General features: G+C 39.8%; 1 protein-coding gene, 3 long non-coding RNA genes and 1 other non-coding gene across 36 annotated transcripts; 3 read left to right on the forward strand and 2 right to left on the reverse strand.

Moving 5' to 3' along the window:
• The first annotated feature begins 11,444 nt into the window (after positions 1-11,444).
• Positions 11,445-214,992, forward strand: MBNL1 (muscleblind like splicing regulator 1). 26 transcript variants are annotated; one of them, XM_038571239.1, is made up of 11 exons: positions 11,445-11,569; positions 70,170-71,182; positions 173,496-173,666; positions 183,357-183,557; positions 194,301-194,558; positions 195,778-195,831; positions 196,778-196,931; positions 204,740-204,775; positions 205,463-205,557; positions 208,545-208,619; positions 211,534-214,992. In XM_038571239.1, the coding sequence occupies exons 2-10, from the start codon at positions 71,009-71,011 to the stop codon at positions 208,599-208,601; spliced, it is 1,200 nt and encodes a 399-aa protein (XP_038427167.1). In that variant the 5' UTR covers positions 11,445-11,569; positions 70,170-71,008; the 3' UTR covers positions 208,602-208,619; positions 211,534-214,992. The 26 variants fall into 26 exon arrangements, 24 of the variants coding, with proteins under 24 accessions (XP_038427167.1, XP_038427186.1, XP_038427182.1 ...); XM_038571254.1 differs by lacking the exon at positions 70,170-71,182 and adding an exon at positions 103,913-104,032 and having other exon boundaries at positions 11,551-11,569; XM_038571238.1 differs by lacking the exon at positions 11,445-11,569 and adding an exon at positions 37,763-37,988.
• On the reverse strand, positions 50,405-85,414 carry LOC111091994. 7 transcript variants are annotated; one of them, XR_005377218.1, is made up of 9 exons: positions 85,362-85,414; positions 79,922-80,007; positions 69,175-69,287; positions 68,830-69,006; positions 67,013-68,413; positions 54,315-54,447; positions 53,765-53,839; positions 51,233-51,307; positions 50,405-51,151 (listed from the first exon to the last, which is right to left on the reverse strand). It is a non-coding gene; the product is annotated as an uncharacterized LOC111091994 (long non-coding RNA). The 7 variants fall into 7 exon arrangements; XR_005377220.1 differs by having other exon boundaries at positions 69,175-69,290; XR_005377221.1 differs by having other exon boundaries at positions 85,358-85,405.
• A 2,181-nt stretch (positions 214,993-217,173) lies between the features above and the next one.
• LOC119877425 lies at positions 217,174-222,422 on the forward strand. The gene is made up of 3 exons (XR_005376742.1): positions 217,174-217,250; positions 219,280-219,458; positions 220,861-222,422. It is a non-coding gene; the product is annotated as an uncharacterized LOC119877425 (long non-coding RNA).
• Positions 222,423-227,689: 5,267 nt separating this feature from the next.
• Positions 227,690-234,382, forward strand: LOC111091996. Its single transcript, XR_005376743.1, has 3 exons — positions 227,690-227,874; positions 230,206-230,628; positions 233,932-234,382. It is a non-coding gene; the product is annotated as an uncharacterized LOC111091996 (long non-coding RNA).
• An 11,012-nt stretch (positions 234,383-245,394) lies between these two features.
• Positions 245,395-245,501, reverse strand: LOC119865484. Its single transcript, XR_005377311.1, has one exon. It is a non-coding gene; the product is annotated as a U6 spliceosomal RNA (small nuclear RNA).
• Positions 245,502-254,814: the final 9,313 nt, after the last annotated feature.

The following is a 254,814-nucleotide window of genomic DNA, read 5'->3' on the forward strand; positions in this document are numbered from 1 at the left end:
ATGTTTTCCCTATTTTATTGCATCTATTCATTACTCTTTTTTGTTGTTGTTGTTGGATTATTTGAATACATATCCCACACAGCATGTTATTCCATTTCATGTATGTCAGTATGTATCTCTAATTGATAGGGTTTATGGTAGGTAGAATTCTAAAGTGGTCCCTCTGGATTCTTGGGCCCTTATGTATACACATCTTCTCTCAGTTATTCAATCAAATACTAACATAGGCTCTCCTGTAAAGAATTGTGCAAAAGTAACTAAGATCCTAAATCAACTGGCCTTAAAATAGGAAGATTTTTTTCAGGTGGGTCTAGCCTAATCACAAGAATCTAGATCTAGAGATCAGAGACAGAGGAAGTCAGAAATTCATCCCATGAGAGTAATTGGTCATGCTAGATAGTCTCCATTACTAGCTTAATGATAGGGGAGGCCAGGCAGCAAAGAATGTGGTCTTTAAGGGCAGAGAGCAGCTTCTGATCAACAGCAAGGAAGAAAATGGGGACTTCAGTCCTAATACCCCAGGTAATTGAATTCTGTCCACAACTATGCCTCTGATGAGAAGAACAACACAGAATGTCCCTTAATTTCAGTATTTGAGACTCTGATCAGAGAATCCAGCCATGATGTGTAAGACTCCTCAAAAACTGTGAGATAGTAAATTTGTGTTATTTTAAGCTCCTAGGTTTGTAGTAATTTGTTACATAGCCATAGAAAACTAATCATTTTTTTCTAAATATAATCACCATACTATGATCACATCTAACAATCACTGCATACTATGCATGATGAATGAAGAATCTTAAAAGAGCAGGTAATCTTGGCTGCCATGTTATGTAAGCAGGCTTTTATAAACTCTTTGGGAACGTTAACAACAAAGTATAATCTTAAAACTATGTGGGAATCCAGACAACTAAGAAACAAGTAAACTTTTGGACCATATTCCATTAGGACTCAAAGTCTGTATGTATTTCTGAAATTAGTTAATGACTTGTAATGAAATGACTGTGGAGACCAAATTATTTACAACATGTTAAGTCATGTCATACTTAACCTCCCGTCTTTGAGGAGTCTGCAATTTTAAATAATTCCAATGAGTCATTTTTCTAAAAATTTTTTGAGTGTGTGTCATTTACATTACATAGGAGTTACTTGTCCCGAGGTGCTTTCCCCCCTTTCCAGTCTCTTTTACAACATCCCCAACACTTTGCTCAACTATTCCTTGTGCTTCAAGGCTTGGTTTTTAAAGATATAGGAGCTATATAAAGAGGAAAATACCTGACAAAGAGATACCCATAGATTAGTAGTTTTTATTCTGATAGTGGGTACATAGGTGTTCAACACATTGTTTTCTGAACTAACCTTTGTCTAAAATTTTGTTTCTAAGTTAAAAACAAATCTTTCATTTTCTGAATGGCACTACTGCTGCTTCTGATATAAATTCCTTCATGAATTGAATGTTAACTTCTTGCTTAGCCTCAATACAATACTCACTGGCTATTTCTTTGAGATTCTCACTACACATTTCCATGAAAACTTCATTTGCCCAACTAACTATCATAGCTCCTTCCTTAAAGACTTCCTCCAGATCTTATTTCTTTTTAGAAGTCTTCCCAAGTTTGGGAGAGAAAAATTATTGATGTATCTCACTCACCCTTAGCATAAGAACCACCAATACTTAATTCCTGAAGTCATATAATTACATAATCAGACAAGCTGATTCCCAAGCTCTTCTCTTGCAAGTTGAGGCCTATCCTGGTTTATAACAAATATTTCATGTGTGTTTGTTGATAACAGCAGAAGCTCTGACAGATGAAGTTGCTTTGAATATAGAGTAATCAAAAACAGCCACACAAGTGTGGCTTGTTGTTAAAAGACTTCAGTCACAGGTTCTAAACGTGTGAGATATACTTTTTACAAAAGGTCTCCAAATCATATAACCACAGGTATTTTTAGCAGCCTGGATATATATGTTCTGTAAGAACACATGGTATTAAAAAAAAAAGAACACATGATATTATTGTTCAAATGTACGTAGGTGATGATGTGAATAAGAAGTATTGTTGAATTGATAATACTTTGCCATTATGTATTTTCACAGTCTGTGAATATTAAAAATAGAATTCAGTTATGTAGAATTCTGCTATATTTTTATGTTATCATCCATTTTTGAAAAAAACACATAAGTATATATGAATCTGAAAGGGTGTGTGCAAAAATTAAATAGTAATAATCCCCAGTTGATTGAAACAAAGAGCGATCTGTATTGTCTTCCTTGTAGATTTATGATGATCACATGTTTCTATAACTCCCCATCCACCAAAAATCCATTTATGTATGTAGTATGTAAATACACACATATATTATCTACATGTGTATCCATAGATGTGTGTGTGCATCTAAAAAAAAAATCCAGGAAACAAAACACTCAGAAAATCTTGCAAACCACCGATGTAGTTGAGAACACAGAATAAGAGATTTGAGCTTTGATATTTTTGTGAATTTTCAGTCACTGTGAAACATAAGTGACTCCATTTGAAGCCTTCTAAAAGCTGTGTAACTGCTGGTAAAATTGGCTTTTAGGAAGAACAGAATGCATTAAGGCTCATGCAAATGTTTTACAACAAAATAGCACATTGTAAAGTTTTCCAATAAGGATTACCAAGTACTCAGTCAGTAGTGGCCAAATGGATATCCATACTTGCCATCAACTGTCAGAACTGGTCTTCAAAAGTCAAAAAGCGTTAGGTCTATTACAAAGACATCTACCTTCAAAAAGCAGAAATTAAATCCCCCCCCCCCCCCAGGAAATACATTTTCTCTTCTTCTTGATGCTTACTGTCCCCAAAACCGTGAATCCCCACAACATTCTTGAATATGCATCTCATCATTGCTCCAAATAAAAAGCACATAGATGAAGTGAATTTATAATTTTATGAGAGCTTCCATCATTACATGACACCATTGTCCCCTTGAAATCTTGTTCTGAAAGCAGTCACATCTAACTCACAGGGGCTACGGTTTGCGGTGGCCCTCACCTATGGCTGTTGTATTATATTCTCTAGGTTTAGGTGTGGCCAGTCTGTAACAAGTTTCCCCCAGGGACTTTTTTCCTGACCTAACCCCCATTTGGAAACGTGCTCCTCTGTTGTAGCGGTTGTGTACCGTGGAAAGAGAACATATCCTTTCTTTGTTTCACCACAGAAATAATAAACATAGCCCTCACCCAGTTAGCTGAAACAAAATGTTTCACTAACCATATAAAATGCCTGTGTTCAGGAACTTAAAATAGTCTTACAAGAAAAAAGGGTGTTATAAAAAAATTTTTCTGTTAACGTGATTTATTTGCTAGGACATGAAGACTCTTAGAATTGATACAATCATTTGATTAAAATTGCAATGAATGTTTCAGGAATGACAAGTGTTATCTTTAAATCATTTTACGTTTGTAAAAAATAGACAATGGGACGTTGATCAGAAAAATGTAATCAAGAATTTATTCAAATATGTCGATTAAAAATTAAACTTTTTAAAGTGTTTTACTTTATATTTGTTATCCAAAAAAGAATCGAAAGACTATGACTTGTAGTTTATAATTCATTAGTTCCATTAAACAAATACCGTTTTGAAAAACCTACCAGGGGCAAGAAACAGGGAGGAAACGAGAACAAAGTGAAGCATATTTCCCCCCTTTGGAGCTGACAGTATGTTGTCGTGTATTTTCTGGACTCTAAGATTCTCATTGTTTCTTTGTTTGAATAGGTCTCGAATTGAGATTGGTCTTTGAGTTAATGCAAACATTAGAAAGAAAAAGTTTTTAATCGTTTCTGCATCTGACCTTTGATTTCATCATTCCACTGTACCTGACCATCTAGAAGCAAGAGTCAAAAACTGGCACACTACTTAATGCCATGGGAATGTTCCAAATCGCATTAGGGACAGAAGAATGCATAGGCAAGGTCTTGAGAGAATCCTGCTCAACAGCAGATTATTTTTCTGGCTGCTGTCTCAAAATGGATAAGTGTTTCTGTCCCTAGAGAGTCTGACATGTGTCCTTACGACTCTGAGCAAGAGGATTATAGAGAAAGGCATCATTAATTTGACTGGGAAATCAGGAAAGCTTTAAGGATGCTATAACTGCCAGATTATTTTTATTGAAGCGTTGTTTAGCTTACATCATTTCCCTGTTCAAAAATATTAAGTAGTTCCCCATTCCAAGGGCCTAAAATTTGAGCACAGGCTCACTTTCGACTGGACTCCTATCAACTCCTGTACTTTAGGATCTAGTCTAGGGCTGTGCTGTTTGATGCTACTGAATGCTTGAAATGTGGCTAGTGTGGCTGAGGACTGATTTTTTTTTTAATTGTATTTAGTTTTAATTAGTTTAAGTTTAAATTTAAAAATTAAACTGGATACAATTTTCTATATTGATTACACATTGAAATAATAATATTTATATATATTGAGTTAAATAACCTACTTTATTAAAATTCATTTCACCTGTTTCTTTTTAATGTAGTAACTAAAAATTTTGTAATGATATATGTAGCTTGCATTATATTTCTATGGGACAGTGCTGTTCCAGGGACAATGAAAACCTTGCTTTTCTTGATATTGATACTTCTACTTCAAATAAAACATGTCTTGTCCTGCATAATTTTCTTCCTGATGTAAAAGACTTTTGTAGTTGTGAGTGACAGGATTTTTTGGCTCAGCAAATGAAAAGAAGAGAGATAAGAGTTTAGGCGTAGCTGGAGTCAGGGACTAGGATGATGTCATCAGAACTTGGTCTTACAGTTAGCCAATCCCAGCAAAACCAGAATTTAAAATTTCCAGAAATGAGTCTCACTGGATGGCTTGAATCACCTAACCATCTTTGAACCATCACTGTGGCAAAGAAAAAAAATTAAAACTTTTTGCCAGACATTGGTCAGTTGGTCATACCAATTTAGAATGTGAGGAAAATCAGTGCCTCCCGTCACATGGGCTGATATTGAGGATGGGTTTGTGTCTCAGAGAAAAATCACAAAACCTATTACCAAAAGAAAGAGAATCAATAAAGAATAAGAAAAGATACATATACCCCAAAGCCCTGATTGCTTATGCTACAAGGGTTGTTTTGTTTTGTTTTGTTTTGTTTTGTTTGTTTGTTTGGTGTTTGTTTTTGTTTTTTTTTTTTTCATTGTTTTGGTTTTCTGTTTTTGTTTTTTGCTTCTTCAAGAGTCCTATTTCCTGGCTCATTCCTCACCACACCCTTCACCATCTTCTGATGCTCTTTCTGGCTTTTTCTAAGTGTGCCTTCACCACCCCCCTTTTTAGCACCACCCCCACCCACCCAGCTTATGCCTTCCAATGAGCATAGTACAGGCAATTCCATGAATAGGATGCTCTCACTCTCTCTGAATTCTATTCCTTTTCCAGTTCCCTCTTTCTTCCTACCCTTGCCCAGCAGACCCAGCCCTGCTAAATACCCATGAAGTCCTCCTTATTCTTATCCTTCAAGTCTCAGTTCAACTGTCACTTTCCCTGAACTGCAATCCTGGATTCCCGAAGCCTAGTACATCTTCTATAAGTTTCCACCTTTGTGTTTCCTCTGAAACCATATACCTCCCAGTATATCACTTTCAAGGTGGCATGTGTAATTTGATTGCATGACAAGACCAATGTAAAATAAGTTCTGCCTGAAAAAGTGCATCTAATGAGAGGATTATTAAGAGGTATCGAAATGATTCAGAGTCAGCCAGGTAGGGTAAAGCACCTGTAGGTTAGCAGTGGTAGGAAGCGGATGTCACTCCTAAGCATGAAAGGCAAGGAAGAACCATGTTGCTAGAACTTGACCAGAGGTATAGCTGAGGAAGAGAAGGAACCAGAAAGGGGCCATAGATGTGGGGAGAGTGATATAGCCGCTTCCCAAACTGTGGCCTGACAGGATGAAGGAGATACAAAAACATACTTCAAATTCTTTTCTTTCTATCTCATGCTTATGCATCCATTGGCTAAAGGTAACCAGAAGGAAGAGGGCAAAGGAGCCTCGTAAATGGTGTGTAGAGACCAGCCTCTAGGGCAGCAAAGGGCAAGACCAACAGAATAATCTGCACAGTCCAATGGTTCTTTGTGTAGGCCCAGTCCCTAGTATATCTTCTTACTTATAACAGATAATAATTATTGAGTGGATGAATGAGTGAATGACTCTCCGCAAATCTCCTATAGTCCTGGTTCCTTTCGTTTATTTCTCTTAACGCACAATAAATATAAATGTAAAACGAGATGTGCTTTAATTTGTAAACCTTTTGTAGTGTTTTCAAATAAATTCACAAACTAGAAGAAACTTTTTGTCCAGTTGTGTTTTTCAAATTAGATTTGGAATTATCAGCATCATACTTATCAGGAAACTTAATGTGCTTGGCCGTTTACCTATAATAGCCAATTAATCCTCACAACACCCCAGTGAAGTAGATATTCTTATTCTCTTTTACAGATAAGGAACCTGAGGGTCAAAGGTACTTAAGAATGATCAGAGAGTGCTTCCCTCTTCAATTATCTAGCTGTACAAAACAAAACAATTATATGCGCACTTACATATTAAAGTCATTTCTTTAATAAATTAAAAATAAAATCAGTGAATCAGAAGTACTTCTCCCACCATTGAGCTCTGCAGATAGCAATAGAAACGTGCTACTTCAGTAGTTTTAAAGTGGCCGTGAAATAAGTCTTAGGAAAAAAAATGGTGGCTAAAACCATGAATATATATTTTTTTATTGAAATATTTTTTCAAGGACAAATGCGAAGATTTTTGCTTACTTTTAAGTGGTAAGTGCATAAGAGCAAAAAAAGGAAAGAGAAAACAGATTGAGAATCATAATGATAAAAGCAAATGAGGGGCAGGCTGGGTGGCTCAGCAGTTTAGTGCTGCCTTCAGTCCAGGGTGTGAGCCTGGAGACCCAGGATTGAGTCCCACGTCGGGCTCCGGGCATGGAGCCTGCTTCTCCCTCTGCCTGTGTCTCTGCCTCTCTTTCTCTCTCTCTCTCTCTGTCTGTCTCTCATGAATAAATAAAATCTTTTTAAAAAAAGCAAATGAGAAAAATGAAAAATATGGAAGCTGTGTAATATTTTTCCATTCTACATGACTTTTGAAATTTCTTTGGAAGGGTATTTGGAAAGGTCCAAATGCAAGATATGACAATTACTATGTTATTGCCTTTCTTTATCAAAATATCCTTGCAGAGGAAAACAGTGCCCAATTTTTACTCAAGAGAAAATATTTTCTCATATGAGGTATGTTATTCTTAAATTACTTTAATGCAAAATATGATGTAATGTTAATGCATGCTACAAACTCCTAGCACATGTTTAAATATATATTCCAAATACATATTGCTTTGCATATAGAAATAACTAACATTATATTGACTAACTGCTAATGCTTACAAAACCCAGTTTATTCCTAATGCTAATGATAACCCTGTAGCACCACTAATGTCTAAATTCAGTCTCAGAAAACCCTGTCTTACTGAAAGGAAACAAAGCCCTTTAGAGAAAGAGCTAAGTTTAGGTCTGGAATAGGAAATTTACAAAATGAGCCTGAGACATCTTGTGCCAAAACGCAAGGATATTATCAAACAATATTGAGATCATCTCAAAAAGCTACACTATTCAATGACTGTAGCATTAAAAAAAGAACAGTGATTACAATACATTAAAACCTAAGGTATATTGAACCCTACAAATCGATAAAAAGTTGACCATTGTCCAATGAACAAATGTCTGGAATGAATGAACAGGCAATTTACAAAACAGGAAATACAAAAGGTACAAACATTAAAATATGTTCAATTTCCATAGTAATCAGGGAAATACAAATTAAAAATATGAAGACACCATTCTTTTGCCCATCAGATTGGCAAATCTTTAAAAGTTTGATTATGTCAAGTAGTGACAATAGAGTGGAAAAACAGGAAATGTTGGAAGTTCAAACTGGTAAAGGTTTTTTGACTCGGCAATTTGGTAGTAACAATTAACATTTTAAATGTGTAAAAAAGAAAAAAAAACATTTTAAATGTGTATACCTAAAAAATAAAAATAAAAAATAAATGTGTATACCTTCTGGCCCAGCAATTCTATATCCCTATACTTAAAAACTTCCCCATACTTTTAGGGAGGCATCTATAACACTGTTGATTGACTACACTGCTTTTAATTGTGAAGAAATTACATAAATTTTATCGATGGGGGTATTAGATGTGTATGAGTCAGTTCCAAAGAATACCTTGGGGATAGCTTCAACTAAAAAAAGATCGCAGTGAAAAAAAAGATAAAGTTAAAAAAAGATCACAGTGAAAAATACACTGTGATGTTATATATATTTAAACGCCCACAAAATTACTTAATTCCATATATCATATGGATATATGAATCTATCTATCTATCTATCTATCTATCTATCTACATATATTCTCCATATATATATATATATATATATATATATATATGGAGAATCATGCTATAGGGAAATAGTATAAATTTTTACTTTACCTGTATTTTTTATACTATAAACACAACAAAGTATTCTTTATTCTATAATTTTTAAATGTCAAGAAAATGAACTTTCAATAATCCTCCGAAGTGGTTGTTTGTGGCTCCAGATAAGGAAACGGGGCTCAGAAATAATAGCTGACTTGTCCAAGGTTAAACAATGAAAGTTAAAAATTTGGTTGCTCTTACGCCCTCTATGCAGATGCTTTTCTCTAGAGCACAGGTCAAAACCATCTTGTATTTTGTACTGACCAAAATTTTTCAAGGGAGATATCCAGGTTGGAAACAGAGATGAAAGTGCAATTAAGTCTCTGTCCATTGATACCATGGAAGTATGCTGAGGACATTGTGCATAAGAAGAGGAGCAGGCCCAGAACAGAATCCTGAGAAGCAGCAACATTTAATGGATGAACATGGTTAAGGAACCCCGTAAGAAAGTCAAAGAAGAGACTGCTACCCAATCAGAAAGAGAGAGTGAAGAACTCAAGCACAGAGACCATTTCTACAAGAAGGAAATGGTCAACAGTGGCATATACTGCAAAGGAGTCAAGCAAGAGGGCTTTGAAGTATCATTTGGATTTGGTAACATAGTCATCGGGTGACTTTGGCAAGAGAATCTTAGTGACTAGAAGCCGCAGAAACCAGAATGCAGAGAGATGAAACATGAAGAAGATAGGGGAATTTAATGGTATGGGAGGTCCTCAAAAATTGAAACATAGAATCATGATATGCTCCAGCAATAGAGAATATTTCAATCTAGCAATTTCTATTTATTGGGTATATACCCAAAAGAATATAGAAGAAAGCAGAGACTCAAACAGGTATTTGTAAACCCATGATCTTAGCAGGATTATTCACAATAGCCGATAGGAGGAAGCAAACATAAATGTCCATCGAAGAATACAATAGATAAATAAGATGTGGCACATGCACGTAATGGAATATTATTCAGCCTTAAAAAGGGAAGAGGATTCTCACAAATGCTGCAACCTGGAAGCACCTGAGTGAAATAAGCCAGCCACAAGGACAAATTCTCTATGATTCTACTTGTAGGAGGTACCTGGAGAAGTCAACTCATGAAGATAGACAGTAGGATGGTGGCTGCCAAGGACTGCGTAGGGAATGGAAGAGGAATGGGAAGCTATTGTTTAATGAGTATAGAGTTTCAGTTTGGGAGGATGAAAATATCTAGAGGTGGGGGTTGGTGAAGGTTGTACCATAACTTTCATATACCTAACATCTCTAGACTATATGTATAAAATGATAAGCTCATTGATTTTATGTATGTGCTATCACACACACACACACACATGCTCACGTGCACATGCACGTATGCACATACACATACCAGCTAGGAGGACTTGCAGGACGTCGGTGATGACAACTTTTTCAAATTGGAAAGTGATAGGACAGGTCAGTCAGAGAACTGTCTAAGAGGGAAGACTCTTGAGCATATTCTCCAGTCTGGAAAGGATCATTACAGAAACAGAGACACACATCCACCCACCAGGTGAAAGGGACACAAATACTGAGCGGGCGCATTAAACCATCCACCGATACCCAGCACTCTGCCTCTGCTGCTGAGCCTGGGTCTTTGGCAGTCAGGTGGACTTAGTGTTTTTATAATAAAAGTCAAATATGCTCATACTTAAAATTTCTCAAAACACACAGAATCTAAGCACTGTTGACCACATTCAATAACTCCCTTCAGGGATTTTCGTAGAAGTATCTCGGGCAAGAAATCCACTCTAGTTTTACATTGATGACACTCTGGTGTTTGGCCGTTGTCGTGGTAGCTTTCTTAGTATTGTTTGTGCCTTTGTTTTTACTTCCTGCAGATTCCCATCGAGTTGGAGTGTAGATGAAATGGAAAAACGTTTCCATTTTTCATTACCCCCTAATTGCTCTTTATTGCCCTTTTGAAAATATGGTTAAGTAAAAAAGCAGAGTGTGATACCCTGGGAACATGATAGTTTCAAAGTCCAGAAAGTGGTTCTTGCAGCGCGTGGAGGTTTGCATAATTACTGTTATTCTTGCAAACCACCCTCCCCCTTCCCTTCCCCAACAGCAAGGCCGGGTGGGAGGGCCTGCCACATGCAAATTGCAGCTGTTCATTTGCTTCTACTATTCAGTAACCTGGGAGAAGTATATATATATATGAGTGTTTCCTTCTATTTGGGGTTGGAGGTAGTGTTGGCTTTGATCAACTGCTTTTCTGTCCCTTTTCTACCATCGTCCCTACTGTCCCATAACTATTTTCCATCAGGGCTCCAACCTGTTAGAAACTTAACCATTTGTGTTCAGCAGTGCAGGACCTGCACCTGTTTTGCATTCTTGTGGCTGAAGTTGAGAGAGCAGAGCTTATGGATAAGCAAGAGTTTCAGTTTTGCAATGCTTTATCTATATGTAACAGGCAGCTATTCATGAGAAAGGAAGTTTAAGGCTTGTAGGTAAAAAACCACTACTCAGATTCCAGGAAAATGCCCGTTTACTGAAGTTTTTTTTTTTTTTTTCTTTTTACAATATGTCTGTAGTCAGATTAGCATTTAGGTCATACTTCAAAGAGTTTAAATTAATTAACCTTATAAAAGCAAGTTTAGTCCTCACGTATGAGCTTGACGGGTTTTGTCTGCAAAGAGCGGTATTTTGTTTTCCTATGATTATCTTTTGGCCACAGAGGAGATGTTTCCTTATGTAAATGAGCATTACATAATAATGTATAGATTTCAAGAACTTTCTGAAAACTCGCTTACACATATAAATTTGCGTATATGTTAATTAATTGCACATGTATACGCACACAAATTATAGCCTGTCACCATGGTTCCAAAGGTAAGGTTTGTGAAGAATTTTTCATCCTGCATAGAATTTATAAAGCAAAATGACTGGTGTTTCACAACTTCCTCTTTTGGTAGACCGTCCTTTTGCAGAGAAAAAAAAAACTGACTAAAAAAAGCTGAGGGGAGTCAGAGCCCTTTGAGATGCTGGTTAACTCAACTATTTAAGCAGCTTAACAAGCAACTGAAAAAAAGACACTGAGGTAAGAAGAAAGTTTTGCTATTTTTCATTTAATTATTTGGATCACTGTTCATGAAACAACGATTTCAGTGTGGGCTGAATTACAAAATAGATTAAAGAAATTTCATAATTTTAAAGCGAGTACTCAATATTTTAAATGACAACGTTTAGTACGTTTACAGTTTCAACTTCACGTACAACCTTTTAAAAAGCTGGAAAATTTTAAAGTTCTTATTGATCTCCAAATTATTTTAACTGAAAAGGAAAAATATTTCACTTTTTTTTTCAAATTTTGTACACAATTTAATGCTGACAGAACTTTTGTGTTAATTTAAATTTTGAGAGTTTTTTCTTCCCCTAGCTCCAGTAAATTCCTAACATCTGTAAGTTATCCTACCTATATTTGTTTGTTTGTTTTGCATATTACTAGTTGGACATTTTCCAGGAAAAAGATATTCTTGAATTTGTTTCTACCCACTGTGAAAATATATAGTATTAAACTGTGACATTTCAGTATTATTTTTCATATCATATGATGATGAAATTTAAATACTTTAGAAAAAGCTATTTGTAGTGTAGATAGTCTTTTAAAATGTAAATAAGGTAAGTAACTCAAGTTTTAGAAATTTATGTTTAAGATTAATTTGCAGTTATGATGCCCCAAAATGGGACGAGAACTAAAAGACCATTTGGATTCATAATTGGGAATCAAATCAAGCTGAAACTAATTTCATTAGGCAATTCTAAAGTAATCTAAATCCAGCAGATTTTTTTTAATTTTTGCCAAGCTAGAATAATGTATATAAATATTAACTATTTAATATAATTGTAATTCTCATACAGTATTTTTGAATCTTTTTTTAAGAAAATAATATATTTGAATGATTACTTAATTTGGTTTGCTTTAATTAGAATAATCACATGGCTTCCGAAAAAGAAAGTCTGCACTGTTCCATAAATTAATGGATTTAATTTTAATCAATTTGGGTAAACAACGCTATCACATTGGTTCTATTACATTACCTAGAGAATAGGATGTTTTTAAAAAATTATTTTCATGCAATGCACTGTGATAGAAGTTGCTGTCTTTTGATTACAGAGAGAATGAAAACAGATTGTCAGTGTTACAAATTTAGGAAATGAACTGTTGACTCAAGTTTAATATTCTTAACTAGATCAAAATTTTAAAATTAAGTAAAATTAAGTTGACAGTTGTGAGAAATCCATTAAAATTGTATGTTCATCTTTATGTATCACACTGATTAAACACAGCTACTTCACCAGAACTTGATTATGGTTCTTTTCAACACCGCTTATAATGCTTCGCTCTAAAAAAAAAAAAAAAAAAAAGAGGGACTTTTAAATGTCCAGAATTTTAAGTATGAGATATTTCGATAATATTTTGATATCATAAGCTATCAGGTGTTGTGTGTTTGTCATACAGTGTGGTGTTACATTGAATAACTGGTAACAACTGAGAAAAAAACATAGCCCAAGGAACTTACAATCTAAATTTGATCAACACTGTAATTCCGAGTGGCAAATGAAGGCCGTAGAAGTAGAGAAAACCCTATCTTGCTGGTAAGGTGGTTGTGTTGCTGTTGTTGTGGTCGTCGTTCTTGTGAACCATTAAAATCTGAACAAACAGCCTAGTTCTAGATTGTGGAAAATAAGTTTAGAATTCGTTCTATGACAAAATCATATTTGCAGAAAAAGAATTAGAGCTACCCGGCTGACCTTCCATGAGACATATGGGATGTTAATGGGGACTATCTTACCATTATTGGGACAATAGCAAGATGCATTGCTTGTGGTTTTATGTCGCATAGTGTAATAAGAACAAGCGTTTCAGAATCTGCCCCAAATCCCAATTTTTGAAGTGAAATTAGACACAATATTGTAAATAATTTATTGCTGGCATACATAAATTGTTACTTCTCAACTAGAGACGTATATATATATATTTTTTACTGTTTCATTAAGACTACATTCATGGGACACACGAAGACATAAATTTTCACTGAATCTAATAGAAGTTGAAACGGATGACTGCTGTATAGCATCGTAAAATTTTATATCTGTCTTAATAAGACACGGTGGCCTGTGTGATGTGTGCGTGGTCTTGCTGGGTAGCCATCGGATTGTTGAATTCCAGGGTTGATCCAACAAATCTCACAGTTTAGTGGGTGTCTTCCCCCTCCTGCAGTGTGAACTCTCTACAGCTGCCCACCTGTGCAGGAGAAAGGCCTGCTGCTTGAGGGCTCTAGTCCACCTTGGCAAATGCATTACTTCTCAAGTAATAAATTCGCCACGAAACCATGATGCTGTTTGCTCTTAACATCAATAACTGGACTTCCCAAAGAACTTTTGGAACATTGGAACACTTGTTTGTTTGGTTTTTCCCTTCTTTCGGCCATTGTCTCATTGGCAAGAGTAGATCAGAGTTCGTGGCTCAAAAGAAAGATTATGATTTGGTGTAGACTAAGAGGAATGGTGTGTTTTGAATTCAGAAACAAAAATCCTCTCAATCTGGATAATGTGCCTCTTCCAACTTTGTAAACGCAAATTTGTGTCCACTTACAAACACTGATTTTCCGTTCATTTTCAGTGGACGTGACTTTCAAATAAGTGCCATATGTAACATATTCATATTTATTCTATTAATCAAAATATGTGTTACATGGGAAAATTATTGTGTACACAAAAATATGTGCTTTGGAAGCCTAGGTGCTCCGTAAGAGAGAATATGTGTCTCATTCACATACAAGGAATAATTTCTGCAAATATAAAGAATAAAGGCAAGTTCGTTTACATTTATGAATATTTCCATTTAAAAAGATACATTTTGGGGATCCCTGGGTGGCTCAGCGGTTGGCCTAGGGCATGATAATGGAGTCCCGGGATCAAGTCCCACATCAGGCTCCTGCAATGGAGCCTGCTTCTTCCCCTGTGTCTCTGCCCACCCCCCCCCCCCGTGTCTCTCATGAATAAATAAAAATATTTTTTTTAAAAAGATACATTTTATGCAGTGCGATGTACACAAGGACTCTAGAAAATAAAAACTTTAATTTTTACATCTTTAAAATGTAAATTATTTGGTGTTTGAAAATTAATTTTCAAAAACTTTAAAATGTAAATTATTTGGTGTTTGATCGTTTCCAATATTGCTTCCCTAACATCCCCGATTTGTTTCATTTTATACAAACTAAAACTAGGCACTTAGATTTGATGTTTTCTAAATACTTTCCAGCTTGGCCTGTTCACCATTTTATACGTGTACAAAAATGGGTCTTAACTTTTCAGTATTACTAAGGAAAATAGCAAATTTGTAGTTTTATGTCCAAATTGAAAGAAAAATGTCCTCAAAGCCATTAATTTGTATTGGAACTATGGAAAACAAATCAGAAATGAAGTGAGCCTACTGGTTTTACTCCATGAACTAATTAAAAATGTCACAGCTCATTATTATTCTACTTTACAGATATTTCATTGTCACTTCCCAGTTTTTTCAATAGTTAGTGGTTATCACGGTCTCAAAAATCTTTTCACTTTGGAAACAAACACAAATATGATCGTGAAAAAAATCACCACAGTTCTGATTCTGAAAAAAGTAAAAGTAAAATTAGCCGCATTTTTTTTCCAAAGCATGCCTCAGTTTGATTTATTTTCACTTTGCATAAGAAAAAAATCGAGGCCGAATGCTTTTATGCTTTTCCTGTGTTGGTGAACAGATCTGAATTAGAGGAGAGGCAGGGACATTCTCTAGGCAATTAGGCTGCCTTTTGAGTAAAAATCATATCTAATGCCATTGGAGTTTCTTAGATGCTCGCTGGAAATGCTTATTATACTTCAGTTACTTAAAATTTTTTATTAAGAAATAATTCAAAGCTCAAAAGAGTTGTAAAAATAAAAATAGCACAGTGAATATCTATATACCCTTACCCAGATTTGCCTAATCTTAATATTTTACTCCATTTGCTTTATAATTTGCTCTTATTCTTTCTCTCTCTCTCTTTCTGTCTCCATTTTCTCTTCTGAACTCTTGAGGGTAAGTTATAAAAAACCCTTGACTTCAGCTGGTAGTTGCTAAAAATAGAGGTAGTCTCTTATGTAATGATTACAATGATCTACTTCACAAATTTGCATCGATGCAATAGGTTTATCTAATGTTTACCCATATTCCAATTTTGCTATTTATCTAATAATACCTTTTATAATACTTTCCCCTCCAGGAAAGGATCCAGTTCAGAGTCGTGTGTGTTACATTTAGTTGCCATGTCTCTTTAGCCTCCCTTAATCTGGAACATTTTCACATCATTTCTTTGTTATAAAATGGAAAACCTTAAAGTCTATCCACCAACTCTTCTTCTTCTCTTTTTTTTTCCACTGAGTGTTCCTCATTTTTATATTTGTCTGACATTTCCTCATGATTAGATTGTGGTTATGCATGTTTTGCTAGAATACTGCATAGGCTAGGTCTCCTCCCATGCTGTCATACCGAGAGCCACAGGACGCTCATCTATGCCCCATGAGCAATGTTACTTTTGGTCGCCACGCCAAAGTGTCGCCTCATTTCTCCATTTTATAATGACAATTCCTCAGGAAAATTTCCCTTTGGGTTTCATACAAATCGATGTTCTCATCTGATGTAGTCTTCGTTGTAAGGCATTAGAGTTACACACTCGTGGTTCTCCACTGCCAGTACTCCCTGCACAGTTCAGAGAGTCTCTCGTATTCTCGTAAGCAAGAGAACTCCCTTCTCTCCTGCTTCAATTACTAATATGTATCTCTGTTACTGATATTAAGTTGTGAATTTCTGTCTTTCCACTGGTTTAGAATTCCTTACTGCCTTAATTATTATGGTGCTCAGATTGTCCACATTTAACGAAGGAAGCCCCTTTATTCTGGCTTCTATGTCCATATGGCATGCCTCCCTCGTGTTTGGGAACACTCTATGGCATAGAAGATGCTCAAGGCTAAGCTGGTACCTATCCCATCCCAACCCCAGAATCAGTCCATTCTTCTTTCTTTTTTTCTTTTCTTCTTTCTTTTTTCTTTCTTTCTTTCTTTCTTTCTTTCTTTCTTTCTTTCTTTCTTTCTTTCTTTCTTTCTTTTCTTCTTTCTTTTTTCTTCCTCTCTCTTTTTCTTTGTTTTTGTTTCTTTTTAATTTTTTTTAGATTTATTTAGATATAAATAAATAAATAAATAAATAAATAAATAAATAAAGGGGAGGGGCAGAGGGAGACGTAGAGAATCTCAAGCAGATTCCCTGCTAAGCGCAGAGCCAGATACAGGGATTGATCCCACCACCCCTAAGATCATGACCTGAGCTACAATCAAGAGTCCGCACTTAGCCAACTTAGCCACCCAGGTGCCCCACTTCTCATTTCTTGTAATGGGGAATGGCAGGAGAGGCCAAGATCCGGATGAGGTATACTCACAGCTCCTGGAGTGTTTGGGTTTGTTGACCCTTTTGGCAAGAATATAGTAATGCAAAATACACCTATGCAGACACAAACATATAAGTATGCATATCCCAAATGCATACGCATGCGTTCATAGAAACGCTGATATCCATACAGGTATATTTTGGACATTATGAGTTCATCTGATATCTCCAGTTCTAACCCATTCCCCAGAAGGGTCTTCCTTGCCTTCACCTGTGCAATGTTTGTGTCCTCCTTCTTCCACGGTGGCAGCCTTGGATCTTAACATTAACATGTTTACTCATTTCTATAAAACATCTAAAATGATTTCTGAATTACTTTACCTAAACACTGCAATAAACAAACCTATTGACAAAGAATTCGGGTCTGCATGCACTTCTTCCCCCACACAGCCATAGCCCACCAAATACTGCGTTTGTGGGTTACTAGGATGATTCCTCTCTTCCTTCCCTCCCCCTTCCCTCCATCCCTCCTTCTTCTTTCTTTCCATGTGGGGTTATCATAGTATTCATTTGAAATACAATTAGGTTCATTTGTTTCTATTTGTTTCCAGGTTGGGAATTGTTTTCCCCCTTTGCATTCTTATCGGTTTAATTTAATGTTTTTAATTGACCGGCTTTTCATTGTTTTCCAAGCCATGGAGACTAAGTGGTTTTTAAAAGTTAAATGTGGACGTTATCACCACATTTATAGAAAAATAGGTAAGGAAAGAAGCAATCATGAATTTGTATAGTCCGTAAGCACTGGGCAAATTCTCACCCTTTTCTATAAGTGATTCTAGAAGGTTCCTGCCCCCAGCACTCCTCCATATTCTACTCCAGTACTCATAATGATGAATGCATCCTGGTATTTGTGGTAGGAAGAGAAAGTGGGTCAGCGTCAAGATTCATTTTCAGTTTCCATTCTGTCACTTACTGACTGTGAATCTTGGATGGTTGCTCCTCTTCCCTCTCCAGATATCTAGCCCTATAACTGTAAGTTAAAAAAAAAAATTGTACCTCCTTAACTCTTTGCCAACTTTTGGACTCCTATCTCAAAGTGATTACTCAATCTCAGATGTTAACCGGCCTCTTGAAGTTAACATGTCCAGAAGAAAGGCCCTCACTGCCTACCCTTCTCTCTGCTGCATGCCCGGTCTTCTTTGATACTTTTATTCTTAAATCACCTTACACCCAGTGATCTAGGTCAAAAGCATCACTAATTTCTTTCTTTCTCTCACCTATACCCTACGTATCAGCAAGTCTGTCCATTCTGTTTCCAAAATATATCCCAATATTGCCCAAGTTCACCCCTCACGCCATCTTGAGCTCAGTATAAGACTCTATCATCTCTGTTCTGGACATCTCTGTTCCCGTTGCAGCCCTATTAAGAAATCTCTCCTTCTCTACTCTTGCATCCCTGCAAGCAGGACCTTTTAAAATAGAAATCAAATCATGTGACTCCCTGCCCACAATTCTTCAATGGCTTCCTATGTTAATTATGAAAAAATCATGGGGGATCCCTGGGTGGCTCAGTGGTTTAGCACCTGCCTTCAGCCCAGGGCATGGTCCTGGAGTCCTAGATCAAGTCCCACATCAGGCTCCTTGCATGGAGCCTGCTTCTCACTCTGTTTGTGTCTCTCTCTCTCTCTCTCTCTCTCTATGTGTGTGTGTGTCTCATGTATAAATAAATAAAATCTTTTTAAAAATTTATGAAAAAATCCAAATTCCCCTTCTACTGCTTATATATCTTCTCCTCTACCTAGGTTTCTGCCCTCACATATCCTTCCTCTCATCCCTTCATTCACTATGCTCTGGCTCCGCTCCTTATTTTGCCCTGGGGCATCCTAACTCATTCCTGACTCCAGGACTTTGCAAATGCTCTTCCCTCTCTTTTCCTGGCATGTTCTTCCCACACATTACTGTGGCACAACCCTCCTTTCTTTAGACGTTTGAACGTTCCTCCCAAAGGATGTCTTCCATGACCAACTACACATTATTATTAGTTTCCCCAACCCAGTCACTCTCTATCCTTTTATCTCATTTTCATTTTCTTGATAACCACTTAAAGCTACATAAAATGTTTATCTTTCTTTAATTATTTATTGTTTGTTCCTCCCACTAACATGTAAGCTCCGTGAAGGCAGGATCTGGTCTGTTTTGTTCGTGTTACATCCTCAGTGTCTAGAAAAATGCAAAGAACATACTAGGTACTCAAATGATGAGTAAGCACAAGGCCTCAACAGTTCTGAGCCTCCTGTACAAATAACACAAATATGACAAAAATAACAGCTATCTCCCAAGGTCTTGTGGAGGAGGCCATGGTTATGGTAATGGCCTAAGCTGCCACACAATTGTCAGGTGGGATACTTCTGTTAACATGAGTGAAAGGAACTGAAACAAAAGAAATGGTCCCTGGAGACAACAAATAGACCGAGAAGTTCTCTTTTTTGTGTGTATTGGCTCTCTTCCACCACTGAGCTAAAAAGGGATGGGTTCACAGTGGGTGCCCCTAATCTCTTAGAATCCTGGGGGCAATTGCTCTGCATTGCTGCCCCACTGCCTTTGCACTTGTCCTGCCTTTGCCCTCACCACCAAGAAAAAACATGTGCCCACCCTTCCTTGCCAGTTAGGGTTCATTGCTTCCCTCAAGCCAGATGGAAGAGCAATCTCCTTCCAGAATTCTTTCCTGATTAACCATCTGCCTGTGCTGGCCTCATGGCTATGCATATAGTTCACATATTGTTTTGTAATTATTTCCTGGTTCTATTTTTCATCTTGAAATAGATTTTAAAGCTATTCCAGGAAAACTGTTTGGAGTTGTTTCATGTTGTATCCAACATACCAAGTTAAAACTATAAATATAGGACTTGGTTCTTGAGATTATTAGGTCTTAAAGGATGGTAATGATGATGGTGATGATGATGATGATCGTGATAATGTTAATAATAATAGATTTACTGTTACATTTTTTAATTATTATTTATTTATTTGGGAGAGACAGTGAGCGAGCGAGCAAGTGAGCAAGAGAACACGAGTGAGGGGGGAGGCAGAGGGAGAAGCTGACTTTTCCTCTGAGCAGGGAGCTCAACCTGGGGCTTGATCCTAGGACTCCAAGACTATGACTTGAGCCAAAGGCAGATACACAACTGAGCCACCCGGGCACCCCTACTATCACATTTTTTAGTACTGGTTTTTAGTACCATTGCATATCATTTTTACTACCAGGTTTTAGTGCCAGTTTTAAAATACCATTGTATATATTAGGTGCTTCACATAATTAATGAATTAAACACCTTCACTAACTTTGTGAAATAAGTACCATTATTACTATTTTACAGATTTAAGAAAGAAAAAAAAAAGAAAGGTTCAGAGAGAGTTAGTTTGATAATGGTCAAAAAACCAATCCTGGTGTGTCTGGATCTTTATCATTAATATACTTGCCTCTAGTACTTACAATGAGAAGCAAGGTAGGCAAAACTTTGGTGTAGATACTGTTAGACACTTATAGATTATATGGCATGACCCCTTGGAAATCTCACACTCTAGAAGGGAAAATCTCAAAAGACGTGGATTTTCAGCCACTATGAAAAATGTAAGGTATCACCTGAGACATTGAAATACTTGAGAGTTATTTTTCTTTTTTAGAAAATTTTATTTAAATTTGATTTGTAAGTGGATTTTATATTAGCTGATATTGGAGAATTGTCACATTTGTTAAGTGTGATAATATTATCTTAAACATGTAAAAATATTCTCTTTAAAGTAGTGACTATAAATCACTTTTATAAATAGTCCACCTCTTTAAAGAAACTATTTTTTGTTTGTTTGTTTTGGAGTTTTGGGAGGTAGAATTTAATATTTGCAGTAAGTATCTTTTAAAGACTTTCACATCAGAGTAGTAATCAAAGCAAGTTAGGAAAGAAAAGAGGTTTAATAACATAAGTGTCGATCATTAAAATATAGATAACCATAACATAATTCAGTTTTGTAACAATATATGGATCTATAAGCCTGAATTTGTTAAATATTTTATTTAATTTCAATCTGCCAACATATAGTATAACATCTCATCATGTGCCCTCCTTAATGCTGGTCACCCAGTCACCCCATCCCCCCACCCACCTCCCCTTCTGCAACCCTTTGTTATTTTCCAGAGTTAGGAGTCTCTCATGGTTTGTCTTTCTCTCTAATTTTTCCCCATTCAGTTTCCCCCACTCATATGTAGAATATAAGAAATAGTGAAAGGGACCATAAGAGAAGGAGAATTATGCTTCTTGATGCAGTGATGGCACAAGGCTCCCTGGGGGAGGCGGCATTAAGGTTGAATTATCAAAGTTTTCATCAAGTGGAAACACATTGGGATAAAACATTTTCAAAAGATTTCAGAACATTTTCAAAGACCTGGAAAAGCCTTTTAATATTACATGAATTTAACATTGAGTCACTTTTTTTCCCCCTTATCCTACGGATCCTATGGTCCTGCCAGTATTTGGTGACTCTGCCTTTGTGACTCTTCGCAGAAAGTGGGTTATGTGAAGAGAGAGGATTTTAATTCTTGTGAGAAACTTCTTTGCAGGTTGAAGTGCATCTACTCGTGTATTCATATATCAAGCAGTATGCATTAAGCATTCATCTAGGTGCTAGGAAAAGAGTGACCAAGACCAAGTTTCTACCCTGAAGGAGCTTCACTTTAGTCTAGTGGGAAAAAGCAATGAGCAAGCCAATAAACAAGTCAATTTTTAAAAAGAGAATTTCAGATGATGCCAGCAGCAGGAAGACAATTCAGCAAAGAAGAAGGATAGAGAAACAGAGAAGGGCTGCTTCTTTACCTACCTGGCCTCCCGAGGTGGCCTCTCTGAAAGGGAAAGTGTGTGTGTATGTGAGTATGTGTGTGTCTTTAAGTATTTCTTTATTTATTTAGGATTTTATTTTATTTATTCATGAGAGATACAGAGAAAGAGAGAGAGGAGCAGAGACAGGCAGAGGGAGAAGCAGGCTCCATGCAGGGAGCCCAATGCGGGACTCGATCCCAGGACCCCGGGATCACGACCTGAGCCAAAGGCAGATGGCCAACCACTGAGCCACCCAGGTGTCCCTGAATGGGAAAAAAACATTTGAAGCTGAGACATGAACGATGATGACAAGTTTGAGTGTGCCATGCAGAGGGCCCTGGGAAGAGTGGCGCTGGGGGAGTGATTTGCAAGTGCAGCAGAGGCAGGAATGAATTTGGCATATCTGAGAAGCAGAAAGGAAAAGTGCAGGTCTCAGAGGGTAGTGGGAGCCGAAGCTAAGGGGCTGAGGTTGACAAAGGGCCAAGACAAGGAGTTGTACACTGTGAACAAATATTTGCAAGGACAGGCACATGTATGTACTGTGGGAGTGGGTGCAATGAATGACCCGTGCATTCTGTGTTTAACACAGCCTGGAGAAAAAACTGTTGTTTGAAGAGAAGCAGAAATTACTACATAAGTCAAAAGTTTGCTTAGGTGAAAAATTATTATAGTTTGATGAATTTCAAGTAAACCGAGTTTATCTTCAGAGGTTAACCTTATTTTCTTATCTTTTCATTTTTATTGAAGCTGCAGGCTTGATAAAAATGAAAAGGGCTTAAATATTATTTGATTTAGTCAACTGAAGATTTTTCAGCAAAATTGCTGTGGAATAACTGACTTTATCACAACCATTGAAAATCAGTACCCTGACGTCTGGTAATGGGGTCATCAAGCACATTAGTTTCTGTATGAATATGAAGCAGATAAGACTAGAGAAAAGGCTGTTTCCCAGTCTCTGGAGACAACAGATGCTCTCTTGTTTATTCTTCTCAAGTCCTAGCTCTGGTGATATTAGGGACCCTTACAGCATCAACCTCTTCCTATTATAAGTAACTGTTACTTACACTCCATTTTCAGAATAATTATAAATTTCCTCTGATTTATTTGGATTATCCCAAGAGATCTAAACTATCCAATTATTACCTTTTAAATCCCAGAATTAAATAGATACAACTTTGTTTGGGGTGAGGGGAGTTGGGAGATTGAGTGTGATTTGGGAAGGGAATATAGAGTATCTTATTTAGTTCTAGTAGGTCGTAGGTGCTTGGAGGTGAGGCGGCTGCGAGGAGGAGGAGGAGCGAGCGGAGGAGAAGTGAGAAGAAGAGAAGGAGGCGGAGGGAGTGGGAGCGGCCGGGACGGAGGAGGCTGCGGAGAGGAGGAGGGGGAGGAGGGAGGAGCGCCTTAGAAGACTCGGCCTCCTCCTCCTCCTTCTTCTTCTTATTATTATTATTACTACTACTACTATTATTATCATTACTATTTAAACAAACCTAATAGCTATTAAGGACAAGAACAAATGGCATCCCATATATTTGAGAAGTTAATGACAACTAGTATGGCTATTTCTATTTCTGATTTGAGTTGAGGGCTGACCATGGAAAATAAATAAATAAACTCTACCAGTTGCTTTGGACTGGGCGTAGCTAGAAGGATGACCATGGGTGGGTGGGGAGGAACACAATCGTAATTTCCCCAAGGCTAGCAGACACAGTACTGTTGTAGGAGCCACAAGATGACTTTTGAGTGTTCCTTACAGCGCCCAAATAGACCATCATTATGTTACTGGTATTTGGGAAGTGTGGAAGGGTAGAGATGACTTATGTGCTATTTAAGTGATAGAGTCCATTGTATCACACAGACATGTGGGTATGATGACTCACTGTATCACTGGATTAGTGCAAAATGTAAGCTGGTGTGTGGTTTCCAAGCGCACGCGTGTGTAAACGCATGGGTATCTTCGATGTGTGAATGTTTAGAGAATGCTCGTGAAACAGGAAGCCACTTCCTGACCTGCTGCTTACTACAGGTGGACAGACTAGCCAAGAAGCAAATATATTAAAGTAGGAGAGCAGCAGGTTTTCTACAGTAAGAATGGCACACATCTGCTGAAGGAACTAGAATCAGGAGGGGAGCATAGAAAGACCACGTAGGCCTGGGGCATGACTCCAGAATCGGACGTTAATGATGCCTCGTCCAGGGCCCGGCGTCCTCTGCTCCTGCCTTATTTGGCTTTGTTCCCCTGGTTGGTGACCCATCACGTTGGAAAAGAATCTCTTTCAAAAGTGTAAATGTTCCTCTTTCTGCGGGTGATGTCACCATTCCTGTGGCCCAAGCCTTTGTTACTAAATAGTACTTAGCAACACATAATCATTATTTTCTCCACTTAGAGCTCTGAGGGTGTTTGTTCTGATGAAATTGAGAGATACATTTTTCAGGGAGGTAGGAGTAAGAGCTGAAAAAAAGGGAAGCTGTGCCTGGAACAATTTCTTGACTTGTGTTACTTAAAAGAAGCAAGTAGACAACTAAATTTTTATCCTGTGGCAACAGCTCTGACTGCAATAAAAAAAAAAAAATCACATATGGCTCCAAAGGATGTGGTTTCTATGCAACTGTGCATTATACATTCATTTTTAAAGTGATAGATGCCTTTTACTGGGCTTGGTTTGTCCTTCCCATGTTTTTTCTTACAAAATGTCGTTGGGGGGCGGGTGGCGGGGAATTGGACGAAAGAAAGCCATGCTCTGGTCAATTAAGACTCATGTTTCTAAAGTGCCTGTTGATCATTCCAGGGAATATCTTGGATTCCCTTTGGATTACATCCTACCTGTCCATTCAAAAAACTAAAAAAAGAAAAGAAAAAAAAAAAGAAAAAAAAAACTGTAGAAAGATCTTTTATCTCATAAAAAGTTGTAACTTTCTTAAAGTTGCAATTTGATTTTAATTCTCATATTTTGAAGAGACCTGGAGTTTAACGTGAGCTTGTTTTTTTTTTAAATATTCTAATTTTTAAACTCACAATTACCATCTACTTAAAATCATTATAATAGCTGTAATTTGTCAAAGGTCTGACCTAGGTCAGGTTAATTCCTGTGGAATCATTCATGAGCACAATTCTATGAGGCAGATATTTTGCGTTAGCAGGAAACGGAGAGTTGGAGAGATTGTCTAGAAATTTGTGCCTGATTAGGTAACAGACTGCAGACTGTCTTTGTTTGATAGGAGCTGAGGCAGAGGCAGAGCAGCAGCCCCCTTATTTGAAGTAACACCCCCTTATTTTGCAACCTGATTCTTCTAAAAGGTCTGGTGCAGACACAAGCCATCGCACCACTTTGGAGGGGGGCAGGTGGCCATGCTGTCTCCAAGAGGCGCCAACGTCATAGGCAGAAGGACAAGGTTGTAGCAGCTCTGACTCTTGCCAGTGGAAGCTGGCCCATGTGTCGCATTTGGCACGTGCATACCTATTGCCAGTGACCCCCAAAGAGATGGTGTTTTTCCCTTGAGTCACCTGGGAATTTGGTCACAAATAAAATAGGTGTGCTTTCAGCAGGCTTCCTCCATCCCAGGAAGGAGAGTACCCAGAGCTGTACCAGGTATCATCCACACACTCCTTTTTCTTCGTAGTTAGTTCTGGTTGTCCCACATACATTAGCTATTTGGTGCCAAATATGCCTGTTTCCCCAAGTTCAAGTCTAGCCTAAGAAAGGTAACACCCCCCCCCCCCCAAGGCCCCACATAGAGTTCTGGGTATTTAGGGACCCTGACAAACTATTTACAGTTTCTTCCAAGGCAGACGTTACCAGAAATGTCGTAAGAATAGACAGGCCTCAAAGCCCTCACGAGAGGAAAAACTGTTCTGGCTAAGTCTATAATTTAGTCGATCTTCAGAGAAGAATGACTTCATGAAAAGACAGACCCAGAGTGGCCAGCCTCTTTTAAACAGTTAACTTTTTCTTTATTTAATCGTGAAGACTAAATGACAGGTAGGGAAGTGCTTTTGTGGGAACGTGGGAGTCTCGAAGCTATAGAAGGAAGTTACCCTGCGCAGGGGAGTGAGCATGTGGGTAGGAGTTACAGACGACTGCTCTATTGCTCGTCTAGAATAACCGTGCATAAACATCTTTTCAATGGCACCTGAACAGAATTAATGGACTCCTATTATTAAAGGCACTTGATAGATTATTTTTTAAAAGTACATATATCACTTATTATATTCAGGGACAGAAAAAAATAAGATTTTTACATCCAGGAACAAGAAAAGAGCCTCTAACTTTGACAAAACAAAAGATGATCGGATTGGAGTTCCACATGTTGATGTAAAAGACAGTGTTACCCTCTCTGAAAGTACGAGAGAGAAGCTGGCTTCGTCCGGTAGGTGTCATAACCTTAAAACACTAAACCCAGGAAATGAATGAAAGCAAACACCAGCAAGGGGAGTGCGTAGTAGTGATCAGATACAGATTTCCCCAAACCTTGCCTTCGGGGCTGTGTGGTGGACAATCTGCATCTTGACAGAAATAAAGTCGCTGTTTCATGCAACCAGTAACAGAACTCTTGTCTTAAAACTTAAAAGGAATTCCAGCACCGAAGATGTGGAAGCCCTGTGCTGGCTCTCACATGGCTGCAAGTCGGGACATTTGAACAAAAAAAAAAAAAAAAAAAAAAAAAAAGAGGTCACAAAGACAGTGATAACTGTCTATCTTTGGAGTTTGGGTCCCCTGTTCACACTCTTGTTCTCTGTCACTACACATTGCACATTCATACCGTTGACTTCATTGATCGTGATTATTTACTATTTCATGTCTATAGCCGGCCGGACTGTATGTGTCAAGATCCTCGAGGTCTAGTTTTGCTCATTCTATAGTCTCAGGTTCTAGGAAAGGCTGGACTTATGCCCGGGGCTCAGTGACTATTTGTGGGACTGGGTGGGAAAGTCGACGGCAAAAAGACAGTGAGAATGCGGCAGTTACTGGTGAGCTGGTGACCTGCAGCCGGGAAAGTTTGAGAAGGGAAAAGAATGTTCAACATTGTCTAAAAATACATTCCGTACTGGGAAGGCTCAATGGGATCAGGTCCTGTCGGCAGTTACTCATTGCTAAGCCTGTGGCAGAAATATGGGGGCTCAGAGCCACCCAGGTGCAGCCACTGGGACCGATGGTGCACTCACGAGGACTGTAAATCAGGACTTCTAACATTACCTGCAAATGAGATTCGAGTCAGAAATGTCCTGTTAATTTATTTGTATTTATGATTTAACCATGCCTCTTTGTTGGATGAATTCATAAAGTGCATAAGAATTTGCAAAAAAAAATAATTTGCAAGACTTCGTTTCTAAGAAAGTTATGGATACGTACACGCGTGCATACACATGTGTGTATACTGGCGCACTTTGATGCAACACGCACACACATCTATTCCATAGTTTGATACGAATAAATCCAAAAGGAAGTGGCCTAGAACACTTTTGATCTCTCAGAGACCCTAATGCCCTCAGGGGGCACTCAGAGTCTCGATTTCTTAGAAAGAGGCAGGAGGATATGGAATTAGAAGCACACCACAGCCTGAGAACCTTACAGAATATGTAGGATTAACCTCTGTGTGCACTTGACTGTGTCTAGTTTGTTTTCAAGCCCACAGACCACTGACGCTTACCTGGTATAAAGCAGAACATATTTAGGTTGCCTACGAAGCGCCGTGTCCCACCAGGTGCATGACAAAGGTGCCCTACCACCTTAGCTCCAGACTGGTCCTGATGCCCACATTTCTGTGGGCACCTTAGCTCCAGACTGGTCCAGATGCCCACAACTGGTATGTGACCAGTTTACCCAAACCGAACTCTATTTGAGACAGCATTTGCAGCATAGAATGATGCTTCTTTTGAGGTGAACAGACCTTGCTTGCCAATGGGAGGACGTGGACCAGGTCAGTGGATTGCCGCTGATTCTGGGGAATTTGATTTCCTCAACTCTAGCTCAGTAGGACAACTTGGTTGCACGTTGGAGCCATCTGAGCAACTTTTTTTTTTAATTTATTTTATTTTATTATTATTATTATTTTTTTTTGAGGAACTTTAAAAAAAAAGAAACACCAATGCTTGTGTTGCCATTCCCAGAAATCCTGATTTGATCGGTCTGGATGGCACCCAAAGGGAAGCCAAAGTCAGGAACAACTGCCCTACTCGGGGTCTCCCCATTCCTAGGCTGGGCTCATAAATACCACCTCACCTGCCCCTTGAAAGAGTGCAAAGAGACAGTCCAGGGTTCACCAGGTTCCCTTCTTCCTTTATCTCTTGGGGAGGAAATAGAAAGGGAAAGACATGCTGGTGGGCTGGGCGGAGAAGGAGGAGGGGCCCTTCCCGGGGCCCTCCATGCTCTGCCAGTTAGCGGTTCATTAGGGTTAACCAGCTATCTTTTGTCAAAGTAATCACTTTGGAAGGATTAAGCCTCAGTCTCACCTTAGTGTGAATGACTTTAAGCAGATAATCTCCTATCACCTAGTGGAGGATTTGGTTGAAGGCCTGGGGGACTCAAGGGAGGGTTGCAAGGCCAGCCAGGGCTTCACTTGAGGGCTTGGCTGGGGGCGAGGTGAGGAAGCCTGCCGTCTGGGAGCTAGGGCACTTGGTAGGCTAATAGCAGCATAAAATACAAGAAAAGCAAACTTTCTCCTCGCATCGCTAGGCCCAGTGATTTGTTAGAAGTGTTCATGTGATCAAGTTGCTTGTCTGTCCCATGGCCCTTTATGACGTTTCTGTCTTTCTTTGTGCCATGAAGCCCTTAACATGTGCCAGGTGATTTTGCCATTTGCCAGCTGCCTGGGAGTCTGTGAGGAGCAAAGCCTGGCGCAGCCCTAGCCTCCCAGCCATCTGCCTGGCACATGGTGAGCGCTCAGGGTTTGTTGAATTGAATTGTTTCATTTGCTACACTTTTTTTCCCCCAAAAAATGTGAGGTTTTGTTCCACATCTGCCCCCCCAAGCCCCCACCCCACCAGCTAAACTAGACTCTGAGTACCTTGAAGAAATCTTTAAAAATGTCTGTATCCCCAGTGCCAAGCAGAACTCTAATCAGTGCCCAAGAAATATTTGTTAAATGAATTAAGAAGCAATAGGCAGCATACTGATGCCCACGATATCAGGGTTAATTCATGACTGTGTTCTCAGTTTCCACGCTCCCGGACAAGGCAAAGAGGGGAGAGGGGGACAAGACGTGTGTATGACTCCCCCACCATTTATTAATGTGACAAAAGTTGTTCTTTCTCAAAAGTCCCATAGGACACCTGTTGAAGGTAATTCCAGGAAACAAAGGGGGGTGCCAGGGAATAAGAGGGGCCGGCAAGGTCCAGAGAGAATCGAGCAGGGGGACGAGAGAAGAGAGGGACATCGATCGTCACGGCAGCCCAAAGAAAGAACCCCAAAGCTGAAATGCTTGGATAGATGAAATAGACATTCAGGAAAGGAAACATCAACCTTGCTATTGGCAGTTTTCAGAAATCCGTTTGCATTGAGGAACAGGGAAGGCAATGGCCATATTTCCAGATGCTTGGACGGATGGAGTTAATAGGTAGCAATGTTTGCATTATGGCACATAAGATAGTTATGCTATAACATTTATGCCATCGACCTATTAGATACTATTTTTAAAAGATTACAGGGGATTCTGGGCTAAGCCACAACACGCAATTTTACGAGATGGTAGAAAGCATTTCACAATATTACATGTAATTATGTACTTTAACCGTAATATGTCCACTTTGGCTTCCTGGCTGTCTGTATTTATTTTTGTAACTGTTTTTATTTATTAAAAGGCCATCCTTGTATATTTTCTTTTCCTTAGTGACAGTTCTTAGGGAAAAAAAAGCACACACGCCAGGTCGAATTAGTTTAGAAATATGTTGCAAATGAGACGCATTAATTCAGGATCTGGGATACAGGTTGTGAAACACTACACTGTGGGGCAGGAGTCTTGACCCCTCATTAGCTGTGAGGTTTTGGTCAAAGGGTCAATTCTCCGGGTCCCATCACCCCGCGTGGTACATGACAGTGAAGATGAATGACATGAGAGATGTCACTGGGTTTATAAAAAATTTGCACGTGTAGTACGGTATCAGCTAAGTCAAAGATGTGTTGAGAAAGGCCTGGAAGGACACAAACTGTAGGATCACCAGCGACTATCTCTGGGAACTGCAAATCACTGCCGAATTGTATAAAAATAGTCCATTTTCGGGAATTTTGAATTCCCTATTCTGTGTTGACTTTAAGAAAGAAGGGAAGCACACACACTCACACACCATACATCTCACTTCCCGCAAGGCTTGGAGGTGGCACCGTATGGATCCTCCTTCAGCTGTCAGATGTAAGATTCTAAGGTTTGCTGTCTCTCACTGCTCAGGGTTTTTCGCGGGCCTACAGCCATTTGCTGCCCCCTGACCTCCAGAGGGGGGGCACCTACTGCATTCTCTTCTGGGGTTACACCACTGGCCTCCCCACTAGCAGTCAAGAGAGTGCTCTCCTGATATCTGTGAAAACCGACTCTGGATCACACACCATCCTCCCCTCCCCGACCCCAGCCCTAATACAACCAAACCCTTGCATGGTGTCCCACTGACCACAAGTCTCATGACCGCAGGTCTACATTTAGAGTGTGATTCATGTGATTAGGATTCATTGTTCTCCTACTTGACTGTGAGCTCCTTGAAGTTAGGTTATCTGGTTCTTTTTTGTTCACCATTGGACTTCTAGCCTTCTAGCCTAGGGAAATTGGGAGGCGAGACCATAGACCTACAGTTCCCACTGCTTGGGATGGTCTTTCCACAAGTGTTTTGCCCATCCTTGAGGACTCTGCTGCTCCGGGACCACCTCAGTCCCTGACAGTGCTGCTAAATACACACCCTCCCCCCCGCCCTCGTCCCATTAACCTGCTTTCTCTTATGCCACAGCGCTTCCCTCCATCTGAAATCACGTCCTAGGTTCACCTGTTTCTTTATATTTATTCTTTCCTTGTGTAGTGCCTGGATCCCCCTAGCAGCCTGTAAATTCCTTGAGGGAAGTGACTGGGCTGTGCTCATTTCTCAAACCAGAGCACCCAGAGCAACACTTGGCCCAGTGGGTGCTCAACAAACATTCGTGAGATACAGGATAGAGGGATTACGTGAAAAGGATTTTCTGATAGAAGGAAGGAAGAATGGAAAAAATGGTAGAAAGAAAAGAAGAAGAAAAAAAACCAGAAAGTACAAATAGAGGAATAAAGAACAATACTGAAAATCTAGTGTGGCCTTCTTTACATTAAACTTGGGGAACTTTTATTGTCTATATTAGAGCTTCTTGTTACCCCCAGGGTTTTTCAGAAAAACAATGGACTTAAACGGCCTGAGAGAGTCAGAAGACACTGATGCCAGTTCTCCTCTGTCACGATGCCAGTTTACTTATACGATGTTCTCTGGTCTAACAAAGGAACAGGGCCAGATGGTCTCTAACGCTCCATTCCCAGCTAAAATTCTGTGGTTCTAAACTTTTAATTCTGAAATGTATGTTTTATATTGCCCTATTGTCAGGTGCCAAAAAAAATTATATTGAAGATTTAGATTCCACTGTTAGGTAAAATAGCTTAATTGAGATATGTTCAAATCAAATTAATATTTGTAACTCAGTTTTAGTCTCTATAAATATTTTAAGACAAATTTGTTGATTTTTATATAATATTATCACACTTATGTGATTTGTGCATTAAATGGCATACATGTACATGATAAATACATGTTGTATCACAGAGCATACTATATATTTACATAATATATAATAGAATATAAATTATTTATATTTAAGTACCGACTATGGTTTAAAAAAGTTACAGGGTGTGTGAAATATGTAAGGTCCTTGAAGGTAAACTAAAATCATGTGACTCTATCAGGATATTTATTCAGATACCTATAACAAGTTTGAATCCAGGCTCCCTCCTCCCCTCTGAAATGTAATAGGGACCCATTTAATGTATCTGCTTAAAGTGGATTTTCCATACAAAAACATTTCCCACTCTTCCCTGCCTTCCAGAAGCTTCTTCTCGCAACCATATGTATTTAAATGTGGACTAGAAAGCGAAAGAACTGCATCTGGGTCTCAGTTTTGGCAGTATCTTGCAATGGATTATTTTTGTGCCAGTATAATAAAAACAGCATTGCTGTTTTCAAAGTCATATTTCGACTTTCAAAAAGCATACCTTCTTGGGATATTTGCATTGAAGTTTTTTTTTTTTTAAAGATTTTATTTATTTATTCATGACAGTCACACAGAGAGAGAGAGAGAGGAAGAGACACAGGCAGAGGGAGAAGCAGGCTCCATGCAGGGAGCCCGACGTGGGATTCGATCCCGGGTCTCCAGGATCGCTCCCTGGGCCAAAGGCAGGCGCCAAACCGCTGCGCCACCCAGGGATCCCTACATTGAAGTTTTTGTTTGTTTGTTTGTTTGTCTTGCCAGGAAAGCCAATTTGCATTTGGGAAGCAGTGACAACGTACTGAGCTATGAATGTGGTTTGTAGGCCAAGGAAGCTACAATTGATACACACACATACACACACACACACACACACACAGGTGCCTTAAAGACTCCCAGCTGAGTGAAAAAGATGAATGCTACCATTTGCTTTATCTGTATTATTGGTAAACCAGGCAATTGATATTATCTCTAAAAACCATCTTCCTTAACTGCACTTCTAGTGGGATTCATTGGTATAATTAAGGCTTGAGTGGTCTGAAATATTTCAGGAACCTTCAGTGAACATTCTTTCATTTATCTGAAAATGTAGTTTTATTTCATCCGAAATTGTTTTCTATAATTTCCCTCTCCACCCACAAATGACCTTCTTTTTATACTTATGGATCTACTCACTCACGAGCCAGTGAACTATACGTACACTTCACAGAAGCAAAAGAAACCGTATTGCTCATGCTGTCCCCGGCACTGAGGGGATATCGGTGGTGTTCTAAATGGGAAACTATTTACTTTTTATTACTAACGATTTTTAAGTAATTTCCACCATTTAAAGTGGGGCTAGAATGCCACTGGTAGCTGAAAGCTGGCAACATGATTTAATATTTTTAACACATGATCTGGTATTTGTTACGGTGCTTCAATTTCTCACTGTCATTACTCATGTTACAGTATTATCAATAATGGCAAGTTAAGCTAAATCAGTGGCAAGCTAGTTTTATACCACGATTTCTTTTATTTTTGACCCCTAGATTGACCATTATTTTATAGGAGTCTTCTCAACCATCCCCTTTTCTTCTAGCTAATGTAAAATAACATTTTTTTTCCTCTTCTTTGTCATTTACGAGGATGTTTATTTTACTGTTTCTAACATTCAAGGGTCTTTCTTGTATTTCTTTGTATTCTGTTCGGTAGAGCAGAAAATCTGTCTCAGTTTCAATTTCTCTTTTGTTCCCAGAACTTCCCCCCTCCTCCAATGCTGAAGTGGAAAAATAATTTCCCCTCTTGCACCATACACAGGTTCAAAATCCTGCTTTACACCATGATGCTTCAAACGGCAATTTTTCTAACCCACAAGAAAAAAAAAAAAAAACAAAAACAAAACAAAAAAACACCACCCAAGTTCCAACTTGGAAGTCTACAAGGGTCTGAGAACAATTGGAAATAAATTCCTACAACGGGGATTAGCTCGTAGCGCTTCATTGGACATTCTGAGAGGTGCCTGGAAGCCAGCTAGGGCACCAACCTGCCAGCAGACACATAGGTGGCCCAGCTCAGAAGTCAGGGTCCGTTGTCATGGAGAATGAAAGGCAAATTGAAGACATTAAAAGGCAAGTAGCAAACAATCCAGTAGGCTAAGCCAGGGATTTGGGAGCCTCCCAGGGTTCCTCCCTTCCTCATTCCCTGCATGAGTCATTTTTCCAGTCTGTCCACACCCATTCACCCTTCTTCTAGGGGCCGCCACCCCACACTCCCATTCACCCTCAAGCTGCTGCCTCAGGATCTTTCTGAAATACAAGTCCAAACTCTCCCCATTCCCTTGCTGTGTAAACTCTTGCAGTGGAGCATGGTTTTCAGAGCAAAGCTGAGGCTCCTCTGATGAAAGCAAACCTCCTTCGAGCTCGTCTCCTGCCACTCCCCTACACTAGCTTTCCCTCACTTCTAACAGGAAAGCTGGGGGGGTGGGGGGGTGGGACGTGGTATTTGCCATGTTCTTTTCTTCACTTGACCGGACTCGGCTCCCTTTCCATCTCATTATTTGCTCTACCCCTTTTCAGGCACCTGCGGGGTAGCTGGGTGATGGGCACTGAGGAGGGCACTTGATGGGATGAGCACTGGTTGTTAGACTATATGTTGGCAAATGGCACCTCAATTAAAAAACAAAAAACAAAAAACCTCCTCCAAGGAAGCCTTCCCTAACCCTCCTCAGGCCGCCCTCTGGCTGGCCTACAACCATTTTAGCATTTATCCCTCAGGCAGAATTAATTGGTTTGTCTCTTCCCTAGTAGCAGTAGTAGTTGTCCTTGAGGGTAGGGATCATGTTTATCCATCCTTGTATTTCTGACGTGGCAGGCATTTGATGTAGTTGTTGAAATGAATGCTGAAGGCAAAAAAAGGAATTCCTCATAGCTGCTGATTGGCAGATAGAGAGTGCCCATTCCTGTCCTCTGAGAAGGTGTCTGTGTCCTTTTAATTTGCTTCAACCGGGTGGCCACTTGGGTACCTTTTAATGATTAACACTGAGAAGTAGGACCATTTAATTAACGCATTTGTTGTGGAAGGGAGCAACGCACAATAGGAACTGTTTTGCGGATCTAGCCAAGGGTGAGAGCTCAAGTGTGTTGTTAAAGCCTCTGGACGTATTTCTGAACTTTAGCACCTTCCGTGATGTTTTCCCTTTTCCTCCTAAAGCCGGCCCCACCCTCCTTAACACAACTCAACAGTCGTAGGGCGCGAACGCGGCACCCTATCTACCACTGCATTCCGAGGTGTGCCCAAATCATGGAGCCAGTGTTTTCAATTAGAACCGTCCTTGCACAAGTCATCAGAAGTCTCTTAGGTTCAAAGGAAATTCTGCCCCCAAATCTCCAAAACATGATCACATCACGTTAGTCCAGAATTCTTTCCATTCAAAGTGAAGCCAAGTTGCATGTTCTAACACCCAGTGAATTACGATTTGGGGCCGTGGTTCCTTCTGCTCCAACAATAATAGGACTTATTTGCCTTGGACTATTCCTGTATTTCCAAAAAAAAAAAAAAAGGCATTTCTTTTTTCTTTTTTCTCTTTTCTTTTCCGGGAGGGCGTTGTGGGGAGCGGGGCGTAGGGTGTGGGGGGTTTGGGGGGTAGGGGTTGGAGGAAGGCATAGGAGAGGAAGGAAGGACGTGACGAAGAAGTCAGGACTATTTAGGTTTTCTGCTTTGTGGGGATTTCGTTTTTCTTGTCTTATTTCTTCTTCTCTCTGTCTTTTGTTTCTTGCTTTCCTTTCTTTCTTTTCTTTCTTTCTTTTTCTCTCCTTACTTTCCTTAGACCGTGACATGCGGAGTTGGGGAAGCAGGGGGATTTTTACAATATTACTGGCAAGCCAGACTGGAAGGCGGGATGGGAGTCTTCATGCCTGTGTGGCAATCCGTCTTGCTAAGGAACCGCAGGACTTGCGGGCACCCTGTGAACTTGACCCGAGAGGACCCCGGGGGGCGGGGGTCCTGCGGGCCAGCCGGGCTCAAAAGCCCTGCGGCGCATCTCCAGGCGGCAGCCCCATCAGAGGCTCGGCGTCTTATTTGCAGATCTGACTTTCACCTTCAACCTAACCTTGCTGGCTTCCCGACAAAAGCCCCATGCACCGGCCTCGTTAAAAAAAAAAAAAAAAAAAAAAAAAAAAAAAAAAAAAAAAAGACCCCCACCCCTCAAAAAAGGACCAAAAAGGACCTAGCTAGCTAGGTGTGCGCCCGGCTGTTGGGAAGGTGCCCAAGGCGGCAGGGGTGCGCGCCGTCTGCGCTAGGGCCCCGCCGTCCGCCCTTGGGCCCCACCGTCCACGCTAGAGCCCCCTGGTCCGCACTAGGGCCCCGCCGTCCGCGCTAGAGCCCCTCGGTCTACGCTAGAGCCCCCCCGTTACGCCCTAGAGCCCCCTGGTCCGCCCTAGAGCCCCTTGGTCCACCCTAAGGTCTCTCGGTCTGCACTAGAGCCCCCCGGTACGCGCTAGGGCCCCGCCGTCCGTGCTAGAGCCCCTCAGTCTGCGCTAGGGCCCTGCTGTCCGCCCTAGAGCCCCTCGGTCCGTGCTAGAGCCCCCCCCCCATCTGTGCTAGGGCCTCTCGGTCTGCGCTAGAGCCCCCCCCCCGGTCCGCCCTAGAGCCCCTCGGTCTACGCTAGAGCCCCCCCGTTCCGCCCTAGAGCCCCCTGGTTCGCCCTAGCCCTATAGCCCCTCGGTCCACCCTAGGGTCTCTCGGTCTGCGCTATGGCCCCCCGGGTCCGCGCCAGAACCCCGACGTCCGCCCTAGCCCCTCGGTCCGCGCTAGAGCCCCCCACCCCGGTCCGTTCTAGAGCCCCCCGGTCCGCCCTAGGGCCCCTCGGTCTACGCTAGAGCCCCCTCGTTCCTCCCTAGAGCCCCCTGGTCCGCCCTAGAGCCCCTTGGTCCACCCTAAGGTCTCTCGGTCTGTACTAGAGCCCCCCGGTACGCGCTAGGGCCCCGCCGTCCGTGCTAGAGCCCCTCGGTCCGCCCTAGAGCCCCTCGGTCCGCCCTAGAGCCTCCCGACCCGCGCTAGAGCGCCCCCCATCCGTGCTAGAGCCCCGCGTTCCACCCTAGAGCCCCCTCCCCGGCCCGCCCTAGAGCCCCGCCGTCCGCCCTAGAGCCCCTCGGTCCGCCCTGGGGCCCCTCGGTCTACGCTAGAGCCCCCTGTTCCGCCCTAGAGCCCCCTCCCCGGTCCGTTCTAGATCCCCCCGGTCCGCCCTAGGGCCCCTCGGTCTACGCTAGAGCCCCCCCGTTCCGCCCTAGAGCCCCCTGGTCCGCCCTAGAGCCCCTTGGTCCACCCTAAGGTCTCTCGGTCTGTACTAGAGCCCCCCGGTACGCGCTAGGGCCCCGCCGTCCGTGCTAGAGCCCCTCGGTCCGCCCTAGAGCCCCTCGGTCCGCCCTAGAGCCTCCCGGCCCGCGCTAGAGCGCCCCCCATCCGTGCTAGAGCCCCGCGTTCCACCCTAGAGCCCCCTCCCCGGCCCGCCCTAGAGCCCCCTCCCCGGTCCGTCCTAGAGCCCCTCGGTCCGCCCTGGGGCCCCTCGGTCTACGCTAGAGCCCCCTGTTCCGCCCTAGAGCCCCCTCCCCGGTCCGTTCTAGATCCCCCCGGTCCGCCCTAGGGCCCCTCGGTCTACGCTAGAGCCCCCTCCCCGGTCCGTCCTAGAGCCCCCTGGTTCGCCCTAGAGCCCCCTGGTTCGCCCTAGCCCTATAGCCCCTCGGTCCACCCTAGGGTCTCTCGGTCTGCGCTAGGGCCCCCGGGTCCGCGCCAGGGTCCCGACGTCCGCCCTAGCCCCTCGGTCCGCGCTAGAGCCCCGCCCCCGGTCCGTTCTAGAGCCCCCCGGTCCGCCCTAGGGCCCCTCGGTCCGCGCTAGAGCCCCCCCCCGGCCCGCCCTGGAGCCCCCGGTCCGCGCCAGGCCCCCCCGTCCCCGTGCAGAACGTGCAGACGGACGATACCACCGGGGGGCCGCGGGGATGCGCCTGTGCATCGGCATCGCCCGCTCGGCGCAGCGACCACCCCCGCGGCCGGTGCTCGGGGGAGGGGGAGGGGGAGGGGGAGGGGGCGGCGGAGCGGCCGGGGGCCGGGAGGGCGGCGGCTGCTGGAGGAGCGGCGGGCTTTTTTTTCTTTTCTCTTCTTTTTTTTTTTTTTTTTCCGCCGCCGCCGCCGCCGCCGCCGCCGCCGCGTGCGTCCGGGAGCCTGCGGTCCGCCCCGGGCTTCCTGGTGGGGCTGGGCCGGCGGGGCGGGGGAGGGGCCGCGCAGCAGCGGCGGCGGAAGCCGGGCCCGGCGATAAGAGGCTGCGGGCGACATGCAACAGCCTTTCCACTGCAGCTGAATGAGTCGGGGCGCTCACCATGCTCCCGTGACCTGGGGGCCGACAAGTTCAATTTTAAGCCGCGGGCCTCTCGGAATCAGGACTCCCACAATGCCTTGGGCACCCGCTCGGCAGTCGGGCTGCCTCTGAAAAAAAAAAAAAAAATGTGAGAGGTAAGTTTGCCGTTTTGCACAGTTTCCTCGGCGCTGCCGCGCGGCTCGGCATTGTTTGGAGTCTTTCGGGGGCCGGAGGAGGAGGTGGGGGGAGGGGGGGCTCGGAGTCCCCCTCCCCCTCCCCCTCCCCGGGCGGGGGGGCAGCTGGCGGCGGCGGCGGCGGCGGCGGCGGGTCCCTAACTCTGGGTCCCTAACTCGGGGCGGGCGGGGGCAGCTGCAGCCGGGCCGGGGCCGCCCTTCCCCGGGCTCCGCGGCCGCTGTCAGCGCGCAGGCAGCTTCCAGTTTGGCAGCAGAGGCAGAAAGAAAAGAAAGAAAGAGAGATGGGCGGCGGGGGTGGGGGGGTGGGGGGTGGGGACGGGGGCGGGGGGGGCGTGTGGGGGGGATGGAAGAAACAGGTGCGTGGAAGTGTACTCACAACTTAATGACCTTCGCCAGGGGAGGATGCGAGTCCCTGAGTCGCGAGCCCCGGTGTGCCCCGGCAGACCCCGCATCCCGGTCCCCGGGGGCTGCCATCGGGCCCGGTTCTCATCTGGGCCAAATATGTGCACGCAAAGGTTAATTCTCTGCCTGCTACCCATAAATTACGCATGACATGTTTAGCTGGGCTGCCTTATATGGAGAGGGCTGTATTTCAGTCCAGTTTGCCTTTTGCCAAGTTTACAGGGCGGAAGACGCCCTGCAGGAGAGGGGTCCTCTCTCTCTCTCTCTCTTTTTTTTTCTTTTCTTTCTTTTTCTTTTTCTTTTTTTTTTTTCCCATCGTTTGGTAGTGCGTCACTCAAAAACTGTAAGAAAAGTAAGTATAGACGCTCTCGGGGTGGAGCCGCAGCCGCTGGATCGAATCGCTTTCACCGGATGGTTCAAAAGAACCACAAGTAGTTAGGGCTCGGGTTCTGCTCTTTTAGACAAAAGCGGGACAAATATGTAGCCCCCCACCCCCCACCCCCGCACTTTTTTTTTTTTTTTTAAACGGAGCCGGAATCTGTTATTGGTAGTAATGTGTCATGTGAGAATACTTTGATGCCGGAGCCTGTAACACGAGCAGGTAGACGGCGGAGCTCACGCTTGCCCCTCGCGCAGCGCTTCCCAGCCCCAGGGGTGTTGCAAGCGCAGTAGAAGTGTTCTTAGGTGCCCCCCTCCCCGCCTCCACCCTGCGCACCCACCCCCGCGCAGGGGGGCACCTACGGCTGCGGGGATTTGGCGGTGTGTTTCCGTGGAGTGTGCTTCCCTAGGATTAAGCCGGAGTTAAGAAGCTGCCAGAAAGGTTACTGCACCCCCCCTCCACCCTCCACCCTCCACCCTGCACCCCGCACCCCGCACCCCCACCCCTGGCTTTCCTCGGTGTGCCCGCGGGCACAGGCCCTCCTAAGCAAAGGGATGGTAAAGTGGGCCGCACTCGGAGGAATTTCTTAAACAAATTAATGCACCGAGACAGAGAAGTCCTGCTAATTAATGCCTTTGGATTTGCAGGCCCTGTGCAAGGCGCTTTGAAATCCAACACCAGCGCGCACACGGTGTTCCTCCCTCCTGGGTCTGAACGCGGTGTCTGTCCCTACACCGAGGGGATTCAGGGCGTAACGCGTCTCTAACCGCGCGAGGGACCCACTCCCTGGGACCTGTGTGGGTCCCCCGAGAGCGGTTAGGTGTTTCCCCCCTTGCCTTGCTGTTGAGATGAGCTAGTATCACCCAGGCAGGTGAAAATGAAAGTTCAGCGACTGCGTGAGATTTCATCTTAGGAACGTTTAACTTCCAACCTAGAGAAGTAGACCTAGAGCCAGGGGGCTCTGAATCAAGTTATTTTTGCAGCCCGAGGAAGCCACGTTGTTGTCGCTTGTATCTTTGCTTTCTTTAAAGTTGGTGACAACCACAGCTAGCTCCAAACTGTTTTGTTTTTGGGAAAACCCTGCAGGGTTCTGATTTTCCTTTGCATGGGGGTGGGAGGGTGAATTCTTTTTTTTTTTTTTTTTTTTTTTTGGATTACTGTGTTGGTAGGCCATCTTTCAAAATGTATACATGGTTCTTAGTTTTATTTGTTTAATGGGGTGGGGGGAGTCTCCTCAGTGAGGACTACAAAAGTTGCCTTTTGTGTTTTAGGGAACAGGTTGGGTCAGCAGCAGAAAACCTGTTCATCCATCCGTCTATAATTACAGTGTCACTTAAGACATAATAATCAGGCTTTATTATTACTGGGAGACTCAGGGAAGCTCACATGTGCCTGGTTTAATTTTTCTTCCCATGTAACTAAGAACGAATTTGTGTGTCGATGCACATCGAGTGTGGTACTCTGTGCAGCCCTGCCGGTGGAGGATCAATCCCGAGTGTTTTATGGTTTAAAATATTATTGCTTGTGTTTACATTTCCACATTTGAGGCAAACTTAGACTCCAAGTTGAACTCATTAAATTTTGTTTCCAACATTCTGTTCCTTCCTCTGGGCACAGAATTCCTATGAAATGAAACATGGAGTCCTGTTCCAGATCAAGAAACAAATATCCCAAAGTTTCTCCTGGGGGAGGGGGGGGAGAGTAAAATCATATTTCTCATTGAATAAGGGTATGTTACTTTATTGTATACAATATCCTATGTTCATCATAGGGAACAACAACAAAAAAAACTGCCCTTGCATTTATCACCGTCGGGGGTCTTTAGGCCTGTGTTTGATAGATCTATTTATGGAGGCTGGGAGAGAATTTTTGTGCTGTACCTTCTGCTTTTCTGCTTGATGATAAAGGATGCTCAGGTTAGAGAACATCCCAGATCTTGCTTAGGAGAAGCTGAAGGGACTATCTGGTCGATGAGATTTCCTATACCCTTTAAGGAAAAGTCATTAGGGTGAGCAGTAGGTAGGAGGGTCAGAGGGGTGGAGGATAGGAAGTGAAATGTATTCACTTAAATGTTTGGCTTGATAGGAGATCCTAGCAGCAGCCCTGGTTATAGAGGATGTTACATAGGAAGATTTTGAAGTGGTGGCCTTCTAGGCTAAGAAGCTTCCTTGGAAATCTAGAATGTGCCATCCAGGGCTGTGGCTACTAGCCACACGGGGCTGCTGAGCATTTGAAAGGTGGCTAGTTGGGATTGAGATGGGCTCTAAGTGTAAAAGACATTCTGGATTTGGAAAACTTGGTATGAAGGGAAGCATGTAAAAAATACCAGATTAATAGCTTTTCTGTGGATTATATGTTGCAGTGATAATATTCTGGATATATTGGTTTCAGTAGAATATACTGTTGGATTAATTTCCCCACGCTTATTTTTACCCTGTACAAATATGACTCCTAGAACACCTAAAATAACAAACGTGGCTTGTGTTACATTTCCATTGGATAGTGCTGTTCTAGAATAAAGCAGGGAAGCAGCATTCTGAGAGAAAGCCAGAAAGAGTTTGCTGGCTAAAATATAATAAAATCGACTTTTATTTTTACAAGCTAAAGAAGTTTATTGTACGTAGGCATACCTTGTCTTTCTTATCCATTGTAACCAAAATTTGAGAAAACACACTACCTAACATCTATTTTTATTTCCTCAAAACTACTATTTAGTTTAGAGATTTAATGGTGAGGTAGTTGAAGGCTTATAATTAGGGGATGAGTCTTAACACCTCTCAAAGGCCAGAATAGAGTATGATTGCTACTTAGGAACATTTTAGAGACACTATAGTTATCATTGTCCTGAAGTTACCAAACATAAACGAGTCACTAAAACTTATTTTAAAATGGAGTTCTCAGTAAATAGCAATTATCCTCAAATGCTTAATATGTATTTTCCTTTCCTATGACTTTCCTTCCTTAGAAAACAAAAAACAAGTAAATCCAAACAAGCTCCCGACCCCACGTTAATCGAAGATTAATAAATTTACACGGACCAGATTTGCACTCGCAGGGTATAAGGCCTTGTTTTGAATGTCACAGAAGGTAAAAATAGGATTCTGTGGTAATAGGGGCTTTGAAAGATTTCTATACACGGAGATATTGTCTTTATAATTTGAACACATTCTTGAGAAAGCATCTGACTAGCAAACAAAGCACAATGGCATAGGTCCTGGAAACATTCCCCTCAGATATTTTCATAACTGAAGTACATTTTGCCTTACACAGTGAGTGTGAAGCTGGAAAAAAAAAAAAAAGGCAGTTCTTTTCTACCCTTATAAAGCATGCTTACTTTTATTTCCTTGGAGGTTGCCAGAGATATAGGACAGGGTGGGTATAGTGAGTTCTTTTTTTGGGGGGGGGGGGGGCAGATTGTATAGAGAACCTCGCAAGAGTTGCCTCCTGCCGTCTGAGCCTGTCTCCCACTCTATGAGGCATAACTGCCATTAGTGTCAACGCATGTGTGGAGTGTGAGGGGAGCACTGATCCCCATTAACTTTGTGTATCATTTCTGATGAGTCATGGAGCATATTCACTAATGGTTGGAGGATTATTGATTGCAAAGCAGAGAATTCAAGAACTATTGACATATGGCATTAAGTGTCTCTAGACATAGTTTATATTTTTAGATGAGATAGGGGTATTGATTTTTATTTAGTGTTTTTCATATTATGAAAATATGTATTTATGTAAACACTACAGCTATATCCTTGAGAAAACACTTAGCAAATACATGGTTGAAGGTTTTTCTTTTTTTTTTTTACATATTATTATTAGTTTTTAATGACTCTGTAAGTGCATCTCTTACAGATAATTATTCACATTTTTCGAGAGGCATCTTAACACACGTGTCTGACATCCATAAAAATGAGGAATCTTTAAAGCATTTATGTTACAGTATTAGACGTATGTCTTTGGCACTTTCCCCCTTGTTTTTGAGATCTTACTCAGGTTTCTGTGATTACCCAGTGTTAAAACAGTTCAGGATGTATTAATCTCGGGATGAAATGTAGCCATACTGGATAGGGTGAAGAATTCCCTTTGCACTGAGATCAACTCTTGTAAAAAGGTGAAGATGTTTCTGAAATAACTGTTATGCTTCCAGTAGTGGATATGCTCCAGAGGAAAAACTGTCATCTCTTTGGACATTGTTTTCAGAAATCGAGAGTTATATTTTTTTATATACCCAAAGAGGTGAATTAAGACTTGATAAGATAATACTCTCATGAAATGGGGACACAATTTTTATGTGAGTGTTTGTTGTGAAGGCTGGATGCTCCCAAGACAATGCTAATTTATTCAAATAATCTGGATGTTGAATAACATCAAATTGTTGAAAATAATTGTGCTAAGTGTCATGTAATCTAGAGGCTAATGTCTGTGCAAATATCAACTCCATTCCAGTCCCTCTTAAGCTGATACTTCTACCTGCAAAGGATTTTTAAAAGAGACTTATGTTTAACACTGGGTTTTCTTTACATTTTTCATTTTTAAAACCGTTTGGGAGCTATTAACTTAAGAATGAACTCGTTTAAAAAAAAAAAAAAAAAGAATGAACTTGTTTTAAAGAGCTAACAAGATCCGGGGATCATGGGAACAAGTTTAATCGTATGAAATAAACATCACATTGCTGATCTGAGATATTTTATTTTGTAATGTTGATTTATAAGTGAATACATATTGGAGCAAAAGTAGCAAGCGAGGCTCAGTGAGATCTACCAAAAGTAATCAATAGATACCTTATCCTCAAAGAAAAGCAGTCTGATAGAGGAAGTAAGAGCTTTAAAATAACCATAAAGTAGAAAGTGATGTCTCATAAACAGTGGCTTGGTAACATGGTTTGAAAGTTCAGATGAGGAAAGATAAGTCTTTTTTTTTTTTTTTTTTTTTTTGAGGAAAGATAAGTCTTAATGTAGCTCCAGCCAGTACTGTAATAAAGGAAACAGTCTTAATGCACAAATAATGGGAAACAAGCTATTCTTCATTTTTCAACCATGCAAAAAAGTATTTTGTTAAGCCAGCATTAATTCGATCTCTTCAGTGATATTTCCTTATTTTTCATACATTTATATTTAACATCCAGACACAGGATTTTTGTATGTGTTCTATTTCAATATATAAATTTCCAAATGTGCTGTACTAGACTATCCATAGCTTTTGCATTAATTTTCCTGTTGAATACCATAAAATACCACCTTTTGAAGTCACCAGGTAGTTACAGATGTGTTAGAAGACGGGAGTGGGTAATGAGGTTGAACGGCAGATGTGGAGAATTTGCCAAAGGCTGGATTGAAAGTAAGCTGACAATTACAATGAGGTCGTTCGCTAAAAATCTAGATATTGAAGTTAAGAAGTGGACATAATGCTAAAATACATTTAAAAAGCAGTGATTTCACTTTGGGAAAAGAAATGTATCCTACATAATGAACAGCGATGAGAGAAATAGGTATTAGCCAGGAGATTTTTAATGAGAAACAGCCAGAGTAGCCCAGTTAACATGACAATGAATACAAGGAAAGTGGAGAAATAAAGACAGAAGGTATAGACACCGGTGGAAGTGTCCCAGTTGAGAATACAGTTTTGTGGGTTTTCAAAAATAATAAATTCTTTAAGTACCTCGTTGGTGGAAGACGTAACGTCGTCTATACCTTCTGTGTTTAAGTGTCTAGCCTACTGACATCTGTCTATAGTGACTGTGACTGAGTAAATGCTTCCAGAAAATGCCAAAAAAGTATGGTAACAATAATATATGCAGTGGGAGTGTGAGGAAATATAAACAGTGAGACTTTACAGTTTAATAGTCAAAACACATCATAAGCATGTTAAATAGCAGGGATGCCAAAATAAGGCATTGCACAGTTCGTATTCATATTTAGAACATCATTAAAGACGTTCTCGGAACCTGATTTAGTATTAGAATTTACAGACCATTCAGGGCTCATTGTATCCACAATTTGTAATCATATAGGGAACAGTCTTAATGTATAAATAATGGGAAACAAGCCATTGTTGCTACAAATCTAGCAGTGGGTTTACCAGCACTGTTGGGGATCATAGTGATGACACATTCACATTTTATTTGTTTCTATCTTCTCTGATTGCAAGAAAAGAGTTACCTTCAAGATGACCTTATACCACTCCATGTGGATGGATAGCTCTTATCCTAGCAGAAAGATAGTCCGGGTCAGGGTGGTGGTAGTCAAGTTGGGTGACAGATAGAAAGAAAGGAAGGCAGAGGGCCAGCTGTGGGAGTGTGTGTGTGTTTGGGGCGGGGGGGGGGGGGGGAGGGAGTTGGTGGGAAAAGCTCTGAGTCATTGGCTGGACTTGCAATTCAGTATTCCCAAGCCAAAGGCCCTATCATTGATGTTTCTATTTACTAAGTTTTGATTTCAAAGAAACCTTATTATGAAAAGATGCATCCCTTCCTCTAAACAGCCCCTAGGTTTGTTTGGAAAGCCCAAGGTTTGTTGCAGTGCAAGTAGAACAACAAAAACAGACCTCATGGGGTGGGGGTGGGGGTGGGTAGTTTTTGAAAAGTGGAAGGCTTTGCAAATGGGAGAGGTGATAACAATTTTATTATTGCCATGTTAAACTTACTGTGTGTGTAGTATATTTATTGCACTTTTGTCTGTGTCTTGAAAGGAAAGACTTTGTTGGGAGGTTAGCACAGACAAGCCTCACAGGGTGTAGACTTGCTTTCATCTTACCAGATCCGACTGGGTATGTGGCCTGGGGACAGCCATTTACTCTTTCCAATCCCTGAGTTCTCTGTGAAATGGTAAACATATACATACATACTTAGTAGTAATGGAAGTTCAAGGGGGCGCCTGGGTGGCACAGTTGGTTAAGCATCTGACTCGTGGTTTCCGGCTCAGGTCATGATCTCAGGATCTTGGGATCGAGCCCCGTGTGGGGCTCTGCCCTCCACGTGGAGTCTGCTTGAGATTCTCTCCTCCTCTTCCCTCTGCTCCTCTTGCTCTTATTCTAACTCAAATAAATAAATCTTAAAAAAATAATAAAAGTTCTACTTGCTATATATTCCTTTATAAAATATCTCACCTAATCTTTTTTTTCTTTTACAACTGTAAAATAGGCCTCATGACCTTTATCCTCAAGATTAAGTAGCATGACTAAAAAACTCTCCTTGTCATTTGCAGAATTATGAGGCTCGTTGTGGGCCTTTATTCAAATGTCCATGTTTTTCACCTTTTTTTTCTTTTGTATGACTTCAGTGATATATAAGGAACAGTAAGGAGGATAAGAACTATGATGATTACTAACATCATAAAACTAATAATAAAAACTAATCTTTTTTAAGATTTTATTTATTTATTCATGAGCGACAGAGAGAGACAGAGACAGAGACAGAGACACAGGCAGAGGGAGAAGCAGGTTCCCTGCAGGGAGCCTGACGTGGGACTCAATCCCAGGACTCCAGGGTCAGGCCCTGGGCTGAAGGCGGCGCTAAACTACTGAGCCACCCGGGCTGCCTAATTACTAACACTTTAGACTGCTTTCTGTAGGCCAGGGTAAGGTTTAGGACTTAATTCATGGGTTTCTCAGAAGAACCCTGTGTGGTGCATATGGTTAATTGCTCAGCTTCACAGATGGGGAAATTGAGGCACCGACCAGTCAACTGTCCAAAATTACGTAAGTAATAAGTGGCACAACAAGGAGTTGAACCAGGGTAGTCCAGTTCTAGAGCCCATGCTTATACGCAAAAGAATAAAAGATTAAAAAGAAAATACTTGCATCAGGTGCATATGGGAGATGGAGACCATAAATATGTGTCATTTTCTAGCAGAGTCACGCTTTGACAGCATTTAGAAAGTAAGAGGATAGAGGGGAAAGGCATGGGGGAGGTGGGCAGTAGGTAAGGTAGGAGGAAGGGAGGAGCCAGGTGGGAGAGGAGATGGGGGGCACTTTGGGGGGCATCGAGGAGCAGATGGTATATGCTAGCATATCCTAGGATACGCAGTGGGCAACAGGAGGTGTTTGGTTAGGCTCCCAACCCTACAGGCACGGGTTTTGGTGACAATTTACAGAGGGAGGAAAGGGCACGTAAAGAGCTATTGTAGGAGAGAGATGAGGGATTAAATGAGGGAAATGCCAGGGAATGCAAAGGAGGACGTACATGGGGGGAAAAGTGCCAGTGCAGGGTCCATAGGACGTAGCAGGTGACTAGATGTGGACGGACGGGAAAGGCAATGGGAGCTCTTAAAAACGATTCTTAGCATGTAGGAAGAATTTTTTTTTTTAACTTTTCATCAAAAAGTTCTTCTGTAAGCATTTTCATCTTTCTTGTTAATTCTGTTCCCTACATTGCTACTCGTGTGCTCTCTCAGGATAAAGAACTATATTTTAAACTATCAGTCAGAGAAAATACACACTGTGTCTCATCAGGAACTACTAGAGCTCAACCAAGTGGGAGGCGCATGCTGAATTCTTGAAACATTTCCTTTCTGTGTGCAGCTCTTTTAAGTCAAGCACAGGGTCCGATGAACCGCAGCAGGTCGCCAAATTCTTCATCTCAAATTGGCAGTTGTAAAGTAAGCCTAATTTCTTCTCTAGGGGTCTTTCATTACCGGCTAGGGGATGTTTCAGCGTGGGCCAGGCCGTTCTCGTCCCCTATTAAAGGAACACCGGTGTCACCTATCTTGTGCGATAAACCAGGTGACACCCAGATACACGATAAAACGAGTTTGCAGTGTGTTCTTTGTGACTGACATTTAGGCTTCTCAGACCTTGCTATTTTAGGGAAGGTATCAGTATAACTGTGATACCCTTTTTTCCTGGAAATAAGACTCCTTAACAATCAGACACTCTCGTAAACAGAATGATGTATGCACGGGGCTAGATACGCAGTTCTACTGAGTTACCAGTTTCCTGGGGTTGTGAGGATAGTTCTCCTTCGAAGAGAATAGGAAGCTTGGCAGGGATACCCCTGGGCCTTTTTGCTGAAGGTCCTCACGTGCTTTTTTACAAGTAAACGGCTTAACACGGTTTAAGCAGAAAATGTCACAGCAGTGGCAGATTGTGTTGTGTTTAACATGCATTAAAAAAAAAAAATTCCCAGGAAATCAAGACAGTTTTGGAGACAATGACTCTATTTATAAATATTTACCACTTATTGTGTATTTCAATGGTCTGTGTCCATGAAAAATAATAAAAATTGTCCCGTCTCTGTCTTTACAGCATGTTTATGTAGAGCTCGAGAAAATAATGTTAACAGGGCTTTATTTCACCTTTCATTTACATTAGTATTATGTCAGAGCCACACTTAGTGCACATCTTTTTTCCATTTTTAGGGTTTTCTAAAAATCATATTAGATTTTTGCCCTGTGCTATAAAGATATGGTGAAAATCTCTTCTGTTGTGTCGTGAAGGTGATGTTCAGAAGATGTTCATTTCTTAAGTAACTAAGATTAAACAGTGTTAAAATTAGAAATCCTTCTTTGCTTTCTCTATTCATTGGGCTTAATTTTAACCACACAAATTTACTCCAAATTGTTTAGAGCCGTATTATTTGAATTTGCTCAGACATTTCAGGGAAAGCTGCATTGTCAACTTAGTGGCATTCGGGTAAGGTATTTGGTTTTAAGTACCACATCCAGAAGACTCTTAAGAGATTTGGGGAGCATAGCAAAAGTGAATGACAGCGAACACAAAGCAAATCTTTGACTCAGGTGCAGAGTCTCTCTGAGGTATTGCATGACCTTTCCAAAAAAGTAATTCGAAATGTCCAGAGCAATTGATATTATTGAAAAAGTATATCCTTCCAACAGAATTCTGCATAATGCTCTCCGGGGGACCACATTTACTGAGAATTGCATCTAGGAGGTAACTCAGAGAAATATATTTTTGGGGACTGGCTTTTAAAAGCGAGCGTCGTTGTGGGAGCAATTAATATAGGAAGAAATGACTGTGTCTGTTTCTCAGCAGCGGATTACAGTTTGCTAAATGCTGAGGTTCTTCTCACTTAAAAAGGTATTTTACTATGTTAACAATGAGGCAACATAGGGAAAGCAAATCATCCTTTGTGTTCTGCTGAATGGCCAATCCACAAACGCGTTTGGAGCACCTAGTAGAGTTCAGGGGTCATAGTCGGTCAGGAGGGGAGGATCCAAAGGAGAATCAGGTAGTTTCTCTTGGTTGGCATGTAACTGAGCTGGGGGGAAAGGCATGTGTAACAGTACAATTGAGGGTTGTTGTTTTTTTTTCTTTTTGAGAGAGTGAGCGAGAGAGCACATGCATGTGCACAGGCTCGGGAGGTGGTGGGAGGGCCCAGCAGGAGGGAGACAGAGAATCTTAAGCAGGCGGCCCTCCCAACGGGGGCTCTGGGCCCCATCTCACGACTCTGAGATCATGACCTGAGCTGAGCTGGAGAGTTGGAGGCTTCATGGACTGAGCCACCCCGGGGTCCTGCAACTGAACACCAAAAGAGGAAATTCGAAGAAAGAAGGGAACCCAAAGAAGGCAAGTGTTTGCGGAACCCAAGAGTCCAGGCCTGCTGGCTGCAGAGAGGGGGAATTGGCCATTCTGTTCAGAACGTGGAGGGAAACTGCATGGACAAGGGACAAGGAGGCACCAGCTACCATGTTGGAGTGTCTCCTCCATGAGACATTGCCGGCTTGCATTGTTTTATTAAAGAACCACCTTGCAGTGGTGTTTGTTAAACAGGAGCCACCCTTCTCCGGGTGGCTGTGAGCACTCAGAGACTCAGAGAAGTTCATGTGCTTGCCTCAAGTCACACAGCTGGTGGGCGGGCAACCTGAACGGAAGCCCAGGCTTTTCTTGAAAACGGCCTTCTTTGCTACCCCAGAATCATAAAGATTCTGCTGGGAATGGGTGTGGCCTAGTTAGGGTGCAGCGATTTTAAAACTTCCCCCGTACCACGCTTGACCCAAGTCAGGAAGGTGTGACTTTAACTTGAGAAAAGGCTGGCAAATGTAAAATTTGCTTCTTTTGCTCTCACGTTGGCACATAGTTTGATAAATGCTTATAATCTTTATTTCTTCAGTTTAGAAACCGAACAAAACACACTAGGCCTCCTGTGTCCGGCGGACGGGGTAAGGGCTTGCAGTAGTGTGGCCTGTTACAACATTGCGTTTGGGAGGCCCTCAGAGGAAGCTTTGCAAAAGTTCCAGAAGATAATGTGCTTTCACACCAATCATGTGATGCCATAAAATTTTCACCAAGAAATGATGGGGGTAACCCCAGGGGGCATGCTGCATTCCTTTTTCTTCCTCCTGCGGTTATTTCATGCTCTCATGTTCTAGCCTATTCACGCACCGGTCTGTGTCCTCAGCCACTACGTGGCATAGCTGATGATTTTAAGAGATAGACTTTTCACCGAAGATGTGTTCTGTCGGGAGCATGTCACTTTGCTAACACATTCCTCTCTCCGCCGAGCTATTTAGAACACCTACCAAATAAAATTATATAATGTCTAGAGAAGGAGAATGGAAGAAACATATGCCATTGCTGTTGGCCCCCAAGGAAAACCCTCTTATTTAGCAAATACTGACCGGCTGCAGCGTCCATGTGCCACCTCTCCTGCTTTATCCCATCAGAGGATTAAGAGGTGAGTAAGATATACGCCCTGCTCTCCAAGTGGTTTCCAGCGTAGTGATAGAACTATTCACAAGTAATGTTCGGGCAAAATAAAGTAGGCTCGGGAGCCAAGAATAGGCTGCTTGTGGGCAGAGTGTGGAATTTGCCTAAAACCATCCAGTAGCCGCATTAACTCTTTGCGTGCTCTGCATATTGGAGAGAAGACAAAAATCAGCCCATAATTGAATCTGATGATACGGCTTAATATTTAAACCATTTATTTTTCGGTTTCAGTACCTGATAAAGCAAGCATGACCCAAATGTAGTGTCATCCTAGAACTAGACAGAAAAGATCACTTTTTTTTTTTTTCTCCTGATGTTGGCACTTTGGGAGAAAAGTGAGGGCTTATATAATTCACCCAGAGCTGCTTCATGCTGACCCCTTGATGAGGAGATTAAATCACTCCGTGTTGACAGCTGAGTTTCGAGGCCTGCAACTTTTAAAATGTTAACAGAAAAGGAAGACCTGTAAGAGAGAGGTGTGTTGGGTTGGACTTTAACAACAAAGGGTTTTCGATATGCGCACGATGCTCTTTGTTTTCCTCCAGCTTTTTCTGGGTGTGCAGGAAATAAAGCTGTATTTTGTGGGCCCGCTTCCAAACTTTCGGATGGTAGATGCACAACCGTGCGTATTCGGTAAGACCCCGTTCAGCTGTGAAGTGTTCGCCCCTCGTTTCCAGGACTTAAGCTGCGGGATCAATGAGAGGACTCAGAATTATTATTATTTTTGATCGCTTACCACTATTCACTTTTAATCGTGAACACTTACTTCATGCCCACTGCGTAAAAACGTCCCGATAAGGTTGTGGCGTGAAATTTTCAAGCGAAATTAAGGATGTAGCTTCTGAAAAAAAAAAAAAAATGTAGCTTCTATCTTTCTGAAGCCGGTAGCCTAAAGAAGAAGGTCCATTTTTAGTGAAATAGTGAAGACAACCAAAGAACCAGATGGTTAGCAATCGTAATAATGGTAAAACTAGTGACTTTTTTGGTAGGCACGTATCCTCTTTACATAGGTGACCGTGTGTAGTTCTTGGACAGGGCTTCGAGATTTATGTGTCGCCGGCCCTCTCCAGTTCACAGGTGAGGAGAGGAGGCGTGGCTAGGTGAAGGTCAGGTAATTTGCCCCCGGGGTCCTGTAGCACCCTACCGGGAGTGCTGGGATCCTAACCTGCCCCCTCTTGCTGTTTGTCTGCTTGTTCTTTTCCATCAGTGGGGTACGGGTTAAGGACACCAGTACTGACAGCAGCTTAGGTTCAAGACCTAATCCAAGTTCAATGAATCCAAATGAAGAAGGGACGATGTGAAGGATGGGTTTTGAAGCATTGTGGTCCCAAACCAGGAGAGACGATGAAGTGAGCTTTGAAGTTTCACTGGCTTGGAAGGAAGAGCTTTCAAATGGTCAAATATGCCTGTGTGGTCTGCATAGTAGTGGTTCTACTCACACCTGATACCCGCTGCCCCAGCACTCACCGAGATCAGCAAAATCTACTTTTAGACTCAAAATCATTACCACCTGTGAAGTTTCTGATGTCACTTCTGAATGACCTAGCACTCTGCCAATTGCTCAGTTGGATGGCTTCACAGTGGCACATTTTCAGAAGCGTCTGGAGCCCACAAAGAGTATTGCAAATGTTCTTCTAATTTATTCAGCTGCATTATTGGAGGCATTAGAGAATTCAATTCATTTCTCTCATAACCAAAATATAGAAATCTGCTGCCAACATTAAAATAATAAAAAAATGTCATTGAGAATTTACATCCATGTGGAGATTTCTGATTAAACTTTCTCACTTTCCCTCAAATCCCTAGCAGGGTAGTTAGAGCATGTGCAGGTGTGTGTCCTGTGTGCCTATATGTGGATTGATCCATCCGTCCCGGTGTAGTCCATAAAGGATTATGAAGTAGTACGTAGGTTATAGTTTAAAATAGAATAGGATGACCGTGACGCTAAGCGGTTCATTCGCCAACTAATGTTAGTTTAGGAATTTGCTCTGAAATACTTAATATTATTTTGCGGTTCTCTGTACTGATGACAAGTAGAACTTGTGAAAATATAGACCCTGTGTGGAAATAAAACGACAGATCCTCTGGTAGACGTATGTCAGTTTGAATACACTATCACTCCAGTAGTTCTTAAGGCTTGGGATCCAACAGTTGATAGAGACTGTTATTAAGAATCTTCTGTATCTTAAAAAAAAAAAAAAGAATCTTCTGTATCTTAATGAATTGCTCTCCATAGCTCTTTTCTTCCCCTGGAGTTCAACTCTAACCAATTCATACCAGCAATACTTTTCTGTTTATAAATGACCTGATGGTCATGGATTCAGAAAATATTTTCCCTCTGTGGTCCAAGAATTCTTGGGCATATTTTTTAAGAGGAATGTTCCATGCTAATATACTAATTTTTTTGGCAAGAAAATTAAGCGCCTACATTTCAGTCCAAGAGTTCTATGATAAATGAAATATAATTAAATATGCAGATTCTGCAACATTCACTTAAATATTAATTCGGGTTCTTTTATATTCTGGGCACTGTGCTAGGCATTGAATACATAACGGTCGACATAAGCAGATGTAATTATAAAGGTGCAATTATAAAATTTAGACATCTCTCCAATTTCACGTTGGCCCTTGCAGAAGTAGTGACATATTATTATAGCTCTTACTGCCACAAAATTTAAATACTCCTTTCAGTCGTTAAAAAATATTATTCACGGATGTCAATAAATATTTATTTTAAATCAACGGTAGGTTTACTGTGTATAAAAGGGAAGCAGTTTATTCTCATGTAAAGGAAAGAACCACTGAATGCTCAGAGTACCCCTTCACGATTATGCAAGAGAAAGGGCATCGCAAAGTAACGCAGAGAGAGAAAACTCAATTTTGAGTGGCAGCACAATATTGTGAGTTTAAAAGGTCAGGCTGGTACAGGAGGCTCCGGTTTTGCCACTCAATATCATGCAGAATGCTGTGACAGCCAGGGCTGATACAGCTGAAAATATCTGTAGCCTTGGAAGCCTGGTAAGTTTTAGAAGGTCATTTTGGCATCTGGTAGGAACACTGATTCACATGGAAGGTCAAACTGGACAGCCAGGCCAAAAAAAAAAAAAAAAAAAAAAAAAAGTAGGCCGCTGAACCCAGCAGTTGTAGATTTTAGGGCAATTGTCAGCTGCGGGGACCAGGTATCCTAATCCAGTGTGACCACCTTTCCTATGTTGAGAGGACTGCGCTTTCCTTGAAGGTGAATTCTAACCTCTCTTTCCTCTTCTGAAACTTTTAAGTGGTGCATCTCCCACCTTACCTGGTGCTGGGACCAGACGTTACTTTGCTCCTGGGTAGGTCTGACGTATGCTCCGTCAAAACCGATGGGAGTCGGCTTACACCAGTGAAGTGCACGTGAAATAGGACAGTGGAAAAAGAGACATAACAGATCAATTAGGGGGAAAAGAGTTGAAACAAGGCCTTGAGATGAGATCGAGCCCTCAATTTCTCTCTGAGCTTTCTGGCAACCAAAGCAGAAGCTTTCCGAAGTAGAAAAAAAATTCCTGACTTTATTGACAAGGGTCTCTTCCTCTCCCAGGTACAGGCTTATTCTTAGCCCTTAGGGTATTTAGTTAAATATTCTGGCTCTGTCCTTGGGGAAAAAAGCCTTGGGATGGGTGAATTCCAATTAATTAAGAAGTGAGGGCCAAATTCTGCAGCCTGGCCTTCAAGGCGCTTACTGATTTGTTCCAGTCTCCCAGGGCAGCCTTCTTTCCTGCCAGTCCCCCAGGGCTCACATTCTGTGCCCCCCAATATCCCCATCTTATCTATCAGGAAACCACCCCTGACCTATCTCCCCTTTAACTCACCAGGCTTTATTGTTATCTCTACTGTGTACTTCTCACTTCCTTTTTCAATGTTCGGTTATTTTGTGTGTTTGCTTTATGTTCCCCGTTAAAGCAGTAAGATTCCCACAGCGGGATCCACGTATTCCTTCTCTGTCTAGGTTAGGTATAAAGGGTCATCAATGAACGGTTTTACACAATCAAGGCATAGATAATAATTTTATCTGTGTACTGTTTATTTTTCACGACTGTATTTACCCATTTAATCAGGTTATTGTATGTGTTGGGTGTCTTTGGATTTCTTTTAGGAAAACATTTCTTTTTCCAGGATAGCAGAGAAGGAGAAAAAGAGAACTAAATAAATAAATGAATAAAAGTATAAATAAGCAATGTTTTAATTGTTTTGACTTTGGGCCTTCAGGTTAGAAAGCAACTTAATATTTACCATTTCTCGGTGCCATAAAGAAACTAATATAGTACAGAACTACAGAACAGGTCTGTTACATGTAAAAGGGAAAAAAAAAGCCATTTATGCCACTTCACACCCTCAGTGCTTTCTCTCTAGTATACTTTTCTATGGTTTTAGCGGCTGTCAAAAGAGCTGTCTGACTCTACATGGCTTAGAAGTGTTTTAGAGTTATTCTATCTCCTTCACTGCTTTTCAAACACTGTTTTAGTGGTTGATACAGATCAGCCTTCCTACATGCAGACTTGCTTAGCACATACTCAGTTTTATACTTTTAGAGAAGCATGTCCTTCTACTTACAGGGAAGGTTTCTGCTAATACATTTTAAGCGCCTGTAATGAAAGCTCTGAAGAAAATGTAGGCTCTTCTTGCTCAGAGGGCAAATAAAAATAAGTTCAAAGACCTCTTCCTCAACAGTCAATCTTTAAATCAGTTACTGAGTATTGACAGCCCTGTCATGTATTAGTTACTAGATGAAAATTGATTAACGGTCGTAAGAAGAAGCTGATAGGCGCGTGTGTAATTTTCACACCCCTAAGTGTACATTATTAGTGTCTAGTGCCTGCCCTGTGGACATAGGACAATAGCAACCTGATTTGGGGGCCTGATCCTTCCAATTAATTAGCTTAGGGGGGACTTTGGTGAGTCAGTCAAACTGTACAAGCCTCAATTTATTTGTTCACAAATGGGCAAGATAGGGACGCCTGAGTGGCTCAGCGGTTGAGCCTCTGCCTTCGGCTCAGGGCATGATCCTGGGGTCCTGGGATCGAGTCCCGCATCGGGCTCCCTGCAGGGAGCCTGCTTCTCTCTTTGCCTATGTTTCTGCCTCTCTGTGTGTGTGTCTCATGAATAAATGAGTTTAAAAAATCTTTTTAAAAATGGGCAAGATAATATAACCATCTCTCAGTTGTGAGGATCAAATGGCAAGAATCAGATGAAAATAAATTATCTGCCAAAATATAAAATATTATTTGCTGTACTGTACTATCATAGAATGTATGAGTTCTGGGGGGGGAGTTAATTTTTCTACTTGGGTCTTCCAGTAGAAACTTGCTATTAAAGACTCAGATGAACACCTGCAGGTTTTATATATAAATAAAAAAGAAATGTGGCGTAAGCCAACTTCTCAAAAGTTCGTCTCTTTAAGGCTATACTAAATAAAGGAGCATAGCTTGTAGTTTTATCAAATAAAGTGGCTCTTACTGCAAGAAGATTAAGTAATTTCTCTTTCCCTCTATTAACTTTAACACAAAGTTTTTACCTCAATTTAAGTGAAGACCTAGGAAATAAGTCAATCATAAAGACAACATGATTTCACTTAAACATGGAATTTAGTCAACAACACAGAGGAGCATAGGGGAAGGGAGGGAAAAATGAGACGAAATCAGAGAGGGAGACGAACCATAAGAGACTCTTCGTCATAGAGAACATACTGAGGGTCGCTGGAGGCGAGAGGCTGGGGGACGGGGTAACGGGGTGACGGGCATTAAGGAGGGCACGTGGTGTGAAGAGCACTGGGTGTTACATACAACTGATGAATCACTGACCTCTTCCTCTGAAACTAATAATACACTATGTTAATTAATTGATTTAACTAAATGAAGAACTAGTTGTTATATACAAAGAACATGATTTGACTAATTCCCTCATAAAAGTTTTTGCTTTTTTCTTATTCTTGGGAGATACACGCATGTACACACAAGCATGTCTACACATGCATTCATAATTAATCCTTATTTCTTACTAATCCTTATTAATTCTTATGTCTACACATGCATTCATAAATTAATCCTTATTTCACATTTATCATTACTACTAACAGTTGATCTTATGTTGCTGCGATTGACAGGTGCTTGTTTTTTCATCTTTTTACAGAACAGCTGTACTATTAGAAATTATTCTATTAGAAATAAGGAATCCAAATAGCATTGTCTTTAGAGAATTTAGTGTGTGTGTGTGTGTGTGTTTATACGATGGCTTATTTGACATTTAAATGATAGAACTATATGAAGTTTTAAGATTGCTACATGATTGCTCTTTAAGTTTATCCAATGTATTCCTTCAGATATACAAGGGAGATATATTTTTTATAAGCTAAGTAGCTTTTGCATGCTAACTTGGAGTAACTATTGTAAAGGATTAAAATACAAGTGGTTTGAGACATGATGAGTAGTAGGATATGGTGAGGAGTATCTTAGAGTGATGTGAAGGAACATGTATGGATGCCTAAATAGCTTAGGCATTTAAAATTTAAAAAATATTTAAAATTTAAGTATTAGGGGGGCACTTGATGGGATGAGCACTGGGTATTATGCTATATGTTGGCAAATTGAACTCCAATAAAAAAATTTAAAAAATAAAATTTAAGTATTATTTTAAATAATAAAATAATGTTTAAAATAATATTTTGAAAAATGAACATAACGGAATTTTGTATAATATTTTGCAGGTGGGTCAACTTTCTAAAGTAGTTGATGGAATATAACCAAAAAGCTTGTTACCAAATCTCAAACAATCCCATCTTTTCAGGACAGATACTCTGAGTTTTAGGAAACTATTGGGTAGGTATATAGTAAACATCTTTGGTGGAAGTAGTACTTTAGCTTCAGTTGATTGTAATTGTCAAGGTTTAATGAGATTAAGAATAACCTGGAGGAGTTTAGTTAAAGTGTAGATTCTTGGGGTGCCTGGGTGGCTCAGTTGGTTGAGCGTCTACCTTTAGCTGGGGTCATGATCCCAGTTGCCCATCGGGCTCCCTGCTCAGTGGAGAGCCTGCTTCTTCCTCTCCCCTGTGCTCATTGTTCTCTCTCTCAAATAAATAAATCTTTAAAAAATATGTAGATTCCTGGTCTTTATCCTCAGTTGGTTGACGGTAGGTCTCAGGAATGTATATTTTTAACAGTCATCCCCAGGTGACTGATTCAGAGAGTCCAAGCCTCCTCCTGGAGCATCAGATCCCAGAACACAAAGGGTTGCTGTTAAGAAACTGTTGGCAGTTGTTTCGGTTTATTAGCAGCTATCACTGCATTGTGATTTGCCATGGAAAGCTGGTCATTGCTTTTTAAGTGCATATGATGCTGATGGAAACACGTAGAACTTTAATCACTGTCTCATTAGAAGGGAGTGTGTAGTCGGCTCTTTGGATTTCCACATGCTTTTGGAATGCACAGAACCTTATGGGCAATTAAAATTAAGAAAGGGATTTGCTTTTTCTGTTTAGCAAAGGAACCAAACCTCAGTGGCTGTATTAGTTTGTTCAGTACATAAACTCTTTTGGAAAGTACTGAATCCTGAGAATAAAATCTTTGATCTCATGTGAGAAGCAAGACGTTATTTACACTTGACAACACGGTAAAAATCACATTGTGAAAAAAGAAAAAAAAAACATTGAAAATGCCCACATTTTGCCAGTGTAGCATCTTATATTGGTATTTCTTTATTCCGTGAGCTGTTATTTAATAGTGGAGGATGAGTTTGAGGAGGGCAAAGTGAGGGGAGAATGTTTTCTTTAAAAAAAAAAAAATTTTAATCAAGATTTGATTTATTCATTTGAGACACACAGAGAAGAGAGAGAGAGAGAGAGATCAAGTGAGTGAGCACAAGCAGGGGGAGTGGCAGGGTCCCCACTGTGCAGGGTGCCTGATGCGAGGCTTGAACCCAGGAACCTGGGATCATGACCTGAGCCCGAAGGCAGATGCTTAACCATCTTGAGCTACTCAGGCACTCCAGGATGTTTTATTTTCTAATGGGACATATGTCTATTGGCAAAATCCTACAAGAATACATACCCTGGTTGTTTTAATTGGTTGGGTATGGTGCTTCAGGGGAGCACTCTACTCCAGGGTCGGAAATGACTACATGGGGAGTCCCAACCTTGGGGGAAATGGCCACATGAGAAAATGTATGTAGGGCTACATGAGTTTACAGAGTTCTGTTGTGTCTTAGCTAGTTTGATAATGCCTTGCATTATTTATAGCAGTTGTCAGAAACCATTTCCTTTAGTCAATTCTAGTCTAAAAACGGGGGGAGGAGGGGAGCAGGATATTTTCTGACATTTGTAGAAATAATGTGTAAAAAAAGCATTCCCTTAATCATGTGACATGGTGCTGTCAGTGATTTTCCAAATATAACATGCCCTGCAGACTCTGTTAACTACTCATCTTGTTTTTATTAATAAGAAAAGAATAGTAAGCTGTATATTGTCCATTTTGATCCTCTGTCAACCCAAACATTCATTCAGACTCCCAGTCCTTGGTCTTTAGCAAATAATTACAAAATATAAACATTCTAATTTTTTTTTTTACAGTGAGATGGTTTATTCTGAAACAATGGGAGTTGAAAAAACTGATTCTACAAATGTTTCCATTGATTAGCTGCCATCGGAGGGCTAATGGTAGAAAATATTTTGCAAAATACAAAGACAAGACTTTAAGGTCTGCTTGTGGGAGGATAGACCTTATCATGCCTTTGGCCTAGTCCCACAATAGAAATTTACAGCTTTTTTTTTTTTTTTTTTTTTTAGATATTTGCAATCTAGATATAGAGATTGTTTACCTTAAAGGACTAGAATAGATTTAGCAATGTAGAAAAGCAATGTTCATTGTTGGTCGAAGTATATATTGGTAAATGTTTTCTGGCAGGAAGTTTGTTTTTCACAGTTAATATATGCATTATGTTCTAAGTATGTTATTAAAATCACTCAAAATAGGGGCACCTGGGTGGCTCAGGGGTTGAGCATCTGCCTTTGGCTCAGGTCATGATCCCGGGGTCCTGGGATCGAGTCTCACATCAGGCTCTCCACAGGGAGTCTGCTCCTCTCCCTGCCTCTCCCTCTGCCTTTCTGTGTTTCTCATGAATAAGTAAATAAAATCTTAAAACAAAAGACAAACAAAACACTCAAAATGTGAGAGTAGTTTTATACATTGCAGCATTGCTTGTGAAAAATTAGCATTAACCTAGGTGACTGCTCTTAAAGAAACGGACATAGAATGGAATAATACATAGTTGTTGGAAAGTACGTTGACCTATGTATACTGACAAAGAAAGGTTATTATCAAATATTGTAGAAATCAAGCCTTAGAACAATATGCTTATAGTATGTTTACATCATTTCTGTAAGAATGATAAACTATGTGAATTTGTATGTGTAGATGTGTGTATGTGAATCATAGATAAAGGACTAGATATACCATACTAATAATAGCCGGGGGTACTTTGAGATGATTGGGGGTCTGATTTGGCGGTGGAGTGGTATGGATGGGGTGGAGGATTCAGTTGAACTTTGTTAAAACCCTTCTGTATGGTTTAAATCTATTGCAAGTGAAAATGCACTCATTTAGCAATGTCTAAAAGTGATGAAAGGAAGAAAAGATGTCGAACTGATGTATGTGATTCACGTAGATTACTTGCTAGAGATTTTTGTTCACCATTTTAACTTATACTTTACTATGCCTTCCATTATTTAGGAGTCTCTATATAGAGACTAGCCTTATAATTGATACCATACTTCTCAGCACACCAAAGAAAGCAGAACCATAATTAAGAGTGCAAGTCGTTAACTGACTTTGAAATAATTGTTGTAGTCACTGGAAGTGTGGAAGTCTATGTATTGGAGGAAGAAAAGAGGCTTAACATTTAAATAAACAATATTTGGTTCGAATTTTAATGTGCTCCCGGGCCTTTACAATTCCGAGAATCCTTTATTTTCATAATCCTAATTACTCCACTCGATAGGTTTTTATTTAATTTGACATCTCTTTCTAAATGTGAGTTCCATGAAGACATGACATTTTCACATATGTCTGCAGAAAAGTTCCTGTGAACCAGTGACTCGGAGATTCTAGATCTGCATTGTTGTTTGGTGCATTTATAATGAGATTTCGGTTCTTAAATATGTTAGAAATTCAAGGACGCAGAGGGACATAGAGTGTAGTAAACAGTGTACATGTAGCTTAAAAAGCAAGTATCATGGAGACAAATGATCTTTCCAGCTACTTATGTTTTCGGACTTGTATATTACAGTGTGTTTCTCTTTTTTAATAAATTTGTAGATTTATACACATGCACACACACGGAGGAATATTTGGCATCCATAAAAATGGTAAGACTTTGCCACTTGCAGCAACATGTATGGACCTAGAGGGAGGCTTTTATGCTAAGTGAGATAAGTCAGACTGAGAATGACAAATACCATATGATTTCACTCATATGTGGAATCTAAAAAAAACAAATGACTAAACAAACAAAAAGCAGAATGAGACCTATAAGCAGAGAACAAACTAATGGTTGCCAGAGGGGTGGGGATCAGAGGATAGGCAACATGGGAAATAGAGGTTTCCAGTTAAGGAATGAATAATTTCATGGGAATGCAAGGCACAGCCTAGGGATATTATAATGGCATCGTATGGTGACAGATGGGAGCTACACTTTGGTGAGCATACATAGCATAGTCTATAAACTTGTGGTTTCACTATGTTGCAAATTTGAGACTAATGTAACATCGTGTGTCAACTAGATTTAAATTAAAAAAAATTATTAAGCCTTATGAGAAATACTGAGATAGGCATGAGCAAAATATGCCTCCCAGTTACCCATCTCTTTTAAAGAACTATGGACCAGCTTTTGAAACTCTAGGCCTCTGCAAAATTCCATCTGTAGGTCTGGGTTGTGATATAGCAGTTACAATAATATGAGAGTAATTTGTTGTTGTGCGCATCTCAGACCTAGTTAAGTATACGAGTTATGTGGAATCTTCTCCAGAGGATACTTACACTACCCTAAAGTGACAATACGCGTTGTCAGTGCATGTCCTTGTTTGGGTGCATATATTCCTTCCTCATTTAAATTAGGTAAAAACAACAGGGTCTTGGTCACTGTTAATTAGGCAAAATATAATTCTTATTTATATGTCAGTGTATGTAAATTTTTTTAAAAGCTCAAGTTAAACAGACTCTGATACTTTATTGTTATCAGGAATGAATTCGTTTAACATTGGTGTATTAGTAAGAGTATGCTTGAGATTATTTGTGAAAAAGGTAATTTTTAAGGTCAAATCTATACATCAGTAGAAATATGCATAGGATGATAATAGTCAACCTTTGTGGCTTGAGTATTTGTAAAGATTGCAGTAAGAGATGCATTTGTAAAATGATGTAAAATGATTTTTGCTGATGAGATGGAACGGAGATGTTTATATACTGTGTTGTGTCATGAGAAGTCCACTAATTCATTAAATTGGATACATTCATGTAATGTCATACTATATTTATAATTGGTTTTAATCATTATATTCTGAAGAATAATTATTTTACATCTCTTTATCTAACCGTAAGCATACATTTAATAATTTCCTCATAATGATTAGTAATCAAGCAACACATGTTTTGGGCAATCTTCAAGAGAAATAAGTCTGAAATTTCTCAGATTGAGGTCACTGTGTCAGATTTTTACATCAGCCCTGTCTGGAAATTCAGGATTCATCTGTTAGGATGAAGCTTTTCTTTTCTTTTCTTTTCTTTTTTTTTTTTTTTAAGATTTTATTTATTCACGAGAGACACACAGAGGCAGAGACATAGGCAGAGGGAGAAGCAGGCTCCCTGCGGGAACCCGATGTGGGACTCGATCCTGGGACCCTGGGATCACAACCTGAGCCGAAGGCAGACGTGCAACTACTAAGCCACCCAGGTGCCCACGATGAAGCTTTTGTACTCAGCTATACTTGATAGTATTGATGGTTATTGCCACATTAAGATTTCAGCAATTCTGGAAAGTGTGACAACTATGATTAAATCTGGTTCTGATAGATATACCTTATTTCTGGTGTGCTTTCTCGCTCACATGCACACTCTTCATGTTGTGTGTGTGTGTATACACATCTATAGTATTTGTCATTTCTTCTCAGGTTGATTTTGTAATTTAACTCAATTAATTGAGCCTGCTCACGAACCAGGCACAGGTTAATTGTGAAGAAGGCCTTAATGACGACCAATTGGGAGCGTGATTTCTGCCCTGGGAGCAGAGTTGGGGGCAGTGGCATGAAGAGAACACATGCAGCAGATTTCACTGATGCACAGGGCACCGTGGGAATATCTCCTCGGCTTTCTCATTAATCACCTTCATAGTTCTTTTTGAGTTGGGCAATAACAACATTAGGGAAGCATAGATGAATTTGCTGACATTTCTGATGCAGTGAAGGTTACATTGAAGCATGTTTTGGGCTGAGGTGCCATCAACTTTGTGAGAAGCTAGGTGATGTTATTCAAAAGATAGAAATGTGAAAAATTTAAAACTAAGATCTTGGCCTCCAGTTACTTTGCCAAAAAAAAAATACAACTGCTTTGAGTGAATGTTAGAATCAAAGTCTATACTTCGGCACTGCATTGGGAATGACAATTCCAGTGTTTTGGCTTCACAGTTCTGTCGTGCTGATTTCACATTGGTAGATTCCAGTTGGGTCAACGTACAATTTTCTTCCCTGAAAATTTCCAGGATGGTGAGGTTTTTTTTTCTTTTCCCGCCCCCCCTCTACCATTTTAGCTTTTGAGCACATAACATTGCTAACTTGTTGTGGTTTGTGTTCTGATTTCTCAGCTATTGATTATTTTGAAATATTACATGATACGGACCGATCAGAAATGACTCCCTGAGGTTAACAAGATGACTTCTTTGTGTAAAAATCCCTGAAGCACGATGAAGTGGCATTTGTGCCATTATGCCAATTTACTTTTTTGTAGAATAGACGGGAATGTTAAAAGGCTGCCTGTTTGAATATTATCAGGGAAAAAATGCAAATTTCCCCTTCTTTTGCCAGAATTGAAGACTGAATCTGTCAGAACTCCACAGATACTTATTTAGCTGTTTTAAATTTGCAAAGCCACATGTACCTGTTTCAGATTATCCTGTGGGTAAGAACATCTTCCATCAACTTCACAGCTGAGGAGGTATATAAGTACGGTTCTGTGTTAATGTCACTGCCTCATGCCGTCTTTCCAAGGAATTCAATGCTGGTTTTATTCACATATAAAGGTGGCATTGCCCGTGTACCAAACAGGCACTGTAACTTATGGAAAACACTTGTAAGCTAGTATGCAGGTATCCTAAGAAATATTTAGTCATGCCACAAACAGATTGTGGGCTTTCTCTGGATCAGACACTGGGTGCTAGTGGTTTAGTGGAGAACTAGCTTGGTAACTGCTTGCTCTCATGGAGCTTACATATTTAATGGCAAAAGTAGACGATATGCAGATAGTAAGATAGGTACCTGATATTGCACCAAATACAAGTGCTTTGAAGAAAAATAAACCAAGATAAAGGTCTGGCAAGTCTGGGCTGATGTCGGGAGGAGGAACAGAAGATTGGATACCTTTTGAGACTGGCTGGAAGTTACCTTGGCAGTGGGGACCAGATGAAGACCTAATTAGGTACAAAGCTAGTGACCCAGTATACCAAAGTGTACAGCCTGCCACCGCGATATTTATTTTCTAATGGTCTGAAGACTTTTAATTTTTTTTTTTAGTTTGCCTGAATACAGGAATCAGTTCAAAATTCACTTTTTAATCATTGCATAGAGGCTTCCTGTTTTATTTTGTCTTAAATATAAATACGGAAGGGACAATAATCATTTTCTGTTGAGCCCAGTTTGGCGAGTTGCTTTTGGAATTCTAATCTTTGGCAGTAGCGGGTCGGCCAGCCAACACTCCTTCGTTATCCTTCTAGTAAGGGACCACTTGATGATTAGGGAATTGAGCCTAAATTGTAAAGGAATGCTTTGACAGACCGTAGATGACTTATTTGAGTTAGTAAATTTTCCTTTTCTTGGCAGCAGATTGTCACCCGAACACAGTGCCGTGTGTCAGCCTGACGGGCCACATTGACAATCGGCATGTGTGGTTGAAAGTTATCTCTTTTTCTCATCAGTGTTCCTAAAAACTTCACTTATTTGCATATCTCTTTCATGATTTTGCCAATATATTTACTTAGTTTTTTTTTTTTATAATGTTAGTCTTATTTTTCTAAATTACTTTTAGCAAAGGTTAGCTTTTTTCTCAGGTATGATAGCCATGTGATCACAGGCTTGGTGAGCTACTTTGTGTATTCTGATGCATCTATTAAAATTATATTGTTTCCGCATCACTTAAAATTGTCATGGGTGCTACCAGTAGTGTGCTTACCCTTTGCTGAGAAACACTGATCTCAGCTTTTTGTTATATGGAGTAGAATACTGCTGAAGACTGCATTAACCCGTTCAGACCACAGTTTTCCCCATGTAATAACTAACGGCCTTGTTACTCTATTTAGTACCTTAATGAGTAGGGAAATGGCAGTACAGCTCTCAGAAATGCTTAGCTGGTTTGTATACTGAAATCTCTGTTAATATTTGGGGTGAGCTCAGGGCAAAATTGTACTATGAGTTAATTAAATCAAGTAATGCATTGCTGATGGACTTGGCATCAGTGAGCCTGGGGGAAAAGTTACGGTTTGAGGCAAGGGGCTTCTCGTCACCTTTAAACATTCCGTGGTGAAGTTGGCTTTCTTTTCCAGTTAGATTGAAAAAAGCAACCTCATATAATTACTCCATTAACTTCCTCAATACGTAAGCTATTTCAAAATCAAAGACTTGTGAAAAAAGTCCCCCAAATTCCCAGCTAACTGCTCTGGGATGCAGTAGGACCAACCTGCCTTTATTTGGTTCAGAAGACCTGAAATGATTATGACATTTAGATGACGAAGACACTTAACCTTTGCTTTTAGAGGCCATCCAGTTCTCCAAAACAGAATTTCTGTCTCCTACCTTGTAAGCACCTGTTGATCCTCTATTGCAGTATATACGTTACCCTTAAATAGATATTTATACAAAGCCATCCAGTGTCCGTTTTGATGCTAATGTGTATATCAATTGCCGTGAGACTCCGAATTAGTAATTTCCCATGCTGTTTTGCTTTGGTTTTGATTCTTTGCTTAGCTTCCTTTCTTCCAGCTTTATATTTTCTTCTTTTCCTTTCGATTTCCCCCTACATATCTTAAGGTAGAAAATATATATGATTTCTGAGATCACTCAAGGGGAAATTGGACCTTGGTTCTTAGGGCGGAACATGGTTATTGGTAGAACATGTCACATGATGTGAGCTCTGTAGGTTAGTGTTTGGAATTTGATCAATAGGTACAAGAGGGCTTGTCGTTACATAAGCTTTAAAAAGTCTGATTCCTACTGCAAAAATCTATTAAGTTCTCCAACTTCTTTTTTTTTTTTTTTTGTTTTTGGTGAAGGGAATTCTATTATATTGTGTTGAAATACAGGTTAGAAATTTACTTCAGGAGCAACTTAGCGGTCAGTAAATATTTTTATCGTAGAAATAGTCCCTTCGATGATTGCTTATAAACAACACATTTTTAGGGCAACTATGTTTATAAGAATTCTCACGATGTGGACATCACCCACACACTTTTAAGCAACTTCTCTATCTTAATGACAAAAATCTGATATCAGCAATTTAGATATAACCTCAGTTCGTTGCTCCCAGGGGCCTATATCAAGGACCGGAGCACACGTTGCCAGGTGCAGCTACGGGAATAATGTGTTAAGATTGTGTCCATTTTGATTGCTCAGTCCTCTATGCCTAGATAATGAGAAGCATTTTGATTATCATCTCTGCCTATATAATTTACAATTAAGCGGTATACCCATAATTTTTTCAGTGAACAGTTTTTGAAGTGAATAGACTATCTCGGCTACAGAAAAATGAAAATGTCCAAAATGCCTATTTGCAAGCATTTCACTAATTGGAGTATATTTTGTGCTTGAGTGAGATTAAGCCTGGAACATGGCAGAAAGGACGAAGAACCTAGAAATTGATTTTGTGGTTATATTTAGACATAACCACTGACCAATGAAGAGATTTCTAATGGTACCATTATCCTTTCTCCTGTTGTGCGACCCCCCCCCCCCATAGATCTTGATGAACTATTTCCCTGCTGTTGGGGATACATTCTTATATATATATGCCTATTCCTGGGAGTTTGAATAAAATCCATTCATTTATCAGACATTTTAAAAACATCTGTTATGTTTTAGGAACTGGGATCAAAAAAATGGCGATAGGCCCTGTTGTCAGGGAGTTTATTACCTCGGAGGCAAGAGTTCCAAGAGCTATAAAGTGCTGAGGATATTCTGAGATGGAATAATGTTTAGCACAGTTGGCCCAGGCCTAGAGAGAAGGTGGTATTTGAATAGCGACTTAAACAAGGAGAAGGGATTTACCAAGCTGAAAGGGTGAGGAAGTGTGTCACACCAGGCAGAGGGGTAGCGTGTCACAAGTCCCAGGAGCCTAGGACAACGCGGTAGATGCCAAGAATCTTCCCTGCTCTGGGCAGCTCCTCTCTATGAGGGAGGGTACCAGAGGAGCAGCTGTGGGAAGAACCAAAAGGTTAGAATGTGTCAGTTGAAGACAAGAGGAAAGGTTCCAGAAAGAAGGAACTGTAACTGCTGTTAGAGGTCAGAGATAAGGATGAGCGTAGTCTTTGGATGTGGCTTGAATTGGAGCGAGGGCCATGGCTGAGGCGTAAAGTGATGAGTGTGGAGGTCACACTGATACAGATCCACAACCGAAGAAGCAGAAAACCAGCCCGAGGTATGGATGACCCTTTAGACATTTGTCTGGGAACGTCAGATTAAGAGGCTTAGGGAGAGTTGGACGCATAGCCAGGCAGGGTCCCCTTTCTCCCGCCAGGCCACCCCCTCTAGTTCGGAGCCCCCTCAGTCTTGTTGACGCCTAAGAGCAAGAATGTAGGCAAGGCCGGGCTTTCACAAATAGAGGGAGTGTAAGGGAAAGATGTTTCGAGAAGGAGCGAGTGAAGTTGGAAGCTTAATGCGGTCGGTGTGCAAGGGAAGGCCAAACTGGAAGACCAAAGTGAAAGATGCAGAAAGAGGCTTTAAAGATGGGTGGCTGGAAAGTGAGAGGGAGTTCATGCCTGAGGGCTACTCTCCTGACTGTGGAATATTTGTGACAGGTGAGATCGTCGTGTGCTACTATGAGGGGAAAATAGGGGGGGGATAGGGGCTCCAGAGTGTTGGAAGCTTTGGAGAGGCGGTTATGTGGAATGTCCGAGGGAGCTGTCCAGGAATCTGGGGTGGGGGGAGGACTCCTGGGCAGCGGGAGGGCCCCTGAGTGACCCTGGAATATGGTGATTTATAGAGGCGATGATGGATGCGTGTGTGCGTTCATGTGTTGCACGTGTGTTTGTGTACTTGCGTGCCCTAGGGGTAATTCCAGGCCAGATGTAGTAATCAATCACTTAATCTACCAGAGTTAGGGAGCTGCATATATTCTCCATCACTGTGCTAGGCACTGGGGGTCTGAGATGAGCGACGTTATTTCTGTTTGGGGGAGCATATAATCGAGCGGGTCACGCGTATAGGTGAGTAATACACCGGGTAGGGGTGCAAAGATAATTCAGAAAAGACAGTGTTAATAAACGGGTGGGTGGAGGTGGGGAAGGAGACGTCTTGGGAGCTTCCTGGAGGAGGTGACCTCTTAGCCGGCTTCCCAAGGAGGTGAATGGTTGCAGGTGAGGCGCTTGAAGATTGTAGGGAGAAAGACGGAAGAAGAGGTTGTTGGCCACGGATGGGTACAGGCTGAAGGCCTGGAGCAGCTGAGAGGTCCTGAATACGAAGCGGGGATTTATGTTAGGAAGGTGAATGACTCTTCGAGTTCATGACCGACTCGACTTTGTCTTTATATAACCGGGAGTTAGGGCCAGAAAGCTTTTTGAAAACAAACAAACAAACAAACAAACAGATGAGTTGGTTCTTTTGAACCTTTCTCAAAAGTCATAGTCTTACTGCAGGGTTTCCCCAACCTGGTAACTGCTAGTTAAAATAATAATAATAATAATAATAATAATAATAATAGTAATAATATTGAGGATGCCAGCATGAACCCCTAAAAGAAGTTTGTAGGAACTCTGCTAGACAGCCAGAGATAGGTCTGTTTAGGTTCTGCATCTACGTATTCACATCCTCGGCTATGCTAGCCCGTTTCCCGAGTATGGCTGCACATGTACCCTATGCCAACTGACCATATTTGGCCTCCGGAGAAGTGGGTGGGCTCGAGCACTCTTCTCTTGTGCCGGTGCGAGACCCGGGGAGCCACTGCAGCCCCGCTTCCCTCGCTGCTGACCCTCAGCACGCAAACAGCTAGACCGTGGGCTTTGGCTTCTGCAGCTGCTAAGCCTCTTGCGAGAGTTTTCCCAATCCTGATCCGAAAGAGAAAGTAAGTGGCGGAAAGCAGACATGCGCTGGCATCATCAGGTAGTTGGTGCCGAGGTGAGGGGTGGCGCGGGGACAGGGGACCCCCCTCTCCCCAGGGCCCCCCCCACCCCAGCCTCCGGCCCCCGGGGCGCTGCCCCCATCGCAGTGCTCACTGGATGTTTAAGGTTTCTGCGATGGGATCACTTTCTCCCTGGAGGTCGACTTCAGATTGGCCCGAGCCGCTGACAACACTGCGCTCCTTATTTTCCCCCCATGACCTCAGCTTCTGCTGAAAAAAATGTGCCAATAAAGGATGCTTTTGTTCGCCTCTCGCCTGCCCGTGATATATTGACAAAGTGTCTGCCGGCTGAATGGAATAGTTTTACAGTAGGAGAGCGGCTGGCAGAGGAGGGGCAGGACCTGGGCTCTGGAAGGAAGTGAATTGGATAGGTCAGGAGAACGTACCATTCGTAAACACCCCTTCCTTTTTTTTTCTATTCACGTGTCAGGCCGGCGGGGGCCGGCGGTGGGGTGCCTGGTGCCTGTCCCTGCGCAGAGCCCGAGGCAGAGGCAGCTTGGAAGGCAGCTGCGATCGCCCCCAGGCCTGGCTTTGCAGCGCCCGGGGAAGGACCTGGAAGGCTCGGACCTGCCCTGGAGGCGGTTGGGGAGCTAACATGGTTTAGTCCACTCACTGCATGTTGGGTAAATTCAAAACCCACATGCTCGTCCTCTTGCAGTGGAATAAGTCACATCTGATGGACATTTTCTGTGCTTATGGCATAGTAATGAACGTCTGACAGGCGCGACCTTTCATAAGACAACCCACACTATTGGCTTTCTGCCCAGAATATTGCTGCAACACTATCTGTGATTGGTTATCTCTCTATCATGCATTGCTTCACAAGGGGAAACGGCCCCTTTTTTTAATAAATCTACGATGGCTGGCTGCAATATGCCTCACTGTAAGTATTGTGTGTGTGTGTGTGTGTGTGTGTGTGTGTAAGAGAGAGACGGAAAGGGAAGGAGTGAGAGACAGAGACAGAGAGAGAGAAAGCGAGAAGCTGGCTTGAATATTACTTAGGCTGCTAGCACATGGCAAGGTTGTGATACTGTAGGACATCAGTGAAGTGCTACTTAGTAAATCTTAACCTATCTCTTTTTTCTACAGGTTGGTACTAAGAAGTGCCTTTCCTGACGTCTCTGCTGCTTGGACCCGCTTCTAGAGCAGTCTCTGCTTTTGCCTTGCTTGCTGCCAGCTAGACTGTGACGACAGCACATCCACCCTCCACCTCTAGCCCAGACACCCCCATTTCTACTTATAATCAAGACAAAAGCTCTAAGTATCTGGCATTGCCCTAGGCTGCTTTAGTGTTAAAAGAAAAGTTTGCTGAAAAAGTAAGATCTCTTCTGCCAGGAAATCAAGGAGGAAAAAAAAAAAATCATTTTCTCGATTTGCTCTAAACTGCTGCATCTGTCTATGCCAAACTAATCAATACCGATTGCACCACCAAACTCCATTGCAAATTCAGCTGTGAGGAGATTCCCCTTTCAGACAACTTTGCTGAGAGCAGCTTGGAAATTCGGTGTCAAAGGGTCGGCCACGTTTTCATGCTTGCATTTTGGGCTCCCAATTGGCACTGGGAAGGGGTTACTGAGAGCACAAGGCTGATTCGAGGCCCTACTTTTAAACGTTCATCTACTTACGATTCTGGTATTTCTCTAAAAACCAAAACCTCTTTGAATTAACAGTTTCATGCTGTGAATTTCTAGTGGGAGAGCTTTTCCTTGATATTGACAACACAATTTTCCATGTACTTTTAAAGCAGGGAGTGGGGGGAAAAAAAGTATTTTGGAAGGGGACATTTTCATCATCATTTTACAGTTTTATCAGTTCAGCTTTTTTTTTTTTTTTTTTGGTTGCTGTTTTTGTTTTTGTTTTTTTTTGTGGGGGGGGGTTGGGTTGGTTGGTTTCACTGAAAAATTTAACTACCTGTAAAATCTATAAACATGGCTGTTAGTGTCACACCGATTCGGGACACAAAATGGCTAACACTGGAAGTATGTAGAGAGTTCCAAAGGGGGACTTGCTCACGGCCAGACACGGAATGTAAATTTGCACATCCTTCGAAAAGCTGCCAAGTTGAAAATGGACGAGTAATCGCCTGCTTTGATTCATTGAAAGTGAGTAAATATTATATTGTTTTAAGGATATGCAATGATTGAATGAAGGGGATTGTGACACAGAGTCCGTGGAGTCTGGGGCTCTGGGTTGCTTTGGGAATAGTTTAGTTACACAGTGTATTCTTACTGCTGGTTTTGGGGTGGGGGACTTTATTGAGAAGCAGTAGAAGCAAGTCTGGCCAAACTTGGTTTGTTATGAATAACTTCATCCGTCCTTTGATGCAATGATTTTTTTTTTTTTTCCCTGAAACAGAAAGCGTCAGGCCACTTTTTTACTTAGCGATAGCAGTGTCAGTGTCTATCTATAGGAATAGGAGATGTAGATACCTAGGTGTGTGAGCAAATGCCTAGATTATCCAAGGCCATGGCAATAGCTGAATGAAGATGGTATGTTTTTCCTTGCTTGTAAAGGTGCTGTACAGCTGTCAAAGAAGAGATTTCTAGGCAGCTAAACTTGGATAGACTTTTTTTATATCAACATTTTGACATTGTGGCTTTCCTTTTTATTGTAGAAGCATATGCCTTTAAGGCTGGAAGCAATGCTTTTTGTGGAAAATAGAGAAGTAAGGGTCTCCTGCTGCTCCCGTACCCTGAGTGAGGCATTCAACTTGGCTGAATGTTGAGTTTTAGAAAGAAGTAGGAACTTTTAAGTACTATTATTTGGATTTTTTTTGTGTTTTTTTTTTTAGCTTCCAAACTTGTACTGTGAAATAACCTAGTTTATTTTGTTAGATACTGATTATTTTGAAATTTGTAACAGTCTCAGCCAGAAGTGTTAAAAGTTAGCTTTTTGGTTGGGCACTGTGATACCAAAAGATCCACTTTCATCTGTCTTGACATTCAAAAATGTCACTGGTTCGTATTTCAGGTATCAGGTTTGAAAATGCGCCTTTTAAAGGATAGCATGTGTGTCTTTACTCTGACATGCGAGGTGAAGGCTAGAAATGTGAAGATTCCCGGGTGCTTTCACTTACACAGTTTAATCGAATTGCCTTTGAATACTAATGTGCCACTCTTTGAACCTGTGAGGGGGGTAGGGTGACTATCATTTTACATCCATAGAGAAGTAAAAGTTTCATAGATCCATCTTGGCTTTTGCAAAACAACAACAACAACAACAACGTGCTTTTATAATAAAAATGCTTTCTTTAATAACATGGGGTGAATTAGCTGAAATGGTCAACTCCTGCGTTAACTCCTAACTCACCCTGATGTGTTAGGAGTTAACATGTGAGTTGACTGTTTCAGTTAATTGCTTCTTGGCTCAGCTTGGGCTGCCTACTTTGCTAAAGTTTTTGCCAAAGACTCAAGGATATTATCTTTAGAGAAGGGTATCCAGGGAGGTGTTCCCAAAAACAAGGCTGTCTTACAGTGTTAGATTATTCTGAACGTCATAGTCCCAAAGATCAATAAGGCAAAAGTTATAAATTACCATCAGGCCTTTCTCTTGCTCTCCTTTGAAAGGCGTCGATGAAGGGCACGGTGGTTGTACCTTTGTGGATGTGTATTCCTAAATGCCTGCTGGCTGAATTTAGGTGTAATTAGAGATGGGGACCCATAAAATGAGGGGCAAGTGGCTAATTACACTTGTCGGTAACCAGCTGTGTCCATAAGTAACCCTGTTTTGACCCAATTACTGGTAAATCTAATTTTTAATCCTACAGACAGTTGATGGTGCCCTCGTAGCTACAAAATGAAGGACATTAAACTTGGCTGTGACATTGAGTGGTTTCACAGAAGACCTGCCTCCACAGCATTTGGAAACATTGCGAAACGTTAAAATTCAGTTGCTATTTTTCCATCTCAAAATATTTTTTTAGTGGCTGCTCACTTGTGGACGCAGAACAGTCTCCCTTTGAGTAAAACAGTAGCATTGCTTAATGACATGCTGTGTGGTTAACAAGATTGAACTGCCACATCAAGGACTTTTTTTTTTAAATAACGAGTAATTTCAAGATTTAAATTTACTTATGAAGTGAACTCATTATAGCAGCTAATCAATGCAAACTTTGTCCTTCTTCTTTGTCTTTCTAAGAGAAACTGAAATCTAATTTATGGTGTCTGAAACTTGGTAAAATATTTTGATTGGAATAAGAGGGGGGGAGGAATAACCAAAACAAAACCCAGACACAAGTTTATTTGTGGTGGAGGTTCATACCCAGAACAATAGCTCCTAAAATGTTAGTGAAATAAGTATATTGAGAATTCACGCAACAAACTTGGAATATGTAATTAAGTTCTCATGTCTCAAAAACCACCTTTCCTAGATCCATATTTATAACTAACACGTTGTGTGATTCTTAATACGGCTTTTATAGTTGTCTTCCTGTATTCGGTTTTGTGGCCACAACAGATCAAAAACATATTTTAAAACAGTTAAGGTAACTCTGTGACTCATGCTTGAAGTTCTGAAATTTGGGAGCATTATGAGGTTTCCATGCCAATAACCACCAGATCCTTTGTATTGTTTTGGAGAGTAAACGGAAGGAATCTAGAAAACTTGTAATATCCTGACTTCTTGAATTGAATGTGTTGTATGTATTTCCACAATCCATAGTCCAGCCTTTTGTGAGTTCTTGAGCCGTGAGATGGAGGTGGCCTGTGTAATCTACTATTTTTAGCAAGTTAGGAAAGCAAACCAAATACTCTGTGAGAGGACCCTGTGAAATGGCCGTACCCTTCAGCTGTGCTATTGCAGACTTTGGCCAGGCTCCCAGGTGACTTACGTTCATAGCAGACTTCTACTTCGAAGAGGAGAATTCGTTTCATTAAAAACAGAAGTCGAACAGTTCAAGAAAAGTATCTGCGTAAAAGAAACCAATTGGCCAATGGCTAAAGGTAATAGGAGGAAAATTAGCTGAGAGGTTTTTTTTTTTTTTTTTTTTTTTTTTTTTGGTTGCAGGTCCGTGATTTCAAAGTCTTTAATAATTAACAGAGATTAAATTTACTATGTGAAAACATAGAATTCATGATAATCAGGAATCTGTGTATATATTAGGTATGTTGGAGATACAGTGATGCCAGGAAGAGAGAGCAGAAGCTGTAATAACCTGTGTTAGTTTATAAATTAAACACGATTTTCAAACACTTTGTTGTTCTCACCTAATTTTTACTTTTGTACTTGCAGTCTCCATTTATGCCAGTCTGAGGATTTGTTGAAATTGAGAATTAGATCACTTACACACTATAGATTTCAGGGTTTTAGTTACTTCAGAAACTGTGAACATTTGAAAAGGTAGATAATTTTAGGCTTGAGAGGAGTTTTTTTTTTTTTTTTTAATGGCTTGTGAAAGAGATACCAAAGAGAGGGAAAAAAAAAAAGTTAACACTGCGAGCTGCCATTAGAATAGTATATTTAAGATATGATTCAAGTAACAGTTAATTGGCAAGTTACCTATTTTCTTCAGTAATAATCGCTCAACTCAAATGTAGAGAGTTAAAGGAAGCCTACCGGATGTATTTTCTTGTGATGTCAAGTTATTTAGGCTATCAGAAAAAGTATACTTTCACCATATGATCAACACAAAAAGCCTACCGCTTACTGAATTTTTCTTTTTCGAGTATCCATTCATTTATCAGGTGCAGGAGGAAGGGAGATAGATGTATAACCTTTATACTTACTATTTTCCAAAAATCTAGCAAAATTCTTTTACTTTGAAAACTTTAGTCGCTTGTTTTCCTAGCAAAGTAGGCAGTTACGTTTAAGATGATTAAGGGGTCATTTCACTATTCCACACGTTTGTGTGTATTTATAGCCCAGCCAATCAGATTTGTCATGGACACATCAGAGATCAGATTCCGCCTGCAGAGAGGCAGAGGGGATCAAGGACCCTGAGTGCACACATTTAAGGTGCCTCTGAAGACCTAGCAGATTAAATGAACTCAGCTATTAGAAGACCTACAAATATGTAAACATCCGGGCAAATGAACAGCCGGAGAACATAAAGCCAGTAAGGAAACTCAGGGCCCTACTTTGTCACACAGGGACAGGGTGACATTCTAAAGCGGTCCCGAGGGTCTTCATAGTTAGATTGTCAGAGGCCCTCCGTTGTTAGCAGAGAGTATTTTCAGCGTGGCAGGCGCCTGTGTTGCTGGCATAGTCTTTTCATCCTGTCTTTCCAGCCAGTTTTGCTGGTAACCCTGACAAAGTGGTATTTGCGAATTTTACCCTGAACACCCAGTTTTGAACCTTTGATCTTGTAAACGTTCCCAAGGGTTTTATTGTTACTGTTTATTGTTTTGCTGATGCCCTCTCCCATGTGATGTTAAAACTTGGGCAGATGGGAAGACGTACTTGTGAGTCTACAGGTACACATTCGGGGTGGCTTTCGGGGACAGGTTGGCACAGGACTATCTTGTTTCCCCCTAATGACTTAGGAGACGAACTAACTAGAAGGCATAACTTGTGAGACAACGTGTATCATCTTGAAGAGTTCACATTCTAGTTCCTGCACAGAACCCTCCGGACTTTTGTAAAGAATCCCCTGTGAGCTGGCCAGGATGCCATCAACTGTGATATGAACCTTTTTTTTCATGAAATTCTCAATGGCTGCAGCTGCTTTTCTAGTACTTATAGGCTTTTTTTTTTTTTTTTTAGGATTTTATTTATTCATGAGAGAGACAGAGAGAGAGGCAGAGACATAGTTGGAAGGAGAAACAGGCTCCATGCAGGGAGCCTGATGCGGGACTCGATCCTGGGACCCCAGGATCATGCCCTGGGCTGAAGGCAGGTGCTCAACCACTGAGGCACCCAGACTTCCCCTGCTTCTTCTTTTTTTTTTTTTTTTAAGATTTTATTTATTTATTTGAAAAAGGGAGTAAAGAGCCAGTGTACTGAGCTGGGGGGAGGGTGGAGTGGGGGAGAAGCAGGGAGCCCGTGATACAGCCCAGTCCCATATTATGGGGATCGTGGCCTGAGCCCAAGGCAGATGCCTAACCAGGCGCCCCAGGACCCACAGTTTTTTATTCACTTTCTTTCTATTCTTCAAATTAGAATTGTTTTTAGAAAAATGGTTTTTAAATGAGTTAAGATCTTAAAACTTGGACAGTTTTCAAGTCATGTTTTAAGTCATGCTACCCACAGCTCTAGTTCTAGGGCCGGCTTGTTTGGTTTCCTAAGATTTTGGTAGCCTGCCTCCATTTCTCTTGTTACACCGTCCTTCAGTTCCTGGATGTGACAAAGTTCCTGTATGTGACAAACGATGCAAACCTAAAGCAGTGTGGCCCTCGGAGCTCGACCTTTAATTGTGATTCAGACCCCTGAACTCCTGCAGAATCCCGAGCCCACGAATAGCCTCAAAACAATTCCACGTGGAAGGCTCTTAAGATGCGCAGGGTGGGGCACATCTGCTCTCCAGGGCCTGTGTGACACACTCCCAGGTCACGCGAGAGGTGAGAAATGGAATGTTTCTCATTTCCAGCACAGACACCCAGGGACCTGGTTTGGGAAGCTTATGCTGTCATTTTCCTTGCCAAGGATAAGTGGAGGATTTCAGCTATCAGCATCACTAATCTGTTACCTTTCATGCTGAGCAATGTCTCTGCCTTCCCACAGTCTTAGACAAAGCTGCTTATTTTCTTACAAAGAGATACTATTGAGGAAATTCTGAAGTTTTTTGCTTTCTTTTTTTTTTCTTTTTTTTAACTTGAGCAAAAACACATTCCATGCTTCTAGATAAGGGAGCATTTTTCTATGTTAACAGGCCAAAAATTATGACAGTCAGTGGGAAGTGGATTAACTAAATAGATAGTGTTTGATTTAGCACTAATGATAGTTATTAATAAGCAGAAATGTCAGTAAAAGCAACTGGAAAGGCTCGTTGGAATTACTTAGCTGTTTGAAGTATAATCGATTATTAGAACAATGATTTCTTTTTTTTTTTTTCTTTTTTCTTTTTTTTTTTTTTTTTAGAATAGTGATTTCTTTGTGAATTTCACTCGAAACGAGCCATTCTGGTGAGGAGATCTTACATGAATAGTCATTTATGAGACACAACTGCACAGTTTTTATCGAGTACATAGTTCTCATGCAAATAACATCAAATGCACATCACCTACAGCATTATTCGTCATCATTTGGCACATTTTTGAAAGACTTTGACTTTGGGGCAAAGTTTGTTTTGTTGTTAGAGATAAGGCTTTCTTTTATAGACGTGTGCTTTGAAAATCCTGATAGTTATAAGCCCTCATATATTATAATTTGATTGAAAGGCCGCCTCCTGGATACCTTTGGGCCGTGGCAGTCTCTGACTTTTAATTCATCTTGTGTTATCTCTGAGTTCTTTCCAGCCTACTAACAGTCCGGCTTCAGAGCTGTTGGTTGGGATCCTTCTTTATATTTCTCTCTGAGGCTATGCAGACATTCCTTAGACGTTTTGTCTTTAGGGAATTGTGTCCAGCATTGAGTCATGGAGACACCTTTCCCTCCCCAGCATGTGGCATGAACAGACTAACTGTTTATGTGTTGGCCAGTTGTCCCGGCCTGTACGATAGGATGATGCCACAGTCCCTGGAACGTGGGCGTCCTCACCCTCAGTCCTGAGGCTTCCAACGACTTCCAACCCGAGGATGGTTTCAGGATCGCAGGATGGCCCAGTGCAGCACCAGCCCTTGTGTGCTCATTCCAGGAAGCAGGAGGAGGCATGGGCCAAAGAGGCCACAGCCTTGCCTTCTTGGGCTTCCTTGCCCTGTGGGGTCCACTAAGCTTCACCTGGTGCTTTATCCTGGTCTCTCATTGGCTGATTTTTGCAGCAAACATAGCTGGGAACTATAGTCTTTTTTATTTTTTAATATTATTTTGAGTTTTAATTCCAGTATAGCTCACATACAGAGTTATACTAGTTTCAGGTGTATAATATAGCGGTTCAGCAATCCCATATATTATTCAGTGCTCGTCATGATAAGTATATACTACTTTTTTTCACCTGTTTCACCCCCCAACTCCCCTCTGGTAACCATCAGTCTGTTCTCTATAGTTAAGAGTCTGTTTCCTGATTTGCCCCCCCCCCCCATTTCTCTTTTTTCCCCCTTTGCTTGTTTGCAGGAACTAGAGTCTTTTAAACTGTTGTCCTGGTTAAAATCAGGCCTCTGGGTGGAAAAGGTAGCAGGAGACAATGGATGTTCAGGAGGGCAGCCACGGGGATGAAACAGTTAGAGAATTTTTTTTTCCAGGAAAAAAATCCAGAATCAGGTAATTCTCCCTGAAAAATACCTGGGTATGCAGGGTGCTGAGGGGAGACCAGCCCTGAAGAGAAACTTTTATCTTCTTACCTTGGCAGACATATCATCAGTCTCTTGTTCTGGGTAACCAGACACATTTAAACAACCAAGTCATGATACATTTAGTCAATAAAACCTGGCCTATCAAAATTGCTTCATTTTTAATTTTTCCTTTGCTAGTACATATCTGCATATGGTTATATAATTATGACTGAACTGCAACAGGAATGCATATCATAAGAACAGGTCTCAAGTGATTTTATTCGACAGAAGAATCTGTAGTTGCTCCAATGTCTGTGTCTGCTTCTTCCACAAATACATTTTATTTCATCCGTATTGAGTCTGTATTTGTTGAAATTTATGATACACTGGTCAGTATTTTCACTGTTTTTAATTTTTTCATAGTATTTAGTCCTCACAAAAACTCTTTCACAGAGTTACTGATATCCCCACCACTTTACAGACGGCCCAGCTAAAGTACAGAGAAGTGACATGCCCAAGGTCACTCGGCCAGCAAAATGTGAACTCCAAGCCCAGTAACCTGATTTCACATCCTTCACTTTTAACCGCTTTCCTATAAAACTTTGCTTCTTAATTTACATACCCACATCCTAAGCCTTCAACAAAGGAGTACTTAAGAGTGAAAAATTTATTTTTTTAATTTTTTTTAAGAGTGAAAAATTTAATGTTTAAGGCAAACTTACAGCATGCAGCCTAAAACAACAAATACTCAAAGATAATTCTCTGTTAGGTCAACAAATGAATCAGTAAGTGAACATGAGATAGCAGCAAGGTAGCGGATGCCACCGACTTTTCAGGATTGTGTATTCTAAGTGGTCATATGGGACAATGGTTTTAAATTAAGCACCTTAAATAAGCAGTCATCTCTAATACTATAGCCACCCCCCAATCTATTAAAAAAATAAAAAGCCATATTCCCAGTTTTAGTTGTTTAGAAAGCATCTTCTCCCAGGGGCAATGTGGTTAAGCCATCAGGCCAACCCTGGGAAGTCAAGTACCTCCTACCATGCTGGACCTAAAGTCCAGTACAAATAATACCCGGGAAAACATGGTTATTAATGAAACCCAGGAGGCTGCACAGAAGCATTGTGAGGGCCATCCTATCACCCATCTGAAGTACTGCTCCTGTCCTAGACCTTAACTGCTTTTGTCAAACTGTTTCGATGGCAGTGATAACAGAGCACATTTCAGTTTAGTGCTCCAGCAACTCACGTGGGCCCTAGCGCAGGAGACGTGGTTTCTCCCAAGGTCCTGGGGCACTTTCTGCAGGGCACGCAAGAGGTTCCCTGGTTTTGTGCTTGGGCTGCTCCTGCTCCCATGCTGCCTTGCAGCAGGGCACTGGCTCAGAATCAGCAGGGCCTCAGGATGGTGTGGGATGAGGGGCTGTAGTCCAAAGCTTACTCAGGTTGGGAAGACTTTTTGCCAGTGTCTTCCAAGTGACCTTTGCCATCTCCCCCAATACTCTCCCCCCCCCCCAAAAAAAAAAATCAAAACCTCAACCTGCTTTCTTTTCACGTGCACAGCTTGTTGATCCTGACTCTGGTCCACTGTGGAACTTCATGTTAGTGATGAGCTTTCTTTCATTTCTGAAATTTTCAAAAGTGTAGCTGTTATTTTGATACGGTTGCTTCTTTAGTTATTAGTAGCACAGATGGATAGTGGAAATATCAAAACTAAAAAAAAAAAATACTATTTTTTTGTTTCCTGGGGTTGTATCACGAGATAGAGTAAACGGATTATCAGTAAAGACCCAGAGATGAGGAGGAAGATGGTACAGCAGGCCTAGGGGAGGGATGGGCCCCAATTCAAGGAGTGTAAACACTTCCCATGTCAGACTGTGGGAAGGTATGGAAAAACAAGTCTTTAAGGGGCTAACTGCTAACAAGGAGACCAGTACGGTGGGGGTGGTGGTGATGGAGTTTGGAAGAGTAACTCCTCCACAGCAATTGGAGGGCCCGTGGAGAGGGAACTTCGGGAAGACAGACAGAAATGCCTCTGGTTGTTTATCTTTCCTTTTGTCCCTCCACTCCCTCTCATTCTCAGACCACAAGTGGGAAGAAAAGACCACTAGAAGGAATCCCCACCGAGAGAGTTCCCATAGGCACGGGCCACCAAAGTAGGGTGGCTTTTCCTGAGTCATCATTGGCCAGTTGGGATCCACCTGTATTTTCCCCCCAGCTCATAGCTTTGGGCCCGGAAGGATTCTTCTGAAGCTGTCTCCATTTATTCATCCATATTTATATTTTAACTTTCTGTTAATGTTAGGTTGAGACTGACTACTTATTGAGAATCCCACACCGTTTCCTTAAGACCCCATGAGACTCCAGGCCTCTTCAGTTAGCCCTGGTTTCTCTGCGTAAAATTCACCCTCGGTGTGTAAGGCTTCTGGATTTCAGAGTCACTTGTACTTAGGTCCAGGCCATTCTCAAATAAGGCAAGAAGCATCTGCTGTTAATAGTTGACAGTAAATTACACAAAGTAAAACATGGAAAATTAAAGTTAGAAAAGCTGGGGAGCTTTTCTATCATTTTCAATTTTCTGCACAAGCACGGACATAATCAGTGTTTAGGATCTGCTTGTGACGGATAAATTACATCTGTAATTCATTCTTTTCCATGTTACTGCATTCAGACGATAATTTGCTTTCAGATATCTTTGCTCATCTAATATTCTAAAATCGTTCATAGGCTGAAAATAAGTCTAGTTACATCTCCCAGTCCCAGGAAGCTTTTAAAACTAAAGAGTGTTAGCTTACCAAACAGGTCAAATTTAAAAAAAAAAAAAAAAAAAAAAAAAAAAAAAAAAAAAGAAGGAGAAGGAGTGTTTTGAGAGAAACATAGCCGAATTTATCATGCCCAGAATAAGATTCCTCTCTGGGAGAGGACCTTACTTTTCATAAAACAATTCTCCTTTAAGGGAGGCAACCAAGAAATGAACCATGGAAAAAGAAATAACTAAAAAATTCATTATTTATATAAAGAATCCTATTAAGAAAGATCTGTGTTCTGAATGAACTATCTTTCTTCACATTATCTCATATCTCTTCACGGTTAAGTGGAAACTGATGAAATCTAAATCTAGCCATGAGAAAAGATTATCATCCTGATTTTATTTATTGAGTTTTTTTTTTTTTTTTTGCTCTTACGAACTTTTACTGCCAGACATTGCCTTCCATGAATCACAGCAGAGTAATAAATTGAAAACAAATGTCCACATAAGGAAATCCAACATATTAAAAAAAAAGAAAGAAAAACTCAAGTTGACTTACACTCAGATGAACTAACGAGTTGTGACCTACACCGAAGAGTCATCTACATTGTACATTTTTGCATAGTGGACTCTATTTAGGGAGTTTTGCTCCTACAAAGCCTTTAAGCTAAAATTAACCAATAGTAGCTTCGCATGTAACAGCCATGAAGTGGATTATGTGTACATAGTGAGAAGTGCAGAATTATAATTCTGAAAAACCTCTCCTAGTGAGAAATACAAAATTACAATTTTAAAAAACCACTCCTAGCTACTCTTGGCTTCTGTGTTTTGCACTGAGGATGAATAATGCCGGAGGAGGGATTTTCACCAGAAACATGTTCTTAACACTGAAAGTTTAGGAATTTAAAGACATTGCAGACTAAAGTTTTTACGACTTCTGCATATCAGCCAGAAGAAGACAATCCATCCTTCTTCCCCACTTTCGTCATTTCTAACCTGCTATGTGCCAGACATTATGATGGGCCATCCTGCTGCAATAGTGAGTGACTCACCGGGGGCCCTGCCCTTTTTGGGTGTTGGTAGAACAGTCATAACCAAAAGCTTTTGAGCTTCTGAGACATACAGTGAAGCTTACAATGATCAGAGAATAATAAGCCATTCTTTGCCCTCTTCTCTAATTTTAAAATTTCCCATTAGAACACCGATTTGCCCATGTAAAAGCAGAAGCAGACACGCAAAACGTCCTCCTGTGGGTCCGTGGAGGTTTGTTATGAAAAACACTGTCAACTGGGACGTGGTGGGTGTAGGAAGAGCAGATGAGTTTCAGCTCTGGTTGTGTGTGTTGCGAGGAAGACCGTGTGTTTGTGTTACTCAGAGTGGTTCACCGCTGATTTATAACCTGGTCAGAGTTTATACCAGGCCCATCATCACGTTGCATCATTTAGCAAGATCAACCCGATTCTGATTGATTTGGGGGTAGCACACATAGAATGGTTACTTTTACTTGCCCGATTTGATCATTACTCTATTGATTATATAGCAGATGAGGCCTGAGCGCGATGGCATAACCTGTAGAAAGGGGGCACGGTCTGCAAACGTATGAACCTGGGGTTCAGCACAGCTCAACACTGATAGGCGTGATCACTGTGCAGATGAAACCCGGGGTTCATTCTCGGGGAGTCCACATGGTCGGATGATGGACATACTTGGGCAGGTATTTGTTGCGTCCCTGTAACTTCCTGCATTTAAGACAGCTCGAGTTTTTAAATCATGATCGCTCTTGCACTTTTTATAATTCAGAAAGCCATGCCTGAGCAATCATGGAGATTCCCCCCCCCGCCCCCAGCCAAAATGGGAAATTTATACTAAAGTTTTAGCTAGAAGTCTGATAATGTAGAGAACCTAAGCATTAGATCGGGAAGGATTTTGAAAGTCATGCCAGACTGGAATCAGTTTACCAAATTGGGATAATAGACTGCTGTTTGGGGGGAAAAATGAGAATTTCAGGATTCCAAGACACAGCTTGAAGGGAAATAAAGCACACCAATAGGGAGGTTTTCCTTCCATAAGTATATATATATATATTTTTTTTTTGCATAAAATAGAATATGCTTTCTTAGTCAAAGAAATAGTATAATTTCTATTTTTCTAATGTACCGGACATCATTTTGTGAGAGGCTGAGATTTCATTCTTATTTTATGAGTTTTAACTGGACATTTATGATAATATTGGAAATAAGCCAAAAATTATGCTGAAAAGCCTCTGTCTGTCTTTGTAAGTTAAACCGTATAAAATTAAAATCTAGAGGAAACCATTCACCTGTCTCTTTTGTAATGGTTTATGTCATATGTCTTGATGTTGTATGTCTCACTTATGTATTTATAATAACTTTTAGCATCCTTGTTTAAAAATTAGCTAGGAGTGAAATTTTGGTAGTTCATTTTAGTTCTTCGTATTATTTGTGTAGTACCTATAATATTAATATCGCTGAAATATCTAGATCCAGTGAAAGGAGGTGTTTTCACATGAGTACTTTAATTTTAAAATAACTCCCCCTATTCTTCTTAAGACTTTTGCATTCTGTGTAGGCACAAGCATCACTGATTGCATTCTGTTTGTGATATGGCCCAAAGAGCATGTTTGCTCTCAGAAAAATGTGGACTTAGTAATGTGAAATAGCTGAGCTTCCTGGGCATTAGTAACTATTAACTTTAAATTATAATCCTGGACTGTTAAGAGTTGTATCTCAAATATTAGTGTTCATTATATGATTTAAAATGCCTCGTGGGAAATATATATTCTCACAGAGCAGTTGGTTTGGATGAGTGATAGCGTGGAGAAAAACGAACAGACAACCTTTAACATCAATAGCAAGTGTTACAAGGATCCTTTCTTTGAATGATTAGAAACTCCAAGCCTTTGGGCCATTTTCTTGACTGTATCAGTTTAATCAAACAGCTAGTTAGAAAGATCTTTGACACAACTGTCTTTGATATGAATTCAAACTTGGTGTAAAAGTCGAATTTACTTCGTGTCTAGGACAAAATTGATCACAGGAAAAGATGAGCAGTACTTTTTGTTCTTTGACTTTATTTCTCTGGGCATTTTCTTCATGACTTTGCTTTAGTATTGGCTTGATTGATTGATTGTTTTCTGAATGTCTGGAATGGCCTCTGTGTTCTTTTCCTTGGGATGAAGTTCATAATGAATATTACTTTATAGCAAATAAATATGAGTGCCAGGAAGAGTGAGAAAATGGCCAGTGTTTTTTTTTTTCACTTAGTCTAAAGGCTATATATATATATTTTTTTTAAATCAGTGTAGGATCTTTAGAATAATTGCAAAAGCTATACACAAAAATGTTCATGGCAAAGAATAAGAGCTGGTTAAGAGCCCAGAACATGACTTCAATTGGACCTGGGTTTGGTTGCATCCGTTACTTCCTGCTGACTTGGTGTCAGTCACTGTGGCCTCTGAAAGGAGGCTAAGTGCACCTGCTATGAAGGTTCACGCGGAGTCCGCGGGATCAGTTATATAATACAGGTCACTTCACACAGTGTCTCACCCATTGTAAATACTCTGTACATGGTAGTTGCTAGTGCTGTTCTTGTCTCAGTGCTGGATTGGGTCTAAGTTATCTTTCCCCCTACGAGAGGAACTTGACCTTACGATGCAGTTTGCATGTTGTCCCAAAGATATCTACCCATTATTTGATTAAATAATTAGAAACACCTTTGATCTGGATGATGCACATAAATGTGCATGATCGCATCCGAGCTTTTTTACTTACCGGTTATCAAGAGAAGATACCCCTTAACCTCGCAACATGTGTACCGCTTGACGTTAAACTCACAGGGGTAGTATTAATGCAATAATTCAGTGTTTATATCGTTGTCTGTGCGTGGAAACCCATCTCGAAGTGCAGTTATCCATGAATGAAAAAGTGGTTGTAGCCATCTGTTCCAAATTTAGTTTCATTTAAAACTAATGCCTCTTTAGCTCTGTGCTGGTCTAAAATAAATAACTCACATTTGATATTTCAAGCACTATATTATTTATATAAATTTCTTCCTAAAAGACTCACCTAAGCCTTTTATTTTTTTTCAAAAATAAAATTGATGTTTATTCAATAAAGTACCTGCATGGCGTAGAAGGTCAAATATTAAAGTCCCATGTTTCCATGATTTGTACTATCCCTACTTCATCCTAAGCCTGTATAAACTTACTTACTTAGTAGAAAGTCAACCACTCACTTCCTCAAAGGCAGCAAGAAGTATCCAAGGCCACAGAATTCTATTTACCACATCCTCGTTCCCCACCCCCACCCCCTTCCACCGTTACTCTGAATGGATAGGGATCCAGTTCTAGCCCAAATGGTTTCTTTTGCTCCAAGGTATGTAAAGGTGCTGCCTAATTTCACAGGCTTGAGACTTTTGACTTTGGTTAGACATAGGAGAGTATATACTTTTTGCAGCAAGGAGGGGAAAAAAAACCCAGCTTCCTGATTCGACTGGTTCTCCAGGAATAGTACGGCCTCGTGGTTTCCCACGGCTAGCTTCAGGTTTTCCTTTGCAGTTGTGTGAATATTTTGCTACGTTCTAATTCAGAATATGAGCTGTGCTTTTACTGTTGGGTTTACTGAGCCATGCCACTGACACCTTGTTAAGGATATCGATTATTGCCCCCTTCTATTCTGCTGTGCATCGATTCAGTACGTGGCAGTGAGTTGGCTGTATTACTTGTTGAGAAAGGGTCAAATACATGTTCAAAGGAGATGCTTACAGTCTGTTTAATTGAGTTGGCTATTTAGGCTTTTAACGTGTGAAACAATGGGGAGAAAGTAGAGGAGGACCACTGAGGGCAGGGGAAGTAAAATTAGCTTTTAGGTTTTCAGAAGATGCCAAAAATTGTGCAAGAAGGGCTTCCTGGAATTAAGTGGTCAGTTGATACTGAGTGAACAGACGTGTAAAACCTGGGATTTTTCTCTTAAAAATCAAGGGAGGTAGCACTTTCAGATGCTCATGTTTTACTGATAAAAATTCACTTCTCTGAGAATGATTTCATGTTGAAACTACATATTACTAGTTGTAAGTAGAAATAATGAGCAGGATGTACATGTGTCTGGGGCACTCACATTTTAGGGGGATTGCAGAGAGAGTTAAGCAAAATAAGTAAAAATCCAATGAGTTCTTCATATTTACTGTTGTTTTGTTCCATGTTATGTAGTTTAAAAAGTTTTTTTTTCCCCCATCTAAATAACAACACGTAAGATAAGGCCGAGATTTAGTTTCTTTAACATAGATTGTTTGACTTTTCTAAACTTTAGACAGTCCACACTTAATGTAAAAAAAAAAAAAAATTAACCCCCAGAATGAGATCATGGTACCATGGTTCTCTGATGAATGTTACCTTTTGTTTTAGCAGCTCCGTTGGCTCTAATCCATGGAAAAGTTTTTATTTCCCATCAGCTCCAAGGTAGGAGCCAAACCAAAGTTAAAGAAACATTTTCCAGCGGACAAGTCTCTACAGATACTATCAACAGTCGAAGAGCATGCACTTGTGCATTCTCTCTCTCTCCCTCTTTTTCTTTTACAGAAATATTAAGTTGGGAAACAATATTGAGATACCGATAATGAAAGTGACTTTATGTTAATAAAGGCAATCCTTATTAATCCTTCCTAGTCATACTATGACCTCAACGTTTAAGTTTGCTTACTTTTTAAAATATATTTGCTTCAGAACGATTGGAGGACCACTGCCTTCCTATGTTAATAATACCTTGCAGGCCTTTTTGATCTACAACCTTTGGTCACCTCTGGTTTATTTGGCTAGTGTACGATTTTTGAAGAATAGGGGAACATAGACAATTATAGCCTGGCTTTTTGAAATGCCTTTTAAAATCCTGGCCTCAAAAGACCTCCCGGTTCAGAATTAACCATAGAAATATGAAAAGCTCAGCATCGAACGTAGAGAGTCTATAAGAGAAGGTGCCAATTGGACCACTTAGGCTGCAAATATCTGCTAGACCCAAACCTTCCCCTTGCCTAGTGATCCTAAGTAGGATGCACTTAATTCCAAGTGAGTCGACAGCTTACATGGCATGCGCACTGTGTGCCAAACGTCATCTCGGCTACTTCTCCAGGCGTCCAGCACATAGTAGAAAAGACTTGGAAAGGTGTATTCCCCCCTGCCCCACTCCTCCCCATCTCCACTTGCCCTACCAGCTAGACTCACTCAGTTGGAATCTCTAAACCAAGAAACACAGCCAGATATATTTTTAAGCAGCTATATTGCTCCTGGTTAACAATCGCTCTTTTAACATTGCTGAGAGGTTCAGGGAACATAGTATTTTTGTCATGACTTCTCAATCTATATAGAAGATGTATTTTTCTCCTAAGGATAAAACCATCTGGAAATCTTCATAAGCTCCAGACTCTCACACAGAGCTGGCTTTGCTTTCTGATGAGCACTGTAGATAAGTTTTCAAACATGATTTAGGAAAACAAAATAACCTCCTTACCTACCTAGTAATCTCTTATTCAGAGTTAGAAGGTGACGTCACTTCATTTCAGTAGTGTCTTCGTTGGATTACTGATTCAAAAATAATTTTTCTCTCTAAATGACATTCCCTATGATCTCTGTTACCGTAAAAAAAAAAAATGCTATTTGACGTGTGTTGATGATAATTAGGTTTCCGTGTGTTGTATGTCTCTCATTTTGCGATCTCTTTTCTATTAATGATCGTAGCCTGTTGGTAAAAGAATAAGTGTGACTTTTCAGTTCTATAATGTGTGTCAACAGATGTGGAGTTCCAGTAATGATCTGTTTGATTTCATAACCTTTTTTTTTTTTGTACAGAATTCTGTATTTCCTTACCTATCTTGTTTCTTAGTATCTCTGAATAACTCCAAATAATCTCCAAATAACTCTAGTACGTCCTCTTTGAATTTCTAATGGATTCTTGCTTGTGACACCAAAGTTAGCAGTGATGATAGTCTATTAAAACTTACAGACCTTCTTCGGTTCACTTGACCCCTTACCTTTTAAGTATAATGGATTTAAAGGTGGCAGGCTTTTCCTGCCTAAGTGGTCGTCTTCAGACATACCAAACACATAGCCTGTGTGGATATGGTTTTATAAACTATCAACACATGAGAGGGGTTCTAAGACTCCAAATGCTGTTGTTCCTTTAGAACTTCATACATATATCGCATGTGTTGTTCTAGGAAGTGGAAAATGGATGGTGAGCTTTAGCCTGTAGTATATTTTGACAGCATGAATGAGTCAAGCAAGCAATTTTCCAGACTGCTTAATAGTACAAAGGAAAGGGCTTCTAAGGAAGTCATTCTTATGACTAGCTGAAAATATTTTTCTGAGTAACTGTTCTAGAGAAAAACAGGTCACTGTTGGAAGAAAAATGAAATCTCAAGTTACAAGCATTCTGAAAGTGATTTGATCACTAAAATGTGTTTCTCTTATGACAAAGCTCCTTAAAAGGATACTGCTTCATGCGTTTCCAGTTATTTCTTGAATATGGTCTCGAAACCCAACAAGAAATTGTGCAACACCATGATGAGTTTTAACTCTACCATCATGGCAGATTGTTGGCCATCCTGTTTCTTGAACTGTTTTTTTTTTTTTTTTAATTCTAGTAGCATAAATAACGCTGCATTATCATAATCTTAAAAGTAAAATGTTTTATGTTCATAAAGTGACCACAAGTCCGTCACGTGGTTGCAAACTGGATTTGAATGAAAATAGGACTTGATCGATGGAAAATCATTTGTGGGTTTACAGATTTTATGCTGGGCGGCTTGAAAAGACACATTGTCCTGCCACAGCTCTTCACCCAGGGACAGTGCTCAGTGTGAGCTTGACGGATTCCAACCGTGGGGCTTCTCATGACTGCATACATAGATCTTTGAAAGGATAGGCTGCAAATCTTGTTTCTAAGCCATGACTAGCTCTTATGTCAATTGAAGAATAGAAATAAAATCAATACACATTAAAAAATAAAAGACACTCAGCAGTCATTCACAGATTGCAGTCAGCTTTTAGATTGTAATATCCTGGCTGGTAAAGTACCCTTGATTCTTATTTTTCAGTATGAGGTTAATATTGAACATTTGGAATATAACCTACGAGTCTCATTTTTATTTGTACTGTTGGAAGGGTTTCTAGTATTTTTTGAAGTAACTTGAAAGAAAACTGGGATTTTAGCTGTGATTCCGCTTAAGGTTTCTACCAGAGTAACTGTCAAGGCAATCGCTCAGTAGTCAAGATTCCACGACAAGTGAAGCTTTATAAAAATAGTTAAGAATTAAAAACCTCAGGTGCTAGGTTTTTCCATGAAAAAAGTTTTTTTTTTTTCCTGTATCACTTTTAATATTGAACTCCAGTGATCCATAGATTCTTGGGATTGCAGTTAGAAGAGTCTTGAGAAACAATGTCCTACAATCCATTTGTTTTACTGCTTAGGAAACCAAGGAGCCGCCGGTGAGGTTAGGGCCCAATTACAGTCCTAAGGATCCTAAGATCATCAGGACTCTTTAAATGTGACTAGTCAATAGGTCCCAGCAAAAACTGGAATATCTTGTCTTCATTTCATGAAAATGGCATTACTGATACACCTGGTTGATGAGAACTGCTATTAAGGTCAAGTCACTGCTGTTCACTGCTATTAAGGTGAATTACTTCCTTGACTCTTTTGATGCCTTGATTACTGGTGGCATTAAGGGTTTATGGTTTAATAGCAGGCTCTCCCCAAAAAAGTATGTGTGCATATACCTGAGTTTGTTATAAGACTAATAAAAGGATATATAGGACACAGTTTAAGATTGTAATAAGATATACAATACCCTATATTTATAGCCTATATTTTAAATTCTCCATACCCAGTTGATTCTTACAGATGCTTTTTGTTTGTTTGCTAAACGCTTACATCTTTAGCCAACCTGCAGTTGCAGGTGACAGATGGATTTAGTTCTCTCTGTGCTCTTATTCATAAAAGGTCCTTATTATACAATGACTGTCAGATGAGACATACTGTATGAAATGATTACGTTTTCTTATTTTTTTATGATTACGTTTTCTTGTCTACTTCTCCCGAGCATTCTGTCACAGAGTAAATCACATCTTACATTCATTTGTTAATGTTTCTTCCCCCGCCCCCCATTAGCGTTTAAGCTCCCTAAGAATGGGAAGCTTACATTAATCACCTCTGTATGTATGGTGTTTTGAATATCTTTGGCATCTATTAAGTGTTTGTTGAATTGAAAGCCAAGTTTTTTCCTGACCATGACCAATAATCATGTGCTTTTTTTGAAAAAATATTTTGCAGGGGGAGGAGGGGCAGAGGGAGAGAGAGAATCAGAAACTCAAGCAGACCCCCAGCTGAGCGGGCAGCTGGATGTGGGGCTTGAACTCACAGCCCTGAGATGATGAGCTGAGTCAAAGTCAAAGAGTCCCAATGCTGAACCTACGTGCTTTTATGAATTCAGTGTTGGAGAATTTTTTCATGGAATGGGACATTTATTGGCTAGCAACATGTAACTATAAACTATTTCTCGAAGGAGTCCCTCATTTATTGTAGGACTCAAGCAGTTAAATTGCTCTGACACTCTAATGGGTTGTTTATGTTCTCTTGGTGTAAATTTCTAGAACGGGCCTTTTTTTGCACTTAAGCCATGTTCTGCATGTTATCTTGTACATAGGGACCTGGCCAGGCTTCCTGATACATGGGTGTGTATACAGCCCATGGCTCTAATGGGGAATGGTCACTAGTGGGTGCAGTGGCACAAAACAGTTATTTTTGTAACAATATTAGCTCTCTGTTAGTAAAAGTGCTTTGTTAAGAAAGTATCAAGCTTATGTAGAATAATACCCTCCAAAAGTTGCATAGGGAGGAGAAGTGATATTACCAGGATAGCAGCATTATTAGTGTTTTGTTTTTTCTTTCTTTCTTCTTCTCCCCCCCCCCCCCTTTTTAATGAACTACTGAGAATATCAAGAAGAACCTTGACCAGTGTTGGTATTTATTATGAGAGGAACATTCTGGGAACCAGACTGCAACTATAGCAACTATAATTATTATTTTATTGTAGAAATAATAGTAGCAAAGGTACGTGCTATTTATAGAGAGGTCCATGTATCTGTGTTGCCCTTAAATTTCTCCGCACTTTACTTTCAGAAGAAAAAATAATAAAGTTTTGTCTTCCAAGCGTGAAAACGTTCCAGTATTGTAAATCTTCAACCTGAAACAGAAAAGAGAATCTAGGCTTCCGAAAAATATAAATGCCTAGGCCCTGCCCCTTGTTAACCTGCTCACTGCTTTTTCCCCTCTAGTAATTATTTTAGGAGCTATATGATAGAAGCTGTTTTAAAAAAAAGAAATAAAAAGTTCGAGATGGTCAAAAATGATCCAGATTATGTGTGGATACCGGTAGTCCTCGCAATTAAGTATTTGAGAAGAGACCTATATTTATCCACTTTGAAGAGGGTCATCAGGAGGGATTAAAAATTTAGCACTTCAGGCTCATTATGGGTTAGAGTGTAGTAATTATGTAGCTGGTAACAAATGCTACAATCACCACTTGAACATTAAGATATATTACTCCTTGAGACTTATGGGCCCCTCTTCAAGGAGCTTCACAATTCGTACATGTCACCTGCTTAGAGAATAAGTTCTGCTGATCCATTATTTTAGATTTGGCATGCTTTTCTGCAAACAGAGTGTGTTTTCCGAAAAAGGTAAGGCCTTGATAATGATCTTAAGGAGATAGGGGCCGTGTGTGGAGTATCTCCCCTTGGCATGAAGCAGTACTTAATTGTTCTGAGCAGTGAGCCTTTGCACACAGTGCTCCAAAGAGAGGAGTTTAGAGAAGAGCTCTCTGTACTACATTTATTTTGTTTGCTGATAATTAGGAGGCTAGCCTAATTTTCTAATCTTGCTGGTTTGGAAAATAACTAAAATGTTCAGGAGAGAGCAAATTGAGCCTGGTGTGCCATTCTTCATCATGAAATTTTTAAGGAGTTTAGTATCAGTGACTCCACATACCTCTATATCCGGCCACGCTTCCTGTTTGTAGAGCATGCAGGGACATGTGAATGTCAAGAGAATGTGTATTCAGATCCACTTTCAGACTAAAGTGGAAGAGAGTAATATTTTCTCTTGAGTTTTTTGTTTTTGTTTTTGTTTTTTAAGTCTGGACAGAACAGTTTTAATGATTCTCTTAATCTCTAACCCCAAAACTATTCACTCTTGTGTTTAGATAGGATTCTAATTAGTTAGGTGATATTACAATTGTATAGAAACATGAAAACACGTACATTACTTGTAAGGTTATTTTCCTGCATGAAAATGCAGTGTCAATAGACGTGTTAGAACTCTACTCTCGTCCTAGGACAGACCATTGTAGTCAGTTTGAATCTCCATGCTCCCTGTCTGGAAGCTTTTTAAAAGCAGAGACTGGGTCTGGGTCATCTGTGAATCTCTACTGTCTGCCCATAGGGCTGACACATGTAACCTTCCAATAAATACTAGTTTGCTTTACTATTATTAAAATAGGACAAAATGTGGAGTGCCGGTTGAAACCTTAGCTCCAGATCCATGCCATAACCATCCTTACCCCACCTCCACACCTTACCAAAAAAAAAAAAATTAAAATTAAACTAATTATAGGTGTTTCAGTTATAAATTAGACCATACATTTCATTAAAAGTTGACACAGTCACCTCTTTGAAAGGCCTCCTTCATTCAAGGAAATGAAACCAGCATTGTAGGTAGAACACTAGAATTATTTAAGTTGAATTTTCACTTCTCAACTAATTGTGATATCACAAAGATAAAAATATACACCTATAATTTCACCTCAGTCTGATAACTGGGCTGAAAAAAATTGTCAGTTTAGTTAAGTAACAAAATTGGTTCGAGATATTTTATGTGCTAGGCAACTGTGTTGTTGATTTTTTTTTCATTTTTAATCATTTATTCTGTGAATTTTTCTCCCCTAAGGCGCTAGACTAAAAAAGTGATATCTTTCTGCTGTTGATAAGCATTATGAGTAAAAATCAATAGTTAAATTGACCCAGTAAAAGATGTCTGGGGCTTACTATTGAGACAAGCACATCAGAAAACATATAGAGACTCTAACAAGGCTCAGAAGCATCTCTTGCATTTGTTTTGCATGTGTGTTAAATAGCATAACGAGATGCTAATGAATTGCATTTTTTTTCTATGGCATCTCTTTAAGTGAGGATTCTGTTAAATTGCAGATAGGCTGCAGGGTCTTGAGAACCAGATTCAGTCACGGGTCAGCAGCGCGCTGCCCACATGCCCCAAATGCAGACATCTGGTTTGAGGTTGCCAGACCTCTCAGGAAATTTGTATTTAATTTAACTTTTTTTTTTTTTTGCTTTACGAATCATCGGTTGCTTCTCTTCAACATTATATTTGCATTCTATGTGAAAAATAGATTTTATGTATTGTTAAAAAATATCTATTTTTAATAGATGTACTTATCTATTGGACACCATTGTTCAGTGATAAAGGGATTTTGTAAGGAGATAGGATCAATACATATCAGCATTAATAATTTTAACTCCCTTTTGTCCACACTTAAAATTCATCTAACTATGCTTATTCATTCAATACCATTGTTACATGAGTAACCTGAAGGAAGTTTTTAAAGCACTGGTATAAACACACTAATATTAATCATTTCAACTCTCTCTTGTATACATATATCTGTACATTCTTTATCAATAAGACTCCATGTATATAAATCTAGTTCCATGATTGACTTTTTTCCTCTCTCCTTATGATCAGTATCATTCAACACTTTTTATACGGCGGGAAGCTTGTAAAACACAGGGTATGCAAAAGTAATCTTACTTTTTTTGGTTGCTATGTCTTTTGAAGACCCAAATCAAATAATTGCCTTCGTTTTTCATTTTTAACTTTTTTGTTTTCATTTTTAACTTTTTTGTTTTCATTTTTAACTTTTCTAGTTGGAAATAAATCCTCTTATGTGTTACCTGAGAGAGGGGTGGTTTAGTAAGAAGTCACTTAGTAATCACACTTCATTAATCACATAGAAAAAAAACACTTTTAAAAAAAATGTCAGTTCTTCATTCATAGAAAATGTATGTTTCCTTGAGGAATCTCTGTGAATTACTTGTTCATCCTTATTGCCTTTCATACTTTATATTAAACTCCTTAGAAGTTCATTAACTTCAAACATGAATCGGCTGTTACTTGTGTACAGAGCCCTGTAGACAGAGCTGGCCATCGGACCTTTTTGTATGCTTGTAATCCTCTTGATCATATAATCAGCCTGTTAATTTAACTCTTTACTGAATCGGTTGTTGCAGGCCAGTGGTGAGATGGAGCTGGCTCACCTAAGATGATGTCACGTTTGCAGCTTGAACTTGGCCACGGAGGGAGTCGTTACCTCGTGGAAATTTGACAAATGCTCCAACTCAAGGTCCCTCCCTCTTCCAGACAGCCACTTAGACACTTAGCAGCCCTCACTGTTTATAGTGTCATCTCTTCTTTTTTAAATCCATTGACCACGTAGGATACCCAGGTAGAATTTTATTTCCAGGTATTTTCTTTCCACATTGTTTGAAACATTCAGAACATCGCTTAATACACCACTTGCTGACGGACTGACTGAGCAAGTTACGTGGCCCTTCTGTGCCCCGGTGTCCCAATCTGTAAGCCAGGTATGATAAAGGGACCTACCTTGGGCTTGATGTGAGGTTGAATAAGAAATACATTTGTCTCGGGATATTAGCAAAATACCTGGAGCACAGTGAGCACTCAGATAGTACCTCCATTTGTCTCTTCATACCCTAATTAATAGATGTTTATCGATCTCCTCCTAGGTACTTAGCATTTTGTTGGTCCAGTGGGTCACACCGATTGAAGCCCAGTGCCTATAACGTGGGATGTTAGTGATACTGCCCTGTTGCAGAAGAGAAAGCTCTTTTGCTCTTCCAGTCTAATGTTTTCTGTCCTTTCTTTGTGCATAGAACTTTCCTTCCTTCCCTGAAATAATTTTGTAAGCCATTTCATATTTAGATTTACAGTCGATATTACTTCCACTAGGAAGCCTCTCCTCACCCTAGCCCTGGCCATGTTACTGTCCTCTTTGTGTCTGTGATATGCCCCATTCATATCTTTATCATTGTTTTTGACACATGGATCATCATTATGTATATATCTCCCTCCCTCTCTGGATTTGGGTGCATGACTTGTGACTTACCACCTTTGTGTTCTTACTATTTAGTGGAATACTTGATACGTAGTAGACCCATTAGAAATGTATGGTGAACGGTTGTTGGTCGAAAGAATATGACACAGACTTTGCTCATTAAAGACCTTATTACTTGATTGAAGAGGTAACACAGATACATGTGACATGAAGGTGAATAAGAAAGCATTTTAATAATATCTATATTTTTAGATATTTTAAGTTTATAATTTTTCTATATATGTATATGATTTTTTGAAGTAGGTTAAATCTATCATTTTTCTGTCATAGATACAGATATTTATGTTCGGACATAAAAGAATTGAATTAGGTCAGCCAGATCAGAGTATAAGAAGCCAAGTCTAGCTGGTCAACTGGGCTTTGTGACTGTGGGTCAGAAATATAACAAACTTTGATTATTCTTCCAGACAGTAACTCATTCTCTTTTGCTTTCTGTTTGTGGTGTTTTTTTTTAAGCTTTTACAAATTATTATGGCAATTTTCAAGCATACACAAAATTAGAGAAAATATAACGGTATTTTTGGCATGTGTATGAATCAGCATTTTGTATGCCTGTATCCATATTATGCATCAGACAACATTTTACCCATCTTGTTTCGTTCATTACCTCCCATATATACCTTTTATTCCTGATGTATTTTAAAAAGGATGCCAGACATCCTATTAGTATATCTATAAATTCTTTAGTATATATCTATAACAGATTAGAACTTGTTTCAAATATAACCCTATTTCCAAATCTATCAAAATTGACAATAATTGCATTATATTACTTAGTACTCACTTTATGTTCAATTTTTCCCTATTGTCACTGTGAGATCTCTTTAATTGGTGGAGTGACCAGATGAGCATCTAAACAGGATTTACACATTCTATTTGGATGTTACATCTTTTAAGATCCTTTTAGTCTATGATAATTTCTGCTCCTTTTTTTCTCCCCATGCTTTTATTTGTTGAAAAATTCAATCATTGTCATGAAGAAGGTTTGAGGTTCCAAATTTAGCTAGTTGTTTCCCTATAATGTTGTTTACCTTGTTGTTCTATCACCCTCATTTTCTGTAGACTAGAAATTAAAGCTAGAATTGAGTTCAGTTGTAATTAATTTATTATTATTTGGTGAGAATACTTCTCGATGGTGCTGTGTACTTTTCGCTTGCATCACACCAAAGGGGCATAATTTCTGGTGTTCCCATTTTTAATGGTGCTGAAATCTATCAGTGAGTTCAGGTCAGCTTAGGCCGGTTCTTCATCAGGCTTGGACCAGTGGCTTCCCCTCATTTTTGATCAGTTCTTAGATTCATGGTTTTTTAAGAGATTGCCGAATGGTGAGTTTTAATTATATCATACCTGCTGCATTCACTATGTGTAATTTTTCTAACAAAGAACTTTTTCTTAATGACTGGTACCTCCACGATATGGTTTATATTAGAGAAAAATGCAGGAGTTTTATTGTATTTATCAATTTCAGATTCAGACATTAACTTTTTTCTTAATATAAGACCTAAATATAGTTACAGATACATTCAAAGTATTCTAACAAATTTTGATACAAATTTCCCTTGGGGATATTCTTTGAATTATTTCTCCTAATCCTCATTTTGATTAATGCATTTTGAGAATATTATTTCCCACAGTTCCAGGAAGTATCTTGTCTTTCCTTTTTAGTTTACCGTAATATACCCCTATATGGTTGAGTTTATCCACTTAGAAGATATTTATCGAGCGTCATTTTTTTGGGGGGGGGTGGTAAACACTGTGCTAGTCCCTGGGGATGTGGCCATGAGCCCTGCCTTTCTTATAGAATATATAGATTGGATTTGTTTTCTACTTCTGATGTGATGTGATTTTCCAAAATGTGTATGTGAATCCGGTTTTGGTTACTATAATATTTGATGTCCTATATCATAAATATTAACCAAGAATGTTTTAGCTGGCTTTAGAGTCCCTGGCCCTAGAGTCTGAAATAGAGACAGGAAAGAAGTTTGAAAGTGAGGTTGTTTGTGCTGACCCAAAGAAAAGTGGGATGTGTCCATGTAGAGCATTGTATGTGACAAACAAGGAAGTTTAATTTTTGTTATTTGAAAAAGTAAGAAGAGGCAATAATGGGGATTATTAATTAATAATGGGGATTCCCCCCAAGACTAAAAGTAAATGGTAAGATCTTTTGCTATTTTAACTTAAGCAAATATTGGAACTTCATTTGACTTTTATTTTCAGGAAGTGAGAGTGACATTGTAGGGATGTCTTTATCTCCTATAATTCAAGTGTGTTTTGTCAGGATGTTTAAAGGTGTTTTTGGATTTTAGAAAACGTACAATTTCTAAAGCCTTGTGAACATCTTCTTGGATGGCTAGCCAGTGTAAATAGGACCAGAGGGATTCTATGACTATGAGATAATGAATATAATATTGAATTTGCCAAAAAAAAAAAAATGAACTACGTAAATCTGAGGTTGTGATTAACATTTTGTTAGGCATACAATATTACATTGTAAATTTTAGATATATTTAAATAGTCATCATAATTCTAAATCTCAGATGTTTTCTCTAGGATTGAAACTCTATTCATGGGGAATCCCCGGGTGGCTCATCACTTGAGCACCGCCTTCAGCCCAGGGTGTGATCATGGAGTCCCGGGATCGAGTCCCACGCTGGGCTCCTTGCATGGAGCCTGCTTCTCCCTCTGCCTGTGTCTCTGCCTCTCTCTGTCTCTCTGTGTTCTCATGAATAAATAAATAAAATCTTAAAAAAAAAAAAAGGAACTCTACTCATCTTCAGATAGTATAGCTCTATAGCTGTTATTGATGATTTAGGGTTAGGGTAGAGGTCAGATCCTTGGCATATAATTAAAATAATTTTTTTGGAAATGAAAATCAGAAAGGTGAAGACCTTTACATTCTGCCTATTAAGTCTATGCTCACATGTTTTATGATGTCATGGGGAAATGCTGGAAAGCAAGAGAAATTTATTTTTAATTTTTTATTTTAATTTATTTTTTTTTAGAAATTTATTTTTTAAAGAAGTGGCGTTATGTTGCTTTGCTAGCACTTATTAGGAACTTTGAAAGGAGACAAAAAGCTAAGCCCTTTTAATTGTGGTGTGTGGTAATAGAGGATTAGACTGAATTTAACTTTGAAGACCAACACATGGACATTTGTATTATGTCAGTTGAGAGAATAGTTGCATTTTTGGGCTGAAGAGATAGCTTAATCTGAATAGCACAAAAGTCGACAAAAAAGTTTGCTAATAGATAAATATTGACTGTTTTAATCTGTTGAAAACGGAAGGCTAGCATCAAGGATACAGTAGTAAAATTCTAAAAGGAGTTGTTGAAAAGTAAACGTTACGCAACATGAAAAGAATACCAGGGGAAAAACTGACAGAGTAGAATAACAGGAAGATTAGTCATTTCTGGAAGGGAAAAAAAAGGTGGAGAGAGGGGGAAGAAATATTTTAAACAGGAATGTAGAACTGGAAGTGCTAGTGCTAAGAGACAGATACGAGCTAATTTAGGAGTGAAACCAGGCCTAAAATAGGAATAATACTGGTCGCATGTAATTTTACAATATAAAGTTTGTATTAATGACAAACAAAAATAAAAACGGGGGACTTTTCTGTTCGGCCTTAAGAGAACCCTGTAAAAATAAAAGAATGATGTTTACTCTTTAACCTCGTTGACTTGGCTGAGGTCAGCCAGCAGTGTCAAATGTGCGTGAAGAAAATGTATTTCTTTTAAAACAAACTAACATCCTACTATTTTCAGGCATTCTGGATATTTCAAAATATGTATGCTATTTGGTTTGAAATAATTTTCCCTTCGCATTTTCTTATCTGACAACTGAAGGAGTCACAGTCTCCAAATATTTTAAGAATTATTTCTGTAAGTCCTCAAAAATGTTACTTGTAACTCTCTGTGTATCTTAAATGTATATATAACAATCCCTATAACAGAAAAGAAGAAAGTAAACCTCACAAGTGTGTGTGTGTCCACACGTATATGTATATGTAATCCCATTAGTCCCTAGTTTCTACCCAAGGTTTTAGAGGCATTTGTGGAACAGGTTTTGCTGGAAGCATTTTCCAATCTCTCTGAATGTTCTCCTCTGTCATATGGGAACAGCAATAAGCCTGCCCTCAAAGTTGTGCAATGAGGATGAAGCCATATACCTGACATGGAGGTGGTATTTGTCCTTTTAATTTATAATCTTGTACCCAGACATGAAACAGAGGCTTGTAGGATGCATTTTAACCAACACATGGGAAGATGGATGGTTGCCGTAGAAGCTCTTACTCATACCTTGACAACTTAAACTGTCATTTGATAAGTTACATACGTATCCCCACTTGACAAATACAAAAGGATTACTTCTCTTGGCCATTGCTTAGTAACTCCGGGAAACAATAAATTCCATAAAATGTATTAAAATCAAGTAGATATCTCTAGTGTTATGTAAGCATGATAGCAGGGCAAAGTCTACGTATTCTTCGATCAAGAAGAAAATGACATTATTATTTAAATGCAGAAAATGGCTTATGTATATTGAAATAAGGATAACAAACCAATTTAGAGACCCAAGACTGCTATTATTTTATGCAACTGTATGTAATATATCATTCCGTATCATCCAATTAATAGAGAAATGTAATCTGTATAATCAGGTAAGCATTTCCTGTTGATTTGACTGCCAAATTGTAATTTTTTCATGGTTCATGTGCGCAGACTTGCTGAGATAAATTCTAACTCCAGCACAAAATTTGGTGTTACATGAGCACTAAATAGTACTAAAAAAAAATCTCTTTCTCTTCCTTTCCCTCTCTCCTCTTTCTCTCTTTGTCTCTCCTCTCTATCCTTATCCACACAAACACAGGCACTTTCCACACACACACACACACACACACACACACACACACACACACAGAGTCCCTGGGCTTAACTGCTTAACTACATAGGAAATGTTTATTTTCCAAACTACAGAAAACAAACGTTATCTCGAACACTGAAAGTCCTTCCTTTTCCTGGTTTGGAAACACTAAGTCATACTGAGTTGCTTGTAGATTTTCTTTAGCTAGCATTCAGGTTTATTTAAAGCAAAAGGTTGCAAGGACAAAATGACTCAGGAATTTGTAATGCACAATTACAGCTTTTCACTTTTAGGTCACCAGTTTATAGTTGACTGACTTAGTATTAGTTAAGGATTGGTAAAAATGCGTTGTTTAGTTTCAGGAGAAGGTGGGTTGCTCACTGCAATGTCACCTGTGTTGATCTAAACATGACCTAGAGTCAGTGCTTATTAATAGGTTTCTTTCCAGATAAAGCCAAGTTCAAGGAATTAAATGAAAGAGAGTATGCCCAGTAGTAAGACTTGATGAACAAGAAGCAGCTCACGTGGTCAGCTACAAATATAACTTCTGTTATTTGATGTCGTTTTGAAAGTAAAGTCTTAAAATGACCCACACTTGTGTGTTTTTAATTGCACTGTTGTTAACATCAGCAAGAAATAATGATTGTAGCTGCAGTAGATAGCTTGAACAGTCAGAAAATATAAATATAAATATATATATTTTGACTTGAATAATTGAGTTCTGACCTCCCTGGTGTATCACTTAGTAGAGCCAAGGTCATAGAAATCATCTGTTATGATCTATCTTATATAAAAGCCTAGGAGATTACTTTGTTTTCCTCACCCAAAAGATGTCAGAATGTGGTGTTTTTTGTTTTTTTTTTTTAGAACTTCTGAATAACTTTTGTGTTAATTTAGTGTTAGCATTGAAGACAGATAAATTTAAATCTTGCTGTTAGCCAAAGAGTGAATCAAGCTTATGTGGGTACAATGTATAATGCCACCACTCAAGGAATTCTGGAGAGAAGATAATTGTCTAGAGATTGGGTAAAGAATTGTCGTCTTCCTTCTTTGGGAACTTTTGATTTTAAAAATAATCGAGAGTAAATAGACTGGAATGCAGCACCTCAAGCAGTGCCACATGAGCACCTAAATTTCTTCTTGCTAAATGCCACCAAATGGCTACATTTCTTATAGCTTGTGGCTAAATTCTGACAGAGGGTAGATGCCTTCACCATAACTGTATTTTCTCTCTGAAGTTTTCTGGTTTCTTGTGCTAACTTATATTAGGTTAAAGCCAGAAAAGCTGAAGCTAGCCACACTTAATCTGGAGAGTTAGGCTCGCTGCCCAATTAAAGACAAAGATGGGTTTCAGTATTCTTCATTGGTTTCTTAGTCTCACATTTTTGACTGTAGGTGCTTGACTTGAGCTGTCTGAGCTGACCCAGATGGCTTTGTGTCCTCAAGAGCTAATTCAGAGAAGGTCATTTCAGCTGCTGAATATTCAAGGAGGTGTCTTGGTCCAAGGTTACTTCAGCTCATAACTCAAGGGATGATCCTGAGATTTCTGAAGCTTCCTCTAACCTCACAATTATTGTCTTGGTCCCGCACATAATTAAATGTATAATTAAATGATGGCAGTGAAATAGAAGTACGGCTGCCAGCAGTGGTCATCCCCCCAACAGGATGGCCAGTACTTGAGTGATAATGATGTTATTACCGCCCTGTTAGTGCTTCTGAAGATATGATATACTTGAGAAAAAAAAAAAAAAAGGTGAAAACTGAAATTGTGTTTGGCTTCTTTTGAAATCTAAGAACCACACGAAACATTTAATTCCTCAAGTTAGTAAACATCGTTAAGAGAAATGGATGTAGACTTGTGTATCTTGTAAACTGATGTACTTTATGCATATTAAGTTTTTGGAAAGACACAGAAATAGCAGATCCTCTTCCCACCAGAGTTCTGGCCAGGCCTGGCAGTTCCCACTCCCTTTCTTGAAGTGTCAGGCACCATCAGCTTTCAAGAGGCAGAGGAGGATAGGTGGAGGCATAAACCACAACCTGAGGAGCTGCCTTCCCTGGGTTCACAGTTTACATTTGCTCCTTCGTAGCTGTATGACTTTTGGCAACTTCCTTAACACTCTATGCCTCTGAGTGCTCCGATGCACTCCACTAAATGGGAGCATATCTCCCTTGTTGGGGGTGTCATGAGCCTTATAACACATGTCAAGAACATATGGAATTTTCGTGGCCCACGATTTGTACCTTATGCATGTTAACCATTATTAAATTCCTAATCTTATGGAAACACTTTCCAAAATCTATCTTGTGAAAGCTGTACTTGCAAATACACAAAGCAATGAAAACCAAAACCGGTGTGGCAGTTTTAACAAAAGGTTCAAGAGCTGCAGGTCTGAACTGGACAGCCCGGGTCCTCGGCAGGTGCGAGCTCCTTTGAGAGCTGACTTTGAGCGTGTGATGGAACCGGAGTATCCTCATTTGCAAAATGAGGCAGTAATAATAGGGGATCTGTAGTTTCTGTGAAGATTGAATGGGATAATGCATTTAAAGCGCTAGGACCAGTGCCTGGCACCTGGTAAGTGGTGAAAAGTATTAATATACAGAGAATATTGTATCCTAAGATTCTGTGTGTGCAGGGCTTCCATTTTGCTAATGAGATTTGGAATTCTCTACTACGGAGGGAGCAAAGTTTCTGTTTTCTGGTATTAATGACTCTTCACAATTATTCTCTAATAAGTAAATAGCATTTACGTATTAGGAAAAAAGTCATCTGTTTTACACATATCCTTGGTTGAGCTATTTGAATTGTTTCGAGGTATTGAAATTTTTAAAAATCTCATCTGGATAACTTTTTATGTCTGTAAGATTTCAGCTCTGGAGACATCCGTTAGGTAAATGCCTCGTTAATGAAGTTACCTGGCCGACTCTTTTGTGCAGCGATATTCTAGCCCCTGGTTAAGTTGAACGGCACTGAAAGCAAAAGCAATTCATCAATAACATCAAAATGGAAATAGAATATAGTAGCAAAGAAGTCATTGCTCCTTCTGTAAAATAAAGATCATATCGTAAGACCTGATATTTCCCCATCCGTTGGGAGTGTTGTAAAGATTATGAAAACATTAGTGTTTGCAAGAAGCGACTGTGTGCCAGGAAGGCAGATAGAACATTAGGAAAGAAGTGGCCAATATTGCACGAAGGCGTTTATTTTATATGGTAACATCCTTTCTTTCATTAACAGGGACCTTTAGGGCGATCCACTTGCTTGGTAGGAGTGAGGAGGGCGAATGGATTCTTAAAAGGGCTCATCAGGACCTCCTTGTAATAGAGTGAAACCTTTAAGAACATGTTTTCCATAGAATTAGAGACTAAGAATTTCATAGTGACGGTATATTTATTGCCTTGTTTTGGGAGCAGATTTTAAGCATGATCACAGTAAAAACACCTGTTTTGACACTCTGGGAAAAGGTGCAAACATACGGGCAAACTCTGTCTAGGTGTAGAGTAAACAAGAGTGCTTTGGCTAGCATCCTGCAAGGAGTTGGGTCTAAACGGTCTGCTCCAGCTTCTGCTGCTGCTGCTGCTGCTAATACTGCTGGGAAGGAAGAGTGGCTGACCTGGCATATCCTTTACTCTTGGTGCTGCAGCAGTCACTCAGGAAGTGTTGTTTAAGGGGAACCTTCTGGATCCTTTTCATGGCACCATGGCAAGAAGAAGCTGTGTCTTATCTATTGAAGATAAAGCATGGAGTTGGCTAATGGATGCTGGTGAGTGAATAAGGCAAATGGGAAGCCAGTTCGCAAAGGTATCTTTTGGGAAGGGCTGATCTCTCAAGGACTGACATGGCACCCGTTGGAAAACGGCCTCTCACAATCTGAACATCAGAATGCTGTTTTGGAGGGAAGTCCTAGTTTTCACACTGGTGACCTGTGATCTTTTATATGTTCCCTAAACGAAGTTCATATCCATTCCCAGCTCTCCTACTTGAAGATCCTAATCCTGAAGTTGGTTAGATCCCTCAGTACGTAAAACACAATTCGCAATGTGATTTTTACTCTTGTTTTCCACTTGACCCAGAGTGATCTAAAAAAAAAAAAAAAAAAAAAAAAGGCTTTTTAGTATATGAAAGCAATTTTTCCTCCTTTCAATTCTCAAGGAGCACCTCCTTTTTTAAACAGCAAAAGATACGGAATTTTCACTTAAGAAGCCATTTAGTATGCATAATGCTTGCCAGGAATATTCTTTTCAATTCAAGATCATTATGTAAGCAAACCAGTACAATATTGGGTCTATTATTCAGATAGTTGCACAGGAGGGGGCTTTGACATCGCTAGTTTATATATGTACCAATCCAAGCTGTAGTTCCCTTGAGCAAGTTTCTCTGTCAGTTAAATGAATAATTTGAATGAGCTTTCTCAATTTTTCTCACTCTAAAATTTTATTTTTCTCATTTTGACAAAGCCTACCACGTGACTTGATTTTTTTTCCAGCTCCTGAAAGCAAAATTGCCTTAGGGGTTGGTCTCTTGTACCTGTTGGATATTTAATATTCAGGGGGCTCCCCCAGATGTGTTCCTGAGGGCTCATGAGTTGTTGAAGAGCTGTGAAGAGGGGCTAACCAGTTAGAAGGGGCTCTCTGGAAAACAGAGTATCATGAAGCCCGGTTTCAGGAGAGTCCTAGTGAGTGGTTTATCTGATGGTGCATTAACACCTAGTACGTTAGTCACATTTTCCTGTCCTTCCTCCTCTTTTCTTCCCTTTTCTTCTGTGTCTTCCCCTTCTAGTTTCTGAACCCTCTTTGTCCACTGGCTTCTTTGTCTTCATATTCTCTCTTCTCTCTCTGAATTCCTCTGGTCTTCCTAATCTGATCAGAATAGAAAGTGATGTATTTGATAAAGCATCCGTTGCTCTTCTTTAAAAAGCAATTTTCATTACTTCTGAGGTCAAAAACCAGCTCAGTTGAACACTTCTGTCGCATTTTCTCCTCCAGTAATGGACGACGTTGCCTTTTAATTTCTGTTGCCTTGTGGATGAGCCCCCCCCCCCCCATGGTTGTAGATATTTTTAAATTCCTTTTTCTTAATGTGAATGTTATAATGACAGGACTTAGGAATTTCGGTCTCGGGTATTAGACTGTTAAGCTCAACTACAGTAGGCATACTGTAATATGTCTTCCTTACTTTTCTTTCTAGAACTAGAGCTCCATATGCCCCTCAACTGTGTTTTTGGCTCTCTTAGGGGATGCTAGAATGGCCTGTCTCCATGTATTCCGTTGCATTTTGCCATTGCTTCTTGTGTTCTGTCGGGGAATTTTGGTGATTCTTTTCAAACGCTACCTTGAGCTCTGTGCTAGTTGTTCCATTCCCCCCACGGTCTCGTGCTGCGTGGTCGTGTCTCCACTTCCTCCGCCCTGTCTGTTGACAGAGCCTGGGTTCCCTGATGGCTGCCTCTGTACCCTTGTGAGGGCGGGAACATTCCTCCCCCTGCTGCTACAATTGAGCCCGTGCTGGGTACCACGTTGCCCTCTACACTTGCTTTCAGTTGTTAAGGCTTCCCAAGCTTTGGCTGTGGCTCAGTGATCCTGCTGTCGAAACCCTGAAGCTTTTCTAGCCTCGACACTCAGTGGTAGCAGCAGGTGTTGGGATTTCTCCAAGCCCCTAAGACCCTGGGAGCAAGAGAATGGCCGTTTGACATAGACCTCAGGACTTTTCAAAGCACCAGGAAACGTCTGCGGAAGATATGTAAAGGTAAGATTCTGATTTCTCTAGGAAGCTGTTCTAGAAGCTAAAAACCTCCAGCCGTGGATTTAATGTAGACTCAGTAGCTAAAGTATGTCCTTGGAGAACTCTGTGCTCGGTGATAAAGCCAACACATGAATCTTAGATTGGGTAACTACTTATTAAAACACCTCTTTTGAGAATTCGGCATGATATTCACATTTCTAATCTGTTTTATTTATATTAAAACTTGGCATTGAATAGATTCTTAAAAATACCTTTTCCATTACTTGAGTTGGAATCTATAAAGCACTTCTTCTCTCCTTCAAAATCTGCATTGTGTATCCAGTAGGAGAAGTCTCGAGAATTAGAACAGTCAGAAGTAAAATAGAAGTTATTTAAGTTCCCAAATGCTTGTATTTCATTTACCTTTTTACTGTTCAAAAGCAGAAACATCACCTTATTATATCCTCCAATTCTTTACACTCAAAGTTCTAAAGCCATAATTAATCCGAAAGGAATAGGAAGAGCCGCTCAGCTCGTGGTAGTGCAAGGGTATGTTACTGTCCTTTGTCAAAAATCACTGCTGAGCATTCTAAATGTAGCCGTCTCTTTTCTTGTAGGACTTTATTTTCAGTTTTTTTAAAAAGGAATTATTCCCCACCTCTAATTTTTCTGGGCAAAAAAAAGAGATCACTCCATATGGATATATATATAAAACCTGGACGAGCGGTGGGTGTGTTGGTGGAGGGGAGGGTGTAAGAGACAGATCAACAGCATCGTGGAGTGAACAGCACAGATCATCTCGTGAGCATTATTTGTAACCCTTTATTCTTTACCCTGCCTCCATTCATGAGCATTAGTCTGTGACGTGACGTTAAGGCAGCTCCTCTAGTGTGTGATCCTCAGTGGCCTTACTCTCCATTCAGGTCTCCTTTTTTCTCCTCTGTGTTCTTTCCCATATGGACTCGATCTGTTAATTGATTCCCTGAGGTTGGAATCCAGGCTATTGGCTGTCACACTGATACTCCCTCATTTCAATAACTAAATATGTAACGGAGGTTTCAAAAATGAAAAAGGAAGAATGTTTACTAATAGCCGTACAAAAGGAAGCATCAGACTTCTCTTTGATAGCGCTTGCTTAGGATGCCTATTTTTGAAACTAAAAGATGTGCAACAAAGTATTTTATTTACACTTGAAAATACCCCAATTTTATTTCCTCTAGACCTCAAAAGTACAAGTAAATGGAATGTTTTGAAGTCTTTCTAGTGCGTTAAATTGGGTAATTGATTTCATGTGTAAAAATAGAAAAGGAAAATTGTAATGCTTTAATTCTTAACATTTGTAATGAGTTTACAGTTTTTGAAAATGTAAGGCACGATCTCAAGCCAGGAGTTTGCGTTATTCTCAGGTTGGCTTATGAAGTGCATTTTTCTTTTTCTGTTTGTTTAGAATTCTTACTAGGACAAGAACTGAAACAATAGCTATAATCATCAAATTATATATTATTACTGTTATAGATTGTTTATTATGTTAATCATATACTTAATGTAATTAAATATTAAGATAGAGTGATAGATTGAAATTATTGTAGGCGTTTACAGAATTATTTTAAAGCTTTAAGATTACTTAAAAATATTTTTAATGGAACAGAATGAGTTAGTGGAATTCACTGTGTTTAATGGACCAAGTAACTTCCCACAAACTGGACTCAATACAGTAATATTTAGACTTTAGTGATTTCTTTTTTAGGATGTACAGTAAAGATACATGATATAAAAGATTGGTGCCGTGAAGATCTCAGCCACTACCTGAATAGAAAAATCTATGGAATAAATAGTAGAATGACCCTTTTGCAGATAAGGAAACAGAAGACTGGTAATTCCCAGTTTTGAAGCCCAGAGCCAAGACCAGAATGCAAATCACTGAATTCTAATCCAGCGTACTTGCCTCTCTGCAATGCTATTTACTGAAATTGAGGTATATTTGGGCGGTCATCCTGCCAGTGTCTGCAGGGCAATAAATAGATTCTAGGAATTAAAGTGAGTTTCTGCAATATCAAGGGTGTCTGATTATAGCTGATAAACATGTGGTCACTGCTGCAGGGTAGCCTGATTGAGGCCTTTAGAATTCCCCTTTTATTTCTGTCTTGTTTAATGTGGCTTTCCTTATATCAGGGTCTGGAAAAGTACAGCGGAAGAATCATTACAATATTTTTGTTTGAGGGGAGTATTGAATTTCTGGCTTGCCATTTACTTAGTTATGATCCTGTATATTTAACAAGTTTCTGAAAATTTAAATTCTTAATATGGAGAAGAGTAGACCTATGTGTATATATATGTGGTTGATTTTCTGTTTCTAAGCAAAAAAATTTTAATTGCTTTCCCTTGTTTCCAAAGTTGAAAAATTCCTCAGCTTGCATCTTTAAAGATATCTGTTGATTTGTGGTTATCACGAACGCAGAAAGAGTACACATTCTCGGCACTACAATAATTATATGCACATGAAATTATTTGATATATTTATTAATTAAGTGCTTTCTGGAATTATTTAACATAGAATTATTATCTTTAACATAGAATTATTACTTCAAAATCCAAATTCTCCCTGATTTGACTGGATACCTATCATCATTTAATAGGACCGTGTCCAGGCTCCTTAAATGTGATTTTTTGGGGAGGTAATCCAGTCCCCTTGAGTGCTGCCCAGTGGACTCAAGACCCAATATGGACCTGAGAGAGAAATGTGTGCAAATTGTAATTGCGATCCGGTCCCCTTGAATGGTACCCAAGATGGGCTCAAGTCCCAAAACGGACCTAAGTGAAAAATGTGTGGAAAACTAAGAATGTAAACTCTGAACACTCTTTTTAGAAAGTTCAATTTGCAAAATAGTTGGAGTGCTTTTGGAATAGGAATTTGTGACACTTATTTCAGAAAAAAAAAAAGAAGAAGAAGAAGAACAACAACAACAACAACAACAACTTGTTCTCCCTGAAAGTCTTAGAAGTCTTAGGCTGGTTCTCAAAATACGGTTCTTAATCCCAGTCATAATGATCCTTGAGTATTTATTTCTACCATCACTCAACTCATAAAAATGGCACATCTCAGTCTCCCCTGTTTACTCTTTTCCATGTACTCCTATCCTTTCTTGGAGAGAATGAGAACTGTCTGGACCGGTGGACAATGAGCAGAGGTCCTAATTAGTGGTAACCCCTGGCTGTGAGTGCTAGTTCCCAAATTAAGTACTAACCTTTTCCTGGCATAGTGCCATCAAGATGCTTTTGCCCGAATTTCCTTCCGGCTCAGTCTGGACTGCTGTTCCCTCACCAGCAATTTGACCTTAGAACAAAAAGCTACCTATTCTCTCAATTGTAATCTCACAACACTCTAAAATATGAAGAGTGAGTGTCGTCTCCTTGTCGGGGTTTTTATGAAGATTGAATACATTTTAATGTAATGAGACAGTGTGTGCCAAGCACTTAGCGCAGTGGCTAGCATGTTAGAAAATAGACAGACCTTGTTGACGTTGTTGCACATTTTTCCCAAGGTCACACCACTAGAAAGGGATGGAATCAGAATTCAGGCTCAAGTCTGTATGTCAGGGAATCCAAACAGAACAGGAACACATGCACATTTTCTATAACACGAACCAGGAAGCGAGAACTTAGCCACCTCTGAACTCTGACACGGCTTCTCGTGCCTCCCCATCCCCCTCTATGATGCATAAATCGCGATGTCATGCGTGCTGATTGGGAAAGTAGCAGAGGTCAGTGGTTTGGGGAAAACTCTAGACCCAAAGCTTCCAAGGATTGGAATTTCAAGCCCTGCCCCATGCAAGCTATGTGATTAAATTACATCCCCTTTTACAGTTCTTTGTCTGTATATGAAGCTAACGGTAGCCTCCGTTGCATTGCATTATTGTGGACAGGAAAGATGGAAATTACAAAGCACCTCCAATTAGTGACTTTCATTCATGATTGATAGAGATATGAATATCTATGTAAAAATAAAGCATGTTCACAGAATGAAACGCATGGTTCGTGAAAATCAGAAATCCCTACAGTGTTAGAGATGGATAGGATCTTGGTGATCAGATGGCTTTCCATTCTCCGAGAATCTGCATGCACTCCCCATCAAAGACATTCTAGCTCAGTGGCAGGCCAGTGGAGAAAGGGGGAGAAGGCATCGATGGTCAGAACTGACCCAAATATGGAGTGGTTGTACCTTCCAGAAGGTGGGTGAACTTCTCTCAAGCTGGGTTGGTGTCAAGGACTGGCCTCAGTGTCGTCAGATGATGAGATAGTCCTGGTTAAGCAGGTGGTAGGTTTGTCGTTTTTGTCTTCTTTCTTCTTTGGAAGCAGAACCCAGACCAGCAGCTGGAGCTCCAGTTCTGGAGCGGAGTGAGCTAACGTGGGCTGCGTGGAATGTCAGGGGTTACCCTTGAATGCTAGTCAGACCAGGGATTTCCTTCCTAGGGTCTCAACTTCTTGAAGTCGGAGATGTTTATTTTACTTGTTTGCAGGACCTTGATGGGTGCTTGCTAAGTAAAAGAAGAACTCGTTTGAGGATATCATGGCCATCACAGGGCTTGGAGAGCAGGGCCTCAGGGCAGGAAGCGTAGGACACGTGGGGGCTCCCTCAGGGACAGAGGGAAGGGTTAAGGCAGATCCTGGTGGTGGGCCAGGGAGCTGAACGCACATAGTGTTTCTAATGCCTGGCTTAGGGGCCTGGGAGAAAGGAAGCTGCCAGCGTAGCCTGATTAATGAATGTAGTGAATAAAGTATTCCAGGTTTTTAAAACCTTTCAAGAGTTTAGAGAAAAGAATTTTAAAAATTGAAATCCAGGGGCATCTGGGTGGCTCAGCGGTTGAGCGTCTGCCTTTGGCTTAGGTTGTGATCCCCGGGGTCCTGGGATCGAGACCCGCATCTTCTCCCTCTGTCTGTGTCTCTGCCTCTCTCTCTCTCTCTGTGTGTGTGTCTTATGAACAAATGAACAAAATCTTAAAAAACAAAGATCTATTAGAATCCACTTACACTAGTTTTTCATACAGTTAAAAATAGGATTTCTAGTCTTAAAAACTCGATTTTGGTGCCAGAGACTTGAGGAAAAATGTATCTGTCAATACATCATCGATATACATGACCTCATATAAAGAAGTCCTCAAAAATACAGTTTTAACCATGTAATATTGTGAGGTCGTAATTTGTAATACGTGGACAGAAAATGGAAGAGCTTATGCAGACGCTGTGGGAAGTCAGAGTGTTATTCTAAAAGCTGAAATATTTATGGGGGACGATCGGTAAAACGGTGAGGCTTTTTAATCACAGATTCTGTTACTCATACGCTCCCCCGAAATAATAAGATGAAAAAGCGTCTTTCAATCAGAGTCTGGATCAGAAACAGACACCGGAAAGAATAAAGAAAATTCCCGGTGTGCAGTGGTAAGCCCAGCCAGGTTTGGCGCTCCTCCCGCGGCCACGGAGGTGCCACGGCCACCCGAGCAGGTGTCCCGTCCCTCGCGGAGCGCACGGCCGACACCTGAGCCCCGCGCTCCGGCCCAGGACATCGTGTGCTGGCACCTGAAGGACGGTTGTTTAGGAAACTTCAACTGAGAGTTAAAATGTCCGTGAACATTTGTGTCTCCTTAATTTGAAAAAGACCATGTTACAGCGGTGCTTCTATAATATTAAGAGAGTGTGGAACCTTCCCCAGGATCTCCAGCGCACACTCTTAAGCCACGTGCTGAGTGGGTTGCACGCTCAGGACCTTTTGCTTTTTTGCCGAAGCCCCAGCCGATGTGAAGGCACGGGGGGGGGGGGGGGGGAATTGAGTCCAAAGTGGCAGAGTCCTCACTGACCTACATCCCTTACTGTGTAGCAGGTGGGGGCTTCCTGTGTTTTTCTTTTCCGGTGTGACCGTGAACTTGCCTCCTCCCTCTCCTCCGGCTCACTGTGTGTGCACCCAAACGTGTAGACACGGAATCACACACGCACAGGCTTTTGCTTCTCCCATAAAGGATTTATACCGGAACAGGAATTGCCCGATATTAACTCCCTATAGTCCTTTCTCATCATTTGCTTTTGTGCCCTTGAATTCTGCTGGGCCTACCTGTGTGTGGAGACACCCTAGCGGGGCTTTGCTTTCCTGTTGTTTTCTGATGCCCGAGTTTGGCTTATTTTGGAGATTGATCACGCGAGTTTTAATTAGGTAGGAAGTCAGAGATGATAGTGAAGCGCTGTGGCCTAACTAGCAAGAGTCAAACCCCACCTAGAGAGCCCTATACACGCGAAATAGCTGAGATCACGGAGTACCGGGCTTTCTCCTCCCAGACCTTGCCCTGGATGTGTTCTTGGCACTTTTAATCTGTTGTTTTTTCCCTTAAAACAACAACAACAACAACAACATGAGAGGCAGTGGTACAAATCCAACAGGTGCAGTGTCTCCTCGAGGAAAATTTGGTCATTGGAAATCCAAGGGTCAGCGCGAAGAGGGAAACGTTCTAACTAAAGGGAGCCGTGTTGGGTCATTGTCACCATTCTTGGAAACCTCTCGTGGAACCGGTTGTCACAGTAGTTGTGGTGACACCCGCCTTAGACCCCACACCAAATACCTAAGTGAAATTACTTTAAGGAAATAAGTAAACTATATTGTATTTTCAGAGACCAAGGACTGACGGATTGAGCTTATCCTTTCTTTTATGTAATTTTAATTTTGAAGCTATGTTGATGGATCTGCAAACGCACATTTGATAAACTCCCATATAACAGAGCAGTCCCTAACTGTACCATATTAGGATGGTTGCATGGAAATAGCCCTTTAAGCAGGACCCCCTCAACTCAGAGGAGAGTTTGATTGTAGGTCCTTTGGAGAACCAGAATTGGTTTTCAGGTGTCTTTGGTGGGTTGAAAAGTAACAGGTGGAAAGTGAATTCCTTAAAAGATGCTAATCGAATGGACACTTGAGTTTTATTAACAGAACCTCAGACTGAGTTAGAACTCTCCTTTAATTACTTTGAAGTCATACTTTCCCATTTGAAAGATATTTTAAAGTTAGATTTCACGTTTAAGGCTTCAGGTGGGCCGTTTCCTACCTGTGAGTCAAATCCACCGTTTCTTATGGAATCGGGTCAGTTTCTGCTTAAGATTTGTAATGTTTTGGGCACTTTTGATGGGACTTGGGAGCTTTATGAAAAAAGAGTAGAAGTCATGTAAGAAGGCTGTGGACAAAGCACTGGACTTTGTTTCGGTCCCTGAGTTTTCTGGGACAGGCCCGCATTTAATCACCCTGTTACTTCGGGTCATGTGTCTTGGAAGCCCACCCATCGTTTTGCCTCCCTGAATGGAATGAAATCTAGTGGAGATAACACAAAGAACAGCACCTTTTGTAAAGTCTGCTTCATCTTGTTTGTGAAGTAATTCATTTATCTGAAAAGCGCTGTTAAGTCCACGTTTAAAAGTAAACTGTGAAAAGCAAGCCTTTTCTAGAATCCTGCCCACAGATGACACACCTGTGTATCACTCTCGTGAACACTAACATTGAAAGCATGATGATTGTTTCTATAATAGAATTGGTGGTAGAAATTTTAATCTGTTTGAAAGAATAGTGGTGTTGGGGGTAGGGGAGAGTACAGACTCTTCTCTTCCTTCGAGATAAGCCATAAATTGTAAACGCCAAGGTCCTGTTTAAAATTTATTCTACACTTGGGAAACTGATTTCTGTTGCCCCAAAGAATTTTCCTAGAGGGAAAAATGCATGTAATGGGAATAAAAAGAAAAGAAAAAAAAAAAAAAAACAGTATGGAAAACAAGCACCTTCCCCTAAGGAGAAAATGTATTTTTAACACTAGAGAGTATAGAATTTGCTGTATCAACAGAGTGTATTATTTCATCAAACAGCTGGATAAGCCAATGTGTATTTATTGAATAAATGAGTGTGTGTTGGTGAAAATCAAAGAGAGAGTGGGTGAATGAATGGATAAGCTTAGTGGTAACACATTCTTCCTATTTATTATTTTTAGGAAAAAATCGTTATCTAAAAATACTACAAAGAATTCATTGGAAGAAATTGGGTTCAATTCCTCATTTTCTCCTGTAGTAACAGCCAGTTGTTACAGTGGGATGAGAACTTTTCTAGGTTATAAGATACTGTTTTTGTAGGTTGAATTACCCTGCATTTATAGAGCTTCGGGGAATCAGGAGATGAGAAAACACAAACCATAAGCAAAAAGGGCAGTTGGTACTAGTCTAAAAATAAACATTGATCCATATAATCGCATTCTAAATAAAATAAATAGAAATGGATTAGGAAAATTACAGGGGTTTCGAAGAATTTGGTGTGTTTTCCATCCCTATTTTCATTGGGATTTTATGGCAATCGTTATTAAAGGAGCACCACACGCTACATAGTTTTAAACTTTGAGCCACCAGCAGCAACACCCCAAAGTATATTGAAGGTCTTTGCTGTATTTCAAAAAAAAAAAAAAAAAAGAAAAAGCACTGGGCTTGCCACTATCATGGTAGGTTTTTGACTGCTGGAGAAAAGGTTTGAGGACACGGGTTAAATATTAACATGGAAATGAGGCTTTTTGGAAGTCTTGGCGGGACCTCATGGAGAACAACGTAGTACTAAGCCTTACCACAACCTGGGAGCAGAAACAGGGGTTGTAGAAATAAACTGAGGTGGGAATTTGAAGAGAAAGGAAGAGCCTTTGCTGACAGAAAAGCAAGCTCAGATTAGCCCAAGTACTGGCTATCATGCCCTCTCATGGGGCTCATTCCCCTGGAATGTATCCCTTGTGCTAAATAGAGTACTTGTGTAAACACACACTGCAGACATTTGAAAATACTCGAATAACAGTTCTTCAGGGCTTACTATGTAATTATTGCTAGCTGTTGCATTTATTTATCTTGGTACTAATTTATAGAGCTAGTTTTTGACTTATGTTACCTCCAGTGTCTTGTTTCATAGTTTGGAGAAGTCCATAAACAATATTTAAGAAAAATGCAAACATCAGTGGCTTTCTTGAGTGAGCAGAACAACTGGAAACTTGTTTCGCATTATTTTGTAAGTGAATTGCTTAACGTAACATTCTATCTACGGCATGTTAAGAAATGAAAAGATAAAAAAAATTTTTTTTTTGAAAAAAATGGAAAAGAATGGAAACTTGCGCTTCTGAATGAACAGCTTATCAAAACACTAGCTTTTGATTTTATCTGAGCTTTCCCTGTAGAAAGTTTTCTTTTTTTCTTTTTTACTATTGCTAACAAAGCCTAGAGGCAATTTCTGAACTAGAAAAGCTGAATATCATTTCTGACTAACCTATTAGTCATCCTAATAATAGGAAATTATTTAGTTCCTGCTTCATAGTAGCCCATCTTGAACAATAAAATCATGTAGCCCACTCAGAGGTATTTCAGGAAGATTGATGTGATGCACAGTAAATGTTTTGTACTGTGCTACTGTTTTATCTCTCATTTCTCAGCAGGAGAGCTAGGAAAGGGGGTCGAGAATGACCTTGAGGTTTCTAGTTTGGATGATCAAGGATGGGATTGCTCTTTGCCTGTGTAAGAAATACAGGTGTTAGAATTGACGTGTTCTCTTTCTCTGGGGAGAGGATAAGCAGGGGGTAGATAACTGATTTGGTTGGGTTGTTAATTTATAGAAAAAGCACCTGAAGGCCACTCCCTTGGCACTGATAATGTGCTGTGTCACAGGACAGTGCTGTGTTATCTTTGGGGAGACCATGGATGGTGAGAAAAAAAGGATGTGGTGACAAATGGTATATCTCTCTCTAATCAGCAGGTGGGAGAGGAGAAAAGCCAGAGAAAGTGACAGGGAACGGGAGAGGCAAAAGGAAAAAGAAGGAAGTTGTTAATGGTGCAGATGCTGCAGATAGGACAAGAAATGAGGAAAGGGCAGTGACCGGCAGTGAGAAGCACAGAGAGCTTCGAGAAGGCACTCTGAGTAGCATTGGAAGGGAGGAGACAGGAGTGGGGGGGATCCTCAGCACAAACCAGATTCCAAGAAGATGAGTCACTGGTAAGTTGGAAGATGCCTATGAGGATGCTGCAAGTTTAGACAACTCTAAAGAAATTCAGGAACAGAAAGAAGAGAAGAAGTGGGTGTCAGCTGGAGAATTCGGCGGAGGAGAGAAGATAGTTGTGGAAGACTAGAGGTGCTCCTCCAGTGGAAACACACGTTTTCAACTAAAGGAAGGTACAGAAGTCAGTGGAGAAGGGGAAAAAAAAGGAAGATTCCAAGATTCCTTGGAGTAGGAATATCGGAGGGTACCATACATCAGAGACGTTGAGAAGGGGGTCAGAAAAAAATGGGGAGGAGCTGACTTTTGAAGCAAGATGAGCCAAATGATCCCTGAGAGTCAGATTGAAGAAGGTCCTCCCCTGCATCTTTAGTTCCATCTTGTTTGGTGTGTGGGTAGCTTACTGCCTCCTGTCTCCACGTTTTTTTGTACATTGCTTTTTAAACTCATTAGTGTGACTTGACTTCTCAGCCTGGCTGTAGGGTTTGTGAGGGTGGGAACATGTTTTATCCGTGTATACTCATTGCTTACGGTGATCCCTTTCCATGTGATCCCCTAATGTATTTCAGGAACCCCGCAAGCCCGTGCTATCAGGGGACAGGTCTCACAGCCTGGGCTGCCCATCAAAGTACAAGGCTGAAGGCTATAATTAGCTATCTCTGTGAACCTCAAAAACAATTTCTAAAACAAATTCTCCATTTCAAATGGATGGGACAGGTTTTTACATCCGACTTTTTTTTTTTTTTCTTCTTTTCCTGGTTAAGAAAGTGACACCATAACAAAATATAACGTAGAGCTCAAAAGTGGATGCTTCCAAAGCCCGATGAAATTTTTAACCAAACTTTATTGTAGAAAGTGGAAACATTGGACAGAAAGACAATCATGAAAAGACAAAAGTTTGCAGAGCAAATGTTGGCTGAACAGTTGGTTTATACCACTGTTTATGTCAACCAAATCAGATTAGGTTTATGTCTTTAACTTTGGTCTCATCCCTACTCTAGGCATAAATCCTTTAATTAGGCTAGTTGAATTATATTTTTTGCTTCTTTATGAGCAAAAATAATTCTAGGCCGAAGCAAAAAAAAAAAAAAAAAAAAAAGGAAGATTGTCTCTGCCTCCCATTTAGCAAAAATAGAGTAAATATGTTCCTGTTTGTTTATACTATGTTACTATTTTATGGTTACTACTCATCCACTTTCTTTACCTTTTACATAAATAATAGTGTTCCATTTTTTTTTAAGTAGAGCTCCGTAGACAGAAAGATTATGAACTGGTTGCCATTCTCATGGTTTTAGACTCAGTATTACACTGAAACTGAAATATCTATTTAAATTTCTAAATTATGTAAAGCTGTAAAGTTTATAATGTAAAGCCACTTGATCGTAATTCCTCCCCAAAATATTTTATTTCTCCTCAAGATAAATGAAGAAGGAAAAATTGAAGGGTGACACAGTATATCTAAATGAGTAACAGGTGGCTGATGACAGTTTTCACATATTCATCTCTTTGTATTATGATCATTATTACCCAGAATCCTTTAAAGCATTGACTGATCATGACCATCCTCCAGTTGCACAAACATCCTATTGTCTCCTGGAAGCGCCTGGGAAGGCATGAGAAGGTCCTTTAATTAGACTGGAATTTTACTTTATTATTTATAAAGATTTTATTTATTCATGAGAGACGCAGAGAGTGAGAGAGGCAGAGACACAGGCAGAGGGAGAAGCAGGCTCCCTGCAGGGAGCCCGATGTGGGACTCGATCCCAGGATCATGACATGAGCCAAAGGCAGATGCCCAATCGCTGAGCCACCCAGGTGTCCCTAGACTGGAATTTTATTATTATTTTTTATTGTTTTATTTATTTATTTTTTTAGACTGGAATTTTATTTTATTTTATTTTTATTATTTATTTATTTATTATTATTATTTTTTAGACTGGAATTTTAAATTGCAGCACCATTTGCCCTGGCCCACCTCCCTAGAACTACCCCGAAACACCCTTTAGTTTAGCCTCTCCTCTCCAGCCTCCCTGGAGGTTTTTATTTATTTATTTTTAACACACCTCACTGTCTCACCTTTGTGCTCTCTCATCATTCTATCTTCTCATTAAAAGAAAAAAAAAACAAAACTTTGCCACCTTTCTTTTCTTAATTAACTACTACCTGTCCTTCTAGACTCTCAATACCAGTGACAGTTCCTTTGGGGAGCCTCTCTTGGTCCTTTTATTCCCATGTGTGGGAGATGTCCCCATAGCATCCCACACTGGAGCCTACTGTCATTGTTTACTGGTGTGAGTCCTCTGGGGTGTCTCAGGACTGTATAGACCTCGGCTCTGTACCTCCAGTGGCTTGCACCATTGTGTGAATGCTCTTTACTGTTGCTTGGACTTACGTATCTGTTTTTATTTGGACATTAAGCTACGTTTTATCCTTATTTACTAGGGAGGTGCACGGACATAAACTTTTTGGATTATGTGGTATGTCACTAAATAAACTAGTTTAAGTCGACTTTGTAATGAATAGTTGGTTTTTTTTTTAAGATTTTATTTATTTATTCATGGGAGATGTAGAGGGAGAGACAGAGACAGAGGGAGAGGTAGGCTCCCTGCGGGGAGCCCAATGTGGGACTTGATCCCAGGACCTGAGCCCAAGGCAGACACTCAACCACTGAGCCACCCAGGTACCCCCACCCCCCCCGTAATGAAGAGTTTATAAAAAGATAGAAGCACTTGGAATAAACAACCCCCCTTTTTAATTGATCCCTAAATAGATTTAAACTAATGTGTCTATTTTTTTAATCTTAATTCTGAGGATATGAGGATAGGCTGGTATTAGGAACAGAGGGCATTTGAGTACAGAATTAAGCTACAGAAATACCAAATATCCTCCCTCCCTCTCCCCCCATTTTGGTGGCTTATTTCAGCAAAGATTTATTTCTTGCTCCTGTAAACTCAGTGGTGCACTCTATCCAGTGACTCCGGGATCTGAGTTTGCTCCATCTTCCTCCAACTTGTGACTTCCAAGGTAGCTGAAGCTCTGACAGAGAGGTAGGGAGAAAACGGTGGCTTTTACCCATTTCTTCCCAGAGGTTTTACGCCAGCTCAGGGTCCCTGGGCTAGAATTAGTTATGTGGCACCAACGTTATCGCAACAGAAGCTGGAAAAGGAAGCTTCCGTGGTACTTAACACAGAATAGGGCATGGGAACTGACCAAGCCACTGTGTGTTTTGCTTTGTCTTTTACGTTGCTGTTTTTGGGGAGGCATGATGGGACAGGTGGATAGGTAAGAGATAGACGCCTCTAGGTGAATTCAAGTGGGAAATATTAATATTAATAAATATTAATTCTACAGTCTTTTGTTTATTGAGTCCTTGTCCTATCTCCTGTGTATTCTGGATAAAGAGTCTGTCTGAAGACATTCTCATCTTTTTAGCTAATGGTTCATCTTGAGAATCTGGTCGGACTTATGAAATTCAGTGAGTATGAGCACTTAACCCTGAAACCTGGCAGGACTTTCAGGGGTTTATGAGATCTCTGCAGCCCACCACCCATCCTAGCCCTCTCAGTATTAAGAGTACCCGGCCTATGCCACATAGTTAGGAAGTATTGAAGAAGATGAGAAATCAGTGTGAGCATAAATTTTAGCTGCTGTGGGCTGAACACTGGGGATCTTTCCAAATCAAAACTTAGTCCCCCGATTCGAATGAAAGAAGTAATTTGGTTGCTACCTACAAGCCTAGATGTAGATTCATTTAATGAGAGAGATGTAGACAATAGACAAAATTGTTGATAAAAAAAAAAAAGCATACTTGAGAGGCAGCTGACTGAGGAATACACAATAGCTTTTATTCATAGTATCTTTTGCCAGGCTCTACGATGTGAAGCTTTAATGATAAGTGGATTAAATATTAAATTTTTCATATTTTAAGTGGTTGCATTGCAGTCATTGCTTTGCTATTAGGGCAGGTACTTCAGGTATATATTCAGGTGGAAGATCATAGATTAATGAAAGGACTATATGATATTTCTATAGCTTAATTCTGTACTCAAATGCCCTCTGTTCTTTAGATTATAAAGCAAATCTCCTAAATTGGAGTTTGATAGCCTTAATTAATTCACTGTGATATCACATATTTTACATATGAAAAATAAAATGCCCTGAGCATATTTATTATGGAAAAGAAGTTAGTATCAAGTTGATATGGTTTTAGAATTCTTTTCTTCAGAATTAACACCTGTTATTTATGCCTTTTTTTCTTTTTCTCTTTCTTTCTTTCTTTTTCTCTTTCTTTCTTTCTCTTTCTTTCTTTCTTTCTTTCTTTCTTTCTTTCTTTCTTTCTTTCTTTCTTTCTTTCTTTCTTTCTTTCTTTCTTTCTTTCTTTCTTTCTTTCTTTCTTTCTTTCTTTCTTTCTTTCTTTTACAGTTGAGGGAATTGAGATTCAGAGTTTTTCAATGACTATCCCCAAGCCTTTGCTTCTATAGGAGTTTTTACCTGTCCTTTCAGCAGTTTTGTCAATAGAATTTAATTATTTCATCCAAAGTCCGCTGTCCTCACCAGACTTGGAACATTGTACTGAAAAGCATAACCGGTGTGTTATTCATCATTATTCCTCCAGAGCCTGGCACTTGTTCGGGTGCTCATGTTTAGCAAGTAAAGGAATGAGCAGATAACTAACTGAAAGTACGGACATAAAACAAGACAAAACAAAGAATGACAATCCCTGGCCAAGTGTCTGAGAGACAAAATAGCATCAGGGTTGGTACGAGGGCATCGGAGCCCGGTTTCCTTTGGTTCACTTACTACGTCAAGGAACTGGACAATAGTATTACCTATTTTATAGTGCTGATGTGAGGATTAAATTAGTTTGTATATAGCCACTTTAGTTTTGCTTTGCAGATTTTAAACCCTAAGGATTATGTAACTAGGGCATAAATATTTAAATTTTGATTAAAATAAGAATTACGTAGCGAATATAATTTGACATTGATTGAATAAAAGGAAGCAAAATATTTTAAACTTTGGCTTATTAACATGCATCTGATAATCCTGGAAATTGAGACTAAATTTCCTTTTTAGCTTTAAGCATAAAATATTTGAATGTACATTATTTAAGATATAATGAGGTCTTAAAACACTGAAGTCTTATGAGATGATAGAATTAACTTTTTCTTCCAGATTTTATCTTCTTTCATTGTCCAGTGAGCATCCAGTTAGAAAAATGCAGTCGTTTATTAGTGAGCAGAGGACGCGGTAACTGCTAGGCGAACGGTGTTATTAGATTATTGGCCAAATTCAGGCTCATCTGCTGGAAATAAGTATTCCCCTATTGTTTTATTACAGAATATATATTTCAAAACCAACTTAATGTGAAAATTAGCCACTAAATATGACTTTGTTTCCAAGAATTAATCTGTTCCTGGCTGATTGTAATACTCTAGTAAGTCTAATCCAAAGCACAGAGTGGAGAGGCAGCACAAGGCGTCATTATTTTTGCCATGTGTTTTGGCTTGAGTCATCCCAGAATATGAGGGAGTCACCATGGAGCTTGTCCCTTTAGCACAACACTTGTTGCCAAAGTGAATTGATTAGCAGCAATAGTAGGAGAGGCCGTCATCACTGTGTGGCTCACCTAAGCCCTTTTTATTTTTTTCTCCCCTACATGTATATAAAATTGCTTCAGGCCTCAATTTCAGGACACTTTGTTCCTCATGGGAAGAAGCATGAATTCCAGAATAGTGTGAAGTGGAAAGACTTTTTGCTTCCATTTGTCAGGCACCCTGTCATCTCGTGCAGCAGAGTGGCCGGGGATGGCCATGATCATAAGGCCAGCGTCTGTTTTCACGGTGTTATGAAAGCTCTTCCTGAGTCATTAAAATGTGTGCTAAGCAAGACAACAGTTTCCCTCATTTATGTCTTCTTATGCTCAGATACAATTTTTATAGTCGTAAACTATAATAAACAGGTCTTCCAGCATACTTTTTATATATAAATACTGCCCAGAGAATTATTACTCTGTTTATTTCTGGGATTGACTCATGTCCTTCTCACTGTCCTGCCACTGCAGTGTGACACCATTGTGAGTTCAGCCTGTTGCCCCTTTATAAAATAGCTTGGCCAGTATCTGCTCCTTAAAAAAAATATAAACAAAAACATCTGAATCCTAGAATGTGAATGGGGCAAGAAAACTACTTAGTAATCTGGGTTTGTCTGACAAAGGATATTTTATTTTATTTTATTTTATTTTATTTTATTTTATTTTATTTTATTTTATTTTATTATTTATTTTATTTTATTTTTTTATTTTATTTTTATTTTATTTTATTTTTTATTTTATTTTATATTTTATTTTATTTTATTTTATTTTATTTTTTTATTTTATTTTAAATTTTTTAAAAGATTTTATTTATCCATTCATGAGAGACACAGAGAAAGAGGCAGAGACACAGGCAAAGGGAGAAGCAGGCTCCCTGCAGGGGGGCCTAATGCGGAACTCGATCCCAGGACCCCAAGATCACGACCTGAACCAAAGGCAGATGCTCAACAACTGAGCCACCCAGGCATCCCCAAAGGATACCTTTAAAAGGTGTCCTAGTTTTAGATATTATACAGATACCTCTTTCCCCTTTTTTTTTTCCTGTAATTTTAAAGGATCAGAAGTTCAGCTGTTCATGATATCTGCTCTAGGAGAAGTGGAGCTCTCTAGCAGGGCATGTATTTTACAGTCTGTGCTACCTAGAAAATTGAAATTATATAGAATAGAGTAATGTCACTATTCAGAACATTAACTTTATTATAGAAATTGTTTTCTTTTTAGTTTTTAAAATTATTAAAAATACAGTATTTTGGGTTGTCTATCCCAAAACAGGAATATGTGTGTGTGTGTGTGTGCCTGTGGTTCCCCAAATGCAGTTTAACACAAAGTCATACGTTTCCCCTGTGGTGTTACCATGCTTATAGTCCCAAATATAGAGCCCTGTGGTAGGGAGACAGTCAAGGAATGCGAAGACCTGGTTCTAACCCCATAGTCACCATTTACTATTGATGTGTTTTTGGGGCTTCACTTTCTACATTTTCTAGGCAGGGATCATGCAGTCCCGAATTACAAAGTACACCTTGTCAACCTTTCCAGGCTGCTGGGAGAATGTGATTGTTGAGAGCCCAAGACAGTACTTTGCCCATAGAGGCTTTCAGGAGTCGATTAGTTAGATTATTTAGTATCCTCAGAAGTGACACGGGAAGGAGGCTGGTCAATTCTCAAGTAAGACCATTGCTGTTCATTAAACATATGATCCTTGGCCAGACGTTTCACATCCCAAAGCTGGATTCCTTACCTCTAAAATAAGGTAGTAGCATCTGCTTGGATGACTTCCAGCAGTGGTTGTGAGGATTATAGAAAATCATAGTGTGCTATGTAAACACAAAGAGTGGTAGTTTTCACACACTGTCTTTGGTGCTAGGTTCCCATCCCGGAGAGAGAGTCTGAGATGGAGCAGAGGACTCCCCGTGTACGCATATGGGAGGAGTCCTTAAAGACTACTTTTGTTTCAGTAATGTGGTAATTAGGGTTCTGGGAGGATGTGTGGGGGTTTAATTGGGGGGGGGGGTATGGAGCAGGGGAAAGGATATGTAGAAAACCGTGTCAGAGAAAGTGAATCTCAAGCAGTGTCTCTCATTTACCCAACTTATTCTTGCTTCTTTATGTTACTATTCCCATAGGATCCTGGTTGTAGACTGACATTTAAATGAGTGATGTGACTGCTCAGGGACTCTAAACCTCACTGAGATAACATAAAATGATCAAAGCAGTGAGATGCAAAGGGTTAGAAGGAAGATAGGCCCATGTTAGGATATGTATGGATGGTGGCAAAAGACCAAAGAGACTCATATTGGGGTTAGGAATATGGGAATACACAGGAAGCATGAAGCAGAAAACACTTGAGAAGTTAAAAAAAAAATAATACGTTGTCCACATTCAAGTAGTTTTCTTAGAGATGTGTTTGTGTGTAAATTAAGGAACAAGTATTTTGGTAGGCCGTATTTTAGGAAAAAAAAAGAATTTGTTAACTTCGAATATTCAACTCACATCGTTGAGGACAGCTTCTGGCATCTCATGAAGAGTCAAAATGTGTATAAAGTAAGAATTATTAAACTTTAGGGACAGATCCGTGATTCAAGGGGCTTCAAAGTCATATAGGAGTTTATAAGTTGATATTGTGATGCTCCCTGGTGGTTGTGAGTGATGAATCACTGTTAAGTAACTCGAATTTTGATACAAACTTTAAACACATTTTAAAAAGTATGAAGTCATTTTACAGGGTAATTCAGGACTGATCACTTACCTCTGTGTCTTTGATGACTGATACATTTGATGAAAGGTACTTTTCATTTATTCACATGTAAACAGATGTGTTGATGAAGATTGTAAGTATAATGCTTAGTCATCGGCCTCTTGATCTGTTATTGTATTGCCTGGTATGGGGGGAGGGGGAGACAAATGATTGAGGGGAAAAGTAGAATTGAAAATTACCTTTTGGGATTTAAGTGACTCATTAGAATAAAGGATAGAAGAGAAATCAGACACATTTGAAAAAATATGTATCTGATTCACTTTGAAAGATTCACATGCAGTTACTCTTCTTCTTAATAAGTAGGTGTCTTTCCTTTGCTCTTAGGAATGAAGAGAATGAATTGAGGTATCCAAGTGATGACATTTTTTTTTCTTTCATGTTTCCTTTTATTCATACCAATAGAACATATTTTACTTCTTTTCTGATTATGGATTGCATAAGACAGCACTAGGTTAGCCGTCCTTTCCATCAAGAGAATGGAGTGATCCATGTGGGTTAGTATCTAAATTATTAAAGATATCTGGTTTGTTTAACGCATACATGTGGTATAGAAAGATAATCAGTTGCTCAAAAGTGAGGGAAAACCATTTGAATCTCAAAAGCTACAGTTAGTACTTAGGAACAAAGGTTGATTACTCCCCCTGGAGATTAAAACCTTATAAAAGTCCCCAGAATAACACAATTTAAATTTGTCTACCTTTTCTATCATTTGATTTCAACTCTATGTATAATAAGCAAAAAATGGTTTTTGCTTCCTTCTTAGTTGACATTAGCAGGACCTATCTGTGTGTAGATACTTTGATCTAGACGCTTGAGCAGGACAAATGACAATGCAACTTTCGAAACCTTTGATTTGTAAGAGGAATCCAGGCTGATTTGCTTGCTGATAGATTGCTGAGGGTTTTGTTTTTTTTTTTGTTTTGTTTTGTTTTTTTGTAATTATTTATCATGAGGTGTGTAGTTGGTTTCTGACTGTCTAGATGGGTTGGATCTAGTGGTATGCTAGTCAGTGTCTAACAACCTGCTCTCTGAGGGGAAAAACAGAACCACCTTGATCTGTCAAGTTTGCTGATTTCTGTAATTCCATGACTAATTTCAAGCTATCAATACGAGGCCACTGAATGTGGAATTGAGACGCAAGGGCCACAGTCAGCTAATGCCAGCCAGTGCAAACAGGTTTACACCCATCCCTGGAGGGGTCAGCATTACAGAACCCCCAAATATCCATTCTAGGGTTTGAGAGAAGCATGGGGTACAAGACAAACAGCGGCTCTGGGGATCTCTCCTGGTTGGTGAATGTGATTGCTCCAGCCTCCTTCTTCTCTGCAACAGCCAATAGCAGATTCCTCGGTGATTCGTGGCAAAATAAAAAGCCAGAAGAGGGTTCAGACATTAAGTAAAATATCCCTGTTTCACAGTACCTACCTCTGCTTAATTTGCAGTCAGACTGGACTCATGCTATAAAACTTAAGGCAGAGTAATACTCAGAGCCTATTCCCAAGAGAGATTTAGAAAATTATAATCTTATTGCCTCTTGAAAACATTGGCCTTTCTCTTCTTTGTTCAGCTTCTCCCAGGATACCTGCTTGTCAGATTTTCTGTAGCTTCTTTTGGCTTTGTCATGGCAACCTAGTACCTTGGCTCAGGGCCCTAATGATTTCCAAATGTTTAATTATCTCTAGTTTCTGATATGTTTATTTCTGTCATTTTTTATAAGTATCTTCCCCGGAACGCATCTTGCCTAGGTCCTTGGCCTGTGCTTATAATCAAATTAGTATTCCGTTACTTCTTCAATCCTCCAATAGATCTTCCATATTTATTGGAAGCAGAGACAGCTCCTGTGTTATACCATCACATAACAAAACTCTAAGCACAAACCCCACACCCATATCCCAAACCCGTTGGTTAAGATTAGTGATACCTAAAAATTGTACACACATTCAGTAATTATCTGTGATAACATTAACACACATTTTAACTTTTTTAAATGAATAGAATGCAATATAAACAGCGTCTTCCCAGCTTGTGCTATTTAGGTCATCCACTTATCCTGGGATCTCCTTCCCTTCTCCTTTCCTTACTCCTGTATGTCCTTCAAGATTCATCCCAGGCATCATCCTTGCTATGACATCTTCCCTAATTGGCCTCCTCTGCTCCCAGAGCTGGGTACAGGCTCCTCTCCATTTTCTCCTTGGGGAATCTCATAGCCCTCTGTTGATCCTTCTGTAAGTACTTCTACATTTAATATAATTGCTGGTATTTTCCTCTCAAAATTTTATTTTGGAAACTTTCAAACCCAGCAAAGTTGCAATATTGGTGTCATAACTACGCATATACCATTCATGTAGAGTCATGTGTTCATACACATTTTCCCCCCAGATCCAGAAGGAAATAAGTTGCACATTATCCCCTCCTTTTGCTAGTCAGCCTTTACTGAGATCCTCCTGTCCTTGGATTAATGGCACTCAACGACTTTTTAAGGATTCATTTCTTGATTGGTTTGTTCATCAGATGTTTATTAGGTAGGTACTATGCAGCTGAACCTTGAAGGCTTCAGTGAGTAGAAGTCAGGGCTATAGAGTATGTGTATAATTGAGGATGGTTAGAGAAGGATGAAATGTTGCCATTGTAAGTGGAGGAATGATGAAAGTACCATCATTCATCCATTAATTGATTGAGTCACCAGTGTTTATAATCTGTTCTGTACCAGCCATTGCCAGGGGCTCTGGGTCTTCACAGATGAGGCCTCCTACCTTTACACAATCAGTCTCACATAGGAGACAGAGCAGCAGATCGTCAGAGAACGTAGTGGAACATGCTCATCGATGAAGGTCCCCAGGATACTATGGAAACAGAGGGGAAGGAAGGCAGGGCAGGCCTCCTGAGCAGTTCCAATGACACTTGGTAGTAAGGATGAAGGTGTAACCGGGGCAGATAAAACACATTGGAGATAAAGCATCAGTGCATTGCAAGTCAAGCATGAAAAAAATATGGAATGTTCCAGGAACTGCTAGCAGTTTGCCATGACTGGGATGACAGTTGCTAAAAGGCAGTTAAGAAAGAAAAGGGAAGGCTCAGGGCTGGACGATAAGGTGCAGGTTACCAAGGACTTCGTGAGTTCCAACTGAAGAGTTGAATGTTTATTCTAAGGCTGTGGGAAACCACTGAATGGTTCAGGTTGGGTAGTGGCAGCTACCAGATCTGGGTCTTAGTAGAGTTGGTCTGAAAACCACTGGGAAATGGTTAGATCCTAATCCTAGTTCTTGTAATTTGGGGAGACTCAACATGGTTGTGTAATAGGAGCTAACTCAAAGAGTAAAAGTGATTTAATGGCAAGGTTAGCCAGTAAGCGTGCATGTGATAAATTAATCAAATTATTGGTACCCCAACCAATGTTTCTTACCCAAGGACCAATTTTCTTTTTTTGAGACCTTTTCTCCTAAGATCACTGCCATGCAAAATTTAAAAACGTAGCTCACAATAAGGAGTTAGTAGTCTCTGCAGCTAATATTGCTCCCTAGAAGAAGTAAGTGCATGAGAGAAGAGAAAGAGAGTGAGGGGGGAGGGGTTGCTATAATTAGACACCTGGCTTTGCAGCGTACTGGATGTGATTTAAAGCACTTTATTTCTTGCTGCAAAACTCTTTCTGTTGAGTAAATGAGTAGGAATTAATCAATGAAAACATGACAGTGATTTTGGAGATTTTATAATTGATGTAATGTTTTTGTTTATTGGACCAATTAAGCCTGATTGACTTGGAGATTGCAGCCGCTCTGACAAAGCACCCATTGCTCACATTTCAATTCTCTGTCCTCAACTGCAGTGCGGATCCCCTGGCAGGATCAACGGGCTTCAAGATTGTGTCAGAGATGGCATTAATAGGAATCACTTATGCAGATGTTGAAAGTCTATGATATAGATCCAAAAAACTTAGCCATATTACTCTAAAATATCACATTGTGTTTGTCTTAAACGCCTTCAGACAGCCTAATGCTTGGTTTAAGGTTAATGCCACAAAAGAGTATATCAGTTTCTGAAGGGCATATTATTAAATTGACTTTGTTGTGGACTAGGGTGTCTCAGCCTCTGCACTTCTGACATTTTGGACCTGATAAATATGTGCTGTAGGGGGCTGTGCTATGTATTATAGATACTCAGCAGCATCTCTGACCTCTACTCACTAGATACCAGTGGCAGTTTCCTCTCAACCTTTAGTTCTTGTAACCAAACTTGTCTCCAGTTATTGTCCAATGTCCCCTGGTGAGCAAAACTGCCTCTGCTTCAGAACCCTAGGTTAGACATTTAATGGTTAAAATAAAACCAAAAAAAAAGTAGTTCCGTTAATCTTCCCGTGGGCTAATTGCATATTCATTTCTCAAAAAAAAAATCTATATGTTTACATAGAAAGAGAAAGGGTGTAGATATAATGTTCTGATACTTTGCTGAGTGCTCAAATTTGGAGAATATTTTTACAGAATGAACAAGTACGAAATATCTGTGGGATTGTCTAACTTAATATATGTGAAGTTTCCATATTTTTAGTAGAAAGGAAACTGAATCACAGAAATGTGTATCAAATGAAGTAAAGATGAAGTTCCATGACAGATTCTATATTTTTACATAACAATAGCAGAATTAGGATTAAATTTGTAAGGACAACAATAGAAGTCCTTTTCAGCCATGGTTTATAATACTGGAACTGTACATTTGTTTTAGAATCTCATTTTTGTCTACAAATACTTTTTCACTTTTGAGATATGTTATTACTAGCATCTGAAAATAGCTTCGAGAGGTACAAATTTAGGTTGCCATGGGAATTTATACATACCTTACGCACCAACAGTGCGGTCATTGTTCTAAAATGTTAACTCAACTGCTGATTTTATAGATTGAGCCACAGGATACCAGGATAAAGGGTGTTGTGGTAAGGATTTAGTTGGGATACACTAGTATCATTAAGGTAAAGAGAGCTATTAGATTACTTCCAGCTAAATTCAGGGATCAATAAGTTTCAAAGAGCAGGGTAAAGGTGGTAGATAAAAGAATAGCCCAATGACATTAATCTCTGTTTTAGCCCAGTACTAAACTATTATTTCTACCATTTTTCCCCCAATAAGCTTTTACCAAACACTATATATATATATATATATATATATATATATATATATATATATATATATATATATATATATATATACCAGGCATTGTGGTGCCAGGCTAGGTGCTTACACTTCCATGATTCCATTCTGTAAAACAGCCCACCGAGACAGGTGTTGATGGTTCAGTTTTAGAGATGAGAGCACTAAGAATTAAGTGCTTGACTACATGTCATATAAGTGGTTGATGTCAGCACCAGAGATGAAACCGAAATCCTACCACCCTTTCTTTACTGGGTGTATATTCAACAAGCACCTACAATGCACCCGGGACTTTGCAATGAAGAAAACATAGGTCAGGTCCCGCCCTTTTGTAGATAATAGTCTTCAGCAGATCACCCTCACATTTCATTCTTTTTCATGCTTTTTCTGTGTACCATAATCACGAATGAGATCCATCAGTCACGCAGCTGATAACCCCAGGGAACATAACCTGTGTTGATGGAGTAGCCGTGTTCCATCAAAACCTTGTCACACAGAGAATATCTGTCAGGTGAATTTTTTTTTTTTTTTTTTGCTCCCACATATATTATAAATTCAGGATGCCCTTATTCTTCGTGCAAAACTTCTGGAATAGCGTTCCTTCTTTCTCTAATTTGATCACTTAAGTTATGTAACTGATAGAGATTATAATACCATCTTTGTTTAGCAGTGCCTGCATCTTTTATATTTAAAATTCCTCAGGACAAGAGACATCTGTGTACAATGTAGCTGCAGTGTGACTTACAATAACTTTGTGTTTTTGTTATCTCAGCAAGAGATCACTTGCAAGGAGACAATGCACCCTTTGTGATTTCTAGTAAAACACTGCATACTTTTACATGTCTAGCATATGTACAGCATGGTGGAGGTCAGGAAGGATAAATTCATTACATGCCTGCCATCACTCCAGAAATCCACCTCCCAACAGAACTGATGTGGAAGTTGAAACCTTGCCTGACGTCCCAAATGATACAGGAATCAGGGATGGCCCCTGAACTGTAAAACCAAAGCTCTAACTGCACCTTCTGTATTTATGGCCTAAATTGACCAATTAGTGAACAGATTTCATATGAAAGTAAACATCTAAGTATCTTAAATATTTTATTTGGAACATATGTACGACTTCAGCCTGTTTTCTAAACCCGGGCCCATCAACATGATAATTTAGCTTCACATAAAATATTTCATCAGGTTTTGAGAAAAAAAACTCTCCAACCTGGAAAATAAGAAAAGAAAAAGTCAGACACGGTGAGAGATTGCCAGCGAGTAGACAGTAGATCTGTTATTACAAAGGCAAAAATGAATCCAACTTGTTATTTTATGACTTGTCCTGCCTTTTACTTGGCATAACCACTTTTTGAGGTTTTAAGTAAAGATCCAGGGCAGGCGGTGTTAGGAGCTTGGTTGCAAATGTCCCTGTGGCGGCAGCTCCTTGGAAAGGGGCTGCTTTGCCTGAATGCTGCACTGTCTCCCCTCACACTGAGTTTAGCCTTTTATAACTGACCTCTCTTTTAGGAAGCTCTCCAGAGGACCGCGGTTCCTAACTCTGTACCACCAGACTTAGGGTAGTTGGAGGTGGCTTATGCAGAAAGCATTTAACTATGCTAGAGATTTGAAAGACACGTGTGTCATAGCATTAGTAAACTTTACACCTATAAAATGTAGGTTGGGATGTATTTTGGGAAGAATAATCCCCAAAGCGTATTAGTTAGCAGCTTGTAAGTTTTGAAAGTGAAAAGGATACGTGGCCTAAACAATTCTCTGATAATTTTTATGATTTTGGAGTCCCTTTTATTACTTGGTGAACTCAGTAGTAAAAAATGATCACATGACTTCACTTTTTAGGTCTCAGCTAAACCGAGAGAGAAAATGCTTGAGTGTTTGCCATTTCCACATTGCTTCACTACGAGGCAAAACAACTCACATATTAATATTGTCTCAGTATTTGTTCTCTGTCTGAAGTCTTAAAGCCTTTCTCAAATTTTGAGACCTCAAATTGGATGGATGTACTTGAGCCTTTAAGCTCAGTTTAGCTTCCCTAATATGGAGATTGCTAAAAAGCTGTATTGGAGGTTAGGTTGCTGATGTCAAGCAGTTAACTTTTGTCTTTTAAATCTAGCCTCTGAAAATGGAATTAAGAAACTTCTGCTTAATTTTATTTTGTCTTAATAGCAGTTTGTGAACAACTGATACAGCCTTGAGGTTGGCATAACAAGACTAAATTATTTTAATTATGCAGTTCTGTTAAACATCTTTTACAAGGCTGAAAGTTTATGCGATTTTTTTTTTTCCCTGGAAATTCCAAGATAGTTTCCAGGGACTTTTTCTTTTCAGATATAGTCTGTTAGCTTAAGAGATGTCTCTATTATGTGTCTATATAATATATATATATATTATATACACACACATAGATATATATACACACACACATAAATCTTTGTATACATACGTATGTATATGTATGTATATATAGGGGTGGGTAGGGAGAGGGGGAAGTGAATTTTTACACTCAGCTATATAAAGGAATCTTTCAAAAGCACAAACAAGGCAGCCTGTGTCAGGAAAAACACGTAAAAGAACGCTAGATTTGCTGTAATTTAGGAGGAAGGCAAGATTGACGATCCATGAGCCTTCATTTCTTTATCTACTAAATTGGGTGGTTGACTTAGCCCTATTTCTCGATTCTGCTCCAACTCTAAGATTCCATAATTTATTAACTGCAGGATTAAAAGTGAAAAAGAAAAATAGAAGAAGAGTAATCCCAGTGATCACAGTGGAGCTAAAAAGCTATTAACTAGGTTCCTAATCCTAGCCAGAGGGTTTGTTGCTGTTTGAATATTGAGTAACAACTTTGCAAACTTGCATTTCATTACCATCACAAGTGTCTTATTCTGGTCCTAAAGACCAATATATCTCAGATTTGAAGCTGGAATTCTTAGAGAAAGTACAAGTCTTTATCACGTGTAATTTTTACCAGTTGATTTTTATAGCACTTAATTTTATTCCATTTCAATCCATTTTTCCTTTTATTTTGCTGTGTGAGTCATCTTACTGCGCTTCACAGAGTATAATGTAATATCCTCAGCACCTAATAAGCTGGCAGATACATTTCCATTTGAATGTAGATGCTATGGAAAATTTAACTGAATTAGGCTATAATGCCTCACTTACTTTTAAGTGGCCCATGTTGGAAGATTAATGAAGAGATCTTACAGCTTATTGTTATATTTTAGAAATGCAGCAATCTGACACTTTGGGAAGGTAGATTAGGACAAGTGCAAGGCTGAAATTTAAATATGTAGGCAGAATGAAAAAATATTGCAGCCAACTAGGGAAGTGAGCAGGCTCTTGAACGTCATAGCCATTCTTTGTTCGGTTTTAATGTCTGTCATGAAAATGAGGGATATGAAAATAATTGCTTACTTGTATGTCCGTTTGGATGATGAATTAGGACAGGTCTTCTTTAGGTACCTGTCTCATTTGCCCTTAATTAACAGATAAGTTTTAGTTTGCAGAATATTAGACATTAATAGTCGGAGGTAGCAAAGATAGGCTAACATGGGTGGCGTTCCTAATTCTACAGTGAGCTTGCGAATGTATCATGTATTTATTTAAAGTAACTAAAGCTTGAATTCTAAGGGGGAAAACACTTGGCTCTTAAGTGATTTGGTTAATTTAGGGGAAGTAGTGACTTAAGGCACACCTCCATGTTTAGAGGTTTCTAAGTAAGTTTTTTTAAATGAGGATTTTCAGACACATTACAGAAGTGGAGAGAGTACTGTTAATGTACCATAATCAGGTGTTGACAGTTTTTGATATTTGTTGATCTTGTTTCTATCGTCCTACTCTTTCTTGGGGTGGGGCGTGATGGGCTCAGGTATTTTAAGGCAAATCTTGCATGGCATATCCTGTGTCAGTGCTTTAATATGCCTCTTTTACGTGTAAAAACTTTATTTATAAAGAAAATCGAGGAACTCTTTTATCTTTTTTCCTTCAGAAACACTTAAATTTAAAGATAGCTATGAGCTAGAAGAGTAGCCCAACTATATATAGAAGGACTTATAAAATCAGTTCTTATAATGAACCACAGTGGTCCTCCAAATTATTATTTGAAAAGTATCCAATTTTCAAAAGCCCCACAAAAGACATGTTTAGTTTCTTGTGTTAGTTTGTGGCTGTTGTTTTTAGTTTGAATTTTTTGTTTTGTTTTGTCTGCAAGAGGAGAGGGTGGTGGGAAATCCATTTTCATTTTTTGGGGGGTGGGTAGCGGGCATGTGCCATGACCCGATGAAACGAGAGGAGATGCTCTGAGGCATCTTCGCTGGGAGAACATCTGACCCGCTTTCACTGGCCGGTGACAGCCACCAGCGTCTCCCGGCAGCACTGCCAGCGGTCATGGTCCCTCCCCAGCTCTGGGTAAATCACTGAGTAGCCACACTGCAGTGGCTTCAAGCATCGAGCTGATGGACAGGCCCTGGCATTTCCCTCGCCTGCCACGACCGTCCAAGCAGGGGTGTCAGCCTGGTGGCCCAGGAAGCCGGCTGAAAATGGGCAGGACGTGATGGCCAAGAAATTTGGTCTTGGTGAAATGTGATGCATTGGCCTGAGGGATCATCTAACTAAAATTTACCCAACAAGAATAAAGTGTTGCATATGTATCTGAATATGGAAAGATAATTCAAGAAAAAAAAAAAAAAAGTCAGAGGAGGGCTTTAGGGCTTCCAGGGATGCTGGAAGTGTTAACAAGACAGATTGCCACCCCCTTATCTCCTGCCCAGCACCCCTGGATCCTTTGCATTCTCACAGGTCAAAAAAGGACCTGTACTTGCTTTTCACGTAGACAAAGCAGAATTGACTCCATCGTGTTGCTTCTTGAAACGTGTGTTATTCTCATATCTGGGATGTCTTTTAGACGGGTACGTTATAAGGAGTTAAGCCCGTTTGCTCCTTGTGAGAATAGTTGTATGTTGCAGTAAATACAGATGAATTTGCCCAAGAGGAGTTGTTTTTTTTTTTTTTCTCCCACAAATAAAGCCTTGGTGTTAAAAGGCTCCTCTTGGCAACCTGTTTATAGCTCTTTTCACAATGAAGTGTAGAGAATTGAAGATTAATTCCATTGAAATCATAAATGCACTGCAGCCTGTAGATTATCAGCTAGTCAAGATAAACACCACTGATTACTGTTGAATCATGCATACAAATATTTACAACATTTTGGGTAATGAATTCATAGAAATAAATAATAATTATAATAATAGAGACCTGGTACTTAAGTTTCTGTGTATTTCTCAAGTCCTGGGAGGAATATTTTCCCACTGGTTAATGCTATTGTATAATTTAACAAGGGTAGGAAGTATTTGCAATGCAATGTTAGTCACATTTATTTCCCTTTAGACTTAAGAACATCCAAGTTTGGATGCCAACCCTTTGTTTCCTGGAGAAATGTCTCTTGCTACAGGACACATCAACATATTCATAAATTCATAGTTTTAAGCAAAATACGAAATTACAGTTTACAAAAGAAGTTTTTTTTTTTTCTTAATTTCAGGAACAGTTTTCAAATTTACAACTGAAAATGTAAAATTGACAACGTTGGCTTTTGTCTTAAGACCGTATACAGATGTTTGACTCTGATGTCTTAGAAAACATTCTCACAGAGGGTCCTCAAGGGCTATAAATTGAGCTGCACTCCAATTGTTTATATCAACTCTTTCAATCTTCGGATGAATACCTCCAGACAGCTCTGCCTTCGTAGCTAAAATCTCTGAAATGAGAGGTTCTTTGAAAGTGCCATTGTTACTTGTGGTTTACACCTGAAATATGAAGCTGTTTTAGAAGCAGGATGAAATGTGTATGGCGGGTAAGACTTGCTGACTAATAGTTGTTGGGAGCTTTCCATTTGTCGGATTGTTCATGTAGATGATCATGCATTAGATCTAGCTGAGCAGGAGTCACAGCCCAAGAGTCTAAAATAGCACTTTGTGGGGAGATGGCGTGTTTTTCGGAAGAAGAGCTTGCCGTGAAGAGTGCAGAAGGATCCTGCCATCTGTCCCAGCTCGGGTCTCAGCAGGGGACCTGAGGGGTAGTGTAGGCCACTCTGTGTCTTCTGGGGAAGCTGTGATTCCACGGGGCCACCTCAAGCTCTGCCTGAGGTTCGCTTCCCCATCTTCTCCTGGCTGTGTCTCTCTTTTTCCCTGATCGTCCCTTTTTTCCTCCCTTTGCCTGGACTCAGAAGTAGAGGTCGTGCTTGGCCTCTCACACGTGGCTTCCTGCTGCTTTGCAGGAACTCCACCACCAAGGCCCTGGGGAGAATACGGCACTAAGAGTGAGGCTCTTCCAAGCAGTTGGAAAGGTTTCATCGTAAGAAGCTATTAATAATGGTTCTAGTCATTCCTTCCTTTAGAGGCATCTTCCTTTTTGATAAGATGACATGTACTTTTTTTTTTTTTTTTTTTAGTAGAGTCATGCTTGGGTAGGACGCTTTTTCTATTAGATGGACCGAGTCCTTGTTCTTAACATGGACCTTTGAATCTGGGTTCATTTGCAACCACTTGCTGCTCCCCTGTTGCACCATGACCCATGGAGTGTGTAGACGAGGCACTGTAGCTAAGGATGGGAGAGTGGTTATTGCGCCCATGTTAAGAAGTTCAAACCCAGGACACCTGAGTGGCTTAGTGGTTGAGCGTCTACCTTCGGCTCAGGTCCTGGGATCGAGTTCCGCACCATGCTTCCCACAGGAAGCCTGCTTCTCCCTCTGCCTGTGTCTCTGCCCCTCTCTGTGTGTCTCTCATGAATAAGTAAATGAAATCTTTACAAAAAAAAAAAAAAAAAAAAAAAGTTCAAACCCTGATACTGCCCCTTGCCAGTCACATGGCTGTTAACTAATTTCTTGCCTGTTCTGTCATCCTGCATGGGATGATCATAGTACCTGCTGAAAGGGGATTGTAAAGGTTTAAATCGGGAAAGAAGACCTATGAAGCCCTTAAAACCGTGCTTAGCACACATTATATGACAATAAATAGTAGTTGTCATTGTGTACCCAAAGGGTTATTGTTAATAGAATTAAAATTGTTAATAGAATTAAAACCTATGCTGTGAAACACCTCAGGTATTTATTTGGAGGTCACATTCATGATTCAGAATCTTTGGCAGTTACTTGTTTAGAATTCTCTAACCTCTTCTACAGTACCTTACATTTCTTTTATAATGGAAACCATCACAGATTTTTTAAAAGACTATTATGTTAATTTATTGTTCAGTAAAATGCACAGTGATCAAACTGCAGGGCACAAGGACTGAGTATTAAGACTATTTCTTCTGTTCTTACTATTTAAATGACAGGTAGTAGTAGTGTCCTATATTTATACTTGTTCCTATATTTATAAGTTTTAATTATTTGTTGTTATTTGAGCTAAACTCATATTCTATTATTATGAAATAATAATAGTATAATATATGTAATTGATATAATGTAGTGTAAACACGTTTCTCAGTGCTGTAGCCTCTCTGAATTTGTTTGAATGCTTAATAGGATATTCCTACTTGAGGTTTATACAATAATAATAACTAGACAATTTTTGGAAAACTATTTTTAAATGTGCTTACAAAAGATTTTCTCTTTGAAGATTTGCAAAATGTTTTACAATTCTAATAATACAAATAATTCATACCCCATGTACTATGTTGCATCATCATTAGGAGTTTTAAAAATGTTTATTTGTGGTAGACTGAATATGCTACCAACTATATTTTGACTAATAACGTGATTGTCTCTCATGTTTAACATACACTGAACAACTTAAAACTAGGTTGGAAACAATGGCAATTAAATATAAAGACTTGTGTAAGAGGGTGCCACTGACATTTCTCATAATTAACCTTGAGTATCTTTATTGAAGACACTAGGAAACTGACACAGGAATTCCTATACATGTAGACTATGGTTATTTCTGAAAACATTTTATTAGAATGTCCTCTTTGCCAACCAGTGATCGTTAATGTCAAGTAATTACAGCATTTTCCCTTCCACTACAAACCACCTGTGGATGCCCAGTGGCTTTTCTTGGAGGCCTAAATATTCAAATCATTTCAGCTTTTCTTTCAAACTATTGTTCTGATTGTACTTTATATTTTTGGCAAGATGCCTTTTCCTTTCCTGGGACCATTCCAAATTGCTCAGAATTATCTTCATTAGATTTACAGGAACAGATTTTTCTAAATGACATTTTAATAATTGCTGCAAATAAGTGACAAAGAACTAGGAAGTCCTAGTAGGGTTGGTGGGGGCTTTTGTGTCTTTGTTTCTTTATTTTTGTTTTTGGGTTGTTTTGAGGCTTTTAAAATTTGTTCTTTTTGCCTTGTTTGTTTGTTTGTTTTGGTCAAAGATTCAGATAAAGATGTTAAAGTACCATGCCTTGGCTCCATTTGAATTGCTGATGGACTCTAATTTCCTTAAGATAGACTGGAGCTAATGAAATAGGATGCTTACATTATAAGGCAATTAAATGCCCTCTACATAGGTATCATTTCTAAAAGCAAAGAGAGCTTTAAAAAAACACAGGCTGCCACAAGGTGAGCTGATATTAATTCTAAACAACAAAGAAGTCTTCTTAAAGATTTCTCTGAGGCCTGAGGATTTTTATACCATTGTTCAATAGCACATTTCATGTTGTAGAAACTTGAGATGAAGGCACCCTTTCACTATCCAATCACTTACTGTGTTCTCCGTGGTTGAGAACCCTCCCTTTGTTACACACTCGAAGTTTAAAAGATGCGTCATCAAGTATAAAAATAGGAAGTGCCCACAAAATCCAACATTAACAGTTGTAGAACACATTGGTCCTTGGAACGCCTAAAATACAGTGCCTGAAATGATCAGAGGAGGAAAGAGTGGGATAATTTGAGAAGTTGAAACCCTCCTTATCTTCCAGATTGCTCGAATTGGACTCTTTCCTTGCCTCCAAGTTCAAAGTTTATCTTCAGGTCTAACTGGCACTCAGCTAGATAGAAGAAACGGGAGACAGAAGATAAGGGGAGTGAACAGAAAAACAAGAGTGAGGATGGAAGAACTTTCAGATTATTAACTGATTACTGTGGATAAGCCCCCAAAGAGGTTTTTGAAAGAATTTTTATAACTTTTGCCTCCTCATCTTTGCCCCAAAGGCTTGGCTAAATGCATCTGGAGTATTGTGAGCTTGAATAAAGGCTGTATCTAATACCTCTCTACATTATATTCAGCCCTTCCCATGAGAGTGACTACAGTTTCACATGCTATATATATATTTTTAAATATTTTATTTATTTATTCATGAGAGACACAGAAAGATAGAGAGTGAGGCAGAGACACAGGTAGAAGGAGAAGCAGGCTCCATGCAGGGAGCCCGACATGGGATTCGATCCCGGGTCTCCAGGATCAGGCCCTGGGCTGAAGGCAGCGCTAAACTGCTAAGCCACCCTGGCTGCCCCATGCTATATTTTCCTATGGCTTTTACACGTTCCTCCTGTATTGAGCTTTTTTTCCAAAAGTCATCTGTGAGTGTTTACTCACTTCAAACGTGTACATATTCCAGCGCACATTTCTCTATAAGCATTTACTGTTTTTTATTTTCCCCTTTGAATATTGATATATTTTTGCTTGGCATTCTACAGGAAGATTCTTTGAGTTGTCAAAATATTCATAAGCCACTTTCCCCTCCATATATGTTTTATAGCAAGTTCTGATGCCATAGCACTTGAGAAGTACCTAGTAAATAAATAAAACAGGGGTGGGGGTGAGATAGAGTAAACTGACTTTGTGTCAGAAAATGTTCCCTTGCCTTTAGACAGATCCAAGTTGCAAAAATCGTACATCCTTTCCCAAACTAAGATTTCATACTAGGTATTATAATTACAACAAGTTTTGCATTTACATTACATTTTACCTAAAAGGCAGCCCTAGACTCTGCCCATATTCAGAATTACTTGTAACAAAGCCTGGATTGAAAGATGAACGCATCTGGATTTGGAGAAATAAGTACAGATATGGGTATGTGGCAAGGAAGCAGAAGTGTATAGGTTTCCTTGCTAGAACCATATCTAGGTATTTTAGGCAGAGTGGAAAAAATCCCAGGGCATATTGAATTAGTAGGTATCCTTTCTTGTTAGAAAATAAAAATGAAAAAAAAAAACAAAAAAAAACAAACCCTACCTATACATGCACACTATTATTTTAAGAAAGATTCCTGCTTACAGTTGGGATATTTTAAATTTTGATGAAATATAAAAGGATGGACATGTTTCGACGGGTTACTTCTTGAAACATTAGAGCCGAACAGGGGACATACAGGTGTGCTGTTGAGTGGAAAATCACTTATCAGAAAATCCATTTGGGGGATGATCTAGCATATTCAAGAATTAGCAAAATTTAATTTTTCCATGTTCGCATTTTTATGAAAATTGGTCTTAATGGACAAATAATCATTTTTTTTTCTTTTCACACATGTTAGTTTCCACATGTGTTTCTGTAAAGGTATGTTTCCATCCCTTTGAAAGACGTGACCTAGTGTAGCTTTGTAAGGTAGTAGAGTGAAAAAAGGCTCAAGTTGATACTTCTCTAAAGTGCCTAACTTCATTTCAAAATGAGCAACCCCTAAAACAAAAAACAAAACAAAACAAAAAAACAAAATGAGCAACCCAGTTAGAGTTTGAAGAGTCTAGTTGTTTGGTGTTGAATAATTGATTGACTTAGTGCTTTGTGTTTCGACTGCTCTTTGACACCCTAACCTGCTTGAGTACAGGGATGGTATTTTGTTTTTGTTTTTTTTTGAGGCCGGGGACATATTAGGCATTTGGTGTATTTGTCAATTGATTTAGAAACAGCCTTAGTGTAACTCAGTAGTCATAACACACTCCTTGGTTACCCAAGGAAGGTATATTTAGACTTGTTTAGTAAGCAGAGGTGGTAATGTTTAATCAAGTAAGCAATCTAAGTATGACATAGTTTGCCTTTAAACCCACTTGGCAGGAAAGGGAGCCAAAAGGAAAACTAGCTGACCATTCTTACGCAGTGGTTCAACCAAGTGCCACTCAAGACAGTGATTTATTAAGGGAAAGGAAACATTTTTCTTTCCTAAAATCGTAACGTACAATCATCAGCCATGACTCTGTGATAGAATCCTTATCCCTTGCCACGTAACATTTTTAAAAAGGGGTAAAAAGCTGGAGAAATCACACTTTGTGTTAAAGGAACTCGAGAGAACACGCAAGTTAAGACTTTCCGGCCCCTTCCTTAAAGCTTCCAGCAATTTGACATGTGAAAGAGAAAACAGAACTTTGAAAATCCAGAGTGAATGGGGGGAAAAAAAAGTATGCTGTTCTAGGAGCTCATTTTCATTTTTTTGTACTACTTCTCTCGTCCATGAATGCTGTTGGGTACGCATCCCAGGCAGTTATGCAGGGTGCGTTACAACTTTAATATTTTTTTTTTTTTCATTTGGAAGCCAGTTGTCCTCAGTGGCAGCATTTGGTAGGAGTTGGCTAGGTGCCCTGTTCTGTTAGCTCTCCCTCTTTCATCAGGCACCGTCCATCTCTCTCTTATTTTTCTTGCCTTTTAAATTCAGTTTCTGTTATTCTGTTATCCTAACATTTTCTGCAACTTTGTTTTTGTCTTAGCATTCTTAGTTCTAGAATGCTACTTTATTTTGTGTGTCATCATAGACTTCTCAGTGTTGAGTCTCCCAGTAACCTCACCTTCAAGGGGTGGTTCTCACTGGGAGAGAGATAGGGGGCAGGCGCCACCCTTCAGGTCAGACCCAGAAAGGAAGACCTCCCTGATGCCACCTCTGGATGCCAGAAGCCCATGTCACAGGGGCTCTCTTGGAAGCTGGTACCAGTGTTTTGATTCAAGTTCCTACCAAATTGCTCTAAAATCTCTATCATCCACTAAAAGCTTCTCCGTCATCAGACTGCTTGCGAATAATGATTTTGTGCAAACTGACTTGCCTGTGGATGCTGAGACGCGTCCCACCTTCTGTGACAACTACAGCAGGGAGGGTGAGGGTGGCATTCCACCTTAACCTGGGGGGCTCTTTTGAGGTCCACAGAGCTCCTTAAAGGAGTTCTTGATTTCAGTGGGGAGGGTGGGATATTCAAAGCCCCACCCCCACCCCCAAGGCTTTATTTTAATTCCAGGCCTGCAGCTTTCTGGAGAGTGAGTCCCTAGCACACAGAGGAGTCTGTGACCTTCCACAGCTCAGGAGCTGCCCGTATGCCCTGCACAGAGCCAGCAAGTATCCTGCAAAGAGCAGAGATGTGAAAACTTCTGGTTCTAGAGAAATACTGTCTCATGAATAGAGAATACATTAGATCGAATTAGATGAGCTGGTGTGAAGGATCCATTGTAACAAGATCAACAAAGGTTTGTTATCCCTGTGGAATAGCTGCCACGGGGCTAATTCCCCAGTGACCGCTCTTGAGTTGTTTTTGGAGGAATCCTCTGGGCCGTTCTGCGTTGTATTGATACGGAGGCTGGGAGCTGAATGCTTTTAGTACATAGATGTGTTATGATACCCTTCAGGGCTCTTTTACCTTGAGAACCGTGTTGCCATCATGCTGGAAGAAATAACGTGAACAAAAACCCTTTAGAGCGTATCCCTTATAATTTGTGACTAAGAGAAGGAGAGTGTTGTTGCCTTCACGTCCCTCAGACTCCCTTTTTACATGATGGCCATCGAGCAGATGTATGTATCGTGCTCACAGCACCTGAGTAAGTCCATGCCATGGAAGGGAGGTTCAGATTTATTATTTATTAGACTTGATGCCTACTTAGACAAAATGGGAATTTGACTTTGCAACATGTGTTAGTTATTTGGGTAACAGAGTGACAAACATTTTCATACTACTTTTCAAAATGTAAAATATAAATAATTTGTATTTGAATTATCATAGACACCATATGCTTAGTAGACAACAGAAGTCTGTGTTTTGTTCTAAGGAAAGTTACACTTGAGAGGGGGCGGTAAATGGAGGTTGGCTATAACGAGTGGAAACGTTCTCCTTTTGGTCCATATATCAGGGTATCTTAAAAGCTTTTAAAAAATATGTTTCATATATAAAATAATCCTTTATCCCCAATGAGTGTTGCTCTCTGTTTTTGTTTTGGTTTTTTTTTTGTTTGTTTTTTGGTTTATTTTGTTGTTTTTTGTTGTTTTTTGTTTTGTTTTTTTTTTTTTTGGCCTGGCTAGAGAATTTTAGAAAAATAATTGAAGGTAAAATGTATTCATTTTGAAAACAGTACAAACTCAGTTCAAATGATTTTTAGAAGTTGCATTTTTTTTTTAAAAATTACATTTCATTGTCAGTTTAAAAACCATAAAGCCTAATGACTATAATGATGATACTGGAGGATCAACACATCTTAGAAAAAGAAACTAAACAACAAATAGATTATAGCCACAGTGTTTTTGACATCCTTTCGGGTAGCACTGCCGTGGTTGGTGCTGGTTGTTGGACCCAATCAGACAGGCACCCAAGCAGGTTGTTTGCAACGCTCACTGCCAGGTGCAGAGTTTATATGATGTTTGCTTTCCAACTTTTGATTTTAAAACTTAAAATCTCAATCTGCAGAGGGAGGACCTTCTTGCTCGATAAAACAGACATTCTTTTGTGTTTCTTGGGAAATGTCTAATTTGATAAACCCATGCCGTCAGGTGTTTATAATCCTGGACTTTGTGCCGTTAGATAGGCCGTGTCCGGAGTTGGCCAACTGTTTGTCTGAGTATCGCTTACAGATTTGATTCTTTAGTGGGCATGTTTTCATAAAGCTTACTTAGATCATTACTATTTACTCATTAGGCCTGCAAAGAAGACCAAATAATGATTGTGTAGTTTTCAGAATTACTTACACTTTTTAATGTAACGCAAGAGAGGTTATACACATCTCCAGTAGGACTCTCAGAAAGCGACCTCGTACTATGTGGTAGCAATACCACAAGATGTGATTTGCATTTTTGTTATAATTTGAAGAGTAAATAGCTTAATTTTTAAAATGAATTTGTAAGGTATTAAAAAGAAACTTTTTTCAAGAATATTTCTTCTTAGGGAGCCTTGGTGGCTCAGTGGTGGAGCATCTGCCTTAGGCTCAGGTCGTGATCCTGGAGACCCAGGATCGAGTCCCCCATCAGGCCCTCCCACACGGAGCCTGCTTCTCCCTCTGCCTGTGTCTCTCTGTTCTCTCATGAATAAATAAATAAAATCTTTTGAAAAAAACAAAAGAATATTTCTTCTTATACTTAGACTTTTTTTTTGGTTAAATCTTCCAAGAGCCATTGTTGTCTTAAATAAATTACTCTCTAGCCGTCTTTGATGGGAGAGAAAATATCCACAAGGGAAGACAGAGGAGAATTTATAGGACTGGTACTCTCATATACTTTGTAATATTTTATTTCAGGTGATCTTCTATGATTAAAAAAACGAGCCTCCTCTTTCCGAACAACTACTTTCTTTCATCTAAAAATATACTCAGTTTGGGTGGCTCAGTTGGTTAGGTCCCAGGGCGTTGGGATCGAGCCCATATTTGGCTCCCTGATTGGTGGGGAGCCTGCTTCTCCCTGTCTCTTTGCCTGCCACTCCCCCTGCTTGTGCTCTCTCTCCGTGTGTCAAATAAATAAATACATAAAATCTTTAAAAGAAATCAAATATACTCAGTTAAAAATCTTTCAGTTATAAATAATCATTTCATATTGATTATCATAAATAATCAAAGGTATACAATATTAATATATTAAATATTCTCTCCGTACCTTTCCCACACGAATGGATAATTCTATTATGCTCGATTGATGAAGGATTAAGTAATTTTTAATTTTCATCAGTCATAGGATGACTTCATTTTATACATAATGAATCATTTCACATCATAATAGATTGAGCCTTTCACAAAACAAATTTTAAAATGTGTCGCTTGCTTTTTTGCAGTGATATTGAAATGAGTACAATCTGGGAACTGCATGATAGAATTTCTACAAAACATTAATATTTATCTTCTGGGTCACCACCTGAAGACTAATAGCACTATGTCCAGAATTCTTGTCACGCACTATGTTAGTAAAACAGTAATAAAAGTGATAGAGTAGTTCACTATTTTATATCCTGTGGCTGGTTATGGTCATCTGGCTAGAGTCTAACCCATATTAATCCCTTGAGTCAACAGTCAGGAACATTCAATGATGTACTTAAAATACTTTTTAACATGTGGTATTTAGAGTGTTTAGAATGTCAAAGGATCCTTTGTAATGATCTTCCCCTTGAGTAATTCAAAAGATATTTTTAAAGTTATTTTTCAAAGAGCACAGTGTTTGAAGACTTTCAGAAAATATAAATCTAGTAGAGGACTTTGGAAAAAGAAAAAAAGCTCAGTTCTAGAGAAAAAAATCACACCCTACACTAGAGTGATATATTACTCAAATAATCTATAAAAAATTCAAGAAAACAGAGTATGTGTTCATTTTTGGTTGAGAAAAGAACTTTTTTTTTTTTTTCGAACAAGAGAATGTGTTTGATGCTCCCTTAGGGAGCTGCACTCCTCTCTATAATTGTGTTTTTCACATTTTATGTTCAAATGTAAATGACTAAAGAGAAAGCATGACATGTTCATATTTTTCATAGAACATATTAAAGCCTGTTTCTATGGCAACAACTTTTAATTGGCAAATCCCATTCTGTTGGTGCTCTCAAGCTTATTTTTCATGGGTATGTTGAATCATTAGAGACGCTTCACAACGTAAAAGTTGGATTTGGCATTGCTTTTTGGCATGAGGGTGTTCAATGGTCGAGGGTTTATTTCATTAGGTAATTTAGCCATATAGCGTGTTTGTGTCGTAGGTGGCTGCAGAGATGATACATCTATCCCAGCAGCCTGTTGTGTATCAGGAAACCTGCAGAGGGTTGGTGCAGACGCTCAGACTTGCACACTCAGAGCGGCGACGTGTGTGATTCCACAGAGGGGACGTAGGCGACGGTCTGACCTGATAGAACAGAGTGGGAAAAAAAATTAGAATCTTTTCTGGGCTGTATTTCAGATGTTTAAAACAGTGTATCTGGGGTTCCTTATGGCCCTGACTTTAATAGTATAGAGTTGATTGATTTATGAAAAAGCAGCGTTTGCTGCTTACTTTTCAAAAATTTTATCTCTTGCATCGAGGCGGTACAGAATGTTGAAGCAGGTATTTGGTGAGTTGCTTTCAGCTACTGCAGTGTTATAAAAATAGATTAAGTAAACAGACACAGCAGGCCAGTGCAGCTTGGATCTTGAACTCTTCTGAGACCCAGTATAACTTTAATGGTTTATTGGTCTGGGGAGAAAGAAATATGAATCCCCAATGTAATTTTAATATTATATAATGAAAAAAGAATGATTTTACAGCATGGAATCAGGTGTTGCAACTATTATAATTCTTTCAGAGAGCTTGATCCAAAAGCTTCAATTTTTAAGCTATTCTGGTCTACTATTCCGGTCTGCTGTGTGTGTGTGGTTTTTTTTTTTTTTTTTTTTTTTTTGCCTTTGCTATTTTTATATCACTGCAGTAGCATAACCCTGCACCAAGCACAAGACAGCATTGCAGTTGGTGTCGAATGTAAAACTGTTATTAAGCGAAAGCTAAGAAGGCAAATCCTTGGAAAGAAGGGAATTGTCTGCATTGAAGACTTGCAATATTAAAATTGAATTTGCCTTCTAAAAATTAAAATATGAAAAGAGTAAATGACAGTGTATGTTTCCTCCTTCAAAAGCCATGATTTCATATACTCAAGAACTAAAATATGTTTAGTCACCCCCTTTTAATTATTCTCCTCTGTTGCAGATTTTCTGTAAAAGTGTTCCTTTCTTGTATGCGCTCTTTGTCTCATAAACGTGTTCTCATTGCATTTTTCATTAGCAAATGACTTTGCTCCTTTCATTAGAAGTCACAGAAAGCCTTTATGTCTGAATAGTTCAACCTTACCTTGTACCCTTCTAATCCATATATGTTTCCTGAGCAAATTCTGACTCTCATAATATTAAAATGAAATATGTATATATAGAAAACCAATTATGCATATTTGCCATCTGTGTGCATAATAGGTATATACATGTACATCCTCATTTATCTCCAGTAGCCTAAGAAATGTGATTGAAGGGTACTACTAATTTATTTAAAGAGCTTTACCAGGGTCAGTCCAGAAGTGAGTGAGAAAAGTAAAAAGTAAGAATAGAGGTTAGGTGGCCTGCACCTCCCTGTACTGTGTTCCATTCTCTGAGCCACTGGCCCTAATCACTGTTTTTTTAGGCCAACAGGATGTTACTAGACCCTGTACATTCGTGTCGCCTTTGGGTCTTCAGGAACAATCCCGGAGATTCACAACATGTATACGATTGTGTTAGTGCTTGGGAGGAGCGCTGGGAAGCCCCGTGCTCTGAGTAGGCCTGATGACTCAGCTAGAGAGGGCACCTAATTGGCCGCCCACCTCAGTCTGTCCTTGCTCACTGTTCATGTAAACAGCAACTCTGATGAAATAGAGCATTTCTACGTTTGGGCATCTACAAAGCTCCGGGGGACATAAAGCTTTACAATTACAAGGATCTTTTCATACCAGTCCTGTGCAAATAGCATTTGAAAAAATGAAAAAAAAAATGTAACAGAAATTAGTTACAGTGTTTAGATTTTTGGTTCTTAGAATCGGAGGAGTCCCAGTCTTATGATTGAGTGGAGGAATGTTCTTCTTCCATCCCCTTTCTACCCTCAATTCCTATACCCAAGAGCATCTGTCTTGGTCATGGATGTTTCGGATTCACGATTCAGGGCCTACACCTACCTGCCTATATCTGGCCCGGGGTTTATGTCTTTGAAGAGGTATGACTAGACACCTAATGAGCAAAAGGTAGGGCTGAAGGGGGCATAGGATTTTCTGGGAAGTGGCTAAGGATTCTGGTTCAGAGACCTAGCAGTTAACAATTAGAGCTGGAAATCTGGAAACATTTCAATGACAGTATTGGGTGGGTCTTCTCTAAGCACATCTCGTAGTCCACGGGTATTTTATTTACATAGGTAGGTAGGCAAATGAACTCATGGAAGGAAACGGTATCTTTATTACCTAAGTCATGCCCTAACATAAGGGCAAAGGAGAAAGGTTAGTTGGTAGTGGAGTAGTTTCTGAGTTACTAGGATATATGAGTAGAAAAAAATATATTAATAAGACCAATAATAAACCTTTTGTGGTTTGGAGCCTAACTCACTTTCATTTATCCTTCCCAGTTCACATGAAATATTTCATAGACCTTGAACTGGGATTAATTTACATATGTGCTCTTTATAGGCGTATGTATATTGATCTGTGTATGTCTACGTGCACAGACATCCATCTCGCTCACGCATGTGCATCTCTCTGTCCGCACACACATACACACACTCAACACATGGAACCATAAGTGGGTAAACATGGGTGACAGTCCGCAGGTGACTTCGTCTGAGATCAGGCTTTCGGAAATAAGTCATCATGCCTTCTTTCCTATAATGAGGAAGCATCCCCGAGTAGCAGGGACACTGATGCTGGAGAGACACTTGATTCAGAGAGAGGGCTGGAGAGCACAGGCAAGAATGCCCTCGCCCTGCAGTCTGTGGAACAGCAGAGCAGGAGCTGTGACCTTGTAGAAAGCCACCTGCCCCCGGCCCCCTCTTACCAGGACAATAACTGAGGCCCCCAAGACACACTCAAGGAAGACAGAGACTGGAAAACCTCCAGCTCACAAACCCAGATAAACTCGTCATGTGAGTAATTTATATTCTACTGGTGTTTTCTAGGGACCAGCTGTTGGCTTTGCACAGATTTGTCCTAAGTCCTCATAAATCACATGGTCAGGTGGAGAGGATAGTTACTCCCATTCTATTGACAAGGAGCCTGAGGCCCAGAGGATTACGAGTTACTACACACAAGGTCATGGGGTTGGTAGGTGGCCGAGTGGGATTCGAACCAGATATAGGCAAGTAGGCGTAAGATCTGAATTGCGAATCTGAAGCACCCATGAATCTTTCTGCTTTTGGAGCACCCACTGGTCAGCACGGTTTCCTTGGATCAGTCTTGAAGGAATTCTGCAGCCTGTTACACGTGGAGACCCTTCTTGGAGAAAGTTAAGACCTTCCCTAGGGTGGATAATGAAGGTCCCAGGTGTGAGATACGAAGCCCTCCCCGCTCGGAGCAGATGTGTTAGGTAACTGGGTAAGCTGCTCCTGGTAGGTTTCTGACATCACCTTCAGGTGCCTGACCTCCTTGCCACATCTCCATTTTTCTTCCTTCCAGATGCACATACCTGTAATCCTCCTTCTGACCTTGTCACTTGCAATTAAAGACTTAGTTCGTGCAACTTTCCTGAGAAATCACACATGAAACAGCAGTGCTCCTTGCAGCTCTAGAAGGCCTTTGAGAAGCCGGCAGTATGGTGGGGGGGGGGGGGGGGCTCAATTTGGCATGTTTTTCAGTTCTCTGAGCATTTGGCTCCTGCCTGACATGGTTTGGTTTGTGCAGCGTTTTTGCTAACCCTATACCAGGCATGATCTCAGTGGTATTTTCTATACGAAACACCTTGGCATAATTCAGGATGAAAAATAGGGTATACAGGAGGGAAGAAAATCAAATTTGATCGGCAAAGTGCTGACATCCTAATTGGAAGCAGCGAGAAGTAGCATACGATTGCCGCAGGCCTACCGAATCTGTTTGTCAACCCCCTTCCCACCCCCAACTCACGGGGAGGCATATTTTTAAAATTCTGTTGAATTCTTTCCGATTCTATTTTGAGGGGAATGGCTAGGTTTGCAGGGAACGGCTAATAAAGTATTGGCATTCTCTTCGCTTTTATCATCTGAATGGATTGCAAACGGTGTCTAAGAGGCTTTTTTTTTTTTTTTTTTTTTTTTTTTTTTTTTTTTTTTACTGAGCTTGGGTTACAAATAGAGTAACCAACCCCTGTCATTGGGTTAAAAAAAAAAAAATATATATATATATATATATGTTTACCTGGTAGGGGCAGTTGAGATTTATAAATAGCCAGTAGTGGCACATAGACTTCTTTTGTCTTCATATTATGTGATAGAGTAGCAACAAAAGTTCCTTAAGGAGGGGCCTTATTCTTTAATACACAGTCTCAGGCGACCCTGTATCGGTGATAACAAGTAGTTCACTTCTCACTGCTGCCTAATGCTTCTATTAAACGTTTCAGAGCTTCTGAGACAAAAATTAAGAACTAATTGATATGAGATCCATCACAGTGATGCTAATAGAGGCAGGGTTCAGCTAATTGAGTCTTTTGTACATATTTACATTTCATGTGCTATTTCAAAACTCAAAAAAAAATGAATGGAATGCTTTTGGAAAACCAACGTACCTCTCCTCCTTCTGCCTCTTTGGATAAACAACCATCCTAGAACTTGTTAAGCAGCAGCAAGACGTAGAAAACATCCAAAGTGGCGTTCTTTAATTTCTGAATAATATGTTTGCTTTAACATTTCTTCTGAACCAGCTCCTTTCTATTTTCGGCAAAATTGCGTAAGATACACACGACGAAAGAACATATATCACAAAAATAGCCTTTCAGAATATTTCAGTGTGCTGCCAATACTATCATGTTCTTCTGAAAGGTAGCTGTTCCCACGTTTGCGGTAACGTAAGGGAAACGTCGTATGAGATGCAAAAATACTCCTGAGAAGGCATCTGGGTCGAAAATCCCAAAGCCCCTTATCGGTTTTTCACAGGAAACATGCGTGTGCAGATGGCCTGTTGAATTTTCCGGCATTTTACTGCGGTATACAATTTGTGTCCTGAGATCCTGAGTTTCTAGAATGGTGTTATCTTATCTCTTTGAGGTGCCTCCTAAAAGGAGTCCAGAATCCGTTGCCTAGATGCCAGAGGAAGGTGACAGATGTCCTCCGCATAAACAAGGCTGTTGTCCTTCCCACCCAGCGCTTACTGGGCTGTGTCCCTGTCCTGTGTCATTCCTCCCTCGGATCCCTCTCCTGGTGTGTCTCTGACATCCTAGGAAGCAGTGCCACCGTATTCCCAATAGAGTAGCTTCAGAAGGGGCTCATGGGTATCGGTGGCTTGTAGATTTGTGATGCGGGTACAAACACGAATTACTTTGCACGGGGAGCCCATCCTAGAGGATGGTTTGGTATCCAGGACCGATCCCAGGTTCCAGGGCACTTTCGAGGGACGTGGTAATTCTAACCCCCACCACAATGGCAACAAAGAGCCAGAGGTCTCTGGAACCATGCTGGGCTGCTAGGTCAAGAAAGCCACTGACTTACCTTTACAAGAGAACGAATGGTCCCCGGGGGATGTGGATCCTCTTCAGGTCTGAAGGAATTTCCTTTGACCTTTGAGCCCCCAACTTTATCCACTCCTCTTGTTGAGGATGTTTCTCAGGAAGTCAGATGCCATCGATGCCACCTGCATCGGACTCTTGTTTATCGGTGGGAATTGCATTTTGTATTTCTTTTTCTAACCTCCATCACCCAGCCTAATGATAAGCTGTTAGGCAGCCAATATATATTGATTAAGAGATTAAAAAAAAATAGGAAATCAGCAAAATTGTAGATCTAGGTTCCTTCTTAATACGCATGTGCCGTAGTTGGCACAGTGAATTTGAATGTTACAATCCAACAGTTCTCTGTAGAAACTGTTTTCTCAAAAGAGTCATTTACTTCCCTGGGAATTCTCATAGACTCTGCTTTTCGTCAAAGTATAAGATTATTTTAAATATTTTTTTTTCGAAGACCCTCACTGAAAAAAAATGGGGCCTAATTTATAGAACTGTGCTAACAGTTATTGAGCGTAACCCGTTTCGTATGAATCTGTTTTTATCACTGACATTCCCCTTCATCCCACAGTGGTTCTCTACAGCAGCTTTTAGGATCAAAATTATCAGAGAGATTTTTCTTCCCAATTTCATCCAAAGTGAGAACTGTGGAGACCTGCTATCATCTTGATAGTGGCAACCCTAATACTCTGGGGCAAAATTGAGGTGTTTTGGGGTTTTTGTTGTTGTTGTTGTTGTTCAAAGGGTAACTTGGACAACTTTGCTGTTGACAACTCCGTTTATGGATTTCACACAAACCAACTCTGACATACCGATACACAGCTGATAACACGTGGCATAGTCAATGCAGGTGAAATCCGCAGCGTCACTCAAAGTGTATTGTGGTGACGGCCATAAGAAGTCTGTATCGATGTACAATGAAAAGAACCCTTAGATTTTGTTTTCTTAGTTGCTGCATTTTGTACACTACTGGCTATTTGAATTTCAACTTGATACCATTTTTGTTCTAAATATAGCCTGCCAAATGTGTTTATACAGTGCAGATAAGTCAGGCGGAGGAGTCTCCATTGCTTAGGTTGTTCTGCGACTGTACAAATTCCTTAGTTTCACCGGGGATCTCGGAGTCCTTGTCAGCAAATGGGGAGAAGAGGTGATCCAATCAGATAAAAGTGATCCCATCAGATAAAAGTGATCCAATCAGAAAATCATGGGGAGGATAATGGGAGGCCTGTTCTTTCCTTTATTTACCACTGGGGCCCACCAGGAGCGACTGGAAATAAGGCTTTGCCCTCATGGATCCTACATCCCTAATGGGATCAGTCAGTCAGTCAGTAGGTAAACCTATAAATCAGCCACCTAACTGCGGGTGTGAGCAGTGCTACGAGGAACATAAACAGGAGCAGCAGCCTGGTGGAGACTGGTTCTGGGAGGACTTGAGTGGAGCAGGTTATGTTCACTGCTCTGTCTGGAAGAGCAGAGGCAGTAGGGGGTCGTGTTTTTTCCCTCCTCATCATCCCCAGTTAATTTTCTTCCTGTTTAACCATCGTGTTCGTGATTGATAAAACAACAACAACAACAAAAATATGGATACCTTTTTATTTTGTGACAGCTGTTTTTGTTTTATAAATTTAAGATTGCAAAGCAGATATCCGATGGCTTTGAGGGGTGACAGAGTGATCAGGTACATTTTCATTGCTTCACAGGGTGATACAGATTATTGCAGACCCAGATGTCGTATAGTCATCCTGATGATTGTGGAAGTGTGGGGTTTTTTTCTGCTCTCTTGGTATACAATAAATTTCACGGAGGCCATTTGTGCACTAGCTCACCTTTAACCCGCTTGAATGGTTTAGTGTGACTGTTTCGTCTTGGATTGTTAAGGTACCATTAGGTGAAGCCATTACTCTTGCTTTGTTTAATGGGTGCCCATCTTACTCTATCCTCATGACTTAGGTCCTCTTCACCATGGACTGTCTTCCTGAAATTCAAGTAGTCCTCAGCAAAGCCATTCAATGAATGGATTATCCTTGCTTACACTCTAGATTTCCTAATCAGGCATGTAGGATAATGCCCCGTACTTCACTTTGTCAGCCTTAAAAAAATTAAGCAACAAAGGTTATCGAGCCTGCAAATTCGTTTATTTGGGAAACAGCAGAGGATTGCAATTTAGAATACGAAGACTCTGGCAAACCATCAGCAAGTCTGGAGGACAGAGGAGGAGGGCATCCCTTTGTAGAGGAAAGGAGGAGGTTGGGATGTGGTGTTCTGACAAAAGCTCATTGGAGGAAACTGGGAATTCCGAGTGGTGGCAGCTTGTCTTTGGCTGCAGGTGAGGGCAGCTCGCTGTAGCCATGCTGAGAGGAAATCTTTCTTCCTCCTGAACTCTGCAGGCTGGGCCTGGTGACAGTGCTTGAGAGCTCTCCCTTAATGGCTTCCCAACTCTATTTAAAAAAAAAAAAAAAAAAAAAAACTATTTTGTTTATTTATTTGAGAGAGAGCCAGAGCAGGTGCATGAGCAGGGGCAAGGGCAGAGGGAGAGGGAGAAGCAGAAGGAGAGGAAGAAGCAGGCTCCCCGCTGGGTAGGGAGCCCCACGTAGGGCTCCATCCCAGGACCCTGAGATCATGACCCGAGCCAAAGGCAGATGCCCAATCGACTGAGCCACCCACACGCCACCCGCCCTCCTAAAACTCCATTTGAGTGAGGTTTCCTTTATTCATTTTCACAGCCTTAACTCTCTGAACGTGCCTCCCCTAAGTAAAGCCTTCGTCCCAATCAGGTTGGCTTAAACACTGGCCATTGGATGGCCTGAAATTCCCACCTGTGTGCTATCTTACCTGTTAGGCCCTCTGTCTTTTTGAATTCCTGGGAAGGCAGCTGCGTGATGGAGGACACAATCCTCCAACTTGGCATCAGACCTGAATTTGGGACTCAAACTTTATTGGCTACTTTTGTCATCTTGGGCAAGGCATTTAATCTCTGCGAGTCTTTGTCTCCCCATTGGCACAACACGGTTAATATTACTTACTCCTATGGTCATTGGGAAGTTCAGGGAAATGCTAGACTCCCAGCGTGCTCTCCCCTGCACTTTGTTCACCTTGGTACCACGTCGTGGTATGAAGGACACTTCATGGTACCGACCATCTGTTTTCTGAAATATTCCCTTGTGTGTTAGGCTTTATGATCTGCCCACATCACCTTCTCTTTTCATACTATTTTCACATGATCTTTTTCTTTTCTTTTTTTTTTTTTTAAGATTTTATTTATTCATGAGAGACACACACACACACACAGAGAGAGAGAGAGAGCAGAGACCCAGGCAGAGGGAGAAGCAGGCTCCATGCCGGGAGCCCGATGCTGGACTCGATCCCGGGTCTCCAGGATCAGGCCCTGGGCCGAAAGCAGGTGCCAGACCACTGAGCCACCCAGGGATCCCCTTTCTTTTGGTTTTTTGTTTGGTTGGTTTGGATTTTGGGGTGTTTTGATAGGCAGATAAAAGAGAGAGAGGTCGGTTAAAATTCTCAAAAAAGAAAGTGTGAGGATTACCTCTTTATTTTAACGAACCATCTGTTCATTTATGTGAGCGGTGTTTTGTTTACGAAAACCGAGGTAGAAGGAATGGTTTGTGGTGAATGAACAGATGTTTTTGCATAGTGGACCCATAGAAGTGCATTGAAGACAAACATGGGGGGCGGGATGGGGTATATGACCTGCCCTTAAATGTGTCATTGGAAAGACAACAGGAGGGGAAATGACAGGTTCCCCCAACACGCAGTAAGCCGGCAGGGCTGTATAAAGAGGAGGCCTGTAGGGCGGCCCTGTGAAGCCTGTGTGACAGTAGCGATGGGCTGTTAAAAATGGGTGATCCAACCTGAAAATTTCCTCACCTTTTAAAATCTGGCAGTTAAGGAACATCATCATTTTGAGAGCTGTTTCAATCTCAAATGATCAATGGTATGCTTTAAACGTAAATAACGAAGCTATTGATAATTTGTGAATTTTTACCCGAGTCTTTTTTAAGGTGTTTCTTGATCCTTCCATGGTCCTCTGTTTAATATTTTCCTAAAATAACTGCATTGACTGATACATTATAAATCTCTTGCTGCCGTGCGCTGGCACAGGCTCCACCATGGCATGCACTCACTCGGCGGGGGGAGGCACCTGCACCCTGGTCCCACATAAGCTAGAATATTCAGGAAAACCCTGGCAGTTTATAATTAGCATACCGATTTGAAGATGAATTATTTTTTTTGTTCATTTGCATAATCAGTCCATCTGATTATCAATGTTATTCTCTTTTGGAAATCAATATTAAAAAAAAATAATCTGCCTTACCAAATGGTTCTTTTCAGGGCACAATGTATGTAAAAAAAAAAAAAATCAAAACAAACCAAAAACAGTTGCCCTAATTCAGCACAAGAGAAATTTATTGTAGATTAGGAACCACAGCTTTTTAAATGAAATTTGAAATTATTTTGATTACAGGTCAGTGCTAACTGTGAAACAAACAATTTCAGAGATACCTAAAAATAGTTACACGTAGAGTACTTAAATGTATTTTGGGTAATGTGAAACTTAATCGCATCATTATGAGTCACTGAAATAGTTTGGAAAAACTGTTTAGGAGGTAGGCATAGATCCTGATTCTTATTTATTTATTTATTTTTTATGTTAGTGCATTTGCTACACCAGTTTAGAACAATTCCACCTAATTTTAGACAGGCTTTTCATATTTGATTTCATGATCTTGTAGGATTCTCTTGAGGGGGGTAATATGACTGTTATGTTCAAATGTTAAAGACGAATATGTCACATTCAGAGCACAGACCTTAAAATGATCCATATCAGCTACTGGCAGAGTAAAACGAGGCAGACATGAACTTTGTTTTTCATTGCTTTTGGTGTTTTTGAAATCAGGAAAAAGAACATAATGTGGTTACTTTATTGGTATGCTGCTTGAGCAGTGCTTCAGAATCTTTGCCGAGTTATCTACTGTATTGATACCTCTGAGTAGCCTTTTCCAATCGGAACAATCCATATTACATTTACTATTTATTCTTCTCAGATGTGATTGTCCTCTGGAGTCCAGTTTTTATCTTGGTATAAGGCAGCAGTGAAACGGAGTAATGGACTAATGATTGAGCCAGAAATTTGCTACTGAGTTGTATGAAATTATAAGATATAAAGATAATAAAGCTTAATTGGCAGAATATTACTAGGTGTTCAAAAAGCACTGTTTTAGGTGTTTGGAAGTCAGACATCAGGTTAACGTATGTTCTCTACACGTTCATTGTGTCTATTAAATATGTATTCTATGTATATGATGCAATGTACATGTTGCTTTATAAGATTCGTTTTTTATAAATTTATTTTTTATTGGTGTTCAATTTGCCAACATATAGAATAACAAATTAACACCTGTTATGAGCCTGCCCCTTGTCTAGGTATTGTTTTGGGAATGCAAATGGCAAATAAGCAGTCATGGTTCCACTCTCACTGAGCCTGGTCTAGTAAAGGAAACAGGCAGCTGGCATTTAATTATGATAAAGGGTAATGAATGCTCTGGAATCAGCCAGAAGAACGTAAAACAAAGATGAAGCTTAAAAAAAAAAAAAAAAAAAAGGCTTCCTAAAGAAGGTGACATCAACTGGAGACTCTTAAGTCTAACTACAAATTAGCCAGGCCAAAAAAACCCTGCAAGGGCAGAGTGTTTTGATAGTTGGATCTACATGGTCAAAGTGATGTCTTACGAAAGACACTGAACCTAGTTCAGTTCGCTGTGGCTGGGAGAGCGTGTGTGTGTGTGTGTGTTTGCACGCATTAGAGTAGGAGTGGGACGGGGAGGGTGTGAAAAAGATGGGTCTGGGAGATGATTTGGAGAATGATCAGATCTGTGTTAGCTCTGGCCCCATCCGTTAAAGTAATTACTTAATTGGTGTCCCCTCCCCAGCTCTCAGCCACTTCAGGAGTCCTCACAGTCCTGCCCCATGAGTTCATGAAGTACAGCTTTGCTGCTGTGCTGAGGACATCCCGGGCCCCGGTCTATAGAAGGAACTAGATGATCTGTAACTCAAGTTTTTAAAACTTGTCCTCACACCAGAGTCAGCCTACGTTTCATACTTCTTTCTCACGTCTCTTATAAATGTATTTATTATTTGTCACTGATGCTTCAGACTATGCCGTTTCCTCTACCTGGATATTTTTTCTAACTCTTCATGTTTAAATTATACCTCATCTTCAAAGCCGTTAATTTGATTCTTCTAAATGGAAGCATTCTCTTTTTTTTTTCCTTCGAATTGAGAACTCTTTATCTGAACGTCCCATATAACAATCTTTGCCTTCTGTCATTATATTCTAGTTATTTAAGTGCATGCCTCATTTCTCTTCATGGAAAAAAAAAACCAAAAAACATCTGATTCATTTATTGACTCAATTGCCCCATAGCACTGAGCACATGAAAGGCCCCATCAAATGGTGCATAAATGAATAAATGAGTTATTACAGAAGATACTAAGATTTAAGGTGAAGTATATTTAAGACAACACCTTGAAACATTTGACAACAGTTCTCTTCCATCATTTATCTATCCATCCATCCATCCATCTATTTTCGCCTCATCCATTCAGTGCCTAGCTTCTAGCTTACTTTTTTACACCGATCTTTGATAAGTTTGATAAGGAGACAATGAATCACTTGTTCTGTTCTGCTTTCTCTTTCATCTATGTCCACATAGGTGTGTCTGTGCATATGTATTTCTCATCTATATATAAATCTTGCTCTTTCATTTTTTTAATTTTTTTAAAGATTTTATTTGTTTATTCATGAGAGACACAGAGAGAGGCAGAGATACACACAGGCAGAGGGAGAAGCAGGGTCCATGCAGGGAGCCCAACGTGGGACTCAATCCCGGGTCTCCAGGATCACACCCTGGGCTGAAGGCGGTGCTAAACTGCCGAGCCACCAGGCTGCCCAAATCTTGCTCTTTTAGAACAATTTCATAGACTCTGTATGCTCTGGTATTATTGCAAGAAACACAAAAGAAACCTTCTGTTTCGCTTTTGAATAATTTCTGATGCGGGTGGAACATATCAATGTCCAGTTTCTCTGTCTGGATTGAAGTAAAAGCATGTGTTGTATCTGCAAGCAAACAGCAACAACAGATTAAAGTTGCCCTCAGTCCCTAGATTGTCTCGGCCACCTGTATCCTGCCTACCCACTGGTGGGATGTATGGGGACTCTGACATGTCTAGTACTTCCAACTTCACCACTTGACACAGGTGGGGCCTTACATGGGATATTTAACCTCTGGAAGCTTCTGTTTCCTCATTTGTAATAGGAGGCTAGTAAGAATCACTTCTTGGGATTGCCCTGAGGGTAGATGATAGAGATTATTGTGAGGGTTAATGATAGACATTGTAATTACACCCGGACAGGACACAGAGGAGGTCACCATTAGGGCAAGGATTCTATCCACTGTAATGGTCTTCCAAAGCAAATGCTGTTAGTCCTGTGGAGACCTCATATCTTCTTATTTGAAAATTTATGACATGCCAGTTTACCTTCATAAACGTTTACTGCAGCTATGATAATTTTAACTTGAGCATAGGCAACTTACAATGGAGTCATAAACTCAATACTATCAAGATAACTTAGGAGCCACCTAAGACCTCTAGTCCTCAGTGGATGGGAATGAAACTAAATTGTATATGAACTGCTATTACTAATCTAAAATGCCACTAATACTTTGATACACTTTTTGGTGTACCATCAATGTCGAGTATCTAATAAGAATACTTAAGGGCTCTCCTGGGTACATTGATGACATGGATCCTATGCCCCTCTTTTCCCATGAGCTCTCTTGCTTCCTATGAACAAGGTGTTTAGAAGCATGTGGTGCTGGTCTGAGGCACCGTCCTATGACTGTATGCCCAAGGGAGCAAAAGGCAGTAGCTCTTTTTTGGGTCGTCCTTTGCCCTTGGGTGCCCTTTCCATCACCGTGTAGGGAAGGAGCTATGGAGGAACCAGTTTAGAAACAGATATGTCGGTGAAGAGACAGTCAGATAACGCTAGCAGTTGCCCTGGAGTCATTGGCAAACACTGGCTTTGCAAGAACTATGGAAAAAGTTGTGATTGATGCATAAATGAGAATGCGGATTGGTATATATAGACTAACCAATGGTCCTCAGAGTAGCAGTCATTAGAATCATCTGAGAGCTTGCCTGGGACCCAGCCAAGATCAATGAAATTAGAATTTCTGGGAGTGGATGCTGGGTATAGAAATTTATTATTTATAATGTGCAGCCATGGTCAAGGACCAACCGCCTAGGCTTTATCAGTATCATCGCAGTGATGTGATAGCTGGGACGCCAGAAATGCCCTCCTGTCTCTTAAATTGCGTATTCATTCTACAAACATTTATCAGAAATGCTTAGGTTGCTAAGTTAGGTTTAGCCCTGTCTTTAACAAGTTCTTAATCTAGAGCAGCAGACAGACTTGTGGAAATTAGCTGTAATGCAATTTGACAGGTGCTGAGTTCACTACTGTGAGTTTATTCTCTCTGGCAAGAAAGTAAAGACGAGGCCGGGAGGGACAGTGAGGGAGAAGATGTCCCCCAGAAAGTGACATTTGAAAGTGTCATCTCTCGTAATTAAATGTAACTTAGGAATATGGTTCCCTGTTACTATCCACTCAGTTTAAAATCCAGATGCTTCGTTTCCCTCTGGTAAGAGACTTACCTTGGGCACTGGGAAAGCTTTCTCACAGCCACCCAGGAGCGACGTTACTCGGATGCAGTTTCACAAATAAAGGCGCTGTTTGGGCCAGGAGTTGAGGACCTGCATAAGGTCCCATTGCCAGTGGGTGAAGAGCTGCAGTGAATCCAGGTCTCCCTGGCTCCTGGATGGGTGTTTTGTTTTCTTTTGTTTGTTTGTTTTGTTTGTTTGTTTTTGTGTGTGTGCTGGACCATTCATTGCCATCCTTGGCCACTTAGAGGCTTGGTGTGGGTTCAGTAGAAGAGATTCTAACTTGATAGGGAGCTGAAGGACTCTGGTAGAGGGGAAGCTGAAGGAAGTAGAGAAAGCTTGTCCTTTCAAGCTTGTCCCCAGAAGTGGGACCGAGTAACCGGAAGCAGGGTTTCTGAGGTTCCAGGGGTGTAACGGACATGCTAGGAATGTCCATTTACTGAGTACCAGACCATCATAACTGAGGCCCTTGTGTACATTCTTTCCTCTAATACTTACATCCTCCCTAGGATGGTATTCCTATCTTCATTTTTATAGAAGAGGAAGTTGAAATGTAGTGAGGTTGAATAATTAACCCAAAATCTCACTACTAATAAATGCCGAAGTTGGCATTTGAACAAACAACTCTGTGATTCCAGCTCATGCGATGTTAACCATTGAGCTGGGGCTCAGTTGCTTTTTTTATGTCAAGTCCTGGGACATTTCCTGTGAGAAGCTCTCTAAGGCCTGTATGTGAGAAGCTTACAAGCTAAGGACACAGATAAATCCAACAAGTGGCCATGTTTCTTATATGGGTGGGTGGAGGGGAGCAAAGTACAAAGATGAGGTTGGGTATCTCTGGTAAGAAGTTACCTAAAGAAGGAGCCAATGGGGAGGAGACTAGGGAAGAAGGGAAATAGAGTTGACGAAGAAAAAAAAAATGGGACCATAGCATGTGAGTTGAGAGGGGCCCTGGAGGGGATACAGAAGGAATGCTTGAAAATGTTGTTGGACAGAGCATCTTGTATCCTGAAAGACAGATGGACTCATTCACTTGGCAAATAGTTGTTGGGCTTATTGGGTTGGCCCAGCTGGTGGGCACGAGGTTGAGACACGACACCGCCTTCTGGAAGCAGTGGGCACAGGAAGGAGGTGTACAAACAATGCACAGTGAAGCCACGTGAGTCCGTTAGCAGAGAGGCAGGTCCTAAGTGCCAGCGAAGGCAAACCAGCTACTGCTCCCGGCGCCCACTTGCATTAGCCAGAGGTGGAGGCGAAAATCCATGCCTCGGTTGCTTTACTCGCTCCCTGCACCCAGGCCTGGTGTTTAGCAGATGGGGCCTCCAGCCTAAATGCTGTTGATACGATAGCAAGAGAAAAACATCATGTGACAGCAGCCTGTGCTTTTCCCCTCTTACGTTCCCAAAATTCCGGCTTATTAAAAAACAGTGTTGCCATGGCTGATGTTCTTGGGAGGCCCACCACCTCCATACTCCTCATCTTAATTAAATAAGCACTTAAAGTGGAATCCGCTCCGCAGCCCCTGATTGCCTTCTAGAACAAGGCAACCTTGTGATGATGCAGCTTTTTCGAGTGCCTGTGTTTAAGTGATGACTTCAGTACCCTTCCGCCTCCACGAGTCTCCTTACAGATGTTGGTGAGAGTTCCAGGATTCACGCGCACCCAGTCGTACTTGTTTGTTTATTGTGCCCATGCATCTTTCTCAAAAAGGGACCGGAGGATACTCGAACCATGAGCTCTTGCTCAAAATTCTTTCTCAAAATTCCCATTTTCTTCCCACTGATCACTTTTAAGTCCCTTGCGTTGTGTCGTCTCTGTAGAGACTTGGGGCCCTGCCTTTAAAAAGCCGGTGGAAGCCTCTAGGGTGGGGGTGGGGGTGGGGGGAGAGAAGGATACCGGCTCAGGCTCAGATAGCCTTGGTTGTGATACTGCTTTTTTTTTTTCTCCTTCTAGAGTTTTTTTTTTTTTTTTTTTTCCTTCCCCCACCCTCACTGCCTGTGCTGCTGCAGTCAGCATCCAATCGAGATGTGTTCTGGGCTCAGGAGCCAATTGTCTTTCTCCTCACTGCAGCCTGAAGTCTGTGCACAATTTTAGCAAATTGTCATGGGGATGCGGGGGGGGGGGGGGGGGGTGCTTTCCCTGCAGGAACAGAGCCAGTGTCATTGAGCACATTTTGTTCAAGTACAAAGTTGATCTGTCTGAAGGAGACAGTGGTCAGCCGTGGTAAGGACCTTTGTCACCTCACCTTTTCTTCGTGCTCTGTCATTGTTGTTTATGTGAAGAAGTAGCGTTTAATCACTGGTCTCGAGATGAGACCTGTGGGGCCAGCCAGCGACAACATTTGTGTGCAGTGAGGGAATCCCAGAGGTTTTACAGAGGAGTCCGAGTGAAAAATCGGGGGGTAAAAAAAGGTGTTTGCTACTTGGCAAAGATGATGATGTGTCTGAAAGATTAGAGAGCAGTGTAGTGTAATAATTTTGGCACATAATTGACAAAATTTTGGACATCCGGTACAGTTGGGAAAATGACCTGAGCACTAATTCAATGCACAGTAGACAGTATCCCAACTAGTGGACTTGGATGAAAGATTTACAGTGAAAAGTATTGAAATAGGACTTTGAAAATATTGCATATTATTATTCTTTAAAGTTTATCATAACTGATAATAAATCTTATTTTAGGTATGTAAAAATTTATAAGTAGGTGTATCTAGAAGGTACAAACATAGCAAATGCCTCATATAAATGCAAGGTAATAGTGTTATTAATCTTGAGCTGACTTCAGAGATGTTTTACCTCTTTGATTTTCTTTGAGTTTTTTATTGCTGAATAAAAGACTTGCCCCTTAAAACCTGCCATCCTCTCTATATCACTAACTTATAGTTTTCATTTTATATACATACATTAAGAATTTATATAGAAAGGATATATATACACACATTTATGTAAATATGTATTATATATACATACATTTAAATATATACTTATATATTCATATATAAAGAATATATGTATTCTTTTTTCTATATAAAGTCACCTTTTCTGCATATCCAGTATCCTTTGGCGTGTCCATTTGTATCCATTTGTAATATATCCAAATCACAGAGGCCAGTCAGGGGAATGCACAGATAATCTAAGAACCTCTTGCCTTGCTAGATGTCTTGTTGCAACAGGTGGTGGGAAGCAAAATTTTAACCTGTTTGGTGTTCATTTATTTTCTAACATTGACCCTATAGTATAAGTCCTGCCGAAGGGAAAAAAACATGAATAGCAGATAAACTGAAACTTATAAGAGAATCTAATGTTATTCATTATACTTTGGAAATACCGTGTGGATTAGGCTTCTCCAGAATCACTTGTTTATGTCGTGAAACATCTTCTTCTTTGTAGAACTCAATGGAGATAGAGGCATTCATTTGGTTCTGACCTATTCTGGGTAGAATCATCTATGTTTTAGTGTAATGATTAGAGAAACATACGTACATATGTACTTGAGTATCTAAAAGTGAACATCAGTGCGAATGCATCTCCAGCGTAGTGGGGAAGAGTGTCAACTGTGTAGCTAGACTGCCTTGGCTTGATTATATGCCTTTGGAGAAGCACCCTCCTCCCCACATCCTTACCATCTCCTCCCCACATACGTTTGGGGAGATATTTAAAGATGGAGAGCTTTTGTGTGGCCAATGCTAGGACTGGAAAGGACTGCTTAAACAAGTCTTTCAGGAGATCATTAAGGAAAAAATCCTATGCAGTTGACTTAGAACATTCACCTTCTTTTTACCCTCCGGAAATCCTTAGAAATATAATAGATATGGTCATGTTGTAATCCATCTATAATGATACGATGATGAATTGGGTACTATTTCTAAAACATTTTGTATTTCTCAATTGAAAGGCATGTGCTACAAATAGAGCACTAAATTTTATTACGTAAATGCTAGGGTTTTTAATTATTAGCCAAGATTGAAGAGTGTCTCATTTGGATGCCATAAAACTTCACAAGTGTTTCTTGCTACCAACAGTTTAGAAGTCTGACAGTTGCTCTACCGAAAAAATAATGAAGCAATTGAAAAAAATAATAGAAACATAGTGACCTGGCATTTCCAATTTTATGGTGCCATAAAAAAGCAGCCAAGAAATGTTGGACTGTTTAATGATGCTGGCACCTACCAAATGTCACTGGGCTTTCACAAGGTCATGGAGACTCTGGTTTGACTCAGGGATGTTGGCCAGACCCATGTTGGGAACACAGGAAGACGGTGGAAGAGGGACAGACAGTAGGTGCCAGTTAAACCCTTCCCTGCACTTCACACAGTAGGCTACACGCTTGTGTGGGATTCTGCGGGGTAGAGGTGAGGCCATGGCTGTCACAAAAAGGTGAGCCTGTTCCTTCATACAGCATCCCACCGCCGACATTTCTTAACATAGGCTCCTTGTGGGCCCTCAACCGAAGAGGCCAACTGTCTTCAGATGACTGTCAGCTACAATTGTGTGCTCATATTGCTGTTGCCATCACCGTTGTACGTATATGGGATCTCTCACAGACAAAAGCTGCTGGAGAAAGAAGGGAATGGTATTTTTGTACCAAGAATGTGTGTGATTTGTTGCCTTTTCTCCTTTTTCCACCTCTTCAGGCTCTCATGCATTACATAATACTTCTCTAGATGTGTAGAGTTTCAGTTATGCCATTTTCAGGATGATTAATGGGAGTTGTGCAATTAAAGCTCCTAAGTTCTCTGGGAAAAAAGTCATAGTATCCCGATGTTTGAGTTAGAGTGCGTTGAGTTTGCGTCAGCATTGAGGATATTTTGGGATATTGTAAATGTCACTATTGGTTTTAATGTCCAAGAATCTTCATCACCGCACTTAGGAATGTTCTATGAAGTAGTGCCTAGAACAGCCTTGGTGTACGAGCTAGAAACGTCTAACCTAAAATTGCCGGGTTGAGATCATGTTAGACTTTGGTGAGAGAACATTTAACCCAAGTGAAACAGACTCCGTTACCTTCTTTCAGGCCATGGCAAGATTACAAATTTGAACTCAGCACATTGTGTGTATGCACCTGGGTTTGTAGTTTTCTTCCTTTTCCTGGCAGTCTCAATCATTGTCAAGCCACAGTGTATGTGTGAACATGAACTTTTTATGGGATCAAGAAATGGAAAAATCTAAATTGGACTTCTCTTGTAAACACAAGAAAAATATTTTGTATCTGGGCTAAAATGATTTTTAAAAACTGAGACTATTTCAATTAAAATACATTCATAAATTTCTGCTTTTTTCCTCTCACTGATAGGAGAAAAATTTCCCAGCTCTTGGGTTTGACCTGAGCTCCAAGCATTTGGCCTCACGTTGTTTGGATGAACACAGAGTAGTCTCCACCTGGAAAGTTAAGCTTTAGATATCGATTAGTGTTACTCTATTTACCTTATGTTAAGTTTAGAAGACTGGAAGTTAAATGCCTAGCAAAATAAAAGGAGAATTGGCTCCTATCTTCAGGTTCTTTGAGAATGCATGTGTTCTTGGTGTTACCTGCAAGTCCAATGAGGAAAGTAAAACAGGAAAAGTAGTGTTGGGTGTAAAGAATATCTTCTTACCTTTCCACATGATAAAATTCTGAAATAGGTACAGTGTGCAAAAACAGCAAGGACAATAGAAATCCCATTTTGTTATGAGTTAAAGAGCTATAATACTTGAGGATTAAAAGGACATAGAAAAATTACTGTTAACATGTGAATATTATAGGGACGCCTGGGTGGCTCAGTGGTTGAGCATCTGCCTTTGGGCTCAGGTTGTGACCTTGGGGTCCTGGGATCGAGTTCTGTATCGGGCCACCCAAAGGGACCTTGGGTCTCTCTCTGCCTTTGTCTCTGCCTCTCTCTTTGAGTCTCTCATGAATAAATAAACTCTTTTAAAAAAATATGTGAATATTACATATTTACTACATACAATACTATACAACTTAAATAGAGTAAATATATGGTACTGGCTTATTAAGAATGTAGATACTATGTATCTTTACAATAGAATATAGTACACTGTTTACAACACACAGCAAAACAAAACAATAACTTAAAATCAGTAAAATCTCCACAGAGATTTTCCAAGAAAAGAAATGAAAATACCTGTTCAGCTACATTAGGGATTTATACCAAATGATAGTCCAGTGTTCCTTTGCATTTTATTCTATGGCTTTCTAAAAGTCCTTATGTGTTTTTCGAAATAAAACATGAAATGTAAATTTTAGGTTTTATATTCTAGGTTTCTTAAATTTGCAACAAGAGCAGAATCTAAGTTTGTAATACATATGCTGCTCTTAGAAATAGGTACATAGTTGGGGTGAATATATGTGTGTGTGTGTGTGTATGTGTTTGTTTTTTTAGTAGAAGTCTTAGCATTTATTCATTAAAGCATACAGGAAATCCATGTATTCCAAATAATCCTACAAGTAATAGATTCTCTGTGTCCTGAGTCTAACTAGAATTGGTGCAATTTGTCCATCTCCTTGTGGTTCTCTAGATACATCTAAGGATGGTGCTAACTATTCAGGGAAGCTGGGTGTTCTAGAGTTCTATCCATTTAGACTAACGGCAAAAGCCATCACCCCCCCACAACCAGTAACCTTTAGAGCCCTCGTGTCTACCCTCTTAACCCTATCCTTTAGCTTCTTTGATCATTATCAGCATTTTGTTTTTCACTGTCCACTGACAAAATTTCTTCTTTTCTGATAGTTCTAATTCCAAAGAGAAGGCTTTTGTTTTCCTTATTTATGTTTAGATTAGGGTTGCATCATCTCCCAACAAAAGTTTACATCTTTAGAGAGCTGCCTCCATTGAAAATAGGCTTTATATTCATCCAGTGAAAACAGAAGATGAACAGACAAAATGAATGTTCTTTTCCCTCCACCTCTTAGCCTTTACTTCTCATGCAAGGAACGGCCTTAATCCAATTTCAAGTGTGTATACCTACATACATGTGTGTATACATTTGCATATGACTAAACACAAAATTATGCAAGGATCCACCAGCATTTCAGGTGGTGGTCCGAAGTCGTTCGTTATTTTTCTGGGTTCTCTGGCTACTTAATTTACCTTTCTCAGTAGCTTCTGTTTCAAAGTAGGGAGTATACGTCTCACATGTAGTTATCCTGAAAGAACCTTTCTGTAGGGAAGTGAGACCAAGAAAATGTTGTGACTCTTAAAGTCAGCATATCCAGTGTTCTAGTTAATGGGTGAATGGGGCTTTTAATATATTTTTGGAACTTATTTACTTTTTTTTATATACTACCATCTTTGTTTTAATTTCACATAAGAAATAAACATTGAAACTCACATATTCGGACCTTGAAACTTTTTAGAAGCTACAGCTATTAGAATGTGGCAAAATTAGAAGGAATAACTAACTGGTCAACCGCCCACCTTCTTTGAGTCAGGTTTTATAGGACAAAACTTATTATCTTAAGTTTGAGGAAATTGTCAGACATTTAAATGTGAGTATGGAAATATTTAAAGTTAATTACAAATAACTTTGGGTTGGCAGTTTTTAGTTGTGTACCCCTTTTATGCACTGAATGTTTGTGTCCCCCCCCCTAAAATTCTTATGTTGAAGCCCTGTTTTCTATGTGGCTGTATATAATATATATTATTTCTAAGGAAATAATTCAGGTTAAAGTCTCAAGAGTGAGACCTTAATCTGATAGGATTAATGTCCTTCTAAGAGACATTAGAACAAACCTTCTCTCCTCGTGCATGCACCAAGAAAGGCTGTATGAGGGGTAGCAAGAGGGTAGCTGTCTGCAAGCCAGAAAACACTCTTACCAGAAACTGTGAGAAAATAAATTCCTGTTGTTTAAAACACTCAGTCTGTGGTATTTTGTTGTGGCTGCCAAAGCAGGCTAAGAAGCCCCCATTAAATTCCATGAGGTATAAAGCAGTGGTTGACTCCCAACTGGAGATGATTTTGCCTCCCCCTCGCCCCAAATATGGTATTTGGCAATATCTAGAGACAACTTTCACTGTCATAACTGAGGACAGGAGTGCTTCAGGCATCTAGCAAGCCAGGCATGCTGCTAAATATCCTACAGTGCACAGAACAGCTCCACAACAAAACCTGTACGGCCCAAATGTCAATAGTGCCGAGGCTGAGAAAGCTTGAGCTTCCTCTTATAAGGTGCTTCTGTTCTTGTAAGCTGGAGCAAGTCCTTCATGGAAACAAGCAGCCTGTAAGAAAACATACACTTAAGAGCAACTAAATCCTGTGTGTTAGGTGCAATAAACTATTTTCAATATTTGCAAGCCAATAAACTAATTTCTAGAGTTAATCAAACTCATATCCACCTAAACGAAAACAAAATGGGAGTGTATATGCATGTGCAAGCATGTTTGCGTGCATATAATTTTTTCTAAAAGTTAATCGTGTTTTAAACTGCCTTAAATTTCCTACCACTAGGTGCCAGTAATTTTTAAATAAATATTATATATGTAAATTTATTCACCTTGTATCAGAATCGATAATTACAAATTAGCATGGTAGAGCCATAAGAAATATTTTTGGAAATGCACGGAATGATATTTTTTGACTGCCAGTTTTTTTTCCCCCTTTGGCAAAATTTTTCTGAGATACTTGTATCATCTCAGCTGAAAAAAAAAAAAGAAAAAGTAGTAAGAATTTTCAATAGGAAGCTACCAAATTCCTTTGCCAGAGTTTCTGGCCAATATCTGAGCAATGAATATCTCCAAAAAGTGCTTCAAAAACATTTGTGTATCTCAATTGCCCCAAAGGAAATACTGGTTTTATTTTAACAATTGAAATAAATGGGTGCAGTTGAAACAGTTTTTCCTGAAAACCAGTATTTCCAGTGAAAGTTGGAAAAGATTGATGAGTATAAGCTGGTACCCTTATAATTTTTTCATTACCCTTTATTTCCAGAGTCTACCCAGATGTGACCCAATAATTTTAATTCTATCACTTAGTTACTATTTGGCAGCTTAATGTCTTTTTACATTCTTTTTTTAAAAAGATTTTATTTATTTGAGAGAGAGAGAGAGAGAGACCGAGCATGAGAAGGGCAGAAGGAGAGGGAGAAGCAGATTCCTCAGCAGAGCTGGGAGCCCCATGTCAGGCTTTCTCCCAGGATCATGACCTGAGCTGAAGGCAGCTGCTTAACCTACTGAGCCCCTCAGGTGCCCAGGTGTCTTTTTACATTCTGATCTCATAAATCACCATATGCCTTTTATTTTAGGTAGATGAATTATAGTTAAAAATGAGAGGTTAGTTTCTCTAGTTTTCAAACAATTTTGATTTTTTATTGAGTTTCACCAATATCTAAGATGTTTCATTTTTTATTGTTAGCTAGTTCTTAAATATTAAAAATAGCTAAAAGACCATTTTCTCATATCTCTAAATTGCCAAGTAGTTCTATTCAGTTTTATCTTTACAATTTATATCCCATTATACATCATATGGTGTATATACATCATATAGTGTACATACATACTCATCATTTTAAATATGTACTATATATGCATCTATTATTAATTACTTAGGAGTGCACCTTATTGGGGCATGCGGGTGCCTCAGTTGCTTAAGTGTCTGCCTTAGGCTCAGGTCTTAATCTCACAGTCCTGGGATCTAGCCTCTCATCGGGCTCCCTGCCCAGTGGGGAGTCTGCTTTTCCCTCTCCCTCTGCCCTTCCCCTCTGCTCGTTCTCTCCTTCTCTCTCAAATAAATAAATAAAATTTTAAAATAAAAATTTAAAAAGTGCTCTTTATTAAACTACAATGTTCAAAAATTAACCAGGTGCTTATTTTGAAGCTCACATAGTTAATCCAAACATACATTCTCCTTTGTTACAATCACAAACTTGTGCCCATTTCAAAAGCTAATGAGAAAAATCCTTAAATTCACAGTTGAATAGTTTATAACTTCAGAAATTAAAGTCTTGATGAGTTGATCTCTTGAGTGACCGTTATCGGTCTCATATAGGTTTTTAGGACTACCAGGGGAACATTTTGACTTTTTTGGAAAGATTACTTTTAATGTAAAGCTGTAGAAAAATTACTGGAGAAAAATGAACTTAATCTGAATTGATACTGCACTGAACTTCCTCCATTCCCTTAAAATACATAGTATGTATATTACAATGATGTCTTTGAAATCTGTGTTCAAGTTAACCTCTAAACAGCCTCTTTGGCATCAAAGGTATTTATGGTACAGACTCTGGTTAGTTGGGCAGCTCACTGACAGTAAATGTCAGTGCCATCAACAAAAACAAACCACAGCAACATAACACTATAAGAAATGTGTTAGAATGGCATCTTCTGTAGTGGATGTGGCCAATACAGAATGATGATTAAGGGCCAAGCTTACATTGTTGATGATTGACATGCGTTGTCACTGGGTTTTACTATTTGCATTATTTTTAGTACTTTTAACAGATACAGTGCTAAATTGGGCAACTGTTGTTGCTATTAGCTTGAGACCTTAAGGAAAGAAAGAAAAATAACAACATAGATTAACAGCCTGTTCTTTTAGGAACCCTACCCTGTATGAAGTTGGCCCTCTAGCTTGCTCAAGCCGGACACATCACCAGTGAGATCAATGGTATTGTTGCCAGTCTACAGAAAGTTACGGCCACTCAGAGAACTTAACTCCCATAGGATCACACAACAAGTAAATAACAAAGCTGCTATTCTGTTCTTTGGACCAAGCTGTGTCGGATAAAATGTACAAATTACATGGCCATAGGTTGAACGGCATGGAGCAATCAAAATGGAACAGAAACTACTTTATATTTACATTTTAGCATTAATCCTAGCAGCCCAATTTAGTGTATCTTGAAGCGAAATCTCAGGATGATTTAGGATATAGTTCCTCTATATAGATTTGCATATGCGAGCGCTAGATAGTGACCAGATTTCTGTTCTTAGGTTTTTAGAATGTGTTGTCACTGGATAGATACTGGGATGCCAAACACATTGAATCTCTTACACAAATCTTGTTTCTTCCCTGATGCAACTTCTAAACCTTCTGTTACCTCTTCTCCTTTTATCGGGTGTTCGATTACTGGCCTCAGAATGAAAGCATCAGTTAGTACAACTCAGAAGCAAAGTTTGGTATTAGAGTTAGTGCTCATTCTATTATTCTCCTTGTGTCCAGAGTAGAGTTAGAGTGGAATTCATCTTTAAGGATTTTTTAGGAGGTGTCCATTGATTTTGCAAGCGCGTATTGAGGGGTGGTCCTGGGAACTCAAAGGTGGGATGAACTTCGAGAGATACCAGCGGCGTGTTCACCTTACCTCTTAAAGAAGGTGCATTGCTGGTGATTTGCCCCAGGGTTTTCAGGCAGTCCTCTAGAAGAGGATGTTTATTCTAACTTTTTCTTGACCTTTTTATTTGTCAAACCACAATTATTCAGCAGCATAGTCAGCACTAAACACGTTTTGAACTCCCTGGGAAGCTGAGTTTATCTAACATCAATTGCAGAGGCTACTCTAGTTTTTTTGTACCCCCCCCCACACACACACACATATCAATGAAAAATTTACATGTATTTGCAGAATTGTGTTTTATGGTCTTTTTTTTTTTTTGCTATTTCAGAATAATCTGGAATACTTTTGAAATGTAGATCCCTGGGCCCCCCAGATCTGTCACCACAAACTGTATGGAAGAGGCCTGCTCGTCTGCCAACTTTTTCACTAAATATCCTTAGGAACGTAGCTTTTTGAAGGTGCAGTTTCAGTGTGATCACATCAAGCCGTGCATAGAAAGGTAGCATATGTAAGAAATGTAGTAGAATGGCATCTTTCCTGAATGAGTGCGGTAAATACCAAACAGAGACCAAAGGTCTGAGCTTCATATTAAAAGGTTTGACAGGATCTGACACAGAATCTATAGAAGGCGCCTGTGATTTGTCTCCATTATTTCAATCTGAGCTGCGTTCACGTTCACGGGGAGGAGGGCCTGGGTGGTTTGTGTTAAGGGAGGCAGTCGCGTGAATAGCTCAGGAAGATCAGTGTTGGTGTTGGCCAGGCCTAGTTCAGGGCCCGGAGCTGTCTCTGTGCGATTGTTGGAGCTAGAGAAGCTGATCTGGGTGTATTGACAGTACCTGGATTCTCAGGGGGGTAAGCCTTGCTTCTCTTCACTTAAACAGATCCAGTGTTAGTAAGAGATACGATGTGGAGATACTGAGATCCAGAATTTCTCTTAGAGCCAAGTTGTTCTTTGTCCTGAGAAAGGCGGTTTTCTCTAAGACATCTCAACTGGATAGTCCTGAAATCAGACCATGTGGTTTATCCTTGAGCTTATTTATGTTGGCCAGCCGCGCTCTGTGGTTTCTCTTGTGACTCCTAGTGTTGTTTTTCTGTAAAAGTTATTTTTCATCCAGACGCTTTCAAGCTAATAACATGCTCATGACCTCCCCAGATAGCAAGCAGGGTTTCATTCGGAGTAAGTCATAGATAGATAAGTGGTACTTTGTGAGCATATCAATAGGCATCACTAAGGATACTATAAAAGTTCCCCTCATGCCAATACTTTGTTTTTCTTTTGTTGGATATACGATCAAAGTGGTGGTGGGGGTTGGCAGTAGCAGCTCCTGACCTTTACCTTGCTCACAGAATGACACTCAGTGCCAGGGGCATGACGTAAACATTATCTTCTCTGATCTTCGTGATAAACATATGGTGTAGCTTACATAGCAATTTTGAAATGGATAAAAGGCCTGAGACTTAAAGAAGTGAGTTTTTTAATGCAGCTCATGATGCTGATGGGAGACCTAGGCCTCTACCCCAGGCCTTGAAGCCTGTCAGTTCCTTGATATCGGTGACTGTCTTTTGCCACCTTCTGACTTGAAGTATTAGAAGTGATGCTCTATTACATAAAGCTTGCTAAAATGAAAGAAAGGCGCTAGCCTATGACATTATCCCTTTGCAGAAACTTATTCCTAAAAACCTGAAACAAAACAAGCCAGAAATAGATCTTTCAAGTTAGGATTGTGACAAGAATTTTTTTTTTTTTTTTTTAATCATGAACATAAGCATGCTGAGTCAGTTTACAGTATAAGGTCAAATTATGGCAAATGGATTTTTCTTAGAAAAATCAAAGAAAGCTCAGGAAGGTGGTTGATGGCTTCAATGGAATCTTCCTTTGACCCTCCCAAACAGTTCTGATTAGATGTATTGGGGAAAGAAGTTGTCAAGGTAATAACTGATGAGACCTGTTACTGTACAGACTTGAGAACATAGTGAAATAATATGGAAACAGTGGGATGATGATAGTATTGAAATAATATGAAATAAATCCCTAATACAATATTTCATATTACAGACTTTAATATATATTTTCGACGAAAAGAACCATCCCAAAAGGAAGGGTATATTCACATTTCTTATTTTATGCTAACTTACTTTGTTTCTCCATGTTACACTAAAAATCTTTTGGAGGGTAAATATGTCTATTTCCTATTTTATAGCTGTTGGGTCATATCCTCCAAGTTCATTTCCTTGGAACTCTGTACAAGTAAAAATAGGTGCTACAACTTCGTGATTCTCTTGGGTTCAGTAAAGTTAACCAGAAGATTTGGAAGGAGCTAGTATCCTTTATTTCATAGTCTTTATTTTAATATTACCCTGCCTGTTGGTAGATTTTTAAACTTGGCCCTAGGAATATTAGTGCTACTATAAAAACAAGGGAACTTCTTTAAGCTTTTAAGACTTTTTCAAATGTCTTAATACCTCATTTTGATAATGCATTTGGGTGAAATCATTACTTAATTCTAAATGTATTATAAATGGATATGGATAAGGCCATGCATTAGAAACCCATGGTAGATCCAAGGGGTAGGTTTGCAGTGCACTTCTTTTTGAGGATTTGCTGGTCTAATCTTTTTTAAATGGTATTCTCTGCTTTGTTTTTTTTTTTTTTTTTTTTTTTTAGGGTCGTTGCTCCAGGGAGAACTGCAAATATCTTCATCCACCCCCACACTTAAAAACGCAATTGGAGATAAATGGGCGCAATAACTTGATTCAGCAGAAGAACATGGCCATGTTGGCCCAGCAAATGCAACTAGCCAATGCCATGATGCCCGGTGCCCCATTACAACCCGTGGTAAGCACATACTCGTTCTTCATTCATTACGTTTGTAATTCCAAGTGCTCAGTTTCAGCGTGAAAGTAATGATTGCACTGGATTAAATGAACATAGGTAACAGTATCAGGTATCTAGCATTTTCTAGCAAAATTACCAAGCAAGCTCGGAAAGGTTTTCACACTGTGAAGTTACTCATCTTCTTGCTAAATCATGTGGAAATTTATATGAGGGCGTGTGTTCCCCCTAAAATTCTCTTCACATTAAATCCTATGATTTGCAGGCGTTAAAACTCGTCAACAGAGTCCATGTGCATTTTCAGACTCCCTTTAATGGTAATAATTAAAATTGCAAAATTTGGCATAGAGCATCTTTAATTTTGAGAAAAATGTTCCCTTTCCTCTTTTCTTGAAGAGAATCCGTTTGCATCACTTCCCTGATTGAAAAGGAGCCTTTTTATTCTTTCAAACTCAACCTGAAATTACTCTGCAGTTACAGATGCTACCAAAATTCTGACAGTGGCGAATCAATATCATGCCCTTGGACATCTCCTTAAAAGATCACTAACTAATCAGGAGGGGCAAAAACTCTCAGGGTTTTTAAGCAAAGAGCTAAATAATTTAAACCGTAGGTGGTCATACTGACCTAATGTTTACCGAGCACTGTGTATGAGTAACTTTTGATTCTGAGCTTGCTTGCTTGCTTGCTTATTTATTTATTTATTTATTTATTTATTTATTTATTTATTTATTTATGCTTTGGGGGAGTGTGTATGATAAATGACTTCAATAACCTTTACATTTGTTCATAAAATTGAAAGACGATATCATAAGCAATTTTAGATTACAAAATGTGTTCCGATGTTAATTGTGATACTATAATTCTGTATTTAAATGCATGTTAAAATTTGCAGTGATCAGAATATATCTGGCAGTTATTTATGTCACTAACTTATATGCAATATTGTGGGGTTATGGGAATGGGAAGACCCACAGTTTTCTTATACGCTAACTGTAGCATGTGTGCTAACTGATTTTTTTTTTCCTGATACATTTTAACCCCTGAACTCAATGTAATTGTTATTCTCTCTTAGAACTTAATGCACCAATCATTCCAAAAAAGAGGGGGGGATTGCATTTCGAGGTGGGAGGGATCTCCATATCACATCGGCAGTGATACCAATTGTCAGTACTGTACAGTTGAGGTGAGAGAATGTTATAATTCTGTGTCTGTTTTAACCTGATCTATATTTTTTTAACCGTTATCGGGGGCTCAGTTAAAAATATGATATCTTGCATTTATTTTCGTGGCATCTGCTAATATTATATCTGCATTGGGATAGCGTGAAGATTTCCATTTGGGTAAAAAAAAAAAAAAAAAAAGGTTTATAATCATTCTCCGTAGCATAAGATCTAGGACATGAGGTCTCTTTTACAGCTGGCCTTGTCACACAGTTTCGGAGATCTGATAAATCTTTGGGGTGGCTACTCCGTTAGCTGGTATAAGGATCTCTCCTTGATGTGAGATACTTTGTTCCACTTAAACATTTAAGGCCGGGCTCTATCTCCCTTCTCAGTGACTGGCAGGTGGAATTCCCACACTGCCAAAAACAGTGCTGGTCACGGCTTTGAGCTCCTCACTGCAAAGTCTCGGCGCATCTCCTGAGCTAGTCCTTGAGCTTTACTCAGGGCCATGCCAGGCTCATCGTATGGGTGACCCTGGGACGGGCTGTCAACAGTGTTTATGCTCATGCCTATAAAAACACAGTAACACATATGTGGTACTTTCGAAGTCATGAAATCACAATTTCTGAAACCATCAGACAAATCACATTTTCTGGTGCTTTTGTGGGAAAATTCGCTGCTTTGACAAAAACATTTATTTTTATTAGTTGTGAGCACATTCAGGCTTTATGCTAATTTCCCCTGGTATGACTAGATTTGAATGCAGAATTACCCTTCTGCTACAGGCATCCTGAGATCATAGTCTAAAAATACCCTCTGTTCAGGGTGACGTTTTTGTAATAAGTATAGAAGTCATTTTAATTATTCAATTTTCAAGCATTTGGGGCTTTAATGACTGTAGAGAAGGCTTTAATCCAGGAAATTCGCCTTCAAAACCCCACCTGAGACTTCTCAGTCCTTTGTGTAGTCAGCCCTGCTGATGAGGGTAATGATACAGAGATTCAGAAATAAATGAGATGGTCATAACCAGCTGCTTACTGCAACTCGAATGCTGGGTCAACGGATAGGGGTTGTAACCGGGCTAGCAGCAGCCAGGTAACTCGTACAGATGTTAGTGTTTGAAGACAGAGCGCACATGTGGATCCAACCCAGGTGGTGGTTCTGGCAAAGGAGACGATGCTGTGAGCGGATCCATCATTCAGGAGTAGTTAGGAGTATCTGGGCAGTCTCAGGGTTTGTAGTCAAGGTGGCAAAGCATCTGAGTTCTTTAGGGTTAACCAGCGTGGCCCCTAAACCATAGGTGAAGGAGCACAAAGAGAAGACGTAGCAGAGAAACTCTAATCAAATCGAGAAGCATCTCCATCATGCCTGGCATATAGCGATATCAAAAATTGCTTGATGAGTGAATGAATGAAATAAGGAGTTTCCTGAACACGAGGAAGACAGGCAAAGGTTTGTGGTGGTTTACCTGGCCCTGTGATTCCCAAGGAATCCTCTGCAGGAATCAGAGTACAAGCCCCAGTGTAGAGACTGCGGCACAGAATGGGGCACACAGTTGGTTCTATATGAGCACGCTCTGAGCAGAGGCAGCCGGGGGCTTGCTGAGGGTCGTGCTGCGACCAGGCAAGAGCTACGATACCACTCAGTTGGGTTTGCATCCTCTCAAAAATTGGGAGAGGCTGGGTCTCTAAAGTTAAGGTCTTCAGAAGATGACACCGTGCTAACTTGGGGAATGCAGGGGTTTATAGGAGAGTTAACTGTTTTCGTGGACTTTATTCTGTTGTTATGAAATACACCACGCCAGGAACCAGAAAGAGGGCTTCCACTTTGGTGGCAAAGGGCATTTATTGCGCTCTCTACTTTTTGTATCATAAATCCCCACAACCGCCCTATAAAGCTGATGTTATTATCTCACCTTTAGAGATAAAGACAGCAGGGGTTCAGAAAGGTTAACTGATTTGCCCAAGGTACATAGCTAGTGCATAGCAGGTCCTGGATTTTAACCCAAGTGGTTCAGGTTCTGGCATCCATGCTGCAGAAACACTAATTAGAGACATGCCACCAACCAGCTCTGGGTCCTTGGTTGATCCATTTAAAATCTCTGACCTTCATTACCATGTAGTGAAAAGTTTCAAGTATATTATCTGCAGGTTCCTAACAATCTCATCATTATTTCCGTTTCATAAGAAAATAAGTAGTTGAAAGGAAGTAATTGAATTTACCTGTGTGTCTGCTCCCTAAAACTTGCAAAATAAATTATTTTAAAAAACTGGCATTAGTTCTATCATCATTTCTAAGCCCCTAATAAAAGTGGAAAAAGATCATATTTCTCTTTATTATATGATTTTTGAAGAGAAATGGAGGACCTATAATATTTGATTATCCAAATTTTTAAAATTGAATTTTTGGATTTTTTTTTTTTAAAGCGCTACTTTAAAAAAAAAAAATCATTACATTTTTACGCACTATCTGGTGCAAAGATAATCCAACAAGAAAACTAAACAACCTAACCAAATATAGACCATCTCTTGTGGCTCACAACTTGGAAGCAGCTGGTGTATTTCTTTGAGCCATCCCAGAAAGATGTCTTCAGCAATTCTGTTGATTCCAGGCTTTTGTCTTTGTCCTTGAAGAGCTCTGCATAAGCCATGGTTGTGAAGAGCTGTATCTGGGGCTTTGCACTTCCGTGCACTCCTCGCCTTTCCCCGTGCTCCCAAGCCTTAGCTTGGGCCATCCGTAATTTCTGGTGGCAGCTGCCCTCAGGGTCCACACACCTGACTGCCTCGGGGTGCATGACTCAAGTTGAATTCCTGTGCCTTTCATGGGTTTGAAGTAGCCTAGGGACCAAGAAATTCAAAGTTATTGGACTTGGCTCACAAGTCGCGGGGGCTTAAAGCTGTTCGTGTCGCCTCACCTTGGCAGCATGGTGTCCCCATGTCGTGGGTGTTGGCGGTTGAGCGCTGAAAGCTCTCAAGTCATCATCTGTCGCATTTCCAGGAACACCTAAAATTCTTAAGCTGCTTTTTAGTGCTTTACTCTCCAGTTTTTCCCAAGTAGTGATTGGGATAAGGCCACCTCATGACAAAGCGTTTGTGGTGAAATGTTCCCACGGCCATCATCCTGAGTCCTGCTCCGTCCACCTGCCCTTCTAGGGCCTGTTTCAGGCAAGGAGCCTGCGCATCCTCAAGCAGCTGGAGGACAGGCCCGCATCTTAGGGGCCAGACCATATGGGTTGATAACCTTATTCCTTGGTGGGCTGGGAGTGAGTCTTCTCTGTTTGTCACTCCCATTAAACCAGATTGAAGGATAAGGTAAAATTAAAAATAAGGCTAGGTGGTCATTGTGATTTGCCCAGGCAGCAGGTCAGTCTGGAAGCTGACTTTAAAACAGTATTTCTAAAAAAAATAAAAAAATAAAACAGTATTTCTAAAAAAAAAGTAAAAAATAAAAAAAAAATAAAACAGTATTTCTTATTTTATTCCAGTCATATGCTTGCCTTCTTGGGGGGGAGGGTAGACATTGTAATATGAATTTGTTGAGGACTCCCATTAGCTTTTGGCTGTTTAATATTCAAAGTCATTGTTTTCAGGGACTTTAGTAGCTCTTGTACAGGGTTGTGCGTACCCAGAAACAGGGTTTCATATGCTATGATGATGTGCTGTCAAGTAAAAAAAAAAAAAAAAAAAAAAGGCAGCTCTATTTTTTACCACTTACAAGTTCAGCCTTTACACACACATACACAGGTAACATCTAGAAAAATCTGACCAAATTTATATTCCAGCGATCTCAGCAAATACTAATCAGATATTATTTATGATATGTACTTCATCCATTTCTTAAAAAAAAAAATCACAAACATTGTATGCCAGACACTGTTTCACATAAGGTATTAAAATAAGTTAGGGCCCCTCTGATAGTTGCAACATTACAGCATGGTAATGCCACATTACTGAAACCGAGAGAGAGGTCGGTGTAAACGGGGATCCCTGGGTGGCTCAGCGGTTTGGCGTCTGCCTTTGACCTCAGAGCGCGATCCTGGAGTCCTGGGATCGAGTCCCGGGATTGAGTCCCGCGTCGGGCTCCCAGCATGAAGCCTGTGTCTCTGCCTCTCTCTCTCTCTATGTCTATCATGAATAAATAAATAAAATCTTAAAAAAGAAAGAAAACCCGCAAAACAAAAATAAAGGAAATTACAGTTTTCAAACAAGAATACTAGACAAATTAATGATTACATTTTCAGGCGGAGAGGCCGTAACATTAAATCTCTCTCTTTTTTTTTTTAAACTGTTCACATATCTATACTCGAAACTACTTAATGCATTTGCTAGTTGGTTTGTGTGCTGGAGGAAAGCAGCACATCGGCTAAGGCAGTCAGGAGGCTGCGTAGACGCCTGCAGCAGGTGGGGTGCAGGATGAAGGATGCGCCAGGCCGTGCCTGCCGTCTGGTTTGCGTAGGAGAGGGGGGGTAAGTGAACACGTGGGGTGATCAACCCCAATTTCGAGCACTGAGGAGTTCTATGGCAACGGAGGGTAGGAAACACCTCTTCAGAGTTTGGAGATGGGGGCGGATCAGGGGAAACTTGGATGAGCAAGAGTCGTGATTCTTGAAGCGTGGTTAGAAATGCAGCAGAGGGCTGGGCGGGAGCAGCGTGCAGTGGAGACGGCGCACCGTGCTCAGAAGAAGAGCCACGAGGGCACGTGTCTCCCTGGGGACCTCACGCAGGCCCAGAAGCCTGGCCCTGTTTCTGTGTTTAAGGAGTAAAAGACCACATAATGTATGGAATTGGAATCACCCAGGAGGTTTCTAAATAGTACTGCCGACCCTGTGATGGGTGGGGAGTGCCAGGGCATTCGGGGGGCTGAGGTTCTCCGGAGGATTCCACGGCCAGCTGCCCTGAGAACCCCTGGTCTTGGAACCACCTGGAGCCAGACACACCTGTGCCCAGATCCTAACTCTTTCATGCACTTATTTTTGATTATGGACACGGGATCTCAGTGGGGCCCTTTTCTTTGTCTGCAAAATGGAAGGGATTAATAAAAACCACCTGACGAGACTGCAATTCATTCATTCACTCATTCATTCATTCGCTTATTCAGTATCTATTTATTGAGTACTTACTATATGCTGGGCATCCTCCAGCTAGATCCCAGGGATTCAGCAGCACACTATACTGATGATCCACACACACCCCCAACTCAAAACAGAAACAATGGAGTTTTTGCCTTTGTTTGCCCACAGAGTTTATATTTTCCTGTTCCAAGAACTAAATACCATAGCATAGGTAAAGCGCTTAGCACAATGCCCGGCACACAATAAACAGAAGGAATTCTGGTAATAACCATGGTTGCACACCTTTAACTAGGGTCATCATGTGAAATTGAAGAACATTTTAATTTATAATAGAGCCTGATTGCTTTAACGGAATCAAAATGCCTCATTTAAAACAGACAAGTGGTTATCCCATAAATGCACCAGTGTTGGTAAGATCGCACTGGGTTTTGCTCTGCGGAAGGTGTTCACTGGCAAAAGGCGATCGTAAGCCAACCTGCCTTATGCCTTCCAAGAAGAGAATTATCTGTAAATCGTTCTACAGGATGTGGTCGGTACCGACTACACCGATGGCATCGTTGTATGTTAACCTGTAGATACTTCGGAGAAAATAGGATGCACTTGCTAATACCATAGCATTAACGTCCTACCTTGCCGTTCTGCTGAACCCTGGGCAGGATGGCTTTCTGGAATGGACTCAGCAGCCCAGCCGTCCAAGCACCTCACTAATCCGATTAGGGCACTGATGGGGCCATGCAGTGACCCACCTCCAGGAAGGTGCTCTTTGCAGAAGGAATGTAGCAAATTTCACAGAAACTCAAAATAAAGGAAGGAATGTTGTACTTTTGGGGGGTGGGCAGGTTTTGGAATCAAGTTTCAAAGTTCAGAGCTGTTATGATCACTCAAATAGCTCTACTTCTCTGGAGAGGGAGCAGTTTGAGAGAATGCTTGCTGAAGAGTTGGATGTTTCAGATTTTCAAAGCTGCTAGATTTTACCTGGGGACAGGGCCCTAAAATTCTTCAGATTTAAATTTGCTCTGCTGCCTTAAGTCAGAAAATCAATTCACGCGACAAGCCTACAGAAGCAATCCAGCAGGAAAACTGTTGCCAGTTAGTAAGATCAATATTTTTTATTTAGTAGGAGTCTTCCTTTATCTGTGATATGCAACTGCTACATTATATGCATCATAGATTCCAAGTTGATTTTATTCAATGAGATTTAACACAGCTGCATTTTATTGGTCACTGGTCTTATTTTCTTAAAATAAATGCTTTTCTTAAAAAAAAAAAGAGAGAGAGAGAGAGAGAGAGAGAGAGAGAGGTCAGCCCTTGTCCTGGCAATGCCTCGGCAGCCAGTCGACAGTGGAGCAGCATAAAATCGGCTGCTATTTAAATAACTCGATGGACAGAGATTGCTCTGGGCCTTAGATTTGGACTGATTATTGATCATACCCGGAGCACCCAGGTAGTCTCCGTGTTGTCAGTGTTTTGGGCAGGGATGAGGGGTGAGGGTCCGAGGTATAGCTTTAGGCCACTTCCTCAGGCAGGAGCCCTCAGCCTGGCAGGACAGCTCACCATGGTATTCAGACCGACACGTTTGGAGACATAATTATGACTTGAAAATGCCAGTGGAAGGTATGGTGCATTGTGTCTTCTCCCACGTGAATCAAATTATGTGTGAAATGGTCTATTTTGCATGGTCTTCTTATACTTAGTAAGAATGTATGCACTAGCTGCAGTGATTTTGTCTTGAAACAATTTGTGAAGTCAGAAGACGAGTGCATCCCTGAAGACAGGGATTTTCAACCTAAACACTATTGACATTTGGGGCTAGGACCATTCTTTGTTGTAAGGGGCTGTCCTGGGTGTTGCAGGCCACTTAGCAGCATCCCTGGCCTCTCTATGCATTAGATGCAAGAGCACCCCCAAGCTGTGACAGTCAAAAATGTCTCCAGACATTGCCACACGTGCCCTACCTACTTGAGAACAAGAATACTTGAATTCCGTTTTACTCTTCTAAATACAGGACAAGGCAGGGCCATACTAAATAAGAACACATTTTATTTTTTTTAAAGCTATTTCTTTTGAGCTCTTAAGAATTGCGGTTACATCTTAATTGCATAAAACTTTATTCTAAAACTCTCTTGAATACTGTGTCAGCTCAGGGTTCGTCCAACTTCTTATTTCTGTAAGAGAGAAGAATTAGCTACAACACTGATGTTCCCTTCAGTCTAAAAAGGTTTCTGTGATTCTGTTCCTTATCACAGGGTAATAAAGAAAATTGATTGTTAAAAAGTCCTTTAAAGAACAGGATTCATTTTGCCCAGGACTTTGTGGGTTTTGGAGACAAACACTATTATTGCACAAAATCTTAGGCTTCAAGAATTGAATGAAACCCTATTGAATGATGGAAGTTAAAAATATACCACCCATAAGGTGGCAGATTGTTGTGCTACGTTATGCTTTAAAAAAAATGGGAAAAGCAAATTGCCAAAGTAGCTTTCAGGTAAATAATTTAGTTCTACTCAGGAACAAATACATTTCCCGTTACACAAATCTTCGTGTCCCATTTAGTTCTACTCAGGAACAAATACATTTCCCGTTACACAAATCTTCGTGTCCCAGGTAGGAACCATCCTCCTATATCCATGAAAGCATTTCTGGCAGAAATTCGATCTTGTGACTTTTTTTTCGGTGCCACCACGTGTATTTCCTTGCAAAAGCATGTAGCATGTGTTTCGAAGTTTTCTGTTTCAGGCTTCACATTTGGGGTGGTTTCTCCCTAGTAAGGTAAATTTTTTGTTAAGTATTTCACGAGGGTGTGATAAGCTGGTGCGATATTGATAGTTTCTTTAGGAAAACGCACAAGTGAATATGCCAAACGCTTTACCTTATGTGTTCAAAAGAAATTGTGTCATCATCGTCTTTTCACATATCCCCTGAGATTTATTCACAGTTTATATTGACTGCGAAACTCTGTTGCCCACTGGGAGTTCTGCTTTATTTATTCCAGATAATAGGACACTTGCAACCCATTAACAGTTGTAAACAGATCTTTCAAGTTCATCTGACATAGCAATTATAAAATGTGTTTCTCAGATAAGTTTCCAGGATTAAATCAGGACAAAAATGGAGATTAGATGACCACAAGCAATGACTGCATTGAATAAGCGATCTGTTATTCAAAAAGAAATTATAAGCATTATAGACACCGGGTTTCAAAATCCCAGCAGCTAATTGAACGAGTAAATCACCTATTATAGTTTAGAAACACATTGACTTGATGAATACTTATTTAAGAAACATTCTTAGCCTGAGTGAGATTAAATAAACAGAATTAAATGAAAGAAGGGAGGGAGGGACGGAAGGAAGAATGGATGATGGATGGATGGATGGAGGGTAGATATATAATGTGGGATATCAAATACAAGCCAAGACTTGTATATTAAACTTCTGCTTTTTATTTTTTTTTTCCAGCCAATGTTTTCAGTTGCACCAAGCTTAGCCACCAATGCATCAGCAGCCTTTAATCCCTACCTGGGACCTGTGTCCCCAAGCCTGGTTCCAGCAGAGATCTTGCCGACCGCACCAATGTTGGTCACAGGGAATCCCGGGGTCCCTGTACCTGCAGCTGCTGCAGCTGCCGCACAGAAGTTAATGCGGACAGACAGACTTGAGGTAGGAATGATGAGCTGGTTTCTCTATGGACTCCATTCTGAGTTTCAAAGTGTGCTGTTGGTTCATTTCTTCCACGGCCATAAAGGCCAAAAAGAAATTTGAAGTATAGATTTGGGTTGACTATTTGGAGCCTTTTGCTCCAAAAGGAGGAGGTATGGAGGTATGCTGTATTTGACAAATGGAACGTTGATAAAAGCCACAGCAGCCGGATAGTGTAGCAGGGATTAGGGACCCAGACCTTGGGGCCCAGCTGCCCCTTAACTTGGTTTTATCTTTGATTCCTCATCCTCAAAATGGACATAATAATGGCCCTTTCCTCAAAGCGTTAGACCGACATCTGGCACACAGCAAATGCTCCCTGGATGTGCGTTGTTCGTGTTGCTTCTTTTGAGAACAAATTCTTTTCCTCCCCTGACACTTGTTCTCACAACAGTTTGCTCAGTTACAGTGCATCAGGCATTTTAAAATTTATTATTGCAAATTTCCTCACAGGCCTCACAATATTTAGGTTGGAATAGCAAGGCAGCTCCGCTGGTGAAGTGTGCTCCGATGAAAGTTTTTCAGTTGGAAACTGCATCGGGCTCTAGAGTCAAGGATGATCAGATGGATGTGCTTTGCTATTGCAGCATGAAAAAGAAGCGAAAGATCTCATTCTGGTATCAAAGTGGTTGCTCCGAATTTCAGCGTGGCTGTGAATTAATGGATTCGGTAAACTGTAGATTGAAGAAAAACACGGCAACGTTACTGTCCGTGGAAGCTCTAAAACCAGGCATTCGTGTCCAACTGAGGAGCAAAATGACTCTTTGTTCTTTCCCCTCGGTTAGGATGAGGCAACAGTTAGGGCTGAGAAGTTTGGGATGTTGGTAACGACTGAGAAAAAGGCAAAATAAGGCTGTTGTGTGATGAACATAATTGACACTAATGATTTATCAGTTGCGCAGGAATTTACTGAGCAAGCACCGCTTTCTTCTTTATAGGGCTTCACTACATGCATTGCAGAGGATCCCAGAGTTCAGCGCAACTAGAACTGCCACCACCTTTTCTGATGGCAGTAACAGTCGTTGGTGTTTATTGGGTATTGACTTTCTAGCAAACTCGGCCTCAACCCATCTCATGCAGCACATAGTCAGTCTTCAAGACAATCTTCTGAGGAAGACACTGTCATTCACTCCATCTCCCAGGACAATAGATTTAGGGGCAGAGTTGTGGCAAAACTTACTTGAGGTCGTAGGAAGGATGTTCCAGTCTGGTATGAACTTAGGACTCCGTTTTGAAACCCTATATAACTCATTCCCACACAGGTGACAGTTCAGAGAGGAAGCAAGAATTTCTGGCTTCTGGTAAATTCTTTAGGGTTTCTGTTTGTTTGCTTGTTTAGCTTGAGCTCTTACCTTCCTGAACATTTTGGGAAAAGCTGCTAATGAAGAGAGCACCATGCGGAGAACTCAGAAAGGACTTTGAGACCTAGTTGCACGCTCCCCGTGGACCAAGGACTGCTGTGTGCTAGAGATGCACTTCGACTTGTGGGTGGTTTGTCATCGTGCGGTTGCACTTGCTCATTAGCAAGCTAGTGCTGTTTGCAGATAAATTATGAGGAAGTTTAGGAGATTGTAAATATTTAAAAATTGCTGGATGCTTCATATGTGACTCACCTTCCCCCTGCCCCGATCTTTTGGAAGCACACCCTGGGTTCATAATGCATGATTGTTGACTGAAGGGGACCCAACAGGCAACCTGAGATGAACTTTGATGAATTAGTTATTAAACAGGAGACGATATTTAGGAAGCTTACAACTCTCTATTGAAATCTCTTACGAGGCTGAGCTGTGTGGTCAGAACTCTTAGAAACGAAGCTTCCCACAGTTTGAGGTAGTCTGTAATTGGTTATATTTTGTATAATGGTTAATTAAAATTAGAGTACTTTTGTCATTGGTTTGGGGTTTCTGTCTTTTTTCTTTTCTTTCTTTTCTCTTTCTCTCTCTCTCTCTCTCTCTCTCTCTCTCTCTTCTGCGAGGAGCTCCTCTGTGTATTTTGTCCGTCGTCTTCTGCTGTGCTCACAAGTGGCTACTGCTGTATGACTGTCATTTCCTCTTAACCCGAATTCCTCTTATCTAACTGCTTGCTGGTGGGAGGGCAGCTTCCTATCTCATTCTGGCTAACAGGATCTGCTCTAGTGTCACAGTGAGAATCTGCTAGCATATTGCAGTGGGAAGCTCAGGGGCCCGTCTTTCTGCTCGGCCCTGAGATCTGAGACACTCCTATCTTCAGGTTCTTTCCTCTGGTGCTGATCGCACAGCATACTGGGACTTAAATGGTGTGGCAAGAAGTGCACACGCTTATTTGCCAGTTGGTCACATGTCGAGTTATTTGGGTTTAAATCTCTACTTTGTCCTCATGGGACTCAGAAGTACATGTTTGAATTCTGAGTTCCTTTTAAGGTGAAAAAAGTTTAAATTTGTTTAAATATTGGCCAACTGTTCTTGCCGCCTCTTTCTCTCTTTTTGCTGCACATTGTTAGGCCATAAGGAAATTAAAAATCCCATAGATTATCAGCCTTCTGGTTCTTCTGTTCGGAAGAACTGATGACTTATTTATAGCACCTGATGTGAGGCTACCAAAAATGTTGAACAACAGGAACCCAAGAATTAGTGTTAGTGTTTTTGCTAATTAGGCGAGTAGCCTTGGGTCAAGTTTCTCATCTCTTCTGAGCTTCATTTTCCACATATATGAAATTAGAGGATTGAACGAGATAATCTGTAAGATTGCCTCCAATTAGAACATTCTATGGAACATTTAGGTTGTCTCTTTGCTTTTTATGCCAGCTTATAAGTTATTGGAAATTTTATTTATAACATTTTAAATAAGTATATTTAAATATATTGTATTAATTGTAATATATAAATATACATTTTATTAAATATATAAATGTAAAATACACGCATAAACTTTGTATCAGTATCTCTATTATCCATTCTTCATTTGATACCTTTTGGGAGACTTTGTGGCTGCATACCTTCTATACTGTAAAATTCAGTCTTTATGGTAGTCTTTAAAAAGGAGCAAACCTCTTACATATTGGTCACTGAAATGAGGCTTTTAAAACTCCATTTCGGGACTTTGGCATACCTTTTCATAATTTCCAAGCAGCAGTTTATTTTCAGGGGTTATTTTAAAAAATTGTTAAAATCTATAGATACTGGAAAGGACTAAGGTTTTCAATCATGTCTTTATAACAAAGAGTTGGTGATAGTTACACAATAATTTTTTTATGGTACAAAAGGACCCATGAATGCATTCATTTTCTCATCCAACAATATCCAAAGGAGACCTCGTGAACATCTTTCAAGTGAAAAATAAAGTGAGGAATATCTTTGAAACCATTTGACTGCTGTCTTACCCATAACAAGAAAAGGTCCGCACAGGATAGTGCCAAGCTCATAAATGATACCCAATAACTTGTTCAATGAACGAACAAGTGAGACAGTCAACCAGTTAATTAATTAATCACAAAAAGACACATGCCTTTATTCAGAGTTTAGTGCCATCCAACAGAGAGGATAGAACATGATGAATTTTTAACATTTGTTAACATTCTCCTTGGGAACGTGTTTACATTTTGAGCATTCCAACTACAAAATATGGTGTCTCATTCATGCCCTTGGTCCTAGGCAGTGGTTTTCAAGTTTTAATGTGATTAGACTCACTTGGGACGATTGCTAAAAATGCAGGGCCACATCGCCCTAGACTGATGCAGTAGGTTTTCAGTGGGGCTTGGGAGCTTTTCCACAAATCGGCCCGGTGATTCGAAATGCAAATAGTCTATCAAATATTTACTCCACAGGATGCCAGCACCTGCTATTTAAGTCTGGACTTTTCATCATTTACCTTATATATATAGTTATTTGTGACTCAGAATTAAAAACCCATCTCCTCTGATACAACTTTAACATTCAACATTTTGTTAGAACACAGTGCACATTATGAAATATTTCAAGTAAACTGATGGTTATTAAGGTCATTTTATACCGCATAAAGGCATTAATCAAACTAAAAACTAACCAGTGACTGTGCATTTCAGATGCTGTAGAAGATATTAGATTGCAGTTTGGTTAACTGCATCATTTTTATATCATCAGTCTATTTGAGAAAAACATAGGATGTATTTCAGGAAAGGTGGGCACACCACATGGCTTCTGATATTTTTCAGTTGGAGTTGTTTTATTTTTTTATTTTTATTTTTTTGGTTTGTTTTAAAATTATTCTTGTGCTGAAAGTTTTATTCTACTGATGTAATCATGACATGAGTACCTAATTTAGGCCATTGGTTGCTGAGTGCTTCCAGCACTTACTGACACAGAAGAGTCTAGTGACTTTTCGTACAGGCATTAGACAATATGATTCCAATTGACTACATACAAAAAAGAGTATTTAAACCTAAATGAGGGTTCAAGTAGTAGTGGAAGGCATGCCTTGCTTGGGATTTTTAGAGAAGTTTAATGGATTTGTCATGATCTATTGCATATAAAAGACATTTGATTCAAAATAAGATTAGAAAAGCAGATGCTTGTAATGAAAGGGATTTATTGATAGGATTATTTTAATTTTGTATTTTTGTAGAGGGTGTTTAGCTACCGCTTGAATGATATTTTAATTTCTTTAGAAAATTACTAAGAAATATGAGTTTTGCACACACAGGTCTGTGTCGTTTATTTTTTTAATCTGTCATGAGGCTTTAGACTGGCTTCTTATAAGTAGTCATATCCCCTTTAAAACCTCTTGTCTGTCAGTGACCTATTCTCTGTGATTAGTCTGAGTTTTGTTTGGGAGAGGAAAGAGTTGTAAGTTGTCTAAAATACAATAATTACTAAGCTTAGCCACCCATTTTTGCTGTTCTCCCACTACTTTCTGCATTCAACTTAAAGCTAAAATTTCTCTAACTTCATTTATCTAGAAAAAGTAATAAAAATAACTGTAGATTTCAGCATTTTGGCCTATTGGTGAGTTCGTTTCAGAGTTGGGTGTGTTTTCCTATCCTGTTGGTTTACACAGTGATTCATAGGAATGAATAAGTGAAGACCTGGATGTAGATTTAATGAAAAGTGTTCTGGGTTTTTTGTTTTGTTTTTTGTTTTGTTTTGTTTTTGTTTTTTAGTTGACCATTCCTATATATTCAGATATCGTTTTTTTTTTTTTTTAATTACATGAGGTGAAGTGATAAATTCTAAGCTATGTTATCTATGGTAATGAGCAGTTCTGCCTTTTAGATTTCAAAGACAGCTCCCGTTTGATCTTCCCAGAAATCCTCTGAGGTAGCTGACACGGGTGTCTGAAGTTCAGGTGGACTAAATTCGTACAAGTATTAGGTAACAGATTAAAACTAGATATGACATCATCAGACATATATCTTGGGAATTTAATTATATAATCAACTAAGATCATTACTAATAATCACCAGAATTTTAAAATGTGGAGATTATAATCAATTTTGAGTTGAAAATACAGAGTATTTCTGGGCATTAGCTTGTATACGCATGACTGCTACTGCTGTGGATACCTTGATAATATCATTGATTTTCCAGTATTCCTTTTTTGAAATTTCATATAGCTCAAGCTTAATGGAAAATAAAGTCTTTGGTACTTATTGTTGAACAACAGGTGCATATCTGGATTTATATACATATATGTCTATATGTATATATAAAAAGCTCCTTAAATATTTATTGAATATATAATATCATATATATATAATAAGCTCCTTAATATTTGTCATGAAGGTTTAAAATGACTTCCCAAAATATTCAAATAGTCCCTGTTCTTATTATAATAAGTTGTCTGTTCCTGCTTTTGGAAATTATTCTCCAAAAATTACTGAGTTAGATATGGGGAGCACAAAACATATTACTTCAAAGAGATCTCTCCTTAGCAAACATGCAAATGACTGTCCAGATTTGAATAAGTTCATACATTGACCTGATGTCTTGAGAATCCCATGCCTTAACTTGCAAAACATTGCTGAATTTAATACTTATAAAACCTATTACTTTGTGACCATTTTGAAATATGCTTGTCACATTCATTAAAAAAAAAAAACCCACCCTAGTTGTCAAATAGAAGAACTGTTTATTTTAACCAGATTTTTATTGTGTGTTTTCAGCTATCTATGCGTTATTTTACTCAATATTCATGGTTCCATAGCTAGTAAGTGTAGGAACTAGAAAGAACTCACAATTTCTGATTCTGAACTCTATTATCATTCCAATATACCACTACCATTGAATTAACAAAGAAAGGTTTACATAGAATAATTCACATTTCTTTGGGAAGTTTTTCTAAGTACTTTTTTCATCTAGTTTTTTAAAGTTTATAATTATTGCATAGATGATCCTGGAAATGGAATTTGGCATTTATAAATGTTTTCAATGAGTATCTTCTTTGAAATGATTTTTTTTTAAATATAAAAGCAGCCCCTTATCTACTTTGTATGAAAACTCTAAAACTTACCTGATGTACAAAACAAATCCTGCCTTAATGTTTATAGAGTGAAAGACTCAACAGACATTTTCTTGACTGAAACACATTATGTGTCTAGCTAAATAGATGGAATTATTTTAATCTATTTGAAAACCACTTACTGAACTATAAAAAGTACTTATATTTGTTGACCCACTAATGCCATTTCTGCAGACTTAACCTTAGAAAATGATTTTTAAATGTCTATAGTCGTGAATATATTCTTTGCAATATGAGAATATTGAAAATAATCTAGATGGTCTCTGAATGGATGGAATTTGATGCAGCCATCACAAAATGATCACTCTGGACCCTGTTTAGTAAAACAAAAATATGGTTGCACACATCATTGAACAAAACAGGTCACCAAGTAGTAGCTCTACCATAATTACAACTATTTGAAAAATGTGTGCCTGCAGAAGAGTGGCTGAGAAGAGAAAAAAGAACCACAATGTTGTTAGGATTTTAAACCTTTTGTGTTTTAAATTCTCTTATCCTGATTTGAATTATGAGATTAAATTTGTTGAAGTTTTGTCACCCACTTATATCATTTGCTAATATAATACTACATCTAAGAGATTTCTTTCGAGGCTCAGCATAGTCCACAAAGTTTTCCTGAGTTCATCAAAGAAACCAGGCCAAACCAAAGTCAGTCGTCAAGGAATAGATCCTATTTTATCGGTGGTCATCATTAGACAAAGATGTGTCTTAAAAGTGTGGGGAAATTTGTTCTGTACAGGTAGGTACCAATGATCCAGATGCACATCTGGCGCATGGCATACTTCTCTAGCCCCTCTGGCATTTAGCTCCCAATGGTACAGGTTTTCATAGGAGATTTCCTTTTTTTTTTTTTTTTTTTCAAAAGCAGAAATAATGGGAGAATGGCTATTTCAGTATACTTACTCTGTTCCATATGTCGTGTTGGGAGAACTTAAAGCTAGGAATAAATAAGACAGTAAAAAAATGTGTCTCATGCCAAAGCAATTGACTAAATCCTTTGAACCTTCAAAAAGGCTGGTTTTAGGACAGATTCTAAGTGGATTCCTAGTTACCAATTCCCCTTAAATGTATTTAGAATTCTCCTAAACTGCATCTTGCAAGAGAGGAAAGAGTAGAAAATGATAATATAAATCAATCTTTAACCTATTATGAACCACACACTCACATGTATGAAGCAGAGAGGATGACAAGATAAATTAGAATGACCAGGTGTGTGCAATCTGAACCTCAGTTTATATCCCTGAAAATATAAAGAATGTTGGGACAGAGAAAAAGTCAAAAAGCCCGACACTCGGGTTGTATTTTAGGAGAATGACGCTCAAATGTCTGGCACCAGACACTTGCAGAATTGTTTTTGGAAAATAACAAATCTTAGGTTTTAATAGTTATTAAAGAGCTCACACACAGGCTGCCTTCAGATCTTTCTTGTCAGTGTGGCAAAGAGTAAGATAAATGGAAAGATAGGGTATCAGTTTATCTGTTGCCAGTTTCTTTGTGAGCATGTTCAAGAAAGCAAGAAGTACCAGAGAACCAGCCCCAGGAGTCTGCGTTCACATATAGTTTCCTATTACGTGAGACTGCACTGACACAGCTTGCCTTAAACAGAAAAACAGCCGTTTTGTTCATACGATAAGAATAAATTTAGCATAAATGTAATATACATACGTGAGAAGTTTTTGTGTTCATTTAAGTGTGTCTCTCTTCCTGGTTGTTTTGTTGAGCCTAATCCAGTGAAGTGTTGGTTAGGGATTGAGGATTTGTGGTGTAGAAAGCTCTGCACCTGCTTCCAGCGCTCAACCAGAGTAGAGGACAGTAGTTCAGGGGTAACAGCTTGTGCTTCTCAATTTTTTTTTTTTTAAATTTTTTTTATTTATTTATGATAGTCACAGAGAGAGAGAGAGGCAGAGACATAGGCAGAGGGAGAAGCAGGCTCCATGCACCGGGAGCCCGACGTGGGATTCGATCCCGGGTCTCCAGGATCGCGCCCTGGGCCAAAGGCAGGCGCCAAACCGCTGCGCCACCCAGGGATCCCCTCAATTTTTTTTTTTAAAGATTTTATTTATCCATGCATGAGAGACACAGAGAAAGAGGCAGAGACACAGGCAGAGGGAGAAGCAGGCTCCCTGCGAGATTCGATCCCAGGACCCTAGGATCACGCCCTGAGCCAAAGGTAGATGCTCAACCCCTGAGCCCCACCGGGTGCCCTGCTTTTCAAATTATAAATTCCTGGTGACCCTTGTTTTCTTCGATTTGAGAAGACAGATGCAACGAGGAAAAACAAAACTTATAGGGTCTTCGGCAACTTCCTAAGTCCTCTTTGTATTCTTAGTATCTCTCAGGGTGTCTGTCCCATGATATTTATTTAGCAATTTTTTTAAAAATTAAAATGAACGAGGTGGTGAATGAAGTTGGTTCATTGCTGTGCATATACAAAGCTTCAGCCAGCTTGGGGTTTAAAAAAATAGCACAAGGTGTCATTTATGATGACATAAATGTCAAGAGGGACTTTAAGAGGGAGCGTGATGCAAATGATAGCGGTCTTCTTAAAAGGAAGCACTTCGCTCAGTAATGGGATATGGATATAAGGGGGGGAAAGTACCTAGACTCGATTGTGATCATCTCATGTACACAAATCCGAGAAAACCTGTGCTTTTAAAATCATAACCGGGTCGCCTTTCCTCTTTCCTGCTGCTCCAAAAGAAAACCCTCGGGGTCTGTATTTTCTCAGTTAGTGCAAGGTAAAGACTGTCTCCTTGGAGCGCAGTAGGAGCTTGAAGCTACTAAGGGGACGTTCTGGGTTGTAGACGGCCCTCTTGTGGCAAAAAGGTCAAACTAGCTCCAGCGCAGACCGTGCCGGCAACCTCCTGAAGTGAGCAACCATCCTGGCAAACTTTAATAATAAAGAGTCAGAATTGAGCAGACCCATGAGCAGCGATCCATTTCACCCTTTCCCGGGGGGGGGGGGGGCCCCATCCAGCATTAACCGATCGCAAACAAATAGTAACGAAAACCCATCTTTTCCCATCTGCTCTGTGTAACCACCGGGGGGAATCGCTAATGATCAGAAGGTCAGAAGGGTAGTTCTTTTTCCTTTTTTTTTTTTTTTTTTTTGGTTAAAAAGCTATCAGAGGGACGCCTGCGTGGCTCAGCAGTTGAGCATCTGCCTTCGGCCCAGGGCATGACCCCGGGATCCCAGGATCGAGTCCCACGTCGGGCTACCTACAGGGAGCCTGCTTCTCCCTCTGCCTGGGTCTCTGCCTCTCTCTCTGTCTCTCATAAATAAATAAATAAAATCTTAAAAAAGAAAAGCTATCAGACTTAACTTTTTTTTTTTTATGCTTTTACTTGTAAGTCGTTTCAGATGAGCACAGAAGTTGCAAGAACAGAACCATGAGTTCCTGCCTCCCCTTCCCCCAGTTGTCCTAAACAAGACCCCCTCTCACCACCACGTGGTCACTTGCAAAATAGAATTAGGATGGTTTTCTGCTGTGGGCCAGGCCGCAGACCTCAGGTTTCTCCAGTTGCTCTACCAACATCCTGCCTCCGACCCCGGGGTCGCTGGATCGGTGGTGCTGTCTCATTGTCCCTTGGCTCTCGTGACCTTGACACTTGGGGAGGGTACTGATGAGTTATTTCGCAAAAACATTCCCCCCCTTAAGCTTGTCTGATGTTCTCTGGTGAGTGACTTCTGCTCATGCAGCGTCAGCAATGATGCAACGAAGCGGTGTGCGGGCCCTTCTTTCCGCAGCGCGTCCCACCGGTGGGCACGCGATGCCATCCTGTCGTCTTCCTGGCACGACTCATTTTGATCACTTGGTTCAAGTGGTGCCCGCCAGGTGTCCTCACTGTGAAGTCACTGCTCTCCCCTTGGTCACTTATATCAACAGAATTCAAATTAGATGTCTTACCATAGTAGCCAAAATGCAGTTGCCTTCTCATGGAAATCCCACCGACATGGGGTTGTAACTTGTGTGCGACACGAGGAACTCCTCAAGTTATATGATGCTTTTTTTTGTTTGTTTTTGTGTGTGTTTTTTTTTTTTTTGGTTTTGTTCTGTTCTGTTTTTGTTTTTGTTCTGTTTTTTTTTGTTGTTGTTGTTTTTGCAAATGACCTTTTTCCCGCCCTTTCACGTGTGGCCCTTCTACCACCGGTTTTGGACTTTGAGTTAAAATCTGCAGGAAGATTCTCTTTGCCCGTGTTGACTGAGCCCCGTGCGCTTCATGACCTCACAGGTGTGTCGAGAGTACCAGCGAGGCAATTGCAACAGAGGAGAAAACGATTGTCGGTTTGCTCACCCTGCTGACAGCACAATGATTGACACCAATGACAACACCGTCACCGTGTGTATGGATTACATCAAAGGGAGATGCTCACGGGAAAAGTGCAAATACTTTCATCCTCCCGCACATCTGCAAGCCAAGATCAAGGCTGCCCAATACCAGGTCAACCAGGCTGCGGCAGCCCAGGCTGCAGCCACCGCAGCTGCCATGGTGAGTAGCGGCATCAGGCCTGTCTTTGTTAGCAGTCAGTAAAGCCAAGTGACCCACACGATCTGACTACAAGCTATTCATTTATTAACCTTTTAAATTTATTTTATTTTTGTTTTTAGTTTTTGTTTTTGTTTTTGCTGAAGATATGTTTGTTCAGGTATCCCAGATAATACATCCTGAAGTTACCGTTCACAGATGTGAGGGTAACTCCTCCAGTGGTTCAGATTGCTCCTACCCTTGGCCTAACTCTTAATACTCTGTCTTATTCTGGATGTAGGGTTTCTGAAACTTCTGCTTTGTAAAGAACCACCTGTCTCCTTTTCAACTTAACGATATCGCCATTTCTCGGTCCTCTTATTTTTCTGTGTGCCATCTAATCAGCCATCGTTCCCCTTCGGTGTGTTCTTTTGCACATCAGGGCTCTTCTCTACGTATATCTTGCTCTTAACAGTAACATAACCTGGAACTATTTAGGAGAATTGCTTAAGCAATATTGTGGTGAGGATCAGCCACCAGATTTTCAACCGTGTGCTCTCTAGACCGTCCTACATACTATTGTGGCATAAGCATAACTGTCAAACTAGAGAAGCTTGACTATGCCATCAAATAGAAAGGAGAGAGACAGACAGCAGTACCCAAGGAGTTAGACATTGGATCATTCAGAGCAGATACCTATATTCTTAAGGTAAATTTTAATGTGATCTAATAGCTGATTTTAATGAGTCCATTCTTTGTTCTTTGCTTAGCTGTTTTAATGTTGTCCTTTTTTTTTTACATAAATATATATGACTTAATCATGAAAATATTCATTTAAAAAAAAAGACACTGTGTGGTATTCACAGCACAGCCAAATAATCACGAGAGAGGTCTTTTCTGTGTTTGTTTACGGATACTTGAGCAAAAATACAGAAGGCAGACTCTCTCCTCCTCTCTTCCTCTCACTCTTTTTTTTTTTTTTCTGTTAGAGTATCTTGTTTGTAATTAACTACAAAGAGGAGTTATCCTCCCAATAACAACTCAGTAGTGCCTTTATTGTGCATGCTTAGTCTTGTTATTCGTTGTATATGGCATTCCGATGATTTGTTTTTTTATTTGTTTTTTCTCACCTACCCAAAAATGCACTGCTGCCCCCATGATGCACCTCTGCTTGCTGTTTATGTTAATGCGCTTGAACCCCACTGGCCCATTGCCATCATGTGCTCGCTGCCTGCTAATTAAGACTCAGTCGGCTGTCAAATCACTGAAGCGACCCCTCGAGGCAACCTTTGACCTGGTACTATGACCTTTCACCTTTTAGCTTGGCATGTAGCTTTATTGTAGATACAAGTTTTTTTTTTTTAATCAATTTAAAAAATATATATATATATATATTCCTTTTTCTGTTGTAAAAATTGTAAAGTACAATGAAAAACTGAGTGTGGTTTCCTGACAAAAATTAGTGGAAAACACTATACTGTATGTACCTGGACGGATATCATACAATGAAAGATTCCAAAAGCCCAGCAGCCCACATTCAGTTTAACTACATTGTAGAATGTTCTAGTGAAATACTTTAAGGACATTAAAAAAAAAATGTATTTTTTGACTGTATATTTATGTACCTGTTTGGTTAGCATGGCTTTAGTGATAGACTTATTTATTTTTTAATATTTATAGTTCAGTGTTTAAGAAAAAAAAAAACTTGCATGCTCTGGGACATGTGCATGTCTAGGTAGGTCTGGGGGGAGGAGCAGAGTGGGATTAGTTTTTATTTTACCTGTTTCGGTCACTCTGTACAATTAACTATTAACATTGCTTATACTCGTCAATCCTCATGGAGCTCGCAGTGCAGCTTTTCTTCTTTCCCCAAATCAGTGGCTTCTCACAGAAAGCCTGAAGCATTATGGGACTTAAAACACTTTAACACATTATAACATGTGCTCTCGTCCTAGTGGGGTTTATTTTTTTGTTTTGTTTTTGTTTTTTGTTTTTTTGTTTTGTTTTGTTTTGTTTTGTTTTGAACAAAAATAATGCTTCCTTTAAAAGCTTTGGTCTTGCCTTTTTTTTTTTTTTCTTTAAGTTTTGTTGATTGGATTCCCCCCACCCCCATCCCCCGGGTAGTTCAGTGCTCTGCTGCTTGCTTGCTCATGCTTCCTAACAATTTTAGCCTTCAACTGATTTTTCTTTTTTCTTTTTCTCTTTTTACTGGTATTTGTTTTTTATACTCATTCACTAAACAGGGAATTCCTCAAGCTGTACTTCCCCCATTACCAAAGAGGCCTGCTCTTGAAAAAACCAACGGTGCCACCGCAGTCTTTAACACTGGTATTTTCCAATACCAACAGGCTCTAGCCAACATGCAGTTGCAACAACATACAGCGTTTCTCCCACCAGGTAAGGGGTCTGAGCTTGTTAATGAACGAATCTGATGAGCGGCAGGGAGTTGTGCTGGTTAAGCAGATAAGCCATGCCCCCCACCCCCAGTTTGCTGTCAGCCATAGATAAGGTGACAGGTAAGGTGGGCAGTGGTGGAAACTTACCTCAGGTAGCACAGGCGGTTTTCCCTAAGAACTGAGAATTTTAACTTAATGAGGAGTGGAATGAATATCAGTGTGATGTTTTATATATTTATTTTTGTTTGTGTAATTTGGAACTGAAATATAGTTTTCTCTCTCTTTTTTTTTCCTCCTTCCTCAACACTGTTATATGTCTGTCAAGCTATTTTATGACACTTTCTTGCTGTAAGACCCCTTTGCCTTCATGATTCCATAGAGTAAATTGGAATTCTATGAAATGACATTTCCAGGTTCGATTTTTATTTTTCAGCCTTTTTGTTTTCAAGGTGAAGAAAAAAAAAAAAAAAAACTTGAAAACTTGACTCTGTGTTCCAGAGCTCTTAAAAAGTGCTCTTACTGGTGCCAACCAGCACATTGCTTAAAAATCATGATTTGCTCCTGACCTAATATTCAAATAGTCCTAAGGCCCCAGGGGGTTTTACACCGACCATTGAGTTATACATTTGTGGTTTCAGTTGATTTCAGCTTAGTCACAGAAACATCCTCTAGAGCTATCCACAAGGGTATAAAATTGAGACACATTAGTCACTTAACTACTTGAAAATTTATTATTTTTACTCTTCATACAGAAGAAGAAGCACATATTAAATTTCTGGTAATCTGGAATTCAACCAACTGCAGACTCTAATCCCATTTTCTTCTTTACCTCTTAACCTTTCTAAAATGATTACCATGGGTCCAGAGATTTATTTAATAGGATGATTTTATCTTACTCATTGAATGAATAAATTAATGAGGAAGTGTGTAGGTCAGAAGGTCCAGCATCATTAGTATATTATCCTATATAGACAGTCCTTAGATGCATTGGGTTCATAATGCCGTGAGGGGATGTGATTATTTATTTTTGAATAATGAACAAAAGAATATATTGCATTCACCTTAGCTTTTATTGCTGCTAAGCACACCTTTTTATTTATTTATTTATTTATTTTTTTATTTATTTTTTTATTTTTTTTTTTTTAAGCACACCTTTTTACACTTAGTTTTTACACTTCTAAGTACAACTTTTTATACAGCTCATCTCTGAAGTCTGGCCATCCATATGTAGAATATGGTTCAACATTCAATGAACCAGAGTATCTGGAGTATTCCATGAGTTAAAACAGCGTATGCCTTGGGCACTATGGGTAAAATATTTGTACTCATGAAATAGTATCTATCAAGATGCTGTTTGTCCATTTGAGACTACAGATTACATCTGTAGGGTATTTATTACATTCAGAGGAGAAAATCCCTCTTATATTTTATATATATTCCTCTTATTATTTTAGAGATTAACACTTTTTTCTCGACATATATAGATTTTTTGGAGATTTCCACAATTTGATCTTTTTGCTTTTTTCTTTTTTGCTTTTACATAAATTACTGTGCCCCTAGACTTATGCTGTCTTCAATAAAGTAATCAATTTCTCTATAGTCTGATGGCTAAACAAAGTTTAAAGAGATTGTAGGTAGTAGCTCCTGTAATGTCTTTCAAGTAACCAAAAATTATTTTAGTCGGTTTATTCTCATCGAATAAAACATTGCCATTCAAGGTGAATTTCTTTATTTAAAATCTAAACATTAAAAAGATCTAACTTCTTCTATGTGTTTTTAAGGAAATCTAACATTTTTGGCTTATTAAACGGGTTTTACATTAATTTCTCCAACATTCTAATAACTGAGGACTTTTCTAAATGAACTTAACCATTAATTAGATGTTATTTATGACAGTAGTCTCTTCCCTAGCAAGGCTTTTAGTCTGTGGATAAGACAGAGCAAAAGATGCTAGGTAAGGAATCTCAGGGAAAAACAAACACGTTCATAATTCAAAATCATCCTTATCTCTCTGTTCTAGAAACTAAGCATCGTTAATTTAAATAAAACGTGTCACCACATATTGAAATGTCCTGAAACTGTTAAGGTATACCTGCGTTTGTAGATGAATTTTGCATCAGAGTGATAGGAAATTACGGCAACAGTAATATAAAATTACATTTGTTTGTAACCCAGTTTTAAAGGGCTTAACCTTTATTAGTCATGTCATCAGAAGTAGGTAATACCTTCATCATTCTTTTAAAATATTGTCATTATAGTCATATGTGCTTGTGTACAAAAAAAAAAAAATGGCTCTGTGACATTAAGAGGTTAAAATGGATGGCCCATCTTTACTTGTGCCAACCCACTTTGTCGGGTAGCCAGAAAGGAAAGAAATATTTGTAATGCAGAGAATGTAAACTAAAAATGCCTTAGAAGTCAGGCAGGAAACAAACAAATGGAATGAGAAATAAATCAAGCACTGTGGGGTGCGGGAGGCCCTGGGGAGCACAGCCCCAAGCTAAAGGGGACGGTGAATGTTTTGACTCAGCCTTTAATGGCCTCAGAGGAATATCTGCCTGGCAGGTTGTACCTGTTGCACACTGCACGCCCTTTGTGGCTCCATTTACATAATAGGGTAATTGTGTCCCTGCCTCCCGCACTTGGTCATGCAAACCTGTATAGTTGAATGTAGTGGCCCCGATGTTCATCCGGTATTGCCAGATCTTCTTGTTGTTGTTGTTGTTGTTGTTGTTGTTGTTGTTTTTCAGTTATTTACCTCATTTGGATGTTCATCTGTGAAATTTCTCAATTTTTAAAATTTTTCCAACTAATTCAATCTCTTAAATGCTCTGAGAACAAGAGGACATCCATCCCGCCACAAATTCCTGTAATCTTACACATATCTAGGAGAAGAGGAAGTTTATTTTCCAAAGACTATGTTATTCTGCAGGCATACAGATGAATTACATGATCAGAGCATCCCAGCTGCCCACAATATAATAATTTTTGCAACTTAGAGTTTTAGAGCTCTGTAATCTCTTACTTTGTTTATAGCTTCAGGGATGTGTAGGTCTTTTTCATTGAAGTTACCGTGAAGCATAATTGCCTAAACCAATAGAGGAGGTGACTAGGTAGCTGGCAAAAGATCAGAGTTCAGTGGCAAGCCAGGTAGCCAGGTTAAAAAAAAAAATTACTATGTATCATAACTTTTAATAACAAAATTGAATTTAGGTGGTGTCTACCTATCTATCATCCATCCGTGCATGTCCTCCTCCATCCATTTATCCATCTGTCCTTCCAACCATCTATCTCATCTTCCCTCTTATCCTCCTTTCCTCCTCCCTTCTCTCTCATCCTCCTTACCTCCCTTCCTCTTTTTCTTCCTCTATCCTTCCCCATTTTCCATCCATCCGTCTACCCATCCACCCACTCATTGATCCATCCATCCACCTATCCATCCATCCATCCATCCATCCATCCATCCATCCATCCATCCATCCATCGAGTCAATAAATATTGATTGTATGCCACATGGTATGCCAGTACTGACACTAGGGATTACAAACCCATGACCCAGGAGCTAAACCTAACATCCAAGAATATTTGTCTAAGAACGTTTCAATAAAAGCAAAATGTAAATCCTTTGGAAGGTCTGCATACTCTCCAGTGCCAAGTCGCACAACTCCCTATTGCTTCGGCCCGGTTGTTTCACACATTTTGTTCAGAAGAGCTACCTCTGTTGAGTGTTTGCTCTGTGCCCTACTACACTGGATACTCTATATACGTTAGCTCCTTTTTTTTATTCCCTCACAACAACCCCAAAAGGTTGACATTATTATTCCCATTTTACCAGTGAGTAATTTGGAGCCTAGAGTGGTCCAGTGATTGACTCCAAGTTGCATGGCTTGCAAGGTTTCGATAGAACTTGAAATCGGGTCAGGTAGGTTTGAGTCAGTGTCTCAATATCTGTGAGCTCTTTACATGAAATCCTAAAAAATGATTTGGCCTAACAGAGGAAGTACGCCTTATTGATAACCTGACTCTATGACTGCTGTTTTATACCCTCCATCACATTTAAAAACAAACAAAAATACCAGATGAGGCTCACATTCAAGCTTTTTTTTCCTTTTTTTTTTTTTTTTTTCAGTTTTAGGTGTATACTACTTTTTTAAAATCTTCACCCTTTAAGACTAAATTGATTATCCCTACAGATTATGCAAATCTAAGATCTACTTATGCTGTAGGTATGAATTTCACCCCCAAAATTAGAGTAGGTAAGAAGTATCACTGTTAGGTAACATCAGTTTATTTTCTTGAATTTAAATCATGTCCACCTCTAAACTCTAAGCTCACTGTATTGGATAGAAATATCAGACATTACAAGGATTCTGGGACCCTCTCCTCACATCTCTTCCCTCCCATTCCCACCTTCAAAGAGAGGTCTTGTGCAGTCCAGCAGGGTAGCCAGGCTGTGCATCCTCCACCCATTAGCCAGCACTGGTCCCTGCCTGTGTGATCATTGCCCCTGCTTCCAGGGTCTCAGCAGGGCAGGCATTCCAGAGCTCCCGGGGCTGCCTCGGGTACAGTCATGCTTGCCTGAGCTCCATAGCCCTGTAAGCAGCCCATTTCTTTGACAACCTGGGCCTACAGGCTGGTTGTGGAAGAACAGGCTGTGTGCCCAACTACTCATGGACCCTGCAGACTCCCCGCCTCTGCATCTTGAGGGCTTCCCCCCCCCCCCACCTTTCTCCTTTACTGGTTTTGCTTAATTGCTGTCCTCAGAAGCACACCTCTCTTCTCTCCTCCTAGCATTATTGCCCTCAGTGTGGGTTTAGGATTAGGAAAAAAAAAAATCTAAAAAATAAGGGTCCCTTATTGAAGCAACTTCAGCTTTGGCTTATGTTGCAACTTACCAGACATGAAGAAACAGAGGGAGGGCCTTAGAAATTTTCTTTGGGGATGATGTGGAGGTGAGCGGGGAGGTGCAGAAGGATGAAAACAGGGGAAAACAGGAACAAAAAAATTCCCAGCTTGTCACTTTTATTATAATCAATGAAATTCATGCAGACGGTTTACTTGAAACTCAGCATAGCGATCATAAATCAGGCTGGGGAGTTTAAATCCAGCTCCCCCACAAGTTACGATCTCTCTGTACCTTGATTTTTTTTTCCCCGCATATAAAATGGGGTTCCTAATGGTAATTATTTCATAAGGTTGTGTTTACGTGAGTCTTAAACGTAATTCCATAAAACAGTCTCTTAAAGCACTTTCATAGGCAGGTCTGAGAGTTTAGAATAAAGCCTGGAAGGTAGTAGCACTAGGTTTTATTTGTTGTTCTTTGAATTCAGTAGCGCAGCGTAATAGAATTCAAAACACTGAATAGAAACAGCAAGGAACTGTATGAAGCTCTTGCTGTGTTGTGAACTTTTAGCTCTAAATGACACAAGTTTAGGCCTCAAGGATACACATTTTGGAAGACCTTACATCAGCTTTATACTTCTAATCTTAAATAGGCTTGAATTATCACATCCAAATTCAGACCTCCAACCAAATCTCCGTTAGACTCCCTTTTTCTCTCTTCTACCTCTTTCCCTTCTCCTTGAGGTATTTTTAACTGTGCAGGCGTCGTGTTTTTTAAATTACCTTCCCACTTGTTCCTCCTGCATCTTCCAACAGTATTGCAGTCCTCAGAAAACACATCAGTCTGCCATGCAAATATCAGGGGAAATTTGAAATTGGCAAATACGTTCACTTAAAATCTGCCTCGTGTTGAAAATTAAGGGAAAAAATTTCAATTGGCTATTCGTGCATCACTATTAGTAAATCAACCCATTTGATGTAAAGATGGATATTATGGTCATTTCAAAGTGATTTTTGGTTTTGGTAAGTGGGTCCTACAGCATTATGTCTTCATTTTTGTGCGTTATTGCACCTGGCTAGTATTTTCATTGCTGCCTTATGTTTATTTGCTGCCAATCCCTCTCAAAACTGTGTGCACTGGTTATAATGGTAACGAGGAAGATAACTCAAACTAAAACTCAAACCATAGCAGCTTCAGACAGAGAGGAGAGTTAACTCACTTTCAGCATGTGCAGGCTACATTATGCATGGGATGAAATATAATAGGCAAATTGCAGCATCATAATAAATAGTAAATTTAAAACATATAACCTGGACAGTATTTAAACTGGCCTTAAATCCTTGAATACCACAGTATTGTTCTTCATTCATCTTTCCATCCTCTCTCTCCCAGTCCTCTTGCCCCACCTTGAGAGGATAATGATTTCACAGGATCTAGACCCAGGATTAAATTTCGCTTGCTCTCCTGTCTCAAATTAACGTCTTTGTTGTTACTGGTCTGTTTCTGTTGTTGTCTTTTACAAGTCTTTGACTCAATAGTAGTAGCAAATGATAGAGATCTTCAAGTGTCTTAAAAAAAAAAAAAAAAAGAATGCCTGTCAGGATGATATTACTCCACCTGAGAGGATGCCTCCCTAGCCCCTTCCCCGAGTTTAATCACTGATCATTGTGCCCAGGGTCTAATTGTGATAACAGACTAATTGCAGCTGTTACAGGGATGCCAGTTCGGTAATCCGTGTTTCTCAATGGCAGCTTTGTTTTGTAGGGCCATCTCTGACAAGGCTCAATTGGCAGATATTTTTCTAACAAATGTTCATCCCAGATGCTGCTAGTGTTTAAATAGGATGTGCCAAGATCTAGATAGAAATATAAAATCATTTGATATTTTAAAACCTAGAAATCTAAAATAATCTCATAGAAAGAACAGTAGTTCTTTATGTGGGAAGCGCCCTGTACTTGGTAAAAAAAAAAAAAAAATCTATTTCGCAATGTTTATATGTAAAAGAGAACAGGGACTGTATACATAATATTTTAACATCGTGGTTGGAACAATCGAGACATCACAGTTAACCCCCCATATGCAACGTATATATCTTCATTTTGTCCCATTCAGGGTTTTTAATTGAAGTCCAGTCAATGATTTCTTGCACATGACATTTTCTAGAATATTTGCTATTCCAAGAAGTCCTGAAGGTCTAAACCCGCAGTGAAAAAACCAGTCTGTCTCCTCAGATACCTATTAAGCAAACCCATTTGAGACCTACACGTATATCCCCTCTAAATGTTCTTCCTACATTTAAATTCCAAACAAAAGCGATGTAGAAGTTTCACTTTCTCTTTATGCATAATTTATTGTTTGGTATCCCTCCAAATAAAATTCCTGTACGGATGGATGATCACAACCCCTTCCGTGTCTGTGTGGTTGCTGCTACAGTGAACAGGGAGATAAAACCAAGGGAATGACAATGAGTGTTTTGGTTTTATTACATTGTTAAGCCAGTTTTGTGCATTGGATTACCTAGCATTTTAATAATAAATAATTTCTCTGATTATTGAACATGTGCTCAATATAAAGAAAATGTTCATATAGTCTTATGTTGAAGTCAGAAATAGCAAAGCCGCCAGATGGCTAGGAACCAGATTAAAACAAAACAAATTAACAATATTATTTTTAAAAGAATTAAGCAAACTTTTCCCCCAAATACTTTTATTTATAGGCAGCAATTAGGAGAAACAAAGTGTACCAGCACACAGTTAAACTGGCTTTTATTCTTCACTTGAGACTAGTTCTAATTGATCACTGTGCTATTGTATGATTTGATTGTGCTGACAGTTACATGCCACTGTTCCCATAATAACAATTTTTCTTCTTTGTTCAAATGAATTTCCTAATTACACGTGTGATGGGATGTTTTAATTCTTTTCCCTTTTCAAATCCACCTTCCTGTTGCAATGCATGATGGGCAGGCTCAATATTGTGCATGACACCCGCTACAAGTGTTGGTAGGTGCCAGCTTTGTTTCTTGATTATCTTAAACCTATGGTGCACCTCACAGCCCCTCAAAATCCACTGCTAAGTTTAACTTATATCTATTGGGCAAGTCCATTTCCCTTTTACTAACACCTGTCAATTAAATGCCATTTTCTATTTAATTGACATGGACTCACATAAATGTTTTCTTTACACACAAGTTTCCTTTAGTCACCTTTGGTGGATTTTGATTGGACTATGAGTTCTGGTGTGTAAAAAAAGAAAAATCTGTATCATAAAAGTAATATATTTGTGTATTTTTATAATAATAAATAAGAAAAATACGTTCAAACAGATAACTGTATAAATGAAGTAAATAGCCTGTATTTTGACGTAGATTTTGAATGTCTGACTATGAACACTATATGAAATTCTTGTTTTTGACGTAGCAAATTAAGCCTGTTGTGTCAATTTTCTTGATTTGATGGTAACAAGCTTTTTTTCCCCTTTTTTTTCTCTTTCATCCCCTTTCCCCTTCTCTCCTTGGAATGTTGTCCTGCTTTGCGCTGTGATTGCATGTCACTCGCTGGTGATGATGTCCCGTCACATGGCTTATTGCTGTGATAAATACCATGCCCAATTATCTCCTCCATGTTGCCATGGTTTCCATATTGCTACACTCTTCTGTATGTTTGCTTATATGATTTTCCCTCCGAAAGTTCCCATGGTGCACGGTGCTACGCCAGCCACTGTGTCCGCAGCAACAACATCTGCCACAAGTGTTCCCTTCGCTGCAACAGCCACAGCCAACCAGGTTTGCTAATTTACAGCTTTGTTTCTTAAAAACCAACTCTAATAGGGCTCGATCCAACAGCCCTTACGCACGTGGATTTCCCATTGAGGTCAGTGGGAGTCGTGTGTACGTGAGGGCTGTAGTGGGTGCTTTAATAGCATGGGGTTTCAAAGATACCTCTTGTTGGCCTACACATTCTCTCTATGATGAGCAGCAGAATGCTTTTATGCCATTTATAAGTGCTCCAAAGTTGTCGCGGCTCCATTTCTAAAGCTACTAAAATGATATTTACACAAGCAATTCTCATTTGGTCTCAATCGTGCAGGTATTTTGACCAACCAAAAATGCAGGTAATTGTAGGTTTTTATTAGAACCATCTGCTATATACAATTTCTTAGTTCTCGCCTAAATTCTTAACATAAAAAGCAAAATGTTTAAACATGTCATATATGCCACAAATGACCAGTCTTGTAAATAGAGTTCGTTATAAATTCATTACAGTTTCATTTGATAAGCAGATTGTATATTCAGAATAAATTAGGTTGGTGTCCAGGTTTGATGCTCAATGCTTTCAACAAAACACATACACATGCAAAACAAAACAAAACAAAACAAAACAAAAAACCTATGCGCTCTTATTGCTATAATTAGCCAGCATAGGTTTTGGAGAGCTATAAAGGAAAAGAGGTAATATGGTAAATTGAGTCATTCGGTGTTCCATACAAGTTTGTAGAGTAACAGTTTCACAGATTACTCATAAGGAAATGGGGCCGGTTTCAGAAATTTGAATTTTATGATGTACAGGAATGACTGCTCAAAAGAAAATTATTAAAATATTTAAAAGTTAAAAACCGACATTGATTCAATGCTCTCTGATCCTATTTTGAGTTGTGCTTTAGAAAATAACAGTTGACTCAAAGTCAAACTTACGTGAAGTCGGCTTTGACTTCAACGTATAGGCACGTTCGTTATGAAAGCAAAGTTCAGTAAGGTTTAGAGCCAAGTCAAATTTCAGATAACCACAGACTAAGGCTCACTGTAGCCAAATGAGGCCAAAGAACCAGTATCAGATGGGAATCAACACGTGGCCCCTTGGGAAGAGAAGGCCAGTTAAGTGCCATCTGAATCTGTGGTTAACTGCTGCGAGAGGTAGCCACCCTGGTTTCTGCGGTACACCATGTACTGTTGAAGAACTGTAAGCTATTAGTGCAGCCATTAAAAACTTTCAAAAGCAGCATGCCAAAATGGGCGTATTTTAAAGTTTCAGACAAGCTTTAAACATTTCTTGGCAAAGAATCATTAGTTTTTCTGAAGCTTGTCAAAATAGCCCTGGATTTATGCTAACACATCAGACTCATTTACAAGAATACTAGATTGTGCATATGTGGCATGTTAGTAAGTAATCTATGGCAGAAATTTCTTAATGGATTCAATGCAGTCCATTTGTGGTGCAAATCAATGATGCTGAGCTCTGTGCGTGTACCATGTATGACTACAGAATTGCTGGTGTAAGCAGAACTATAGCAAAGCAAATTTCAACATGCCCTGGGCCACCTGGGTTGTAGGGGACACTTTACTTTTTGCATTGTGCTGTGACCATTTCATGCATAATCTTGGGTCTTCATACTGTTTTACAACCAAAAGAAAGAAAAGGGAAATGGATATATATATACACACATATATTATATCTACATATACATACATATGTATATGCCTACAGTATATTAGCAATGCTGGAAATAGCTGATGCCACAAAATGCAGCCTGCATGCATGCAGAAGTTTATAGCTGGCCCTTCATCTGCATCGATTGGTGTTGAAGGTCCTTGGTATGTTTCGACAGCCCCATCCTTGATGCTTCTACACTGTTGGGTGCAACATCCTGTCCTGCAGCAGCAGGAAAAATGGTATGAGAAGCTTCATTATGCTTGGAGCACATTTTCGTGCCATTTGCCAATGCTGTAAAACTGTGTAAAGATGTCAGCTGAGAAATGGAAATAAAATAGAGACATATTAATTTACACTCCAGACTGCAGAATTGTAATATGTTGGATTAGTCTAGGACATCTAAATTGAAACAACAGCAACAAAATGCCTTCATGTATGTGATTTCCCTCTTCGCCCATCAACCTTGCCGAGATGGGATCAGTGCCATTTTATAGATGAAGAAACTGTTAACCATAGAGTAATTAAGTGCTTGGCTCAAAGTAACACGGCCAAGAAGTGGATCCACTCGTGTTAGAACCCTTTTCACTCCTCTGACGGTCTCACTCTACCGTGCAGCCTTCTCCCAGGTTAGCAGCCATAATTCTGGGTTGGAGGAAAATCTGGCTACAAATTGGAAGTTCATTGCTTTGGGGACCATTGCAATAAGGCACCTCTGTATTGATTTCTTACTATATTTTTTCCTCAAGTTTTTTTTTTAATTCTCTTGCCCATTTATAATATGATAAAATGTGCAATCCAGATTCAGAAATATGTTTTGAAATGAACCTGTGCTCTTATCTGGTTCCTTTGAAATGCTCCTTTAAAATCTTTACCTTGGTATTTTTAATTTGGAAAAAAAGAGAAAAAAAGTTAGGGAACCGTAAGTTGAACGAAAATGTTAGAAATTGGTTGCACAAAAATAGGCAAGGCATTTCCTACTTTGATTTCTGGATTACTAAAAAAACCGAAACCACAGGTGTGTGTGTGTGTGTAGGCCAACAAAAAGGGCTTCTTTCAATTACTGCTGTGCATGAAATTTTGGTAGTTTTACTTCTCTTACTTCCTAAAAACTGATAACTTTTATAGAATAGTCTTTAACACAAAGGTTTTAAACAATGAGTTGCTACTTGGACATTAAGTTTATATTAACTTATTGTTATGTTGGCCAGATAAGGACTGTCACCTCACAGCTGAATTTCACTTTTCTTAAAAAAAAAAAAAAACTTAATATTAAAATGTTTTCATCTCTTGGTTGTTGGCTTGCTTGCATGGATCATTCATCAAATAATTTTTTATTTGCTAGATACCCATAATATCTGCCGAACATCTGACTAGCCACAAGTATGTTACCCAGATGTAGAATTTTCATCACTAAACAGTAAGTTCATTATGTCATATATAGTGTGTACTTGTAGTGTTTCTTTTTTAAGATAACATTTGTATGATGCACTTGAGAAAATTTTGCAAAACTTCAGAGAAAATATGTATTTTATTTTATTTTTATTATTTTTAAAATTCTGTATCATCAAATATTTATTGAACACCTGCCTAGAGACTGGCTCGGTTCTATAAGTAGAATGTACAAGCGAATTAAACAAAGCTCAGATGAATGAATATGTTTATAACCCAGCATATGTTACAGTACTGAAGGTTCTGAGCAGAATAAGGAAGATCTCCCATTTTTATCTTAAAACGGCTTATAAGGAATTTTATTACACACATTTACAGTAGACATGTTAATATCACTTAAATATACATAATACTTAGGGAAAATAAATTTTGCTTTTAGTTCGTATTAGAAATAAACACAAGTGTGAGAAAAAAAAAATGTGATTTAAAACTAAATAGGTGGCCTAGATCAGGGGTTGGCAAACTTTTTCTGAAAAGCCCAGATAGTAAATATTTGTGGCCGTGTGGACCATATGGCTTCTGTTTCCACTCTTTCCTGCTGCAGCTCAGCCACTGAGCACGGAGTGGCTGGATGTGGCATATAAATGAAAGGCTGTGGCTGTCACCCAATAAAACTTTATTTATAAAACTAGGCAGCAGGTAGGAGTTTGCTGAGCCCTGGTGTAGGTCATCGTTTATTTTATTTTATTTTTTTTTCTAAATCCTAAATGAGAACATGTACCTGCCTCCCCCCACACACAGGGTCATCCAGATATAAAGAGTTGGACTTTAAATAAGTATATACACACACTCACGTATGTGCATGCACGTACATCTGTGCATCCAAGTGAGTTTCAGGTACTTCAGGGTAGTCAGTTGCCTTAGAGGATTGCACAGTTCTGAAAATGTTGCCATTGCTCAGAGATAATTTGAAAGTCTTCTGCTTTTCCTTCAAACACGTTGACTTAGGGGGCCATTTTTCATCCTTCCTTAGAGGTGATCTTATATTCAGAATGTGTGCATTCAGGCTATCATATATATACTCAGAATATTTCTTATATTTATCTTTTTAAAAGATTTTATTTACTTATTCATGAGAAGACAGTGAGAGAGAGAGAGAGAGGCAGAGGGAGAAGCAGGCTCCATGCAGGGAGCCTGATGTGGGACTCGATCCCGGGACCCCAGGACCTTGCCCTGGGCCGAAAGCAGGCACTAAACTGCTGAGCCACACGGGGATCCCCTATTTCTTATATTTAAAAAGAGCCACCACGTTTAAAAACTGAACCTGGCCATAAGATGGGCGATCCTTCTTTGTTGCTTCCTTTCATGTATCTGAACACATTTACCAATGACTTTTTTTTTTTTTTTTGGTACTGTGTGTTACTATGTGCTCCCATGTCAGTGAGATCAAGATGAATAGACAATGGGATAAAAGATGGACATTTTAGCACACTTTATTAAAATAAGTTTGAACAAATTTCTCTTGGAGCAAAGATGAAGGAGCAATTTTTTTTTTCCAGCAGAGTCTGAAAATAAGTGAATTGGGAGCAATGATGGTTGCGATAGAGAGAAGGGCGGAGTGAGGGCCTTTGAGAAGGGACACTGTGCCAAGTGAGGGCGTGGTAGCCGAGAACCAGTTTCTGAGACCCTTGTGGATAATAATCCACAGCAATAACTGTGCAAAGGTTGAGCCCATGCAGGAGAAGAGGATAGACGATATTTGAGAGCCATCCCAGAAGTAGCTACCAAAGACATGCTGTAATCGTGAATTAAATTACTGAAAATGATTTTTGTCTACTTCATAAGCTTTCTCTGTAATCTGATAATCATCCTGAACGAGAGCCACATTTTTTAATAAGCACATTACTTTGTAGTTATGTAGGTTTGGAAGGAAAGTCCTCCTTTTGACAGGTTTAAAAAAGATCTACTTCAAGCTTTTGTAGTCAATTGGGTACGCTTGGTATGTATACATGTAACTGTGTTTATTTCTGAGCAATAATCCAGGTTGAAAAAAAAATGATACCAAATGGCCATTAGTTTATCAATTAGCAAGCAAGTGGATGTGTCTGTATTGATTGAAGCTTAGGCTCTTAATGTTCTTAGACTCTTAATGTTTCTTGGATTTAGGGGGGAAAAAGATCCCAAACTTTAAATGATCCAAAACAGTTACTTAGAGTATCATTTTTCCCCAAACACACACCGGCTAAGCACCCAAATATGAGGAGTTGTGTTTAATAGGACTTAAGTTGCATGGATTTTCATTTTGTGGGGCCGAATCATTACTCTTGAAACCTGTTAAACCATAAAAGAGATGAATTAAAGTGAGCTCAAATTCTGGCCCCCACTGACTCTGCCACCACGTTATGCCCCTCGATTTTGCAGATTGTACCTTGAGCTCAGTACAGGGTGACATTTGAGCAGAGCCCCCATCTTGCTTGCTTGCTTTATTTATTTTATTTTATTATTTTATTTTATTTTATTTTATTTTATTTATTTTAATTTTATTTATTTTATTTTATTATTTTTTTTATTTTATTATTTTATTTATTTTATTTTATTTATTTTATTTTATTCTGTTTTATTTTATTTTATTATTTTATTTATTTTTATTTATTTTATTTATTTTATTTTATTTATTATTTTATTTTATTTTTTTATTTTATTTTATTTTTCCCCAGTTTTATTAAGCCGTGCATGTCCTTCCATTCTCTTAGAGCTGTACATTTAGGTCCACTTGCACTTGTGAAGCCTTTGTTGTTGTTGTTGTTGTTGTTGTTTTTATGGGAAGATACAACGACATAACGTGTACTTTAAATCAAGAAATGCGATTTTCATAGTAAGTATGTCCTGGAAACTGCTTTATTGTCTGTTTTAACAAAGATTATCTCTTTTTTCCCTTGTAGATCATACTAAAGAGGAAAGGACAGTGTGCTTGGTTAGAGTAAAGGACGAGGTCATTAGCCATATTGTATATACCGTCAAGCAACACACACAAAAACCCCTCAGCCACAAGACATCCACATATTGCATGTTACCCAGAAGAAAAGACAACATGGAAATCCACTGCACACTGTTGCCTATACACTTTGTACATTTAATTGATATTTGTGCTGAGGTGATACTCCTGTCTAAAAGAACAACATTGTCTTTCTTTTCTAGCACAGAGTTATGCATTAAAACATGCATACCTAATTCGTTTCCTATCTATTCATGCCATCTGGAAAAGACAGACTATGGTGTAACCATGATTCTATTATGTATTGGTACGTCTGTAGACCAAGATATAATTTTTTAAAAATAAGTTTATTTCTTTCAAGGTTTACAAATAACAAAGGTGCACCTTGTATTTAAAATTGCCATTATAGATGAGAGCGTGCATGCACAGTCATTTTTGTTTAAGAGTAATATTTTTAATGTAATAGATTTTAAGATGTGGTGAGGGAGGGATCTGACAGAGATGAATGTGCCAAGCAAAACCACAACTGTGTATCTTTTAAAGCACATCATGGCTTTAAGTACCATGTTGTTAAGGATTCTCATGAAGTGCCATAGACTGTACATCAAATTAGAGTATTATTTCTTCAGTGTTATTGTTTTCAGAGCCACATTTTGTTGCTTATTTGCTAGTACTAATCAGTCAAAGGGCACCATTCTTTTTTTTTCTTTTTCTTTCTTTTTCTTTATCATCTTTTTTTTTTTTTTTTGAAACCAAAGCTGTCTCAGAAATGGCCAATTTAACTCTACGGTAACAATAGACAGCACAACACAAACTCTCGATACAGATAAACTCACACATACTGGAGATATATATAATAGATATATATATAAAATTATTTTAATGCATTGTAGTGTAATATTTATGCATACTATACTGTATAACATGTTATTCAAAAGGGATATGCCATTTCTGAGACACGATAACAAAAGAAAAATGTTTGAGGAAATTATTTTGCTTCTATTTATAGCTCTGTCAAAAGTCAAAAGACTATAAATGCTTTGCAAAAATGGTTTCACATTTGCTTAAATGCTTCATCACAGTCACATTTAAAATAGTGACTCTAAACAAAGAAGAAAGCAGCACTGTCATCAGATGCATGATAAACCAAAATATGAAAATGGGAAATGTTTAATTAACCTAGTAATTGGGTGGGTTAAGTACATGGGTGAATTTTATATGTGATTTGTTTTGTTTTGTTTTGTTCAGATTAACTGCTTATAGCCTTAGAAAGCCTTTTACAAAATTAAAAAAAAAATAGATGTGCATTCAGTTTTTAAGAATGGATTCATCCAAAGGAATTCCTTTTTTGTGGTTTGGATGTTGCAGCTAGTAAAGGATATTTTTGCTCTGTTCAGCAGTTCTAAAAATTGCTGAAGTAGGGGCCAGGTCACTGGTAGTTATAGTATGGAATGGGAGAAGCGAAAGTTCAGTTATAGAACTTTCCATACTTCCAAGTTTACTGCAAGTTTTTATGCTTGAGAGAGATGCTTTCTAATATAAGACTGATGTGTTGATTTTACTGATTGTACTGTACATCTATTAAAGCCTTAGATTATTACATTACGGGTTGGAACCCATACCAATGTAATTTCAATCATGTTAAGAGAGTAATGGTGACTTCACATGTTATTGTAGTTAGTTACATTATAGAATATTACTTATTTTTCTTGTTAAAATGTAGTTTTTCATTTCCTACATTTATTAGATTTCATTTTCTATTAACAATTGAATACCATTTCAGTTTATAGACTATTGTTTTATTAGATTTTACCGATGAATTTTTCAAAATACAAAAAAAAATTAAAGTAGTTTTTCCTTCATAACATACTCAGTTTTAAATTACATGTAGTGTCATACGAATATTCGTATTATTGTTAACTAAATGATTTATATTTTACTGATTTAATATTAAAGTGTAAGAATGTCAGTCATTGTTAGTTCTTATCTAGTTTTCATTAAAAAGAACAAAGATCTTTTATATGGATATCTTATAAATATATAATCATTGCTAAGTAAGAAGTTAAGTTGTTGCTATCGCAACAATCCTGGCAGACAATTGAGTAATATTTTGATGATTTATTTTGTTTGTAATTAGTTATTATAAGAAGATCTAGATCCTAGATATTAGAATAAAATTTATTTTCTACTGTATCCATTTCAAATGTTAAAGTATTGTTTAATATTTTTGAAATCCCTGAATATCAGGCCTTGTTATAAATAAGCTGCATAATCAATAAATAGAACAAGGGACTTTTTGTTGATAATCCAAATACTCAAAGTTTACGTAATGAGAATTATAGCGCGTGTGCAAACTCTTGAGGGTTGATTATGCTGCAATTTAGCATGTTGGAACGTCTAGAGAGAAGGTTGACTTTTTGCACTTCTGTATATAGTCAAAAGAGAGAAACCTGTATAATAGTAAGATCTTATTTTGAATAAAAACGTCTATAATTACAAGGAGTTTTGTTAAGGCTAATAAAATGACAGACTGAGCAAAATTGCTTGCAAAAGTGGCACAGAGTTAGCACTCCATACCCCTTCAAACATGTTGCTTTGCTTTATTGTGGACAGCTTGTAGTTTGCCAGGATTTTTTCAGCTGGAAAGATATGCCATCCTTCCGAGATCTCATGACTGACAAAAACTCCATTGGGCCAAATCTGCCTGAAGATCATTACCAAAAATAGCAGGTACTTCAACCATTAAGGTGAAATCATGGATCAGATATTCCGTACATTTTTCAAAACTACTGCATGTTTAAAACTTCAACGGAAAAAAAAAAAAAAAGCAAGAGAGAAAGAACTATACTAAGGACATATATTATACAAATCAGTTTCTGCCAATTTCAGTGGTTTATTGTTCACAAAAAAAAAAAAAATCTTCAAAACAAGTATTGACTTTCACAAAATTTAAACCATAAACAGGCAAACCAAACAGCACACCGTAGCTATAGTTGTTATGTGATTGTTTTTTAATTGCCGTAGGATCCTGTTCTTTCAGCAGGTGAAAAAATAAAACACAGTTCAAATTTCACGGTTTTAATTTTCAACTCGAGCACTCAAAAAAGCAAATGTGATAATGGGCACTCGTTTAATGAATTAGTGTATCCAGCCTTCACTCCAGCTGGTTATCATGTTGCACTTATCCGCAACCCTACAGCCTTCATCTGCTGAAAGGACAGATGTGCTTGGTTTTACTATTATGTAATCACAACTTACTTTCTGCTTGTAGTTGCTTAAAATTATGTATTTTGTCTTGGGCTGCAATTTGTTTTATGCTTATTTTATTATTACTGCGATAGTTGACTTTGCTGTATGGAAAAATAAAGTGAAATTGCCCTAATAAAACTTCTCTTTCTTAAGTATATTTGTGTATCTGAGACTGGAGAGTAAATTATTTTTTTGCGCGTTTCGAGTATCCGTGCCTGCCTGTCTTTCGGACCGTATTGATAGGAAAATTCATTATCTGGTTTTAACTGATTGTGAGGAAGACATTCGCTATTTTTCTCACTAATTCTCCTTTGGTACTAAGAGTGAGAATCTGAATCGTGTGGCGTTTGCCCGGTATTTTCTGAAAAGTCTTGCCCACCCCTTGCATGATGCTCTTATATGCTCTCCAATATTATTTTGAGTAAAAGGGGGGGGGCGGATTCTCTTCTATCAGTTCCAGAGCACTGTCTTTGTGGCAAAGAGCTGTTTTGCGTTGGACTTCCCCAGGAGGCTAACCCTGGAAGCCTGGCCATCTAAGGGAACATTTCAGTAATGAAATAATCATTGATTCAGGGGATCAAAGAGGTCGCACACATACAGCTGAGCCAGGCCGTGCCGTCACTTGTGTGTATGTGTGTGTGTGTGTTTGAATTTTTTAAACAATGACTTAAAATTTTGGTTGAAATGAAGGTGTAGGATCCCATATACCTTTGCATTTTGCCATTTCCACTAAGAGCCAGCGAAAGCCAAAGTTCCCATACGAGGAAATTGGCTCATTTGTTCATTCAGGGCCATTTTAGGTGATGGCCAGTTCATATTTGGCCAAAGGCTGCAAATGCTCCTTTGTAGATCTTGGAGGGGCGGGGGGGGGGGGGGGGGTTGCAGGTTGTTTTCTTTCTCTAAAACTTACTGCGATGAAAGTAAGTATATTATTCATAATTAATACAATTCTGTTACTATTTGAGTTCTAGAGAACGTTTCTGTTATTCTCAGTGGACCCAACTATTCCAGGGCCACTTAACAAAACATAGAGTAGCTGGCCTGGAGAGAAGTATCTACAGCAGGAGTTTGCAATCTTGGGTGACATCCAACTCTCTCCAATAGTCGTAAGTATTTTGGGTATCTTTGAACTGAAAACGGATTATAGTAAACGAACAGCCATTGTCACATTTTAAATGCTTTAAGCGATCCTGTATCCTATTAATCACAACAGAAAAAGGGTGTTTCCTATATTCCTTTTCCAGACAGCACTTACTGTCCCAGGGGAGCTATTAGTGTGGGGACCACCAGGGGTCCTCAGCTCGCAGGAGGGGACCCCATCTGAGACGTCATTAGTTTCTTATCTGGGGAGCAAAATCATCTGCTAGAGCTGCGCTTTCCTTACAGGCCCTTGACACTCACAGAGTTCTCACTTGGGAATTCCTCCGGAGGTCAGGGACGTGTGGCCACCTAGGATGTCACTGGGGCACACCCTGAATGGAGCTTCCTTCGCCCAGGAAGTAGTCCAACCTGTGGGACGCTCAGCAGCAGGATTTTGTGACTTTTCTACTTGCTTTCACTCCCTTCTCGAATGAGTCTGGGGCAGCACCCTAATCTCGAGGTGCTCTGTGTTCTGGAGAGTCGAGGGTGCTGTCCTGTTACTCGAGGATTTGGAAACTGTTGAAAGCCTGGAAGGTCTGGGCTTTAAATGTTTAAAGTCTACTGTATTGACATCACCGAGAGGTCCAAAACTGTCAAACAGATTTAAATGTCGAGCGATTTGTTTTGAGTTCTCTCGATCTGTCAGGACAACACTGGGCCTCCTTGAAATGGCTTTGAGGCGGCACTGGCCCAGCCACCAGCTCGTCATTCTTGCTGTTGGTCCCAACCATCCCCAGAAGGGGCCTTGGCCCCAGCAGCACTTGGGGCGGGTGGTAAATCTGGAAGCTTCCTTAGCCTGTGGCGGCGTGAGGCCACACTGGGCCACAGCTCTCCCTTTCCAAAGTCCCCAGGACTTGGACAGTAGGTTCTCCCAAAGGTCTGGCGTGCTCTCAACCCCAGAAGAATGAAATCCAGATGTGTGCTGGGCCTGACCTGGGCCTGGGGCTTGGGAACTCTCCTTGTCCCCAGCACTACTGCCATGCTCCTCAAAGTCACCGGCACCTGCCCGGGAGGCCTGTCACCCTCAGGTGCTCTGTCTTAACCCCACCTGCCCCCCGTCACGGGTCCCAGGCAACCAAGGGCAGGTCCTGCCCTGTGTGCCTTCTGAGGAACCTGACCCCCCTCATTTCAACCCTTTTTTGTTGTTGTTGTAAGGACTTTTTCTTTGTTCATCCAATTTTTTTTTCTTTTGCCAATTAGATGTTGGGAACTAGAACGAAACACGGCCTGCTCTTGAATTTACCATTTTAGAAAAAAAAAAAAAAATAGCAGCAGGTAAGAACACAGATTAAATCTGTTCCCACTACTGATCTGATAAAGGTCTTTCAGAAACGATTTCCTGAAGCCAGAGTGATCAGTCGCTCTCTCCCTAACTGGGTTTCAATAACGACAAAGCATAGACTTTCTTTTTCGACAGAAAACCAACCAGGAGCTTTATTCACGGTGGTTGGAAGCCCCTGGCTTGTTATGTTAGCTCTAACGGTCCCACTGGCCTCTTGGCGGAGCTGGGGGTGTGGAATCCCTGACCTCGGAGCCTGCGAGAGCTCGGCGGCCGGCTTCGGCCCGGCTTCGGCTCAGCTTCAGGTGGGCCTGCGTGATTCCACCTGCCGGGCACAGTCTCGCTGGAGGGAGCTTGTAGCCCACGCAGACACTTCCTGGGCCTCGGCCGTGTTGGGTCTCCTTGGACCTAAAAAAGCAGCCATGGAAGGAAACATCTCCATAGGAGGGTCCCGCCTCTGTGTGACTCCTCAGGCCCAAGTTGATTAAGTCCGTTTTGGCCCTAGATACACAGTTCTGGGGAGGGAGTTAGGTCCTGAGTCCTGCCCCCCCCAAATTGCAACTGAAATGCAGTTGCCTGGACAAGGAGAGCTACAACCAAGATTGCCCATGCAGACAGCATAGGGTCACAGGCCAACATCGAGTTCGTCATAGACTTCGACACCAGCAGCTATAGTGGCTCTGGAGGTCTAGAAATAAGCGAGCATTGGGCAGAAGTACATCCTTGAAATTTGGGGCAACGACGTGCCAGGGAGCCAAAAATTTATAGCCAAGCAGCTCTCCAAAGCCCACTTAGAATGGCCCACAGTCCATTAGTCTGGAAGGAATTACAAGCCTCTTGCCTGAAGTCCTATAGTGAGAAAGTTAAGCAGAAAACCTAGACGCCACCCCCCTCCTTCCTCCGTCCCTCCCTCCCTCACCCCCTCCTCCCCGAAGCCCCAGGATCTAGGGTGACTTTCCGTTCAGGATGAAAGAGGAGCTGGAGGCCTGCGGCAGAGGCTGAGCAAAAGAAGCCACAGTAATTGGCATCTAACAAACTAACAGTCAAAAAATCTGGGCCCTGAATGGGGTCTCAGGAAGAGAGCACCTTAGTGTATGTTCCCCCGGGGCCCCCTTTTTGTCGCAAGGCAACCAGTTCCCGGTTGTGAACTTAGGGGGGCGGCCCTAAAGAGCACTAGAAGTAGTGACATCTGGGGTGGGGGGAGGCTAAGGAACCGGGGCCTTTTGCATGGTAAAGACAGGTACCCCCCAGGGAGACCAGTATCACCGATGCTGGTAGGAAACAAACCACGTAGGAAGAGATTAGAACCTCCTATCATGTTTTTTAAGACCTGTGTTGAAAATGTCCTTAAATTCACAGAAATCCAAGCTCCGCATTAGAAATGACCATAAAGCTCCCCTCAGGAGTGTCTGTGGTGGTTGAGATCAAGGGCTCTGGGGCCGGACCCCCCGATTCATCTCTCAAACCCTTCAACCCTTTGCGGTCCCTTCCTTCTCCGTGACTCAGTTTCCACCCTAGTGAGACGGACACCCTAACAGGAATACTCACCTCACGGGGTCAGGGAGTGGTTCCCAGGCCTTGCTGAGGTTGGGAATTATCCGACAGATTTTTTAAAAAGTGCTGATGCTCGGTCCCTACCCCCCGGGACCTTCTGATCCGGTTGCCGTGGAGGCAACTCTTGGGGGAATCTGCGCAAGGTGCTTGGAGCAGGGCCTGGCGCGCGGCCCGCACTGGGCACCTGTTACCTGCCACGGCTCTTCTCCCGGCCTTTCGCGGACTCCCGCACGTGCCCTTTGGCTGCCAGCTCGGGGTTTCGGTGACACTTCCCTTTGCAAGGAGCCAGGTGTGCACCCTGTCGATCTGTGTTACCTGCGGTTCTCTTCCCTGCTGAGTCGGGAAGCCTCCTCTCCCCTCGCTGTGCCTTCCCCTCGGCCCCTGCTCCTTTCTGCACGTGCAGTGAACGTCCCCAAAACAGAATCAGGTACTTTTTTGACTCACCTCGAAAACTTGTCTTTCATTTTCCAGCACGACAGGACCGCAGATCATCATCCCCACGTCAGGTCAGCCCGAAGGTGACAGTTTGGACGTGTCTGGGCTTAAGTATTATTTGAATGTTCCCGCCTGAGAGTATTTGCAGGCCCAAGAATGGATGCCTTAATCATCACTTAAGAAATGTGCCTTTAGACAACGTGTTCCTAATACGTGTATGTTTATCAAGAGAATCTTTCCAGATCGTTTTTTGTCACAGGCTTATTTTAGATGCTGACGTTAGTGTGAACTGAGCTCTAGAAACTGTAGTGAGGCTCCCACTATGTGCCAGGCACTGCGCTAGGCTCGCAGGGACCGGATGCAGGGCCTCAGGCTCACAGTGTAATGACTAACGCAGGCGTCTAGGACCCCGAATACAGCCCGGGCCGTTAGTTCCCACCTCCCACAAGTCTCCCAAGCTCTCTAACTGCATCACAAAGTAATTGAGAATAGCATTAAATGAAAACGACGCTCCTTTTGAATATAGTAATACGACTACCCTGCTCATTACTCAAACCATTTTGCCCTTAAGAAGTAATCTGGATATTGAAAAAAAATACATGTGATTACGTTAATGACAGCATTTTTTTGTAATGAACAGTCTTTGTTTCAGTCGTTAGAAAATGACTAAGTAACGTATAATGGAGTGTTATGTATTTAAAAAGCATTTTTTCAAAACTGATTTGATTACACGGGTAAGTAATTTTAGTGGTAGGATTATAGGAGGCTCTTTAAATTTTCTGGGTTTTAAAATCTAATTGTTTTTGTAAACATTTGTTACTTTTGATTTAAATTACTTCCTTTATTTTTCCTTTATTTCTTTCCTTTGAGTCACTTACGTTGCTCCTTAGACCATCTGCCCCTGTTAAGTGACTGAGTTTACTCAATCCAGAATATTAACGCGTCCTCTAAAACGTGCACTTTAACTATCACTGTTAGTTGAAAATTCTATAAAATACCTTGCCACGTTGGTAAAATAAGTATGTTGCTTTGGGGAAGAATCGGAAAAGGATTTTGATAAATAAAACTCCTCTCAGTATCATCTTGGGGTCACCATTCTCTAAAACCCTACCTCGTTTCTGGGATGCCATCACTCTCAATTTACGTCCTATTTATAGCACAGTTTTCCATTTAAATTTTTTTTTAATATTTTTTTTTAATTTATTCATGGGAGACACAGAGAGAGAGATGGATTAATCTATTTGTTTAATAGGTAGGTATCTCCTCACCCTCCTGCCCTCCAAAAGACACCCTGGTTCATCAAAACTGGTGAATCTATACTTTTATTGAAAAAGACGACTAAGTATATCTTAGGCCATATATACTTGTGGGAAATCTGCTGGCAGGGCAACTGCATTAACTGGGGAGATGAGGACAAGTCGCTGCTCTCCAGGGAGGTGGCATTGGAGCAGACCTGAAAGGAGGGAAGGAGGCCTAGCGTTCCTCACCTGGGCCGCACACCTTTTGCAGACTCATCCTTTGGGCTCCATGAAATGCCCCCCGCCCCCAGAAACATTCTTTTCTTCCCTCCTGATGCCACGAAGCAAGCACTCTTTGTTTCTCGCTCTATCTTTGCAGGGCTGATTGCTTTTACCTCCGTCTTCATCCCTATTTTATCCTCCCTGACGGGGCAGGTGGATCATCTTTCATGCATCGGAATCTCCCCGGAGAAGATTCACAAATCCTCTCCTCCTCTCTTACCAGGAGGGGAGGAACAAGTTTTAGTCCCCTCCGGCCGGCCCCCGGTGCACCGTACCAAGTTCTGCAAGGAACAAGCCCTGGGTGAACGTGGGTTTGCTTGGATTTTAATTAAATCGTTCTCCTCGCTGCAGTTGACGATGCGGCTCTGGAACATTCTATTGGATGCTGCTTTTTCAGGCCCTGAAAACAACCCAACCCCTGAGAATCTAGAAAGATAGAGAGGATCTCAGTGCTTTCGATTTTTTGAGACCCAGTCTGGTGACAAGAAGGGGTTCTTTCCAATCCCACAGCCCACTCTGACCCTCTCACCGTGCCACCCAGTAGAGGAATTTAGAGTGTGTTTAATGAAACTTCCTTCCTTCTTGAGTAAAAGCTGTGATTACCAAACTCAGTATCTGGGGAGAGGAGGATGTAGGAAGGGGTATTGTGGGATGTGTGCTATACCTTAGGGACAGATCCTTATGAGGAGTCTGTCTGTGGTGAGAGAACCAACCTTTAGGGTATTTTTACCTCCTTTCAAAGATTTCTAAGTCTGAGACTGAGAGTCTGTGGCCTTGCATGCAAATGTCTTTCCCTCTCATCTGCTGAACTGTTTTTATTTATATATTCCTTTTCCCAGGCACCTCCAGCCTGTGTTAATTAGCATCAACAGCGGAGCAGAGGAGGCACACAAGCCACTTATTTGTGAACAAATTATAAGAATTGCAGCAGAAATTGATTTGTACAGAAGATACGCCTACAGTCTGAGTGCGTGTTAATATATTTATCTTGTTTCAATTAGTTGGTTTCTTTTTCTTCCTTCCCGTCCCCTTCATATTATTTCACAAGGCTCTGAGCTCTGATCATAATTTTCATCTCCTCAGCTCCCAGCAGAACCCTCCTAAGAAAAGGTATATTGGATGATTATTTCATCTCATGGGACTTGAAAGAGTCTGGGAAACCCGACTCCATCCCCCTACAAACAATTTTCCCACCTGTTCACTGCTCATTAACAGCCCGTGAATAAGAGATAAAAATTTTCCATTTTACAGTTAATAAGATCTCAATGCTTTAGGAGACTTCGTGGGAAAATGACTTCAATTTTTTCTTCTGTCTCTCTCTCCATCCTTCTCTCCCACCCTGTCTTCACCTATTTTTTTCCCCCTGTTCTCTCTTCTGTAAGAATTTAAAGAATGCTAATCTGGGCGGTGCACTGTGGTAGAGACTGAGGATGATACATTTAATCTGAATCAGTCTTTGTGCTCCGAGAACACAAAGAAGTGTTGGAAAGACGGATGTCAACAAATAGCCACAATTCAAACTGATCATTTAAATCCCAGAAGACTATGCAAACTGCAATGGAAAAGATAGAGAACCATCCCTGATCCCTAAGGAGCAATGGGGAAGAAAGAGCCAGAAGATGATGGGTCTACGGAACACAGATCGTCCCAACTTTACAGTTTTCCCATGTCATGCAACTTTCTTTTTTTATTTTATTTTATTTTTTATTTATGATAGTCACACAGAGAGAGAGAGAGAGGCAGAGACACAGGCAGAGGGAGAAGCAGGCTCCATGCACCGGGAGCCCGACGTGGGATTCGATCCCGGGTCTCCAGGATCGCGCCCTGGGCCAAAGGCAGGCGCTAAACCACTGAGCCACCAGGGATCCCCCATGCAACTTTCTAAAAGCTTTATCACACTCATATAATGAAGAAAAAAATATATATATAAAGAAAATACTATTTGCCTTCCAGAGTTACACAATATCCAGTCCTTCAGTGTGTTAAGTCAAAGATGTGATCATCGCCTGAGTTTTTTGGTGCCCCCAGATCTGTTAATCCTGTTTCTTTAACCTGAGTTGATCGATGTGTCAGCAGAATGTGGGCATCTTTTTAAGTTAATCTGACTTGCCAATATCAAGTGCATCCCCACCGTGTACCTGGATAAATGGTTACAATATTTTGAGACAGACATAAAAAAAAGATATTAAAATGCTTACTCATTACATTAAAAAAAAAAAAAAAACCTCCAAAGGACAGGACTTATTTACTAATCTTATTTCAAGCATGACTATTTAGGGGTGAGTGAGTACACTAGGTCACTACCATGTTTTGACCTCAATTTAATCATTATACCCACATTTTAATTTTTCCTCCAGCCTTGTTATTCATGGAAAATGGACTGATCCTAATTTGATATTACTTTTCTTCTCTGGCTGACCCTGTGGGTGGAGGTTCCCCATGATTGTGAGATGAAAAAAACTCTGGGAGGCTGCTGCTTCACCTTATTAATTTCCAAATTGCAAACCACTTGTCGTCCCATAATTGCAAAACCCTTGAACAAACTAATCGATTCTCTTGTATTCTGAGAGTTTCGAAAGATGGCAAATTAACGAATCACTAGAGTCTAACACTTTCAGCTGAAGAACAAATATTTATCGAAGGATTGCTCTGGGCTACGTGAGTGCTTACAGAGTTGCACGCCTCTCTCCTGCCCTGGTGGAGGTCATGGTTCAGGTGAGGAAAAAGGTACTGGAGCTTAACATATAGGACCTAGAAGCATGTAGGGGATGGGGTGATCGGTGGGGTCCAGCACTAAATCTAGCTTCAGGTGGTGTGGGAAGCTCTCCTGGAGGGGGTGCCAACCAGGTAAGCCATAATATCTGGGGAAGGATGAGGAAAGGGCATCCCAGGAGGAAGAGGCCACTGTAACTAAACACAGAGGAAGTGAGTATGAGACATTCATGTCATTATTGTCTAAAATACAAGGTAAATGGGAAAGCTGGAGAGGCTGGAATGGGATCACAGAGACCTCATGGGTCTCAGTAAAGACTTTGTGCTTTCAGAGGCCAGATGGAATATTCTGGTTGCCACTGTCAAGAGTATCTGTGAAGGCCAAAGTAGAAACAGGAAAACCAGTTCTTGGTTATGAGACATCACTGTCAGGATTAAGATCCCGAGTAGTCTGGGCCAGGATGGATGAAACGTGCAAAAAAACAATCTTACTGGGGACAAAGTGGGAGAAAGTGGGAAGGACCATTTGACACTGTGAAGGGAAGAGGGCGAGGAGGAGAGGGTCCGAAGGGCTCAGGCTCCAGCAGAGTTCCAGGAGACTTTCAGCCAGGCCACCAGAGACTCCAAGCCCAAGTGGCCTGTTAAAGAAGCCATGCATTTTGCTATTTGGTGTCTGCATTTTGCATGGGAGGGTAAGGGGTAGTGAGGGAGAGATGGGCTTCATTTTACTATTTGGTGGGGGTGGGGTTGAGCGTGGGGAGCCTGGTCAGAAGGTAGCAGGAGGGCCACCTTCTGGTAGGTAGAGTGATGGGCCCTTGTTCTGGGACTGGGCTGGAGAAGGGCTGCCACAAGGCCCGCTGGGAAGGAGAAATGGGCAAGATCACTGCACTTTTCAGAAACGTCAAGGCGCCAACCCAGCCAGGTGAGTACAGAGAGGCCATCCCCACCCTCAGGGTGGTCTTAAAGCTGGGACGGTCCACACACAGAGTCCATGGAGCTGGTGAAGAAGCACACAGCCCAGGAGCTCAGAGACTGCCACATGTCAGAAAATGCTGCCTACTCCCCCAGCCCATGGCCAGTCAAGTGTCCTGGAAAGGGTTCCTGGTCCATCCCATGGAGCACTGCAATTGCCCTGGGAGGTGTGGCTCTCTCTGTTGTCATTGCTTCCAGGAATGAATTGCCCAGGTAGCTGCCACTGCCTCCACACTGTGGGCCCTACCCTAGGCTCCGTAACTCCCCGAGGCTCCCTGTCCACTGCCTTCACATACCTAGCCCTCACCTCTGCATCAGGGCAGCAAGGTTTGGGGTTTGTGTGCCCAGTGAGCAGGAGGGATTGAGGTCCCATAAGAGGAAAGTGAGGCAGAGCCAGGACCTCTTGTCCAGCCTGGAGACAGAGTGGTCCCCCATTCCTCCAGACCCAATTCCCATTCCCACCTCCCTAGGCTGGTCTCAGTAGGACAACCGTACAGTGTAGCAATCCCACTTCTGGGGATTTATCTGAGGCAAATGAAAAGATATCTGCATCCTCATGTTCACTGAAGCATTTTTACAATGACTAAGACATTAGACATTAGACATCTAGACAACCTAGATGTTCAGAGATGGATGAATGGATAAAGAGAGAGAGGAGGATAGAATAGAATATTATTCAAGCATAAGACAGAATGAAGTCCTGCCATTTGTGACCATACAGATCATAGATGGGCCTATGGACCTCGAGGGCATTATGCCAGGTGAAATAAGTCAAACAGAGAGGGAAAAATACCATATGACCTCACTTATATATGGACTCTAAAACCAAAACAAAACAGAACTCATAGATACAGAGAACAGATTGGTAGTTGGATGGGCAAAATGAGTGAAGGTGGCCGAAAGATATAAACTTCCAGCCATAGAATAAATAAATCTTGGGGATACGATGTACAACACAGTGACTATAGTTAATATAGTTGAGAGTGGATCTTGAAGGTTCTTATAACAAGAAAAAAGATAATTCCGTGTGGTGATGGATGATAACTACACTTGCAATGATTATTCTACATTGCATGAAAAGATTGAATTGTTGTGTTGTGCATCTAAAATCAATGTAATGTTACATGTCAATTAAATCTCAATTAAAAGGACTCGTTGATAAAAACGAATGCAAATTAAAAGACTTTTATTTTCCCAGGGCTTTAGAGTGTTAAAAAAAAAAAAAAAACTAAGCTAAAAAGGAGGAATAGCTCATGGAAAACATAGCCTTGGCATGAATGCAGTGGTGGAACGAGGAGGGAAGTAACAAGCTTTGTCAGTTGATGTTGCTTCCTACACAGTTGGAGATCTGGGAGGTGCATATTCATGGCTGCTACAGGGATGGGAAGGAATATATAAAGTATAGCAGTCTGGCAAAGTGTGATTTGTGATTGATTGAATATGGAAGCCAAAGAGAAAGAGGAAGGACACAGGGTGACTGTGGTTTCTGTGCCACCTGGTACAGAGCAATAATTGATGGAGAAAGAATGGAGGATTTAATAGGAATGGGAGTAAACTCCTTTTTTTAAAATCAGATTGAATATTAAATGTTTTTGGAATATCTACGTGGATAGGGTCAGCTCACAACTAAGAAAACATATCTGAAGACACATGGGTCTCAATGGGCCTTATGCTCATCCTCATCCACAGCTAGATATAGATATATATCCATAAAGATGAAGCTATTTGCTTGTCAGAGCATCAGATTTAAGAAGCATTCGGTCTGAAGTTATTTATAAGATGCAACTTTATAAAATTAACTATATTAAAGTAATTCTGTTCAACAAAGGTTAACATTAGGAAACTGAATAGGCAAGCCAACTAAAGTCAAATACACAGATTTTTTTTTTTAAATCTTGAAATTAATAAGAAAAAGACCGATTAAGCAAGGGACTTAGATGGGTACTTCATAAAAAAGGCTATTCGGTGCAAAGATAAAAATAAAATGAGACACTACTACCAATCTTCCCTATTTACTGAAATGAAAAAGTCTGACCATATCAGGTTTTTAGTAAGGATGTGAAACACTCATATGTGGTTGGCTAGAGTGCAAATTGGTCCAACCACTTCCTGAGAAGTTTCGTGAAGTTGAAGCCCCGTATAACCTATGGCCCACCAAATCTACCCTTGGGCTTACATCTAACAGAAATGCCTGGAAATGCACCAGAAGATCTGCTCGACAACGTTTGTGGAAGCCTTGGAAACGGAAACAGTGGCCGACCAGAAATGACCCGAATATCTATCCGTGATCGATTGCACGAACAAATGGTGACATAATCATAAAATGGGAAATCACATTGATCAGTGAAGATACACAAGTCATAGCCACAGGCAGCAGCACAGACAAAACTTGCGGAATGTTGGCGGAATGAACCAAACATAAAACGTGCTATGACCCCACTGATATGAAAATAAAATGCCAGGATTCCTGGGTGGCTCAGCAATTGAGCATCTGCCTTGGGCCTGGGGTGTGATCCTGGGGTCCCGGGATCAAGTCCCGCATCGGGCTCCCTGCCTGGAGCCTGCTTCTCCCTCTGCCGGTGTCTCTGCTTCTCTCTCGCTCTGTCATGAATAAATAAATAAAATCTTAAAAAAATGAAAATAAAAAATAAATAAATAAAAATAAAATGCCAGTAACACTATCGTATTTAGAGATGTGTACCTGAAGTTAAGATGTAAGGAAAAGCAAGGATGTGGATTGTAATTGAGAAGGGGCAACTGGAGCTTTCGTAGGCATGTTGACAATGTTTTATTTCTTGATGTGAGTGATGGTTACATGAGTGTTCATGTTATTAAAATACGTATTATATATTTTATATTAATATAAATGTATTATATATTTATATTTATATTTATGTATATTAAAATTAGTGTTTTGGATAGCCATACCTCATTATATTGTGTTTCAGATACTCTCCTTTTTCTTTTTTACAGATTGAAAGTTTCTGACTACCCCACGTGGAGAAGATCGATCAATGCCATTTTCCCAAAAGCATGTGCTCACTTTGTATCTTTATGTCACCTTTATAATATTTCAAAAATTTTCACTATTGCTGTAGGTGTTATTATGACTCCATTGAAAGCTAGATGATGGTTAGCATTTTTTTGTGATAAAGTATTTTTTAAATTAAGGCATATAAATTGCTTTTTTAGACATAATGCTTTTGCATGCTTCATGACCTATATTATAGTGTAAGCCTAAATTCATTTGACTCACTTCATTGTGATATTTGCTTGATTTCAGTGTTCGGAATCAAACTGCAATGTCTCCAAGGTATACCTATACCTTTTCTGTTTACTTGCTGTATTTTACAATAAAGAGATAAAAACCGAGAAGCAAAAAGGGACAAAAGCAATACCTTCTTTCCCTGAAAAGAAAACATATGAGGTAAGTTGAGAAGAAAAGATGAACGTCTTTTAACAGATGATAGGAAACTAGGAGCTGATTTTTACAGTAACAATTTTAAATACACGGGCTTTGGGGATTTGTTTTGAAAAAAATAATTTCCTCTATTCACAGAATTTTTTCTTTTACCAAAAAGTTTCAATAAGTTGGAAAAATGGGCGTAGAAAGAAATATGTTACTTCTGATTATTAATTAAAATTTATAAATAAACAAGTAGAGGAAAGTATGTTCTTCTTCAGTTTGACTACTTCTCAGGTACCTAATTGATATCACGAGGGAGACAGCAGAAAGAAAACTTAGGAGGATATGTAGAAAAATACAAACCACAGTAGCAAACCACTTGTCAAGCCTCTTCATATCCATGAAAAGTGAAGCCTCAAAATGAGTCAGTGCTTCCTATGATTCAGAACATGAACCCATGCTATTTATGAAATGTGATGTGGTGATTAATTGAATTCCTCAAATGCAGAGATATGTATCTTATTTGGCTTTTAAAAATATCAAATTCGTTTTGGGGGCCATGCTTATAAAATAATTAGTCATTCACAATCCTAAATCTATGGCCATGTTTATCACCAGACAATTGTTTGGCAAGATTATATTCTCAATTAAAGGGAATGCCCAAAATTGCTCAAGCTCACATTTTCTTGATATATTAGTTCTTGGTTGGAATTCTGAGGTAGTTTTTAGGTAGTTTCTTATCATCTTGCCTTTTTTTTTGTTTTTTAGTTTTTCCTTTTTATAGCGAAGTGCAGAAGATGTGGCCAGTGTGCACTTCCAGCAGATGTCAGTGTTGGTGCTGGATATAATCTAGAAAGTCCTCCAAACCGGGGGCCTCACCTTGAGGATGAGCAGGGTTCTGTGCAGATCCTCAATTCTTGTGCAGTGTGGGAAGGTAGTCAGAGAATCCTGTTCTTTTGTAGGATGTTTTCTTCAGAAATATATTGCTGTGAGTTAGGAAATAGATACGGCTTCAACATTTTCTTCCATCTCTTTTAGATTTAGCTTGTTCTAGTTGCACATAAATTGTATGAATTTATTCTTCCTCTTGCTCCAAAAAGTATATTCACTATCTATTTCTCTGTCTGAATTTCTTCCCAGAATGATGATTTTTTTTTTTTTTTGGCTTCAAGAATTTCAATGTGTTTGTCTCAGAAAAATATATTTAGCACCCACCAGGTACCAACAGAATAGAATATTCTAGCTGCCTTAAAGGAAGGAAGCCTTGTCATTACAGCAGTAAGTTCTATCACAAGATATAAACAAATTACCAAGAAAGCACAGGAGACAGGGTAACAAATACTGTCTAGGAGGGAGAGGTAGGCTTCATTGGGGAAGGCATGTGGAGCCTTGAAGGATGAATACGAGCTTCCCAGGGAAGGGTTTTCAGAGAAGAAATGACATGCAAAATTCTAACGAATGTTGGTCATGCATATAAATGACTTTAGATCATAGTCCTTGATTCTTTGGAGAGTACTTGAAGTATATTCAAGTAGTTAAGAATAATTTGGGAGTAAGGGCGTCTGGGTGGCTCAGTTGGTGAAGCATCCAACTTTTTTTTTTTTAATTTTTATTTATTTATGATAGCCACACAGAGAGAGAAAGAGAGAGAGGGAGAGACACAGGCAGAGGGAGAGGCAGACTCCATGCACCGGGAGCCCGATGTGGGATTCGATCCCGGGCCTCCAGGATCGCACCCTGGGCCAAAGGCGGGCGCCTAAACCGCTGAGCCACCCAGGGATCCCAAGCATCCAACTCTTGATTTCAGCTCAGGTCATGCATGACTCAGGTTTGTGAGATGGAGCCCCTGTGGCAGGCTCTGCTCTGCTCCAGCCTGTTTAGGATTTTCTCTCTCTGCCCCTTTCCCCCTCTGAAAAGAGAAGAATAGTTTGGGATCAAGATCAATGGCCATTTAAAAAGTGGTTAAGGACACAGAGTTTAGAGTCTACACAGATTCAAATTCTTGCTTTCCAATGATTAGGTTATGATACAGGAAAAAATTCAATATTCTTTTGCACCAGTTTCTTCATCTGAAAAGGAGATAAAGATGATATCAGGACTTTCTAGAATTGTTAAGAAGACTAAGTGAAATAAATATAAAGTACTTAGTGTCGTATGTGCCGCATAGGAAGTATTCAAAATGTTAGCTATTATTGGGAGTTATTTTATCTCATTAATGATGAAGAAACGTACAAGAAAGGTGACACTGAGCAGAGGTACTTAGATTATAGTTGGCAAAATAAGTGAACCTTTTTTTTTAACAAATAGTTCACCAATGTTTCATATTTATGCAGAATTTGCTCTATCTTTTAGGGAAGAAAACATGTCAAAACAGGCATTTTAAGCAGTCATCTGTTCTACATGTCTTGCTTTGTGGTGTTGGATCACATTCACATGCTATCAGCGAAGGGCCAACTCAGATTCGGAAACATACCGAGAAAAAGGCAGGAGACAGGCTGAAAGAACAGAATGTGAGAAATTTCCTCCATGTAACAACAGTGCTCAAGCACTTTCAGGAGAAAATCAGGGTTATTGAGGACTTTGTCAACACGAGCCTGGAAGCCAACATTGAAAGTCTGATCGCCCAGCAGTCTGCTTTCCCTCCTGTCCTGTGAAGAAGAGTGACTCCTTTCATAAGTCATAATTGGGAATGGAATGCATTGGTTGAAGGAGAGAATGGGAATCATATCCTCAGCTCCCTGGTTTATTGACTAGAACTCCAAATCTGTGAGGAAGGTGAATGGGGGGGGGGGGTATTAAATTTGGGTTGACCGTGTGGTCCATGTTCATATTTACTTTATGCAAGTGATCAGATTCAGAAAGTGAAATTAAATAAAAGAGGGGGAAACAAGACTTAAAGAAGAAAATCAAGGGGAGCCTGGGTGGCTCAGTCAGTTAAGTGTCTGCCTTTTGGCTCAGGTCATCATCCCAGGGTCCTGAGATCAAGCCCTGCATTGGGCTTCCTGCTCAGTGGGGTGTGGGGGAGGTCTGGTTCTCCCTCTGCCCCTCTCCCTGCTCATGCTCTCTCTCTCTCTCTCTCTCTCTCTCCTCTCTCTCAAATAAATAAATAAAATCTTTTTTAAAAAGAAGAAAATCTAGTTCTCCAACCATCAGAGTGAACAAAATTCCAGTGACTGAGCAGATATATCTTACACTGACTTTCCAGGCAACCAAAGTGAAAAAGTGGAATGAGTTGAATAACTCACCTGAAAAGAGAAACATATATGGGCAACCTGATTCTAAAGTTTTATGGAGAAACAGACATCCCAGAATAGCCTACACAATATCAAAGGAGAAGAACAAAGTTGGAGCCATAATGGTACCCAACTTCAGGACTTACTGTAAAGCTACAGTAACCAAGACAGTGTGGTATTGGCAAAAGAGTAAACAAATAGATCAATGGAAGAGAATAGAGAGCCCAGAAACAGGCTCACATGAACGTAGTCAAGTGGTCTTTGGTAATACAATGGAGCAAAGATAGTCTTGCCAACAAGGTGGTGTTGGAACAACTGGACATCTACATGGAAAAAAAAAAAAAGGAATCTAGACACAGAACTTACACCCTTCACAAAAATTAACTAAACATGAATCATAAAGATAAATAGACCACACAAAACAGTAACAATTTTAAATTGTTGAGATAATGTAGGAGAAAATTTAAATTGTTGAGATAATGTAGGAGAAAACCTAGATGACTTTCGGTATGGTAATGACTTTTTAGATGCAACACCAGAGATATGATTCATGAAAGAAATCATTGAGAAGCTGGACTTCACTAAAATTAAAAGCTTCTGCTCATTTAGGGATGCCTGGGTGCACCGTCGGTTGAGTATCTGACTTTTGGTTTCAGCTCAGGTGTGAGCTCAGGGTCCTGAGATGGAGCCCCATGTCAGGCTCTGCACTCAGCACAGAGTCTGCCTAAGACTCTCTCTCTCTCTCCCTCCATCTCCCCTTTGCCTCTCTCTCTAAAATAAATAAGTAAATCTTAAAAAACACCCTAAAAAACAAAACCTCTGCTCAGTAAAACAGAATGCCAAAGAGATGGAAGACAAGCCACAGACTGGGAGAAAATATTTGCAAAAGACACATTTGATAAAGGTCTGTGAACCAAAATATATAAGAACTCAAGAGAAGCCAATCTGAAAAGGCTACATACTGTATGATTCCCATACATGACATTATGAAAAGGCAAAAGTATGAAGACAGTGAGAAGTTCAGTGGTTGCCAAGGGTGAGCTGTGGGGGAAAGATGAATAAGCAGAGCACAGGGGATGTTTCTAGAACAGTGAAAATACTCTGTAAAACATTTTAATGATAGATACGTGACCCTATACAAGTGTCCAAACCCAAAGAATATACAACACCAAGAATGAACCCTCAAATAAGCTATGGACTTTGGTGGCTGTGATGTGTCATTGTGGGTTCCCCCACGGTAGCAAATGTACCAGTCTGGTACATGATGGTGATAATGGGGGAGGCCATGCTTCTGTGGGGCCGGGAATATATAGGAATGCCTTTGTCTGTACTTTTCTCTCAGGGTTGTTGTGAACCTAAAACTGCTTTTAAAAAAATTCAAATCTTAAAAAGAGAGAGAAATACGTCAGTCTCTCAAAGAAAGCCAAGTTTTTACCGAAGGGAAATTTTGTCGCACAAGATACTATGTAAGGAGCCGTGAGTTAAAGAATTAAGGATATTCCCAACAACCATTTCACAGTTTTCCCACCTTTTAGCTTATTCAATGTATATTTGGGTAAGTAAGATAGCTCTACAAAGTTTTAAACACACCCATGAATTCTTCTTTTCTTAAATTCTAATTACTCATAACGACAGTAATCTATCCTCTTTCCATGTGCTCCTTTTGGCTGCATACCATCTCCTCGCCATGTGAACTTGAATGAGTGGCTCACTCCCCATGCACCTTACACCGTCCCTTCACACACAAAATGAGAACGAGTATTAACTACTCAGTGCTTCGGATTTTAGGAGTTCAGAAATTTCCCAGGAGGAAACAACCTGTCGACTGCCATGATAAGACTAAAGATCTTATCCCAAATAAATCCCATTGGCCTGAGAAGGATTCCATTGACTCAAGTTGATGAGCAACTATATATTCCTTGGTTTAAAGTTTAAAAATATGAGTTAGTTGTCACTTGACACGTGTCTTATTTGGTAGATGAACTCTTTCAACATGGAGAATATAGGATACGTTACAGGAGTTAAATTATCGGGAGCCTCAGTTCCAAAATTGGTACAATTTGGGGATAGGAAATATGGGATATACTTCATTTTCCTTCTCTGGAAAAGATCTGGCTTCTCTCACCTGGCACTAACCTGCTTCCTGGAATAGCATGTGCGCAAAAAATATACCTTTATTTTTCCTGCAAAGAAATTTTCTGGATGCAAAAGCCCTCCTTAATTAATTTTGTGATTGAGCTGTCACTGTCCGGTCCTCACTGGCCATCTTCTGTGAGGACTGCACTCACAACCAGCTCCCGGCCAGGACAATTCTGCACACATCTGCTGCTACAGGACTCCTAATCTCAGCTGAAGGAACCAACCCCAGGCTTACATTAATCATTTCCCTTCTCGTCCAACTTCTGTACCCTTTCTCTTGGACTTCGAGAAGTCTTGGCTGCTCTCACATAGCCCTCTGTGGGGCTGAGAAGCTACAATCTATGTCTCTAACATCCCTCGCAGTGTTCTTTTCTCTTTTTTTTATGATTTTATTTATTTTTTTGACAGAGAGAGAGAGAAAACAAGTAGGGGTAAGGGCAGGCAGAAGGAGAGGGAAAAGCAGGCCAAGGAGCCAGACGTAGGACTTGATCCCAGGATCCTGGGATCATGACCTGAGTGGAAAGCAGACACGTAACTGATTGAGTCACTGAGGTGCACCCCTCGCAGGCTTCTTGAGCCTAGTTTTCACCCCATTTGGTGGGAGGACTGAAGCAAGATTGGCCATCACTAGAATCCAGAAGGACTGGTGATTCACATGTCTTCTCAGTTCTTTTTGTTTTGTTTTTTTTTGTTTTTGTCTTCTCAGTTCTTGAATGGTCCTCAGATCCTTCTGAAGGATTCTCCTGCTACTCCAAAGCCCACCCAGATACATTGTGGGTGGGGTGAAGGTGGGAAGCAAGACAGAGAACGACCAATGTCGAAACACTCTCAGTTCTCAATCTGAATGTAAAGGAGCTTCATCTGCTCTGGAGCTGGGTGGAAGGAGGAAAAGCTAGTTCTGGCTGAAAACCGGTCACTTCCTAAATGATTCCATCCTAAAGCTTGATGGTAGGTTGAATAAAAAAGCTAAGAAGTTTCCGTCTTCCATCTCTCCTATCTTTACTGAGCAAGATAGCTCAGATGTCTTCGCCCAAAAGAGCATCTCAAACTATTATCTCCCTACATTATTATTTTTTTAATTGGCCTAGATAAACTGGTGAAGTGGTAAGAACGATCTCAATCACATTAGTCTGTTAAACATTTTCAGGTGCTTTTGTAAGAAGGAAACTTTCCTAAACTCAATTATATTTGGCATCTACCTTGGGATAAAAGCTTTGCATTTTATGTAAATAATTAAGTAGATAAATAAATATTATGTAAAATAAATTCTTCATAAAAAATTGTGTTTCTTGCAGTATAAATATTTTCAGAACAGGAAGAAGAGGGATCGTTTTCTTTTTTGGGTGTGCCTGTAACAGTTTTTTTCTTTTTCTTTTTTTGTATCATATGCACCTGAGCAGGAAAAAAGAGGGAGAGAGGTTACAGTTAGCATAAAGGGTCCGCTTGAGACGTGTACAAACCAAACAGACTTAAAAGTCATCTTGCTGCGGAGCCCACGTATTAGTTCAGAAGAATATGTATTTTTAGAAGTGAAGAAAAAGTATCCAGAAAATGCAATTGTACCATAATGAGACTAGTTACTATGCACTAGGTGCCCCTGTAGACAAGGCACTGAGCTCTGCTTTTTTTCTGCAAATCATTTCATTTACATTCACTCTCACAACTAGTCTGTTGAGGTAAGTGTTTTTAATCCCCCTTTGGGAGATGATGAAGCCGAGGCACAGAGAGGACAGGTGCCTTGCCAAATATCACATTATTAATTCACCAAGAATTCAAATGAGGACTTTGACTCCAGAGACCTTGGGAAAACCTTGGTATTTTCAAGAGAAATGTCACTGGTCTTGATCACTTTCGAATTCGAATTCGCCTAATCTGTTCACAAGCACTTAAATCCATAAAAACATTTAAAGAAATGGTATAGCTGATTTACTTGGTCAGCATTGGTTTGGGCTAAAGGATGTATCAGGATGAATCATCTGTTTTAAAATTAATTTCTCTGTTTTAAGGAGAAAGCAAGTGAAATGTTTAGTTACAAAGATTCATTGATTCATTTGGATTCTTGAGAACATTTTTTTCTAAGAAACCACTTGGAGTCATTGGAATTGTATCAAATGAGAAAATTACTCACAAAAAAATTGATGAAAGAGAAAATAGCTACATTATTAATGGCAGGTATCTAATATTGTAAATTCGAGGTAATATTTTTGATTTATCTGACATATGTGGAACTGATGTGTGTAATTTGTTTCCTATATAATCACCTCCTAATATTTCAGCAAATTTGGGTGAGGCAAGGGTCTCTTGATCTTAGCGTTTTGTAGCATTGAGTAGCCTTGTGGAGCTCCTCGGTTAGGCAAAATATTTACTAGCTTCCATAAGAGATGGACAAACTGTTCCTGAAACCATATATCCTAGAACTGGGGAAAAAAATAAACCTTGAGATTTATATTTGAATCATTCAAATTATTCGTATTCTAAGACAAAGATCAAGCAGGTACATTTATCACTTGTCCTCCCCAGTAGGAATCTTGCTAGGGATTATTGGGAGGAAGCAGTACAGTGTAGCTTCTAGAACCTTCACTCTCAGCAAATGCTTACAGTGACACCATTATAGGTGAGCATCAGAGGCTTCATGTCTACAAACAGACTCAACTCCCAGTACCAAGTTGGCACTAAAAATAATTTACCTCCAGTGTCACATGTCCCTAGGGAAAGTGAGGTATGAATCTATATTTTAGGAATAAACCAATTTTTCTGGGTTTTCTCCCCCTGAGGTCTGCTTTCAATAGAAAAAGAAAAAGAGGGAAAATGAATTTGGATATACTTTCTGTGAGAACTCCATTGTAGGAGTTTTATTATACAAATAATAAAATTTAACTGGAAAGATCTTTAGTGAGCTTCGGTTTCACTTTTCCAAGGGAATATTAGAATTCCTGAGTCTCCTGAGCCCAAGTTTGTGGGGAGTTTCCTCATTTAGCCTCAGGGATGCCAACAAAATCTGCAAAGCACAGGTCAGCCTTCTCCTGCACGGGCTGAGCGTGTGTGTGTGGGGGTGTGGGTGCTCACACACACACAGGGGCTAGCTTGCTTAGATTTATAATCTCATACAAAGGGGAACAGCTTTTTTTTTAAATGTCAGAAAGAAAAATAAAACTACTAGTTATTTAAAGTTCCAACTTGCAAGCACATCTGCCTTCTAAGAGATGCAGCAAATCCTACCAGGGTGATAGTATTCTCCCCTCTTGTTCCCCTCAGTGATCAAACTTCTAGAATTGCCTGCCACACATACATAGGTCTTGTGTCAGTGCGGGATTTTTGTTTTTGTTGCTTTTTCAGTCGTGTAGAGGGACTGAATTCTGCATTTTGGTCCATCCCAGTGCAGAGACAGTAAACAGCCCCAGGAGGTGAGACGCAGGTCATCTGTATGTCGGCAAATTGAACTATCGAACTCCAATAAAAAGATATATATATATATATAAAGAATGGCAACAGAGCAGGAATTATGCACCGAGGATGACACAGAAACTGAAGTCCTTGTGATGCACAGAGATCCTGCGGGAAGGTTTGCTAAGGAGGCAGCAGGTGTAGGTAGGTGCATTCAAATCTGCGCCGTCTATGCAGGTGTAGCATTGCATTACAAGTCTGACTTCATTTTTTGATATTTGCCTACTGACAAATAATATAAGCCTCTCTGCTCTCCCCCCCCCCCCCCACTTTGCATCTGGGCAAAGCACAGAAAAAAGGCTGGTATTCCCTCCTGCCCATGCAGGAGGTTCAAGCCATGCACAATTCTTGCTGCAGTCCTAGCCCTGGACGGCACAAGACTCCCCCCACCCCACCTTCCAGCGAGGCTCCCTCTCTCAAATCACTCTGGGACCTGCTTGGTAGGCAGCCTGCACTCTCCAAAAATCTCATTACATAACTAACTTTTCTCTGCTCCCTTGATGTGTGTGGCATCAGTAGTCTCAACATTTAAACCAGATGTTGACTGTAGGGCCCTCTCCTGTGGAGTGACCAAAACATATTTGCATGGACATTTGAGTCCGTACAGAATTTAGATTTCAGGTTGGGGTTGATTTAGGTGGAGGACGTTTTCTCAGAACCCCACCATCAGAAAGAAATCTCAAAACTCACATGGGGGGAAAGAAGAAATCTGAGTAATAGGAATATTTGTCCCACATCCATGTTTAACACACATGCTGAGTGCATAGTAAATAGGCAGCTAAGGAGTCATTCTAGAAATTAAGGAGCTTCTGAAAAGAGAGAGAAAAGAGAAAAAATCACCATTAATCACCCAGCACCTAAGTTTTTTTTTTTTGTTTGTTTGTTTGTTTTTTTAGCACGTAAGTTTTTGTTCTAAAATTTCTCCTAGATGTTAGTGTGATTTTAAAACCCTACAGTTACAGGGTATAAAGCTGAGTCTTAGATGACCGTGGCAGGCACAGATGTGGATTAACATAACTTCTCATATTCGCATGGCTCTGGTCAGAATCAAATCAAGACTAGAAAGAGACAGATGGGATAAAACCAGATGTGAAGTCTATACTCCAAAAGTGAACTCGGCGCCATAACTGAGGGAGTCGCAAGGATTACCCCTGTCAACTCTGGTGCACAGGAGCTAGATTGCTCTGCACAAAATATTATGATCAGATGTGCTGGGTGACATTCAATCACACCATGGTCAAGAGAAGAGTCGTGTGCGTTTTGTGACGTAATAAGTAAGGAATTTCAGGGGAGTCACATTTTAATCCACAGCAGTCAAGAAAGGAACAGCCTAACCCTATGTCATTGGCATCAGGGCAGTTTCTTTAGAAAAGATGAAATTTTCAAAGTCTATCCCAAATGGCTTTCTGGATCATTCTACTTCTAGAGAAGTCTTTGAGGTTGAGGTCCTTGGATAGACTATCCAGGGTAAATCTTGGGCTCTCCGAGAAATAATTGTCCCCTCTAAAATATAATAAAATCCAACCAACTCTCCTGGGAGTTATTAACATTTCATTGCTATATAAATGTTCAGCAGCAGAAGAAGGAAGAACTATATTCAGGGAATAATTCTGACAGATTACAGTATGAGGTCTTGTTAAAAGTTGTTAAGGGTTATGTCCTCCAAGTGATTTATCCATCACAGTAGGAATAGAAATACGACACGGCCTGAATGAGAATTAGAGCTGCCATTTTAATTAGGTGAGCATTGGGTCGTTAAAGCCTAAAGACAATAATTACGACATAGGAGGTACTGCAAAGCAGTTTAAAATAATGAAATCTTTGTGTCATTCAAAAATAGTCTGCTTTGAATATCTATCTAACCTATTTATTCTCTGTAGACCCCAAATAGTCTTTCCACCATCTGTAGTGAATGAAGAAAACTGGATAAAATCACTCCAGCTCCTAAGTATGACCTTTTCTTTCTTTCTTTCTTTCTTTCTTTCTTTCTTTCTTTCTTTCTTTCTTTCTTTCTTTCTTTCTTTCTTTCTTTCTTTCTTCTTTCCTCTTTCTTTCTTTCTTTCTTCTTTCTTTCTTTCTTTCTTTCTTTCTTTCTTCTTTCTTTCTTTCTTTCTTTCTTTCTTTCTTTCTTTCTTTCTTTCTTTTCTTTCTTCTTTCTTTTTTTTTGTGGAAATTATACTATTCTTGAAGGAAATAAATGCAACAATTCTAGTTGTTCCAAGATAATGACTGTGATTGTGTGAGAGAGACCAAATGGCTTACAATCCACCCACAGGAAGCAACAGAATATGAGCAAACAAGACGTTTCATTGACAACCCTCCTTAAACTAAATCAGTAATCAGGAACAATTAGATTACAAAGGACTCTATAAAATGAACTGCTTCCAAAGAGGTGTTGAGATCCTACAATGATGCCTGTGTCAGTGTTGGATCGCAGAGTAATAATCCATTATTCATACCTACTTTGAAGATAAAACCTATAGGTAATGAGCAGAAACAAAAATCAAGACTGTGGCTAATTGTTTTGAGAGACAGGAGCCGGAGGACAGAAGAGTACTTTTCAGGGAGGTAATTAGGCTTCGGGGTGTCAGAATCAAATCTTGTTAGCAGTGTACGGTTCTTTTTTCTTTCCCTGAATTAATTATTTAAGCCTATTGCAGGAATTTACATGATGAAGAGTCAAGGTACAGAGATTTGGGGGGACATGAAATTGTCCAGCGACACACTCCAAGTAGGGTTATCTATGTTGGAAAGTTTCCAGTGTATACGTACTTGTTAGAAGTTCTAAAATGGATTATTTTCTTCCAGCTGAAGTCTTGGCAAGAGTCAAGTTGGGTTGGTAGTTACTCACAGAAATGATAGAGTCTGAGCCATTTGGAGCCATTTGACACACCGCACATCCAAACCAAGTCTTGGAAACTAAGTACAGAACCATCAGTTGTCTATGGAGCTCCTGTTTTTTGTACCCAGGATGCTTTGAGGTCCATTACACTTATAATCTCATTTAATCCAAGGAAAATTGGGCTCCTGAGTGGCTCAGTTGGTTAACTGTCTGCCTTCCCCTCAGGTCATGATCTCAGGGTCCCCGGATCAAGCCCCACTTCAGGTTCCCTGCTCAGTGGGGAGTCTGCTTCTCCCTCTCACTCTTCCCCTATGCTCACTCACTCTCCTCTCTCTCCAATAAATAAATAAATAAAATCTTTGGGGAAAAAAAATCCAAGCAGACCTTCATAGATGCTGTTTTTAAAGTTGAGGGTGTTGTGACTCTGAGAACGTAACTTCCTGTGGTCCCTCAGTGGGTTAAGGGAAGACCGAGGATTGGTGGAAGGTCCAGACCTTGCTCCTGGTCCTCTTTGTCAACTCAACAGATAATGAGGAACATTTCGCTACAATTTCAGCTCTTTAGTCATGTTGAGAGGTAAATTTTATACTATTCTTTGGGTATTTTCCGGTCATAAGGCTAAAGCTAAAAGCTTAGAAATGAGACCAGATGAATCAGATAGTTCTCTGACAGCTTCCATGTGACAGGTTGTTTTTATAAGCACATCCTGTATTTGGTGGTTTGTAGAAGTTAAAGTACATGGGGTGTGGGTCTGGTTTTGACTTCAGCAGCACCCAGCTGTAGGACCTTTGGTAATCTACCCTTTTTAAACTTCTCTCCAGTTGCCTCTAAATTAGCAATAAAAAATAGTCCCTACTTCAAAACACTGATCAAAAGAATAAGTGAGATAGTGAATGTAAAGAGTCTAGTCTTTATGCTCAGTTTCTGTTTGGCAACTAGACTTCTAAAAAACTGGTTTTGGGGATCCCTGAGTGGCTCAGCGGTTTAGCACCTGCCTTCGGCTCAGGGTGTGATCCTGAAGTCCTGGGATCGAGTCCCACATCGGGCTCCCTGCATGGAGCCTGCTTCTCCCTCTCCCTGTCTCTGCATCTCTCTCTCTCCCTGTGTCTCTCGTGAATAAATAAATAAAATCTTAAAAAAAAAAACAGTTTCTATGAGCAAAAAGTAGGATTACTGAAAATAACATTATAAGGGATTTATAAAGTTGCCCCTTGCTTATTGAAAAATGATTACAAATGCTTCTTTGCTGCTTAGCATCAGAGAGATCTATAAGAAGCTCCTTCCTAAGAACAAAGGGCGTAAAAACCAATCTTCAAAAGACAATATGATAGAAACGTGAAAACATTTAAACCTACTTAGTAATCAAAGAAATGCACAATGACACCAACATGCCACTTACTGTTTATTAATCGCCCTCAAAAAGATGCCACTAAGTGACTTTAAAAGTACAGTAAAGAAAGCAATTTTATTCGTTGATGATAAAAGGTGACATTTTGGAAGACCAATTAAATAATATTTTTCAAAAATATAAAAACTAATTTTAATTTTAAACATCAATTCTACTTCTGAGAATTCCCACCAAGGAAATTATTTTAAAAATGGAAAATCAACATAGATATAATTTTTAGAATAGTATTATTTGAGTAAACACTGAGGAGAGTCTAATTACCCACCAAAAAATTGTTTGCAATAACCATGGTGCCATCTCTTCTCGGCATATTAAGTCCCAATTAAAATTAACTCATGAAGACAATATGGCATGATGGTAAGGCTTAGAAAAAAAGAAAAGTGTGGTGTAAATTGTGTAGGCCCATTAAGGCTAAATGAGAAACAGATGCCCAGAAAAAAGCGATTTCAAGAAATATCAAAATGCTCATAGTTGTGTTAGGATGATGGATTTGGGGCCATTATACTATTTAAAAATTTTTTTTAATAATTTCAATATTAGTTGTATAACATTAGAAAAAACCGATTTTACTAAAACTGTAAGATGGTGACTGTTCTCAAGACTAGTCACTTTTATAACTCAATTTTCTGAGTTCAGAACCTGATTTATTAATTACTGGGTTTTTTGTATGAATAAGACCAAAAGGCAAGATCAAATAATAAAATTCATCTCTTTATACATTTTTGCTCATTATTTTTAGAATTATTTTCCATCAAATAAGTACTTTCTCAAAATGAGTCAAATATGTGATCTAGGACTAAGTATATGCAGGTATCATTGCATTAGTCTTTTCCTACGTTAAAATTTATCCCCAGTGATCAATAGCCTTAATTTAATAAGCCTATGGACGTTGACAATTTTGTTTTCTCCAGGTCTATACACAATCCCTTGCCTTTGGAAAGGTTCTTTAAGAAGGCTCAGTAACAATATGAGTACTGCTATTTTCTTGAAAAAATAACCTTTTTAAAAATGATTCTATTTATTTATTCATGAGAGACATAGAGAGAGAGAGGCTGTGGGACTCGATGTGGGACTCAATCCCAGGACCCCAGGATCACGCCCTGAGCTGAAGGCAGACGCTCAACCGCTGAGCCACCCAGGTGTCCCACCGAAAATAACTTTTTAAAGTCCATTTGACACACCACTGACAGAATTAATTAATTAATTTTCTCCTTAAAGCTACTGCTATTATTAAACATTTAGAGTCTTTTGTTTTCAACTCAGCTCCTCTCTAACTCACTACAGGATTTTGAATTGAGTAGTGAAGGGTGGGGGTAGAAGAGAGTAGGAAAAAGTATATGGTCAGCGATTACAGCAGATAGCCAGAAAGGGCTCCACTTATAGGGTTTCTTTCTTTCTTTCTAAAGATTTATTTACTTGAGAGAGAGAGACCTCGAGCGGGGAGGGAGGGGCAGAGGGAGAGGGAGAGAATCTTAAGTGGACTCGCCCTGAGCATGAGCAGACTCAGGGCTGATCCCAGGACCCTGAGGTCATGACCTGAGCTGAAACCAAGAGTCTGCTGCTGAACCAACTGAGCCACCCAGGTGCCCCTAGATAGAGTCTCTTTCTAATAACAGATAATCGAAGTCAGGACAATATAACATTTACTACGGTTTATACGCAGCGCTAACCACGGTGGACAGAAGCAGATATGGTCACATACAGTTCCTGGCAACAAGCATATGCGCTGATAAGGAGCCAAACACACATGAACCACAAAAACATACACAGGAGTGACTGTATTTTCCTTTCTTTTGATTTTGCTGGGCCGAAATTCTACAAAACAACTTTTATTCCCTGCAGCTTGAGAAAATTTAATGCAGGGCAGCCCGGGTGGCTCAGCAGTTTAGCGCTGCCTTCAGACCAGGGTGTGATCCTGGGGTCTGGGATCGAGTCCCACATCGGGCTCCCTGCATGGAGCCTGCCTGTGTCTCTGCCTCTCTCTCTCTCTCTCTCTCTGTCTCTCATGAATAAATGAATAAAATCTTTAAAAAAAAAGATAGGGATCCCTGGGTGGCGCAGCGGTTTAGCGCCTGCCTTTGGCCCAGGACGTGATCCTGGAGACCCGGGATCGAATCCCACGTCGGGCTCCCGGTGCATGGAGCCTGCTTCTCCCTCTGCCTGTGTCTCTGCCTCTCTCTCTCTCTGTGACTATCATAAATAAAAATTAAAAAAAAATAAAAAAAAGACAGAAAATTTAATGATAGATTATTTGTATTATTTTCTCTTCATTCCTAAACACCAAAAACAAAACAACAACAAAAAACCTCAAAAACCAACAACCTAAGAACTCTGAAGATTAGCAACAGCAAATAAATGGAGGATGAAAGGCCAAGCCCGAAAAATGACCCTTACAGGGTAAGTTTCTGGGTTGTTTCTCCCTCTTTTATTTTTGTGCCACGATCAAGGGCAGTTTCAGCGTGAAAAGGTGCAGAGTGGTTGGTACAGGGAGCAAATTTCAGAGAGAAACTCTGTCTTTCTAGTCCGAGGAACAGGAAAAGGAGCCTTTGCTCCCAGGGCAGCCCCAATTGTGGATAACTGCAGCGGCGCACGTGGCTAAAACTCCAAGAGCAAAGCAAAACACAAAACACAGAACCACACACAATCGTATTCAAGCCAGACGACTAGGAAAACAGGATTTCCCTGGACATCTGAAGCTATGTGGCAGGTGCCACCTGCAGGGAAGGGGGAGGGGAGGCTCCACTTCTGCACTTGAGCTGACACAGGTCTGCGTGTCCGTGAGACAGACCACGAGCGACAAGGCAAAGGATTGGAATTCTACCCCTGGGTGTTCAGATGGAATTTCAAGTTTCTTTCTTTCTTCTTTTTTCATTAAAGATCTTCTATTTATTTATTTGACAGAGGGGATCTGCAGAGAGGAAGGGCACGGGCAGGAGCAGACTCCCCACTGTGCAGGGAGCCTGTTGGGTGGTTGGGTGGAGGGGCCGATCCCTGGACCCCAGGATCATGACACAAGCTGAAGGCAGACGCTTAACCGACTGAGCCACCCGGGCTCCTGAAGCTTGACATTGCCCCCTAAGTAGGTAAACTGCTTTGTGACACCACCGCCACTAGAATTCAGGACCCTCTAGGGACTGTTAGAGGACTCGGGGTCTCCTGTCTCCTAACATAATATTCACAATGTCCAGGATACGATCCAAAAATACTCGACATACAAAGAACCAGGACAACAGGAAAAATCCTCGAGGGAAAATCATCAGCAGATCGACACATGGAAACTCAGAGAGGAACCCCACGTTGGACTCATAAGCAATTACCACCACCCTTCCTTCTTCCCTCCCTCCCTTTCTTCCTTCTTTCCTTCCTCCTGCTTCATCGTGTTCTTCATTTCTTATCTTCTCGAGGCAGACAACACTTAGATGTTGGGTCCTAGACTTTTTTTTCTTTTGTAATAGAAACATACCAAGGTAACTGTTGGGTTGTTCTTTTTCTTTTCTTTTTTTTTTCTTTTTCCATTTTCTTTTTCTGTGTCAGCTGAATACCACAGATTGGAATTTGCTGTTTTTGAGGCCACTAAGGACCATGGCAACAAGGCCCACGTGAAAAGCATGATGCACCAGGGCACTTTCTGTTGGATGCTATTGTTACACTGCTGCTCCTAGGAGGCTGAACCAGAATGCGGCCCCCTAGACCAAGCAGCCTTAACACAGAGGGCTCCAGGTCCAAGGCCACCAATGAGCGCCTGGAATTGCCTGCCAATATTTACCAATCGGGACAAAGCACTTTTCGCCCCCCTTTTCCCTCCTTAGCATAGAGGACTAGAGTGGGAACCTGAGTGGGAGATTTCTGTGTTCACAGTCTCCCCTTTGTAACCACTCTGTTGGTGCTGGTCTGCCTCCAGCTGGGGCCCCAGGAAGCCTTGGCACTGCTTTCATGGTTGTGGGGCCCGAGGACCCAACTGCGGTAACGTTTCATGTATCATGTTGTTCAAATGGATTTCTAACTTTTGTGACTTCTTGCTTGACTCCTAGCTTGTGCAGAAGTGAGTTGTTTAATTGACTTATCTTTGGGGCTTTTCTAGGTGTCGTATTGTATTGATTTGTAACTATTCTCTCTCATTTTAAAGAGATGTTATGTATATTTGAAAGAGAGAGAGAGTGAGAGAGGGAGGGAACATGAGCAGGGGCAGGGGCAGGGGGCCAGGGCTGCAGAGGGAGAAGCAGGCTCCTCGCTGAGCAGGGAGCCCAAGAAGGAGTTTGAGCCCAGGACCCCAGAATCAGGACCTGAGCCACCCAGCGGCCCTCATTTGTAACTCTTCTCTTACAGTCAAGAGAACAACTCCTTTAGCCTGAAGAACTTCCTTTAGCACTTTTTTTTTTTTTTTAGACTTGATCCCCTGGAGCCGAATATCCTCATGGTAAGTTTACCTGAAAATATCTGTATATTCTTTATTTTTTATTTTATTTTATTTTATTTTTAATATGGAAGGCTTCACGGATTTGCATGTCATCCCTGTGCAAGGGCCATGCTAATCTTCTCTGTATTGTTCCAATTTTAGAATGTGTGCTGCCGAAGCGAGCACTATCCTTTATTATTTAAGGATAATTTTTCTGGAAAAAGATCGGTCAGCACTTTGAATATAGTTCTGGACTCCTTTTATTATGATAAAAAAGTTAACTACTAATTATATCATTGTTCTTGTATGTGTTCTGTGTTACTTTTCTCTAAGTACTTTTTAAGATTTTTTTTCTTTATTTTTTTAGTTTTCAGCAGTTTGACTCCAATGTGGTTTTCTTTATATTTATCCTTTGTGTGTAGGTGTCATATTTGTTCTGATTTGTTGAGATTCTTGGATCTGAAACTTAAGATTGTCTACCAGTTTGTGAAGGGTTGAGCCATCATTTCTTTAGATATTTGTCTATATCTGTCTCTCCTCTCCTTCTGGAAATTTAATTGCATGTGTGTTAAGCTGCTTGGTATTATCCCAGAAGAGTATTTTCCTATTTACTTATTTTCTATTTATTTTTCTTCAGTAATTTGTCTCATTCTGCTTTTGTGGGTGAGCAATTTCTTGTGATCTTCTCATAAATTTCACCAGTCATTTCTTTTATCATTTTCAATCTGATGCTGATCCCATCTAGTGGATTTTTCATTTCAATGTTTATATTCCAGAATTTCCATTTTTATGTATTTTCATTTGTATTCACTCTTTTAGACCATTTGTTCTTTAACTCTTTAAAAATATTTTTAATTTTTTGAACACATAATAGCTACTCTAATGTATCTGTGTGACAGAGCCATCATCTGGTCAACTGAAGGTCCCGCTCGACTTGTGTTGTTTATTTTTTTGAGATTATAGCATATACTTTACTCTTTCTTTACATATATAATAATATTTGGAGAAAACTGAACATTGTAGATAATACGTTGTAGCAACTCTGGATTCTGTTGTGTTCTTCTGGGGATGTTTTGTAATAGCAGTCTAATTAGCTTTCTTGGATTCTAACTGTAACTTCACTCTTTCTAATGGAATGCAGCAGCTGAAAACCCTGCTTATGCCTCACAGCAACCAGCTGCTGCTTTCTTTCTTTCTTTCTTTCTTTTCTTTTTTTTTTTTTCTAGCCTAGTTCCTGAATTTCTTCACTGTGAGTCTGCCAGCATCAGATTCTCTTTTTTGATGTTTCAAATCAGTAAGGCTGATTGGCATGTTAGTCAGAGAAGGCACTTGGTTAAAAAAAAGCAGCAAAATCACAAATTTCACCTGATAAATCGTTTTTTCAACACTATATTCTATTGGCCTTTCCCTGCTTTATTTGCCGGTCACCCAGGGCTCTGCTTTACACATTTATAGTTTAGTGGTCAGCCAGGGATTTCTGCAAATGCAAATGTTGAGTCTTGGTACTTCTGCACTTCTCAGATTTGCCTTTTAAATTCTCAACTGTTACTTTAATACTGATCACTTTCCTCTCCATTCCTGATCTGGTTAGGCTGGCGGTTTCCCTTCTCTACAGATGGTTTTTGGAGCATGCTCCAACATTTCTTAATCTTCATAATGACAAGTGTTTGAGAACACAATTGCCCTTGGCTTATGTTTGAGCTTATGTCTAAGCTATATAACTTTTATCCATGGTGTGATTTATATGACATCACTTTGCCACCATTATCAGAAACTTGTTCATACATCACAGATCATTGGTCTGCACTTCCTTCGTGGGCAGGTTTCCATAGCTCCCTTTGCCTTTCTCTACCATGATGGTATTGAGGCTGGAAGTCTAATCATTTTTAAAGAATTCTACTATCAAATAAATCTTGAAAATACCATCTCACAAGAAGTTAGTAGACATAGTTTCACTTAACTTGGGCAAGCAGCTTGACTGTCTTATGTCATTGCTTTCTCTTCTGTAACTTAAGGAGTTGGATGAGATACACAGTACTCCTGCCAGTGAAATTCTATTTTTTTCCTCCTATGGTCAAGAAGGAAACATGACTGCTACTAATTTATAGACATAGTGATTGTTTAAGCCTTTATCCTTCTGTTTACATTTTCTCAGAAAATAAGTCACTTGTCAACCGAAATGTTCTCTGGAGTTAAATGAAACATTTTATCTATTGTCTCAGTGGCTTTCTAAATCCTGTTTCAACTTCAATACCCAAAAATAGTCAACAGGCACATTATTCTAAAGGTGACTTTTGCAATATTTTCTAATTTCCCAACCAGAGTATTTGAAATTTATTCCCTCCATTTGCTGTCAATTTTCTCTCTTTCTGAGTATACCTGCTACCACTCAACTCTAATTTCCAATTCCTCCTGGGGGCAGGGGGTGTTTCATATTCAGTTGCATTGTTGTCTTGGCCCAGAATGTTTTTACTCTCTGTGCAATTCAAAAGATGGATGCTGAGCTATATTTTCTCTTCTGAATGACAAAGTCAACAAAATAAGAAACATGTCAAGAAAATGTCAGATGTTAGCAAGAGACTGAAAATAACAAGGTGGACAAAATATAGGAAGAATTCTGTTACAAATGGGTTCCTACAAATAATAATTTTTGTTATCTCTCTTTTTATGTCGCGAATGTAGATATAGTAATATTTATCTTATTAAGCCTAGTGTGCTTATTATTTTCATTAACTTTTCATTTAATTATCTATTTATCAAATACTTTTAAATTATTACCTCATGCCATAAAGCAGAGAGCAAAACAGTTTCCCTGCTCATTGTTGCCACCCAAAGTCATACCATGATGAAAAGCCCTACTTAGAGTTGACAGTGATCATTAGATTCAGAGTCTTGGTAAGCTACAGCACAAGAGGGCAGAGCTAAGTAATTTAGGTGTCAACATCTTTTGAAGGTGGCAGTACAGGAGATAAGACAGGAAAGCAAAGATCAAAGAATGTCAAATAACTTTTTTTTTAATTTTTCCCACTGAATTAGCCAAATTATTTTTAATTGAATCTGTTACAAACCTATTACATTTCAAAAGAAATACATTCTCACTGTGACAATTCAAACAAGAATTAATCTAAAATCACCTTGCATCCTTATATTGAAAAATCAATTGCTTTCATGTTGTTACCAGGAAGTCAACACCATAATGCATTCTTTTTATTTATGAAATATACAACTAGAACATATTAATCTGATTAATATAAAATTGTTTCACTAAATCTCTTAAAACTTGCTCACTGACTTTGTTATAGAAAATGAGATTACTATGTATGAATTTTATAAATACACAATTACATTATGTGGATCTGTGATCAACTTACTGAAAAATGAAGAACATTTATTTAGAAATACTACTATATCTAATAAAATAAAGGATATCTCTAAAATTAGCTCGCTGGAAAAATTTTTAAAGTTGGTTTCCTGTTAGTATTGTTCTATAATACTTCGATTTTTGGGAATGCTATATTTCCAAAGCTAGATTTAAAACCAATAAAAATACTTAAGCTGCACATAAAAAATCCTATAGAAATGATTTGGATAATTAGATATTACAAGTAGATATTGTACATTGATTTTATATGAAATATGAGAATGTTTGAATTTTTTTCAAGGATGGCTTACCTATTTAATAGTTATGAGTATCAGGCTGGAAGCTAAGCAGAATCCAAGATTATTTTTCAAAACCCCTTATCATTTTTTTTTTCCTGGTGGTAGGAATAAAAAGGAGAGATAAAAATGTCAAAATAGCAAGTAAAGTGGAGAATGAGGAAAAGAGATGTATTTTTTAGTAAGGAAGTGTAGCCATTTGTTAAGACAGAGCATTGATATGTGGTCTACATTTACATAAATGTGTATATTCAGTCAAGTCACCTTTATATCTTAGTCTTTACTATATTGCACCAATAATATGTAATAAGCTAAAGTATATTGCTATTGGTTATGTTGACATTGAATAGATATATGATGGCTATATTATTACAATTTGAAGCTATCACACTGCTAGATTTACACTACATATTAACTATCTCAGTAAAATGCGTATATGAAATTGTTTATTTCAAAAATATATACTAGGGATACTTGCATTCTGACATCTTCTGAATAAAGATAAAAATTATTTCTCTTAAAGGTGACAGATCATGCATGGGTGGCTCAGTTAGTTGAGTGTCCAACTCTTGATTTTGGCTTAGATCATATTGTTAGGGTTGTGAGATGGAGCCCAGCATCAGGCTCTGTGCTGGATGTGGCGCCTGGTTGAGATTCTCTCTCTCTTTCTCCCCTGCCCCCCACCAACATCTCCCTCTCTTAAATAAATAAATAAATGTGACAGATCAAATGTATGCATTTGCCCCCTTTGCCTGTTAAGATGTTCCCGAAAGAGGGAAAGAAATAAGGATGTATGAATAAAAATATACTCGTAATAGAAAAAAGAATTGTGGAGGTTAGAGTGAAGAGAAGTCATCATTTATGAGAAGTTTCACTTTATTTCTGCAAATCAGAAAAGGATGGGAAATCACAGAGAGAGAAACAAAGTGGACAAATGGAATCCTGAGGTGCACAGTGAGTTTTATTCCTGTGAAAATCTGAGGACCTACCACTAAAGAAATTGAGCAAAGCTTCTGAGGAAAGCTAATAATCTCTGTGCAGGTCTCACTGGGTCATTTGGCCAGGGTTGAGTCAGGAAGACCAATGACACAGTAATTCAGTTTTCTGGAACCCCATCCACCCAGAGTTGCCTCATGTGAATTGTCAGAATTTCCACTCCAGGGGGGGTCCATGTAACAAAATAGTTTTACTTAAGCCTACTGTACTTATGAATGTTTTTTAAGGAGACAGCTCTTTGACAAATTTCTTCTATGGTTATTCAATTAAAAAAAATCTTCCCACTATAGAGATCAGTTTGAATAATTCATATCTTTCTAGAAAATTAATTATTTTATCTATATTTTAAAATTTGTTTTCATGGAGTTTGATCAAGCAGTACATTTTGATTATTTTAATTTTCTCAATATTTGAGGTTATTTCCCCATATTTATTGTTTATATATTTGTCCTTTTTCTCCTCTTCTTTAGAATAGGTAAAAGTTGTAGCTTTTTCAATTAAACAGCTATTTAATTTAGTTATTACTTCAAGTCATTTTCATTTTTAAGTCATTAATTTCTGTCTTTATTATTCTCTTATTTTTCCTTATGTTGAGGTTGGCATTTTTCCAGTTTCTTGAATTTCTACAAGTTTACTTTTATTCTTTCTTTTTGGTTTATATGTGTCTTTAAAGCTATGAAATTTCCTCTGAGTGCAGCTTTAGACAGTGTAGTGTAGTCATAAATGACATTTTGTGAACAAAAGGTTTGATTAAAAGTTTGATATTTCTGGGGCATCTAGGTGGCTCAGTCAGCTAAGCAGCTGCCTTTGGCTGATGGTTATGATCTCAGAGTCCTGGGATCGAGCCCCATGTCAGGCTCCCTGTTCAGTGGGGAACCTGCTTCTCTCTCTCTCTGTCCCTCCCCTTGCTCATGTTCTCTCTCTCAAATAAATAAATCAATAAAATATTAAAAAAAGCCTTTGATATTCCAAGAACTTAAGAGATAAAAAAGATTCAATTATTTTTTATTTACTTGATATTTCATAGTTAAAAGAGCTAAATCGAAGCCTTTCTATTTTTGGTTTTTGTATTTATTTTCCTTTTTAATGCCAAATCATTCATTGATCTATGGAAAATAAAATGAGTAACATATAAAGTATTTTCATATTGTTAAAATAATCATTGCTAATTTAATAATTGTATCCAACATTTATAGCATTATATCAATTCCTTGTATAAGGTACTTTTCTAAACCCAATGTATGCATTAATTCAATAATTTTCATTTTACAGATGAGAAGTGAGAAAACAATCTTAGAGAGGTTATATAAATTATGCTGAGCAAATTAGAACATGTAGACTCTAATCTAGTTCTCTGACTCCAGAGCTAAAGTTTGTACCTAGCCTTTATGTGTGGGGAAAGAGCACAGAAACTGGAGTCAGGCTGCTTCATCTTCTAGACCAGTCTCTGCTACAGTAAGATCTGGTACAGGTTGATCATGCTTTATGGGGCTAAGTTGGGGCTGTACTAAATGTGTTCGAGGTCTACTATGTTAGCGTTAATGTTATGTAATCCTTGATGTGCTATTCTAGGAGCAAAAATAAATGTTCGCACTCCAAATATTGCTGGCGGTCAGTGGCATTACCTGTGATATGGCAAGCTATGGCCAAGGGTACATTCCAGAGTCATAAACTAGAAAAAAGGTATCTGGCCTTATTACATTGATCTCATCAAAACTCTACAGTAACTAATTGCACTAAGTAGTGGTGACCTAAGAGTCCAGTGGGCCTAGAACCAATGCTGGAATTTCAGAAGTCCTAGGAGTCAGCTAATGTCAGAATCCATATATCGACTATAGTGGACATGAGTTTTGAGTTTAGTTAATACCAACTATGCTGGGTTTGAGTGACCCACTGTTGGCCATATAACTTTGGTCATATGTTAAGTACAATTTGGAATATAAAGCTCGTTTTTGCTTACTTAGACAGAAACAAAAGAAAATATAGCCCCTTTCCCTAAAGAAAGCAAAAATGAAATATATTTATCGAAGTGTACACAACTCCCCCTTTAGCTACAGTTTGTTACCTGTGCCGACAGTGGTCCAGAAGCGGGTGATCCTCCTTCAGAGGCATTGTCACAATGCCAATAGGAGCCTTAGCTACTATGTCACAACGCGTTTGTCATTTGCCTCACTTCATCTTATCACATAGGCACTTTATCATCTCACATCATTATGAGGAAATAAAAAAGAGAACTTTAAAATCTTATCCAGAATTTTGTCCCATAAAGGGCCAAAAACCATAAAGGTGGCTGGCTGGAAATGTGGTCCATCCCATGAGTGCATTGTAGCCCACACATAATGGAGGTTCTACACTAAGGAAGGAGAGAATGAACCCTGTGTACTATACTTAGAAATTCCTTCCCTAATCTGCATAGTACAGGATTAATTCAGGGCAACTATCACAAACTGAAAGTTTTAAACAACTCAATTTTTAGCAATCAATGGAGTCATTATGTCTAAGATTTCAAAGTTCTCTTTTTCCTTCTTGCCAATCATTTGTACTTTTTTTCTTAATTGGCTGCTATTTTCAATCAAGTACAATTGCCCTAAAGTAAAGTTAGAGTCACATTCCACTGATTAGAGTTGTCTTCTAATGATTAATGAGCCAGTCTGAAATTCACACTGTGCTTATTTAGAACATGATAGCATCATTCGGTAATGAACTTTCAAGAGATTATTTATTTCCCGTTGCCATATTTCTAATCAAGTACTCATATGCATAATGAATGCTTCAAGAGAAATCTTTTTGCTTGTTTACCAGAAGAGTCATCTTAATGGCAAACCACAAGCATGTTGAGATGGATTGTCTAGTGAAATCTCAATATGAATTAAAATATTTCATGGATTCATAAAATAGTAAAACACAATGGTCTCTAAAAATTCTAATAAATCACATGAACTCAGATGTGTAAGAGAATTTGAGACTCACTTGGCCAACCCCTAAGCCAAGTCCATGAATATAAGAATCACCAGCAGGTGATTCTCTAGTGCCTTGCGGACACCCTCTGGAGTTTGGAAACACCACCTCTGTGTCAGTCCCCTCTAGATGGCAGTCATTGCTAGAACATTCTTTTATTGAGCAAAACTGCAAAATTTGCTTTCTCCTCCATCATCTTTTTCTTTTTCTTTTTCTTTTTTTTTCTTGCCATGCTAGATGCTTATGTGCTAGGCATATACTTTAGGCGAAGTAAGCTGCCAGCAATGTTAACAGCCATATTAGAAAAAAAATTAATTTCAGGATCACCAAAGTGGTGAAAAGATCACTAACCACCCAAATAAGGGAGGGAACCACCCATGCAGATATCTAACTCTCTGCCCAGAGTTCAAGGCGGAGGAAACAAAGTGCAAAAGGCCATTGGGGTAGGACATGAGTTTGGTGGGTGTGTTCAAGAAATAGCAAGACTAGTGTAGTCAGATCAGAGGGCAGGAGGGGAAATTGGTAAGTGGTTAAGATAGATAGTAAGTGGCGCTGTGAGGGAGATATGACGCCTTTGGAACAAGGAGTGACATAATCTTTCTTAGTTGTAGGAGAATCACTCAGTCTGATGGGTGGAAAGTAGAATACGAGACAGAGAGGAAGTGGAGAGACCACTTAGTAGGCTGCTGCAGGAGTCGAGTGGAGATACTGGCTTATGTTAAGGGAGTAACTGTGTTAGTGCCCTGATTCTACTTACGCTGTGTAGGAAGAGCCTACATGATGGATTGGATGTGCCACAGGGAGTGAAGTATAATGAATCCGATAATTTTAATTTGAGCATCATATGATTTTAATATGCCACGTAGGCATCCGAGTGAGGATATTGAGAATATGTAGACTATATGAGTTGGAATTTAGCTGAAAAGCATTAGTCCAATGTCTTTTAAAGTCGTTGGGTTCGTAGAGTACATCTATATCCTTTCCACCTTCGTGCTGTGAGACTGCTGGGCTTGAGGATGACATATGTTATTTTGAGGTTGCAGCTTTCAGTATTAATGATATCATGGCCATAAAGACCAGTGGTATACTGAAAGATTTTTTTTTTTTAATTGTAGCACCTACTGCAGTGTATCCACAACCATCAGGATGGAGGTACCCATTTCTCAACTCCTGGGAGCATTGGGTGGTTAGAGCTCACAGTTGCGCCATACTTGGGGAACTGCTCTTCCTTTGAAGGAGGCTTCCTTGCACATGCCTTCCCCTGTGTGCGGCTCACATCTAGCGGGCTGGGCAATGTAGGAGGGTGATTCTCAGGTATCCCTGAGAGCACCCATCATAAACCTGACACCAAGTATCCTTCTCAGAATCCATTCTTCAGGAAGCCCAACCTAAGCCACAAATGTCTCACAAAAGTACCTATTCATAAATAAAAGGTTTTAATTTTTTTAAAAAAATAGACCCACGATGACACAAATGAATTTGGTATTATTTACATGATGTATTATAACCATCCAACAATGGGGGTTAAAGGAGAACATTCAATTAGGCTATATCCTCTTTAGAATTTTTTTAGCTAAGGATTCATCCAGGTAGAAATAAAGTCTAATGGCAAATGGGGATTTCATTGACTTTATATTCCATTTTAAAGTTGAATTTTAGATAGACCATCACATTTATAGGACATTTTAACAGCAATTATATTTAACAACACAGAAAAAAAAAATGAACCAAATAACACTTCAGATGCAGAGATGCCTCCAAACAACATGGTATGTTCATTATTTTTAAAATTCAAAAACTTCACAAAAGACCAGGATCAAACTCTCAAAGCTTTTTGTACAGATTCTCATCTGTCAATCAAATGCTCCCTTTATGAACATGTTGCTTT

This window comes from Canis lupus, chromosome 23 (assembly GCF_011100685.1).
Source record: "Canis lupus familiaris isolate Mischka breed German Shepherd chromosome 23, alternate assembly UU_Cfam_GSD_1.0, whole genome shotgun sequence".
In the NCBI taxonomy this organism is placed as follows: domain Eukaryota; kingdom Metazoa; phylum Chordata; class Mammalia; order Carnivora; family Canidae; genus Canis; species Canis lupus.

Bases quoted from the DNA above. Each gene is read 5' to 3' on its own strand.
- MBNL1 (XM_038571239.1), top strand. From the start codon at position 71,009: ATGGCTGTTAGTGTCACACCGATTCGGGACACAAAATGGCTAACACTG. The intron at 71,183-173,495 runs GTGAGTAAATAT...TTTTTTTTTTAG, and splicing joins CCTGCTTTGATTCATTGAAA to GGTCGTTGCTCCAGGGAGAA. The intron at 194,559-195,777 runs GTGAGTAGCGGC...CTGCTAATTAAG, and splicing joins CAGCCACCGCAGCTGCCATG to ACTCAGTCGGCTGTCAAATC.